General features: G+C 39.3%; 8 protein-coding genes and 1 long non-coding RNA gene across 25 annotated transcripts; 3 read left to right on the forward strand and 6 right to left on the reverse strand.

Moving 5' to 3' along the window:
• Positions 1–5,305: 5,305 nt before the first annotated feature.
• On the reverse strand, positions 5,306–8,124 carry LOC125307485. Its single transcript, XR_007195728.1, has 4 exons — positions 7,912–8,124; positions 7,309–7,377; positions 5,431–5,557; positions 5,306–5,316 (listed from the first exon to the last, which is right to left on the reverse strand). It is a non-coding gene; the product is annotated as an uncharacterized LOC125307485 (long non-coding RNA).
• Positions 8,125–11,642: 3,518 nt separating this feature from the next.
• Positions 11,643–17,871, forward strand: LOC125307444 (40S ribosomal protein S17). Its single transcript, XM_048263431.1, has 5 exons — positions 11,643–11,697; positions 13,260–13,411; positions 13,511–13,616; positions 14,732–14,797; positions 17,751–17,871. Exons 1-5 carry the CDS (start codon positions 11,695–11,697, stop codon positions 17,826–17,828), a joined length of 405 nt encoding a protein of 134 aa, XP_048119388.1. The 5' UTR covers positions 11,643–11,694; the 3' UTR covers positions 17,829–17,871.
• Positions 17,872–38,814: 20,943 nt separating this feature from the next.
• On the reverse strand, positions 38,815–135,476 carry neo1a (neogenin 1a). Of its 12 annotated transcripts, none has more exons than XM_048263436.1 (29): positions 134,850–135,473; positions 93,211–93,528; positions 82,856–83,131; positions 78,282–78,432; positions 77,119–77,255; positions 76,007–76,161; positions 73,226–73,346; positions 70,224–70,383; positions 69,943–70,097; positions 67,421–67,569; positions 67,065–67,203; positions 65,453–65,502; positions 64,373–64,517; positions 62,924–63,034; positions 61,779–61,973; positions 60,849–60,944; positions 57,910–58,142; positions 57,404–57,542; positions 56,455–56,562; positions 56,020–56,214; positions 54,435–54,467; positions 53,799–53,858; positions 53,535–53,673; positions 52,239–52,477; positions 50,840–50,932; positions 46,855–47,022; positions 41,694–41,951; positions 41,440–41,564; positions 38,815–40,970 (listed from the first exon to the last, which is right to left on the reverse strand). In XM_048263436.1, the coding sequence occupies exons 1-29, from the start codon at positions 134,935–134,937 to the stop codon at positions 40,887–40,889; spliced, it is 4,320 nt and encodes a 1,439-aa protein (XP_048119393.1). In that variant the 5' UTR covers positions 134,938–135,473; the 3' UTR covers positions 38,815–40,886. The 12 variants fall into 12 exon arrangements, with proteins under 12 accessions (XP_048119393.1, XP_048119398.1, XP_048119389.1 ...); XM_048263441.1 differs by having other exon boundaries at positions 46,864–47,022; positions 57,910–58,085; positions 70,224–70,449; XM_048263432.1 differs by having other exon boundaries at positions 70,224–70,449.
• A 22,126-nt stretch (positions 135,477–157,602) lies between these two features.
• LOC125307411 (secretory carrier-associated membrane protein 2-like) lies at positions 157,603–190,581 on the reverse strand. Of its 4 annotated transcripts, none has more exons than XM_048263375.1 (9): positions 190,403–190,581; positions 173,951–174,028; positions 170,461–170,547; positions 167,824–167,938; positions 167,586–167,714; positions 162,774–162,933; positions 162,574–162,675; positions 161,288–161,405; positions 157,603–159,667 (listed from the first exon to the last, which is right to left on the reverse strand). In XM_048263375.1, the coding sequence occupies exons 1-9, from the start codon at positions 190,457–190,459 to the stop codon at positions 159,521–159,523; spliced, it is 993 nt and encodes a 330-aa protein (XP_048119332.1). In that variant the 5' UTR covers positions 190,460–190,581; the 3' UTR covers positions 157,603–159,520. The 4 variants fall into 4 exon arrangements, with proteins under 4 accessions (XP_048119332.1, XP_048119335.1, XP_048119334.1 ...); XM_048263378.1 differs by lacking the exon at positions 190,403–190,581 and adding an exon at positions 189,845–189,866; XM_048263377.1 differs by lacking the exon at positions 190,403–190,581 and adding an exon at positions 176,615–176,726.
• A 1,956-nt stretch (positions 190,582–192,537) lies between these two features.
• On the reverse strand, positions 192,538–210,265 carry gas8 (growth arrest-specific 8). Its single transcript, XM_048263595.1, has 11 exons — positions 210,127–210,265; positions 208,521–208,613; positions 208,022–208,219; positions 203,523–203,729; positions 203,361–203,415; positions 202,998–203,203; positions 202,691–202,858; positions 200,742–200,828; positions 198,536–198,745; positions 193,227–193,292; positions 192,538–192,904 (listed from the first exon to the last, which is right to left on the reverse strand). The coding sequence occupies exons 1-11, from the start codon at positions 210,127–210,129 to the stop codon at positions 192,710–192,712; spliced, it is 1,488 nt and encodes a 495-aa protein (XP_048119552.1). The 5' UTR covers positions 210,130–210,265; the 3' UTR covers positions 192,538–192,709.
• Positions 210,266–210,419: 154 nt separating this feature from the next.
• Positions 210,420–229,532, forward strand: LOC125307555 (sorting nexin-1-like). Its single transcript, XM_048263593.1, has 15 exons — positions 210,420–210,960; positions 212,750–212,897; positions 214,851–214,975; positions 215,130–215,196; positions 215,300–215,343; positions 215,425–215,566; positions 219,577–219,655; positions 220,738–220,813; positions 221,550–221,663; positions 221,778–221,871; positions 222,050–222,255; positions 223,903–224,046; positions 228,311–228,391; positions 228,477–228,548; positions 228,689–229,532. Exons 1-15 carry the CDS (start codon positions 210,841–210,843, stop codon positions 228,737–228,739), a joined length of 1,563 nt encoding a protein of 520 aa, XP_048119550.1. The 5' UTR covers positions 210,420–210,840; the 3' UTR covers positions 228,740–229,532.
• Positions 229,533–229,703: 171 nt separating this feature from the next.
• Positions 229,704–260,077, reverse strand: acp2 (acid phosphatase 2, lysosomal). The gene is made up of 11 exons (XM_048263596.1): positions 259,908–260,077; positions 258,868–258,963; positions 257,935–258,021; positions 257,663–257,815; positions 251,712–251,810; positions 251,538–251,627; positions 248,281–248,413; positions 242,118–242,206; positions 239,254–239,360; positions 235,216–235,391; positions 229,704–231,106 (listed from the first exon to the last, which is right to left on the reverse strand). Exons 1-11 carry the CDS (start codon positions 259,995–259,997, stop codon positions 230,970–230,972), a joined length of 1,257 nt encoding a protein of 418 aa, XP_048119553.1. The 5' UTR covers positions 259,998–260,077; the 3' UTR covers positions 229,704–230,969.
• Positions 260,078–269,513: 9,436 nt separating this feature from the next.
• On the reverse strand, positions 269,514–273,001 carry LOC125307281. Of its 2 annotated transcripts, none has more exons than XM_048263170.1 (4): positions 272,886–273,001; positions 272,481–272,571; positions 272,045–272,130; positions 269,514–271,965 (listed from the first exon to the last, which is right to left on the reverse strand). In XM_048263170.1, exon 4 carries the CDS (start codon positions 271,164–271,166, stop codon positions 269,616–269,618), a length of 1,551 nt encoding a protein of 516 aa, XP_048119127.1. In that variant the 5' UTR covers positions 271,167–271,965; positions 272,045–272,130; positions 272,481–272,571; positions 272,886–273,001; the 3' UTR covers positions 269,514–269,615. The 2 variants fall into 2 exon arrangements, with proteins under 2 accessions (XP_048119127.1, XP_048119128.1); XM_048263171.1 differs by having other exon boundaries at positions 272,481–272,584.
• LOC125307282 (early boundary activity protein 2) lies at positions 272,567–277,585 on the forward strand. Of its 2 annotated transcripts, XM_048263173.1 has the most exons (10): positions 272,567–272,620; positions 273,638–273,791; positions 273,959–274,113; positions 274,372–274,440; positions 274,652–274,681; positions 274,791–274,820; positions 274,912–275,017; positions 275,166–275,365; positions 276,947–277,157; positions 277,418–277,585. In XM_048263173.1, exons 1-10 carry the CDS (start codon positions 272,615–272,617, stop codon positions 277,519–277,521), a joined length of 1,065 nt encoding a protein of 354 aa, XP_048119130.1. In that variant the 5' UTR covers positions 272,567–272,614; the 3' UTR covers positions 277,522–277,585. The 2 variants fall into 2 exon arrangements, with proteins under 2 accessions (XP_048119130.1, XP_048119131.1); XM_048263174.1 differs by lacking the exon at positions 274,652–274,681.
• Positions 277,586–288,358: the final 10,773 nt, after the last annotated feature.

The raw sequence follows: 288,358 nt of genomic DNA on the forward strand, positions 1-288,358 counted from the left end.
GCAAGAAGCAGCAAATCTGTTGGCGTTGCATTTTGGGCGTCTTGAGCGTTAAGCAGAAAGTTGAAAGTAAGTCAACTTTATGGTAATGAGCTATGACACGGTTCAGTGACCAATGACCAGCAACCAATCGGAATAGATGGCCTTTAAATAAAGTAGCTGGGGCACCTGCACCGTACGGGGTGGTCCTTTCTGGATCCCACCCCGACTCTCTCTCCCACTCGCTTCCTGTCATTCTCTACTGTCCTATCAAATTAAAGGAATAAAAAATAAAATATAAAAAAAATAAATAAATAAAAACAAAGTAGTAAGATAGAGCGTAGAATGCTGCCACATCAGAGCAGGCAAAGCTTCCCTGTACTTTTTTGACAAGCGTCCTTGACAGGGCGACCCGAGCTTCTTTGGAAGCTCAAGTCGGCAGCGGTGTGTACGTAGATTTAGGATTAAGGTTAGGGTTCATGTGTCATGACGGTGTCATGTCACTCTTATGTCGATACTGTCAAGTAAAGTGTTACCCAATAAAGACCCCCGGTATGCAGTTTGCTTGCAGAAAATGATTACGCGGATTTTGCAACAACACGCCAACAAACACAGGTGGCAGTTGCTATTCACCCCTTGCAAGTGACATCACGTTTTGTTCGCGCCACAGCAAAATAGCCTAGTGGACGGCAAGAACACGAATCAAATCAATGGGTTGTAATGGGACATATCGCACAGCTAGGAGATTATAGTGAGATTTAACCGTAGTAATGCCCTTCCACGACTGTTGGCTTATTGTTTGGAATATAACAACATCCTATGTTCTTGCATAGATATATTTTGGTTTGTTTTCTTTGTGTTTCGGGAGTATTTCAACCACAATTGCATGCTTATCTCCTCAGTGTATGAAGCACAGCAGCGGTTCAACCATAGACTCTGAACAGGACGGCAGATAGCACTTAGGCAAAGTCTTTGGCAAGATCTGAATGTAAACAGATAATACCGTTCAAGTTTTTTTTTAATTTCCTATTTCTTTCAATTCTTTAACTTAAGACATGTAAGAAGTAAGTTTATTGGCTGGGCAACGCATAAACTGACGAAAGTTACATTAGCCCTAGCACTATGAGCTACGATAAACGTTAGCTAGAATAGCTAGCTTCTAAGTGTGGCAGCTAGTTATTATTTCATGTTCTGATATGACATTCTTAACGTTTTGACTATGTTACAACTGATAAAAGCAAGACAAATAAAGTAACCAAATCGCTTTGCAATATTTTAGTCCAGAAATACTTATGGGTGTTCATTTACCATAATGTTAATTACAGTAGCCTAACGTAACGTTATCTCCCCTTGCTGTTACCACCAGTTTTAATAACTTATTTGCGATCATGACCCATTTCATCTAACAACACCACTGGCATCTTATTTGACTATCAGACCCCAAACAGCAATACATTGAACTACAAAGATGTTATAGTAATGGTGTTCAGTTCATCATAATCTTTATGACATAATGTAATGTGCCGTCAGTCTCCCATCTTTTTGCCGTCCAGCATGGAGCCGTCTGCAAGGGGTGAATACACGGATTTCCCATTTACAAAACTAGATGCGTGCACAGCCTTGGGGCCGAAGACGATTGGAGGCCGTCCACAAGGTTATAAACTTAACATAAATAGTCGGCTGCTGTAAGCTACAATCGTTTTTTTTTTTGTATACCCCTGTTGTCTCAATGATAATGACATCTCATTTCAGACTATATTTCAAAGTTTGCCGTTCATTTGCATTATTAATATAACATCTTATTTTGTCATTTTTGGCGAATTCATGCATTCCGTTAGGGATATTGAACATATTTAACATTCTCTAACCATCGTGATTTCGAATTGGTGCAGTTTTCAGCACAAAAACTCATTTTATTCTTTTGCTCTTTTGCATTGCTCTATGCTGTTCTATGGTGCTTTCTGCCTCTTGGTTGCGCACGCATGTTTCCGTGACGTTCCATAGAAATCCATGTATTCAAAACAATGTAAAACATGACGTGGAATAAACTGACACTTCGACCCAGGCTAATTTGGACTGTCTATAGACTTATAATATGTCAATTCTGACTGCAAGGTCCCAAATTGAAGCGAGTGATAATGGTCTCTAAGGGACCGTTCGTTATTTATAAACGGGGTCACCGGAGGGATTTTGAGTGCTTCAATCAAAAGTTGCATGACCCTCCCCTGCCTGCAGGAAAATGTTCAATGACCCACCAACGGTCTTCTCAAAACAGACATGACCCTCCCCGGCCAATTGTCGATACCTTCCACCCACGCTGAAAAGCGCTATGAAAACACGTCAATTAAGCTATCGTTCTAAACTCACCCTCTGCTTTCTGATCTTACACATCACACTTCACCAAGGTGGCCATTTCAGTAGATTTACTCACTAACATTGTTGTGGAAACCCATTAAGCATGGAAACTAAATGCACACTTCCTGCAACTGCATAGCCTACTTGAAATAAGTTACTCCTCTAGTAAGTATTCACATGAAATAAAACAACAAAACATTGAGACCATTCAACAAAGCACACTGGGTAATAACAAATTCAACACATGAACTTGTTGCTATGGACTCGTCTCTAGGCTTCCTCAGTCATTGTAAAGCTGCCGAAGCTGAACATTATCCAAAACTCAGTTTCTCAGACGAGCGTCAATTTGGGAGCTTGCTACACTCCTTCCTTCTCAAATGACTTGAAAAGGCCGTTTGCACAATTTCACAAATAATCACAGGGACCGAAAAATACCTAACATGCCAACTTTTTCCGGGTTTAGGCCTATCATTTTAACTTTTCCCCGCTGTCTTGGCGTTTTAATATTTTCCCGTAGAATATCTCATATTAGGCTACTGTAATACTCTCATCACATTAGTCCTGCATTCTGGCCTGTCTCTGTGTTGTCCTGTTGTTAGCCTTGCCCTTCCAGAGAAACAGATTTATTCAAATCATCGTTTTGCTTGCTTGAATGCGAACTCAGAGTGATGTTAACCTACAGTAGGCCTATTTAAGTTAACGACGTGGTTGTCGTGAGAGCACGATTAATTGGCGCTTGCAGTGTTCGGCCGTAGGCTATCTTCGTGCGCACCTGCCAGTCTAGCCAAAGAAATCCCCCTGTATATTCACTCCAAGTTGGCCTTCCATAACTAACCAACTCTACACTGTAGACCATAAACTGGCTATTTATATGACCAATTTGTTCAACTTTATGAAGCAGAATTACGCACTGCTACCTGGAACGTAACACATTTTTGTTGGCAGGAGAGAGAATGACAGCGATTAACAAATTGCACTTGTTACTGGTTACTAATAAATAGGGCCTACTATATATTTTTTTGCAAACAACAAAAACAGAAAGGATGGAGACAGCAAAGCTAGAGATGGGCAGGAACAAGGTCAATTGGTAGAAATGCTTGTCAAAACGTTAGGAGCTGGATGTGTGGATGAATGAAGCACAAGTATGCTTTATAAGCATGCACACTGTTTAAAGTTAGGATAGGCTACACCCCACACAGCAAAAGGACTCCGCGGCGGATCCGCCGCGGAGGTATGACGGCTTCCGGAACGGACCCGCGAAACGGACCCGTATCGGAGTCCAGATGCTCTCAGGAACGGATCCGCTACGAAGGCGGATCGCGGACCCGCCGTGGCTCCGCACTGCATCCACTCCGCATCCGCGATTAAAACCTTACCTCCGCGGCGGGTCCGTTTGGGATCCGCAAATCGATACATACATCCGCCGCGGACCCGCAACGGACTCAAAGACTAATCTGGCCCGGGTCCGTTTTGGACCCGTTTATCTCATTTTCAAAATTCCTTCTGTTCTTGCTGTAGGATAAAACTAGGCAACTATAGGATAAAAGTAAAACTATCACTAGGCCTAGCCTAGGCTACTACAGCAATATAGGCCTACGATTAATCTGCATTGCCTCGTATTTTTAACTTAACAATACTGTCAATAAACCTAACAGAAAAGGTTTAAGTCAAGACATCAATTTACTGTACAAACGTGATCACTACTCAATGGAAATATAAAATGGACATTTATGGAAAGTTACAGGTTATAAGCTATTCTGTTTTTGTTAAGTAGCCTACATTGCCTAGGCTACTTTACATTCATTTTGTGGTCAAAACCTAATTTAGTGCTTTATAGGCCTAGGTCAGTGCAGACATGAAATATTTTATCTAATAGGCTACAACTTCAATGAAATACTGCGCTATGCACAGCTAAAATATCAGAAAATGAATAACTGGTGAATGACAAGTTCAATAAAAAGATTGTTTAATGCTTATTTCTCCTATTACTCCATTTGTGTGGATGGAGGCGGAACACATCTCCTCGTTGCCCGATCCACCGCCGGTTGAAACCGTGTCACCATGTTTTTCCACACAATCAAAACAGACAGATATGTTTATGTTTATGGTATGTAGCATCCAAAGCCAAGTATGCTTACACAATACAATATATGAGATAGGTATTAAGGAGATTACATTTAAAAAGAAACATGACTTACAAAGCTCCTCTGTTCGCTGCACGTTGAGGGCTGGTGTGGGGGTGGAGGGAGTTGAGGAGGGACTGCCGTTCCTGGCCCATAGTGAGGTGGGCGGTGTGCGAGAGGGGGAATTTTTTTTTATTAAATGGTAGTATAAAATTGTATTAAATCTGTTAACCATGACTGATAATACACATGGGGCCTTTCTATTCACTAATATTTCAGAGATCAGTCCCTACCTTGAGTAACTCTCCGTATGTTAAATGCAGGTGCAGGTGCAGGGAGTTGAGGTGGTGAAGAGTGTTATGGGTCCTGCCCCATGGTGAGGTGCTAAGGGAGATAAATGGTTGTGATCTGTTAACCATGGTAGGCTGAGAGCTACAGGGCCAAACAATGGCAAACAAAAACAAATCTCTGGTCATGCTGGACATGAATTTGTATGTTTCAATATTTTGGTATGCACTATCTATATCAACTCCATGAATGGATTGACATTGAAATCAATGTGTTTCAATACAATCTGATAATAATGAATGAACTTTTCAGGCAATATTGCATGAATGCAGATGTTTTAACTGACAAAATATTTGGCTGAGATTTTGAAAGTAATGGATAAAGTATGCAGAAAATCTCAGATGGTAATGCAGATGCAATCTGTTGATCTGAAATGGAGTGACTACTGCTGTGTTAATATAGATGGGGCCACTGTATTCAATATTATTTCAGAGATCAGTCTTTACCTTAACAGTTTTCTCCAGGTTGAGGGGTAGTGACTTCGGCTGCCTGGCACTTTCGGCAGATGGTGGAGCTGGAGGAATAGATACAAAGAGAGGGGAATGTCTTTAGCACTAAGAATGTTAACCATATCTCTAATATTAAGATTATGATTTAGTTATTTCAATGTTAAGAGATTATTACTTACTTTGCCAGTGCAATTGGCTTGGGCTTGAGGGTTCAACTGATATACCAGGCGAGTTGGAAGGTACCTCAGAGATGCAAAGTCACCATTTTCTGGCTCTTCACTGTCATCAGAGTCCCCGAAACGATGGCTGTTACATAACGATATCATCTATGTAGTCACAAAGCCAGAACTGAGAGACTCAGGAGAAGTTTTTATCCCCAGGCCATCCGAACTCTGAACTCACACTATACTGACTTTGCACACATTCACTCCTCAGCACTCTCAAACATTTCCCAACTCTGAACTCACACTATACTGACTTTGCACTCATTCACTCCTCAGCACTCATGACCCCCCCCCCCCCCCACACACACACACACACACCTACAAGACTTTTAGCACTTTTACATCCCTCTCCCTATGCTACAGACCTTTTATTTATTTTCTTATTTCATCACACGTCAAAAACACACACACACACACACACACACATATCTGACTTTCTCCAACTTTTGCACACTTTTTTTATTTATTATTTTTGATTTCTCCTCCATCTACCCATGTCCTTGATTGCCTAGCCTTTCTGCCCCCCACCCCACCCCCATCCCCAACACACACACTTACATCATCACTGTCATCACTTCACATACATACAGCACACTGCTTGCTACAGTAAGCCTCCTCTACATACTTGCTGCACACTGCCCCCCCACATACACAGCACATTGTCTTCAGGATCTTCTCCAACACACATCCTCTACATACTTACAGCACACTGCCCCCACCTACCCACACACCCACACACACTACACACACACACACACAGTCACTGCTCCACTCCCTCCCGCCCCACACACACATCTTCACTGTCATCACTCACATACATTACAGTACTCTGCTTGCAATAGTAAGTCCCTGACCCCAACAACACACACACTTACATCATCACTGTCATCACTTCACATACATACAGCACACTGCTTGCTACAGTAAGCCTCCTCTACATACTTGCTGCACACTGCCCCCCCCCCACATACACAGCACATTGTCTTCAGGATCTTCTCCAACACACATCCTCTACATACTTACAGCACACTGCCCCCACCTACCCACCTACACACTACACACACACACACACACACACACACAGTCACTGCTCCACTCCCCTCCCGCCCCCACACACATCTTCACTGTCATCACTCACATACATTACATACAGTACTCTGCTTGCAATAGTAAGTCCCCCCCCCCCTACATACACAGCACATTATTTCATCAGGAAGCTTCTCCAACACACATCCCCAACATACTTACAGCACACTGCCCCCAATACACAGCACATTGTCTCATGAGGAAGCTTCTCCAACACACATATTGCACACTGCCCTCTCCCCACATCCACAGCACACTATCCCATCTCCCTTGTCATCCCCCCAACACACACACCAAGACCCCTGGCAGTTGGGTTAGCCCCTTGAGTCGTGGATCTGCCCAAGGTTTCTTCCTTGGTAAGGGAGTTTTTCCTTGCCCCTGTTGCTCTTGGGTGCTCCTTGTTGGTGCCCCCACCCAATCCCAATCCTCCCCCACCTTTTTTTATGCAGCCCTTGCCACTTAATCTACTAAACCCCTCTTCTACTGCACTTTTACCCCCCCCCCCCCCCCCCCATTAATGCACAAATAGGCTGACACCAGACATAATTTCACTGCATTTCTTACTTCCAGTAACTATATGCATGTGACAATAAACTTCCTTGTATCCTTGTATCCTTGTATATCATTATGGTTATTGCAATCCCAAAATTTCCAAATATACATATAGTACAAGCATCTCTGGTCTATTTTGGAATGCTACGGGAATGTGTTCACATTTCATTTTAACAACCCAGAAAGTATCTTTACTTGATCAAGCAAACCCAACAGAGGCAATCGTAACGTTAGATGCTAGAATCCAGCCGATAAAAGTTGACGCTGCAGAACAAACAAAATAGAAGATGGGGACCAAGTTCCATACAGTTATGTTACGTTAGCATAATAAATCACAAACCGATGCCAATAGTTGTCTGAACCGACTTAAACAGTGATTAAAATGCCGAGGCTTTCATTACAAAGATGGCAGATTGACACTAAAGTTACGTATGAGACCAAACTTGCCAAAATGCAAACGTTAATGCACAGCTAGCTAGAGGCTAGGGCTAAACCATTATCAGTGAGTCAACATGCTAAAGTTGTAGGTAGCTATCATAGCAGAGTGCTTCACTGACTTCATTGACTGAAATACCAGTGCCAATATCACCTTAATCAAGGTTTGCATGCAAACGTGATTTCAATATATGTATAGCACTAATAGACATTAGCAATAACTTATGCAATTGCGCCTAGCAGCATGCTAGCTAGCAGCTATATGCGCTAGCATAGTAGCACTATATGGACAACAGCAACACATTAAAACAGACAAGACCAGACTAATGTTAAATAACAATGTGTGTTTTTAAATCACACTACCATAACATATTCTGCCGAAATTGCTATCCCATTTTAAATCAGATAGGCTACAGACTCATATGAGCATCACAGCTAACAATAACGTTAACTTTGCACAAACTGTTGCACAAAATGACAAACGTCTCTGGTTGCACTAACGTTAACGTTAGTCCTAATATCAAACAACGTCATTACAATTAATAAACATGATGATTATAAAACCACAAAGGCCAATGTTTAGCTATTGTGAATGTCGCGAATATATTAATAAATATCACTTACCGAGAGGGTTCAGCTAAACCGTGTCCCAGCAAAGAAAATATCCACTAGTATGACTCTTCTTGGCTCTTGGTGTACAGTCATGTTCAACCGTTACAGTAAATGCGCGTCGCGCCCGCGGATCCCGACATGGGTCCACTCAGGATCCGCTATTTGACAGTAGAATTCTGGGGCCGCCTGGAGGCGGAGCTGATCCTCTGTGCGGCACCAAAACGAATGCGACAGTCACGCGGGTTTGGCGTCTTGAAGGCGAATCCGCCTAGGAGTCTACTGCTGTGTGGGACGGTAAACTACAAGTAAACCAAAGTTAAATTTAGCTTTTTTAGGGCTGGATAAAGTTGACCAAATGGATATAGGCTGTTAGGCGTGAATAAAGTAGGCTACTTGTTGCTCCAACCCTTCCAACGTTATGGGGACGGATGTTGACATTTTCCGTATTTTGCGTGAGAAACCCGGGAAATCTCCCTTATTTTCATTGTTCAATGTTGACAGAGCTATGGAACGAAAGAGAACGTTATATGGCGACAGAAATCAGCAATCAAACAAGCCACTTTGATTTTTTGCTGTTTTTATTAGCCTAATACAAAAGATGGGTGACCCCCCCTCCTAGATAAAAAAAAGTTAGGTAACCCTCCCCTCAACAAAGAATAAAAAGACATGACCCCCTATTTTCCTCCGGTGGCCCCGTTTATAAATAACGAACGGTCCCTAATTTAATTTTCAGAATGCCACACATGCAAAGCATTTCAAGCGAGTGGCAGACAGAGCATACAAATCGTAGCAAATTTCATATGATGATGCATCATTAGCATACGCAAAATGGTTCGTCAGAAGACGAACCATCGTCTTCTCTATTAAGTTACTCAATAGGCTAAACATACAAAAAATGTCACATGCCCATGCTTAAATTCTGTTCACTGCACATGTATATTATAATATTCAGTATTCATTATTGAACGCTTAGCTGGAATGATGTTTTTCCCTATCATCCTATTTTTAAAGCAGGCCTACCTGCAGGCATGTAATTGGCCTACGAGCACTGCACTAGTTTACTAAATTACTTATTTAGGCTACTTATTTTTATTTATTTGCATGTTTGATTATTACACAGCCACATCATGTAAGCTATATTTTAAGTTGATTGTTAGATCTCTTTAATCTAAGTGTGGTGTATTACTTGCAAAATAATAATGAACTACAACATTTCCGCGGAGAAAATGCAAAGTGTGCTTGCTCAACTGTAGTTCACCAACAGGATCAGACACCGAAATTAAAACACTGCAGAGCCTTGTGTTTAACAAAGAAAGCACTGTTAATTGTCACCTGGTCCAGTTTCTGCAGCTCTTTCTGCTTTAACGGCTGCGGTCACCACAAATGATTGCTACCACTCTAGTTAATGTAGGCTATTCTACTAGCTGGTGTCATTTTATGGTTCAGAAGCGGCATTCTCAGATAGATAGATAGATAGATACTTTATTGATCCCCAGGGGAAATTCAAGGTCTCAGCAGCATACAGACAACACAAACATATTCTTTAACAGCAGAAAGAGTAATTAAAGTATATAAAAACACAACTAAGCAATAAGGACAGTATAAGATAAAGAATATGCTAAATATACTAAAATACAAATTATACTAACTAACACTTAATCTAAATCAATTCTAAAAACAGTATCCACATAGTGGTGATTAATCAATCAGAGGCGCTTGCAATGACTGAGGCAGGGACTGAGCCTGTGATTCTCTGTGCATAGTAATGTATGGTAAGGTGCTCTAAGGTGCTCTGTGTGAATGAGTGTCATGGTGGTAGTGCAATGGTGATAGTGGTCATGGTGATAGTGCAAATGAGTAAGTCCAACAGTGCAACAATGCAGAAAAAAAGTAAAGTAAAGTCTATATATCTATATATTTAACTATTTAAGAAAATGTATAAGTGTGGCCACAGTTCGGCTGTGGCATGGAGGGGGGGTTATGCATATGTGCTAATGTGCTAATATAGCACGCAAACAGTGAGGCATAAAGACAGTGGTAAAAATGGCTAAGGGGACAGACAGTATCCAAACATGGAGGGGGTGAAGAGGCAGACAGACTATGCAGAGAAGTCTATCTCTCCTCTTCCCTTAAATGAGGCATTGAACAGTTCAATGGCCCTGGGGACAAATGACTCTCAGTCTGTCAGTTGTGCAAGGCAGTGAGTGAAGTCTCCAGCTGATCAGGCTCTTCTGCTTAACAATAGTGCAATTACAGTACAATGTGGTTCTCCTCCGCAATGTACAGTGTAGTTCTCCTCCGCTTCGCTTTAAATATGCACCTCACCTGTTGTATTTACAGTGCAACTGGAAAGTTTTCAGACCTTTTCAAGTTTTCCTCATCTTAAAATGGATTCAAATTTTTTTTTTTGCTCATCAATCAACACACAAATGCTCCAACACTCCACAAAAAAACAAGTGTTTGGATTGCTTTAAATTTATAAAAAATAAAAAGACTGAAATATTCCATTTACATAAGTATTCAGACCCTTTGATATGACACTTGCAATCAAGCTCTGGTGCATTCTACTTCGATCAATGATCCTTGAGATGCTTCTACAATTGGATTGGAATCCACCTGTGCCTAAATGAATAAAAAAAGCCACGAAGTCAAGAGAATTGTCCTTAGACCTGCAAGACAGGGTTGTGTGAAGACACAGATCTGGGGAGAGACAAGAACATTTCTGCAGCATTGAAAGTGCCCAAGAGCACGGTAGCTTCCATTATTCTCAAATGGAAAAATTTGGAACAGCCAACAGTCTTCCTGGCTGCTCAGCCAAACTGAGTAATCCAGGACGAAGGGCCTTGGTCAGACACCAAAGACCCAATGGTCACTATGAATGAAATCCATGTTCCTTTGAGAAGATGAGAGAAGTGTAAAAAACATTAGTGCAGTTGCCTTGCAGCCAAAGACCGTTCATAATAGGGTTTAGCAACTTACAGAATATGGAAAATTAATTCAACTCTGTTGTATGTTGTAAATTAAGACAAAAAACTGATGAGAAAATTTCTGTCACATGTCACATCAAAACCCTGTCAGTACATCAGTTCTAGTCATGAAAATACATAGTGTTGTGAATACCTATTCCTCATTCCCCTTCTTTTTCAAGCAATTGTGTAGCCCTAGGCTACATCATTCTGAAAGCAAGGCAAACAGTAGGCTGACTGTCATTTTGCTATTCAAGTCAGAACTCTAATGAAATATGCAAATCTTTCATCATGTAGGGCCCAGAGCCATATACCTTTATATGGCTCTGGTAGGGCCTATTCTACTTTGCAAGGCTACAGTAGATTTAGATCTGAATGTTGTGACGCATTTTTTTCGGGAAACACATGAAATAGCCTACCATCTGTAACAGTGACTTACATGACTTTACAGTCCACTAGGTGGCAGCATCGTGAATGTGATTTATAATTTCACCCTTTTATTTCCGGTTCTATCTATAAACTTCCGTCCGGCAAGGCTGGATTTCCTTTTCCCAAACTGGTAGCCAACATGGTAAGTAGTGAGACATTTATCACCTAAGCAATCTAGCGCCATCCTTGTTATATTTTTTATTTTTGAACACTTAGTACATATTTGTAACATCGCACAAGTCATGTTTATCCTTAAGTTAAGCTTTGTGTCTGTATTTCTGATTGAAAATGTAACTACAACGCATACGATGTCATGTTGTATTCGCAAGCCTCAAACGCTAAAGTTACATGGCCTAGCCAATTAGTTCTGAAGCTACGACAGTTTCTGCTTGTGATGTGTCGATGTATTGTATGCGCTGTCAACATAGACATTTGTGTAATCAAACCTGGCGAGGCAAATTGTTTGTATGCGTCTGTTCAGAAAGCACTACGTGTGTAACGTTATCCCCACGAATAATGGAGCTGTTAGCTAACGTTGGTGTTAGCGCCGTCGTTATTGAGCTTATTAACAGCCATTCAGAAATTGAAACGTGCTCACATTGGTATAATGTAACACCTGTGCGCGGTCTAACATTAATATCTTATGTTCCTGTTGCTCAACAAACTTTAGGTCAGAGTTTTAGTGGTTAGTGTTGTATGTAAGGATACGAGTTATTATTATTAGCTGTGTCTGTTCTTGACGGTTTGATAGATTGACTGTTGAAACCTCACTATCAACTCTTGGGTTAGGAACTGTATTCCCGGTCAGACAGATGTGCAATTTAACGTAATTTAAGTGCAATTAAGGCTAGATTGATCGCATCCTCGTTCACTTTTCATGGTGTTTGATCATGTGAAGGAAAGGTAGATATGCCTGCCTTCCCTCTGGCTGTCCAGACACTACTCCTCGACTTTCCTTCAGGTATGCAACCTAAAAGGAGTTGCAGTAATTTAAATTGAAAAAGGAGTGAGCTAAGAAGTAGCTTTCATCAACATCAACTATGTTGTTGGTGGAGGCTGGTAAGCTCATATGAGATTGAGAAATATAATGCGTGTAATTTGTCAATAGATACTTTTGTATGATGTATCTGTGCCTTCAATCAGTAGGAGTGAAATTAATTGCTATGTTTATGAAACAATAACTATGATGTAAGGCAACATGGTTATTCACTGTACCTTTCACAATCACTCTGGATTGTAGCGGGATTGCTATCTGCCTTAGTTAAGGAGTGGAATTGTTTTACAGAACACCAGGAAATATACCATAACATAAATATGAATAGTGTGTTATTATATGTAACTGTTGCATTTACCCAGTTTGACTCTGGTGTCTTATTGACTCATGCCTATTCTCATGTTTCCAGAGTCTAGGCTTATGTTCTGGTTAGTGGACATCACCTTAGCCTCCAATTGTCTAGTGTAGGTTTTTATGTGTGTGTGAAGACCTTATGAAATCAAATTGGACAGTTTACCATCTTCCTTCTCACCACAGTAAAATATGACAATTTAGACTGGAAGTAATTTTTATATCTAACTATCTATAGTGTATTCAAATAGAGTTAACATTTAACGTGCTTTTTTTCATGGAGCTACAGAACATTTTAAAAAATGTACTCAACAATAAATCTAGACAACATGCCTTATCAACTGAATTGTTCTGTTTAGGGACGCGTCAGGACTAAGACTGTGAAGAAGGCAGCCCGGGTCATCATTGAGAAGTACTACACGCGACTTGGTAATGACTTCCATACCAACAAGCGAGTTTGCGAGGAGATTGCCATCATTCCTAGTAAGCCGCTTCGCAACAAAATTGCAGGGTGAGTGCTAAATTAGATTTAATCTTTCATATTTTTAAGGAGGTTTTTGGTCTTCTAATGGTGATCTTTGTGTTTTTGCGTATGTACCTGCCTCTGAAGATATGTCACTCATCTGATGAAGCGTATCCAGAGGGGACCAGTTCGGGGTATCTCCATCAAACTCCAAGAGGAGGAAAGGGAGAGAAGGGATAACTATGTCCCAGAGGTGAGTGAAGTCTTAGTGGTAGTGAATTCACCTACCAATGGCAGCTCTTGCTTTTAACCTAACAAACAAAAGTGTTTAGCCAATCAAAAGCAGAGTAGGGTGGGATTCGTTGCACGTTCTTGTAGGAAAGCGAGAAGACAAGACAGCTGAAAGTGTACGGGGAGTGAAAGCTACTGGAGGCCAGTGGATTGTAATGTGGTGAAATTACGAAGCGTTAGAAAATGAAAATGAAGAAATCTCAATCAAGATGGCCTATACATGGTTGGCTACTAGTTAATGTGGGTGTTATCAAAGGCGGAGGCACAACATGGGCTACAGTTGGTAGAGCGCTGAATGCATGTGCACGTTTGCGAGTAAATCTGCAACCTGCAGAGCTGCAGATAATCATAGTCTACTACAGGCCTATTTAGCCTACAACGAAGTGGAGTCAAACATCACTATTTTTTTTTTTTTTTTTTTGTTATCCCAGTGAGGACTGTTGGTTAGTCAGAATTGAATATAATGTCATTATTCATCAGTAGCCTAATTTATGCATATTTTAGCCTAGTCCCACACCAAAGTAACCCATTGTTTCCTGCTAACATTCACACAATGAAATTTGATAAAACGAGTAGGCCCAAATATTGTCTCCACTTGCCATTAAGAAAAATTCTCAAAGTAATGGCTGAAAGCTGCTTAGCTTTCTTCTCATGCAAGCAATGTGTCCTAACCAAGTAGCGGAATGAAACATTGAAATTGCATTTGTAGTTAGTTATAATGAACTGTTTTATATTTGTTATCAGTCAACAGATTTCACTGGAAACATATTGTGGAAAGGGCTTTCATTGAAAGCATTGACTGCTTTATAATGGCATACATGCACAATAGTGTAAAAAAAAAACATATTAATGATTTGCAGCTCTGGGCCTATAGTTTGTCGGTCTACGTTTTCTGATGTTTGATGTTGTGACTTGGCAGTTTACGATCACATTTTTACCAAGATATATAGTTATTAGTAGTTTTGATAGGAATGGCTTTCTATCCTTGTTCTGCATTCAGTGTTTGTTGCTGCTATGGTCATCTTTGCCCTTTCATTGTAAAATGCTATGAACTGACATTTGGACTACTTTTTGCAGGTGTCTGCTTTGGATCAGGAGATAATTGAAGTGGATCCTGACACAAAGGAGATGCTTAAGATGCTGGTAAGATCTTGAGTAAATGTGCATTAGCTGATAACATAGAACAAGTTCACATGTAATGCCATCATGAGTCATACACAACTTGAGTTTTTTTATTTTCCTTTTTTTATCCCCTCCCACACTGACAGTAGAGGCCACTGCAGGCATCTCCTTAAGCAAGCAAATAGGGATGCATTCTTACACAGGGTTCCCATAGGTCATGGAATTTTGGAAAGTGTATTCCAGTCATAGAATATCAGGGAATTTTATTTTAGCAGTTTAAAATGTACTTTCCAAAATACATTAATACAAATAAATCCATAAAGAATCTGTGTGTGTATATATATATATATATATATATATATATATATATATATATATATATATATATATGGGGTGCGTTTCCCAAAACCATAGTTGCTAACCTGTTAGCGACTTTGTTGGTTGCAATGCAATTTCCTGTTGCCAACCAACGAAGTTGCTAACACAGTTAGCAACTATGGTTTTGGGAAACGTGCCCCTGATTATTATCTTTACTGCCTGCTTGAGTAGTTGTGGTTAACCCAACTTTGTTTATTCAATGCCCATTTATTAATTTTCCGCTCTAAAATAGTAAGATTCATGAACGCTTTGCAGCTTCTCCGAAATCTTTGGTCAGCATATTGTCCCATTCATTATATAGTAGGACAATTCTTTTTTTGTGTTTGTGTCAGGAAAAAGTCATGGATTACAGTAAACCCTATATTTTATATTATTAAACCAATGGAGCATTTAGTTTCAGGAGTAATTTTAAAAAAACTAGGTGCTTAGCCTACAATTACGAGAACAAACAGGTGTAGCCTTGCTTTTGAGAAATTAACTGATCTCTAGTCAGACACAGTGAGCCTATGACTCAAACCTTCCTCTTTGTTCGCATGGACTTAAACTCTGTGCTTGCTTGTGCACAATCAAACACACCAACAGCAATTGCAGCCAGTGGCGTCATGCCCATTGAAATAAAGGGGGCACGTGCCCCCCTCTGATTTTTCCTCCCTGATAATTTTTTTGATCATAACTTTGTTCCTATTATGCTCCATAATAAGCCAGAGCCTATAATGACTCAAATAGCTGTAGACCGGTCAACATCAGCCCTTTTCCTGAAATTGGTGTCTGTATGTTCCCATAACAACTCGCACGCACATTGAGCTCGCAATGTTTTGCTTGTGTTGGAACTGTTACAGTTAACTTTCGGCTACAGTTTGAACAGTTGAACTGTTAGTTTAAACAGATACAGTCAATGGTGTTAGTTACTACTGGTAAGTAGTCTAGCTAAGCAATAGAAAGTAGTGGAATTATGTGTGGTGGACCAGGAAATTTTGACTTGGTGATCAAAAATTTAGAACTCTGGATTTGATGTTGAACATTACGTTAACATTATCCTACATGGTGTCAGTGTAACGTAGCCTAGGCTACTGTTACAAATATTTGGTAGAGTCTCCTGGTTCAATTGTTTCCAGTTTCATAGAAACGAGGGGTGAGAACAAAATCCTACCTATAACATTAGGCCTACCAAGGCATCGCGTTGGATGTTTCTCCACTTGTTCTCTTCACGTATCTGGCAGCTAATCCATGTAGTGAAAAGGGATAGGCTACCTGTTCAAAAGGAGGCCTAAAGTTGTTTTACATAAATAGCATCGCTATGACCCTGGTGTAGAGGGCAAGAAAGTATAATAGTCTCCCTCATGTGCTCATAACTTAGGCTATTATCAGGTGACTTGCTCATGATTTGCAGGTAGCAACTTACAAATGAGGTAGCCTATTGCTTCAATTTGCTTGCCATAATTGTAATGAAAAATATATTACTAGTAGTAAAATATTCAAATTTTGTGTTAACCTTAGAAGCTACTCAGCACTGAAACCTGTCAAACGTCTTTCAAAGCCCTTGAATCAAGATCAAAATAATTTAAATTCTGAGCACCACAAAGTCAGACCTCAACACCTTTTTTTAATGTAAAGATTGTTCTTAGGTCACATATCAATCAAATCATAACTGCTATGGTACTGTTTTTAAAATCATGTGTAGTAGCCCTAAGTGTAAATATGTGTGTCTAAACATGCTTTAATGAGCTTACACTTTAATGAGCTAAATTTGAGCTTACAGTTCTTTGACCAACCTATGTGTTTTACGTTAACTTACAAAATAGATAGCCTACTTTAGCTTAGTCCTCAGATAGAGGAGGGTTGCTGCTTGCTTGCTGCTGGTATTTCTGTCCCTCCCAAACTGCATTGAAATGGTATGTTTAGCAGCCAGAATTAAAAAAATTCCAGGGGGAAAATTCCCCCCCCCCCCTGAATTTTGGCTTGCATGACGCCCCTGATTGCAGCAGTGGACTGGGGTGTGAAATGGTTCATATTAAAGCGCAGTAGCCTACAGTGGAACACCTACAGTGTTTTTGAGGCCTCTGGAAATACAAGCACTGGAAGATTATGTATATACTATTGCATAAGTTTCTCTGACTGAATGTGTTTCATCAAGCATATTTGCATATTTTGTTCATATTCTGTGGATGATGTGTTATGTATGACTACGGTTTTTATATGCTATTGTTGCAACATGTGTTGATTGGTCCAAGACAAGTGTCATGGTTAAATTGGAATTGATGAATTTGACGATCATTGATTTTGATAATCATGAAGCCTTGAAACTGAAAAAGTAAAATGGCAAATGCAGAATCTGAGGAAATACTTTTTTAAAAGATTCAATAAGGCTCTAGTGAAAAATCAATTCTGACATTGCTAAAACGTTCAACTCGTGAGATGTATGGTCATGCTCATCAATACTTGTGTTGAATACTCAGCAAGTAATTAATTGATTCAGATTCCCCTTCATATCCTCTACACCTCCCCACTATGGGTACATAATTGTAATTGAACTTCAATTACAGTGGGTGGTCTTACATTTTGAAGTTAAATTCTGATTTTGTTTTTCCTACCTCAGGACTTTGGCAGCCTCTCCAATCTTCAGGTTACCCAGCCAACTGTTGGAATGAATTTTAAGACACCAAGAGGGGTTTAGTTGTTTTGTAAACTCAATAAAGGTAACATTTAATGCCAACAAACATAATTGTGTGGTGTTTTTGTTGAGTGTGTGTGTTTTATGAGAGGAAAATAATTCCTACACTTGGGGACAACTTAAAAGGAGAAATCTGGCGAATTTTAACACTGTTCACAGAATACTGTCGGTCAGAGATAATCTGAGAAATCAGAGAAAAATTGGTGCTGCCTGACGCATGGTTTTATTTCAGTTAGCCTAATGGCTCGTTTGATTTGCATTGAGCTATTAGGCTAACTGAAATAAAACCATGATCTCTCTAGGAATGGTGAAGAGTATGTGATGTGGGGCCATTTTAATTCCAAAGGCCAGGGGAACTTTATCAGGATTCATAGTATCCTGGATCCATCCATCCATTTTAAACTGGCCTTTAAAAATAAAAAATCTGCCGACCTCCTGAGAATTTAACATGAATTTAACAAGGGTTTCTATACTTATCCATCCACCTGGTCTTTTAATGATGAACATTTATTTATGTATGATACATTATTCATTCACAAAGAAAACAAAAACAAAAGATTATATTGCACTGCTACCAAAGAGTTTAAAGATATAGACAAAGGTATTAATGATAATGTATAGCCCCCTTGTTGATGGGCAACTTTGTTTACATATGCAGTGTGAAATGCTAGCCATACCCTGCATCAAAATCACTGTTTACATATTTAACATGTTGCACACCAATTGTAACACTGGATTTCGGTCATTGCTTTTACCTTACATACTGCATGCCAGTTTATGTACAGTTCCTCTGTTAGATTAAGTTCTGAGGACACAAGTGATTTATTGTGTATCAGCTACACTCAATAACGGTATCTGATGTGAAATCTAAAAAAAATCTTACCAGCTTGGCAAAAGCTAGTTCTCAAGCTTTCAACTAGGCTGCTTGCTTGCGGGAGTAGCTATACGGTGCACGCACACTCCCCAATTCAGGTTTTATTAAACTAATGGATCTGTGATTTTCTGAAAGTTAAATGGTCAGACAAATTTGGGAGTTTTCTGGGAGAAAAGCCTTTTTGGTGGACTCTTTCTTTGCTGCTTGACTCTGACAGAAATAGTTCTCATGGAAAATGGCATCTTCACGCACACAGGCACACCTGTCACCAAAGTATACATCTACGGTCTATTGTTAGACTTCCAAGTGAAGCAATGCATTAAAGAAAGTATAGACACCATCATTGCCTATCACTGAGTCAATTATGACGGTCCTCCCAGGGGGCTATGTTGTGGGTCTATTGTTGCTTGTTGAGGTAGTGCATACATATTTGTACAGACACAAAATATCCATGATGAATGATGGTGTGTACGGACAGTGTGAAAGGTGAAAATCTACTGCATAGTTTCTTGTCAAGTTGAAGCAGCAACAATTCAGTAAACTAGGTGTACCGCATAGTGGTACAAAATATGACCACCGCTCAGTCCTGTTCATCCTCTCCTGCTTGTCAGTCTCCTACTCTTGCAACTTTTGTGTATGCTTGTATGTGAGTGCCATCTGTGTGTGTGTGTGTCTCTGGTAGGCAGCATAAGTGACATCTCGCCCTGTCTGCCAATCGTTGTCTGTAGCTGTGTGGCATTCTGAAATGTCCCTAAATTCAGGACAGTTAGCATATCGCTTGTTTTAATTTGGGACCTTACAGTCAGTTTGTTTGTTCATTCATTCATGTCGTTTGTTTATTCAAAGTCTCAAGTCCAAAATAGCCTGGGCCAGAGCCATAGAGAGAAGTTTTATCTACCCCTCTGGCCTGTGCTATTACAATTGTCAGTTTATTGCACATAATTTTTTCGTTGTTTTGAATAGACACTGTATGTTCGTGTTTGTTGGCGTGTTGTAGCAAAATCAGTGGAATCATTTTATGCAAGCAAACTGCAAACAGGGAGCCATAATTGTTGATGTTGGACATGATAATCATCAAAACATCTTGTATTTTGACCTGTAATGATTCAGTGCTACCAAAACTGTTACCCCCTCAGTCTCTGGTCCCACCCTTGCTCTGTGCTGTGTAAGAGGGGTAGTAAAGCGGAGAAAGCTAATGTGTGCTGCTTTTACAATACATTTAACAATATACATTAGGCCTACTAATCCAAACAACGTCAAACTTGGCACTGCACATAGTAGTGAGTGTTTGGGAATGAAAGCTCAGTTGCTCACATTTATTTCGTGTAGACTTTTTGTGGTCTTAATGCAACATTTTACAAAGCAGCTGACAGGGCCACCAAGGACTGTGAGCGACTGAACAGCAGAAAACCCCAATTAGCAAGCAGAAATGTCCTAGCCTGGTGATTAGGATGCATCGTAGACAGGTGTCCTATATCTTCCATCAGCAAACCCAGGCCCGGAGTGGTAATCGGGAGAATTCCCGGTGGGCCGCTTCACTTTTGGGCTGGTCGAGGGAAAAAAATATTGACATTTGCCACGTTGATCTATCTTCTCTTAAAGTTGGCTACACACGTTCACATTCTCTGCCTAACACCGCAGACTCTGCATGGGTTGTTTTCCCCTCCCAAGAAGAGTTGGTTGGGTCCATATAGCCCGTCTTTTCTAAAAAAGTTTTCTCAGATACCATAGCCGGGCCGGCCCTACCGTGGTGATAAGCGTGAGGGAGGATGGAAGGTACAAAGAGGCCATGAGGGACTGAAAAGGCCAGGTAAAAAAGACGAAAAGTATTGGGGGGAAATGCTGCCAAATGTGCCAAGCTTCCGGACAGACATGTGGCAACTGGTAAAGAGACATAGATTATTAGCGGCGTAATTATTGGGCTAATACTGGACGTTGTATCGTTGTTAACCTATTCGCAAGCAACATATTAAATTAATTAAAATATTAGCCTTTTTATATCATCCAATATGGCGATTCATATACTTTGCAAATATTATGCAAATATGGATAACAAATCTCAAGCTTGATCTGTGTATGCAGTAGGCTAGGCCTAAAAACAAAAGTAGCCTCTGAGTAGCAGATCAGCCAGTCCCCGCTGAAAATGATGAGCCCGAAATTAGCTATAACTAGACAAGTAGAAAGGATAATAGAGTTAACCATATGAATTAAAGTTATTTAATGTAAGAAAGAACAGTATATGACGGCAGTAGGCTACATGATCAAATATGCCTTGTTTGTTTAGAAGTGGGTGTAGTAAAGGAGTAAATCACCAAACAACAACATGATAGCTGACCCATGCAGAAAAAACATGTAAACAATAGTTCAATAGGCCTCTTAGTGTAATTGTGGGTTACATTTAATGCTTTATTTCTAAACTACAGGATAGTAAGAGCGGTGTTGTCTTATTTATCCAATTTCCACCACCACTAAAAAAGTGGGCCGGTCTTGGACCTGAAACTCCCGGGCTGAAAAGTGGCCCCACTCTAGGGTTGCCACCTGTGTCTGTCAAAAATCCTGGACATTTTGACCATCCAATCGACCTTTTTGTTTGTAAGCAACGGCGCCTTTCGCACATCTAACCCAAGATAAAAACCGTCATTCTAAGCGACAATTGTATAGCTAAAATTAGTAAGAATGACAATTTCTAGTTATTTGTTTAGTTAATTGCTTTATTTAATAGCAGACCTTTATTATTATGACCGCCGCTAGCGAAGCGGTCATAGGGATTGTCAAAGTTTTTCGTCATCTACTTCCTGAATTTTTGGTCAACGATACCCGGGACACCGAACCACCGGGGTACATGAAATTTGGTGGGTATGTAGCCCCACTAGACTTTTACGGAAAAATTTTGTTTCGTCCCGGGGGCCACTCCCCTGCTGGGCCCCACGGGGAGTAAAATAACTAAATAACTACCTGAACCGTGGCACTGAGGATGAAGAATCTTTTATGGTATGTTGGTCTCAAGGGCCCACATCAATCTGGCCCATAATCACTCTCTGGGGTATGCCAAGTTTCGTAGAATTTCATCCATGGGGGGTCTAAAAAAAATTAGGTTATGTGTACATTTAGTGACTGTACACTCATTGGCCTGTAGATGGCGGTGCACACATATACACATGCACACACACACAGGTAGTGTTCATTTTGTCACCTATTTTTAATTTAGTCTTAGTCTTGTGACGAAATGTCCTTTTTAGTCTGTCATATTTAGTCATTCAAATATCATTTTTGCTAGTCAAGTTTTAGTCGACTAAAAGTCTCATCATTATAGTCTAGTTTTAGTCAAAAGAAAACTAAAGGTATATTAGTCTTAGTCAGTTTTAGTCAACACATTTAGTCTTTTTTTTATAACAAATTATTTCTGATAATTCCTGTCAGAAAATTTGTTTCACACATCTCAATTTTCCAACAATATTGTGTGTCCACAGGGCTACTCGTCTGTTATAATTACTCATTCTGATTTTTGACTGGACCACTGTCATATTCGTAGACCAGTGTTTCTCAAAGTGTGGTCCGGGGATCACTGGTGGTCCGCAAGCTATCGCAAGTAGTCCGCGAGCAGATGTGGTAAAATATAATATATATGAGTTGTTTGCAATATTAAACCAACTTGTATGTAAAAACAGTTCTGCAACACTGTCTATGTAAGATATGCCAGTTTAAATCATACAGTATGAATCCACACAATAAGCAAAGTGCAAAGACAATAAAGCAAGGTGGTTCAGTGTGTAGGCCTATTGTGTAGACTAATTATAGGCTACTGTTGAAGTAGGTCTAATCTTTTTTTTTTTTTTTTTAGCTAGGGTTAGTTAAGTGGTCCTGAAACTGAAAAGGTTTGAGAAACACCGTCATAGGCCAAAGTATTAATGTTTTACTCCGCCTAGATGGCTATATCCCTAAACACAACACATTCCCCAAACAGACTCTCCCTCTTAGCCATAGCTAACTTGCTAGCGAACTTTCCATATTAGCTTACTTGCTAGCAAACTTTGTATCATCAGTCTAACTAGTTAAATAGTTGACATTACATGATGAAAATTTTCGTATGGACATTCTGGGGGATGTTAATTTGTATGAGAGAAGCTTCAACTTCTGGGTATGTAGCATTGTGGCATAAAGCTTAGGTAGTTAGCTTGCTAACTCTGGCAAAAATCTCCAGTGTTCTTGTTCCATGTAGTTTTCGTGTTGCAGCCACAGGGTTGCAGCAACAGCACGCAGACTAGCCTACAGGAAAGCTGTTGCGTATGAACTCATTCGAATATTTTTGAAAACGTAACAGCTAGATATTCTGTCTTCTCATTTTGTAGACGAAAATGAAGAGAGATTTTATCTTAGTTTTTATTTCATGCAAAACATTTTAGTCTCGTCTTTTTTCGTCAACAATAATGCATCTTAAGATAGTCTTAGTCAGTGTTTCAGGACATTACTGCCGTCTCGTCATCGTCTCGTCTTAGTCATGAAAAAAAAAGGTCGTTGACGAACATATTTCCTCTTGTCTAGTCTGACGAAATTAACACTACACACAGGCACCCACAAACTATCGGTATTAGCACGGCCGATACATAATTACAAATTCAGTAGGATTAAAAGAAAGCCAAAAAACAGGGCTCGAATTACGTGGAAGCCTGAGGGAGCCGAGCTCCTATAGAGTGAGGACTGGCTCCCATGAAAGCAACAAAGTCAAAAACCTGAGGGGGTCTCTCATATCTGAAGGTGTCTGGCATTGTAATTTAATCTTAAACAACCGCTCATTGTCCATCCCTGTGCGATCTCTTACCATTAAAGACGTTAAATTAAAATATAGGCTACTACAGCACGTAGACCTACACTACGCTCTTGAACGCAGCATGACACTTCACCACCACACCACTAGACTATGAGCAAACCGTGTCGATTTGACAGCACTTTCATAAAATCTGAAGAAGTCACCCTGCTTTGGCGTGAGTGTTTTGTCTATTTGCATAATGTTCATTGGGCTAGCCTAGGTGGTTTGATACGTGCTGAAAAGTCCTGTTTGCTGTTGAACTTGCGCTTCACCTATTGTATGTTGATTGACAAAGCCATAAATTATGGCCCATAATGCAGCCTACAATGATTGTGTTGTCTGATGATCTAGCTATCCTCTGCCATTCAGAGCTGTCGGAATATTCAATGGCTACCCAATATCTCAGTGCAAACTCCAAAATTGTTTGTCTATTAATTTTCCACGGTTCAACGCATTAGCCTACTAGAACATAGTTTGGCTGGCTTTATTCATTTCTGCCAGTTAGTGCAATTTTTCCCCTGTGTAAGTTACACTACATGCATTATTGTGTTTGACACTGAGGATAGCCTATCTGAGACGGTGGTCTGGGTTAAATGAGTTACGTTGTGAAATTGAGAATGGCACAGACTAAATCGTTTAGTCTATTTCTTTGTATTGTGAAATTGAAATGAGATATGGACTATTATAATCAATAATATGTTGAAATTAATTAAAAGTAATCAATTTCTATGAAAAATCTATGTCTGTTGTGTGCGTGTGTCAAGGTAAACCCTAGGCCTACCGTGCGCATATACTGTACTGCGCAAAAGCGCCACTTGGGCCTAGGCTATTTCATTGTATCGCCTTGTTAGGCTATGCGCGGGGTGTGCCAACTTTTTATGAGATAGAGAGACCCCCTTACAGACAAAAAGATCATTTGAGCCCTGCCAAAAAATAAATATTCATCATCATCATCATCATGGCTGCATTTCCAGTATTGGCGATAAGTAGTCGTTTGTCCACTAGATGGCGGATCGTTGCAGTGAGACGTAATTTTGTTGGAAGTTAAAAGTGGGTTGGACAAACAATGGACGCTTCCTACAAGGACTGTAGTTTAGCGCAGAGAATGTCTAATAAGGATAGGATGATGTTCACATGAAATGTAATTCCCATTTCTTCTTGAAGCCGATGTTTATCGGACATGCTTGGTTTTTACTGCAGGTACGTTAATCTTATAATATCAATAAGGACCTAGGTAATGTTACCGTTAGCGTTGGTTGAGTGATGGAGGCCAATTTGATTGATTGCATTGATTGCATTTGTAGAAAACTATAAATGCGGTTATACCAAGCAAATTGATAGCAGCACTGTAATTGTATCTTTCGACTGTCATTTGTTGCACGTGCTTGTTACGTAGTGGACAGTCAGGGAAACTACACACTGATATGAGAAGGCCGTGGAAGCGTCAGCTGATTAGTGGGCGTGGACACACCAAGGTTTGAAAATGGGAAATAGGTGACTGATTGAGGGTGGCGCGTTTCCCATGATGTGAGTTTCTGTGTCTGCAACGCAGCGTGCCATGACCTTTCGGACCTTTTAGGATTTTCGTTTGGACATTCTCCTTTTTGTGGACTACCGTCGTCGGAAGATAAAACTTTGACTTGAAGGACTTGGAGCTTGGGCTGGCCACTCGCTGGGAGTAAGGATTGGGTTATCCCTGTGCGTTCTTCGGCGGATGGTAAGCTACACTCCTGGCCTTCTCATTAGTCGCACCCACAGTTCATCCATACTGACCTAGTTTTCAACTTTCACGTTCACACATACACGGCAGGGCAAGGTTAACGTTACAACCCAGGTCCTAGCTAGCATGTAGTTATTTTAGAATCCCTAGACAACGTAGCAGGTAAGTGAGCTAGCTTTGTAACCCTTTTGTTTGTGTTGGTTTGTCAGAGATAGCGTCTTGGCAGTTTTCGTGTCTTTGTCGGGGTGGACTTGGCTTGTTTGTAACAGTGCTACAAAAATCATTCTGTGCAATGGAAGATTTACCAACGTTACACCGGTCTGATACAGTTTTGCCTATACATGCGTGAGACTGAGACGCCTGTTTATTTTGTTTTAAGTGCGTGCAGGGTGTGAGAGGGGAATCGATTGGTGCTTTGATTCCAGCTTGGTAGTTGTAGTCTGTGAAATTAAAAAGCACGTGTGTGTGAAGTATCCAAACAATGACACCTTCATTTCATTATGGCTGCATTAGCAACACACCTTAAGCTACTGTGTAGTGGGTCCCATTTAGAAGTGGCTACTTCATTCAAGGCTTTCCTTGACTCATGGAGCTGGGCGTGAATTTTATTACAACTTTTAAGCCACAATATGGCAGTTTAAGTCCGCTTTGATACTCTAAGGCGTAAGCCATTGGTTTCAAAGGAGATTTTTATTTGTGTCGCCAGCATAGCCTATTGACAATTTATGTTGTAAATAGGCCTACCTTATAAGCCTACCTGTAGCTTAGGGAAGCTAACAGCTTTCTGTTAGGATCTAGTTTGTTAGTTACAGTTTTGTCATAACTCCCTGATGCATTTTTGCATTTAGAATAGCCAGAGCGTGGATATCTCAATTCGGAAAATTAAACAATATCGGTGCCTATGGACTAGGCTGGGTGAACCCAGCCTGATCTGCCTTATTTATTTATTTTTTGATTTCTTAAAAGATTGAGCTTGGTCTGGTGAAAGCCAGACTAGCCATGGACCTCAGTTACACAATGCAAGGGAACATGAATCAGCCTATATTTGCACAAACAATAACGGACAACAGCTCTTCAACTTTGGCCCATTAAAATGTGTATGAACAGTCTAGCGACGCATTTCATCAAGGCCTATTTGGACATGTCAGTTATTTGCACCACTGGTTAGATGTAAAACAGCATTTCGTTTCAGACTACTGTTACTTAATTTGTGCATTAACAATAACGTTTCAGACTACTGTTACTTAATTTGTGCATTGACAATAAAGTATTACATGAACTAAAGATGACTAAAATCTTATGTAGAAGAAGAAACATTCACAAAAAATCCATCCATCCAAAAATGACCTTTGTTTTTGATAGCTGTTGAAAACGGCATGGAGCTGACAGAGATGTTTTTGTTTATAAATAAATAAATAAATAAATAAATAACATTATGCTGATACCTTTTGCTTTTCCCAAATACAATGTAGCCTACAGGTGTAAGTGACCTTTCATCAATCCAGTTGCAATGGATGAACTGTGATGAACTGCCCTACTTGTGATTGTGATTTTAAAGGTTTTATAACAATGCTACATCTTCTTTGGCTATTCTACAATCTATTCACCTTTTCAGCACCAGTAGGCTACTTTCTGTGCAGCCGCACACACACACTCAGGCATACCAAACAAGCATACACAAAAGTTTCAAGAGTGGGGGATGGAGTAAAATATGGAGACAAATTGAAGTGTGATTTATTTTCGCGGAACAGATGTACAGGACTGAGCGGCGGTCATATTTTGTACCGCTATGCGGTACATCTAGTTTTGTTATATTTTCAACAGTTTTTAGATGTGGACACCTGGGGGCAGTATTGAGAAAAAAGGGGGAATACATAATTAGGTTCTGCTTTTTTGCTGATGTGGAATAAACTTTCCTTTCTCCGTCTCCACCTTACCATTTCTAATTAACCTCCACGGTGCGTGCCCCCACCACCACCACCCATGTTATGCTACGTCATTTTTGTAGAGCCAATAAGGCTGTGCATACGTTTATGGACGTAGGCACGCTTCAATTAAACTGAAATACACATTTTGCGCATCATGTACAAAAATCCGGGACATTCAGTGTCCAGGATTTTTATTTTTATTTTCCTGGACAGACCATGAAAATCCTGGACAGGTGGCAACCCTACCACTCCGGCCCTGAGCAAACCATCGTATTAGTGAACATTAGTGTTGTGGCTAACTAACTTAGCACCTGTCAGTATGGTCAGAAGACAATGGGATAACAGTTGAAATAGACAATTACAGTGCTGTTTGTTTCACAACTACACAAACAATCAAACTAGCCTCCATCACTTAACTTTTGCAAACGTTAACATTATTTTACCTATTATCAAGCTGGTGAAAGATTAGTAGCCTACCTGCAGTAAAAACCAATTTAATAAACTTTCTCAGGTTTATTTCAGCTTCAAGAAGAAATAGGAATGACATTTCACCTGAAAATCATCCTACCATGAATACACAAGCCACAATGCTGTGAAACCGTAAGTTATGGGCTAGGTTGATGTGGGCCCTTGAGCAACATACCATAAAAATGTCTTCATCCTCGGTGCCAGGTTCAGGTAGTTATTTAGGAAAAACATTTTTGGGGGGCCCAGCGTGGGGAGGGAAGGGTCCCCAATGAGGAAAAACAGCCTTCAATGGAAGCTAATTTATTTTGAGAAACAAAAATAACCCTGCAGAAAATCCCCAGCTAGAAACCATTTTAAGCTGGTAGTTGGTCTTTCCTGGTTTTCCTCTAGGTCTTGCTGGTGTAGCTGGTTGGGCCACCAGGTGGATATGCTGGCGTGGCCATCCGAGGAAGCTGGTCATGTTGGTGTGACCAGCCTGTCCTGGGATACAGCTGGGGCCTCGTTTAGCCTGTCCTGGGATACAGCTGGGGCCTCGTTTATAAAACATTCTTACGCACAGATTTGATCTTAGACTTTGATCTTTAGACTTAGCGTACGCTCAAATCCATCCCAACATTCAGATTTATAAAAACCGACGTGGGAAAGTGCTTATCTCCAAGTCAGTTCAAACCTGACATACGACCATTTCCTTGTGGTAATGCCAGGGTACTGCAAGTAATCTGAGGTCTAAGAGCGATGCATTTTCAAAATTCCAAGACCAACGATCTCATGTCTTTCTTTGCCATATGCATGATTAATATCAGCAGAAGTTTTTAAAGACTGGATGCAGCCATATGCCATATGCATGCCATATGCATGATTAATATCAGCAGAAGTTTTTAAAGACTGGATGCTGGGGGCATGTCCGTGAGCTCCCATTTACATGCCCCCAGAGTGTAGCCCTGTAGCTGCCTGGCTGGCAGCAACTCGAGCTAGGTATAACCAATTGTTTTCGTTTTTTTTTTTTTTTTACGTACCGGCAGTACTCGGTAATCTCGATAAATGGAGATTTATCCTTTAAGCTGGCCAGGCTGTTTTCTTCAGCAAGGACCTTAAAGAAATATATATATACTGTATTTCTACAAAAACACAAGTTGGCAACCCTACATGTAGTACGTCAGCCTCTTTTTTCCAATAAAACAGCCCATAATTATCTCCTATGACATCCCATAACATTGGAGAAGACAGAGCAAGAGATTTGAGACCATTCCTCTTTACAAAATCTCTCCAGGTCATCAGTTGAGCATACTACTCTTTGACTCACCCCACTGTTTTCTATGGAGTTTAGACCAGGGAACTCAGATGGCAATGGCAGAAGCTTAATTTTGTGTTCAGTAAACCATTTTTGTTTTGATCGGAAAGTGTTCATGTCATGTCATAGCAATGGCGCTTTTTGATCCTTCGATGTCTGCTTTTTCCATTATTGTGAAGCAGAATTCACCAAGCTTTGGACTGCCTCGTGCAAATTCCAGCCATGCAAAAAAATGGAAGAGTGCACGTTTGAGGGTTGCTAAAGAGTGCTATGGAGATTGCATTATTTGCAAAAAAATTAGACAAGATATCCTTTATAGTGCAACAAAAAGAAACATTCTCCAGTGCATCATTACTGCATATGATGCTGAAAGGGAAGTGGACCTAGGACAAATCCTCAGCTAACTGATTAATGTCCCTGTACTGTAGCCATTGCAGATAGCGATGGTTATTTGTGAAGTGGAAATAAGTCCTCCATCAAGTGCTGTCTAGCAATGTGGAATGTCCAGTAGTGATCACTGCAAAAACTGCTCATTCAACACTGATAATAGATGCTCAAAATCTCAAGATCTAGTTATGTCTTTAGGACACCCATCTGACTGCAGCACATTTAAGAAGTATGCAGGAAAGTTTGTAAGAAACTTTTGTATTGTTATTTGGTATTTGTTATGTGGTAGCAAATGATGTTGACCATCAAAGAAATAGACCTAATGTAGGAATGCACACAGATATTGCAACAGATACGCTCAGGCCAATCCAAACTTTTCTCATCTGTTGTTCCTCGTTGGTGGAACACACTGCCAGTTCCTACAAGGGCAGGGTCATCCCTCTCCATTTTCAAAAAACTCCTGAAGACCCAGCTCTTTAGAGAACATCTCCTCTCATAGCACCACTTACAAGAAGTCTTGCTGATCCTAGCACTTACCACCCGTCTTGAACTGACACTCAACTGTTTAAAAACAGCACTCATTCACTTATTCTTACTGTACTCTACCGTTTTTAAATTGTCCTAAAATTGTTGAGAATTGCTTTAAAACTTAACTGTTACCATGTTGTTAGTCGCTTTGGTTAAAAATGCGTCAGCCAAATGTAATGTAATGTAATGTAATGTAATGTAATGTAATAATGGTGTAGGCCTATCTGATTAAGACCCAAAGAGTGGTTGAAATGTACTAATTAAATTACACTGGGAGCAAAGAAGACTATCCCATACACTCAGGAAGGACAATCCCATAAACACAGGAAGGACTAGGGTAGCCTACATCAGATGGCCTAAAGTTTAGGCTCTTCTGCATAGCATTAAGTGATTTGCATGCAGTAATTTGAACACTGACCTTGATCTAGCCTACTTTGGCTATTTAAAGGTAATTTATTGCCAAAACATCACACAATATAAATGAGCTATAACAAACAATAAATGACTTAATCACACACAAACTACTATTTTACTGACTACAAAAATAATAATTTTTGTAGTCAGTAAATAAGTTTAGAAGTTTAAATTCCAGAATTGACCAAAAATGCACCAAATTCAACACAAATGACTCAATACACTTGGAGGAGGCCTGTGTCCTTTCTTTTCCAGATATTTTAGGATTTGGATATCGTTTCAGAATCGAGTATCAATATATTTATGGCAGGTATTGTATCGAGGTCATAATTTTGGTATTGTGACAACACTATGCCAGAGCCACTCTGTTTTCTAGATGTCGAGGATCGGAGGCTCTACCTCCAACAAGTGATGCTGCTCAATGGCATATTAGAAGAGCACATTATCAAGCTCTAGTATGGAGGCAAGCACACATACCAAATCCAGTGTTACTAGAAGTAAAATGTTTTTTACTTGTCGGTTGTTGCTGACGGTAGATGCCGTTCTGCATTAGGCTTATTCCCACTATCTAAGTTCATATGTACTGTAGGATATATTCTGAGTTGAAGGTTATCTGTGCAATTTGTTATTGTGATGAAATGCATCCACCACGAGTGACTCACTATGTTAGCAGTAAAAATGTGGTTGTGTTTTGATTAGAATTTCTGGGTTTATTACATGTTAACTGTAATAATGTTCCCATTAAATATGTTAATAAACTATAGTATGGCTTCTTTAATGCTCAAACATGTATTTAGAGAACACTTTTATTTGGTTTTAGTGATTACTTTTGAAATCAACCCAATTTAGGGAAAAATAAGCAAAAAGAAAACGCTATTTTATGTTAAAATGCTGATTATGCGGCTTAGAACTCAGAATTGAGCTTGGTAAACAAAATATTCAGAATCAGCACCCTCAAATTAGGTAAGAAGGGTGGTTTACCAACTTTTCCTCAAATTTGCTGTCAGAAGTTCTCTTCTGTGAAGCTGCTCTACCTCTATTGGCTTAGGGCCCCTGTGCACGTGCACACTTGGCACAAGCCATGATCCGTCACTGATTGTGTCCACACTAAATTCATCATCATAATGCGACTTTACCTGCCTTTAAAAACTACACCAAAGATAATGAATGCGTAGCAAGATGGGTCGTCCTAGTTCATGTCTATGAGTGCAAAGTGGAGTTCAGCCAGAGACGGGCTCTGGTTCAGTTCCCGCCTGCACAGGGACGTGTCACTGACGTATGACTTACGTTTGAATGCCTCGGTTCCACGCCAGACAAGCCGGAGTACAAAATAAACTTGGTGTACACCTTCATTAATGTTGATTTTCTCCCGATTTCCTTTAAATGAACAGGCAGACCCATGATGGAATCATGTTCAGCTCTCTCTTCTCTCACATCATGATATTGATTGATTTGGTTGGTTGATTATCATTACCGACATGCTGCAATACTCAATGCTGCTAAAAATATATGAAATTATATTTTATGATAGACAATACAAGACTTTCATATTTTGTTAAGGTTGAGATTGCATAGCCTGCTACGTTGTGTTATTTGCCAACTTAGACAAGAGCATCTCATTACCGTTACTCCAATTTCTCATTACCACACACTTTAAAGGGTAATAACGGTAATAAGAAGCCGAGTTGCGGTAATCATGCGGTGAAGATCTTGATATACTGTAAGTTGACCGGCTCCCTCTACTAGTCAGGTTCACCTAACATCAAGTGTTCTCTCCACTAACTTATTTCTCACCCCATTGTTATACCTCTTTGTCCACACCAAACGATTTTTTCAAGCCTAGCCTATTTCATGTTAAATCTTCTTGGATTTTTGATTTGCCAATTACTGTTTTATCTACAGAGTTTTGCCTGGTCCCTTTATATAATTTTGCCCTAATTATCTGGTCTGCTCTGTACTCTCTGTATTTTTGACTATGGATTCTGTATGTCATTTTTTTGCCATGTTTACTTGTATGGCACGCCACAACTCAGGCATTAAGACCAGTGATAGTGTTTTAATCAGTTGGTTGTGTTTTTTTTATCTTGTAAATCAGTAATGTTATGTTTTTTTATTATTATTTTTCATTTGAACTACCATTGATGTTTACCGTGGCAATGGAGGTAATTATGGGGGCATCAAAATGGGTTGTTGGAGGTAAAAGGCTGCAGGAAGGCAATCAGTTACCTCCCATCTGAGCCTATGTAATTAACATGACAAGGCTCCATGTACGCGTTGGCCATGTATCAGTCGGCTCCATGTACCCGTAGGCCAAGTTGAATGGGCTCTATGACAGTCTAAAAAGGATATAACCTCACAAATGTTGAGGTGTATCTATTAAGAGAGGGAAAAAAAACTGGTCCTGGTACCAGTTGGAAAGTGTGGGGTAAGTCTACAGCACAGTGATGGGGAAAGCCTTTGAAAGCAAAAAGTATGCAGACCTGGTATCAGAGGTAAGGGAAGGTGGCTGGTAAGCACACACAAGACCAGTGGAGATGGGTGTTTGAGGCTTTGTATGTCAGCCACAACACTTCTGTTAGATTTGGGTATTCAAAGATGGTCACTGAAAGGAGCTGAAAAGGCAAGCTAATGGCCATGACTGAGGCTCTCACACACTTCTTGCAAACCGAATTGACTCTGAGGCCCTGTTTACACATACATGGCTATTTTGAAAAACTGAGACATTTCCCTTTGTTTGTGCCCTTCGTTTACACGCAAACGGAGAATTCGCCTCTGAAAACGATTCTTTCTGAAAACGATTCTTTCTAAAAACTCCGGGCAGAGGGGAGATTGCATGTAAACGGACAAAAGCGGGGATTTAGGCAGCCAACCTCACAGTATGCGCCAGAACTTGCACCTGTGCCAAAAGTGCAACCTATGTTTACATTTTCATTCGGCTATGGTGATCATCATGGATACATTCAGAGTAGCAGTCGCATTTATGTTGGTGCAAACTCTTTCTGTCTGTTTGCATTTGCAAATACAGTTCAAAAGAGGAAGTGATTTGTTGCTGTTGTTGATATTTTTCTGACTGGCTAACGTGGGCTTGTGCTTCTTGTTACACAGCCACCTACAGGTTTGGCATGCTCTTGACAGCATATATACACAGGTTAGTGTAAACGAAAATCTTTCTGAAAACTGACAGGTGTGCACAATGTTATTTTTGAAAACGGAGAGGGGGCAATGTCTGTTTATGAAAATAGCCGGCCACATGTAAACGTAGCCCGAGATGTGTTAAATCTTGCTGCTACGAGTGCTAGTTGTTGGTGTTCACTCTAAGGGCTTGAGGTTGAGGTTATGTTGCTGATTGGATTTTAAACAGCCACAGCAATGAAGGAATGCCCAAAGAATTTGTCGGTATTTGTTGGTAGAGAACCAGTCAGGAGAGTGGAAGAGGGTGGATCGGGGACGCCAGACACCACTGTTGAGCCTTCTGGAGGTGTCGTGGGCCTAATTCAACAAAACATAGACGAAGGAAGGTACCTGCTTGATAAGCCCAGTGAAATGCTCTCGAAAGCTACTCTTTGGTGATGTTTTTTGCCCACAAAGGTTACTTTGCTGGTTATTTTATTTATGGTAAATATGCTTGGTTGTTGACTGGCCACTGTGGTAAATCCCCTTCCTGTGACACTATACACCTCTCCTGTGTGCATACAGTAGATATTGTAATAGAAATGGTTTCTCAGAGACAAAAAAAAATTCTTCATTTATATAGGCCTAGTAAACAAAGATTATTTGAAAAAACTACAATACACATTGTAATTCAGTAATGAGTTACTGTAATTCATTTAAAAAGGAATTAAAAATATATAAAAATGTTGATGCACTGCACTGTTCCTTTAATGTACTTGTTTGTGTAAATGGAAAAAAAAAATCTGCAAACATTTTTTTTTCTTACTAATGGTTTTCCATTGTAATTTACTGTATCATGAGGATTATTCTGGATCATGCTACCATAACACTGAAATAAAGTTATATTAAATTGTTTACTATTAAGGAACCCTGGAGGGGTCACTGAAAGATATTTTTTGATGTATATTCAGGAAACGTGCACTTATTTTACTATATAGTGCGCTCATTTGACTAAATTTACTAAATCGTACTCACATTTTACTTAATAGTGCACTCATTTTACTAAACTGTGCTTTAATTTAATTGTGCTCTTATTAAATTGTTTTAATTGTGCGCACAATATAGTAAAATGTGTGCATGATTTACTAAATTGAGCACACAATCTAATCAAATGAGACTACAATTTTGTAAAACAAGAGCACTATGTAGTAAAAAGAGCACACTATGTAGTAAAACGAGCACACTATATTATTTGTGCGCTCAATCTAGTAATATGAGACCACAATTAATTAAAATGAACACATAATTAACTAAAATGAGTGCACATTCTCTCAATATACAAAAATATTTTGCAATGACACTTCCTGGGATCCGTATCCTATAACACTTTTATCAGAAAATAAAAGTTCACATTCTATTTAGTCACTAAAATAAAATAAAAAAAACGATCAAATGAAGTAGATAATATTTTGATGTCAGTGCAGGCTTCGTGAGATTTACACTATACTGATGATGTGGTGTTGCAGTGGTAATCCTACTCAGTACAAGAGAAACCGCCGGTTCAGAAAAAAATGAAAAACATGCTAATTTTGAATTTGGTACCAGCAACAACTCTTAAAAAAGTTGTGACTGTCATCAAAAGGCTGGAAAAGTTGTGTAATGCTAAAGAAAACACCAGGAGGAACATTTCACAGCTAATTGGGTTAACTGGCACCATGATTGGGTATAACAAAAGCTTAGTCTCAGAAGCAAAGATACAGAGGCATTCATCAATCTATAAAAAACTTTGTGGGCAAATAAGGCTCTTCAATGTTGAATTGTGAAGAATTTGGGTATTTCATCATCTGCAGTATATAATGTATTTAAAATATTCAGAGAAATCCTTGTACAGAAGGCACAGGGCTGAAAAGCAATATTTAATGGCCATCTTCAACGCCTCGGATGGCACTGCATCAAAAACAGACCTGTTTCTGCAATGACAATTATTGCATGAGCTCAGGCAAACTTGTGATTACTGTTAGCTCCATCTATAAATGCGGCTTAAAACTCATACAAAGAAAAAAATATTTAGATATAATCCAGACATGCTGCCATCTTATCTGAGTCCAATCTCATGTAAGATGGACCAATGCAATGTGGAAAATCGTACCGAGGATAAACCAATCAAAATGTATCTTTCTTTTTGAAAATCATGAACTCTGCATTCTCTGGGCTAAAGAGGAGAGGGATCATCCAACTTGCTATTAATGCTTGCTACATGCTGCACATATTTAAATAATAATGGCGCAATATAGGAGTTCAAGTGCTAAAATGGCCTGCCTGCAGTGCAGATGTCATGGGTAAAAACACAATTAAGTCCCCATCCTGTTAAGCTCCAAGATTCTCAAGCAACTGGGCTACGGAGTTTCCAAATGTTTAGAGACTATTGTTAGGTGAAGCAGTGATGCAAAACATTGTTAAACATGCCTCAGTCCCAACTTTTTTAAAATGTATTGCTGGCATTACATTTAAAATGAGCATATATTTTTCATTAAATAATATTTGTCAATTTCAACATTTGGTATATTTGCAATTAAATATGGGTTTATGTGATTCACAGATTATCATTTTGCTTTTATTTACATTTTACACAACGTCCCAACTTTTTTGGAAATGGAGTTGTAAACATTTGCAAGAATTTAAGTTTCAAAAATCATTCAGTAACCAAAGAAAGAGCATGTAAGACTTGCAGTTTACAAGGAGTTTGAACAGTATATGGGGTGAAGAGGAGTTGGGAAGTGTGGTTTATTTTCTTTCGGCTAGTACAACCCCTGGCAAAAAATATGGAATCACCACTCTTGGAGGATGTTCATTCAGCCGTTTTATGCCTCATAACTAGTACTTTGTTGCACCTCCTCTGGCATTTATGACCACTTGATTTCTGAGTCATAGACTTGACTAATGTAGAACAGTATTCTTCATTAATGAGGTTTCAACTTTGTAAAATAGCAGTTGACAGATCAGCTCTACAGGATGTTGCCTTGCCTTGCACCATTTACCTTAGTTTCATACATTTTCAATGGCATCGAGATCCAGATGGTTTGCTGGCCATTTCATTGATGGATATGTCTTTCCTGAAGAAAAGTTGTTAATGTTCTTTGCTCTATGGCAATATGCATCATCATCCTGGAAAACTCCTTTCAATTGATGGAATGAGAAAAGTGGTGGAAATGGAAGAAAATAGTGCATGATAAGGGACCATCCTGTAAAGCTGATCTGTCCACTGCTATTTGACAAAGTTGAAAACTGATTTATGAAGAATACTGTTCCACATAGTGAAGTCAAGGCCTCAGAGAATTCAAGCAGTCATAAAAGCCAGAGGAGGTGCAACAAAGTACTAATTATGATTGTTTTAGGTTTGTGATTCCATATTTTTTTCCCCTCAGGATTGAGTGATTCAATGTGTTTTTCCTGCATGATCTGAAAAATAAATTGCCTTTAATTACTACAATTTTTGTAACATTAAGAGATGTTTCACAAAGCTAGATTGTTATAGCCTGGAAAAATCCAAACTCATTCACAAAGTGAACAGAGTCTGGTGACCCTCGATTGGGAAACGTTTGCAACACTTGAATCGTGACGGCACTAACTTTGAAATCATTGGACCAGCCTTACCAATCACATTGATCAGAGATTCCTAACATTACTTCTTACTTCGCCTAAACTTTACAAACTGACAATAAACAGCATCAACAGTCAGGAAACAACATATGTGGGTCTACCTTTGCTGTAAATAAATTTCTGCATGTTAAATAACAAATATTTTTGAGGCATATCTGCAATTTGTATTTTTTCTAAAAAATAAAACAACTGAATGAATATCCTCCAAGAGTTGTAATTCAATACATTTTGTCAGGGGTTGTACATGGTAACACCATGTCGCATTAAATTTTATGGAGCATTTTTTTCCATCTATAGCATGGTGTGAATTGGACATTCAAGCCACATATTATACAGATTAAGAGGCTGACTGTTATTGGGAGTACAATATTTGAGGTAAGACACTTCATAAAAGACTCGATTTGACTGTCTTTTAAGCCTTTAAGACTTTAGTAGGGGAGAATCAGCCCAATTGTAACACTTTAGACAGGTCTCCATTCTCATTTTACACTAATTCGGATAAAAGCATGAAATGACTACAGGCCTCTGTGGTCATGACGAGGTTTGAAAGACTAATATTGGCCCATCCGAAGAGCATCACCTGGACATGCTGCTGTTAGCTTAACAGGCAAACAGGTCTATAAACATTGGACTGCATGAAACACCTTGACTTCCCAGGGACACCTGTTTGTGGACTTCAGGATAGCATTCAACACCATTATTTCAGAAATGGTCTGCCCCAAATTTTCACCGCTTAGAGTTTCTCCTGCTATCTGTCAGTGGATAACCAGCTTCCTGACAGGGAACAAGAAGTGAGACTGGGGGACTTCTCTAGGGGAATCACTTCTGACATAAGTACAATCAGCACTAGTGATCCCTAGGGATCCGTGTTCTCTTAGCTACACTTCTCCCTCTACACCAGGGGTTTTTAACCAGTGGTCTGCAGCCCACTGGTGGTCACCGACCATGCATCTGCAATGTAGTTTCAAAGTGATTAGCACTTTGTTATTCGGTGATGGCCCTGAGGTTGCTTCCTTTATCGAGGTGATGTTCCTTGGGACCAATTTAAAACCCATTCTCTACACTTATGACTGCATCTCCATAGACACTTCTGTAAAACTCATTAATTTGCTGATGACACTACAGTCATTGAGTTCACCCAAGATGGTGACAAGCCTCCACCATAACACAAGTCTTTCAGTCTTCCATATGCAATTAGAGCAAATTGGAGCTGAACAAACTGAGGATCAGGAAGATGCACATTCTTGGGAAATATTATTTCTCATGACCTAAAGCAGAATGTGTAACAAGAGCTGCTAATCCAGTTTACTCTGCAGTCATCTGTCCTATGTATACTTATCCAGTACAGTCTGGTTCACAGCTGCCCACAAAACAGGACAGGAACAGACTGCAGTGAACAGATCATTGAGGCTCCTCTTTCCTCCCTCAGGACATTCTTTTGTAATTTGTAACATTCCAATACCCATGTTTCAATTTCAGAAAATCATAAAATGTTACATCATCCTAGAGCAGCATGCCAATTATGCAGCAATATTTGTCAACACCCTGCAAATCACCATGCCTAAAGGCGAAAGACTCCACAAGTCTCAACCTATTAGCACCAAAGTCCAGCAATAGTCTTAATGGGGCGCTCTTGGCCAGGGTTAATATCTGAGTCCAACAGCCAAATTACACCCCTCCCTTCCGTACTCCTGAAGTAACATGTTGATAGGCTGAAATAGTGCATGGCTCTTTATAATTCAGAGAGCAAGGACTGTGCCTGACCACCAGAGCCTTTTAAAAAGCACACAGACACTAGGAAGACAGATAAACACGAGGATAATTTCACTGAATTCAACAAAAAGTGTGATGGATAACAACCAATGACTGCACTTTTGAGAACTTCAATGGATATCTCTAAAAAGGCCATCCTCTGCTTATTTCAGGCTTTGCTGTGGTAACTTTGAGGTTGACCCTTTGAGGATGATCCCTCTGAGTACAAACTTGGCATATGGATCATATAAACCCAGAGCTACATACTGTACACACAGTTGATTTCATAATGGCATATGACAGTTGTATCAAGAATGTTTTGGGAGATCAAGCAAACAAACTAGTTCGTACTGTTTTCAGATTTTTTTCTGTGCTTAAAAATCCCACAGTACATTCTACAGACAGCAAAGGAGATTTTGTACAGAAATAAGCGTAGAAGTACTCTGCTGCAACACGTGTAAAGTGGTTGCTAAATTCCATTTCAGAGGCAAATATACAAAGAAACAACACCAGCTGCCAACAGCTAAGCTATGACACTACATTACACAAAGAGAGCTAGTTCATTCCAAACGGGATATGTAAGAAATGCTTTCTTTTTTTTAAAAAATCGGAAAAAGTGCAATAAGAGTATGACCATCTACAACTCAACAGGCTACCAAACATGTTTTTTTTCTTCTTTTTGACCCATCCTGGCTGGGCATTTTATATGTTCCTTGAAACCCAACTTGTTACAATCACCTTGACATTCAATAAGTTGTACATGAGACATGAAAAAGTAGAACAAAATGATTGTGATGACATTTCTTCTTTGGGCAACAGGTATGTAAAAAACACTGTCCCAAGGGAACATAATCTTCTTCTTCCATTCACGCAGACTTTCTTTTTTAAATTCAAGAACATAGTATTTTCTTCATATAAAATGACATGTTTAAAAAAGCTGAATTAGGACTCGTTACACTTTTGTTAATTCTATGTACTCCAAAAGTGCACTGATGCGAAAAGAACTTCATTCTGATAACGTGAGTGGGGAGAATCTCAGACAGTGCACAATATTTTCAGTTGTTAAGAAAATTAAATCTCTAAATTTCTACTTTCCAACTACAATTACATGGAGCAGGCAGTAGGTAAGTTTGGTTGATAGACTGGCTGCCTGAACAAGCCTGACTGTTGGTCAACAGGAAGATACGATTCTGATATGACTTGCGACCACCACACCTGTGTTAGGTCTGTGTGATTGACAAATTAGACAGCATTTTGGGAATTCAGGACTAATCCATCAGGAGTCACAGTATTATGTAGTACCTCTTAATGAAAGAACATCATATGTTCCATGACAACTTGATACAAAAACATTTTAAATATAAGAAAAATAATAAGGCCATCTTTGAAAAGGGTCACACAAAAGGTCTATGATGCATCTTGGTGGAAGGATGTGGGCACACACATTGAAAAAAACACAGCACATCCCAAATGGAGCGAACTGGAGTGTGAATACTCTCGCACAGACAATGCTGAAAATAAGAGTAACAGCACAAAGGAGGTTTAACTTATATACAAATCTATAGGTTATTTGTATATCACAATACACATTTCAGAAAATAACTAAGACATGGCACAATATATGACATACCAAAAAAAGGAAACAAATGCTGCATACAAAAAGAACAAAAACAAATTACATGAACATGGAGAATATGAGCAATATACATATGAAATTGCAGGGAAAACACTTGAATGTTCAAAGCACCAACATGAAAAATAAAATGCTGTCATTTTCCTTTTTCTTCTAGCATGAGAAAATTGTCTTTTACAGCTGACTCCATAGCAATCAAATTGAAGAAAAAATCTTCTTGCTGAGGATAAGAAAAAAGTATTGAAATCTTCTTGCTTGAACTGATATTACGGTCCTCTGAGAATGTTGGCACCTTCCCCTTTAGTTTAAAAAAGCAAACAGTTGATAACATGGCCATCTCCTTCCTGAGACTAAGCAAGGTTAGCCAGAATGTTAAGTTTATTTTCTGTTTTTTTTTTCTTTTGATGTTCTTGTGTTCATTTTAAAGGTCATCCTATTTATGAGTCTGTAGTGTATGAGACTTCACTGGAGTTACAAAGGTGCTGTGCTCAGGTGGTAGTGATGGCATTTAGGTCTTTCATAAGGCCCTCCAGATGAGCCATCTCCTCTGTCAGCACATCTGTCTTGTAGCTCTGTAGAACATAAAGGCGGGTGTGGTGTTACTGTAAAGAGGGGTAGTCAGCCTAAGCCAAGGAGTTCATGCAGGGGGTTGGGTGTTTGAGGGATGCATTTTAACGAAGGGAAGAGTGCTGGGACTCTATAGGCTGTGGAGTACACGACTGGAAAAAGTCAATGGCACTGAAGAGCACAAGCATATGGAAGCAGCCAATACAAGTTTAGGTTTTTATAACATATGCAGTGTGAAGTATTGTTGAATGTGTTACAGTTTTTAGCATAGCATTGCAATGGAAACATGCAGCCAATGACAGCCATGAAATAAGAAGGAATTGAAACCAGAAGATGACAAAAAAGAAATATATTTAACATAAGAGGTATGCAATAGATAATGCAACACTGAAAACATATCAGCATATTTTGGAATCTACAATATTCTTTGTTCTAGGTATGATTTGAATAATGGAAAGTAGGATGCATACTCACATTTTCTGGATCCTCCAACATCTTGCTGCTCTCTGGCACATCTGGGGCACTGGGCACTGTAACAGCCATGGGGGGTCGGGTTCTTCCTAGTGTGCCAATGGAAGCAGTCTTAACCGAATGAGGCCCTGCTAACAGCAATGTGAAAATACAGCAATGTGAAAATACAGCAATGTGAGACATTAGATGGATAATTTAAATTCAATGTCAGTTGATCAAAGTGAGTAACATATCCACAATAGGTAGGAGGACATCACCTGTTTGCGCAAGTAGAGGGGTGCTAGGCAAAGCTGGTGACTCAAAGTTAGCGTTGTGAGGAGTTATGGCTGGCACAGCAAAACTCTTGAGTGGGTGTGTTGGTCGCACATGGGCAGTGGGTGGGTACGTATTTGGCTCATCTTCAGCAGCTGAACTGTGGTAGCTGACATCTGTCTCAGAGGGTTCCACTGAGTAGATAGGTTGTGCAGAGGCTGCGGGGAGCAGCTCCGTACTGGCAATGTTGCGGCTCACTGACTCTGCAGAGTTTTAGAAGATCTGAAATCACTCATAAGCCTTTTAGGTTGAGTTTGAAATGAACATGCCTTCAAATACTTGTTCAAAGTATACAACACTCCAGGTGCTGAATAACAGTTCTATCAGTGTCGAATTATCACAACAGATATGGCTCCAGTGCCCAGGATCAAGATTTCTTGATCCCACTCCCCATCTCTCTCCCACTAATTTCCTGTTTACTCTTCACTGTCCCATCAATAACGGCTACAAAAGCTCACAAATTACATAACAATAATAATAAAAAAAAAAAAAACAAGAATCTTTGTTACTCCTAATAAAAAAAAACTATCAATTCTATGTCATGGGTTGCTTCCAGGAGCTTTATGTGTGGACTCCGAAGATCAAACCTGCGTGCATACTTCTTGTATGTGGTCACTTCCAAAAATCAGCAGAAGGGCCTATTGAGTATTGATTAATTGATTATTTAAATATAAACTAAAGGTGTACCATGCAGTGTGTTTCAATCATCTCTGCATTCATGTGATAAGGCTTGTTTAGGACAGTTAAGAACAAAATTATTCTTATATCATAATTGTTTCTACCACATTGTCTTGCAACCTTTATCCATGTGGCAATGCCATTTTCAGTCAGAACAAACACTTTGGTCAAGAGAAAATCAACATTTAAATCAATATTTGCCAGGGGTATGAATAATTTTGTTCTTAACTGTATGTCAAATTGCCTGCCAGGAGCATAGTGCAAGAGAAAACAATTAAATGAGAAATACGAGTTGTTGATAGAGCTGTTGGTGGTGTGGTTGTAGCTATGAGGTCAACAAGGCCTGGAGCTCAGTAGTTTGTGTCAGATTCCAAAATAAAATTTAAGGCCAAATACAACTGAATGGTATGGAAGTTCTTCAAATAGCAATTCCTTTTGCACATTAAAAAGTTGAATGGAAACACAGCTACTGTGAAAGGGACAGAGTGAGGTCAAAAGCTAATAATGAGTCATTCCGTCTCCTTTCACCCAATGCCTCCCACCTGATCATCTCAGAATTTCCTGAAAAATTATAGTAAAAAGATACACTTGTTAATAAGAAAAATCCAAAATATTAAGTCTCTACTGTTAATAGTTTTCACATTCAAAAATATTGAATGAGGGGTATGAGGGATTAGGATTTTGGCATCATATTCATCATAATCAAAGCCATTTTTAAACAGCAATATCTGAAAAACTCACCTGTAGCCATCAAATGTTCTACAGTCAATATCTGTTACTAATAGCATCCAGACATGGAATGTCAGGGGTGTAGCTCAAGTATAACCTAGAACGGTACAGTAGGTTAAACTTTTTCCAAAAATTTGCTTGGTGAAATAAAATAGCACATTTGAAGAGTTGTTGAGCCCCCAGTTTTGCAGATAGAAGACTTAGATTTTACAGTAAGCATCTCTGGTACTGTACCAGGTTAAACACTGTACACAATTTCATTTTTTGATTATATTCACTGACACCGACACTATGCTCCGACAGAGAACAACATAAACAAGCCGGTTAAAAAAAAACTAAAAAAAAAAAAAAAACGCACTTCTACCTCCACTTAGAGCCTGTTATTTGTTTTAAAAAAAATCCACAGATCCCGGTTCTTCTGGTCCAATCAGAGCAGGGCTGTGTGAGATCTGACTGTCAATCACAGTCTGATGCGCACAGACGAGCTCAAACTCGATGAGAGGGTGCTCGCTGGTAGTGGGGGAGGGGCATGAGAGTTGTAAACATTCAAAATTTTGAAAAAAAAAAAAAGTCCCCACAATCTGTCAAACTTGCAGAACTGCAGCTTTAAGGCTCAAAAATGGAAAAAACACATCTTCGCACATCTGAATGATCAAAGTCTTGTTAAAATCATATAAAAAAATTGGGAGGGTGTTCAGCCTCATTTTGTCACTTTCATTCTTGTATGATTTCAACAAGAATTTGATCTTTCAAAAAAAGTAAGTTTAGATCTGATACCTGTTTTTTGGAATATGGCTCTGAAGTTGGCAAAGATGTGCTTTTTTATTTTTAGATTTTTAGATATTGCTGTTTAAAAATGATACCAAAAAAAATATTCTTATTAAGAAGTGTATCTTTTTACTAGAATTTTTCCAGGAAATTCTGAGATGATCAGGTGGGAGGCATTGGGTGAAAGGAGACGGAATGACTCATTATTAAGCTTTTGACCTCACTCTGTCCCTTTCACAGTAGCTGTGTTTCCATTCAACTTTTTAATGTGTCAGGTGGGAAGATTTTCAGAACTTAGGTGAAAGTAAACGGAATGACCCTCATCCAAAGCGATTTGGGCCAATATCTAAAGACTGGAGAATTGCACACCGTCAAAATTTCCCATCAAATAGAAGGTTACAAAGCATGTGTAGGTAAAAACAAACAACAAAAACACAAACTTGGGAGGTTAAACAAGGCATACGTATCATAGCTGCCACGCATATCCTACGTCTGTTTGGTGTGTCTGCCGTGCACGTCTCAAAATGAATATGCAATATTCACATGAGTGTTAGGGAAGTGACAGTACAGGAGCCGGCATTATATTTAAGACTCTGGGTCAGAAACCCACCACCACCATAAGGTGACAGCATATGACATGACAGGACGAGACGGATGCCAGGATGGACATATAGACAAACATGCCAGGATGATGACAAGACAAGACAAGACAAGACTAGTCAAGCATACAGACAAAAATGACAAATGTGTCTGGTTTTAGGGTCTTAGGTTATCGTTGGATTCTGTAGAAAGATTATAATCAGATTCAAGGTTTTCTGTAAAGGATGATATATTGTTTTTGTTGTGGGCTGCTACTTCTTCTGTTCTGTTCTATTCTGAAATTAATTTGGTCCAGTGAATGAAATGGGTTTTGAATTCTGCTTGATGTTCCACTTTCAGTAACATACAGTAGAGCCGGCATCACACTGAAGCCAAGATTTGTTCACAACGCAGTGTACACCAACACTATATATCCCTGGCAATAAGAGCGAGCTTTCTCTGCCTACTGCAACAGTAGATAATATACTGTAAGTTTATAACATAGCTAGATAGCCAAGCAGATGTTAGTTGTTGTTGTTTTTTGATGGTAGTTGTTGTTGTTAGGTCATATGTGATGCCAAACAACAAATGTATCAAATGTATATTTTAGCCTTACCAGTGTCGAAAAACTGATGTTATGATCCATTACCCCTTATGTTATAATTCATCAACTTGGCTGGATTTGGCTTGGCTGCGCTCATATATTAACTTATAAAATAACTGTAAATGTTATTAGGCCCTTTCACACTGTATGAACTTTTTGCAGTTCATAGAACCCCTTTTTTCCCGCATTCAGACAGCATGGAACTGGCGATTATGGAGTTCCTCTGACTGCAGTTATAACTATTTGAGCTCCTACTTTGGGGTAGGGTATTTTCCCTGTGCGTAGGAACCATGACTGATGTACATGCTAACTTGACCAAGGCAGCAGAAGCACCATTTTTAAAAAAAAAGATTTTATACAAATAATTCAGCTTCTGTTTAAATTTTCTGAACGTAAAACTGCACAAGAAGGCTGCAGCGGCTGACTACTGTTACACGACAAATGCTTTCTGGACAGATGAGAAGAATAAAGATGAAAGCAATGCTGATTCTTTTTCTTAATGCTTCCTGATATCATGAGCTTCTAGTTTGTCAATAAAAAAATAAAAAAATCAGTAGCTCGTAACTAAATAGCAATGCTGTCCGTTTCATTACTTTATGCTCATGTAATAATTGGGCTACAAACAAAATGTTAAGTCATCTCAAAGTTCCTGTTGTGTACAAAGGCAAACAGACAAAAAGTGTAGTTCTTAAATTTCCTTAGACATTTAATTAAAAGTGGTTGTTAAAGTGCCCATATTATGAAAAAAAAAAATCACTTTTTCTAGTATTCTGTTATTTTGTGTCTCTGGCACTTCCACACGCATACAAACTTTGAGAAAAAAAAAAACCATTCATGCTGCTTTGAGTGAGATCCGGATTTCTGAATGTATCCTGCTTTCAGTCTGTATGTGCTGCACATACAGGCCCCCTTTTTATCGCAAAAGATGACTGTTTAGATATGATGGAAACCTATGGAGCTGCATCAAAGTGGGGCTTATACTTACTAAATCTTTAAACAAACGTGAATAAAAAATAAAGTTACTGGTCCTATTTTTAACTTGTGGAAAAATAGTCATAATATGGGCACACAGAGAGAGACTGTGACGTTTTGGATTTGATTTGGACTAACCATCACTAAAGATAATAAAATCTGAACTGTATACGAAACACCAAGGCTTGGGCTGGTCGTAGAACTATTGGGCAGGGAGCGTTAGGATGCCACAGCTATCTGATGTTCCTGCCAAGCTGACATAAACACACCCACACATTACAGTTAGGACCTACTTCCAAGTTTGTGCACCACATGTAGAGCTAGTGTGTAGGATAGCTGTTAGGTCTTTCTGGGTTTGTGTTCTGGTTTTGTTGCGAGTTGCGGGGGGCTTTTAGTTAATATCCAACCCCTAGACGCGAAAGGCCTGAACCACGTCGTAACAGTACAGTATACCTTATGGTAAGAAATATTCCTTAAACCAATCTGTAGCAGTTGATTGTATAACGATAGTGAGCAATAGTGTATATTTTGGTCCTACTTAGCTAACAAATATAAAGACAAACCTTATTAATTATCATTCTTCATACTCCGCGATTGTATTCTGACACTGAATAATGCTGCTATTACTTTAAATTCAAGCTCGTTAATATGAAAACTATTTATTGTTTATTGCATAATATTAAGCAGCCTACAGCCAATCTTCAAAAACTTTGAACTCACTAGTTGCACGTTTTCAAACTGTGGTTACTGCTCATGACGTTCAGTTGGTTGCTGACCTGTCTCACCTGTGGAATTGGACCCGTCTAGATGAGAGATGGGGGTGGTGATGGACCGAGGGCTGTGTTGGTGATGCAGGTGGCCATGAGTGGGTGAGGCCAGGGTATCCAGGTGATAATGGTGATAATGGTTATCAAGGGAATGGATGGGATGGGCACTGATCACAGCTGTAGACAGACAACACAAAACAACACACAAACTATGATTATATCATAAAGACTCAAACTCTAACAGACAACCAATACACTTTTGCAGAGATGTTAAATGATTAGTTATCTGCAGGCCCTCACATGAAAAATACTTATTAGTTAGTTAAAAAACACCTTTTATTTTAAGTATATTTTTTTGGGGCTTTTATGCCTTTAATCTGACAGGATAGTTGAGAATGACAGGAAGTGAGTGGGAGAGAGAGTGGGATCCGGAAAGGACCACGGGGCGGGAATCGAACCCGGGTCGCCGGTGTACGTTTATACGTTTATAACAGTAACACAGACATTGACATAAATGAAGAGCCAAAGATGCAAAACTTCATCATAAACACAATGTCATACACAATGTCATTCACAACCTCTAAGAATCTTCATGCCTCCACGAGCCATGAGTGAACAATAAGTTATAAATATTATTTGAAACTAGGGCTGTCAAACGGTTAGTTTTTTCTTAATCATGATTAATCGCTGAATTTCTATAGTTAATCGCGATTAATCGCATATTTTATCACGATTAAAATTGTATTATTTTTTTTACGGTGCATCAAAGGGTCAAAATAGTAGCAGAAAAAGAGAATCGTTGATAACAGAACAAGTGATGGTGTAAAATTAAAAAATCTTTGGCGGCACGTGATTAACAGAAATTAAACAGCGATTAACACGTTAACGCTGACAGCCCTATTTGAAACTATTATTTATTATCCTGCTGGCCTGAATGACTACCGCCCTGTTGCACTGACATAGCTATGAAGTGCTTTGAGAAATTAGTCAAAAACTACATTTGCACCTCATTGCCCCAAAATCTAGATCTCCTGCAGTTTGCCTATCTGTCTAATAGATCTACTGATGATGCCATTAATTTTATACTGCACACTGCATTAGCCCACCTTGATAACAGGCATTTAATACAATCAAACCTGTTACACTCATCATTAAGCTGGAAGATCTTGGACTGCATTCATCTCTGTGTAAATGGATTTTCAATTGTTCTTGACTGGTAGACCCCAGGTGGTGAGGGTGGGTAGCCACACCTCTTCGTCCCTTACCCTCAACACAGGAGCCCCACAGGGCTGTATTTTAAGTCCACTGTTGTATTTCCTAACACACATGACTGTACGGCATTACATGACTCCAACATCATTGTCAAGTTTGCTGATGACACAGCAGTAGTTGGCCTCATTTCTAAGAACAATGAGCAGGCTTACTTGAATGAGGTAAACAGACTTTCAAACTGGTGCCAAGACATCAACCTACTCCTAAATGTTACCAAGACTAAGGAGATGTTTTTAGATTTCAGGCGTGATCAGCAGAAGGTTTACTAACCACTCCAGATCAACGACTCTCTGGTGAAGAGTAGAGAGAGAGAGAGAAAGGGTACCGTCTTTTTCACCTCAGACGCCTGAAGTACTTTAGGCTACCAGCAATTACTTAAGAACTTTTACAGAGCTACCATTGATGGTATTATTACTGGGAATATAACAGCTTGGTATGAAAACAGCACTCACCAAGACCACAAAGCCCTAAAGAGAGTAGTGAGATCAGCTTAATGTACCACTAGGAGTGCACTACCCAACCTACAGTCACTGACAAAAGTCTCATCACCCCTTTAGAAATTTTAAAATTTAAAAAAACACACACACTTTTGGAGTTTTTTTGGGAAAACTATTTCAATAGTTCAACACAATTGAAACAACAATTGGTTTCCCCAAAATCAAAATATCACCAAAATGCTGCGGGGAGTGGATACGGTCAAACTGACACTTAAAAGTCTTGTCACCCTTCACAAAAAATGTCTTTTGCACTGATAAAAGCATTTTTGAGAATTCGTCAATAAAATGGAGCTCATTCTAATCAAGACATCCATAAGCCAATCATAGGGCTACTGCACAGTGTGTAACCAATAGCCTAGTAAAGCAACAGTAGGCCTCATACCTGTATTATTTGTACAGTTAATAATAAATTAAATTAATTATTTAATTGTTATTTTTAACTCACTATGTACACATATACATCACAGATAGCAAAGTCAGATTTGCAGATATTGGTCCACCCTCACTATTAATTTAACTGAATATTAAGAAATAAAAGTTAAATGTTATTAAAATGAACTATAACTGAATCGATTAAAAAAAAGTATAACTGAATAGATTAAAAAGCGTTTGTACCACAATTGGCAAAGCCTTCTAGGAGACTGTCGGAAAATTTTCTTTCATTAAAACTTTGAGTGCCAAAAACGCAATATTGTGTTTTTAGCTTTTTTTTTAATTACGAAAATAGACACTCTAACACACCTTATGTGCGATTTTGGGAACTCTATGATGAATAGAACTAAAATAGATGACGATCGAAAACTCATGAAAAAGCACAATCTTTATGTCGGTTATAGCGACACAGAAGTTACCGACCAAGAGGAGGAATTATGTAGCCCGACAGCAGTAGAAAGGTGGTTTTGTGAACAGAAAAACTATTTATCTTACACAAGTCTTTTGACGCAGAAATGTAAGTGTAAGTGTCAGAAGAGTAACTGGCTCAAACAGCACATATTTCATAAAAGATGCTATATCTCCCATTTCTAGAAGGAAAAAAAACAGGGATTTTGCTGAAAACTAGCCACTGTTTAGATTGGGATATCTCAGGAACAGAGGCATGTAGAAATAAACGGTGTGTTCCCACTGAGAGCTTAAAGTCTCACCTTTCAAACGAGCCATAGTATGTGTCCATAGCTACAACATAGAATGCGCTGTGGCTCTACAAATATTGTCAACAATTATCAAGATTGCTGGCACTCTGGGCCAAAGCTTCCGAAAACAGCGCGGCATTCAAAGCGTTAAGGCAGTGGTCCCCAAACTTTTTCTTCCGAGGGTCAGCTCACTATGCCTGGCTCTAAGAGAGGGCCAGAGACTCGGAGTATATCAGTAACCTTAAATAGCTTAGTGCTGTGAACAACAAACATTTAATCATAGGCTACTGCAATTTAATACCATTGTTAACGGTGTTTATATTTCCATCATGCCATGTCAAATGTAGCTCAAATGAAATAATACTAATTAAAAAGACTTTAGCATTCCCAAAAGTATTAGCAGGGAGTCCCAAAAGTATATTTTATCTAAAATGTGTTAACTCTGAGTCTTTGCATACACAGCTCAAGTTGTGAACAAGCAATATCCTACAAATAATTTAATAACCAAGTTTTATGAAGTGCTGGCAAAAACATCTGAAATGACCACCATTCTAACTTTCACTCACCTGATGAGAACTTTGTGAAGTGTGAATTTGGATGAACATTTGAACGAGTGAATAAAAAATAGAAATAATTATCCCAGGAAGTCCCAGAAATATGACTTGAATAAAAGTTACTTAGTTATTAACAATTAATTGATAAACTTTTAGAATACTTTGAGCACTGATTCAGTCAGCATAGGCCTCTTTACATTGTTTGTAAGCCTACATTTCATTCCGTTTTCAATGGTAAACGCGAAACAGCGCCAAAACAACCACCAGTGGACAAAAAGAGTATTACATGTGTACTGTTAAGACTCGCCATAGAGAATGAATGGGGGAAATTATGGAGGTTACAGTTTGGCGATGTCATACTCTTCTGCGGGCCAGATGCTATATACCACAGATATGTTTTGGGGGGCCACCCAAAATGAGGTGGCGGGCCGTAGTTTGGGGACCACTGCGTTAAGGTGTGCCATCCCAGACCACAGAACAGTTTAATGCATAGCCTGAATAGCTACAGAGACATGGGTTTTCCTGTCCTGTAAGCACTTACGCTGAGGAGGCTGAGTGTCAAAAGGCATCATCATCTTAGGCCTCATTCCCCGACGGCCTGCCAATGTAGACATGTTGTCTTCTGACTCATGGCCTGTGAAGCAGTAAAAAAACATTTTAACTCATATTAAGCCAGTCTTCCTTCTGGTAGAATATCAGGAACACATGAACAACCAACCAAAAATGAACAATCAGTCAACAAACAATCAACAAACAGTTCTAGCAAACCCTGCTTGGCCAAATCTGCCATCTGAGTTGACACTGAATTTAATATAGTGGACTGGGAAATCTATATGATTGCAAATATTAGGAGATATTAGGAGAAGATAAAAAATATGCTTAATAAGCATATAGGATACTGGATGTCCCTACAGCAAGGTTTCCCTGTTTTGTGCATATTTGCTGTTTTCTTATAATAACATCAAGAATTAAACTGATACTCACTTTGAAAGGAAAACCTGATCACATTAGCTAATTGTTCATCATTCATTGAAAATAATTTTAAAATTACTTATATAGTATTATGCTGAAGTATGATTACATTTATACACAGTTTAAAAACACTATGCATGTTCCAAACCCAAAATGCATCATATCTCCTGGCCTTGATTGGTTTGTATGACATTTTAACATTTTTATCACCGTAATTTTGTCTTGACGCATCAGTTTTGAGTTTCTCAAGAACACTCAGTTAACGTTAGCGCTGGGATTGCTGTTGCATAGACTCACATCAATTGCATCAATCTGCAATTGGGTCAGCCAACCAAAATGATCAAAAGAGCTAATCCTTACCAGGGAACCAACAGTTATAGCTGTCACATATTAGAAGGGTTGGTTTGACTTATTAAACTTCGGAGCCACAAGGGTGCCAAGTCTAACCAAAAAACTTCAAAGGCACACTGCTTTGTATAGTGAAAAAGCCTTTCATTTAAATGGGCTTGCTTGTCGCGACAAAATGTCTTCATCAGAGCAGAGTTATAGCAGTCACTTACCTGCATATGCAATCAAAATGTCTCTTTCCAGAGCAATAAAAAGGTTGACTATGAGTTTCAGGAAAACTGGACATTGTGATTCCTTTGTTTAAAGAGATGGCAATATGCTTGCCTTGCATTAGATAAAAATGTCTGCCAAATTTTGTTGCCTTTTTACATTTAACATCTCAAGTTGATTTTCCATTGGACAATTAGTCAACACTAACTTTGGGCTACTGTAATAGTTTACATCTATTCCTACTTTGCAAAACAAAGCCATATCATACAAAAGGACTAATGATGTTAAAAAATAATCAGCAACGTATGCCAAGGCAATGGTCTATAAAACTGGACACAGAAAAAAGACAATAAAGATGTTGCCTAACTAACCTGTTGGTGAGCTGTTGGTGAGGGAAAGTACGAACTTACCACGATATGAATTACGTCTCTGAAGCACTGGATTGTCCAAGGTGCTGTCAACAGGAGTGATATCCTGAGACGTACGTGGAATAGGAGTGTCCGTCATGACTGGGTTGGGGTCAGGAGACTTGTCCATAGGCTTAAGCTCTAGCCGCTCGTGGTGTATCCACAGATCTGGTGGCTTTAAATCCTTGGAGTTGCCTTTGTACTTGTGTGACCCATTGGTGGACTTAATTGCAGCTCGTTTCCTATGATGTGTAGTAGACTAGTTAATGACTGATTTACATGAATTAGTCACTTTTTTCTTGAATTAGTCAGTTTTCATGAAACAACTAGAACTTTCAAACAACAAGTTTTAATGATACACCATTTGTGACAGTCTGAGGATAATAGGTATCCTCGTCTTTCCCTCTCTTTCAGTCTGCTCATGAGATTTTGTTACAAATTAAACTACATATTTCTGACAGTCCATAGCACATCAACTGTGAGTGTGAACTAATCTTTCATTTCAGTGATAATTGCGTAAAACTGTATTCTCAACGTCTACAAACATCATTCATGTACATTATTTGTGTGGAAAATCTACTTTAAAATAGTCTGTCAAATAGACCTACCTATCAGAAATCACAGAAAAACAGGAAAGGGATTTTCTACTATGAGGAGAATTATTAAGAGATCTGGGGCAAGTAAGGTTAGTAATGTTACATTTAATCTGTTAGATTAGAACTCATAGGATGTTTATTTGTGTGGCTACTTTGAATTTAAACACTATATCAACATGAAGGGGCAAATTCTCCCATGTGCACAAGTCAAAAAAGCACACATATTAGTGCTTTTCACCCTATGCACATTCTGCTCTCAAGTTAAGTCTGTCTTTTACCCGCCATGAAGGCAGTTATGTGCTTTGGGAGGAGCTACTCCAAAATCTGTGAGTTTCTTATACTGTATGAGCAACCCTTACGCGCATTCTGCCATTGACTTCCACACATTTTCTGCTAAGCACTTCTGAGGGCTGTATTAAGGTCGAGTAGCATATTGCTTGATGTCGGCAGTAGGCCTACTTCTTACGACATGTATGCTGCATGTTCAAAGAACTTTACAAAATAACACTCCAGTATCCAATTTGGTGCTTTTTGGGCCTAAGTTAATATCAGAATTTCAGCTATGAACAAATAACTGAGGTACAAAACAATGTGGCATGTTTCACATTGGGTGCAAGTGGACAAAATATAACTTGTTACAGTACTGCATGCAACGGCAATGTAGACAATGCTACAATCATGCAGGCAAACATGGTGCACCTACTTCTTCTGCTGAGAGGTTGTGCGTCGAGTGCATAGAAATGCTCCAACCACCACCACTATGATGGTAAAGGCCCCCACTGAGATTATTATGATGATTACCAGAATGTGGTTCTCACTGGCACCAGACAAGCCTGTCTTCCCTGACAAAACATCAAAATCGAAATAATCAGGAGCATGTTGATGATGTAATACACAACATTATGAAAATGACATTACATTATTACGATGAGCTTTAGCATGATTATGTAAAACGTAGTGACATTACCAACGACTCCATTTCCTTCTGGAGGTGGTAGTCGGCTACCGGGTTTTGGGAGGCCAGAAGCTGTGAGGAAGTATAAGAAGGATAATTCAGTTACAATTAAAGCATTTTACTGAATATTATGATGATTTCTTATGGGACATTTCATATCAGCCATGACACCATAGACTCAGATTTTTATGATGACTAATATATTCCCAGGGTCCATAGAACATGTATGACCAGACCATGCCCAGGCTATAACCATTTTAGCCACATGAGGTCATACATGTCACCACGCTGTTTAGGCCATATCTCAATATCCCATCTCTATTCTACTTTTATTTTCAGCCCTACAGCATCTCATAGCCAGCAGACCAGACGCATCTTAGAGCACATTTTAATTTGCTCTGGCAGATCCGTCTGGCCTCTCTCCCATCCACAATGATTTCCAAGTTACTATCTCCAGTTTTCTTATTAAATATCCAAAGATGTACCGCCCCAGTTTGCCAATTTCTAGCAATTTCAAGTTGATATGGACTTTATGGACATACATTACAGATATTTGCTAGTACATCGAGATTGTGCACAGACCTCGATTGTGCACAAAACCCTGCATATTTGGTTTACAGATGAAACAAAGAAAAGAGGAGAAATTACCTTGGTCATTAGGCATTTTGTCTGAGGATTCAGCTATTAGGGAAATAATAGGGAAGCATTAGCAGGATGAAAAACAATCAAAGTGGTTAGAGTCAGTTTTGAAAGACTGCATAGCTGAATGCAACAGCTGGATTGAGAGCTAGAGGAATGTGACTATGATTTTGCTGAATTCGATCAAATGCTTTTAAATCATTAGCATTTAAATCATTACAGCATTAGGAGGTCCAACAAACCCAGAACTCCTTTGAATGAATTCCACTTCAGCCCTAACTGGACATGTAGAGATAGACATGTAGAAAGTATTATGCCCCGCAAGATTCGGGCTGGTGCTCCTACAGCATCAGCTGAGGCTCCACATGCACTTGCACAGACTGCCAGTACGTTATATCCTCCAGGTTGGTCTGTTATAAAGACACAGCTGTGCGCAATCATCATTGCCCTTGGACATTTTTCAGCCGGTTTACTTAGATGCAACCAATTGGACTAAGTTAACATGGAATTTTCTTTTTTTTACATTTCTTATTACTTATTTATTTTATTATTTGTTAATTTTGTTTGTTATCTGTCTTGTATGTCTGGGTGTCACGGGTAAGCCGCTCTGTCCGGCATCTTTTATCTGATGTGTCAATGTCTTGTGTGTGGAGCGCTTTGGGTTGCACTCTGTGCATAGATAAATGAGCTATATAAATAAATGTTATTTAGGTTACTAACTTACTACTTGGCGGGTGCTCTCCAGCACATCAACTGAAGCTTTACCTTAACTTCAGTGTTCTATTTGATCCCTGTATGGGCCACATGAGCTTTCATATGTATGCACACAGCACTGAATGAAAACTATTTAAATTTTAGGTTACCTAAAATTATAGACAGGAGAGTGAAGGATCACCACACACTGGTGGGATTTCTTTGCTGATTTTATTTACTAGTGAACAATGCGTTTCGCCTATGCTTCATCAGGTTCAAGTCTTGAGAGTGAACCTGATGAAGCATAGGCGAAACGCGTTGTTCACTAGTAAATAAAATCAGAAAAGAAATCCCACCAGTGTGCGGGGATCCTTCACTCTCCTGTCTATCAATTAATGACTGCACCTCACCAGCACCTGGAAGGCTGTGCACGGGAATGTCATCCTCTTCAGTTACCTAAAATTGTTATACTAGTTTAATTTTACTGTTTCAGTTTCTATCACTCTCTTTCTCTTGATGTCTTCAATCCGTAGTATTAATTTATACCACACTACCATACACGTTGCTACTGTATTACAACAATGCAAAAGTTAAGCAGACAGGCTTTGGTTTACCATTGTCAAGCAGGAACCAAGATGAAGTGACATATTTTCATGCTGGTATGAGAACGAGAGCGGCAAGAGAAGTGAGATGTCAAACGGTGTCTTATGCTGGCAGCTTAGAAAACATTACTTTTTTTGAAATATTACCCACTCTTAGTCTGATTTTCAAGTTTTGCCAAATTAAACTAAATCATGTAGATCGCAAGCTGGAAAGTGAAAATTAGAACCAGATGGAACAAGAAACAGGAGTAATGAATGTATGCTGCGAAATACTCAGATTATCTCAGAAAAGGACAAACCTTTAGGTGTACGGAATTGTACAGCCTCTGACATGGGGCCCATGCCCTTGGAGTTGCGAGCCTGAATCTTGAAGAAGTATGTGGTATCCAGCGTGAGGTCTTGGATCTGATGAGTTAGTCTGTTGCCAACTATAGGGTCAATTACCCAGTTGTGCACCTCTGCGTTGACATCTGTGCTGTAGTAGATTATGTACCCTGGAGGGCAGAACCAGACAGTCATATTTACTCATGCCTGTAGCTCTCACAGCCAAGTATATCTTACACACTTTAAATGTGCACGATAAGGGTTAGAAGTCAAATAAAGGCAAAACTTTACCCATAGCTTAACAATAGCTTTCACATGAGTAAACCATGTAAGCACATGATGTATGGAAATCTTTTGCCTTCTTTTAGTTCATTGGGCTGTTCGCTATTCAGATTAAAATTATGGCATACCTGTAATTTTTCCATTGGCTTCAGAAGGAGGCTGCCAGTTCACTATGATGGTTCTTGGCCGGCTCTCCTTGCTAACAACAGTCACATCTTTTGGGGAAGAGCTGGGAACTGAAAATTACATTTTGTGTTAACCTTTTGTGTTAACAATGTTAACCTTTTTTTTATAAACTACATTTTAGATCAGTCAGCCTTCAAAAGCAGTCTCAGTATTGTGGATTCAATTGCATCCTAAACATAAAGACACTTTGACTATGGTGTGAGCCACTAGTCACTAGTGACAACAATTTTAGTGACAACGCTAATAGAAAGTCATATCTATTTATGACGAAGAGCAGCCTTTTCTTATTAGAGAAGGAAATTCATCTGTTTTTTTTTAATCATGTATGGAAATGTACACATATCTAAAAAAGAATTTGGTGCATCGCGATGCATCAATAACCGTTTTAGAATCGAATCGTTGACCTCTGAATTAGAATCGAATCGTGAGGTGCTAAGGGATTCCTACCCCTAATGATTAAGGCGTGTCTGAATTGACAAAAGTTGCTTGGTTGCCTGTGTTACTAAGGTCTCACCAATTGTTACATTTTGTGATTTTGCCATCATTTATACCAGGTTTTGCTTGGGCAGTGGCATTATCGTTTTTAGTGACGTTAAAATAGTGATTTGTGATTATGCGCCTGACCACACATATTTCTTTCATTAACACGCCCCTGAGTGCGCAAAGTTCATTTGACAACGTGTCAACTTGTGTGCTTGGTGAAATAATGATCACTGCGTTGGATGTAAGATAGGAACAAGACTTGTGCCGTGCCTTGCACCACAATGTGTCTGGTGTAAGATAGGGCCTTTAGACTCTCTGTCCTCATACTAAAAACGCAGATGACGTCATGTTAATACTGCAAAAATGTGTTCATGCAAATCACCTTGGTGGCATTTTGGTAAAACTTACTGCTCTCAAATGTTGTGCCATGGGCAGTCATGCTCCAAGTACTGCTTCTCCGTCCTTTAGTTACCATGACCGAAAACTCATATAGTGTGTTGGGCTTCAGTCCACTAACCATATGATTCAAGGTAGTAGTGTTGGCCATCTACAAATCAACACCCCAGTAGACGCACACACACACATACGCACGTATGCACACACGCACATACAAACACAAAGGGTAATTTCTTGTAGCAAATTGTCAAGGAAACATGCCGTCACTACAACAAATTCGTATAACTGGTATTTTTTCAAAACATTTTATAAATTTTTTCCAAAACATATAATATACAGTTTGACAATCTGGATATGCTGGATGCCGAGGGGACACTGCATGCCACTACATGAATGCATGATTGAAAGAAAATGCAAAGGACTCTTTTCAGTTGTACAGTTAAAGACAGAAAGTTAAAAAAATATGTAAAAATAGCCCAGTTTGATTTATAGTGGCTTTTCCAAAGTCTTACACATACCTTAAACTTGGTGTTGGCTGGTATGTTAGTTTTCCAGCGCACTGTATAATAACGGGCATCTGTGATCTTCTGATTCTTGGGTAGCGAGTTGTCAGCCCAGCTGACCTTGACTGTGTCATGGCTGAGCACGGAGGCCTGCACTCCCACTGGGGGCAGCATGGGGGTAGGGTCTGGGACTGGAGTGTATGGAGCATGGAACAATTCATACAAATCAACATCAGGGTCTATGGGGTCTGCAAGCAGTTAGCACAATGTCCAGTGGCAACAAAACAAAAAGGCATGGTTGACGGGGACAACAAATGAATTAAGAGAGTTAAACAAAACACGGGAAGGGATGAGGGATGAGGTGAGAAAAGGGAAGGAGGTTGCAGGGGTAGGATTGGGATCAAAAGAGAGAGAGAAAATATTACATTAGTACAGAATATACTAAAACCATCAAGGCAGATCTAGGGATCCATCATCTGGTCAAAATTATTATTTCAGTTATAAAAGAATTGTATTATGTACTCTACAGTCTACAAGAGGTTTTTCCACTACTGCTACTGGTCATCTAGGAAGTAGAATGTAAGACATTTGATCAATAAAGAGAGTAAACTATGAAACATGCCAGGAGAAATAAGCAAGACTTTCAAATGTCCATAGGAAAATAGAGTCAGCAGCACTTAAGCCCAACAACAGAGAATAGCTGGCTATAGTGGAAGCTTCTTTGATGTCAACTGAAGTTGGTTAAAGAGTTGAGCCACATAGCACCTAAAAGTTGCCTCACCAAGTTTTGACGCAATTTTTTACCCACAGCTTTTTCTTTTGAAATATATTCTTTCAGATTGTAAATTCAGTCTGGTGCAAGGTTGGAGACATAACCCAGTCTTAAAATCACTGACCTCTGAGATCAAACAACCATAACACCACAATTTTCGTTGTGCATTAAAGGTAGAATATTCAAAGAACAAGGAAATGGTGTAAAGTATGGAGTTGGAAATTGCTGCTGGCGATGGTAGAAAACCTCAAGTTTTACGCTATCACGACTGCGACTGTGATGAGACGAGGAGAGTGGAAGAAAGTAAGATGTATGCAATACACCCTATAAGGTGCCCCTTAAAATGGTCTATACTTATGTGTGGTCATTCCTTATGTGTGCCCTTCCATTGGAAAAGGGTGCCATTATGGAGTGCCCTCTAAGCTGCCCCTACATGAAAGTGTTCCAAAGGGTGTCATTTCCAGTACAGAATGCAGTGGAATGCATTTGGAATGCCAAAATAGGTGTTCCTCTAGTGGATAAAATGTGATGCAGTGAAGTAAAGGATGTCCCTACTTCCATCAATTTAGGGAAGTTTCCCCAAAATATGTGGTAGGTGCCATTACAATAGGATAAACTTGAGGTTCTCTACAGGTTCCTTTCTGATGGAAGAAAAATTGACGATCATATTCATCATAATTTGCAGTGGTCTCTTAATTTTGAATGTGATGTCAACTCATACGAATGTCACTCAGAAACCGCAGGATGACATCAGAAAAATGGGTAGTGGTCTCTTATTTTTTCCAGAACTGTATATGTAATGAATCTAGAATATATGAAAGATTCACTTTTCCACCTGTATATCCCAGTGGTGTGTACACAAAATTCACAAGAACTACCAATAAACAAGCTGGAAGACAGAATGCAGAAAATACAGCAGTAGGAATCTGGAACAGCTCTGAAGCATATATTGTGAGAGATATCAAGTAGCTGTCTCAATAATCTGACTACTGTGACTACTACCCTACTGTGAAATGGAAGCAAGCAGGAGTAGAGCTATCTGGTAAAGTTGACAGAATAAATCCCCTATTTATTTGACCGTTTTGGAAGGAATATTAAGAACAGAAACAATCATTCCCAGGAACATCTGATGGAGAAAAGTGAATTGACACAAATGGCTTTGGGCAAATAACTTCTTAATCCTTTGCCATCTCTAAGAGGGAAAAAGTTAGTTTGCCTAATAGTACTACTCATGAAGCTTGTGGTTAGTGGATAAAATTGTGTAGCCAACCTTTCACTACATTATTTGACATTATTGTTATTCTTTACCACACAAATGTTAAGGCCTATTTATTATTATTTTTGTAAATAAATCCATTAAAAATTCATATTTGAGAAACATTTCAGGAACACTGATGAAAAACTACCAACACTGTATCTGCAAGAAGAAACATTGTAAGTACACCTTTTCACTACAGGATTATCTGTAGTCTGTGAAACACCTCCATTAACTGCAGGATGCATACATACATAACTGGTAAACGTTTTTTCAGAGATGCTAGTCACACATTTATCAACCTGCAGTACGTGGACAACATGTCACTTTTATGAGGCAGAGTGAAGGCCAATTTACACCACAGATTCACAACAAGACAATGCAATTCTATAAACCAGCAACTAGCTACAACACAGGTTTAAAAAACTGAAGGGGTTCACACCAGTGAAACAACTTGCAACACCACCACTGTTTCTATTACAACACGTTTGTTACACTAAGCCTTGTAGCCAGATGAACTAGCTAGCTGACTACTTAGCCAGCAAAATTAACCAGCTAAGCGAAATACCCAACAGTCAGTCAAATTCTATTTATTTTTTGTCACTTTATAAGTATACCAGTTTAGACTGATAGACACTGTTGTGTAGACACTGGTGTTCTTTAAAACTGAGTTAATAAATACTTCTCTGCCTCTCCTTTTTTACCAAAACTCTGACATGGCATCTCTCCGGGACTGACTGACTGACTGACAAGAGACCATAAGGTAAAAGTGTTCGATTTGATATGACAAATCTTTTGAAACGGCTCGCAACAGCTGGCAACGCCCTGCAACATTTAACTCACATCACTGCAACGGTTTGGACTAGTCATAAATCTTTGGTGTGACATGGCTTTAAGGGTTCCTTCCACATGTATTCACGGTCTTACCTGATTGGGGCCGGGTGATGGCACTCTCATAGACAGGTATACCTTCTCCAACATTATTGAAAGCCTTCAAAGTGATCACATAGTGGGAACTTGGATCTGGATTGGAGACAAAGAACAAAAGAGCATCATACCATGACAATACTAGCTCTGTAATTTTTGGTAGGACATGACATTTTATTAAAGTGTATAGAGTATAAAGAATATTGTGGGTGCTAATGCATCAGCATCACTTTATTCATTTCACTTTTACATAACTTTAACTATTTAATTGGTAGTGTTCATGAAATCTGTCTGATGTTAAACACTCCTCAATTTAACTTGTAACATTATAACAGGAAAAGACTGAAACCCTGAGCCTTTGCAGCTTATCTGCTTGGAATTTAAATGCACAAGCACATTTGGTGGAGGTTCACACTCTGTAACAAGCAAATTGTGTAAACACAATGCTATGTTGTTAAGTACTTGTGCAGCTGGATTGATGGCAGCTTTGTGTTTAGCTCCCCTGAATACTTGGGCAGCCGTGGCCTACTGGTTAGCGCTTCGGACCGGTAACTGGAGGGTTGCCGGTTCGAACCCCGACCAGTAGGCACGGCTGAAGTGCCCTCAAGGCACCTAACCCCTCACTGCTCCCCGAGTGCCGCTGTTGATGCAGGCAGCTCACTGCCCCGGGATTAGTGTGTGCTTCACCTCACTGTGTGTACACTATGTGCTGTGTGTGTTTCACTAATTCACGGATTGGGATAAATGCAGAGACCAAATTTCCCTCACGGGATCAAAAGAGTATATATACTTATACTTACTATACTTATACTTGTCATTATGCATGAAAATATTGATTGCTTATTCTCCTATATCTACATACCAATGATTAGCATTACATTAATGACAAAGTCCTGTAACACACAGACGCTTACACCTTTGGACACTCACCTAGGTTCTCAATGCTGTAGTACCGCTGTTTGTAGTCCACTTTTATAGTCTGAGCATGAGGGCTGCCGATACCATAGCCAATACTGTAACCTCTGACCACGATATCTTGGTTCTCTGGAGGAGTCCAACTCACCACTATGCTGTTGACCAAAGGTCGCACATGCAAGGAGCTGGGGATGTCTGGAACTCTTGACTCTGAATGATTCCAAAAAAATGTTTGGATTTATTCACAAACCATACACTGCAAAAAATGCTTATCTAATAAAATCTAACCAAATGTTATTAATTTTAAAACATATAGTTTGTATTGTTTATCAATATTCAATTTTATGTTCAAATTTGTCTTATCAATCCAAAAAAAGCAACACATGGTTTCGACCATTGGTTTGGGCATTTTATTTTAAAAACAAAGTACCGGTTCAGGCACCGGCACCGTTTATTGATTTAGCATCGGTATCGGATAAAACTTAAACGATACCCAACCCTAAAAACAAGCAAACTTGTCTGCCAGTGCATTGAGTAAATTTGTTTTGATAAGACTCAAGGGGGAACTTGGCAACTATTACTTGACAACTTAATAAACCCGTTTAGAAATCATTTAGATGGTTAAATGACCTGTTCCGGTGAAAATGGTGACTTTCCCCACTCCCCCTAGCGTCCCCAGGCGGAAAACCAACCTTGCAACTTTGGTACTACCGTCCCGGTAAGAGAAGTGAGAAACAAGACACTCGTTTTAAATTGTGTTTCTCACCTTGTAACATCCATATTGTTCTGTCGAACTTATGCTAACCGTTTCGCTAGATTGTAAACAAATCCGTGTGCTTTATCGTTATGCACAACTTCCCCAGCAGAGGGGGAAATTTAGCTACTCCTGCCAAGTTTCCCTCTAAGTCAAAATTATCTATCGAGAGTGTGCTAGGTAAGTCTCTTCATACTTAAAACAATACCAAATAGATTTTTTGATCTTAATATAAGATTAATAACACTTGGTTAGATTTTATTTTTTGCATTGTACACCTAACCCTAAACACCTTAAAGTACATCACTGTAGACAAAAAAGACAAAAAAGGGGAACTCACATTGATGAAAAAAAATCAGTTAGTATATTTGAATATTTAATAATGGTCTGTCCTGAAATGTCTTACCATCAAGGTCACTCTCAAACGTCTCAGAAGTAACCCAATCTGAGGCTGGACCTGACCCATTTAACGTCATAGCAGTCACTCGTACGGAATATTCAGTTCCGCGCTGCAAATCTGCAATTAAAAACAATTGTGTTTCATATCATCAATCATCACTATATATATCAATCATCAATCACTGTTACACTACACTAATGACAACGGAGCACATAATAACAGCTGAGCACTGATCATACATTTAGAAATGTCCTTCATGTCTCCAGCTTAGTTTTCATCTGCAAATGCTCATAGTGTCATTCCTGTCTCAGATTTATGCCTGAAGTTACTAGAAAATATTTCAGTGACTGTTCAGTTATAAATGACTGACTGAGACGTAATTTGTACGAAGAACCCTGCTTACTGTACATATAAGAGCACATGATTTGGAAAGTGGTGGGGACAAAAATGCACACACAGCTTTATTTATTATTTTACTTATAAATAAATAATATTTTACTTATAACTGATTTAGCTTAGTCAGTTATAAGTAAATTCTTTAGGCCTATGCAGTTGAATCAGCAGTTTGATGAACTATTTAATTTATAACATATGATGATTCATAACCTATGATTTACTGCAGATGCTGTTTCTTGACAGTCTGTAAAGTTTAGGCGAAGTAGGAACAAACGTCAGGAATCCCTGATTAATGTGATTGGTTAGGCTGGACCAATGATTTCAAAGTTAACGGTATGTACGATTTCAAGTTAAAGGAGAAATCTGGCAAATTTTCAGATAGATCTCCATTACTCAAGCTCACCGAGTACTGTCTGTACGAGAGGAAAACATGAAAAAAATTGTTTTTTACCTAACTCGAGTTGCTACAACCAGCAGCTAACACAGCAAGGCATCTACAGTGCTACACTCTAGGGGCATGAAACGGAGATCTGTGAAAACTCACCGGATTTCTCCTGTAATGCTATTTCTACACCCGTTACCATGTCTGTGTTGGAAAGGTTTTGCAACTGTGAGTGTCCAGACTCTATTCACAAAGTGATTGAGTTTATTTTTCACCAGGTTAATTTCACTATCTTTTAATCTCTTATCTTTGTCATTATAGGGGCCATCTTCGCATGCTATGTCTTGTTTATATATGCTGCTCGGGACCATTTACAGTAGCCTACCCACAACTGGCGTTACAATATGATGTGATAATACTTCCACATGTCTTACATTAGCCTTCACATCAAGGAAGTTTTAAGTAGTCAGAAAAGTGATGATTGAGTGACACTGTAGAGACATCACAACATCACAACAGTGTGCCAAAATATATGACATTAATAAGTTGTGTGTCAATACAGTGACTAGAATTAAGAGTTATGGACTGCAAATGTAATAAAGTGTTTTTTAAATAATTTATTTCTGAATGGTTTACAGTCGATTGAATGCACACAAATGTCATGACCAATAACTTACTGTCAAGGAGTTTGTGGAGCTGTGTCCCTGCAACAATTTCTGACGCCTCACTTTTTCGGGCCCCCTTACGGTAGCGGATTTTATATGCAGTAATCTCCCCATTCTGATCATCTGCAGGGGGTGGTTGCCATCGTACCATGATACTCTAGAGAAACAAAGGTCAATGTCAGCCAACTTTCTTTTGGAGCCACAATTTAATACTACCTCCCTAAAAGAAAATGTCTCATCTCAGAAATGTCTTTTCTTTGTCTCCAAAGAATAGATTGACAAGAATAACTAATTGGACTTCGGCTGAGACTAGAGGTCCAATTTAAATTCAACATGAGATCTCAAAATGCTGTTTTTATTCCAGCCTATTCGTATTGCTCCTTATTTCTCCTTACATCAGTCTTTATTCACCAACTAGTCCTCAAAATGAAGGAAGGCAAGCCTATATACTGAAAGATTCATACTTTTTTTAATCGAAATTTCAACTGAAACTGCAATTTCCACTAATGCATTTAGCCAATCGTGAAAGTTGCAATTAAATCGTACAGTTTGCCACTATGATTATTTGGGTTTGGGTATGTTGGGTGCACCAGAAGTGATGAACAAACAAGCAAAAAAGGTAGCTTACTATGCAAAACCTATTGTCAAGCAATTGATCCTGAGGCAACACAATTAACATGTAGCAACTTGAAAAAGCACTACAGGCAGCAGTACGATGGATGTACACAGCCCAAAAAGGCTAGTAGAGGTAGTGCTGGTCTTGCCCAATAAGTCAAGAGTAAGTAAAATACTATTTCAGAGTCAAGGACTGCATCATAGTGAATATTGATCAGAAGCATAACTTTCAAAAATGGTATCGCAAATCAAAATGCAATTGCACTATCTGACAATATCTGAAAATTAAAATGAGATATTTTCCCTAAATCGTTTAGCCCTATTTATATTTCATTAACATAGTGCTCTGAAGTGCAAAAGTGCGAGTACATGACTGGCTTTTTTGCATCAGAGAATACTCATCTCTGGTAGTACACTGACTACCACCCTACTTGAAGTTGATGTATGTGGAGGATTGTTCAGTTCTCACAAACTTACCTTTGAGTTCAGAACCTCTACAGTCACATTCTGTGGTGGGGCACTTGGTACTGTAGGCATAGGCAAAAGATGGGAATAGTTCAAAGACTGATATCTCTCAGGTTCACAAGAATGTGGTAACATGTTAGGGAACTTATGTTGGCCATGAACCCATAACTAATATGTGCCTATATCTGTCTGCCAAGGCAAGATTATTTATATAGCACATTTAATACACAGGCAATTCAATATGCTTTACATAAATAAAGGCAGAAAAAATAGACAAACTTGCATCATACTGTAAATAAACCGCATGACAGCCTTGTATGCAAAAAAAAAAGGATTATCTTTAAGAGTAAAGTACATCATGTTTAAATTGCAGTTTACACAAATTAATTAGAAAGAACATTCCAAGAGGTATCATGGGAACACTCAATAAACACTTAACCAACCCACTGCATAGGTGCCAGAATAATAAACACTTAAAAGGATACTGTGGAGTAAAAACAACCTGGGTCTATTTATGGTTGATAACAGGATCAAACTTTCGTTTGGGAGCAGGTTAGGTTAATCCGAGGAGTTTGTATTAGCATCAAAATGGCTTATAGCGTGTTTCAGTGGGCATACAGCCATGTCAAAATAAATCACTATTTCCAAACCACTGACAACTTCAAAATAGCCTTATACTTCGGTGGTAGTGTCCATGGGTATCCTACTGATAAACCGAAGTATTACTCTAGTGTTACACCTTCTAAAGTGAACAGAGAGGCTATAACAAGGAGGGTTTCTGAAGGCAACACATTGCCTTACTTCTGTTCCAGTAGCGTCAAATCAGTGGGCATGTTTGACTTCTTGCAGCTGCATCGGTCATCAGCTGCACCAATCTACTGCATAGGTGCCAGAACAATAAAAACTTAAAATATACTATCTGACACCCAAATGCAAAATGTCCAGTCCTTTGACCTTCATCAGGTTATCTAGATCTAGATAACCTGATGAAGGTCAAAGGACCGAAACGTAGTTTCTAAATAAAATCAGTATTTGCAAAATAAACAGTGTGCAGGAGTCTTTGAGTTCCATATGTTTGATAGAAGAAAGATTTCAGACTTGGTCTTTGGTTCTTAGAGCTCAAGAATCAAGGTGTATTTTAATTCTCTTTGCTTTGCTGACAAACAAAATGATCTGTTTTGTCCTTATTTAGATGAATAAAATGTTGACTCCTGTTGTCATGACGTTTGTCATCTGGGTGAGAAATCCACATATATTTGTGGAACATTTGCATATGATCATCAATGTTGTTCTGTAAAATTTGCTTCAAAAGTAGCATAATATACATTGAACATAAGAGGACACTGCTCATGTCATACTCCCTCTGTCAGATTCATTCAATTGCCAATTGTGACAAAGGCTTTTCTGTTAAGTGACCCAATTCTGATCTTTTGCTCACTAACCAATCAACAAACACACATGGGTGAAAATACAACCTCCTTAGCAAAGGTAACAATAAGGATTAATGATGCGTAATATGGACATTATTGGGCACTAACATGGGCACACATTAATTGTGTTAATTGTGAACATTTGTTTTCTAATGGTTTACCTATTCATTTGTTGATGTCTGAAATATTCTTACCAGCAGAAAATGTCTGCGCCATCACATCATCTGTGGACACTCCTGGTCCATGTTTGTTATAAGCCACCACCCGGAAGCTGTACTCTGTAAATTTTTTCAGCCCACTTAAGGTGTAAGACAGACCTCTTACATCGATTTCCTGAAAGAGGAGAGCCGTACAGTATTCAAAAGACCACAAAGGTATATGCGGTCACAGACAAAGGCCAGATTTACCGTTAACCTCCCAAATTACCATAACAAGTTATTTGAATTATTCTTTCCAAACAATATGCTGAAATTATACAAATAATCAACACTTTACTTAATCTGGTGGTGATTAGAGGTTAAAGATATTGAAAACATCCTGTCAGACTGACCTGCTCTGTGTCTTGGCCTTTTGCAGTGTGGTAAAGCTTGTAGGTCTGAATCTCTCCATTGCCTGTGAGAGGGATGTCCCAGCTTACAGTAACTGAGGTAGGGGAGGTGGCCACGGCTTGAAGATTGGGAGCTGGTCCTGGTACTTGAACTGTACAAAGATTATATAATTATTATAAATAATTAGTGATATAACACTATTGCAATATCCTGGCAAAAAAGCCCTACACACTGAAGACTCCAAACAAATTGACTAAAAAGGTTATTAAAAATATGAGTCAGGAGATGAAGTTGTGGTTTTGGGAGCAGAATTTAATGTTTGCGCCTCTTAGCAGACTCAAAATGTCATGACATGAACATGAAGAGGATCCTTATGAGACAGTGTTAAACACTAGAACTGCCAAGAATTTCAAATCTATTAGAACTACCAAGGTGGTCATTTTGACCATTGGAATTTAAACTAAAAATTTCACCAGCAGAACTATTTTCCTTTTCAAGAAAGTAATTTTTTGAAAAAAAGTTTAGCGGTCAAAATGATACAGACTCACAGAAAGGGCTCGGTAAGTGTGTACTCAAACCTTCACACCTTTTGAAATTCAACATTGGGACAGACCTAAGCCCTTACGAATTTTGCGAGAACGCGCACCAAAGTCCCTGAGTCTGTGAGTCCGGACTTTGGGACTGGCCCATAGTTTACAGTAGGGATAATATGTGCAGAGTATTAACAGTAACATTATAAGAGCAGAATAAATATGGATATTCAGTATGAACAATATAGACAGATACAGTATGTATGTACGTACAGGTATGTACAGTGTATTAACAGTAGCATTACTAGTAAAAAATAAAATAAATGTGCAGTATTAACAGTACAGACAGATATGTGCAGTTGACTATGGAGTATAGTTTACAGTATGATAAGAGTTAGTATTCAGCAGGGTGACAGCCGCAGGGAAGAAGCTCCCTCCGAACCTGCTGGTCCGAGTGCGGAGAGATCTGTAATGCTTCCTGGAGTGGAGTAGGGGAATGGGGTGAACAGTCTATGGTTGGGGTATTATTAAAGAGAAACTATGCAGTATTGGCAATTTCTTTGCTGTTTTCTCATTTTTTGCTTCTTTTTCGCTGGCTCTGTCATGACGAATGTCTGAGAAATTCCATCGCTACCTTGTTCTAGCCGGTGCCTGGCGTGTATGTGTATTTAAATGCAGTAAAGCAATTAGTTACACTGTTATACTTCCTGACACGGAGTCCGTCGGCCCGCCGGCCCAAAGTTGCAAGGGTGGTTTTTCTCACAGGCGCTAGGGGGAAGCAAGACGGCGACCATTCAACCCGAAAAAAGTCATATAACCATTCCAATGACTCCGAAGCTGTTAAGTTAAGGTAAATTAAGCTAAAAAACCTGCATAGTTAGCCTTTAACTATAAGGGCCTGATGAAATTACATGGTACTCTATGTTGTAGGGTCCAAGGTCAAGGACACACGTGGTCACTCTTTAAATCAGTATTTCTCAAACTTTTTCAGACCAAGGACTTTTATCCAAAGCGACTTATAGATATTAATTGCAAGGTGTTACGTACCTCTCTCAAAGGCACAACAGTGGCAGCCATGAATTTAACCCACAACTTCTGTGGCTATTGCATGCTAGCCAAGTTAGCCACTACACTAACATTGGTCTTCTTGCAACAATATTCTTCAAATATTGTACAATGAAATCAAACTTGACGCAAAGCATTGATTGATATGCTTCCACCTGCCATAACCTTCACTCTGTCTCAGATGACGTACTTCCATCAGTACACTTTAATGCAGTGCACTGTGTGCTTACTGAATTTCTTCTTCTTCTTTTTTTTTTTTTTTTAAATAGGACATAGTATACAGTAAGTTCCCTACGCTATGTGGGCATTGATAAATTGGAACGGCCACATAGAGGTGGAAATCATGAAAGCCTACAGTACTTCTACAACGCAAAACTTTTCACATATATGCCCTTATTACTATGGTGCCTCATGGACTGTTTGAGTGTGTGCACTCTTTGCAACATTGAAATATAACTTTATTGGTTTCCTCTATTAGACAGTGACAAGGTCACACTTTGTCAAAACATTAACAGTTTATGTTATAACTTGCTTGAACATCTTTAAATTGTTTTCCACTGCTGCTGCTCCAGTTTCCTTAATCGCGATGATCACAAGTTTGAAAATGTTCCCTCCCCTTCCTTTATGTAGCCAAGATGGCGTCCATTGAGGACAGATAGTTTCCATCGTTCCACACAACTTTTTGACCGTTATGAGTGCACCATTCGAGTTTTCGCAGTGTACTTTGTGTCATCAAAAGTTTCAGTGCGCATTCATGTACCTTCAGTGTGCATTTCTCAGAGTGCATTCTTGTACCTTCAGTTGACAAGCATACAGTATATAAAAAGTGTGTGCATGTATCATTCTGACTGTGGTTTCCTTTGTTTACATTTCCAATTTTGTATTTTTCACAGTTGTAGATTTTTTATGACCTCTTGGGGGACTCTTACCTTCAGGCTGTGTGGCGACAGTCAGGGCATTGGAACTCTCACCCACACCATTATTATTGTGTGCAACCACCCGGAAGGTGTACTTGCAATCAGGCATGAGGTTCTGGATGGTGACCTGCATCTCTCCAGGCTGACTGGTGTTCACTATGCGTTCCCTAAAACAAACAACAACTATCTATTAATATAGTCTTGATTAGTGCTTAATAATATGTAATCAAACTTAATATAATAATAGGTTTCCTTTTTCATAGAGTGATGTAGAGAATGAAATAACTGAGTACCTGTTCATACTCTCCTGGCTGTAGTAGACGGAGTAGGAAACTTCTTCCCCATGGGTCTCAGCTGGCTGTCTCCAGGTCAGCTTAATGAAGCGGGTGGACACGAGCGAAGCCACAAGATCACGTGGGGCTGAGGGTGTAGGTCCATCGCTGCCACCAGAGCCTGGTGTTACATGTTCAGTAGTGGCACTGATCAGTGAGGGGGATGAGGGGGAGGGCAGGGACACATCTTGGGTGTAGCAGGAGTAATTGAGTGATGGTGTAAGAGACATTGGCACAGGTGAAGGAAAATGATGGATGAAGGATGGGAATGAAAAGGTAAGACAGAAACACAAAAGAGGAAAAAAGGAAAAGGGGGAGAGGACAGAAACAACATCGAAACAAAAGGGCTTGATGACAGAAATAAGGCACAAAAATTACTAAAAACTCATCTGAATGAACTAAATACATAAGTGACAAAAATAAATATACTGCAAAAATGACAGGATGAAAAGTCAGCCTGTGGGAAGAGGCTGCAGTATGAATGTAAACATATATAACTGATTGTGTGCATGTGGGGGATGCATCATTTAAGAAAGGGACAAGTAAGATGTACAAAACATTCCTTTGAATCAACACTACAGAGGAACATTTGTTTAATTCTGATAATAAATCTCAGCCGCTGTTTAGAATTCAAGATCTCTTAACTATCCAAACTTTTTAGATTAGCTAACATAGGTAGCATTGGTTACCATTAGAAGCTAAGAATGAATAGGTACACAGACACAATAAATACTGCATAACAAACAGCATAGATATGTTCAGCACAGGGCTTAATCTATTTGAAATCAAAATGATTTGTGACAATTTGAGTAGCAAACAGTGTAGGCTGCACATTTCAAATACAAGTTATGCTCACCAATCAGAGGTGGCCCATGGTGACTGAGTATACCGGTATGCTCACCAAAAACAAACATATGAATCCCAAGGAAAACACAATTACTCTATTTCATCTATTGCAGATGTGTCCAAAGCCCAAATTGCATGCAGATCTTTAAAATCTCCCCCAAAATACATATAATGTATAATGATAATCATGTTAACTCTTGTTAACAGGAAATATGATCCAGCATCATCATCATCTATCTTCAATAAATCTAATTTAATTACTAATTTAATTACAATCTCTCTTCAAAACATATATTTTTGTTTAACACAAGGGAACACCAACAGACAGCTCTAATTTCTTCACAAAATGTGTAGTGCAGACAGTGAACAATTGTATGATGCACTGTTCCTGCAAAGCACAAGCTGACAAATGTTGATTGGCTATGGTAATGTAATGATGGCAGTAGAGATATCTGTATTCATCCATACACTATTAGGAACACTGACGTAAAACTAATGCCATGTAACTAATCAACTCAACAATAAATCTTAGCTTCATGAACGTGCCATATAATATTCAGTGCCATATGTTATAACCGGGGCATTGTGGCACCGGGCGTGATGCAAGTCTCGTTGCTAGTTTACACTGGCGCAGTTGTCAAATTAACCTTGATCAGAAATGGGCATGTCGGGACGTTAGGAACGTTTATTTAGGATTTTGTGACTTCAAACGTTTCTGTAATACATCTTTCCTATCTGGAGTTAGGATAAGAACACTGACTTAGGAGCGGCAGTTCTTAAATCAAAGCTTAAATATAGTTACCACAGTTACCAAACAGATAAGATGGGATTTGCGAGCTAGGAAGTTTCTGTAATACGGTCCTTGGATGAATATCCAATAAGTGTTGCTCTTTTCAGGCTATGTTTTCGATTCTATCCCCTTGTCAGTAGTGACCGTAAATAACTTTAAGACTTTGTTTTGTCATTGCATTTGAGTTCTAATCCTATGCGAGTGCAGACACATGTAAACTCTGCTTGAGCAAAAGCTTGATATTAAAGTATTATATTAAAAGGGAAACCATGTCTGTTTATATAAAAAAACAGAAGTCAGACCAACTGAAAGCGCACACGTATGCGCATAAGTGAGTGCTTCTTCTGGACCAACATCATTTACAAAACAACGTGTAACTATTAAGAAACACATGCATGCCAATATATTACTTTAGATTGCCCTTATCACCTTATACATTGGAAACTCCTTTGCAAACTTGGCCTCCATTTTAATTCAATTCAACAATTGCAGTATTAGAAATTAGTTAAATTCAAAACTCTATCAACAACAGTGACCACTATGACATGAATAATAATAGCCCTCAGAAACTGAAGCCTTAGCAACAAGTGCAGCTCAACAGTCAGGGCCTTATGATGACACACCACCCTTCAGATCTTCTCTGTTGAAATGCAGTCTAGTTATTATGGTTAATCCACCAGTTTTTATCATATAGCTTTCGTAAAGTGTTTTGCAATTCCCTCATCCTGGCTAAGTGCAAATTCATCACATTCTCAAAAAGTTTGCTAATTAACTGACAAACAGAGGATGTTCTAATGACCTGATAATTTGTGATGACATGTACTCTGTCCATTCCTACTGTAGCTTGGTAGTTAATATAAATTCTACCAGAATCCTTCGCACATACTAGCCTGGAAAATCCAGACCCTGGTAATCTAGAAAGATTAAGGGTCTGGCCACAAATAATGAAAATGGCCCAACTCAAGGGGCAGCACCAAGCAAGCATTTAAAAACATCTCACTGCACACCATTAGATAACACTACAACCAATGTTTACTGACTGATTTCGGACTTCGACGCAATTGGATAACACTATGACCAATGTTTATTGACTGATTCGTTGCAGTGCTGTCGTCATCTGTTTAGCTCGCCTCATGGCCTGCCTAAATCAGATACACCGATGTGATTGGTTCCTCGCGACGCAAGGGGTAAAAGTAACGTGCATCATTATTCATTGCCAGAGTGTCTCGCAGAGACAATTCAAATTGTGCTTTCGCGAGAACTCTGGTTTTCCAGGGTACACACATACAGTACTACCATGCACACACACATTTTTTTACAAGCTTACCATGATCCAGAATAATGAGCTGGGCGCTGGCTTGTACATTGCCAGCATCATTCTCAGCCATACACTGGTAGAAGCCTTCATCGGATTTCACCAGTCCAAGCACCTGGAGATTGTGCTCCTTCTATGGGTTATCAGAAGAAATTGATAGTAATCAGGTTTAGTCAGTATTATTCATTTGTCTGAGTTTTATTAATCAAACAGAAAGGTGTTTGTAAGTCTGAAGCATAAACCCTCAGGAGCATGCTTCAAAACTCTCTATTTTTACCTTAGTTCACCCCAGTGAGCTCATCCTCATTCATACAAGCTGTTTTTTCATTGGTTTTGTACTTACTAATTGTGAAAAGCTTTGACCATAGAAGTACTCATATTAGGTATTAGTCACCAGCTCCAGTAAAAACTCGCTATAACTAATCGTGTGCTCTGGTCCCATTTCTGGGTTCAGTCTTAAGAAGTGGCCTGAAAGTTACGATTGATTCTAAGGTCCTGCTCCGTGAGCACCAACAGGCTAGAGTGCAAGAGACATCCACTTCATTACTCATATTAGGTGACATTATGCAGTGTGTCTGCTTTAATAGAATAATAGTATGAAAAAAAGTTTTGCACAAGTACTGAAATTGCACCTCTGCACTTTTAGCATGGAGTCTGTTATTCATCTAGGTGTGTGTGTTCCTGTGTATGTGTTTTGTTGTTTGTAGAATTTGTCAGTCTTTTAATGAGTTCAGTTTTCCATTTTCTTTGAAAACATTTTATATGGCATTGTTTTTTCTTTTGTAAAGGGAGCAACATCAGTATTAGTACCCTTAAATATCTGTTTGTCAATCATTAGGGTCCAAGGACATTTGAAATATGTCAGCTGCAGCGCCCCCTGTGGATGGAATTTTACAAAATTTGGCAAGCATCCAAAGAATGTGGCTATGATGCAGCATTTCAAATGTTGTGTACTTTGACATTTTAAACATGCTGGCATTGACGGTTGAATTTTGATTGGCGTCGGACCAGCTTTACATTTGACTGGTATAATATTGCCAAGGACACAAGAGAGTGCAATATCAGGTGACACCTGATGTGAAAGGCATAATATGAATTTTTAAAAATAACAACTAGGGCTGCAACTAACAATTATTTTCAACATGGATTAATCTGTTGATTATTTACTTAATAAATATGTTGCTTGGTCAATAAAATGTCAGGAAATTGTAATAAAAGTTCATTAGTGTTTCCCAAAGCCTCAAATGCCTTGTTTCACCCACAAGCCAAAAACATCTAGCTTTCGGTCATGGAGCAGCTAGTAAAGCCTGTACAACAGGTGAGGCCTTAGATTTTTGCATTAATGTCATTCAAGTCCTAATGAGCTGGGGTGACGTACCTCTTAGAGGATATATTTTAATATACTGTAATTATTCCCATGTATTAGGCACATTGTATATACACCGCAGGACCGTGTTTTATGCAACAACAAAAAAAAAAAAAAAAAAATGTGTATTAACTGTACCCTTGTATTAACCGCAATGTCCAATAGCCCAATGAATCAGAATCAGATTGTGCCTTAATCATAAAGAGTAATTGAGACAATGCATTAACCTTGCAGCTGAAGAAATTTAGCAAAATCAATGTATAAACACTGGTCAATAGTCAGGAAAATAAGTATGTTAGTATGTATTCTTTGCTGATACCCAGGTTTGGAATAAAAAGAAGGATGACTATGGAAAATAACCTGATATTCATTGTTATTTATGGTGGAACGTCTGACACTGTGGTGATCTTTTCCCTCCAAAACCTTTGGGAACATCAAATATGCTATCCTGATCCTAAAATACCAGGATAATAGATAACCTAGCAGCCTGTACAATTTCGAGAGATTAGTTTAAAGAGGAAAAATGTCACATTCCATGGTCTGAATTCAACGCAATTGTAGAAGATTAAGTGGAGACTGTACAAAGCATTATTGGGTAGTCAACTAGATGTACTGCGCGCGCGTGCGTACCTGTGTTTGGCATGTGTGTGTGTGTGTGTGTCTGTATGTGTCTTTGTGTGTGTGTGTGTGTGTGTGTGTGCATGTGAGTGCGTGTGTGTACATTTCAACTTTATCTGGCAACCCTTCGCTCAACACCGCCATCCGCCAGCCGATTTGTGTACAGTCACTAAATGTACACAAAAATTAATTTATTGTATGGCCCCCACATGAACGGAATTCCACGAAATTCAGCATGCATTCAGAGGGTGTCAAAGTGATCCTACAGGTCAAATTTTGTGCAGTTCTGAACACGCCAGCCAAAAATACCTGCTATTACAGAGCCTTTTCAATTTGAACTATGTGGCGCTATACCGTACTATAAGCATCAGCTCCTTTGAGCGAGCCTCCTCTGTCTTTTGACAAAAAGGCTTAGTTGAAACGGTTCTATTTTCGTTCTGCTCGAACTGTAGGCTACAGTCAGACCAAGACCCAAAACAGCCTCTGGGCATATTTATGCATTAGAGTATAAGGCTGAATCTGTGAATTGTGATTGTAAAATAAATCATCAAGAAAGGATTTCTATTACTATTTTTACTAAGGGTGCCAAACAATTGTGGAGAGCACTGTATGGACTGTGACCCGTTACCTAAACACACCAAAGATTGGTGTTTTTGCTGCAAAAGAAAGCAGGTGTGTGCATGACTTTTTCTAAAGTAATCATTCTGACAAACATCCAGAGTGGCGGGCTATGACTTATTACTTGGTAAATGACTAAACATTCATTAATGGACAAGATTTGCAAACTCTCCATAATCATTAGGACTTACAATTACTTTGAAGTAGTCACTGGGGATGACCGCATCTCCATTCTTGACCCATTTAACAGTCGGTGCAGGTGAACCTGTTACTTCACACTCAAAGATGATATCCATTGATTCATGAGCATAGGTGTTCACTGGCTTTTTCAGGAACTGGGGAGGAACTGAAAACGTGAAAGCAGAAAGGTTTGGCTATGTTAAAAGGGTGAACATTCAAGAATTGTTTTTAAAAAAAAATGCACTGACTACAATTTATTACAAAACACACAAAAATATGTGAAATTAAGGATTACTGCTACTTGCTGTGCACTGATTGCCCAAAGTGGAGCTACACATCACAATGCATTAATAAGTAGTAAATTAAAGGTGCTATATGTAAGTCATTTATTGTAATAAATCATAAAATGCAGTGTTTTCCCTACTATGTATTTAGCAGCGGCGCAGCAGATTTTAAGCGCCACTGTAAAATTTTCACATGATCAGTAATGTCACGACATTTAGGCCTACATTGTAAAAGCACAACAGCCAACATCAACGCACATGCACACACTTACAGAAGGCTGCCAAATTGAGACTGAACTGCTTAAAACTATAAGGCTCACTATGATATCTGCATCATTTGGTTTTGAGCACTCCTCAAAAATATCAAAAAGACATAAAGGAAACATGCTATATTTAACACACAACACACTATGACACCTCAATAGGTCTCACAAAACAGCATGTATCATTTCTTTCATCCTCCAAATCAAAGAATAATTTTGAGAATTAGCATATCATGCATAAATCTAATGACGCCTGATCGCATAGCCTTTGTATACACCATTGTTTTCACTTATAGCTAAACTTTACTATACTTTACAAAATAAATAGTTTAATAAGAAGTGCATCAATAAAGTAGTATCATAAATTAAAGTGTGTCCTGTTTATAACTTTAATCTCTAAACGAAAAATCATGTGAATATTTCAGCTAAAATGTGTGTGGTCTGTCCATTCTGTAAACTGACAGACACACCACAAATACCGTACAACATGAAGCCACGATATTCCCTGAGACCAATCCTACGATGTATCTGACATGCTGACTGATACAGGTTGAGGGAACAAACAATATATTGTACCTTGAATTTTAAGCTCAACCTGAACCTCTATGGAGTCATTCACATTGTCTGCAAGGCAACTGAATGTCCCAGCATCCTCTTCAGTTAGGTTGAGAACATGCAAACTTCCCCCACCAACAATTTCAAAACGTCCCTCACTGTTGACAATGAATAACAAGTCATTAGAAGAAAGTGAGTCATTAAATGAAAGTGTTGTCAGAGAAGAACTGTGTTCAAAATCATTTGACCTTGCAACTACACAGATATCACCTAATGGTAAGTGTGAAGCAATGTCATGGTTTAGAACATAACTGTGTAGAAGATATTGGCATATAATTTAAATTTAAAGGGATATTCCACCATTTGGGCAATTGCACTCATTTTCCACCTCCCTGAACTATACTCTCATTCCGGCGTAATAATCTGCTGCAGCTCAAACTTGCTGATGGAAGGCCTACGGGGACTATTTTCAGGTGCTGCATGATATCATTGTGCTGCTGTGCCCATGGTCAAATCAGCCTAGAAAATCGCCACGTTTCATTTTTACACTTTCTTATTACACTTTTTAACTTGAGGCTTATTTGACATGGAACTATACTCTCATTGCGGCGTAATAAATAAGGAACGTTGCAAACGTACCATGGGTGCAGCAGCACAATGATATCACACAAGTTTTAAATGGCAAAATTACCGGAAATCTTAGTCACTTTTAAGCGTGATGCTAGCAGGCGAGATACTAATGGTCTAATGCGATTCAATAATCTATGCTAGGCTGGAGCTAAAAGTGGTATCACCAGACTCAGAGAACAGCTGGAAGAACTGGAAAAAGGTAAAAATCAATTGTTTAACTCGAGGGGAGGTAGACAATTAGTGTAATTCCCCAAATGGTGGAATATCCCTTTAATATTTCTATATCAAATATCATTATGCTAATGAAGCTCCCTCAAAAGTCCTCCCGCAAGGACTTTTTAGAAGGAGAATGGACTTTTGAGACACAGTGTAAGTGACCATGAATACATAATATGAAAAGTGATTGAAACATAAAACATCATTACATAAACATAAAACAGTGTTGGAGTTTCCTTTGTGATTTGTGACATACAAGTGCTCTTGTGGTTATTTTTTTCAAATCAACCTAGTAGCCTACTTTCAAATCGTCAAAAACATCAAAAACATCTCCATACCTCTCCTCAATGAGCTGGTCATTAAACATCCATCTAACATAGGGAGCAGGATACCCTGTCACCACACAGGGAAGAAGTACACTGTCCCCTAGCACTCTGGACATGGCTGAGGGCGTCTTCAAAAATTCAAGCTTTCTTCGTTCTGCGGTTTCTGAAAGACAAGCGGGACAGATGCACATGACTGACAGCAAGGCTCCAGACTGGACCACATTTTTTTGAGGCGGTACAAGTGTTTCTTTAAAATTTCATGTGGAAAAACAAGGAGAGAGCAAGTCTGCCAGTGTAGACCAATACTGGCACATCCTGGAACTTTGAATTGCAACACGTCTCCGCCCGACAGCTTAGATTGAATAGAAACCAACATGGCTGCATTGACATAGGGAGAGAAACAAGCTAATAAATATTAAATAGTCCTGCCACATTTTGGTTCCAACCATTTACTTAATCAGCTGATTCTAATTAGCGCATTTCTTAAGCCAGGTAGATCAGCTAATTAGTGAAATCACATGCGTTAAGCGCACAGATGTTTACCTGCATTTGGCTGACTATTTAGTTAGGCTTGGCAAGCTTAACTTTACATGTCACAAGGTCAACTACACAAGTCACAACGCAATTCTAACACTTGAAATACAAAAGGATTTTCTACTACTAAGACCAGATAATTGTGAATGTTATACTGAACGTCCACAGTTAGTTACGGTTTTACACTAATAGTAAATTATTAATGAGCCATATTTGTCCTCAACACTGGGGTATTGGAAGTGAATTATTAATGAGCCATATTTGTCCTCAACACTGGGGTATTGGAAGTGAATTGGGTTGGTAATGTAAATAGTTTCAACATGAGTTAGACATTTCTTCAAAACCCTTGTCCTAGTAAACAGATTGAATCTCCTGTAAATGATGCACAAACTGGAGAGCACTTAAAATTTCGTTGTACCTGTGACAATGACAATAAAAGATCTATTCTATTCTAAATTAAAAACTAGATGTAAAGAGTGTCAGCTACTGGTCTTTCATACTGAGATCAATTATGTGATTCTAGATTGTTTTCATCTAAAAAGGGGCGTGGTGCCGATGTATTGCTGGTCGAACGTATAGTGGATGAGGGGAAGAGTCCAGGAACAATTAGTCAACTGTGTGGGCCATGTCATCCAGTGCCTACAGCAATGAATTCCCAAGGTTGAGGAGGAAAAATCAGATGACACTTCAGATTCAGAAGAAGCTGTTTTTAGGCCATCCTAAGAGGTGATTAAGCATGTTGTTACTGCATCAATGCTTCAAAACCTTATAATAAGCCAAACAGCATCAAGACACGCCTCAGAAAGTAATTTGGAGTGATGACTTTATGCTCAAAAACCTAAATTTTACGCTCAAAAACCTAAATTTTACGATTGGAGAGGAGTCAACAAGTTCTGCCTTAATGTTAATGTCTACCGTTAGTTGATGGTCAGTGTTCACATTGTGTTCATGCAACACAAAGCGCTCCACAAACAAACAGAGACAGAGCAGCGAGACGCATCTATACCCATTACTTGGCAAGCAGTGTGCTACTTAAAACACATATGACATCATTACTATTACTCTTAGAAAAAAAAAATAAAAGTGAAAGGGACAGCATTTAATAAGCAGCATTCAATTGCAGTTATTTTTCATACCACCAATGATGGACTGAACTCATAATAGGCCTGTCCTCAATGGTACAGCAGCAAAACTAGTCATCAAAATAGCAATAGGTGTGACTCCTTTAAGGTTAACGTGATGTCAGTCAGTGATTGAGTGTCTGCAGCCAGCGAGATACTGAACGGAGATTAACGGAAAAGCTGGCGACCAAATCAGAGTTTGTGATGAGGGAAACTTAAGCATAGTTTCAACTGCTGATCATTGAATAAAGCTGCAACTCCACAGACTATCGTATGTCTGTCTGTTGTGCACAACTTGCTGCAACAGAAGTTAAAGGGGGTTGCCCCGAAGGTCTTGATAACTTACAATGACCTGACTACCAACTGAAACAGGAATGGTTAACATATTTCTCTGAAAGATTACAAAACCCAAATATATAACAAAATGCCAATATAATACTAAAATACAAGTTAGATTTATCCACTGAGGCGTTGTTTTTTATTTTTCACCAACTATTTTGGCCTACGCAGATCCACAGATCTAGTTAGAATGGTCAAATACATCCACACATTATTTTAAGGAAGCAGTAGCCAACCAAGCTCAAGTAGCGCAGTGTAGTCAGATGGGCCTCACATAGTTAGGAAAAACTATCTGTTAACAGAACAACAAACAGCCGCTCAGTCCTGTACATCCTCTCCGCGAAAATAAATCACACTAGTCAATTTGTCTCCATCTCCTACTCCATCCCCTACTCTTGCAACTTTTGTGTATGCTTGTCTGTGCGTGTGTGTGTGTGTGTGTGTGTGTGTGTGTGTGTGTGTGTGTGCGTGCGAGTGTGTGCGTTTATGTGTGTGTCCGTGGGTGTGGGTGTATGTTAGGGCTGGGCGATATGGACCAAAAATCATATCCCGATATATTTAGGTTGAATATCGATATACAGTACGATATATATCCCGATATTTTTTCTGCAAAGTTAGAGCTGTAAAATAAAATGTTCAGTCAAATATGAGTAGTTTGAAAACTCACTACTCAAATAACAATAAAATGTAAACATAAAACTGGAGTGCCTTTTTTTGAAATCAAAGCTCCCTGAGGTGCACATTTATATAAAAAAAATATCTTAAATAAATATATTTATATGAGAAAAGTAGCATGCAGTTTCACAGCAGTGCAGAGAGGGGAGCAGTGCAGAGAGCTCCGGTCAGCGGCTTGCTTGGAGCAATGATCACGGCGCAAATTTGAACTATATCGATATATGCGATATGTAGGGCTTTTTTTTGCATTTTTAAACAACCAAAACAAATAATGCATAACAAAAATGACATGGCTGTAAAATGATCAAGCAATTGACACAGAGGTATTTATTCTAACTCCAACATCAGGCTACAAAACTAAGCCCATTTATTGCAATTTACCCATTTAGTGTTTATAAGTGCCAGTGCCAACAATTAAATAATGTTCAAAATGCTCTCTGTAAAATTGCAGCCTCTTGTGCATGACTTAAGCTGGGCGAACAAAGCTGTCCATACTATGTTGTGAAGTGCTCGGAGGGAGAAGAGGGAAAGCAATTTAATGTATTAATATGCATATATTAATGTATTAAGTTTCATGCTGTAATCTAGACCTGACATCAAAGTAAATATCTGTTTTATGTAGATTTCTACACCTGCAGCATTTACCATTAGGCTACTAACAATAGGCTACGTAGATGATAGATAGGCTAGATAGATTGATAGATGGCCTACTTTATTGACGCTTGGTAAAATACAGCATGGAGTGGATGTTTTCGGTTCAGATGCTTGTTCTTTTCCCTTTTGAGTATGTAATGATCCCAAAACTTTACTTGAAAACTTTAGACATCTTGACTCCGCCAGCTAAATTCAGAATGCATCACGATTCACGCGCTAGTGGTGATTCGAGTAAGTCGATGAATCGTTTCAGCCCTAGCGATATGGTCTAATTCCATATCGCATTTTTAAATATATCGATATATCTTTTATATCGATATATCGCCCAGCCCTAGTGTATGTGTGTGAGACAGTCCTGCCTTGTAGCTCCTCTCCTCATTTTCTCATGTACATTCTTCAGCCAAAAATAGCAAATGCTCAAATTTCATGTAATCATTCACATCATACCATACCATCACGTTTTAATGGCGTTATGGATGTTACAAAAAGCGTAATTTTCCATGGAATTGCCATGTAATAAACTCCGGAATCGCGAACTACATTATTGGTTGTCTTGAATTTCCCCTTGGGGATCAATAAAGTATCTATCTATCTATCTATCTATCTATTTATCTATCTATCTGGTACTTTGTTTTATGTGTAGGGACCCTGAACAAGCTACTGACAAAATTTGGTTCTGTTTTGAACAATATTACTGGTTAAAAAATGCTATTTGGGAAGCGTTTAGCTCACCGCCCTTAACTAATCCACTGTTTACGATTTGGGGCTATAGCGTATACCGGGGAAAGCTCTGTAGTGGTTGATCAATGACAAATACTGTCTCCACAGCTTTCTCCACAATTATTAGGCCCTCTTTCAAATGAGTCATTTTTGTTTTGGTCCACTTTGTGGCTCACAGGCTACACAACATAGACCTATTGGCAAACTTTTACATCTGGAAATAACGTGTAGAATCCCCTAAAGTTTGTGGGTTCGAGCATGAGCAGGTGCAGGACTAAACCATGCAGTCAAAACAAAATGCAGGTAACATAAGCATTAGTATCTGAACTAAAATAATCCTTCAGTAGACACTGAATATGATAATAAATAACATATAATTATTCCAGTACAGAATCATGTAGGGTAATTTACTCGTACGATGGCACTTCTACATTCTGCCTGGCACTCTCTTATTGTGTAGATGTAACAAGTGGAAGGTGCAACTGGTGTCAGCAAACAGTCAGACATTACATTTGAGAAACAAAAAAATGCAGTGTGTATTACCAGATATGACTTTAAGCTCCGCCTCTTCACTGTTTTTCACTGCACCCCCTGTTTCAACCACACAGCGATAAAGTCCGGCATCGGCATCAGAGGCATTGCTGACAACCAGTGCCCCACTGGGCAGCTGAAAGACCCTCTGATCAAGCAATATGGGCTGCCGGTTGAGTTCCCAGCGGGAAAAAGCCACAAGGTCCTGATTAATGTCGCATAAGAATACATGGTTGTCACCATGTTTCACAAGACCTGCTTCAGGCTGACTGGAGAACCTAGGTATACCTGAGAAAAAAATATGGATATAAGAATAGGAATAATACGGGAAGAATATATCAACTTAAAGGGATATTCAACCATTTGGGGAATTACACTCATTTTCCACATCCCCTTGAGTTAAACAATTGATTTTTACCTTTCTCCAATTCATCCAGCCGTTCTCTGAGTCTGGTGATACCAGTTTTACTGTAGCTCCAGCCTAGCATAGATCATTGAATCTGATAAGACCATTAGCTTCTCGCCTGCTAGCATTAGGTTTAAAAGTGACTGAGATTTCCGGTAATTTTCCTATTTAAAGGGACACCAGGCAAGGCTGATGCTTTTTCTCCCCTCGCTCGGTCTGAAGCTCTTTTCCTTTTCTTTGCATCTTCCCTCAAGGGTTTACGCTGCTTCTTCGCCGGCTCTGCCATTATACACACGTTTGCAACAATCGCTAGCGTTTCGTTAGCCTCCCTCTGTGCTGTGGATGCAGGATGGAAACTGAAACTGCTTCGATTCGCCGGCACGATACACTGAACTTGCAAGCGGGATATTCTTCCTACAGGCAGTAGGGGCGGGCGAGAGAGTCTTCATTCGCCCTGTAATGAGCCATTTAACCATATACCGACTTACGAAGATGAGTAATTAACACAAAAACGTTGCCTGGTGTCCCTTTAAAACAAATCTCCTCTCAAGTTAGAAAAAGTGTAATAAGACCAACAGAAAATGAAACGTGGCGATTTTCTAGGTTGATTTGACATGGAACTATACTCTCAATCCAGCGTAATAATCAAGTAACACCATGGGCACAGCAGCAACAACAATGATATCATGCAGCACCTGAAAATAGTCCCCGTAGACTAACTTCCAGCAACAAGGTTGAGCTGCAGCAGACGAATTAGTTAGTGACTAGATTATTACGCCTTAACTTAAGAGAAGACAAGTTCTAAATAGGAAAATTACCGGAAATCTTAGTCACTTTTAAACGTGATGCTAGCAGACGAGATGCTAATGGTTTAATCCGATTCAATGATCTATGCTAGGCTGGAGCTAAAAGTGGTATCGCCAGACTTGGAGAACGGCTGGAGGAACTGGAGAAAGGTAAAAATCATTTGTTGAACTCAAGGGGAGGTGGAAAATGAGTAATTTCCCCAAATGGTGGAATATTCCTTTAAGTTACATAGTAAACAGTTTGATCATCTGATAAAATATCAAAGGGCACAAAATAATAAATGCATAAAAGTATTATGCTAATTTATTAAATGCTAATTATGCTACTTCTGGCCTACACAATTAAAAAACAGACACGAAAACAGACAGACAGACAGACACACACACCTAAAATGAAACTTAATCCCCTCAACCCTCAAGACATTGAGGCGATTATATTACAGTCTGAGTTTCTAACATAACTAGTGCAGTGCCTGTACAAACCATGCCCATTCCTGTAGAAAACCTGTAGTCCAATGACATGCCCACAGTTTCTTTAAAAATGAGATGACCAAGCATTCCATAATTGAATTGAAGCCCATTTCCAATGTTCCTAAAAGACGGGCACCCAAATACAATTGCTAATCCGGCATGGATGTGTATTTCTTTGGAATACTGCACCAATTTCATTTAATTTCACTGCTAGTTACGCCCCTGCTGGAAGTCTTAAAGATCCCATCCCATTTTTCCAGTTATTTTTTAAATAACATAGGTCAAATTGAGTTTGTGACCTGTGGTAAGTTTGAAATTCATGCGGTTTGTCTGCTGTATGCAATAGCCAAGGAAAGGAAAAGGCAGAAAAATTGAGCCAATCTGGATAAATGGTCATTGCTACTTAGCACTGACTAATTACTAGATGTACCGCATAGCGGTACAAAATATGACCGCCGCTCAGTCCTGTACATCCGTTCCGCGAAAATAAATCACACTTCAATTTGTCTCCATATTTTACTCCATCCCCCACTCTTGAAACTTTTGTGTATGCTTGTTTGGCATGCCTGAGTGTGTGTGCAGCGGCTGCACAGAAAGTAGCCTACTGGTGCTGAAAAGGTGAATAGATTGTAGAATAGCCAAAGAAGATGTAGCATTGTTATAAAACCTTTAAAATCTCTAAACAATCACAAGTAGGGCAGTTAATCACAGTTCATCCATTGCAACTGGATTGATGAAAGGTCACTTACACCTGTAGGCTACATTGTATTTGGAAAAAAGCAAAAGGTATCAGCATAATGTTATTTATTTATTTATTTATTTATTTATTTTTTGTGTAAAACATCTCTGTCAGTTCCATGCCGTTTTCAACAGCTATCAAAAACAAAGGTCATTTTTGGATGGATGGATTTTTTGTGAATGTTTCTTCTTCTACATAAGATTTTAGTCATCTTTAGTTCATGTAATACTTTATTGTCAATGCACAAATTAAGTAACAGTAGTCTGAAACGTTATTGTTAATGCACAAATTAAGTAACAGTAGCCTAGTCTGAAACGAAATGCTGTTTTACATCTAACCAGTGGTGCAAATAACTGTCATGTCCACATGGGCCTTGATGAAATGCGTCGCTAGACTGTTCATACACATTTTAACGGGCCAAAGTTGAAGAGCTTTTGTCCGTTATTGTTCGTGCAAATATAGGCTGATTCATGTTCCCTTGCATTGTGTAACTGAGGTCCATGGCTAGTCTGGCTTTCATCAGACCAAGCTCAATCTTTTAAGAAATCAAAAAATAAATAGCGGGCAGATCAGGCTGGGTTCACCCAGCCTAGTCCATAGGCACCCGATATTGTTTAATTGGCTGGTGGTGGTACCCGGGGACGAAATGAAATTTTTCCGTAAAAGTCTAGTGGGGCTACATACCCACCAAATTTCATGTACCCCGGTGGTTCGGTGTCCCGGGTATCAATGACCAAAAATTCAGGGAGTAGATGACGGGAAAAATTCTTGAATTATGTGCATGTGTGCGTGTGTGCGTGTACAAATTTATGTTTATGTGTGTGGGTGTGTGTGTGTGTGTGTGTGTATGTGCGTGCTTGTGTGTTTGCTCATGTATGTGTGTTTGTGCATGTGCATGCATGCGCGCATATATGTCTACTGTGTGAGTATGTGTCATACATTATGATTACTGTAAATGTATGTGTGTGCGTGTGTATCTGTTTATGCACATGTGTGCACATGGAATGGGTTAACATGACCCCTGGAGGCAAACATACGGAAAAAATTGGTCATCCTAGGCCCTACAGTTCTCAAGATATTCACAGAGAACTGTGTCTGCCCTACCCTCCTTTCGGGGGGGTCCAGTCCAGCGGGGCTACAGATCAAAACGAAGAATGACGGTTCCATGCTATCCATGTGGGGGTACATGCCCACCAAGTTTTGTGTACCCGGTCTTTCAGTGTCCCGGGAATCCTTGTTGGTGTGCGTGAACTAAATGTACACATAAATTATTTTATTGTAAGGCCCCCATGAACGAAAAGTACACAAAACTTGGCATGCATTCGGAGGGTGTCATAATGATCCTACACTTTTAATTTCGTGCAGTTTTGACCTTGTCAGCCAGAGATATTGTGATGAAAACACCTAATTTTTTGCTTTTTAATTTTTAACTAGGTGGCGCTATACATGAAATAAGTGGTAATGGGATGGGTTGACATGCCCCCTTAAGACCAACATACATAAAAAAGGTGGACCTCCTAGGCCCTACGGTTATCGAGATATTCACAGAAAACTGTCTCCGGCCACCTACAGGCCAGTTGGTGTATAGTAACATAAATTAATTTATTGTGTGGCCCCCATGAACGGAATTCCACAAAACTTGGCGTGCATACAGAGGGTGTCATAATGATCCTACAATTCCAATTTCGTGCAGTTTTGACTATGTTAGGTCACAGATACCTTCAATTACAACACCTCATTTTTACTTTTTTGTGCTTAACTAGGTGGCGCTATACATGAAATGAGTGGTTATGGAATGGGTTGACATGGCCCCTTGAGATCAACATACAAAAAAAAATGGTCCTCCTAAACCCTACAGTTTTCGAGATATTCACAGAAAACTGTGTTTGCCCTACCCTCCTTTTCGGGGGTCCAGTCCAGCTGGGGGCTACAGATCAAAAAAACGATGGTTCCATGCTATCCATGTGGGGTTACATGCCCACCAAGTTTAGGGTGTACCCCGGTCTTTCAGTGTCCCGGGAATCATTGACGGAAATTTGGGCATGCGAAAAAAAAAAAAAAATCTTACTAAACCTATATGACCGCCGCTTCGCTGCGCGGCGGTCATAATTATTCATGGTCCTGCCCACTTGGTTAGTTCGTATCCACCCACAGAAGTTCTGACAGAATCTAGATTGAGCTAGTGCTAATACCACAGTCTATGGCTAATACACATAGTTGCTTAGTTACAGAATTTTGAATGCAATGGCAGAACGACAGCGAATCTGTGTGTTATACTTAAACAAAACATCTACATTGCATCCCCTGCCAAAGAAAGAGGAGTTGAGGGAGAAATGGTTACAATTGATTTTTGGAGAAATACCGGAACATGGTACCAACTTAGTAGTGTTTGACGCATTTCGAAGACGACGACTATGTCAACTATGGGGAATGCAGCAGGGGGTTTGCATCAAGTTGGTATTGAAACCTGGAGTTTTAAAAAATTTTAACTACATGCTCTATAGTGTGTGGTAGACACTACCGTAATTTTACATGCATTCAATTAGCATTTTGCCTGTTCCGGTTTATAACAAAAAATCCCTATGAGCGAATAAATGGGATTTCGATAATCATAAAAAAAAAATAATGCCTCCCATAATTAAATAACTGCTTACGAGTCCCGGCGTTTGTTTCCTGTCAATAAAATTAGCGTGCATGTTGTCTCCATGAGGACTTTACATCTGCTATAGAGCTGCACAGTCCCGCCCACAGCCAAAATGTGGTTAGGTGCCGGATGTAAGATTCCCATTCATTTGTCCCATTGACTTTTGGAAAAATCCGTATCTAAAGAGTTTTTACAGCATGTCTTAGGCTAACCAGCTACGGCATAACTCATAGGCATACAACATATCATTTCGAGTGAAAAAACGAAGAGAAAATCCCAAAAAAGTCAAAAGGTACAAGACTGTACATATTTTCATTTCCGAGCAAAGGAACTACTCATCCCATAAACCACCGCGCCTCACTGAATAATATAGGCAAAATCGGCACGATTTATTTTGCCATTTAAACCATTTCCAACCGGCGACAGCACGCAAACCCTTTCCTCCAAACAGTGATTTTTATATAGTGAATGTGCAGTTAATAGCCGTTATTTCACGAGTAATCATGTAAATAATAGTGTTTTGATAATGAATTGAATTTATCAGTGTATTTTATATTGTGTGTGTGTGAAAGCGGTTAACGTTAACGTTAGCAACATAGTGCCGTGCTTCGTAACGTTACCTGACTCATCCTATGCGGTCATCACTGCTCAGTCGGGCTGATGCATGGACTGGTGCAGCGGAAAATGAGGTTAAAGCCTGTGTTGCAGGTTAACCATCACTGTTGATTAATGGGTACATAAAGCACTCAATATATGTATATCTTTTTTAAAAATGTCTCCAAATGGTGTTAAATGCCAGTTTTTGTTGTTTTTAGCATTAGCGGGTTTTTTGTACGCAATTCGGTGATCACGTCACTTTGGGGACTACTTGATCTGTGCTTCATTCATTTCAATGCATTTCAATGGACACCGCGGTTACACTTTCAACATAAAGTTTGTATATTTACACTTCGAATTTCGTCACAGCATTTATATCACAGCTACCCTACCTGATGGTAATAACGGTACCTGATATCAATTTAGTAATTTTTCTGAATTTCGGGAGGTCTCGTTTTGGAGGGTATGTTTTACATTCATTCCTATGGGAAACGGTCGCAGTTACACTTTCAACATTAAGCTTGTATATTTACACTTCGAATTTCGTTACAGCATTTATATGACAACGACCCTATGGTCTAACAAAGATAACAATGTCTTCCGATTTTAGTTTAATGCAATTTTCTGAATTTGAGAGGCCTCGTTATGAGGCTACATAATGCACCTATTCAGTTCAATGTATTATGCTTATAACATTAGAACACTTTTTTTGTTACTGTCAGTGAACAGCACCGAATGAAAGTCAACATTTTCTTAGTGATCATGTCGTTAGTTCAGATAAGTAGGCTACCGGGCAAACTTAGTCATGATAGCTAGCTGGGCTACTTTTTGGTCCCACCTGTGAGCCACCCCTGTTACTTAGCTTCTAGCCGCCGCCGATTAGGCTGGTCGTGTCTTCAGCATGAATATTACTGCATGAACTACTGCTCGTGATTGATTGCCATTGACATCGTCAGGGTACGGCTTACCAAAGAGGGAGATAATATGGGCAAGTCGCAGTTTTGCAGGTGCTTGTGTGGACTGTGCCGTCCCGATGGAAACTGTGGTGGAGAGCTGCAGTAACTAGGGAAGCGAGTGCATTTTGGCCGCTGGTCGAGGAGCTCCCCTGTGACCAGCATATGACATGATATATCTAGCAATCTATCTACCTGTCTATACATATCTAGGCTATCTATAGCCTATCTATTTATCTATAATCTGCGCTATCTACTGCTGAACAATCCCTTACTCGTCTCTCTTTACTCCTCTCTCGTTACTCTCAAGGGTCTCAAGGTGGGCTTTGGTCTGTAGTCTCCCCAAGGTGACGTAATGCAATGCGTTGTGGGGGAAAGGAGAATCACTTCAAACGCTTTGAACCTGAACTTGAACTTGAAACCTGCTTTTTCGTATTATATTCCGTTTTGTGATACCCAACAACATCAAATACAATGGATAACAGTTTAAATGTTTATTATCAACAAGCAAATTGTGCAAATTCGTTGGAAAATGAACCCTTCAACACGGCCTTTAATGATTGATATGAATCATACAGTATGAAGGCTACAGTAGCCTAGCTAATGTTAACTAGCACTGCTAGCAGCATTAACGTTACCAACCTTCCTGCTTAACTCACCACAACTTTGTAGGTCTTGTCCCTCATGCTGGCCCTTACAAAACCCACAAACTGACTCTCGGAAACACAACAGTCAATAATGTGACCCGATTTAAAGTGGCTTTCACCCCTTTGGACACTCACTAAAACATAATATATTTCATATTGCTACTGCATTATGTAATGACATACAATGTCGGAAATGCTAAAGGTTAGCCTGTCGGATACCTGAAAAGTTTGAGTGTTTAAACTAACATTTACAGTGGTCTATTTGATAGTGTATTGGCCCTGACTAAGTTCGTGTGATGTATAAACCACAATCCTTGTTGATACAAGTACCAATATTCGTCAAGAAAGTTTTTAATCACATTAAGATTTTCGCCATAGGCAGTAAAAGACTCGGCCATCTTTGTCAATATTTTTCGCTGAGAACGTTTCAAACTATGACCATAACGGCCTTTCCACCAATCAGCAGTAGTCTCCTCAACCAGGCTTTTCAGACAATGCTAGAATAGCTTGAAATAAGCAATCCAAGGCATTTCCAACCCAAATAATGTTACAAACTCGATCAAAGGACATCAAGGATTATAAAAAAAATATGAAATAGGTGTGGCATGAGATCTTTCAGTAAATTAACCTTTTCCAGACCCACCCTCAATAGAGTGGTGAAGTCCCGCCCCATTCCGTTTGCCTCCATGGGACCTATCTTTAAAAAAAAATTGAACGGCAGTCTATGTCGAAAAAGAAATTATTTTCTGGTCCCGGTTGACTTGTGCCTTGAATTACCCATATGATGTTTGTCAATTTTAAAGACAATTTTTCATGTAAAGACATTTGCAGTTTGTTTCGTAACTATTGAATTACAACATTGTGAAAGATCGTAATTCCCATGACTACAAACCCATCAGTCGCGCTAGTGACGTTAGCTCATTTACAGCCACACTACACTGTAGATTGTACAAGCATACCAGCAACAGGTCTTAATTGGGCTTTCCTTGCCGAAGAAAATACCATGAGTCAGAGGATTAAACACATCAGGTAAGTTGTATTCGTCCATAGACTGTACATTACATACTGTTAAGTGACATGGCAGGCAGCAAGATGCAACCGTTAACTAGCATAACAGCTCTTATCGTTTCATTACGTTGGTGACATACACCGTTCGAGACGAGAGATGTAGTTCACTGAGTGGATTCGCACAAAACCAACATAACTTTTGAAGTCTATCGAACAACAGTACTTTCTTGACGTGAAAAATTATCTTTTAAATTCACACACATCATATGTGAAATTTGTGGGACAATTCAAACTGGACCAAAAAATAATTGTTATCTCTCCATTAACTCCCGTTCATAATTTTTTGAAAGATAGGTCCCATGGACCGGAAGTAGAAGGGGCGGGACTTCACCACTCTATTGAGAAGGGTCTGGTGTCAACGAGGCTAAGACATCGTGAGACTGAGACTTATCAGCGTCACGGGTTGGCTTCGATGTGAGTGGTTGAAGTAGCACGTCAATAGATGACGGACAAGTGGCTTATTCAATCATATGCAAGCATTTTTTGATTAGGCCCAGCCTTCTGAAGCAACACTTCAATGGATCGGTTCCAGATGGATGAGTGGAGCTAGGCGGAGCGAAATTCATCTGGCTAGGGTCAGGTTAAACCTCATTATGAACTGCAAGCACTTGACGCTGATTGGCTGCCTTTGCTGCCACTCAAAAGAATGTAACTTTGCCGGCTTCGGAACACGGACAGACCAACTTTTTACAGCTATGGCCCATTCACAGATTCAGCCTTATATTGTAATGCATAAATTTGCCCGACGGCATTGGGTCTTGGGCTGATGGTAGCCTACCGTTCAGGCAGAAAGAAAATAGAACCGTTTCAACTAGGCCTTTTTGTAATAATATGAGCATCAAAATAGACAGAAGAGGCTCGCTCAAAGGCTGATGCTTATAGTTTTGTATTAAAAGTCGAAACGTATAGAGTCTTAGGACAGAAGTTGGAATACAAACGTTACAAATGTTTCCCATTTCCAATGTCTTGGAGACAGCTGGATAGGCTGCTTTCATGTTTTTGAGTTAATGCACCAGGCGAAACATCTTCACAAACTAAAGGTGCAGATGCCGACTTGCCATCGTCTTAATGTGAGCATGGCATGATCATTGGTAACAACTGATTCAGCTAAAGCTTAGGTAAGGGGGTAATCCGCGTGTCGAAGTTTGATGCCAAGGATCCTAACCAAGCCTCCACATTTGACGAGTTCGGAGTGACACGCAAACGAAAAAGGCACTACATAGCCTGCACTTGAGCACCATTGAACTCTTTCACCCAATAAAAGCTTACTAGATATTGCTACTGTATGACCGCCAATGCAGTCACTTTAGACCAACCTTCTTAGTGTAGCCTAGGCTAGGAACACTTACCCAGATGCTTATGTGGAAACTGTGTTCGCATGACCGAGAGAGAAAAAGTATGCTACCGGTAAATACAACCGATGCTAACACTTTATGCAATTCCATACAGATACACATCTGTACCAATGTTTCATGAGTATGGCCTATCTGAATGTAGTGGGAATCCAATTAAAAATGAACAGCAGCCACGCATATCGTGCATTTCTTTTGGTGGGAAGGTAATGAAATGTTTGCACACCGCTTGCACAGCCTGGATGCCTATGAGCACTCCTTGGAACGCGACTCGCCATTTCGCCTTGAACTTCATGAACACTGCTGCAATTTACTTGCTGTATGGGGCAGGAGGGCGGGTGTGTGCAAATTATTTCAAAGGGGAGGGAATGGAATGAGAGAGTTGGGGGCAGTGAGACACATTTTACGTCATTTGTATCCATTGTTCCGATTGGCCCAATTTCTGCGAATATTTCTAAAAGAGGAATTTCTATGAAACGGACATATTCAGAATGTCTAGCTCTTTTTGTATGTTCTGTAGGTAGACTACCGTTATTCAACAAAGACAAGGTAAAAATGTTTTTTTGATTCTCCGTCTCCTTTAAGAGTGTTATACACAAAATAGAATGTAATACTGTGGCAATTAATGCCATGCATAAAATAATACAAATGAATGAAACAATGAATGCAAATAAGTTTTCTTACCTGCCACGCTGAGCCGTGCTGTCTTACTACTTATAGTGCCCATGTTCTGGATGGATGCCACACATTGGTAAATACCCTCATCAGGTTTATTGTGTTTTGAATGCAGCACTGACGAGATGAACAGTGAGCCGTCGTCCAGGAGGTGTCGTCGCTCATCTGCCTGCAGCCTCAAGAAGCTACCATCTTTCTTCCACTCTACCCGAGCAGCTACTGGGCTGTCAACTGAGCAGTTTAGTATGGCCGGTCCACCTCGTACCACAAGTATGTCCACTGGTTCCACAGAGAAACCAAATGGAATGAATTGAGGCACTGTTGACTCTGGAAAAAAAAAAGAAAAGTCCAATCAAACAGCATGTCTAAAAAGTCTAAAAACTAGGTCTGAAAGCAGTAAATCAGAAAATAATATCAATATAGGCTTCATTGGGTTATAATATCACAAAAATGTCCAGGACAGAACTTCAAATGAAGGGTTCTTGGGCCATTCTGCATCAAATCTGATAAGGTTGTTGCTGCATTGTCTCAGATTTTACTCAAACCTTGTTATTAATGAGTTCAAAAACTAAGGCCTCTAAAATACAACCCCTGGCAAAAAGCATGGAATCACCACTCCTGGAGGATGGTTCATTCAGCGGTTTTATTTTTTAGAAAAAAAGACCAGACAAATCATAGATTTGTGTTTCTGTAAACACAGAATGTGATTGTGTGTTTCTGTAACAAATGAAACATGAAAATGTATTTTTTAGATTATGTAGAGGGAAAACAATGTTGAATTATCTAAACCTATATCCTGCAATGAGTTAAGAGGGGAGCTACATATCAAACATCCTGCTGCAACAACACAATCAGAAATTGGCTGTATGAGACCACCACCTTTTTAGTAACAATGTTGCTTGTTAAACCACTCATTGCCTTGCCTTGCTAGTTGCTAGCTTACTAGTTTGCCAGCAAAGTTAAACAAATACAGACATTCCCCACAGTCAATGGAATTGCATTTGTTCAGCGATGGCGGGGTAACGTCACTTCTGTTGACGTTCAAACAAAACAGAGAGCTAGCTCACTACTTCCTCTCTCTCCCTCCCGTGCAATTGAAACTCTCCTGAACGCGCATCAGGGGGTCGTTTCTAGAAAGCATCATTTGCTAACTTGCATCGCAACCTTGGTAGTTCGCTCCATCGTTCTTGGATTTGGTGTTTCTAGAAAGGGTAGTTCGAACTCTCAATCGCAAACAAGGACGCAAAGTTTGGTCGTTTGAACTACTGCCCCTAGGCAGTCGCACTTGTGTCGTTCCTTGGTAGTTCCTGTTGGTGTCCGGAACGCCTAACCAAAAAATTCACAACCGCCTAACCAAAATTTGCGAAGTGGATGTTTATCTCGTGACTCAATGATTGATCTATCCTTTAGCTTCATTTTATTAAGACACTGACTCCCCTACTTGGCTCATTCCTGCTATTTATGTTAATTCAAGTATTGCCTTGCTTTTAGTATTATAATCTTCACAGTCCCTTACATCAGCAGTGACAAATAGTGTAGTGGCTAAAGCAGATGACTTATTATCCCAACGTTGTAGGTTCGATTTTCTTATGATGTGAGATTGTCCTCTTGCTTCTCGCTACCTGCAGGTGAACTAGTGTGACATTCAATTGTTTTTGACTGATGTATTGTACCTATGGTCTCTCGATGTAGAGTAACTATATACATAAATATGTATGGTCAAAACCTATTGTTGTGTCTCGTAGGCCTACTCTTAGTCAGAGATGAAAAGAAGAGATAGGACGTGAACTCCGGCCAAGCGCTCAGTGCACTGACGAGCTGCCGTTAAGCCACGAGACAGTTGATATGCTATTGGATACCCAGACATTTGTCCAGGCTATATATTTTTTCCAACATAGATATTTAACACAAATAATGACTCATATTGGTCTGCTTAACCTTTAAACACTGTTCGTTGCTACACCCCTTAATTTACTGTTCGCGGTCAAATTTGACCTGACCGTTTTAACTGCTCTTAAATACCAATACCATGACAAAAAGTATTATTTAATAGAACATTATTGTAAACAGACCCTTATTAGAACATTAACATCTACATCACGTGTGTTTGTGTGTGTGGGTGTGGGTGTTTCTGTATGTGCATGAATGTGTGCGAACATTGGTGGTTCACATGCTCAGTGGCAACATGACAACATGAACTGACAACATTAAGTGTGTGTGTGTGTGTGTGTGTGTGTGTGTGTGTGTGTGTGTGTGTGTGTGTGAATGCCTATGTGTGTGAACATTGGTGGTTGAGAGAGAGAGGAGTAGTTCGCACACTGAAAGAATTGACTTAAACAAAGTCTACAGCAAGAGTTTGTCCATTTAATTTTGGGAGCACGAACAGACGTTTCAGCCGTCCGGCTATTCTCAATGCTCACCGGACGTTTCAGCCGTCCGGCTATTGAGAATAGCGGACGGCTGAAACATCTGCTCTATGCTCCCCAAAATTAAATGGACAAACTCTTGCTGTAGACTTTTTAAGTCAATTCTTTCAGTGTGCGAACTACTCCTCTCTCTCTCTCTCTTCAACTCTTGGTTTAAACACACCTGGCTAAAACTCTAGATCATCTGAGCGCAACAATACTCCCCTGCAACATTGGTGGTTCACACATACAAGTGACAACATGACAACATGAACTGACAACATGTACTGAGTGTGTGTATGTGTGCGTGTGTCTGAGTGGGTGTACATGTGTGTGTACTATATGTGTGCATGTGTGTGGGAACATTGGTGGTAAGTTGTAGGAGTGTCTTTTATCTCCTGGATGAAAATTATACTCTTTCCCATTCATTTCCTATGGCGGTCATTTTTGACCGTAAACAAAAAAAGTGTTTCTACGTTGAATAAATCACTCAAAATTCAAAGAAAGTAGTCAAAATAAATTATGAGTGTTCAAAAGCCTTTTTTGAAGGATTTCATAAGATTTTGAGGCAATCTGATGAAAAATGCCATATTTATGGTACAGGGAATGTGTAAATCGGTCATTTTTGACCGGAACAGCGTTAGAAGGTTAAGTTAACTGTTTTATATGCTTGCAATAGGTTTAGGTTTTGGCTGATGGCAATGACAATGCCATGCAGCATTAATCACTCGGTTTATATTAGAAAAATGTCGACATAGGCCGTGACAGAACATTTCTAGGGGTGGGGTATTATACGTTGCCACTGTTTCCACCAATGATATGTATCGCTGCATCATCAACAACGTTGTTGGAACTACGGTGTTCGAACGTCGGAGGTAGCGAATTGCGACACAGGTACGATGCTTTCTGGAAACAGGTGTAACAGTGCCGTTGTTTGGTCGCAAGTTGCGTCGTACCATGGTGGTTGAGCAACGTCGTTGCTAACTTTTCTAGAAACGACCCCCTGGTCGGTTATTGGTTGGAACACTTTCTTTTGCCTTTGAGTGGTTAGCAACACTTGTTGGTAGCAATTGTTTTTGTGTGCAGATATCAGAGCCTAGGCTGCCTACAGAGACACATTTTTTTGACGGCCTGCTTATGGGGCAGGCAGTTAGCGGATCGTTAGGAAAGATTAGATGAATGTGATCATTTATGTTTGGGCCTTTTTTGGGCCTCCAATCGCTGCTACAACCTTTACGAAGCAGTTCTCGTCCAACTAAAACTCTGTCATGTCTTGACATCCAAGAGTTGTGACAACACATTATAAAAGTAAAAATAAAAGCCATGAGGTTGTAACCATTCTAAAACGTCTGTACTCAGTTTATCGATTTTATTCGTTCTAGCACAACTTTTCTCCTGCCCTGTCATTCACTTGCTCTCACTGGGTTTTGGTTTGGGTTAGTTTCTGCTATTCTGTCATGTGGTATAATCCTTTGTCCTTTTTTTAAAAAAAGGAACAAAGTACAGTAGGCTTGGAATGAAGACTGATGCAGTCTTTTTTAAAATGCAGCCGAATCATGGTCATTCTAAAATTAAATTGTGCAGGTATGAATTGAGATTGCAATTTTATTCCAATTAACTGTGTAGCCCTACTAGCATGCTACATAATATGCTATGCAGAAATCTGGAAAAGAAATACTAGAAAATACCAAATATATAGTCAAGCAATATAAATTAGATTAATGTTTAGTAGGGAAAAGTCCATAACTTTCCAGTCCCAGTGCATAAAGGTGCAGTCAGTGATAAAGTTTGTTTAGCCTATGTTTCTATTTAAATTGATTAGCAGACGCTTTTGACCAAAACAATGTACATTATATTCTAACCAAGGACCAAAGGAAACACACCAGAGAGGTAGCTCACCCCTCCCTTTAGTATTCCCAGAGAAACTTTATTCACGACACCGGAAACAGGTTACAAACACACAAGCATCCTAGCGAGCATGAGAGCAACAAATCTGTCGTAGACAAAGTCTTACCATTATTTATAGGACTAAAGGAGTTGGAAATGTACCCATTTAAGATTTAGCCTGGGTTTTTTCCCATGCTGCCTTGCGCGTGATTATATTCATGCTGCTAGGCAGCCTGGATTCCATGGACTTCATTTTCACCTCAACGAAGGAACCAATCACAGAACAGAGGGGAGACAGCAAGACGATGACGACACACCGAAGTGGTTATGAGCTACGTACAGACGCATTTGATAGATATTCGTAGCACCCAATAAACAGCTCTGGGCATTCGTAAACCACGTTTTAAATACGAGAGACGTTAGCCAGGCTATTTAAGACTGATTTACTTGTTCATGTGTTGTTTGTTATTCCGTAAAAACCTGGAGAATAATGATATATTGTATTTTTGTACCTCCTTTAAAAATGATTCTCGAATACAAATTTATTTGACAAAGAACCAAAACAGAAAAAATAAATCACTAACAGGGCAATCTTTGTGAGTTTCACTGGGGTTATCAAACAGGCAACGTCCTTCATTGTTGTTTCGTTGAATTAGGACCTCTCCCTCCACACTCATGATGGGTTGAGATGTAACAAACAGACACATGAACAAGTAACACTCCAGAAAAACAGATTTCATTTATCTCTGGGACAATTCAGGTCGCAGCACGACCTCAAGTAGTTTGTAAGAGCCTCTACCAGTGTTTTCTCTTTTCAGTGTTCGTCCTTGAAATCCAACATTCGAAATCCAAAGTCTTGCAGGTGACTTTTCTACAAAGCCTCTAGTCCTAGGCCTATCTTCACCGGTCTTGTGTGTGCTTGCTAGCATTGTTCTCTTGCTTTTGCATGGAGTATATATTTTATCATATTTTGACTTGTTCTATTCATAGGCTTCCTCCATCACATTTTCATAGGGAATAGTTAGATCAATAAAGTAGGTGATCCGCTGACATTCAGAAAACAACACTGACACTGGCAATTGCCTTTCAACATCCGCCAGGAGTTCCCAATCCCACACTTTGCTCCACCTTTCTGTATTGTTTGTGTTTGCCTATTGGCCACTTTTCTGCCCCTTCGCACAAAAGAAATTCTACAGTTCCTGTTACTAACCGGCAAAGAGTTAACCTCAACTCTCTTTGTTCTCAAGCAAACTCTCAAGGTGTAGCGACCCTGGTTCAAAATAGTTTTACAACCGGACAAAGTATGCTTTAAAGAGCCATGACCCATTCATAGCTTACAGTTTCCGTCTACACCAACCCACTGACTGAGGCTCTGTGGAGTTGGAAGAAAATAACTGGCTCCTACATTGAAATTAATGTGGTAATGTGGCCCAAAGTTGTCTCCAGCTGATCTTCCTCTTCTCAACATCATGCGTTCATGCCAGCTCATTCATTGCTCTTGTTTTGCTTGAGACACTGCTGTTGATTGTCTATCCTCCTCTTGTTCACAAACAAAGCCAGTTACCATCGGTCTCTTCTCCTGTGCTGTAGCCTTACCCCATGCTTTCCAATTGGCACCCAGACCAAACCCTGCTCTTCCACTCTGCACCTGCCCAACAATATCCCTATGGTGCAATGTGCCTTGAGCATGCTTAAAGGTGCCCTGCCACACAAAAACGTTTTTACTTGTATTTTTTTAATATGTTAGGTCCATATGTTTGTGCTATGTCGTGAATGTGAAAATTAACAGCTACCCCCTCTGTCAGCTCTAGCCACTGAAAAGTAATGAGCGGAGAAATTAGGCCAGTTGCAAAAGCTCTTTAGTTTGACGTGGAATTGATAAAGCTCATTACTATTCATGAGCTCGCCCAGTTGAGACCATGCCCACAAAATTGGCTTGTGCTCTATGCACGAACAGAACTTCAACAATGCATTTTGCCCAAGAACCCAGACTTGAGGATCAAATGGCTTCAGTTTATTTTTTGGAACAATGCCACAGACTTTGCAAAAAGGCTGGAGCCGTAGGCTACCATCGCAGCAGTGTATGACCAGTGCCCGTAAGTAAAACGTTAGTCAACTCAAGGAAGTGTTATGTTATACAGGTTTAATGCACTCGCTAGCCTAGCAGGTTTAATGCCCATTTGGACAATGCTAGCACTCGCTAGCCATGCTACGTTCATGCCATGAAGCTAACATTAGTCGATAACAGCTACCATCGTGGCAGTCTACGACCAGTGCTCAGTCCGTAAGTAAAACGTTAGTCAACTCAAGGAAGTGTTATGTTATACAGGTTTTATGCACTCGTTAGCCTAGCAGGTTTTTATGTCCATTTGGACAAAGCTAGCACTCGCTAGCCAAGCTAAATTCATGCCATGAAGCTAAAATGAGTTGATAATGGCTGTCATATTATGGACGACACCTACTAGCTGTTAGCCAATCAGAGTCAAGCAGCTTAGCTCGTTGAATATTAATAAGAACCGGTGCAAATCGAGCCGAGTCTTCCTGCAGGCTTTCAAAACCACGCTAGAATGGCTTGAAACAAGGTAACCAAGGCATGTTTTCCGCAAAAAATGTTAGAGTCCATGGTAGAACTTCAGACATTACCACAAAGTAATGAAATACGTGTGGCAGGGCATCTTTAACACTGCTTACTGTATACCACACTGATGGGGCACTGTTCTTGATGACTGGATCCTTAGATGGTGACCGTCATCTCTGGACTGGTCTTAGCACATTGAACTCCCTTCACAAAGCTGGTCATTGGTAACTCAAAATTCCCTTACCATACAATGCTACCATACTTAAACAACATGGCTTCCCTATCCTTTTCCTAAGAGCATTATTAACAAATATCTCAAACCTACAAACAGCAATTTCAAAGAGTCATTCAACTTGGCTGACAGCCAACGGGTACATTAGCCTCGTGAGACCATCCTGATCTCGCGAGCTTCAGTTTTCCACTCGCAGATCAGTCTGGCATCTTTCCCATAGAGAACATTTGGAGCCGTTCGCCAAACAAACGGCCAATCAGTGTTGGTTTTGAGGCGGGTTTAGGTGTGTATAGAATAATGTATAGATAATGTAGGGTCATTCCACGTCAATTCAACCAGGGCCCACGCACTTAGGTCTCAAAAAATTCTGAAAAAATTACCAGGTGTACCTATGTTACCCAGGAGACACACTGTAAAATTACTCTTACGTAAGATATATACTTTCCAAGATACAGCCAGTTTTACAGGGGGAGGGGGGTGTCGATTTTGTTCGGCCTCTTTTTTTTGTCAAAGTTCACAAGCCCACAGCGCAAGAACTAAACCATGTAGGAGGCTCAAATTTTGGTACATAAATAGGAATAGTATGTAGCAAAATCGTCACGTTTGGTCTGGATAATCCTGCATGGTCATAGCTGTCCCTCAAAGTTGATACACATTTTATTGGAGTTTTTGGCTGGGCTCTGTTTAAGCCTTCAGAAGACATATTTGTACTCAACATAGGCTCTTGATTTATTTTCCTTACTGAGATAAGTAGAAACACTCTCACAAAAAACAATGAACAGAAAATAAATTCCTTCAGGGTCTGAACAGCAGACTTTACAAGTCTAAAAAATCATTTTGGTTCTCATTTTCAGAGCACCCAAACACCTTGTGGGAATATACAAAGATTTTTTTTCTCCATGATCTTTTCTTTTCAAAAACACCAATTTGACTTGTCTTATGCCAATCTTTCTTTTTTATTTTCCACCCTGAACATGTGCAAAATGCCCCATTCACATCGTGACGTGACGATTTTGCTACATACTATTCCTATTTATGTACCAGCATGCAAAATTTGAGCCTCCTACATGGTTTAGTTCTTGCGCTGTGGGCTTTTGAACTTTGACAAAAAAAAGAGGCCGAACAAAATCGACACCCCCCTCCCCCTGTAAAACTGGCTGTATCTTGGAAAGTATTGATCTTACATAAGAGTAATTTTACAGTGTGTCTCCTGGGTAACATAGGTACACCTGGTAATTTTTTGAGAATTTTTTGAGACCTAAGTGCGTGGGCCCTGGTTGAACTGAACGTGGAATGACCCTGTATAGAACGCCGGTCATTATCGGGAAATAGGTCCCTTTAGGGCGGAACAAGACCTAGGTTAGTAGCTGGGTGCCATCTTGTAGTCTTCACAGCCAATAACCCATTTCGATGCCCTGGACCTTATAATTACCTCCATGGCCTCTGATTAGGGATGTAACGGTATGAAAATTTAACCTCACGGTTATAGTGACCAAAATTATCACGGTTTTCGGTATTATCACGGTATTTTTTAAAAGTGTGTTCAATATGTTCAGAAAGCACTGATAGGCCTACACAAGCTGAAATAGTTTCAAAACGTGTCCCGTTCAGTTTTTCATGTTTAATTGGCTATGTGATTATCGCTTAAGTTACCCTACCATGCCTTGGAAGTTGCTATTACTGTTATTTGGATCCAATGAGTGAGACCAGGCTTGGAATTTCACCATTCTGGGGGCAAGGCAACTTGGCCTTCAGTTGGGCATATTTGGTGGAGGGCACAAAGGCCACATAGGCTATAAAAATTATCAAAGTTGTATAGCCTATACACTGCCGTAGACCTGCATCACTGTATGAAACATTACAAAAACATGAAACATGACATATTACATAGAACTGCAAATCATCTGATCATTTAGTATTTACAGATATCTAGGCTATATTTAACATTTATTTTATATTTGGCCTGTTATGAAATCATGTATTGAACAATTTAAGCACAGTTCAGCTTTAAGAAACTCAAATAGCCTAGATGCATGCTTAGCATTTTGCGATCTACTTTCACAAACTCTTAGTCAGCTGTGCTCTGATTTACCAATATCTAGGCGATATTTGTAACATTTATTTTGTATTTGGCCCGTTATGAAATCATGTGAAACAATTTAAACACATTGTAAAACTTAAAGCCCAAATTTGGAGACATCCATGCATGTCGAAATGTACTGCAAATTCAAAAGTGGATTACTCTGGAACGGCTAACTGTACAGGGGACTGCTTTACACCTTTATGTTCGGTAAGGTCTGCTGTTTATTCTGATATATAGTTTGTCATGTGTTAAACGAAAGGTTCGTGAAGTATTGCACCGAGAGGAATGGGTAGGGAGATGGACGAAAACCTTCAGTAGAATTTATGATTAAATTTAATTATATTATTTACGTTTCTCGCGAACCGTTCACCACAGCAATTCGTGGCTAACATCGTTTAAAAGCTGAGAAAAAGCTCTTTCATGTGATACTTGTGATGTCTGTGTGATGAGTAGGCTACTTCACGAGTAGTTCAACTGAGAAGAATACTGTAGTTGAATTTAGACGCACTTTCTTTCTTGCGCTGTCACTTTCTCCACTGCGTAAAAGACTAAATTAATTTGCGCTGTGAATGCTAAGATTATTTTGACAGGCCATAGGCTAAATAAAATTCGCTATTAGTAGGACGCAAAGCAGAATATTGAAAGAAGGGCATCAAGGCCACCTTGGCCTGTAAACCTCTGATTTTCAAAGGGACATCACGGCCAACGCAAGGGGCAACGACGTGGCCGCCGTGAAATTCCTACCCTGAGTGAGACCAAAGTAAGTGTTCGAAATAAATCTTTAGGCTACTGTGTTCTTCTGATAACGTGAGTGGAATGGATTTAATGTGCACGCGAACATAAAAAGACGCAGAGTGCAAATGATACAGTGCAAGTTTTGCGGTGAAAATGTTCCGCCTTTTAAAATCAGGTGTAGCCTAATCCAAATAGCAGTTAAAACCATCAATTAGACAACAGAATCAGTAGGGTACCAATTTTGCTTCATTGTACCAGGCCTACTGTATGTCAAAAGCAGGCTCGGATGAAGCTGGGAAGGATTAAACACACGGTTTCAACACTGTGGTAATCAACCGTGATGATTATGATATTTCAAAAGAAAACGGTAATTGTCATCATCAACATTTTTATCACGGTTTATCATTATACCGGTAATCGTTACATCCCTACCTCTGATGAAATGACACATCCAGCCATTATGCTGCCCATCCACCTCCAAATGCTGCCAGGATGTGGTAGGCCTATTAGCCAGCCCAAACCTTGTTGGGTGGAAGACAAACATGTTCTCAATATGACTGAACCCTTCATTATAAGTTTGTACGGCATATTCATTGATTTTCTTCAAGGCCCTAGATTTCTTTTTGAAAAAAGTGCAAAAAGAGTGACATTAAGGGTAGTATAAACTTTTTTTTGTACTATTTAGTATCAATCATGTACCAATGTTGTACCATAGATAAATAGAGTCCAAATCAGGCCATCCTTAAAAATATTTTCGTTTGCCGTAACCCGACCGACCCTGTCAATTTAGAACCGACCCACATATTTATTTTTTTCCCCCTTTTAGTCCCACTGACTTGCCGGTTGCAAACTTGCGTTAAGACCGACCGATTTTTTTTTACTCTAAACAACCAATACAGATAAACTAGTATTTATTTTAGTAGCCCTAAGTATTGTGAATATAAATTGCCTACATACAAACGTAGGCTCTCAAATAAAACCCTGTGGCGTCATCTGTACACCATTGGTTTACGCATGTCACACTATGGCCGATACGCTTCGTTTCATTCACACAAACATCTCAACAACGCTCATTACTTGGCACGAAGTTCTGGAAGAACTGTGCCCAGATCTTTTCCCATCCCTTCTCCCCTCTAGTGTAACAGTGACGTGTTGAAGAATTGAAATTGGTTGTGGTCTATTCAGTAGCCTATTTCTCAAAATATGGGTCTGCAACGTGGAGACTGATGGTCCGCGGAGTCGTGGAGTGAAATTATGCCCGGTGCTTCGTCTGATAATTTGCTGCGAAGTTGATCAAGATACCATGGGCCGACAAAAAAAAGAAAACAAACGTTTCTGCTATCGATGTCATTAAACATGGAGCCATACAATAAAGTGGTGGTATGAGCGTTCATTCAATGCAGGCGTCTGCACGAGAGAAACTGAAACTAATTAATATTGTTGGTATCAAAGCTTCGCTTCAACCTATTGAATGCTATTTAATTGTTTAACGACACTTGGTAGAACGACGTTGATTTTTGGAACTTCCATAGAAACAGAGCAGAGACTGTATAATACACTGTATAGCACTGAGTATTGTATAGTCAAATTTGAATATAACGTGGCCAAAAGCTATTGTAGCCTTCTTTCTCTGTTAAAGATCAACAGATCAGTGATTTACAGTGATGGCCAAAAGTATTGGCACCCATGCTAAAGTTGACTGAAAAGAGGAATATAAAATCATCTTTTGGAAATTGATCTTAATGCCTTAAGTGAAAAATGAGGAAATATCTAACCTTTAAGGACACCAATTTTCTTAGTGAATGAATAATGCATCATAAATAAATAAATGTTCTTCCTTAAAATACAGGGGTCATAAGTATTCCTACCCCCATGTTAAATTCAAAGTTTGGGTAGGCTAGGAATAATAGCCTACTTTACCATAACCTTGATGCTGGTAACATTAACTTGCATTCTGCTGCAGGTCAGCATTGACCAGCAATTGTAGCATAGTTAAAGAAGATATTACCAAAAATTCAAAAATGTTCTCTTAACTTGCCTGGATATAATTTTAAAGCTCATCTCTAATGATAATAGCTCAACCTTTAATGTAGTGTCACTGTGACTAATTTTGCCAGAAAAGGGGGGTGTGGATTAAGAGCACCAACAATGAAAAGTATTTTTTGTTTCAGGTCCATGCTGAAAACTATTGACCCAACTAACCAAAAGTACTAACCTAGGTAGACAATTTGAAGATTTTGATTGGACAAATCCATGAGATGATGTTCTAGGTAAGTTGGTGTGGAATGAAAGCCTTATCCTCTGAGGGGAGAAAATCTACAAATAGTTGTTCCATTTTCCTGTAACCAAACACTGACACAGGATGTCAGATGGTAGGGAACAAATGTTGTTAGAAAAGATACCCTACAAGTGTTGGGTGTAGCAGGATGGGAGGACTGGCTTTTCCATGTTCAAAAATAGTGAAGTTAGCACCACTTTAAAATATTTGACTTCCGTTTTCCATTCAGCATGCTATGTTTCCAGTCAATGTCCAAATGCAACAGGTAGGCCTATCTTATAGTTAATTTAAGCCCACAGTATATCCAACCAGGGTTCTAAACAACTAGCCTCACATTTTTTCTTTTTCCAGTAAACCTGTTAGAAACCCAATAAATAAATCTCAGAAATAAATCTCAGAAATTTTATTCACAAAATTAATTAACACCATCTCAGATGGTAACCCAAGCAAGCTGCACTTGCATTGTTGGTGCCAAGTCTTCATATTTATATAGACTTGTTTATCATTGAAATTAACCCCATTGCATAGTGTAAAATACAATTTGATTTATTGAAGTTGCATCAAGCCCCATTCTAGATAGAAGATATTGGATCAGACATCCAGGGGAAAAAGCCTGGCTTATTATTTATGCAGCACAGTTTCGTTTCTGACCTAGTTTGTAGCCAAACTAGTAGCCAGTGTCTTCAACAGTATGATTGTTCATTTCAAACAAAGAAAGCAAAGATTGTTAATTTCACACACCGAAAGCAAAGGCATCATTGTACTTGACACACAAGACCAAGCTGAGGTTGCTGAGTGACATTCTAATGAGTTGACGGTCATATTAAAATGTGCAGTCTCTTTTGAATATGACCATCAAGTCGAATTTGGATGTCATACTGTATACCACTGTAGAACACTGAACGCTGTAGAACATTTCACAATTGTATCAAACAGATGGCAGCATGTCCATTACTGTAACCAGGGTACTGGATGCTGCTGCAGATCAACAGCAGAACCACATGCTCAACCATTGCCATGCTTTCTGAGGCAAAGGGAAGGGGGCATGTTTTGCTTGCAGTGATGCCAAGCTCTTGGCAAATTTATACATTCTGCCCATCTGCCAACAGTCAGACCCGAAAAAGCCAGGAGATGCTAGATACAACACACAAACTTCCCCTTTCCCACTTAAAGAGCCACATATTTCCTTACTCAGGTGAGATTTTGTATTTATACTTGATGTATGAAAAAGCCAGGAGGATATATTTTATAGAGTAGCAACCAGCCTGGTCAAGAAGCTAAAATACAGATCAAACGGACAGGCAATGGACAGAATCACTAGCCCCTTTTACACTGCCAGATTTCCCGCAGATGTGTCCCTTATTCGCGGAACGCCTTTTCTTTGTACACCGAGGTGGAACGGTGGGACGAAGTATCTTGCCAATTTTACCACCAGGCAGGGTAGACATTTTAGCGAAACGATTCATTCCACCACCAGTGTAAATGCGTTAAGACGGAATGGGGGGAAATCTGACTGATCAAAAACAGCAATAGCAGAGACAGCACATTACGACAATCTTAAAATCCACAAAGCTTCCAGTCATTCAACGCCTGCTACAGTTGACTGTAGGTCGGAAGGCAATCGGTTGCCATATAGGCAATCCTAAATTCCAACGATAAAACACCATGAACTCATTGAGTGTCTGTCCTAGCAAGCTTTTACATTATCACATTATAACTACTGTTTGCCACATAACATTTAGAAGCTAGACATTAGAGAACATAGCTTACTTTCACTGTTTAACAAACAAACTAGCATGCTATGCAGCCAAACAACCAAACACAGCTAAACATAAGGACACTGAACTCTTATGGTCTACAAGTTATCCACAATTATCCACCGTTAGTCCACTGTTATTTCCGTCATGAATTCTTCTCGATAAGAGCTAGTTAGAGATAGAGATAGCCTGGCCCTATTCTACCATCACATAGGCCTGACTACATTCAATGTTCTCTCCAGTAACACTTTGCTGTAGCCTGTAGCTTATGTACCTAGCCCAAAGCGTGCGAGCAGGCTTTTACCCTTACAAACTGTCATAGTGTAATATGCAGTTTCTGGCATCTATAAGAAAAGCATAGATGAGTGGCCAACATAACTTAAGTGTAGCCTACATCTGACTCATCTTCAGGGAATAGCAATGTTACTCTCCTTCAATAACATGACGCACAACTTTATTTTCATACATTAATTTGATTGACAGTCTTGCCTACATGGTGATTAAGAAGAGGCTTTCTGTTCATTGTATCACATTTTATTTTCAGTTGTCAAAAGTTATAGGGGCAAAATCCCCAGTTCAGAAAATCATGCATAGTTGGTTCCCATATCCGCCCAATGTTGCATGTCACGCTTCAATTTGGTCCTGCTTCCTGGCTCCTCAATATGCCGGCTTGTGTGTAAACACTCGCGGTACGAAGTACCAGGCTGGCAATATTTCGCCAGCCTGGTACTATTACGACACACGATGCGGCATAACGTTAGCCTGGAAAATCCAGACCCTGATCATCTAGAAAGATTAAGGGTCTGGCAAAGAACAATGTAATGGCCCAACTCAAGGGGCGGCAACAAGTGCATTTTAAAACCTCACTGCACGCAATTGGATAACACTAGACCATTTTTACTCTGAATGATTTCGGACTTCGACGCAAACGGATAACACTACGATCAATGTGTACGGTCCTCCAACGTTGGAGCGCTGTCTTCATCAGTTTAGCTGGTTCCCTGGAACTTTGGGGTAAAACGTTACGTGCATCATTGCTCTTTGCCAGAGTGTCTCGCAGAGACAATTCCATTGTGCTCTCGCGAGAACTCTGGATTTCCAGGGTAGCATAACGTCTCCTCTTCCCGCAAATTTTGTGTGAAAACAACTATTGATGCAGCCTTGCATATCCTACCACTAAAATGGATTGTCTTTTGTCTTTTTTTTCTATTCATTTCTTAATTTAATTTAACAATACTTTACACAATTCAAATTGCAGATGTGATATAAGATAGCCCAGATTCACGAAAAGAAAAGAAAAGAAAAAAACATCTTAATGACATTAATTTCAGCCCACATGGTCAGATTTATCAGTTTCATTTGTCCAAATTTACCTTAACTTTCCTAAGTAAAGGGGACATTTTAATGGCTATCATATTTTCTAGATATAGACACAATCAAACACCTAAATATTTAATTCCAGTTGGGAAACACTTAAACTGAAATGTCTTGATTGTTGATTGGCTGCACCTAGGGCTGTGCAATCATAACAAAAGTATGATTTCGACTCCCAACGATCACAAAAATTTGCTATCTAGTATCTCCAGGTTTTAACCAGTGCTGCTGTGGCAGCTAAAGCAGAGAGCAGGGAAATAAACTGCTAACATAAATAAAGGTGAAGGAGAGGAGGAAGGGAAAAGCTGCTGTGGAGAGCCAAATAGTGCAGAAGCATGCAGAGGCAGAAAACTGAGACGTAGGCCTGGGCTACATGTTCAAGTACATGCTGGGTAGGTTTCCATCTAAAGCAGCTTAAGTAGGTACTACCTTCTCAGGTTTCAGCACTATTGGTTAAAACATCATTAGGAGACACAACATTCACAGTTGACCTAATGAATTAATTTGTTTACATTTTATACCCTATAAATGAATACACAACAAAATTACATAATTAAGGTCAATCTGCAAGTCTGTTGTAATTCTAGAAAAAAATACATTGTGCCACTAAGGCATTGAGTCTTTCACATTAAAAAAAACACTGTTGATGTGACAAATCAGTGTGCTTCTGAAAACAAAGAAAAACAGACCAATAGGTTAGCCTGCACCAAATACAATTTGCATCAATTGTATTGCTTCCATTATTGTCAAGTTCCTCAGCACACAAAAATTCTACGCTGTTCAGTCATCTATGGTGACTTCTGAAGAAAGATAATGGAGCTTATAATACCTCGAAGTTGAAAGTGAAAAGTCTGCTCCAACATGTTCAATGAGGAGACATTTGACACCGCAGCAAGAGACACATCAAAGTATGCGGCTACACACAGGTCTGTTACTAATTTACTTGAAACTAGATGCGCCCTTACTCCCTTAAATAGCTTGGTACAGAAATAAATTTACAAGCTGACTAGAGTTTGGAGGAACCCATGCCTGTGATGAGGGCTAGCCTACAGCATGGGTTAAACGAGGCAAGCAAAAGTTTATCAATACACCACTGTTTGGTCTGTTGGACAGCTTCCCATGTAGGATGGTTTAGACTCCGCTACATTCTGCAACCACAAATACTATTGAATGAAACTAAGCTGCAATGCTGTATCCTCTGTTTTTCAGTATTTTTGCCTTTTCCCTCAGAGGCTCTCTTCAATGCTTAATTAAGTTATGTAAGGAATAAGGAAGGTTTTAGACTACAATGCAGGGATAAAGTGGGGTGAAACCAAGCAGAGATTACCATTATTAGAGGGGCTATTTGCACTGATGCCATCTCACCCCTCCTCCATTCTGGGCCCTTTAAGCCCCACTGTTGTTCCACTGGGATGCCCAGGAATGCCACACACTCACTCATTCTGCCCCTCTCTAGTTCCCCATAACAGTCTTTGTTTTCATTTGATGTTCCCATTTCAGCTTAGCTCTGTGCAAAAAAGTAGCCTACACAAGCTCTAGATGCACTGTAGGGTTTACAGAGGGAAAGGAAAACTATAGATTAAACAAATGGGAGTAAAATGTCAGATTGTAAGAATGAAACATGGACAAAGTATGAATGCATATGTTACAGTTAGAGATGCACCGATATGGAATTTTAGGGCCGATAACGATAACTGATATTTCTTGGTTTGTTGTGGCCGATACCGATACGATAACCGATAATATTACTCTTGAAAAGGGTAAGCTTTAAAATGCTTTCTTAGGGAAAGCATTTAATAAGAATAATTTTATTGCAGTAATTTTACCTACCACCAAATGATGGACAGAACTCATAATAGTCCTCAATAGTACGGCAGTCAACAACATAACAGTAGCCTAGCCCTACAGTGTGTGTGGCTCCTTTATGTGAACCTGACGTCAGTGAATTGCGAGTGAGTGGCTAGAGAGTTTGAATTGTTTTCATTTAGGACTAAACGCTCATAAAAAGCCAGACCAATCCACTCTATGCATGGAAAGCTCTTGACCTGGCTTGTTTATTTCCGGTGGAGCCTGGTGTTTTTGTAGTCGCCGCAATTGTTAATTTAATTAGTGTGTGCATGGACCTGGTTGGGTGTTGAATCAGCATGTTACAATAAAGAAGGATTTGTGCGTGTGTTAAAATTTTTATTATTCGGGCAAACAAGATATAGTGTCAGAGTGAACATGTAAGGAGCAGAGTATAACAGAAGATCCATTAAAACAGCTAAAGCTCCACAGGAAATAAGTGAGCCAGGACAACATCTTGCCGAGCTTTCTGTGTAGTTTTTATTTTATTCACATTGAGATGTTCCTGGGTCAAATGTGAGCAAGATGTTTATTTTGTTTCAAAATGAAACGTAATGGTATTGCTGTGCACTATTTTGTTTTATGCACTTTGTGATCAGATAGTAGGGATGGGCCGATACCAGGCCATATATTCATACTCCTAAAAAATCAGACATCACCCACCGATACCACTTAATTACACTGTTTCCCCTAAATCATAGCTGCTGCTTTCAAGGAACTGCCACTATACTTTCATGTAGCCTACTCGCGCCGCTTATTTTAGTCTTGCATCAAAAACGTACAACTAGCTAGTGTAGAATCTACGCAATACTAATACACTGGCACAAATAGTTCTCCGTTTAAACCATAGCTCACCTAAACTATGCATGTGGCATACACTCAAGTTTTTTACAACCTTTAAATGCCATAATTCCTCAAATTATGGCCAAGTTATTATTTACTTAGGCTGCACAAAGCACAGGGCTTTATTTGGGGCAGGCTTGTAATCGAGACAGGCCTTTATTTCTGCATTTTATTGTGAAGCATCCGTTTCGTTTGGAGCGGCATACTGGCGGTAGGCCATCAAAAGCATATGATTTTCGGTTTGGTTTGGGATTTATTTTACTTTTGGACTGTTTGATTATATTGCTAAATGTTGGGACTGGTAGGCACTGAAATCTGGGGGTTATTCGATGGTTCACTATTAAGTTTCATGTAGTTGAAAGTGTGTCGGGATTTTCACCCGCTGTGTTTATTGCGAGACAGGCAGTCGCTTTCAGTCATTGAATGTGCGCTGCTGTAATAGAAACCTAAAAATAGAAAAGACAACGACTTTTCATTGGCAACAGTAGGCTATTAAACCAACCAACAATTAAGAAGAGCTCTTAACAGGTAGGCCTATATAATCGTGTGATGCGTCCGATCAGGGGCATCTGGTGGTTGAATGTCATCGCGCGATCTAGGCCTATCATTGTTCACCAAACATTCTAATTCAAAATTGTAGCCTAAATCTTACACAAAAGTATAAAATAATCTTAACTTCATTCACTTCGTAGATCAAGACAGACTTGCGGAACAAGCTGCAGGGCAACAGTCTGACAGCCTGCATGAAAGCCTAAATGGTCCGCACTTGTTAAAGACTGCAATTATCAAAGGGCCCTTGAATTGTTCTTTTTAAAACCAAGGAGGATGCCTGTAGTGATGCTGTCAGCTCTGCCATAAGGGTCATTCCATGTAAAAACAGCCAAAATCGGGGTATCATGTACATAACACCTCTCAGATTTTGCTGAAAAGCGGTGAATATATGCCTTATGTTACCAAACAAAGGAATCTGAAGTTTCAGGTCAATATCTCAAACGGTTTGCCTGTGGCGTCCATTTGAATTTCGGGTGCCACGGCCCTAATTGACACATTGGAATTTCACATTTCATCTTTTGCCATTTTTGGAAGCTCATGACGTCTGTTCGAATAGAGGTAGAGGGCTGGAAACTGGTGTGGTAGTTCATTGTAGCCTGTACTACACAATTCTGGAGGCAGAATCAACATTCCTTACTGTTTGGGTGAGAGGTGGGTCACCAGAGTCCTAAAAAATGTTGACGGCATGTGTGAATTTTCACTTTTTGGGTGGCCCTAGCACCACAATTAATGATCATATTTATTCTAAACAGGATTATTTGTTATATGTGGGAACTTTGCTCTTGCCAAAATGAATTTGACGGGTATGGTACCACTGGTGGGGGTTTCATGGGGGTCCAAAAACCCTCTCCGGCAGAGGTGACTCTTTTGAAACCCCATATTTGGACCCCAAAATCACCATGTGGGCACTTGATGATCCTAATGGGATTTATAACAGATAAAGATACATATTTGTTCTTTCTTTTAATGAAATAATTTTTTTGACTATGAAGTTCCATAATATGAATTTTATTCTTCATAATGCACCATTTTGGACATTGTTTCCAGAAGTCTGGAATGTAGATCAGGGAGAATGTAGTGATGATGAAGCATGAAAATAGTGGAAATAACTTAGTATTATCCTCAGTGATGGCAAACAATTAAATACTGAGACTGTCACGGATTAACCCCTTATCCCCATGAAAGAGACCAGCCATCACACTTTTAAAGTGCCCATATTATGAAAAAATCACTTTTTCTGGAATTTGATGTGTTATTGTGTGTCTCTGGTGCTTCCACACGCATACAAACTTGGGAAAAAAAAAAAAAAAAAAAAAAAAAAAAAAAAAAACACCCATGCTGTTTTGAGTGAGATAAGGGTTTCTGGATGTATCCTGCCTTCAGCCTCCAGGGTGAGCTGGTCAAAATCGGCAAGGCTTTTGACGTCACAAGCCGAAACATTTCAATATTCCCACCCACCACCTCCTTTTAGGGCAATTACGTTACGTGGATATAATGGAAACCTATGGAGCTGCATCGAAGTGGGCAGGGAAAAGGATTTATACTTAATAAATCGTTGAACAAACGTGAATAAAAGGCACAAAATAAGGTTGGTGTAAGAGTTATCTGTTTGTTCATGGGATTCATTCTAATTCCATCACTTAAAACTAGGTGAGATGGCTAAGCTTATGTTGTAGGCTACTGAAGTTCCACTGTTAGAGAGCTAGCTAGCAAGCTAACCGTTTTACATAGAGATTATGGTAGGCTAAGTGTTAGCTACGGGCTATACTATGTAAAACGATGTGTAGTAGATGTTAGGGGATTTTAAATTGGCGTGTTTCAGACGTTGCATAATCAACACCCCACCTCTCCACACCAAGCCTACGAGTTCAACTGTTTTTTAAGCCTACATACCTCAGAAAATAATGTCAGATACCTTTGCACAGTAGTTGTTGGGTAATATTTAGCATTATTGACATAAAGCATGAAGCAAAGCCAAGATGGTCAGGCTAGGCTGGAGGGATTTGTTGATTTGGCACGAATGACCCTGGTAACAGTTAATGGAGTGGGGCGTGGGTAAGGGAGCAGCAGCTCATTAATATGTAATGAACAGCAGAAACAGCACACTTTGACAGGGACTGAAAAAGAGTGCAATAGAGGTAGGTAAGAATCTTTTCCTACAAGCTATTTCCAGCAAACAACTTCAGAAACATGTTTTCTGGAACTCCTAGACCTATTTTAACTTGTTGAAAAATAGTCATAATATGGGCACTTTAAAGAACTAAATAACAAGAATGTTACATAGTGTAAGAACACTACAAACTAGATGTACCGCATAGCGGTACAAAATATGACCGCCGCTCAGTCCTGTACATCCGTTCCGCGAAAATAAAGCACACTTCAATTTGTCTCCATATTTTACTCCATCCCCCACTCTTGAAACTTTTGTGTATGCTTGTTTGGCATGCCTGAGTGTGTAAAAGCGGCTGCACAGAAAGTAGCCTACTGGTGCTGAAAAGGTGAATAGATTGTAGAATAGCCAAAGAAGATGTAGCATTGTTATAAAACCTTTAAAATCTCTAAACAATCACAAGTAGGGCAGTTCATCACAGTTCATCCATTGCAACTGGATTGATGAAAGGTCACTTACACCTGTAGGCTACATTGTATTTGGGAAAAGCAAAAGGTATCAGCATAATGTTATTTATTTATTTATTTATTTATTTATTTTGTATGTATTTTTAAACAAAAACATCTCTGTCAGTTCCATGCCGTTTTCAACAGCTATCAAAAACAAAGGTCATTTTTGGATGGATGGATTTTTTGTGAATGTTTTTTCTTCTACATAAGATTTTAGTCATCTTTAGTTCATGTAATACTTTATTGTCAATGCACAAATTAAGTAACAGTAGTCTGAAACGTTATTGTTAATGCACAAATTAAGTAACAGTAGCCTAGTCTGAAACGAAATGCTGTTTTACATCTAACCAGTGGTGCAAATAACTGACATGTCCAAATGGGCCTTGATGAAATGCGTCGCTAGACTGTTCATACACATTTTAACGGGCCAAAGTTGAAGAGCTTTTGTCCGTTATTGTTAGTGCAAATATAGGCTGATTCATGTTCCCTTGCATTGTTTAACTGAGGTCCATGGCTAGTCTGGCTTTCATCAGACCAAGCTCAATCTTTTAAGAAATCAAAAAAAAATAAATAGCGGGGGCAGATCAGGCTGGGTTCACTCCAGCCTAGGCCATAGGCACCCGATATTGTTTAATTTTCGATTGAGATATACACGCTCTGGCTATTCTAAATGCAAAAATGCATCAGGGAGTTATGACAAAACGGTAACTAACAAACTAGATCCTAATAGAAAGCTGTTAGCTTCCCTAAGCTACAGGTAGGATTATAAGGTAGGCCTATTTACAACATAAATTGTCAATAGGCTATGCTGGCATTACACAAATAAAATCTCCAATGGCTTACGCCTTACAGTATCAAGCGGACTTAAACTGTCATATCGTATGAAAAGTTGTAATAACATTCACGCAGCTCCATGAGTCAAGGAAAGCGCGAATGAAGTAGCCACTTCTAAATGGGACCCACTACACAGTAGCTTAAGGTGTTTTGCTAAAGCAGCCGTAATGAAATGAAGGTGTCATTGTTTGGATACTTCACACACACGTGCTTTTTAATTTCACAGACTACAACTACCAAGCTGTAATCAAAGCACATCGATTCCCCTCTCACACTTAAAACAAAATAAACAGGCGTCTCAGTCTCACGATGTATAGGCAAAACTGTATCAGACCGTGTAACGTTGGTAAATCTTCCATTGCACAGAATGATTTTGTAGCACGTGCAATAAATGACAGTCGAATGATACAAACAGTGCTGCTATACATTTCCTTGGTATAACCGCATTTATAGTTTTCTACAAATGCAATAAATCAAATGCCTCCATCACTCAACCAACGCTAACGGTAACATTACCTAGGTCCTTATTGATATTACAAGATTAACGTACCTGCAGTAAAAACCAAGCATGTCCGATAAACATCCTCAGATTTATTTCGGCTTCAAGAAGAAATGGGAATTACACTTCATGTGAACATCGTCCTATCCTTATTAGATGTTCGCTGCGGTAAATTACAGTCCTTGTATGAAGCGCCCATTGTTTTTCCAACCCACTTTTAACTTCCAACAAAATTACGCCTCACTGCAACGATGCGCCATCTAGTGGACTAACGACTACTTCTCGCCAATACTGAAAATGCAGCATGATGATGATGATGGGGCAATCACAAATGAGTGATTATGAGCAGCTTCGCTGCGCGGCGGTCATAATAAAAGGGAGTTTTTCCTTGCCCCTGTCACTCTCCAAATAAAATTGAAAATTAAATTGAATAGTGTATTTAACTATTATTCAAGAAATTGTGGAAGCAGTGGCATAATTTTGTCATGGTCCTTTTGGTCAAGTTTGTATTGGTGAGCACTGCGTCCATAGATGTCTGGCACACTGACAGAACAAATGATATGTTGGAATGGCACCCAACAGGGGATCTGTCTTTAGTCCGATGGCTATGTGAGGATGTTGTTGACACACTTCATGAATTTCACAAAAACGTCACCATGTTCATCTGAACGTTCAACAATGTTTCCAATGAACCAGTCATCATCATAGATACAGGCAATGTATTTTCCTGGCTGGAAATTTGGGTTTTGTGGCTGATCCGACTGCGAGTGTTCTGCCTCCAGGTGTTCTGTATCCAAGTGTTCTGAATCCGATTGTCCTGTATCGACATCTGTGAATATTGTATCCTGTGATTTTATTTTTATCTGTATCTTATTTTTGGAAATTGGTATAAACAATGATGCGATCGTGTTCCACTAATCATTTTGGCCGAGGCCATTCGTATGTTTCTTCGTGTTTTTTAATATCTTCTGCACTAACAAAGAAGAATGTAATGTTCTTAATGTTTTCTTTTGCCCATTGAAAAATCTCCATTGGTGTCAGTATGGTTTGCATCAGTGGCCTGCAGACTTACTCGTGCTGCAAGACGCTTGAGAGTTCTGCCGATTCCATCACATGGGCTTTTCCCATGCAAAGTTGCAAAAAAGCGACTTGCAGAAAACATTAAGAACATTACATTCTTCTTGGTTAGTGCAGAAGATATTAAAAAACATGAGGAAACGCACAAACTGGAGAGAAGTTACCCCTCGGCCAAAATGATCAGTGGAACACGATCGTATCATTGCTTTATATCAATTTTGAAGTTTGATAGAGGGTCTCTTTCATGGGGGATAAGGGGTTAATCCATGACAGTCTCAGTATTTAATTGTTTGCCATCACTGAGCATAATACTAAGTTATTTCCACAATTTTCATGCTTTATTATCACTAAATTCTCCCTGATCTACATTCCAGACTTCTGGAAACAATGTCCAAAATGGTGCATTATGAAGAATAAAATTCATATTATGGAGCTTCATAGTCAAAAATTTTATTTCATTAAAAGAAAGAACAAATATGTATCTTTATCTGGTATAAATCCCATTAGGATCATTAAGTGCCCACATGGTCATTTGGGGTTCCAAATATGGGGTTCCAAAAGTCACCTCTGCCGGAGAGGCAGCTGCGGCCCACTGGTCGGGGCTCGAACCGGCAACCCTCCGGTTACAAGTCCAGAGTGCTAACCAGTGGGCCACGGCTGCCCAAAAATTAAAAAAAATGTACGCCCTGGCCCTACAAGCAAGTATCAAGTCTTAACATTCAAGTCTCAAGCAAGTCCAAGTCATTTTTTATGACAATCAAGCAAGTCAGCTTGGGTCAAGCAAGTCACAAGCCAAGTCATACAAATTCATGATGATTTACCCACGTTTTCACTTTGAAATAGGCTAGTTATGTTATAGTTATAGTAGGCTAGTTATGAACTGTTGGAGTTTTATTTGCAACAAACAGACATTGCATTCAACCCACATAAACGGTTTGTAGAATAAGATTAAATATACAAATAAAAATAAATGTATTTCAAGTACCTATTATAAAATAGCATATTATTGTTTCAATATGCCTCAATTATTAGGTAGGCTACATCAAATCATGAAAACATTCAAACAATTCAAGTTACACCTGTCATCTCCAGGGACCCAATAAATGTGAAAAAAAAAGGACCTAATCAGTCAATTAAATGATGCCGTCGATGTCACTGCCAAACTTTGACAAGTGCGAAGGCACAACACGTTTTAGGAGGGTTTAGGACCCTCAATGCTATATCATATGTATAAGCCGAACATGTGAAGTAAGCTAAAACTTTTCTATGCTTATTGCTGGCAGTTTAGCTACTGACTGTTGTTACTACTAGGCTGTAATGTATGGGACAGGGACGGGTTTAAGAGGGAGAGAGAAAGAGAGGCACTTACTTTAGGTTACATTGCCAACAGTTTCGCTTTTAACCTAATATTTTGTTAAATAAAGCATAATCGATTCACAACCAACTCTTAACATGCCTCAAACTTGACATTAGGTTTCTAACACGACTAACTTCTGACAGATGAAAATCGACGTGGTGGTTATGTCGCTAATTTGCACACTGCAGACCTTGCAGACTGCTGTTCATTTCTTCTTTGAGTTGTCAGATACATCATCTGTGTAGCCAAACATTATTATGTTTTATGTTTTCTACAAAAGTAGAGCCTTCCATATGTGCAAGTTACCTCAGTCTGTCCTATTCGATCTGGCACTTGCTGCGGTTCTGTCGTGTCACTTGGTAACAATGACAGGTTCGCTCGCGCGATGCATGCAACAGTACCTAAGCAGATTTTCTCAAGTCTTCTCAAGAAGTCAAGTCTTTTCAGTCAAGTCTAAGTCAAGTCCTGAATAGCAAGTCAAAGTCAAGTCATATATTTTATACATGTTGATCAAGCAAGTCTCAAGTCACATTAAAAATGTGTCCCCCATGTCTGCATAACACACAGCCCACTCTTGCTCTAGTTTTCTTGGGTCCTGAAAAACACGGGCCAGATGAAGAACAGGTCCATCCATAATCAGATTTACTGTATATAGGCTAAACATAACAGGGCTCTACAGTGCACCCATTTCACTCGCACATGCGTTGTGACTCGTTAGTAATCGCTTCTATCAAATCCAAGAGCGCGCAGAAAAAGCAGAAAGTTAAGACTAGCCAGCCAAGATGCAAAGATTAAAAAAATTAGTTCTTCTATCCACCGAATTCATCGAATATAGGAGGAACAGGATGAGATTCTGAGAATGTAGTGAGAGAAGGAAAGGTAACCTAACATGCCTTTTAGCCCAGTTGACGTATTGGCTGCAATATGCAAAATATAGCTGTAGCGAACAGGCACAAAAGTAGCCTCCCGTAATACTCCCATTTTATTCAAAGCTACTGACAACTCCAGGCTTCCACGCATGCTTGTTTGTTTACACCGAATACAAGCTGAAGTGGAAAACGAAAGTAGGCCATGCCTTGCCCCCATCAATGCAGATATTTCAAATAAAAAATAAAAGGATAAAAAAAATATATCCTTGATAGCCTATGTTGGGCTTTGTGGAAGACAAAATGGACTGTTTTAGTAGTAGTATTAGGCAGTATGTAGTCCATTTGGCAGGATACTTGATATACAGGCTAAATGCAAATATGGCAATGTATTATATTATTTTATATTAACAAAATGTAGGAAAATAGAACAGACTGAAAATAAAGTAGGCACTGATCTTTAAAATCCTGTTTCCTGTAGCCTTGTCAGTCATTCTTAATATTTGCAATTGGTGCACTGGCATGTTTAACTGTTAGCTGCAGAGTGTAAGTTATGTGTAAGTTAAGTACAGAACTGCCTGTGCGCCCAAATTTTTGTCTGTGCTCCTACATTTTTTAACTTGGGCGCACAAGTGCTCCTGGAAAAAAATGTTCGTGTAGAGCCCTGCATTAGCCTGCCTAGGCAATTACTCCCATGTAAAGGAGAGAGAGAAAACTGCAAAGCCCTTTTCCCATTGCAGTCACATAAGTAGCAGCAGAACAAAAATACTTTTCAACTTCTCTTGGACCCCCGTGGTGTTCTGATGAGTAGGGGCTACAAGGATAATGCTGCTCAGACATGGCATGTAGAAGGCCACATTTAGATGATTAGGCAGGGATGGGAGACCAGTGCTGCTGTGGGTCTCAATAGTTTCCATGGTAACCATCTAATGTGATTGGACTACAGTAATAAAGAGAAGCCCCAAAAATGTATCCTATCCACAAGTTTCCTGGGGTAGTTGCTGGGGAAACGTTTGTGAAACGATTGTGGGCAACACTTCCGGTGGAATTGTGTGGCCGTCCACTGCACCTGATGCCTCAGCTGTGTATTTTGCTGATCAGTTGTCAGGCTAATCACATCGCTGTATTGTCGTGCTGTTGCTGAATAATATTATGCCTTTAAAAAGCTCGGGAACAACGTGTGCCGTTTGAGGATGTACTTACAACCGCACAAAACTAAATAATTGGGTGAAGAAAGCATGGTTCGTGCCAGAGATATAGCTACAGCTGCCATCCATCAGGGCTTAAAATTCATTTTTCAAAATAGGGGGGGAATTCCCCCCTTAGGTTATTCATGTCGGGGGGGATTTACACAATTGGGGGCAGGGCTCCAGACTAACTTTTTGCATTGGTCGCACTGGTGCGCCTAACTTTTTTTCTTAGGTGCACCAGCACAAAAGTTAGGTGCACCCAAATTTTCAACCACATCGCATTTAACACCGCAGCAGGTTCACTTTTTTTCCTTAATTACTGTCCTATATAGGTTGTCCTGTGACTTATGATTTACAATTCTACAAAAAAAGTAACTTAATGAAGTGTTGGTGCTTTAAGTGCTTCACTGAGCTGAAATTTAAACTTAAAACATCTCAAGATGAATTAAATAAAAATAACAGTGAGTAAATTAACAGTGCACATCATTTGGCAGTGGGCAGCCGTGGCCTACTGGTTAGCACTTCGGACCTGTAACCGGAGGGTTGCCGGTTCGAACCCCGACCAGTAGGCACGGCTGAAGTGCCCTTGAGCAAGGCACCTAACCCCTCACTGCTCCCCGAGCGCCGCTGTTGATGCAGGCAGCTCACTGCGCCGGGATTAGTGTGTGCTTCACCTCACTGTGTGTACACTATGTGCTGTGTGTGTTTCACTAATTCACGGATTGGGATAAATGCAGAGACCAAATTTCCCTCACGGGATCAAAAGAGTATATACTTATACTTATTTAAGGGCTTCAAACTGCACATCTCATGGCTCAATGTCTTACATACCATCCTTCATGATCTTTAGCCCTTGGCTAAACCAGCTCGCCATGCTAGCATCTTCCATAGAAATGTATTTGAGCACAATTTAAAGAGATGTTCCAAGTAGCCTGGGCAGGGCTCTACACTAACATTTATTTTCAGGAGCACTTGTGTTAAAAAAATGTAGGAGCACAGACAAAAATTTGGGCGCACAGTCAGTTCTGTACTTAACTTACACATAATGTAACATTATACTGCAGCTAACAGTTAAACATGCCAGTGCACCAATTGCAAATATTAAGAATGACTGACAACATTTAGGCTACAGGAAACAGGATTTCAAAGATCAATGCCTACTTTATATTCAGTCTGTTCTATTTTCCTACATTTTGTTAATGTAAAATAATATAATACATTGCCATATTTGCATTTAGCCTGTTTATTAAGTATCCTGCCAAATGTAGGCTAATTTATTTATTTGTGAATCCATCTATAGCTAATCCAAATATGCCCATGGTGACCTATCTGACAGCATACTGCCTAACACTACTACTAAAACAGTCCATTTTCTCTTCCACAAAACCCAACATAGGCTAATCAAGGATATATGTTTTATACTTTTAGTTTTTATTTGAAATATCTGCATTGATGGGGCAGTAGGCAAGCGTTATGCCTACTTTCGTTTTGCACTCCAGCTTGTATTCGTGTAAACAAACAAGCATGCGTGGAAGCCTGGAGTTCTCAGTAGCGTTCTACCTTTGAATAAAATGGGAGTATTACGGGAGGCTACTTTCGCTACAGCTATATTTTGCATATTGCAGCCAATACATCAACTGGGCTAAAAGGCATGTTAGGTTACCTTTCCTTCTCTCACTGCATTCTCAGAATCTCATCCTGTTCCTCCTATATCCAATGAATTGATTGGATAGAAGAACTAATTTCTTCAATCTTTGCATCTTGGCTGGCTAGTCTAACTTTCCGCTTTTTTCTGCAGCTCTTGGATTTGATAGAAGCGACTACTAGCGAGTCACAACGCCTTGAAACTGCTAACGTTGATGGGAGGTGTAGTTCTTATGCTGCATTTCGGCGACGTGATTCTATGGTTTGCACCAGTAATGTTTCTCGATGTTGCGGTGTATTTTATAGACAAACATTGACATGGTTAGAAGTCATTCGCACCAGTGCGCCTAAATATTTTTTTGCACTCGCACGGCATCATTTTTACTCGCATGTGCGAGTGAAATGGGCGCACTGTAGAGCCCTGCTGGGGAATTTTTATGTGATTTTGCTATGATGATTGCAATAATCATTTGACAGTCCCACAATGCAATTTACTTTTTAATTTTAGTATTTCTAAATTTTCAATAAGAACATCACTATGGTTAATGCAGCAACGGTGGTAGGCCTATTATTATAGGCTATTGCAATGAATTGCCATGCTCGATCTAAATGTGTCCATTCAATTCACCGTACACAATGACCACAGTTATACATGCAGAGAATATTCAGGGTTTAAATGTAGCAGCGATATTCGATTTGCGCCAATTACCGGATTAAATTGATTGCATCAATCAGAATGAGTTTACACAACTCGCGCGCAAAACGAATATTGCTGTTGAAAACCGGGTTACTCCCTGCATGTAACGGCGGTCAATGACGCACTCCTTTTCGGCGAGATCTGTATCTCTGTCGTTCGCAATTTTAAGACGCCTTTTCATCTGCAATGACTCCTATACATTTGGCGCAAGTGGCATTCCTGTACATCGGGTTTACGTTCAAACTATTTTTCTGGTGAATAATTATTTCGGACTGAACTTGGTGAAGGGAAGTTTCACTAGGCCTATCGTAGGCAACGATAAACTTGATCATCATCATCTCGGGCTCGTCTGATCGGTTTGCTGCTGCCAGCCGCCGAAAGACAGTGGGGAGAGGGTACATTTATCTCAGCCTGTGACCACACTCTCTGCAGCACACGCATTTTCTTTCAAAGGGCGGCCAATCAGAGGGGAGGTCCCGCACTTCACTATCTGTGATTTGTTTAAACCACGATATTGGCCAAATTGACACTTTTTCCTCTCTCTAATAGTTGGTCGCACCGGTGCGACCTCCGATTTTTTTTAGTCGCAGAGTGTATTTAGTTAAATGTTTTTTTTAATGCATAGCATTTTACCAGTAATTACTAGTAGCTAAACATATTTAGTCATTTGAATGCTTCATATTGACGTTTAAACTATAACACTTAGGCATATCATTAATGTGGTGTGTAGGTCTAATTGAGAGCACATTGGTGATGAGCATAGATATATATACTGTCAGTATATTTATCTATGGGTGATGAGTAGGTGTAGGTGAGGTGAGATGAGTAGGTGTAATTGAGTGCCTGTCACTTTAAGAAATACGTGAGAGTAATTTAGCCTCCCTTCAGCCTGACGGTTTAAGGCTAGTCGCTAGTGAATAAAAGTTGTGCATAGTGCAAAAGGATATGTGGCTGCAATTCATTATGTTTTCTATGTCATTAGATAAAATAAATGTTCAAAAAACTAACAAGTCGAAGACAATCTTTCTGGGATCAAGTGTTGACGCGACCTGAGCTAGCAGGATAGTTACCAAGGAGCTCTTTCCAGATGTAAAAGTTTGCCATGGTTGCGTAGCCTATTTGCGTATTAAAGCGCAAAGTGGTTCTATCTCTCTCGCTCTCTGTGTGTGTGTGTGTGTGTGTGTGTGTGTGTGTGTGTGTGTGTCTGCGTCTGCATGAGGCTATGTCCGTCCGGTCAATAGCACCGCATTCACGCCACTTTGTGATTATACTAACGTCATCAGACAGGCTGTAAAAGTGTATGCGGGAATTTCTCGCATTATGATGGCTAGAGTTGCGGGACTTGAACAAATTATGCGCAATACCCGCAATCCCGCAGTGAAATTTAAGCCCTGATCCATTGCGAATGACGACGACGAGGAGGCTAAAAGAAATTGGCTGAAAACCTGAGCTTAAAACATCCCCTGAAATGTTGTTATGTAGTATGTTATGTATGTTCATCATCACTGCGCCAACTGAAGAAAACCTTTACCCAAAGCTTTATTTGGGTTATGAGAAGCCACCTGAAAAGAAGCAACGAAGAGTCGTCAGGATGAGTGTCGACCGTCAAGTCTCAGCAACAGGTAAGCTAGCCTAGTAGGCGGCTAAATTTGGTATTGACACATGTTTTTTAATGCAACATTACGGTAACATAGAGTATACACACTGTGTTAAAGGCATCCTTGATTTTCTACGCTTCTGTCTTTCGTTATACTTAAGGGGAAAATTCCGGTATTTAGCACTTTGAGTCCCTTTTCTGGTTTGTTTTGGATGAACTAGAGTGGTGGACACCGAAATTTTGACGACTGGTCCGGTCTCGACTTTTCTGACTCGTTTTGAATCGCCTTTGACTACTCAGAGTGGCTGCCAACAGGCATACTCAAGCAAGTCCTAAAACAACCCTTAACGTTCGTTTTCAAAACTGTGCAACTCACCGAGTGGTTATTGGTGTTCGTTGATTATTAAAGTCAAATATATTGGCGCAATGTATGATTTCCAGCCGTCTTATTTGCTATTGTGGAACTATTTTATCAGACACCTCACAACCGCGTATAAACTTCTGCTCAATATTTGAACCTGAAGCATAGACGGTGGCGCAGTAATATCAACGTGCAATGAGTCTTCCAACAGAAATCAATGAGATTTTACAAAATGCCAAATAAAACACGACAGAAACTGTATTTCACTACGCTACTTGTTTTGGAACATCAACGAACACCACTAACCACTCCGGTTCTACTTGGATGCCCTCATACAATCATAATGCTATCTCCCGACCGTTGCACTCCTCAAACAAATGACGCTCTGCCACCTGTACGTTCAGGCCAATCCAAACTTTTTTCATCTGTTGTTCCTTGTTGGTGGAATGAGCAGTTCCTACTAGAGCAGGGACATCCCTCTCCATCTTCAAAAAACTCCTGAAGACCCAGCTCGTCAGAGAACATCTCCTCTCTTACAACTAGTCTTGCTGATCCTAGCACCTACCACCTGACTAGAACTGACACTTGACTGTTTAAAAACAGCACTCACTGATGCACTTACTTCTATTGTACTCTCTGATGCACTTATTCCTATTGTAGGCCTACTCTACCTTTTTAGAACCTGTCCTAGAATTGTTAAGAGAATTGCTTTAAAAAGCTTAAACTGTTTACCATGTTAGTAGCTTTGGCTAAAAATGTGTCAGCCTAATGTAATGTAATGTAATGTAACCAGTATTCAACACTCTTGTCTCCTGTCTACAAGGTTTTGCACCAGTCAGGTCAGTAACACACTAAAAGCATTGGATAGAGGTCCATGTTGAGCACAACAAAGACCTCATTCCATGGCTGCCCCGTGACACAAAAAAATAAACTATACCACAGGTTTTTCTGCAACATTTCCCTGATGTAGATGTGTATTTTTCTATATTATGTTGATATGTTCCTATATGTATATTGTTGGCTCTATTGTATAGTATGTGCCCATATTACTATTTGTCTACTGAATGTAAAAGTTACTATTACATGTCTATTTGTTACTTCTACTGTACATGTATATTTGTTGAATGTATAGAGAGCCAACCTACCAAAGTCAAATTCCTTGTGTACCGTAAGTATACATACAGTAACTGCGGAGGGCAAAGGTATATTTATCTTGCCGTTTTTTTTTTTACTCTGTGAGGTTGTGTTCCTACAGTGCAGTGTAGTGAATGACAGACGGCGATTTTTATATCGATCTTGTATTAACCGGAAATGAATTGAATGTTTCTCAATAAAAAGAGAATTAAAAGTGCATAGCTGGAAAAGTGCTATGTCGGCGTGAGGAGTTACCAACTGTAAGGGTATGCAGTGCACTTGCTGGCCCTGTTTCTTTGGTAGACCAAGGAAGGATTTTACTCGTACTAAACAATTCAAAGGATGACTAAGAATTTCATTATCTTAGCTCTTCACATACAGTAGAATGAACTTGCATAGCTGATCTATTAATCTAGATGCATACAAAACCCGAGGGTTATCCATACAAGCTACATTTCAAACTCTCTTCTCCCTCATTAAGGAAAGGCTGTGGGGCTGTGGTGCAAAGTGGGAGAGTAAATGTAAGTAAACAGAATCCTCATTACTTTTAAATAACCCCATTAATTAATTGGTCCACATTAAATAATGATTTCAATGCCTTTGATGAAAGCTTGAGTTTTTGCTTTGAAAAGCCATTTCAGCTTTTTATACTTCTTGTTTATCCTCAGCTATTCACCATTTTTGCAGAAAGAAAGCAAATCCCTGCATCAAGGCCAGCATTTATAACAATAGCCTTATAACTAGGCCTAATCACATAGTGCAGTAGACAAGCAGAGCTCATAAATATGCCCCAAATTCCAACACTCATGTGCTGCAAGCCAGAGCGAGCCTTAAGACAACTGTGTGTGCAAGCTCAAGTGCACATGCATACTGTCCATCAGCTCTGCATCGACCAGCATCCTGACATAAAAAAAATATATATGTCAGATATTCACTCAAATGACAACCAACACCCCACAGACTAGCTTATATCTTAGTGTGGTGAGACTTTCATAGACTTCCAGAATATGGTAAAAATTCTGCCTCCTTTTCAGTTACACTTGCTATATCATCCAGTGGGCTATCAACACTTTAAAGGCTAGGCTAGGCTAGAACATGCATGTAGCGTTTCCATCCCTGAGCTATGTTCACACTGCAGCAGGCTTCTAGCTTCACCTTGGCCATGAAGCAGACTGATGGGAAGAGCCAATCATGAGGCTGGGAGGGGGACAGATGCAATGGCTCCGTATTAGATTGCAGTAGCCTAATAGGCCTGCGTCTGTGTCCTGCGCATGCAGCGCATGTTGAGAATTGTGTCATCAATAATTGGATCAATCAAAATCCAATTACTGATACAAAATACCAGAGTTTAAATTGGTATTTCTGTCAATGCAGTTGGGGCTGTCAAATATTTTCTTTCTCGATTAATCGCTGAAATTCACATGATTAAAAATTCTTTCCATAAGTCCATATTAACAATGTAAAGCAATTATTACCAATGTATCTCGATTGGGAGTCAAATGGATGCAGTGAAAGTTACTTTATGAACTCAACTTTAAAGGAATACGCCACCCAATGTCAGTAGTAATATATGTTCTTACCTTAACTTTCACAAGTTGAGTCATACCTCTCCCGTGTCGGTACGTGCACTCAAACGGTCTGGCGTGCGGCGCGAATATGTTAGCATGTTGCTTTGCTAGCGGGCTCAGACATAGCCATAGAGGGAGGAAGATGGCAGTAATCAAACACATCCACGTTTTCCCTACTTAAATACAGTTGCACGAGTAGTTGATAAAAATGTGTACGGTCACACAACATGAAACGTGCCGATTTTCCAAGCGAATAAACAGGAGAACTACAATGTGTGACACAATAGCACTTGGGAGTACTTCAACCTAGCGTAGTAATATTAATTAACACCTAATTGTAGATCCTATCCACCACAGAGTTCAGCCGACCCTCAGCCTCCCCCTCCGAGGCACACACAGTCATTTTCATAAATAGAGACAACCTGCCTTGCTGGTGTTAGTTTGAGCTGACTTAGCAAAGTAGCAGGAAGTGGTAAAGTAGATTGTGAACAATCATGGTTATAACATGCATTGTGAAGGGTTGTGATAACAAGCAGAAGTATTATAGTGATTTCATGTTTCATAGAAATTCCGCTTCGCTGCAAACGGCGGAAAACATGGCTGGGATCTACAATTAGATGTTAATTAATATTACTACGCTAGGTCAAAGTACTCCCAAGTGCTATTGAGCCACACATTGTAGTTCTCCTGTTTATTCGCTTGGAAAATCGCCATGTTTCATGTTGTGTGACCTTACACATTTTTATCAACTACTCGTGCAACTGTATTTAAGTAGCGAAAACGTGGATGTGTTTGATTACTGCTATTTTCCTCCCTCTATGGCTACATCTGAGCCTGCTAGCAAAGCAACATGCTAACACATTCGCACCGCGCGCCAGAGCGTTTACAAATATTTACTCATATTTTCATTATCTTTGAGTTCAGTTCAAAACAAGGAACTTTTCATATTGAGAAATATGCACAATTGCATGTGCAAAATGTAGCCTAGGCCTACAGCACATTTCAATGAAGTGCAAAACAAACAGAAATAGCCTAGTCCATATACATTAATTATGTTCAGTTCAGTTAACTAGTTCAGTTGAAAACGTGTAACAGTGGAGTTTACACAATGTTTAGTAGATTATGGCTTAAATTTGAAGTGCTTCTGTGATATTTTTATTCCATGTCGACTGTGCCGATTTTTTGACAAGCGTCCTTGACAAGGCAGCCAGAGCTTCTTTTGCAGCTCAAGTCGGCGGTGGTTTGTACAGTAAGTGTCATGAATGTAACAGTTCTAAAATTGTGATAGCCTTGTTGATAAACTGTGTATTTCTTTTATGTCTGAAGCATTAACTTCAATCCTCCGTTGGCCAGCCTAAGCAAATTGCTAGCAGCAAGCTGGCAACACCGAAACCACTGAAGGTAGAGAGGAAATTAAATAATTTAAACAAAGAAAATCACAAATGAGGAAAGACGTATACAAAGGCTGAATGAATGTGAGAATTGGAGACAGACACTGGAGAAGGAAATTAAGGAATCATTCCGCGTCAAGATCAGACAAAATCCAGGAAAATGGTTGCTGCACCGTCTCAGATTTTGCTGAAAGCTTGTCCAGTGTTTCCCCTACAGTGTATTTAACTGGATTTTCAGCGCCGCTGCAACATAATATCACGAGATTCACTTAACACATTGTAAAAGCACAACGGCCAACGTCATCTCGAAATTGTTTTCTGAAAGTCTTGAGTAAGTTAAGTGCATCAAACCGCGACTTAGCCTCTCATTATTCAGGACATATATGCGGCATGATGTGTCAGGTGATTACAAGCCCAAAGACAAGTCTGCAGCCCATATGGCTAGCCTACGTTCTGAACACGGTTACATTGTTTAGCTATCCGACTGATGGGGTCTTGCTCCGCCACAGTGTAGCCTATGGTGTCATCGTTCACTTGTAGGTTACACAATAAATAGCCTACTTATAGGCCTGGTGACAATAAAAAATGATATTAGTTATATTTCATCCTTAAACTGTTTGTATGCCGTGAATTTTTGTAGCCTATGCCATATGTTAAGCTTGAGCAATTCCTCTGATCCAAAGCATGCTTTGACACATTGACACTAATGTGAAACATGCATCCTCCTCTCCTAGCCTACATCAAATAAAAGAAACCAATTCATGATTACCGAAATGAATTTAACATGGGGGGAAAAAAGTTTGTTGCGATTTAGCCTACTGTTGTGATGCGGTTCTTTCTGCTGATTGGATTTACGTCCGGTGTCGTCAACTCTGAGAACTCTTGCTCCGGCTGACAATTTTATCCAGAGAGCTGATTTCCCAAAGATGAGCCTCCATCAACATTCAACGACAAATTATTAAAACGTAAATAATGCAATAGAGTAAACCAATGTGCTACAAGGTGTATGGTCTTAACGTTAATTGTAGCCTAGACTTGTAACGTTAGCGTAGGGCTACATGTAATGTTTGTATGGGAAAGCTAGGCGAACAGAGTCTAGGCCTGTTTAAACTTTCTGATAGTTAAAGGAAATATGAGCATATGTTGGCATATAATGATAGCCTAAATTCTGTCCACTTAGCTATAATAGGCTATCACAAACAGACCTTTTCTACGTTTATGCATTAGACATAGGAGCCTACATTCTCTTATCAGAAAGGCGTGTTCTCATAACTTCAGCGTTCTCTTGACGGTGAGACGAACGGTCGCGACTTCAATCAAGTAGCCTAGGTCCTTTTCGAAGTTAATTGTGAGTGAGTTGTATGGTAACTGTGGGAGTGATGTAGAAGAAAAGTGAGTATTTACTTTTTTATACGTGGGTTTGTTGTTTTGGGACTGAGAAATAGACTACAAGGAGAGCATCTGGCTACGTGCATGCGTGTCAGCATTAATGGCCCCCCAACAATTCAATTCAATTACCAAAGAGCCTTAGAGATGTGCTTTGAAAAGCCCAGAAAAATTAAGTGCTCGCAGATTGGGTGTGGCCTTTGCCATTAAGACAAATTTAAATAAATTGTAAATAATCTTTTTCTGGGTTGTGCCATTTAATTTTTCTTCTATCATTTTTAACCAATAATGTAAAAGAAAGCTGAAAATGTCCACAAAAGAAACACGAAGGTATGATATAAAAAAAAAATATATATTTTTTTTTCCAGCAGCACCGCTTTTTTCTAGGGGAAACACTGTTGTCTACCTGATACTTATATGGAATTGTTAAATTCCAATGTTTTCATACATTTTTTCACCCTTGACTTTTTAAGTTGTACACTCTCAGAAATGCCTTATCTTGGAGGCCATGTTTGGGCATTAATTCCTTGAAAAGTATTATTCCTAACTAGGGGTGTCACGATTTCGATTTTATATTAAAATTACATCTCAATCTCGAACTTCAAACTCAAAGGTAGAATCGACGATGCAGCCACACCCCCAATGTCACGTTCAGCATGTATGCCAAGACGGACAAGCGCAGCCAGTTATAATATACACATCAACCTAACGAAATCAAAGCCCCTCTTGCTACTCTGAAATCTCCGGTGTGGAAGTATTTTGTTGTTCATTCACGTCAATTAACACTAACTTAGCCAACTCAACTTACCAAGTGAAAAAGATGATCTAGTTACAGTCCAAAATGACTAAGGTATAAAATGCAAATTGATAAGTACATATTCCATGAACACTAACCTTGGGTCTCTTAGGAGTGTGCTGAAACAATCAAATCACCATTCTGTGTTGTTTCATTTCATGTTCAGGTCTCCGTTTAGTCTAATGTTTGTTCTGTTTACATTACAACCTCGAGGTTGGAACGGTTTCAAAATAAAAAGCAGTTTAAAAATTCCTGGGTGATGCACGACAGCCATTATGCACCACAACGCTCACCACACATCAGCTTGAGGTGGAGAGTGAGGGGATGAATAAATGAGTCAATTTCACAAGGGGATGACTAGGGGACCAAATTGACTGAGTTGAATGAGCCAGGTTAGGAATTTAGCCAGGAGATCAGGGCACTACTCTATGCGATAAGTGCCCATTCTTTGTAATATTCCACTTCATCAAGGCACCCAATGTCATAAAGCAGCAATGAAGTAACCATTTGGTGCCTCATGCATGTAATGCTGGAGGAGGACACACCCGTATTAGATGTATCGTCATACAACACATGATTTGTCATCTGCACACCAGTTACCAGAACAGAAGTATCAAATGAAAATAACTTTAAGAACTAGGTTAGTCTCCAACAGAAGATTGAATTCAAAAGGCAATAGAAGTATCAATAAGGAACATTATGAACTAGGTTAAACAGAAGAGTCCATTTAAAAGTGTAAGATCTTACAGAACCACAAGTATCAAAGCAAAAACAACAAAGTTAAAGTCCATCTTTGACATTTTCCCCTCACATTTCTCCTAAATTGCCCATTTAAGAGCTAGGCTACTTTTAGCCTTGGGATTCTTTGTGAATGCGAGTCCAAATGAAAGCAACAGAGGGTAACACAGATTTTTACAATAAAATAAGTAAAACTGTCCAAAATTAAACATCCCTTCAGCTCAGAAGATAACGCCAAACAACCTAGAAACAAACACTAATAAAGTTACACATTAAAGTGGGGAGATGCTATTATCCAGAATGTGAAATAATTTCTAAGGGATTGACACCAGCCATTTGGGCTAGGGTCATTCCACGTTCAGTTCAACCAGGGCCCACGCACTTAGGTCTCAAAAAATTCTGAAAAAATTACCAGGTGTACCTATGTTACCCAGGAGACACACTGTAAAATTACTCTTATGTAAGATCAATACTTTCCAAGATACAGCCAGTTTTATAGGGGGAGGGGGTGTCGATTTTGCTCGGCCTCTTTTTTTTGTCAAAGTTCACAAGCCCACAGCGCAAGAACTAAACCATGTAGGAGGCTCAAATTGTGCATGCTGGTACATAAATAGGAATAGTATGTAGCAAAATCGTCAAATCAAAATTAAATCGCTAAATCAAGAGCCTATGTTGAGTAAAATTATGTCTTCTGAAGGCTTAAACAGAGCCCAGCCAAAAACTCCAATAAAATTTGTATCAACTTTGAGGGACAGCTATGACCATGCAGGATTATCCAGACCAAACGTGACGATTTTGCTACATACTATTCCTATTTATGTACCAACAGAGACCTAAGTGCGTGAGCCCTGGTTGAATTGACGTGGAATGACCCGCTACTGTTTTTCCAGTCAATAAGGGATAGGCCTAAATATTACATAAGCAAACATATTTCCTATCCTGAAGTGAAATGGAAGAGTCAAAACACATGGCAAAATATTCAGAACCGTGCTTTGTAGATCAATTAATTTTAAACATCAACAAAGACTTCACCAGAGTTTCACCAGAATTTACAAGAGAGGAAGTCAGAGCCAGTTTCTGAGGATGGAGGGTACAGGCCTACTTTTCCTAGATGGACATCTATGTACCACACAATTTAAACACTGTGTGCCTTCCAATTTCCCAGTTGGATAATCTGACATCTGATGGTCATGGTTTTGTTGGAAATTAGAAATTGGATTGTTACAGTTCCCACTGAATACTGAACATTAACATTAACATTAACAGTTCACTGTATAGACAGCCCAAACTATTAATACATGAGGGCAGGAATATTTGTTGATTTGCTTCACAAATGATCACAACTAAGCTCAGGCTCCTGGAGCTGGAACTGGAGCTGCCGAAAAATTTGGAAATTAAACCTGCCCAATATCCTACCAGTGTGCACGACGAGTGCCCAACCAATGACTTGCAGTCATCCTGTTCCGTTTCTGGTGCCGGCGAGAGTGCCAGCAATCCTTGTAACTCTTGAATTCAATAAAGTATCTATCTATCTATCTATCTATCTATCTATCTATCTATCTAGTCTTGGTTCATTTCTTACTACACATCTTACTTCAACCGCAGAGCACTATGAATTCTTCAAGTCAACTACAACTGTCATTTTGCATTTGGTAACAGAAAGTCATGTAGTCTGATAGGCCATTAAGAAGAAATATTTGTCCCAACATTTGGGATGATCTTTCTGAATACAAGCTATGATTTTCAATTTACTCAAACACATGTATTCCTCTCGCCTTCCATGAACCATCATGAAGCAAACACATTTTGCTTCAGGCAACTTCAGAGCACACAAAATAGTGTGTGTGTGTAACAAACAGATATTTTCAGTTGGAGAACCCACAATTAGTAATTTGAAACTCTGCCCACAAGTGTCCAATTCTCCTCCAATTCTCTGGAATCAATCAAAACTCCCGCAGGAACTCCCCCGTTCCCCTTAATCTCCTGCTTTTATTACTTTCCAGACACAGCCTGCCCATTCTACCCTGCCCCCATACCTTCCCCTCCCCCTTTTGTGGTGGTCTCCAGGAAAGCCTGTGATGTTTCAACGCAGCACAGACTCTCGGTGCTACAGAGGCCTTTTTACCTCATATCATCCCCCTAGCAAAACAAAGCCTACCAAGACCAGCCCAACAGAAAGCTTTATTGTTTTTGGCATAATATATGCACACGAGTTACCTGTGGCGCAGTACTCATATCTCAAATAACTTATGCATCCATTGCAATGATTTAATCATGACACGTATTACAAATTAACAACGTCCATTGATGTCGCGTTATACACAGAGATCCTTGCACTGAACATTCCGGGTTTTTAACTGGGAACATCCAAGGACTTCGCCTTTCCTTCAATTTAACGTTACGTCCCATCAATGTCGTTGCATTTGTTATTTAACGTTAGCACACTGAAAATAGCTTGATACCTCGAAATGACAACAGCAACGTTAGCAAATTTGCAATCAGGCTACCATATTGTCGGCGAGCTGCGGCCATCTAGTTAGCATTTGCTACTACTGAGATGTAACAGGCTTTTTTTTAGCACGAGACACAGCTTGTTTTAATACCGCTCATCATTACGTTAACGTTGTCCAACGTTACTTAATTAATGTGCGGTTGCCCAACCAATGACTTGCAAAGTTACGGACTTCTATCTGACGTTAATAAGTTTACTGTTAAGTTACAATATAAATCGTTTTTCTTTTTTTCCATCCAAGCTAGCAGCAGTGTCATTACTTCTTTAGCTTCAAAAAGCAAAATGAAATTATCCGTCTTTAATTCCTAAAATGCTACTAGCTGCACGATCTCTTTAAAGCCCCAGTGTTCAGGTAATAACAGCTAACTATTAGCTAGATAGAAGCAAGATAGCGATGCATGGGCAACTTACAGCTAACTTATAATGGAGTCGTTTAAAAAGGTGAGTTAGTTATTTCTTCGGGGTGATTATGACTATGTATGCTACCCACACGATTTCCTTCTTGTTGTATCAAATATGACATGCTACAATTTCAAACACATTTGACCAGCTCAACAAAGCATAGTTGAGCCAACGTTATCCACAAGCAGACAAGTGGCTAAGAAACGTTAGCTGTTAGCCCACAAGCCACTTGTATCTGGTGAGACTGCAGCAGCTTGGGGGTTAACGTAAACTGCATTCCAGAGCTTGCCTTTGTCGACATCCAAACATAATGTCAAGAAAACAAAGCCTACTCGCAATTTATTGTCATATTCATAATACCTACAATGATTAACGTTGTTCGAGGCATGAATTCGTGTTTGTATACGTTACCTTTGTCGACATGAACGGCCATGTTAAGCGGGTGTAGAAAGGTGAGACAGATGAGAGAGAGCAGCAAATCTGCTCCCCGCTCGGCCATCACTTTAAAAAAAAATAATCCTCTCAGAAAATCCCTCGAAGAAAATCCGTATTGTGACTGAAGTCCCTAACACACGCCTTTTCCTAGATAATAAGCCGAAGAATCTTCCCGAGTATAACCTTTGCAATACGTGAAGACATTCGGGACCAGTTTTTTTCCTGAACAGACCAAACGAAACATCAAGTTAGGTAGCCTAACGTTAACGTTAGTTGGCTCGCCCGGTCTTCGTGTAGGTAGGTAGTCAAACACTCACGCGAAAGACTGATCCTCTAAATTGTTCAGCCGTTTGAAAAAGACTCAATCCATAGCGATATGACCGAAAACATTCCCAGAGATTAGTAAACACTTTCCACTACGGGATTAACGTTATCATTTGATTTATGAGGGGGGAAACAATGCTAAGACTTGCATTCCAAGAACGGGGACGAGGGGAATCGTATGTTAGTCTGAAAGACGATCACTTATCCAATGTTAAACGCAGCCTGCTTGCCACGAGCAACAGCAGCGCAGAAGAGCAGGAATTCTGTCTGGAGAACGGGAAAACAAGGGCTGGAATACAGGGGGCTCTGCATTGCTGACGCAAGAATTGGCAAGTACTAAGGCATGGGGTGGCTATCTGGAAGCAAGTTTCGGGCGAATTAGGCATTTCAATAAGGTATTGCTTGCACGTAGGCCCAGTTCCAAATATTGAAACTGGAAATGTGCTGAGTCCCAAAATTCTGTAGGCTAACTTCAGCTCAAGCATTCTAAAAACAATCGGGCAGTTTTTAACATAACATTTCTTTAACCACCCAGTAGGCCTCATTCACCAACCGTTCTTAGACACTGTTCTTAAAACCCAGTCCATCACTAACCTGGCTATAGGCTAGGCCTAAAGCCAGACTCGAATTCTTATCAATTTTTTTGTCTGACGTTACACCATTGGGAGTTGAGTGTTTCAACCCAGCCTAGAAGCCAGCCCGAATTTACCCCACACAACATGAGGATGCCTAATGCCTTAAAGATGCAGTCAGGGATTGCGCAGAAAGTCGCGTTTGTTTATGTCTATTTTATACAGACTATGGTTTATGTTTATATTTAAATTATTAGCAGATGGTTTTGTCCAGAACAAAGTGCTATACATATATTTTAACCAAAGACCAAGCGAAACACCAGAGAGGTCCTCCAGTATTCCAAGAGAAACTCCACACAGGGTTTCATTTTTGATTTGGGGACAGCGCTTATTTTGGGACAAAATATTATAGGCCTAATCTTATAGAAATATTATAGGAATACTAGGCTATAGGAATTTGGGAAGTACTGACTACTTTAGAAAATACTATAGCGGCTATAAGGAGGTATTACAGAACATCACATAAGTATTATACACTGCTATATAAATCTTATAGGATTATAGCCTATTCCATCAACCTCGCTAAAGCCGGCTAAACCTTATTGCCATAAGGCTTGCTAATTTTAGTGAGTTCCGTTCCATTAGCGTGGTTTATCCTATTAGAATTTATGCCACATAACTAGTCTGGTCCATATGTGTTGCAAAAAAAAAAAAAAAAAAAACAGTCGGAAAACGAGTTCCAAAAGACGGTGCAGTCAACCTGTGCTTCATGTTCTCATCACTTGTAGCCTACAACTTCAAAAATAGAAGTCAATTTTTTTTCTGACCGTGTCACCAAGCATTGATATGATACCTTGCCATTTAGTTGGGCCATTCTACAGAAACGTCCATTTCTCTGTCCTGACACTTTAGCCTACAGATGTTACATTTTGAAAAACACCTAATTGTTGCAATTTCTTTGTAGGCCTATTTCTAAGTAAAACTATATGCTAATTGAACAATTACATGTTTTTGAGCCAGCAAAGTGGAAGTATTTATTTTTATCTACACAGTAGCCAATCAGAAAATAACTGTATTGTATATGGGTAAAATTTAACGCAACAACCAATGAAAAACGCGTATCCTGGAATTGTTGAACGTGAATTATTGAACGTGAACCTGTTACCTACTTCTTCCAAGTTTCGTTCACCTTGGAGCTTCGAGCATCAGTTCATGGTTTCAGCACATAGTAAGTCGTCTTTTAATGTTACAACAAATCCACAACTTGTTTGACACAAACAATGACAACGTGACTGCTGCTATAAAGAATGTTTCCCAGATAATTAGCATCAGTAGTTCATGACTGTCTGTAACTTAGGCAAAAGTTTCACAGCCTGTTCATTGACAACACTTGCTCAGAACAAGTAGCCTATGCCTAGTCATACTTTCGTTCACACGATGACTGACATATTGTCACATTCTAAACATCTCTCTCTTTCCAAATAGGCTTAATCATTTTATTAGCACTAAACAAATTAAAGTGTATTGCATAGCCTATTGTTATAGGTCACTTTTAAAATCACGTCATATTATATAATTATATCCTGGCCGTGGATGCATTAATCATTGCATCTGTATTCAAAAATGTCGGGTAGAAAACAATTAAGCATCCTCTCATTCACCCTGAGAGGAAAGCCCCCTGAAAGGTCCAGGTTAGTGGATGCTCAGAGGTGGTGAAAAGGCCCATTATTGAATTGTCAGTGCCATGTGTCAAATCATTTCTTTTGCAGATCTGAGCAATTATAAATTATACTTTTGCCCCATTTTGACTTAGGAGGGCATTGCTCCTACATACTTTAGCCAATAATCAAACGTCTGCTCTCTTTTGGAAAGCTGAGACACTGTTGGAAAACAATTAGAATAACTGTGTGATGTACTGTCACAAAGTTACAAAGGCTAGATTATTCTTTCATTTTTCTACCGGATAACAAGCATCTTTGAACTGACCACATTTCAGCCCTCTAGGTCTTGACTTGATATGACTTAAGTCCTAGCATTAGGTATTGTCATGCTGTGCAAAAGTAGATCAATATAGAATGACAACATATGTACTTTAGACCATTATTTGCCAAGGTATGCTAATGCATTTGGTAAAATGCCCGAAAACTCCCGAAAACTCCCCATATAGGACTTTGGGTTATCCAAAATGCATACTGGCAATCAAATGCTTACTGCAAATGAACCCCACATAAGCATAATCTTGGCCTCAAATGAAAGGTAATACTCTGAAGTTTCATGCTTGCCTTTGGATTGTAGGCTACTTCAGGTTCTGATATGACTACAGTAAATATGGAATAATTACAAAAAATACAAATCTTTACAATTTCTATTTCAATCCAATTGGTGTGTATAAGACGGGCTATATTTCTTCACAACTAATATTGGATCAACTGATAACTGACCTGGGGCTGTATGCTAGCTGGTGATGCTAGTTGTGCGTCTAAATCCTCACACCCCTAACCTTAAGAACGCTTCTAACCGCTGAGTTGGAAGCCTGGGCTTTTAGCACAGTGGTTAGAGCGCTGGCCTCCCATGCCAGTGTGTGTTGACCTGGCGGCGGCGGGGATTGTCGACGGGGAATGTCACTCTTGCCTGTCCTCAAAACTTGAGAGCCCTGAAAGTAGACCAAAAGAATAGATTAACAAAAATGGAAAATATGTCGTAAAATTAAGGGGAGGATAAAGGATTCCTGTTCGATTTACAAGCTCCGTCTACAGGATTTTCATTAAAAGAACATCGAAAGAGAGAAAAAAATAGATAGTTGCCTACATAAATTGGAGAATAATTAGCCTGGGAAACCCAGAAGAACTTCTGGCAAATTTGGGATTTGCTCTGCTAGTCTGTCTGGCAAAGAGCCCATTCCAATTTTCCTAAATCCAGGCACCAATTACAACCGTTGAGGTGGGCTTTACAGTACCGATATTGTGTTGGTTGAAGCAGGGTTTTTAAAAAAAAATCAAAGATGGCTGCTGTCAGGGAACAGTGCTTGTTTGAAGCTGCTATCACGTCGATTTTAGGCAGGGAGTCAGAAGAAAGTTTCCCGTACTGCTCCCTTATGTTGGAATGTGCGGAAATGTAAAAAAAATGAAGGGATACCTATATGTGATAGTTAATTTTACAACATATTTTCCATTTTCGTCAATCTATTGTTTTTGTCTACTTTTCTACCCCCTGCATGAGCGGACATGAAGCTGACCGATGCCTCTCTTGAATAAACAAAGGATGCGGTTAACTTAAGTTAATGGAACGGCTTCAGCCTCAAGTGAAAGTCTGTGCTACTTCAAGCCAGGCTGTTGTTAATTCCACCAATAAGGCCTTTATGGTAAAATGGACAGATGGAAGCCATTTTTGCCGGGAGTTTGCCAAAAAGCACGACTCTCAGACCATGAGAAGTAAAATCATCTGGTCTGAAGAAACGAAGACTGAACTATTTGGCCCTAATTCCGAACGTTGTGTGTGGAAGAAACCAGGCACTGAGCTGCACCGATGTTTGTCCTTCTTTACGCTTTTCTCATCCTCTTAAAGGAACTCTGGATGTCATTAGTGACCATTGGGTCCTTGGTTACCTGTCTGACCAAGGCTCTTCATCCCGGATTACTCAGTTTGGCCGAGCGGCCAGATCTAGGAAGACTGTTGGTTGTTCCAAACTTTTCCATTTGAGAACGATGGAAGCTACTGTGCTCTTGGGCAATGCTGCAAACATTTTCTTCTATCCCCCAGATCTGTGTCTTCACACAACCCTGTCTCGCAGGTCTATGGACAATTTTCTCGACCTCGTGGCTTGGTTTTCACTCAGACATACATAATCACTCTAAAAAATGCTGGGTTATTTTTTCAACCCAATCACCGGGTTGACACTATTGGGTAATTTTGTGGGATTGTTTCGTTTTTTTTACTCATGTTGGGTTATTTCTGTAACTCAGCTTGTTGGGTTGATAGTTTAGGACAGTGCCCCCTCCTCTCCCCCAGAGTAAACTACCCAGCACCAGGGTGACTTTAACACAGCTGCATAGCTATCAACATGCAATGGAAATCAGGCTATTTCAGAAGGTATATCCCACCTTTGCTTAAATAACTCCTAAACGGTTTTGTTCAGGGCTTAACTGTGATACAATATCTTTGTAAATTACGTTTGATTAAAATATTTCATTCATCGGTCCCAGCTTTCCCTGCTATTTGGGTCGTTATTATGTCTAACATTTAAATGAACAACATTTCAACACTAAATGAATGATCCGTAACTGAAGCCTATCATCGGATGCATATTACATGCCTAGTAATATGGGTAGGCATTCAGCGTGTTTGAAATCATTAATTCCCATCTTTGCAGAGAGAGGAGAAGTTTTGTGTGAAAGGAATTAAAGGCCTGTCTCATAGACAGATAGATGGTACAGTTCGGTGATTTTGGAAAATAAAAACCTGGGCTATAAAGCCCGTAATTAGCTTTACGGAAAGTGTGAAAGTTATTGTGAGTAGTGAGTGACTTGTACGTGGAAATCCCTCTCTATACATCTGTTTTTTTTTTTCTTTTAATAGTGAGATATCTATCACACTGTAAGAAAATTTCCCGTAAAAAAACAGGAATCAACTGGCAGCAGAGTTTCCAGGAAGTTCCTGTTATTTAACGGTGCCCTGGTTTAACATTAAGTTAATGTAAAATAACAACATTAATTTCCTGTAAATTAACAGGAAACAACTGGCAGGATTTCCAGGAGCTTCCCGTTGTTTAACGGCAGACTACCATAACATTAAATTCCTGTTAAGTATATAACATCATTTTCATAACAAGAAAAAATGTGATCTTCACGTTAGTTACACAACAGGTCTTTAATTTTTTACAATTACAGGAAACAAGTGCCATATATTGAGTTCATCCACTCTCAAATGACCATTTTAAAGATAAAAATCAATTTTTTCACATCAGTTACTTATTTGTAGTTTAACAGATATTTTATTTCACAGCACTTACTTGACAGTCTTAACAGTAAAGTAATCTTTGAAAGATGAAGGGACATGAAGCAAGATAATAGTAAATAGTAATTCAGGAACATGTAGACTGACTATAATCGTATTTCAGGATCAGGGAATAAGACACAGAAAAATTATCATGGAAAATAAAAACATCGCATTAGGCTCGTGTATCATGTATGAATGTAAAATGTAGATACATAGTAGTATTTTGAAAATCGGATTTCAAAGAACAGGTAATAGGATACAGAGGAATTACAATGGAAAACAAATACATTGCATTAGGCCCGTTTAAAATGTAGACACGCTTATCTAGTAGTATTTTGAAAAATCGTATTTCAAAAACAAGGAATAAGGTACAAAAGAATTATCATGAAAAACAAAAACATCGCGATTGGGCTCGTGTATCAATTATGAATGTAAAATGTAGACACATTGATCTAGTTGTATTTCAAAAAATCGGAAATAAGGTACAAAAGAATTATCATGGAAAATAAAAACATCGCATTAGGCTTGTGTATCACTTATGTATGTAAAATGTAGACATGTTATCTAAAGTAGTACTATTTCAAAATCAAATAAGATACAGAATAATCATCACAGATATTTATCAATTATCAATATCATTGCATCGCATTGGCCTTGTGTACATGTGAGAATGAATAAACTGACAGATTATGTCCAGAAGAATTTAAAGTAAGAGATGAGTATAAATGATAATCAGGAGGGAATCAAGTAACATTCATGAGAAATCAAGTAACATTCACTTTACTTATTAGTGATTGTTCTTAGGCTTCTTCTGGGCCTTTTTCTGTGAGAGAGAGAAAGAGAGAGAGAGTTACAAAAACTGATAGGGTACACTAGGATTCATGTAGAGGAAAATTGTGCCAAAGTGAATGAATCGGATGTGAATTTGTAACGTTAACACACTTTCTCACAATGAAATTAACTAACATTTATTACTTACTGTAACTGCATTTATATTTGATTTAATCAGTTGTATGAAGTAGAAGTATAGTGTTATGTGGTTATTACAGCAGTACTATGCATGATTGCTCTCTTCAGAGGGTGTAATCCTGCATAGTAGTGCTTATAACTACATAGTAGAACTACTACACCCCCAATACATACCACACATAAAACAAACTCTGGTTCGAAAGTGTGACATGAACTTACCTCTGGAAGAATTCAAGGGTGCACGCTGCCTCCTCCTGATATTGCAGATTCAGAATATAGAAGGTGGAGAAACATGTCGCAATCCCTGTTAGAAATGTGGCGAGGTTGGACCCTTCACAAACGATTAAGGATTCAATGCTGACCATCCACTTTTGATGATTACCTTGTCGTTCACCTGAAAAAAAGAATTTATCATATTCAATTTAAGATATAGATCCACATGTCAACTATGATTAGATTCCTTTTAGGATTTTGTCCAAACAAAATTCAATACAGAAAAAAAATTTAGTGTTCAAAAGTTGATTTAAATATGTATATGTTGATCATTATTACTCTAGTGAATGAAAACAAACATACCTAGTAATATCAGGCGAGGCGTCACAGGTAGGCTTGGAAGACTCAACATCAGCTACAGTCGCACATCCCTTAGCAAAAGAAAAGAAAGGCACTGAACAACTCTTCATGATGTGTGTGTGTGAGTGAGAAAGTGAATGTAATCTCTGTGAGTGTGTTGTGTGTGTGTGTGTGTATGTGTGTAAGGAGTGAGTGAATGTGAGTTGTCTGCAAGGTGAGTATGAAAGGTGTGTGTGTGTGTGTATATGTGTGTCTGCCATTGAATGATTAAAAGTGATGAGGCAGGTGTGATAAGATGTTTGTGTGAGGAATGTGTGTGCAAAGTGAGGGTGCTTGCTTTTGAAATTGTCTGTCTTATCAAAACCACATTGTTTATGGTTTCTATATATGTGTGTCTAAAGACCTAGATAGATAGATAGATAGATAGATAGATAGATACTTTATTGATCCCCAGGGGAAATTCAAGACCTGCATGTCTCTTTAATTTGGCAATCTGGAACACAGCATGGAAGGTCTATATCGGGTATATTGTCATGAATTTAGGTATGGCTCACATAAATAGACGCAGTGGACTGATGCCCACATATATGACATGTAAACATCTTCCTGTTGCATGCCGCTAGCTCAAATGAACTCCGGAGGAATACCATACACGTGTCATGCAACCACCTCTGCTATGGAAAGCTAGCTAGGCTACTAACTAGCATTAGCTTTCTAAACTGTCAACTGAAGGACTACACTGATCCGTTTGTGCCATATTGTTTATACGGCCACTGGTTTATTAAACTGATGATGTTAAGCAGACTTAGCTAGCAAACAGTGTTATAGCAGGTAAATCACGCGAGTTAAACTTTAAAAAACTACGCATACCCTACTCATACCAACACTTTTAGATGGCTTCAGATTGCAATGGAGAAACGTAAAATTTGATCAACAAGTGATAGCGATAGCATGGCTTAAAGCTTAAGGCTGGCGTGGTTTTGGCTAGCTGAATAGCACTGCTACTAACTTCGTTTCAGCAGGGTAACATTCAGAGATGTTGTATTATACAACTTGTATAAACATGACCAGTGTGCTTTCAAACGTTGTATTTCTTGTCAAAGATGACAGATAAACTCACCTTATTGTGTTGATGGGTTTGGGTATGATTCCAACGTATCGTCTTATCTCAGCAGACAGCTTCCCATCACCAGATCGAAGGTAACGTTAAGATAACAGGAAGTACGTGTGTTCCAGAATAAACATTACGGGCGTGGTAAATAACAGTGTTGGAGCCTGATTTTACACATTTGTCTTACTAATGACTGGAAAGTCCTGTTTATTGAAGGAAACAGGTGAATAATGTTGGAATCTGGGTGTAAATTTACAGAAACTTTTTACAGTGCAGTAAAGAAACTTTACATTTAGTGGCAGCAATGGGATGCTTTTAACTACATTTCAGAGAGTGGGTGCGCACATCCAAAGAAACTTTTCTGCAGGTGCCAGACAATAGTGTCAGACAGTAGAAAAAGTTTGGTCTGCACACTGCAACTGCTCCAAAATATAAACTTTATTAATTTAAAAGCAACGTTTCGATCCCCTTGGAAACGTTGCTTTCAAATTAATAAAGTTTATATTTTGGAGCAGTTGCAGTGTGCAGACCATGCTTTTAACTACAACCACTGGGTGGGAGCCATGATGCAAGAGGCTGCATTCATACCACACAGTGGATCCTTGGGACCCAGATTCGAGTCTGACCTGCATTCAGTTCCTTATTCCTCCCTATCTCCGTCACTCTCAACAGTCCTTTCCACATAAAGGCAAAACCCCAAAAATATCAACTATACTATCCAGTCACTGAACCATGTGGCTGGGACTCAAGTTGGTAGAAAGTTATTTGTCCAAATTATAACACCCTGGAACAGAGTTTACAAATGTGTAGTGATGTAATCAGTGATCGAGCGAAATCTTTGACTTTCGTGCACAATTGCATTTTATTGAGCAGGCAGGAATCTGTTTCAGCAGTTTCCTGCATTTTCCATTGCCCTAAAACATTTATTGCTGTGAATGACACAAGATCATACATACAAATGCAAATCCATTAACTGTATTTTCAAATCCTACAAACTGATGGGAAAAAAAAAACATTATTTAATATTTTGATAAATTCTTACTGAACTAGACAGAAGCTCACATTAAATAAAATAATAAAATGGATTAACATTGATGAGTGGAAGGAGTCTAGTTCTCATGTGATGCTTGCTACAAGCTGAATGAATAATAGTGACTTAAAGTCATGATTTAAGGAGAAGGAAAATGGTGATCTCCATATGGCACTGATAAACTGATGATTAACTCCTACTGGCAGACATACTGTGGGGGATTAGGACTGTATTAGAAAGCTGTGGCAGAGTTAATGCGATCATGGTAAGCACTGAAACCTATTAACTTGGGAAAGATCTTGTTGAAGGATTAGGACATCATATGTCAGATGGACAAAAACGATTCTCCAGCAATCATTGCCAAGCTGCATTTCATCATGCTAAAATCAATCTGTTCCACTCTCGAAGTGTGATTAAATCAATACAAGGTAAATAGTATCATGTAGGGAAACAAGAACAATATGCCCTTGGTGCAAAAAGAACCTTTCATATACACACACACAAGAAAACATTTTTGTCCAGCTTGTTTTATCAAGCTTGCTCTTTAGTACAAATGTAAAATTACTTCTTAATTTATCTATTATTAGCTCCATGTCATCTATTTATTTTAAACATTTGAATATCTTAAATGTCTGAAGACTAGTGAAACAATTAATACAAGGTCTTCAGTCATTACTTTTATTGATAAATGTGAGGTGCAGATCCCCCCACCGTTGTGAATTTATTATCGCTCAAATTCAAGAGGAGGAATATCTCAATGGCAATAGACATGGCAGTGTAAGATTTATCAACATATTGCTGCAGTTCTTGGTCTTGATCAATATTGAAGTTCTTGATCTTTCATAGGTGGTGCAGTATGTACAGTAAGTAAAATGGTTGATAAAATAAGTCAACGGCATGCCCTAAAAATGAAGGTTAATGGTGTCTTACATTCTCACCATTGAGTGTAAACTCTAAGAATAAAAACTGACAGATGGCATGACACTAATGAAATCCAGGAGGGATTGACAAATGTGGTTCACTGAATTCTTACTTATTTTTTCTCTTAACAACAAACTATGCAACTATACAGCCTTTGGCAAAAAATATGGAATCACCACTCTTGGAGGACATTCATTCAGCTGTTTTATTATTTAGAAAAGACAAATCATAGATGTGCCTCAACCTTTATTTTTCTGTAAAATATGAACATCATGGCTTTGTGAAACAGCTCAAAACAATTAACAAAAATGGTATAATTTAAGGCAATTTATTTTTCAGATTATGTAGAGGAAAAAACTTGAATTACTTAATCCTGGAAAAAAAAATGATGGAATCACAAACCTAAAACATCACAATTAGTACTTTGTTGCACCTCTTCTAGCTTTTATGACCGTTTGAATTCTCTGAGGCGTAGACTTCATTAATGTAGAACAGTATTCTTCATCAGTCAGGTTTCAACTTTGTCGAACAGCAGCTTTTGAGGGTGCCTTGTCAAGCAAAATTTTCTTTAGTTTCCACCATTAAATTTCAATGGGATTGAGATTCAGATTGTTTGCTGGCCATGTCATTGATTGATATGTCTTTCCTGAAGAAAAGTTTTAACATTCTTTGCTCTATGGCAAGATACATTATCATCCTAGAAAATTACTTCCTCATCACCACAACTCCTTTCAATTGATGGAATGACAAAAGTGTCCATAATCCCGTACACTTGTGCATTTACTGTAGAGGATATAAAATGACTGCCATCTCCCCTGGTCCTTTTCCTGTCATGCAACTCCATATCATTACTGTGACTTTGGAAACTTTCTTGTTTTCTTCAGGCAGTAATTTTATATCCTCTACAATATGATCTGACAAATAAATTGGCTTTAAAAATAAGATTTTTTTTTTAGCTATGTTTCGCAAAGCCTGAATGTTTTTAAGGCACATCTGTGATTTTCTAAGAAATAAAACAGCTGAATGAATATCTTCCTAGAGTGGTGACTAGGGCAACTACTTGTTTCAGATAGGCTACCTTTATATTATATTAATTGGTCATTCCATGTCAATTCAACCAGGGCCCACTCACTTAGGTCTCAAAAAAATCCAGGTCAAAAAAATGACCAGGTGTACCTATGTTACCCAGGAGATACGCTGTAAAATTACTTTTATGTAAGATCAATACTTTCCAAGATACAGCCAGTTTAACGGGGGGAGGGGGGTGTCGATTTTGTTCGGCCTCTTTTTTTTGTCAAAGTTCACAAACCCATTGCGCAAGAACTAAACCATGTAGGAGGCTCAAATTTTGCATGCTGGTACATAAATAGGAATAGTAATGTCTTCTGAAGGCCTAAACAGAGCCCAATAAAATTTTGATGAACTTTGTGGGACAGCTATGACCATGCAGGATCATCCAGACCAAACGTGACGATTTTGCCACATACTATTCCTATTTATGTACCAGCATGCAAAATTTGAGCCTCCTATATCTTTTTATCACTATTTTGTATATGGACTTAATTAAATAAATTGTTCACATCACTCTCTGACGTTGTGGCCAGACTCACATAGAGACGGCAACTCAGTTCTGTCACACAAGTATTTTTCCCCGAATTTCTGGATCCTCTGCTTCATCTGTCTCAGGTGGTCTTCCTTTTTTGGATGTTATGGGGCCAAAGAAGGCACGAGCTGTGCAGCAAGAGGAGAGGGCTGTCAGAGAAGAGGGTGAGGGTGGCGGTGTCCCAGAATTGGCCAGTGTGGCCAAAGATGTGCGCAACAGAAACAAGAGGAAAATAGTGTTCCATTGAAAATAGTGTTCCATTGAAATTGTAGCCTATGATCTCTTGCACGTTTTACTGAAATAAGGAGGAACACGAGGAGTCCTTAGGGGCTGCTATTAACTATAAAGAATGCTTCTGCAATCAAAAGTATCTGCAGCTAAGACGCAAATCAAATAAGCCTGCATGTTGTCTGCTTTTTTTGTTGACAGCACGACATTTGAGATTACAAATCATACTTTTTAATTGGCTAAGTGGCAATGTGACAGAGTCTGTTAGATCTTAGATCGCACAAATATAGGTTAATCCATGTCCCGTGATCATTTAGCCTATATTTTATTCAGGGAATGTTATTCCATTTTACAAGTCTTCATAATATTTTCTTGCGATCGACCGGTGGACAGCGAACGGTTGGGGCAGCCGTGGCCTACGTGGTTAGAGCTTCGGAATTGTAACCGGAGGGTTGCCGGTTCAAACCCCGACCAGTAGGAACGGCTGAAGTGCCCTTGAGCAAGGCACCTAACCCCTCACTGCTCCCCGAGCGCCACTGTAACAGGCAGCTCACTGCCTGCCTGGCCAGCTGCTTCCCTGGCAGACATCTTTATGGCGGCCCGGTGTAAAACCCGTCCCAAAACATTTTCTTAACTGTGTTCTTAAGAAGGTCCTACAAAAACTCAAAAAGCAGATTCACAAAGGTGTTCTTAAACCTTAGAATCGTTTGCAGTTTCGTTCTTATCATGCTGAATTCCATTTCTTAAGTTGACAGGGCGTGCTAATTGTTTATTTAGCATAGGGCGTAGGGCGTTTACCTATGCTAAATAGCATATTTAGCATAGGTAAACGCCCTATCCCCATAAAAGGGCATGAGACAGCAGGGCCGTGCACACACAAATTAAGGCTGAGGCACCAGCTTTCATTTCTACCGTATATTGTACACTAAGACAATTTGATTACCGTATATGACACGTGCTTTGAAGTGAAACCACTGCTGCAGAAATTGAACAGTAAATGAGTCGTTATATATACAGTGCATACAGAAAGTATTCACAGCGCTTCACTTGTTCCACATTTTTTTATGTTTCAGGCTCATCTTAAAATGGATGCAATTATATTTTTTCTCATCAATCTACACACAATACTCCAACATGCCACAAAAAATAAACAGGTGTTTTGTAATTGTATTTATTTTTTTTAAAAACAGATGTACCACAAAGTGGTACAAAATATGACCGCCGCTCAGTCCTGCACATTCTCTCCGCAAAAATAAATCACACTTGTCAATTTGTCTTCATCTCCTACTCCATCCCCTACTCTTGCAACTTTTGTGTATGTAAATGAGTGTGTGCGTTTAACAGTGTTGTAGTCAAGTCACTATGGCTCGAGTCCAGGTTCGAGTCTCCAGTATTCAAGTCCAAGTCATTAAAAAAAAAATCCTAGTCGAGTCACTATTAAATACAAAACTGACAACCTTTGGGGCATTCATGTCTCCATGCATTTGGCGTCATTAAAGTTAACGTCCGTTATTGTAGGAACATGGCGTGACGTATGACATGAAGCAGTAACATTTCATTGCACTAATATACATATTACAATTATAGCCTAATGACATTACAAAAAAAGTCGAGTCCTCATCTCAATTTCCGAGTCTGCATGGTCTGGATGTACGAGTCCGAGTCCAAGTTCGAGTCATTCAGTGCTCAAGTCCAACAAGTCAAGTCATGAGTCTCTAAATTTAGCTCATGACTCGGACTCGAGTCCGAGTCCTGGATTCGAGTACTACAACACTGGCGTTTACCTTTGTGCAGGGTTGGACTGGGAACAAAATTCGGCCCTGGCAATTTTCTCCTGGACCGGCCCACCACTGGACCGACGACCCCAAAAAAATCCCCTGATGATTCCCCCCATAAAAAACAAACACCCAGTATTATGCTGTAGAAACACTTCATAAACTGAACCCAAACATTAAACATTTAGATTTTAGATCTATAGCCTAATCACAATAACACGGGGGTCCGGGGGTGTCTCTCCGGGATTTTTTTTAAATTCTGGTTGCTAATCACACCATTTTAAAGTGATTTGAGAGGGACAGGATTCAGGGATAGGCAAGACAGTCTCATATTCTGTCTGTCTCACGTCATGTTACCCCATGCATTAAACCACATGTCACTGCTTGACTAAATGAAAAATATAGGCTACTGAACATGGGACATCGTCATAGTTGACAGAAATTACGTTTTGTGCCAACGTGTTGTAGAAACACAACCACGGCCATTCATTTAATTAACTTAATTTGGTGCAAATCTCCTTTACTTTGGTTATAGTCCGCGATTCACATTAACTGTTGGCTATCACCACAAGTATAGCCTACTAAACGTTTTTGCCCAAGTTTGTGTGCCGTCATCACATTTTGCAAAATTAGGCTACCTTCGTTACTAACCTACCAGTTGATGGCCTACTTTTTACCTGCATCGACTCGCGATTGATTGTGCATCTAATGTAGCCTAACACTCAGTGGAGAGACTTCCACTTTCCAAGTTTCACTTTCACTGTCGTTCTGAGCTAAAAGGCTAGGCCTACTATATGGGAAATACTTTGAAGTTCCTTTTGAGTAGGATCAACTCCAAAAATGAATGGATTTTCTTTAACCTGTGCTACACTTTTCCACCAAGTTGTGCAAAAATTGTAGACTGCCCGTAGTTTTTTTTTATGTTGACAGAACCGCACTACAGTAGCCTACATGGTGCACTAAATGGAAGCTGGTAGCGCGTGCAACTAACGTCTATAAAAACAATATATTTATGGAATAAAACTAGACCTCCCACAAACCTAGCGGCTGCTTGGACAAATCCACTTGAGGGGTGGGGCAGGGGGGCGCGATCGTAACACACACTGAACCTGTCATGAAGAGACCAAAATGATTGACCTGTCACCCCCCAAGCCAAATGGATGCAACTGTATTTATAGGTTAGGCCTATGCACTATGCCTACATGACGGGTCGCAAATAGGCTAAAAAAATAAATAAAAAAATCTCGGAGGTCACCGGCCCACATGTGGACCGGCCCACCGGGCATTTGCCCGGTTGTACAGATTACCAGTCCGAGCCTGCCTTTGTGTATATGTGTGCTTCTCTGTGTGTGTGTTTTCGCTTGTGAGTGTGTGGGTGGGGGTAATGAGGTGCGTGTGTATGTGTGCATGTGTCTGCTTGCCTGAATGTGTGTGTGTGTTTTATGTGTCTGTGCATATGTGTGTGTGCCTGCATGTGTGTGTTTTTATGTGTGTGTGTGTTTGTGTGTGTGTGTGTGTGTGAGAGAGAGAGAGAGTGTGTGTTTGTGTGTGCGTGCGTGTATGTGTTTGTGTCTGTGCGTGTGTGTGTGTGTGTATGTGCGTGTGCCTGCATGTGTGTATTTTTATAAGTGTGCGTATTTGTGTGTGTGTGTGAGATAGAGTGTGCGTTTATGTGTGTGTGTGCATGTATGCGCATGTTGGTGTGTTTGTGTTTATGTGTGTACGTGTGAGTCTGTACGGGCGTGCCTGTGTGTGTGCATGTGCGTGCGTATGCCTGCATGTCTACTGTGTGTGTATGTGTGTCTTTATGTGTGTGTATGTGTGTGTGGTTATGTGTAGGTGTGTTTATGTGTTTGTGTGCCTGCGTACATATGTGTGAGTGTGTGCGTACCTGTGTGTGTGTGTGTGTGTGCATGCGTGCGTATGTGTGAGTGTGTGCGTACCTGTGTGTGTGTGTTTATGTGTGTGTGTTTTTTTTTTTGTGTGTTTGCTTGTCTTCATGAGTGCGTGTGTGTGCATGCGTAGTGTACATTCACTAAAGGTACACATACAGTACATTAACTTATTGTATGGTCCCCCATGAACAGAATACCACGAAACTTGGCATGCATTCAGAGCGTGTCATAATGATCCTACACTTCAAATTCTGTGCAGTTTTGAACCTGTCAGCCAAAGATACCTGCGATTACAATGCCTAGTTTTTGCTTTTTCATTTTTAACTAGGTGGCGCTATACATCAAATGAGTGGATATGGGATGAGTTGACATGGCCCCTGGAGGCCAACATACAAATTTGTAAAAAAATGTTTGGGTTCACCTACCAAAGCCATGGAGCATAGTTAGCAGTGACCTGCAGATGGAGAACCAGCCTTGCAATTTGGGTCTCCTCGATCCAGAGACATCTCATGAGAATCACAAACATTACCTGGTCAGTAGATTGTCTTCACCTGTTGCTAGTCCTTTGACTCAACAACAATCGCACATGTACCATGTCCAGGGGGAAGGACTCAAGCCGTGAGAAATATTTACAATGGCAAGGTAAAATATAGATATTTTGTGACTCTAGAGGGAGCTCAAAAAGAAACAATTTTGCCGGGACAAATCACAAACTGGCTTGTCCACCTGGTGCGCTATTGGCAGGTTTAGCACGATGGCGATAGAGAAGCGACGGCAAAGTCTCTCTCACAACCATCAATCCAATTAACCTCTCGACGATGCTCAATGTCTTTTTTAGGTTAGCAAACATATCGATCGAGTGGGTGTACCACTCACTTTCATGTTTTTTTTTGCACAACCTGCAAAAAACGCCCAATGCCATTGCTGCTTCTGCATGTCACGTACAGTATTTCTGCCCTTTTACGTGTATGTATCACTGAATATTCATTTCTATACAAACCAAGACGGCAGATCTCTAAAGAAATGCAAGCCCCCACCCCATAAGTGTATCTAAATTAGCTATGTACCAAAAATTTAATTTTACCGTGACTCGAAGAGTAAACAGTGTTGTAAGGCTGCGTGTAGGCCTACAAATCCACTTGGAGCTCCAGTGGAATTTTGATTTTGCGACGAGTTCTCTTTTGCCATTCTCTTCTACGCCTTTATTGTGAGTGGGTGGAAATAAGGCACCCACTAGCCCAGCATCAAACTCTGAGCACGGTAAAAAAAAAAGGAATTTTAAGGCAGTGGTGCTTTTACGATACAAACCAACACGTTTGTTGACAAGTTTCCTGCCTGGAGGAAACTCAGGAAAGTCAGGCGTAATAATCCAGTCACTAATCAATTTGTCTGCTGCAGCTCAACCTTGTTGCTAGAAGTTAGCCTACGGGGACTATTTTTAGGTACTGCGTGGTATCATTGTGCTGCTGCGCCCATGGTGTTCATTGATTATTACACTGGAATGAGAGTATAGTTCCATGTCAAATCAGCCTAGAAAATCGCCACGTTTCATTTTCCGTTGGTCTTATTACACTTTCTAACTTGAGAGGAGATGAGTTTTAAATGTGGATGAACTGGAGAAAGGTAAAAATCAATTGTTCAACTCAAGGGGAGGTGGAAAATAAGTGTAATTCCCCAAATGGTGGAATATCCCTTTACGGCTTGTTGCAGTGGAGTGTTTTGCCACCGGCACAATGGAGGTGGTTTTAAAGCACGCAGGGACAGCTGCCTGGGCTAGTCTAGTGACAGATTAAACTTGTCAGTCCAGACCTCAGCACAGTACCCTGAGGCTGCGTCCGGGGATACCATCAGGACCAGCAGCCTTAGGCCTAGTCCACACGTACCAAACCAATCTTTTTTTCCTCCGTCTTCCCTGGAACCGTATCAAGAATATTTGCGTCCAAACGGATCCATCTCAACACGACTCAACACGTTACTTCATACCCCAGGCCTATAGGTGGCACTGTGTCTTTACAGAAATTCACCAAAACTTGCAAAACTTGCGCTTTAAAAACAGACAGAATAGGCTATGGCAAAAGGGCTAGTGCAAGGAAACCAGAATTGTTTGTGTGGACTGATGGTGAACTGTCAACTGTATTTTACACTTTATAAACTTTATTTTACGGTTTGTGAAGGGTGCAGTCCCGTCCTTTATTTGGCTAACACAGGTAGGCCTACTAATCCCCTTTACTTTCTTTGGTTGTAGGATAGTCCATGATTCACATTAGTTTTGGCTATCACCGCAATTAGGCTACTAAACGCAAGGCTTACCCAAGTTCTAGGCTATTCTGTCGCCACATTTATAATATTGCTATAAAACCTTCGTTAGTAACAGTCAATACTTTTTCCTGCATCAAATCGTGCATTCGCATTCAGTGTGCTACCATCGGCTTAACGTGAGTTCTAAGCGTCTTTGTATGCTTATATCTGATTTCACTCGACTGTGAATGCATGTATATATGTTGTAAGACATGTAAAATAAATGAATGACACTGGCACTACGCACAAATTAATGTAGCCTAAACTTACACCGCACTTTCCTAATAACTTAAGTTCTCTCGCGTCACTGACAGTAGCTAGAATGCATAAAAAACACCGGGAAAAACAGTGTTCAGTCCACCAAGTCATAAGCTATCGGTGCCGGCGCAGCATCAGTTGTGATATTTATCTTAACGGAGTGTAATCGTAGGTAATGTCATGTATGAAAACTAGTATTGTTAGGCAATACTATAAGTGCAAGTCCAGGGCAGCTGAGATGTGGCGATGACATCATCGATACGCAAGCAGGATGTGCGGTTTGGCTGTCTAAACGAACTCAAACGGGCTACGGTTTCAGATTTCTCCACTCTGGGACCAGGTTTCAGAAAAGTGCGGTTTCGGGCAGTGCGTTTACAGGATTCGTTTGGACACTCGGCCAAGACGAAGCAAAACCTCTGCGTTTAACCTAAAAAGCGTCTCCGTGTGGACAGGCCCTTACAGTATGTGCATTAATGCCACACACAAATCGGTGGTAAAGAGTGTGAGGGGCTGGTGATCTGCAGAGACCACAGCCTTGATGGCCACCTCTTTGTTGTCACTATCATAGCGGCCATAGAAGTGGTTCAGCTCATCAGGCAAGGAGGTGTCGGTGGGGGGTGGGAGTTAGTAGTTTTGTCATCTGTGATGGCCTGGATGCCTTGCCACATGTGTTGGGTTAGGGGAACATGATATTTGGTGGAGTGGGTGACTGTGAATGCACTGGCCGATTGGATCCAACCACACCAACAAGGAAGGGAATAGGGGTAGGAAAAAGGTCAACTGTCAAAATAAAATAAAATAATAATATGTAAATAACCCTAGGTTAGGTTTAGGGATGGGGGTTAGGTTAAGGGGTGGAGGTTAGGTTTAGGGATGGGGGTTAGGTTAAGGGGTGGGGGTTGGAGGTTAGGTTTAGGGATGGGGGTTAGGTTAAGGGGTGGGGGTTGGGGGTTAGGTTAAGGGGTGGAGGTTAGGTTTAGGGATGGGGGTTAGGTTAAGGGGTGGGGGTTGGGGGTTAGGTTAAGGGGTGGGGGCTGGGTTAGGGTTAGGTTAAGGGGTGGGGGCTGGGGGTTAGGTTAAGGGGTTGGGGTTGGGGTTTGGGCCAAGCAGCTGGGTGGGGTTAAAACTAGGGACTGGGGCTAGGGCCAAGCAGCTGGGTGGGGTTAAAACTAGGGACTGGGGCTAAAAGGAAAAAGAAAAAAGTGCATAGAAATGGGGCTGGGAGTAAGGGATAGACTAAACATTGCCACATGTGTTGGGGGTCAGAGTTGTTCTTGAAGTGATCTTCAATCCTTAGCTTGCGGTTGTGCTTGGCCATTTTTATGCCCCTTTTCAGGTTAGCCCTGGATGAGCTATCTGCCTGAGCTGCGTCCAGTTGCACCTGATCTGAGGAGTCTGACCTCACTGTTCATCCATGGCTTCTGATTAGGGAAAGTGGTAATCCGTTTGAGGGTGGTGACACGGAGGAGGCGTATGAATCAATGTCCATGTTGGAGTCATGGGTGGCCTGAGTTGCAAACACTCAAACACTCTGCTGAAGTGCAGTCAGCTCCCTCTGGCCACACTTTGACTGTCCTTAGTGTTGGTTTCACACGTTTGATGAGTGCTGAATAATTGGGCAGTAGAAACAATGAGAAGTGATCGGAGTGTCCTAGATCCTGTATGGTCTTTTAAGGCAGCGCTGCATGGAAGGCACTAGGTTAGGGTTAGGTGCCTTGAAGTCGACAGTCGCAGCGCTGCCTGGAAGACAACGTTGGGGGCTTAAAATACCATCGAGCATCCTAGATGGGGAAGGGGAGTGGGTTTGTGTGCATCAGCCATGTTTGTGTAGATGACCTGTAAATTACTTGCAGTTCAGGAAAAAAAGAATGCTATTTTATTGCTGCCATCATGGAAATTGCAATAAATTAAGTGAAGAGACAATATCTCACATTGACAACGCAACAGCGTATCTTTTATTCATTCTCTCAAAACCGTTAAAACAAATATGGTGCTGCCCGTGATGTCAACAATCAAAGGTGCGCATCATTAATGAGACAGCATCCCTATAACACAGAATGAGATCACACATTGACGTGTAACACACTTACCACAAGCATATGATAGCTTAGAGGGGAGGAGTGGGGATATTCAGTTTAGGTAAAAAAGTGATGCCATGGCATGTATGCTGATCATCAGATTGTTGTGGACCAGCCAGAACACAGAATACTGCTTGGACTGTTAATTTCCGGCCATTTGTGCTATAAATATAATCTATAAAATGTAATGGTTGTTTGAGTTAATTGGCTTGATTTTAAAATGTTGCCATGCACAAGCCAACATATGAAAAGTCTTGTTCTGTTGTTCATCCTTGAAGTCATCAGTTTATTCTGGAATCCTTTTCCCCAGAAACTCATCTTTTCCCCAGAAAGTCATCACAAAATCTGGATATATTGCATGAAAATCATGGGAGATATTTAAAGAAAAGATCAAAACAACAGATGCCATACAAGTCTCTCAAAGCTTGGTTCCTATAAGAGAGTTGTGACATTCACCGGCTAAAGCAGTTCTCCTGTTTGTTTTAATCCTGCATTAAAATTTGATGCTAATTTGAAACATGAATCAACAAGTCATTGTTTGAAAAGCAGCTGTTTAATGAGAAAACACATTTGTTCCTTCAGTAATATCAGAAATATAAAATAAAAATACATTCATATTTCAAAATTTTACAATATGGTAAGTTCTACGTAAGGTAAATCATTTAAGCAATCTTCCTTCATTTCCTTAAATGAATTGAACGCATATATTACTTTGTTCATAAAGTTACATTTAAATACATGTTCTTTTGATTCAAATGTATTTTTTTACATGCAAGAAAGAAACTGCATTGCACACATATGGGAAAGTGTAATAGACAAGTTTCATGCCATTTCAAGCATTCTGACTGCAGACTGCAAACTACTAACATATAGTAACATGCAGTGTCAATCTTTTTTGACTGCCTTAACAGCTCTTACTTTGCTCAAGGATACCCGATGGATGCTTATGGTGCTGATACATGTCAGCGAAGTGAATGAAGCAAAGTTATATGTTCCGTTCATTTTCAGTTGGGGGCAGGCGATGGTGACGTAGAACAGCGAATTGGGTGAAGCGAGCAAAAAAGTTGGGTAAAGTTGAATTTTATGCAAATGAACAAATTTCGCAGGCGGCTACTAATCAGATTGTTTGCTTTTGCTTTTGACGGTTGGAAAATTGCAGCACTATGGGGTCCATGTATGATTTATTAATTTGTTTTTCCATTTAAAACAAACTATCAAAAAACTAAAATGTTTTTTCTATGTCCGTTTCTAAAGCCAAAATGAAAAACAAGGATAGTCATTTTATTCATTTTCCAATTTTGTACTCAAAACGAAAATGGACAAATTGGATAACAAGACAAGCTCTTACGTTCCTTTGTTCGTTTTGTTTAGCCTACTTGCCAGAACACAATTGGCGTGACCTGGAAATCACTGTTTTTCTCATTTTGGTTTTAGAAACAGATAGGCTATAGAAAAAATAAGTGCATTTTTGTTTTTTGATTGTTGGTTTTAAACGGAAAACCAAATGAACCAATCAGACTATGGCATTGTTCGATCAGTTAATTTGATTGAAAAGAATAGCTTGGAGGCCTTTGTAAAGGGTTGCTGTTGTTGCTGGTACATTATACATTTAATCAGGGGCTTAATTTGATGCAGTTAAAGTAAGTGGATAGCCAACTAGCTGGCTAGTTAGCTAATTAGGTTAGTTCTGTCTGTCACACCGTCTCCACACATTATGACATGCCCACAGACAGCAAAGTATAAGCGCTTCACTTCGCTTGCATGTATCTGTACTGTTACCGTTTCAGAGGATTTACTATAGCTACTGATTCACCTTGTGAGTGTCTTGAGGATCTTGGTTTTAATAGGCCCATTGAAGAGTTAAAGCAACACCAAAGAACTTGTCGCACCTCTGTCGCACGCACGCTATTTGTTTATCCAGCTACGGCTTTGCAAATAACGATGTCCATAGACAAGGTAGAATATGTTGCATGATTTTATGAAATTACGATGTATTGCGACATCATGCAAGTCGAATTTGTAGTTTCTTATGTCTCATTCCATCGAACTACAGATCCGCTACCCGATCTGGCAAACTTACATAGTGCGGTTATAGCCGATAGAGGGCCGCGAAGCGAATGCAGAAGTGCCGTTCACCCTGTTACGAGTTGATGAACCACGGAAACAATTTTGGAAACATTATTTTAAGGTACAAAAAACTCTTTGGTGTTGCTTTAAAGGATTTAAGTTAGTCATTACACAACTGGGTCTGACAAAGTAACTACCTTCATGTAGTCATGCAGGGTAGCTACAGTGTCTGACATGAGGATGGTAGAATCAATGTCAGTAAAATATGATTCAGTGCTCACCAACTGTGCTCAACTAGATCTTTAAAGAACAGGGGTCAGACCAGAGTGAATGTAATGTTTAGAATAAAGTTTTTGAAAAATGTTCACATATAATCTCATCATCCACTATGTATATGTGTATATACCGGTATGTTAGCTCTGAAGGGTAGTCTCTAGTTGACGCATACAACCTGAATTCCAAAAAAGTTAACACTTTATAAAATGTGAATCAAAGAGTGCTATGATTTTCAAACCAGATCAACCCTATATTTAATTGAGAATAGTTCAAAGAAAACATATCAACTGTTGGAGATAAAATTGACTCATGGAAAATGGAATGGAAAATATAAGCATATTTTGAATTTGATGCCAGCAACACATTTAAAAAAAGTTGGGATGGAGGCAACAAAAGGCTGCAAAAGCCAGAGACGGGGATGAAAAAATGCTGGACTGCAATAAAACCAAACCTTTTTTCTGTGAAGAAAATCATTGTATGTGCTCAAGAAAACATCAGATAACCATTGTCTATGAGCATCATGACGATGATGGTGTAAACTAAATTGATTGTCTGACCCTGAGCTCATTTAAAATGGACTGAGTTAAAGTGAACAAGGTCCTGTGGTTAGACCAATCAAAATATGCAATTATTTTCAGAAATCATGGACTCCTGGGCTAAAAAAACAGAGGGACTATTCAACATATCCAACTTGTTATAGAGCTCAGTAAACTTGTGCTCAGTTCAAAAACCAGCATCCATGATGGTGTGGAGGTGCATTAGTGCATATGATATGGCCATTTTGCACACCTGGCAAGGCACAATCAATTTTGAATGATGTACACAGGTTTTGAGCAACATATACAGTCATCAAAAAACAATAAAACTCCTTCAACAGTTGATATGTTGTCTTTGAACTATTCTCAATTAAATATAGGGTTGACAATTTCTAAAACAAAGTCTTCTTTTTTTAATTCACATTTTACAAAGCATCTCAACTTTCGGGTTGTAGTTAGCCAATCTTAAATGGAGACAAATCGCTCAATAACCAATTGGAAATTATTCTGTTTTTTACAAATATGGTGAATAGTCATGTTAAATGTAATTATTTCTAACCACTTCCAAGTGTGGCTTGAACAAAAATTGTAATGAATCCTGACTTTTCAGACAGTGACGTAGGCCTACAATCTCATTAGTCTAATCTGCAGTTAATACAAATTACTGAACAAGCTAGACTCCCATCTTCACACCTGTTGCCACCATAAAAATTTACTCCTAATGTAATTTCTAACTTAATCATAAACATAAGCCAGAATAATCTGTTAGCATACAATGGCCCATCACTCATTTCTGTAACAATCCTTCTAAATAATGTACTACAAATGTAACAACTCTATAATGTAATGCTAAACCTAATGTAAACAAAGAGGCACAGGGCTTTAGACTGATGATCAGTAAAAGTAACCAGTAAAAGTAAGGCTGTACAATCAAACATTATAACATAATATGGCATTGCCCTAAATCATTGGAACTTTGTATATTTGAATTTAATAAGATTAAGGTTTTAAAACAGTTCATATGTGTACAGACCCAATGACCTTTTGTTAGTATGTGATGGCAACATACTAGCGTGCAGTCAGAAAAATCAATAGAGAGAGAAAAACAGCAAGACGGGGAAGGCGGAGTTTGCAACTACTAGTTGCTCTGAAAGGCATTCTGAGCAGCTGCAGATGCAGCACTTGATGCGGCACTCTGGAAGGTTTGGTTACTGACAACACCATGAGAAAACTCCTGCTGGGCTTTTTGAAAGCTGGCCCCAGTTCTCCTGTATTTGCCATGTACCTTTGGAAAGCAAAAAGAAAATAAATTTTGCATCAAATACACAAGGGCCAAGGTGGTTTCAAACCTCTTCCTGCAGCTACCATGTCCTGTATTATCTTATTATATTATCACTGCTGCCTGCATACTGATTAATATCAATATAACATAAAAGTCCCTGATTAGCTAAATGTGATGTGTTCTGATTTCTACTTTACAGGCTAAAAAGGTCTCTCCCCCGGTCTTCCTCTCTCTCTCTAACAAAACCCAATTCCTACCTTTGCACATTTGTTCATTAACTGGCTACCCGTTTGCAATTGTTCCAGCAGGTGCCTGAGAACATTCCCATATGTTTTGATTTTGCTGGTGCATCACTCCAGGGGCCTGTACTACGAAGGGAGCTTAACCTACCCAGATGTAACCCAGGGTTACTTTGTTAAACCGGGGTTGACAAAACCTGGTTATCTTAAGTGGTGTTAATCGGTACTACGACGTTGATTACGAAGTTGATTTGTTGAGCCGGGTTAACCTAATTGGAGTTTGTGCTGTTCACATAAAAGGGGGTTGCAGCCAAGTCACCACTTTCAATGATGACGCGATCACCTTATTTTACGGATGAATTATTATGACAAGTTATGAGGAATTAAAACCCACTCTACGACAAAAATCAAATACGTCGGCAGTGAACAAAGCAAGGCTGTTGGCAACGTATTGCAGATCGGGTAGCCTAAATGCCTAAAAGTAAAGTTTTATTCCCACATGTTCTTCAAAGCCTTTATGTGCAGGGTACAGTAATATGACATTCAATTCAACAAGTTTGTTAAAATTGTGATTTTAATTTATTAGGCCTACTGTAGGCTATGTCAGATTTATTTTAGGCTATTCTCGCTCAGATTTTCAGCATACTGTAGGCCTATGTCCGATTTATTTTCGGACACAAAGTATTTTTGCATCACCGATGGAATACATGAATGTCCACGTACAGGCATTGCTATGAGACGTCTTCCTAGATCATCTGACAAAGATAACGAATTCCCTTGGCTGACAATATATATCTTCATAGAGAATATCGTCCGGGTAAGCTATATATTATATATATATATATATATATATTTTTTTTTTTTTCTGGCGGTCTCTAAAACCTCTCGCCCTGCGAAGAGAGTCCCTCACGATTTGCGCTCCAATGTTGTATGGATCATCCAGGTACGCCGACATGTCTCGGGAGAAATTGTTAGTGGAGGGGTGGTACTTATAAAGGGTGTGGTTAACGGAAACCTCGGGTTAACCAAGAACATAACCTGGTCGGAGCAGGTTTGAGATGCAGCGTAAATTGCCATGGCAGCATACCTTGGTTAAAACCTATCCACCTTTCGTAGTACGGGTTAATCGGGAAGTTACGCCACACGTGATCAAGTTACTCTCGAAGTTACCCAGATAAGCCAGTAACCCCGCTTCGTAGTACAGGCCCCTGTTCTGTTGTTTCATTTGTAAAGGTTTTAATGTGTGGTATGTAAAATGTTTGATTTTGTTACTACCCCTTGACATGTCATAATCCTGTAGAGGACCTGATCATATGGCAACTTTCTTACATTGAATGAAACATATGAAAATGTAGAATTACTTTTGAGAGAGAATATAACATACCGTTTTCAGCAAGATGACAGACAATACAGCCGACACTGTGAAGAAGCCAGCCACTACCATCATGAACACAGCCACAGCCAGGTTAGTCCCGATCACAGAAATAGAGTATATCCAACCACTACCAAAAAAAAAAAAAAAAAAGACAAATAAGTTGAATAATAATGTAGCTGTATAAGAACATTAGTAATTACACTAACCCTCTGGTTAATATTTAAAATGTACTTCTGACTGATCACCCCGCTCTACCGCTCTCCATAACATTGTTGATGATAAATTATAGTATAAAACATCAAAATTCAAATGTATTTATAGACAGTGACATTAGCTTACCAGCCAAAGCATTTAAAGAGTGGGGAGAGGAGCACACACATGTTCTGAGACAAAGCAACAAGCAGCAATCTATGTACCCTAGTTTGGGAGACTATTTTACCATGTTCAATCTCGCCAACAATTGGAACACTTCTACAGGAAATGTGTTTGTGTCACAAATGCTAAGCAAATTCACCCAGAACAACAATGACAAAATGTTGGGGGATGGACTGGTCATTCCATGTCAAATCAGACAGCATCCAAGAAAATGGTTGCCACACCATCTCAGTCTTTGCTCGAAGTTTATCTACATAATGGTTAGGTCCCAAAAAGTTTCCCAGCCTTGTTTTTTGCAATCTTTACTCTCAAACTTTGTAGAATGGAAGACAAACTTGACTGCAGACTCACCACAACTGGACCACACCCATTAACTTAATATTTATAAGGCCAATAGATAGATAGATAGATAGATAGATAGATAGATAGAATAGATTTAGGTTATTTGATATTATGGGTATGGTTAGCGGCCATATGGTTAGCTCTGTCTAAAACTAGTTGAGGCAAGCAGGGCTGATGCTGGGAGGGGCAAATAGGGGTGGGTGCTGCCCTCTATGATGCTATGATGATGTCAGAACTATAATGAAATTTCTAGGAATCTGAAATTGGATGATTTTATACTGACATTTTTGTGTATATGCTGAATTTGCATTTGAGGGAGGAGACATCACTGTTTGAGGTTTACAGTCTGCCAGCTCCATGTATTGAACTGTTTTTATTCAACTATGCCAAGATAAATACAGATCAACACTCCATGGCATCTCTAACTGATTCAGGTATCTGTTAATTAATGTCGAAAAATGGGCTGCTGAACACCACAGAAATTTTGGACTTTGCTGCAAAACCCTGGCAAAGATATGGCAAGAGAAGAGGAGAGAAGAGAAATCTCTCACTCAGACACAGTCACTGGAGTAACTAACCTGTTTCCCCAGTATGGAATTCCAACACTTTGGATGATGTACACAATCACTTGGAAGGAGAAGATGAAGAAGAAAAAGAAGAAATTAAAGGAACTGTCCGACCTTTTGGAGAAAGAAAATGGACAGGAATGTCAATTTACACGAGTTCAGTAGAAACGTAACTCACAGTAGAAACAAAAGTTAGATGGAATAGAACTTACTTGAAGGCTTTGTATACAGGTCTGTACCAGCAGACGAACGCCGCTGGGCTGAACAAAATGAACCATAAGATTGCCAAGCCAAAGTCCACCCCATGTGAGGCATCCACAGTGAAATGAGCCAAACAGGCCAGGATGTTGAGGAAGAGGGTGATACAATGGTCTGGAAAGCAGAATTAAATGCATGTCTTATAATTTGTTATTTTTCCTCTTTATCTAACATCATCTTTTAAACTGGAGTTGTTAGGGCCTGGTTTAATTAAGACGACAGGTAATCTTAATTTTTTTGACAATTTCATACATAGGTGAGATGTTAAATTCCTAGTGCTAAAGGTAGGGGATTTCACACAGCAGCCAATAAACAAATCAAGCCTATTTACCGTCAAAACCAAAATCACTAACAAAACATTTGTTCTTCATGTTTGCAAACAAAGCTGATAATCTGTCTTTTCTCCTGTGCTGTGGACTTGCCCCAAGTGCACCTTGAGTATGCTTCACTCCTTCTTGTGGATTCCACTTTCGACCTGTTTTAAATGCAGGGGCAGTGCTCCTGATGACTGGATCCTTGGACTGTGAAAGAGTCATGTCTAGGCTGGTCTGAGCACATTTGAACCCCTCCACTAAGCTGGTCATTGGTAATTCTAACATTCCCTTTCCATATAATGCTACAGTACTTAGTTAGGAAATGGCTTGGAGTGTCACGTTGTCTAAGGCCATATCCCCAGTTTTCACACCTTTAACGACACCAGTAAAAACTAGACTGCATTTCCGGCGGGAACTGCGAAAGTGTGCTTGCCCTGGTCCGGTCAGCAACGTGAGCAGACAGTGGCATACGCTATGCTGAACCTGGCTTGATCCAGGCATTGTAATGGTGCCTTTCAGTGTTGGAGCAGTGGCAATATCCCAAAAGCTCTAGGAGAGGGCTATTCAACTATTGGCTTTGCGGGTTGAATGTGATTTAGAGGATTTTACCTTTGGCCTGCCTTCGAATTTAGCTTCTATGACTGAGATCAAATCAATAAAATAAAATGACAGCAGTGATTGGCTGCAAAAAAATAAATAATGTCACGCGGTCTTGGCGCCTCTCAAACTGGGCTATCAGGTAACCTACAGAGGAATTGAAATTATGAAATATGACCAAGGCATTAAAAAGCTACTTGTTTGTCAGGATACTTTTTCACTGATTTATTTAAAAAAAAAATATGAGCTATGAGTGTGAATGTTATATATTCCATCCCACAAATTATGTTTTACTGGTTTATTTGACAAATAATCTATATGGATTTGCTCTATAAAGACCGTATGTCTGTTTGGGATTGTTTTGTGAGCCTGGGGTTGTTTTGAGAGCCTATTGATGTAGCCCATCTCAGAATAAAGGAATACTTCATATTACTCTAAACCACCGCCTGGAAATCAACTGTATACTACTGTCTACATTGCACTATATTTCTTGACCTGTCTCTGTATGTTTCATCACCTTTCTATACTTTGCCTCACATTGCAACACAGCTCAGATCTTTGGTTGCTATGAAGGCCAGTCGCTCTAAATGGATGGTTGCTATGGCCAAAGGCCAGTTCTATCTCTGCCGCTGTCAAGCGGGCATATCGTAGAATTCTGATTAACCTTATCTTATTTAAAACATCTCTATTTTACTTATCCCACTTCCATACAGTGGGTCCCATTAAGAAGTGGCCACTTCATTCAAGGCCACCGTGATTCACAGCAGCATTAATATATTAATCTGTCACCATATGCCTATGCTTACGTTTGCAAAGAAAACATTTTAATTTGATCCACATGAAACGTTACATTTCATGTACATGTTGACAATGAGTAGGCTAGTTTTGGTTGTTGGTGGTGTTATTGCATCCCTTAGTTATGCCTACAATGCAAGTTCCCTTAAGCTGTCACAGACGTAGGTGCTACTGTACTTTTTAGGGCTAAAGTGCTTCGTGAATTACTGTTAGTAAAAAAAATAGCCTAAAGTTACATCGTGGACGGTTACGAAAGTGCAAGCATCTCATATCAAATGACATGGCATTACGCTTAAACAACATAAATCCCAATTAGCAACATACATCTCCTCCCTATAGCTAGCCACACAAGAAATGAATGATACTAAATCTCTGCTTAGCATACTTCTCCTTTAGCATTCTAATAACAGAAGGGGCACATTTATGTTGACCACTACAACATGACTCATTATGTCTGTAACGCTAACTGTATAAAACACTTACTTTCATAAAGGACGACACCATCCAGCACATGGAAACCCGATATTTTAGGTTCTTGGCCACAAACTCAAAACGTGTCTCTCTGAAGCCCTGTTCTAGAATCTTTGCTCTGAAGGCTGTGTTGCTAGGCGACATCAAATAAACGAAATGATAGTCTTTCAGTATTAAATGTGTGCGCAGGATTCGACTGGATGGTGTGTGTGGTTTGTAAGAATAAACAAGAAATAACATTTCCAATAATTTCCCATGATAAATTACATAATATTTGCACCTTCCTTACTTGGGAATCTCACAATCGTATTTCAAGTAGGCTACACTAGTGAAATGTAATATAACGTTGCTACCTAGCTGGCCCAAATGTAGGCTATTTAACATTAACGTGACATTGCTTGTTTATTCTTTCGGTCAACTCCATGCTTTTAGGAAAACAATCTTTTATCATAGTTCCTCTTCAATGAGGCGATTACCAGCTCGCTTTTTGTAACAGAGATAGCTGTTTATTGTCCCTAGGTTTACAGAAACACCTATTCATATTAATCGTAGCCTATGGAGTGCTGCCGACCACTGTTCATTACATGGCCCAGAATGCCTTGCATGTCTTTACAACAAAACAACACAGTAAAACCTAAATGCCCGTAAACATATGCATTTGCATACTTGTAACATTTTAATAATACTCTCCCATCATGATATGTAACAATAATGAAAAATTTAATTTGAATACCGCCAATGTGAAAACAACTCTATTATGTAAGTATATATAGCTACTGTTCTCCTTGCTATTTCAGTTCGTAAGTCCATACTATCCCATGGCAGAGCAAGGATTTCATGATTGGGCAAAGGTTGCCTGGAGACATTGTGTCTGCTCTGAGACATTGTGCATACATGGAAGGCATTGTGATAGAAGGTGAATGGTGAAAAGGTGAATGGTGTGAGTTACCAAATACCGCGGGTGGTTTGCCAAATGATGGAAACTTTGGAATATTTCTTTTTTTTTTTGCCTATGCACCCTCACACTGGAGTCCCCAGTTCATATACAAAATTTGGTATCGATATGTGACAGTGTTCTGAGATATGGGCGACTTCCTGTTTCGAGCTTTCGCCGCCGATTTCGCTTTGGCTGTGGCAAACGCCAAAAATCAAAAATCTTTCCACTAACATTTGTGAGGCTTGGTCCAAGGATAATGTATCGCCAAGTTTCGGGCGCTCGACCAAATTTGTGACCTGTGAAAATTTAGTTTCGCTTTCTGTTCAATCCAATATGGCGGACGAACGGCACGCCCACCTGACGTCATCTTCGCGACCAACTTACACCGGTACTGACCGGACGTTTTAAAGTTGGAACGGTGTCTCTGTCTCAAAGGGCCTAGGGCGCTAGGGGCTGACAAAAAATTAGGGAGACGGGGAAAAATAATAATAAAACTTAAGAAGAACAATAAGTGTGCTGCTTTGCAAGCACACTTAAATATGCCATTATGCATTTGCCAGTTTGTTCTGACAAGCAGAGTGTCAGGTCCAGTACGGTGGCTGGGTTCAGGGGTGGGGCTATGTTGTCATTGAAAATGCCGGTTTTGCTGTCTACACGGCAAAAGTTAACCGGCAGTTTAAAAAAAAAAAAAAACAGCCTCATGTGGACTACATCATTAACAATTCTCTCAAATGTCTCAGGAAATTATTGTACGTAGCAAGAGCCCAAACTGTAAGCACCACAAAGAAGGTTTTATTGATGGAATGGGTAGCCTCAACAATGAATTGTTTAAGCTCCACAACCTGTTCTCAGTCACTAAATGTGGAATTGTTTCACCTGCCTAAACTCTTTCACAGTTTTTTCCACAATAGACAGAATTAACTCTTTATCAATGTAAAACTTTTCTTCTGCCAGTTTCCCCTTCTTAATAGATACACTTCTAAATTTACTAGATTTCACTTTCATGTTTCCCTTGGAGAAATATAGCATACCTTCATGTGTATCTGGCTCAGTGAGACGACATATATTTATTATATTAAACAAAATTGCGTTTTTTGTTCCCATGCGTGGAGTGCCAAAAACACAATATTGTGTTTTTAGCTTTATTTAAAATTATGAAAATAGACACTCTAACACACCTTATGTGCGATTTTGGGGACGATCAAAAACTCAGGAAAACGCACAATCTGGACATTTGATCATAACTCGGCTTTTGATGGTTGCTGCTTTGGGTCGAATCAGTGACACATGCACATCAGGTCAAAACCAGGCCATTTATTTTCATGGGTTTATCACTAGGTGGCAGTCTCACCAGGTCTCGCTAAGTCACTTCCCAGAAACTTTATAGGCAACAGTTCATATAAGATGCTATATCTCCATTTCTAAAAATTTTTTTTGTATTTGTATCCACTGAGAGCTTAAAGTCTCACCTTTCAAACGAGCCATAGTATGTGTCCATAGCTATAACATAGAATACGCTGTGGCTCTACAAAAATCGTCAACAATGATCTAGATTGCTGGCACTCTGGGCCAGCAATCCAAAAAGCTTCCAAAAACAGCACGGCATTCAAAGTGTTAGGAGTCATATAGCACTACAGAGAATATGGACTTACACATCCAGAGGTAGTACATCATCTTGCAAACCCTTTGGTACTCCACAGGAATTTCTTCATTGAAATCCTGATAGAAGCAGGGCTTTATGGGAAAAAACTTTGGGAGTGGGGGCCAGTTGTTTTCTGGACCTGTGAAATTTAGATTAGCCAACTTAAAACTTAAACCTCGTTGTAGAACATTTATTGAAGTTATGTTACAATCCAAAACAAGTTAAACAGAATTTAGAAGAATTCTTACCCATGGAGACTCCTCTGTTCTTTAGCGCCTGTTCCTTGCGTTCTAACTCTGCTGCCTTCTTCTCCAGCTCTTCTTGCTGTTTGAGGAGTTCTGCCTGAGCAGCAGCTGCTGTTGCCTATGCCAACATAAGCAACTATGTTTTAAATGGACTTTGATGCACTTTTACAGTAACGTTTGAAGTCATCTACTGGCCTGTGCTTGCATGAATTGAAAAGTAATCACGCGATGCCTGTGTATACACATCTGTGTTTGTTCCTGTGTGTATGCCTGTGTGTGTGCACCTGTGTGACACATTCACTGAAATGTGTAAGTTGCAACACCCCATGGATGGAATCAGTGGTGGATTGACACAGCCTGCTAAGCCTTCTTTGCAAGCCTAACTATTTTCAAACTGAAATTATTTACTGATTTTATAGCCATATCAGTATGATTATAGCCATATATCAGATTTCGTTGAGGTGGGTAGAAATCTGGACTCCCAGAATCTATATTAGGCTGTGTCCATATAGTGTTTTTAATGACAGAAAGACCCTGGGGAGAGCGTCAACCCAGAGTTTTATCAAAAAGACGTTTCAAAAGACATAGAGAAGTGCAGTCAAGAATCTTTGGACATTCCTACATTGCTTTGTTTGTTTCTACGACAATAACAGCGTAATTAACTTGCTAATGTCCCAAGTAGTGTGCTGGTAGACATCTCACAAATCACTTGACTTAGGCTACTTTTTTTCTACAATAACAAGGTCTGCCATCAATAATCATTATTTCCAGTTATGATAGATTATCTTTACCCCATTGTCACACAGTCACACTAGCACCTTTTTGAAAAGTTCCAAATATAAAAACGAGGGTTGGGCACCGAAACACAGTTCTAATATGGCACCGGTGCCGACGCAAACGGTAGTAACTGCATCGAATAACAACGTGGATTTCGGTGCCTCATTTCGGTGCTTAAATAGCGTTTTTTTATTTAGTTATTTTATACAAGGCATCACTGCATGTCATGCGCCATCTCTAACGTCTTGCTCTGATAGCAACACATCCAGATACAGTTAGCTAACATAAACACTGGATGTATAAACCAGAGGGTGCACCACATAGATGAGTGGACAGAGTTTGACAGCTTGCGTGAGCACAAGTAGCTTACTTATATCGCGAGCTCCTGTCAAAATCTAGCCGTGGGCCTAACTACACACAAGCAAAAGGCTATGAAACAACATCAACAGTACACGTTACACAATATCCTTGCTAATGCGCTAACTGCCATTTATTTGAAATGTTATCAGCAAAGTTGTAAGGTGAAAACTTTATTTCACAGTGTGTTCTAAACAACATAATGGCATGATATTAATCTTTCATGTGCATGAGGCCCATATAGCATCGCAATGAATATGAAGATCAGGTTAAAAGTTAGCTGGCAAAAGCATAAATATGTAGGTTAGGCTACATACCTGATGTCACTGAGCTGTCAAAGAGGCTACGAAACCATCTCCGTAGTTATCGCTAATTAAACTCAGCTGACTGGAGTTAGTGCATAGCCATAGTTGCTGTTAAAATGCCTACTAGGCTAGCGCTGGGAATCTAAACACTTCAACACTGACATGTAGCCTAACATGTTCAAAACTATTGTGTGTTATGGGTTAAGACATGAAGTTTCTTTAAGCATTTGGGAACACACTGAATTAACTGGAAAGTAGAGTCCCTGTTAGATTAGCTTGCTTGCAAATGCCGTTGTCCATGACCTGGCAGTTCTATGGCAAGCGGTTTTAACATACCTTATGGCAAACCGCCTAAACTTGAAAGCAGAGTGTGTGCATGCATGGCAAGCTGTTTTAACATTTAAATGTATTATTCGTAGGAGCAATGACATATTGATAGTAAATTGAATATAACAGTTCAATTTCATGTACAAATTTGTCTTATCAATAATAAAAAAAGCAATTCATGCTTTAGACCATTTTAATTTAAAAACAAAGTACCGGTTCAGGCACCGTTTCGGCACCGGCACCGTTTTAAAAGTATCGATTTAGCACCGGTATCGGATAAAACCCAAACGATACCCAACCCTAATAAAAACTTAGGTATGAGCTACACCAGGCGCATAACTGAAGCATTCCATTTGCGACGCGTAAAATCCATTTTAAAAGACTGGTCTATTTTTTTCCGAACATACGCGCTGCTATTACGTCTGGTGTAGCTACTTCCATTGATTATAGTGGCAGCTAATTGTTGCAGCAGACGCTACTCAAACAGAGCGCTTCAGTTACGCTCCTGGTGTAGCTCATACCTTAAATCAAAGTCCTTTTAGGCAAGTCCTTCTCAACTCGGCGCCAGTATTGCAACTCATTTTGGGCACTTATCAGGGGCGGAATATGTGTAGACGACTGCCATGTTTGCGTTACAAACTAACCCCATACATTTCTATGGGAAATTATTTGAGTGCTGAGAGCATTGAGTAAATTAACCATGGGAACTATCATGTGGAGCATCACAGATTAGTTGCGACAGTGATGGAGAAATTTTCTGGAGGTTTCTGAAACCACTTTTTAACAACCATGATGACTGAGGCAGATGCAGTGTGGTTTAATCAGAATAGCAGTACAAAAATAAAAGCTTCAAAAATGAATAACAAGAGCTGACCTGCGGACTGGGCTCTGAGGAAGGCTGCAGAACTGCTGGCTGGGAGGAACCATCAGAGATAGGGATGGTAGTTTCATTGTACTTCTCCTAAGAGCCAAATGATTTAAGCCAAAAGTTAATAATGGGGAATTGTCATTTCGTCATTACGAATTCTGTTCTACAAGGGTGTTTTCATATATAGTCCTTTTTAAAAGAACCAAAATCAGACCACATAGTGGACCAGAAAGTGGACCAAAACAAAAAGGGCTCTGGAAAAAGGATTTTCTATTCACATTGATAATTAACAATATGCCTTCTTAGCAATGGCAAATCGAAGAGGATAAAATAGGCTACAATGCAAAAAGTGAAAGTGAACACAGGGCACTTTGTGTTCACAATGCACGGATTAGGTGAACCGCACCGCGGACTTCAAAGCGAACCGTGCCGAGACTACCTCCTATCTTTGTTCGGTTCGCTTTGGATGGGTCTGAGTTTGGTTGGCATATGTTCACATATGCACAAAAAAAATGTTCGTTTAGAAGGTTGAAAGGGACGAAGTGTGAAAACACCCTAAATTCTGAGTCTCAATAGTGTGGCAATGTATGCAACATCCAAGGCCCCAGTTTAACAGTGAAGACAGTTTACAGAAATGGCCTATTCCACTTTAACCCTCAGAACTCCAGCGGCACGGATCCGTGCTGCTGACGCACCCTTGGGAAATGACTAACTGTAACAGACTTACCCTCGTTGTCCGGAGGTGCCACTGGTCTATGGAAAGGGGAGGGTTCAGGGATCATGCTAAGCTAATTGGTTTTCTGATCCATGAAGTAGAACCAATGTTAGTCATTTTAAAAACATGTTGTTTTTTTACTGCGACCGGAATGTGTCAGACATTTGAAGAAAAAAAATAAAAGAAAAAAAACACAAAACATCATTTTATCATTATTTTTGACCAACAAACCAACCAGGAAATAAACTGAAATGACCATAGGATGTTTACTACCCGATGTGAGTCACGCATGCCTCACTTTACAACTTTGTCACTTTGCGACGTAAATATTAAAAGATCTAAATTGTCATTCTGCTCCTGTCTGCTTCCGAGTTTTGCTGTTAGCCACAGAATAATGACATAGGTACATTACATAGCAGTAATTTATTATTTAGCCTAAAGCATCACATTTTCACGGCATGATCTCTGATGTCAGTTCTAGATTAGAAGCTGAAGTAGCCTACAAGAACCTGCTAACGAGAAACTTCTGTGATGGACCTACAACACAAGTTAGCAGTCAAACACAACAATGTCTGTCACTTGAATGGCGTTTTGAGCGAACGTTAGCAATCAAACAATCATAGATTGGCGTTATGCCGTAAACCGTTTAATGGGCATGCGTGACTCACATCGGGTAGCGACTCACATTGGGTAGCGACTGTGTGTATGGAAGTCATTTCCTGTCCAGGGATGGGTAGATTAACTAGATCAGCAACAGCGCCATCTATCCATAGACTCCAATCTACCCATTGCATTACAGAAAGTAAAGGTGGGTCTTAAAAAATTCGAATATCGTGGAAAAGTTCATTCCCTCCCCCTAATTTAGTTTCAAAAAGTGGATCTTTTAAGAATTTCATGAGCTGTAGCCGTGCATTGTACATATATATATGAAAGATCCACTTTTTGACTTGAATTAGGGGGTAAAAATGAACTTTTCCACTTTTTATTCTAATTTTTTGAGACCCACCTGTAGTGTCAACATGACTTTGAGGAGGGATCTCTCTCTGACTATGATAGTTGTAGTAAAAAATGTAATCGTATTTATTTCAGAATAAGTGTGTAATCTATGCATTTGGGCTGTGCCACGACGAAATTGAGTCCAATTCGACAAAAACAAAAAATGGGTTTATTGGATATTCATAATCCACAGACCTTAGGGTTTAAAACAAGGGGTCATTTGTTCAATTCCATTTAGCCAACCCAGAGATATTGGCTAAAATGTGAAAGCTATCCTCGTCTCAGCAAAAAAACAAGTTTTGAGAAAATCAGCTTTAAAGTTTGTGAAGTGTAAATGAGCATATTATGTATACTGTATTTCCTCTCAACCACCACAATATGAATCCTGATAAAGTTCCCTTGGCCTTTGGAATTAAAATAGCCCCAGTGCTGTCTCTTGTCCATCTCTGTTGTCCGTTCTCCAAAGAAATCCGTAGCCAAAGATTGAATTGCTTCAGAATCTCATTGTTTAATCCGAAAGGTCCAAACTACACAGCGCAGCTTCTACATGTAAATGCTCCATTCACGCAGGCCGCTAAACTTGTGAGGCATTCGTATAATTTGAGAGGTAGGCGATAATGTTCGATCAACTTCTGAAGACAACAAGGACTATAATAGCCCAATTCTTAATGCATAGCCTACTCTTTTTGTTTTTAAATAGGCCGCCACCAACTCCAAAACAAATTGAATCGGACCAATTGCGAATCTCTGTGAGGAATCTGGTCAGCAACAACTGTATGTTTAGGTCACTGTTTCTCATCCTAAATTTCTTGGATAAAATAGACATTTTCTTCAGAATAATTACGAGTGGAAAGCCTATTTATGATGACTCCTTTAAGAGGCCAAAAGCCAAAACACAAAGTTATCAGACCAAAAAAAACTGAAACCTTCCTGTTCTCACACAGCAAGCATCTGAACAATTATTTCTAGGTCATTTTACAGTAAGATACATCTATGAGTGATAGATAAGAGGTAAAGGAATGTGTTCGTGGCGAAATTAGAAAATGCATAATTTTGTAATTTTTCAACCCTCTCTGCATTCAAATTGCTATATCTCAAAATGGATTTCCGCAACACTGGACTCATTTTGTCCTGGCACTCCTCATTTGTGTTTTTTGCCAATCATTTATTTAAAAATAAATCAATTAAAAATAAATACATATATATTTTTGCTCATGATTGTGTTGGAGTTGGTTAAAATTAAAATGTGTTGGAGTTGGTTAAAATGAAAATGTGTTGGAGTTGGTTAAAATGAAATGACAATACTGCTCATATCGCTTAGGTTGTGCTGAAAAAAAATTATATAAGAATATGCACTTTCCTGACCTCTATAAAGTCATTAAAACATGTAAGTAATGCAAAAACCTGCAAAAATTGCTGAGTACTAGGGTTAAACACCAGAGATAAATTAAACTTATTTCTAAAAAAAAAAAACACATTTGTAGCAGGGAAGCAGAAGTAAACCTCTGTTATGGGCTAATACAATTAATCTATCTATCCTTGAAGTCAACACGTATCCTGCCAGTCTTTTTCTTAAAAAAATGTTTTTTGAAAGACTTGAGCATCTGGGAAGACGTAGTCCAATTTGTACAACTTGCTAAGTCAGCAGTGAATGAATGTCATCCATAATGTAAATACAACACACTTCCACCTTTTCCACAAAAGATGTCACTTCTTGGCTGCAAAAGTAGTAAAAAGAGTAGTAGCAGTAAAAAGAGATTTCATTCAGATTGGTCCAAATCTTACCAATCCGCTAGCGGAGAAAGGGTTGTATTCCTGAATTCCATCCATGGCTGTGCTGGTTACTTCAACAACTGATGGATCCTGTAAATATAAAAAGATTTTGATTACCACAAAGAATCTAACATAAAACCCAAAAATGCAGTAGCCTCACTCTCTGCAAATTTGCAGTAGGCCCATTACTTTTTATTTGTATATATATATATATATATATATATATATATATATATATATATATATATATATATATATATATATATATATATATATATATATCATATATATCATTCTCCACTATCCTATCATAATAAAGGCATAAAAGCCCAACAATATATAAGATATATATATATATTGTTGGGCTTTTATGCCTTTATTGCGGATAGGATAGTGGAGAATGACAGGAAGTGAATGGGAGAGAGTCAGGGTGGGATCCGGAAAGGACCACAGGGTGGGAATCGAACCCGGGACATCGAAGTACGGTGCAAGTGCCCCAGCCAGTTGCGCCACGGCCGGCCCATTACTTTTGAACAGATATTGACTAGGCTACACTAATACAGTCTGCTTGTATGACTGTCACAAATGCCTTCTTTTGTGTTCATACAGTAAATCACTGAAAAATAACATATGGTAACAGACCATGTTTATATCTGTATACATTAGCCTGTGGTCTAATCAAGTCACATTCCATTTCTTAGCTTTACCTAACCCCTAGGGCTTTAACTAATTTACCCGCTTTTGCTATTCATGATGCCATAGAACAGGTAAAAGACAAGGGGCCTATTATGACAAGTGGATGGTCACTGGCAAATAGTTTAAACAAATTTCGGGGTTTGTCCAGTCCATATTGGGTGTGGTTTAGTTATGAAACGTCTGGCGCACGGCGCAAGAAGGTGGGCCTTATGTTTCTTAAATCACTCATGGGTGTGTTTTGGGCGTAACATCATATAAACCAATGAGAATGGCATCTGCCATTCCCTTTAACAGCACGGAACGCAACTTCAAACTGTGCATCAGTATTTTGACAGTCAGTGGCGCATTTGAAGGAATCTGCTTGCGTGAAGGAATCTGCTTTACATGAGACTGTATGGAAGTTATTCCACTAAACAATGCTGTACTAAAACCTTGCATAGTATAGCCTTCACACATTTGCACTAGTCTATTATTTGAACTCATTGGCAAAGTGAAACTAACTTCACCGTGGTGTCAGTCAACGACAAAACAGTTCTACATAGTTACTTACTTTCACTATTGACTGACAATCGGTTACCATCAAAAACATAGGCTGGAAAAAGCAACACTTACCCTAATAATGTTCGAATGACTAAATGAACTAAACAAGTTCAACACAAACAAGTTGAATCAAACATTCTTTACAGTGCAGCTGATCCACACATTGCCATTGACAGCGGTCTGTTACACATAGCAAAGGACCTCCGAACGTTGGCGTTTGCACCGATTGGGCTACCGGTCAGGGATGGCGCTTGAATCACGATATGAATGCGAATCAATTTTTTGCACACCCCTAAAAATAGGTGTGAAAGCGCCCCAACTTATTTCTAAAAACAGTAGACCAATATGCCTGAGTCAGCGTGGTGGCACACCATGATGTGCATATTGCAGTTACCATGTATGTTTTAATGTTTTTAATATCGGCCATTTGGTAATAGTGGTTTGGGGGATACCACAATTTTTTTTGTCACGAATTGTAATGTTTATTGCACACATAAACCATAACAAAACAAATGGCAGTACCAAACATAGATTTGTTTGCCACCTTTAGCACATTGTGCATCCACCACAAGCCTCTAAACATAGAGGCTTCAATGAATAAAGAAAATACTAGCCATTTAAGTAGCCTACAGTAGGCTACCAAAAATAGTACATAAAACACATGGTATAACTATGGTCCTGATACAGGACTCCTTGAACATCTCCTTACATAATTAAAACATGTCAATCAACATGCTGCAGCTACAGCTTCAGTCTCTAGAGAAATAGACTTTGTCACTTGCCAATTTAAGTACAGTATCAAAAACAGAATGATTTCTTACACTCTTGCTTGCCCTTTAGAGAATTAACAGTCAACTGCCATGTAGTTCGGTTTGAGACTGAGTGGTTGGCTGATGCTCGTCACTAGGCCTAGGCCTACCCAATGTTTTTTGCAGTAGCCTACAGAACATTTCTTAAGTTATTTCTCCACCACTGGCTCATTTTATCAAACGGGTGCTTTCTCTACGTCCTCCGCAAATTAAACCACAGGTAGTTTGGTGGAGAGCGTCTGCAATTAACAAAATACGATTGACAACGTTGTGATAAGTAGGCTATACTAACTTTACTTTCAGTTAACTTGAATGCATCAAAGTTGTCTAGGCTACACCACGCCAGTTGTAGTCTGCATTCAATCCTTGCACAATAAGTGGAGCAGGCTGAAGCCAACTTATTTGAGGGAGAGCGGTGCAGGGAGAATGCGTGCTCTACCCTGTGCACTGCAAATAATGCATCTACCACAGGCTAATCTATATTTTAAATAAGCAATCGTGTGCTGCTATGGAAACAATAAGTTAATATATTAGAGATATTGTGAGTAACGCGGAATGGAAGTTACAGTTATTCGGTAACTGTATTACTGAAATTTGAATTGTAATGCATTACCTTAGCCTACTTCGTTACCTTCGTTATTGCAGCGTGTAACTTTGTAACTCGTTTCCCCCAACACTGCTAGTAGGCTACCTGAGTTGTCATCAACATCAAATTTGTTTATTTCCTGTCGCACGAGTTCGACGATGCTGCAGCCTCGAAGGCTTTCTGGACTAGGCTACCGCGCTCGCTCCACAAGTGAAACACGTGACTAAAAGGCGCTTTGTCATTGGCTGAGGGTGAAGCCCTGAACTTTGTGAGAACTTGGGAGCGCTCTGAAACTCAGAAGAAAGTAGTAGTGTACAGTAAATTGATGTCTTGACTTAAACCTTTTCTGTTAGGTTTATTGACAGTATTGTTAAGTTAAAAATACGAGGCAATGCAGATTAATATTAGGCCTATTGCTGTAGTAGCCTAGGCTAGGCCTAGTGATAGTTTTAGTTTTATCCTATAGTTTATCCTACAGCAAGAACAGAAGAAATTTTGAAGATTAGATAAACTGGTCCAAAACGGACCCCGGGCCAGATGAGCCTTTATGAGTCCGTTGCGGGTCCGCGGCGGATGTAGGCCTATGTATCAATTTGCGGGTCCCAAACGGACCCGCCGCGGAGGTAAGGTTTTAATCGCGGATGCAGCGCGGAGCCACGGCGGGTCCGCGATCCGCCTTCGTAGCGGATCCGTTCCTGAGAGCAAGTGGACTCCGATGCCAAAATGCAGTGGCGCAAAAAGTGGGTATGCGCTATATGCGGCGCATAGGGGCGTAGCACCGTGGGGGCGCCAAAGCCATGGTAAAAATAAAACAAATAATAATAATAATAATAATAATATATTTGGTATATACTATATGTAGCTACTGTTGTACGTTTCTAAATCATTTCTGCATTTCCTCAATGTTAAATAACATTTTAGAGGACTAACAGGCTATCTCATAAGATTCCATCATAGAATTTTGACATAGAAGAGGGAGTGGGGGCGCCGTGATCGCTGAGCGAGCAGGTAGTGCTAGGCCTACGAGTAGTGAGTTGCCGTCTATATGAAAAAGATGGATACGGCAAAAAAGCTGTCGGGGGCTAAACATAGAAAAAGAAAGAGGGGAAAGGAGATGGCATGTCAAGGGATGCGACAGCAGTTAAATAAGTGGATGGTGAAAAGCAACAGGTAGGATTTAAAATGTGACGTCTGTGCTTGGAGGCTTGCAAATATTCATGTTAACAGACTAGCGTTTGCTAAGCATATGCCGATTGAAACATAACCTATTATATTCAGATAGCTACGTGGCTACCATGCTCATACTACACTTTTAATGGCAAACTGCAAACAGAATAGCGACGCTAGCAACAACTCATTACATGTTTCCATTTCCTAACAATCCTAATATTAATAGCTTAATATTGTGCTGATAATATGTGTCAAACAAAGGTTGGATCAGCCTTATCCTTTGTGAGCAACAGCTGGCAAAAGAACGTTATGAGAACCGGTTAGACTCGCTTAAAGTCTTAAAGTGACAATGTACCATTTAACAGTTCAAATTGGCAGAATTTCTTAAAAATAATAATTTACACTAATAAATTACGTAATTTATTGGCCTTTTGTTTTACTTTAATTGTTTGTGTGTTTTGTGTTTTTTGTTTTTTTTTTTTTTTTGGGGGCCAATTTGTTGTTGCATACTAGAGATGTGCGGATGGGCTATTATTACAGTGCATGAAAATGCACTGTACTGTTCTTCCTAGGCAACTTCTTATTATTATTATTCCGCTTACCACTTTTTCCACACGCAATTTCTCTTCAACAGTTTAACTTAGAAACTTCATTCAAACTTTGTAACATAGGTCTTCAAACAGATCGGGTTGGTATGACTTTTCAACTTTGAAACTTTTATACTTTTTAAACTATTAAAGAAAAACTTTTTAAAAATCCCCATAGACTTAACATTGCCGATTATGACATCATAATACGGCCATTAAGCAATTAGAATCCTATGGCAGGTGTTCAGGCCACCTGCAGCCTCAGGCTTTAAGCATACAATCTGGGTCAATTAAAACTACACATCCTATTCAACTGTTTCCTCTGCCCAAAACTGTTTCAAAATAAAAGTCCTCACTACTCAATAATCCACTGTTAAACAATGTAACTCATTAAACTACTGAACTTTTTACATTCAACTTTTAAACGGTCTACTTTTAAACTATCATTAAACTATCTATCTATTAAACTAGCTGTCTATCAACAACTTTTAAACCATCTACATTCACCTTTTAAACTTTTAAACTATATACATTCACTAGCTGTCTATCAACAACTTTTAACTTGTCATCAACTGTCAACACTTTTCATCAACTATGACTCCTACCCACTGTAGCTAGTTAGCATGGTTAGCAAAGTTAGCATGTTAACATTGCTAGCATTGTTAACATTTTTAACAAAACTGCTAAAAATGATTAACTAGGTTAGCTAAGTCACATGGTTAACATAGTTAACATGCTAACATGTTAGTTAACATTGTTAGCATAACTGCTAAAAATGATTAGCTAAGTTAGCTTGGTTAACTAAGTCACATGGTTAACATAGTTAACATGTTAACATTGCTAACATAGTTAGCATGTTTAACAAAACTGCTAGAAAATGTTTAGCAAAACTGCTAGAAAATGTTAGTCAAGTTAGCTAAGTAACATGGTTAACATGTTAGCATTGCTAACACTACTATAAAACATTAGCTAAGTAACATGGTTAGCAGAATTACAAATCTTAGCATAACTGCTAGCAAACATTAGAGCCATTCCAACTTTCAGTTATCGTCAAATATCTACCTATACACAGCCATTAAACTATTTGAATAACAACATTTATTCAACTTCCAGTCTGTCAAGAACTTTTAAACTATTTACCTTCAACTTTTAAACGGTCTACTTTTAAACTATCATTAAACTATCTACTAAACTAGCTGTCTATCAACAACTTTTAAACTATCTACTGTCCATCAACAACTTTTAAACTATCTACATTCAGCTTTTAAACAGTCTACTTTTAAACTATCAACTTTTATTAAGCTATGCAGCCACCATGTCTATCCTAGCATCACCGTAGTAACCATCTCTGTATTATCTGTTTTAACTATACATGATATTTTACATCACTACTTTAGCATTTTCATGCACTGGTAATTCCTTGGAATTGCATTTCTAGTTTCAACCGTAACCGCATAGCAAAACTTATCATCCATCCGCACCAACGTTTTTTGACCAATTTTCAAAACCTCACCCGCCCGCCATCCGCTGGTTGTATTAATGTATATGGGTGATGCGGTGCTGCTGACGTGAGGCTAAAGCTCTTGCCTGTTCTAGAAAGACTGATCCAATGCAGCAAATATATTAAAAGGCTAAAGTCCTACATTGGCTATGTTGTAGCCTATCCCCAGAATATCAGCAGCAAACTCAGTCTCTGTCTCGCAAAAGTCTCCAAATAAAATGCACATCGGCCTGTAGCCTACAATTTTATCATTGTAATAAAAAACGCAATTTGGCACATCATTTCAACATGCTGCTATTTAGCCTACTAATTAATGCCTATTGTACTTTATTTTTTTGCAAAAAGAAAGAAATCCTTAATAAAATAACAAGTCATTCACATTATAGGCTACTTTACGCACTGTAACCCACCGCACAGCAGTGCAACGTGCATATTCACATTTTTAGTAACAACCGCCAAACTTGCTTGCTTGCCTCACATCTAAGTTTTCCGACTATTTTTCTTACCTTCTTTTTTCCGCCGTGGATGTTACTGAACTTGTAGAAGTTTTAGCTCTTACGTTCTGAACATCTCGCACTGCCATTGCCCGATGTCAGTTCTGAGTCATATCACTCCATAATCCGTCTCCCTTTTAAATGCCTATTCCCTGAATGGTAGGCTACAATGACTATGTGTTTTATATATATATATATATATATATATATATATATATATATATATATATATATATATATATATATATATATATATATATATATATATATATATATATATATATATATATATATATATATATATAATATCGAAACAAAATAACCCAGTCAGTCTCATCTAGGCTACGAGATGTTTAGGCCTCCTCCAATACTGGCAGCTGGGCTCATAGGGTTGCAGATTTGCTTAGTGGCCTACCAAGGCTCTGCAACGCGACGATTAAAATGGATGATGAATCATCGGGTCAACTTGCACTGTAGCCTATTCTACTTTCTTATTGCACACTGGAGAGGAAAACATGCTGGTAGGCTACGATAGGCTACTTAATTTAAACTTTGTTACCTTAAGTGTGTGTGTGTGCGTGCGTGCGTTCGGGGTTGCTCAGTGAAACATCGAAATACACCAGTTCCGCAACACCGTCTCTGATAGATAGCCTAAACAAAGCAGCATGCATAGAAGCAACTAGGCCAAACTTCCTGATGAAAATTTGACTATTTCAAAGTGTGCTTGTTTTTTTTTCGGATGTAGGTAACACAATTTAACAATGTATAGGCTATATTTTTTTCATTTGATTGGTTTAACCGCCACCCGCCCGAATTTAATTAAAATATTATATTTCTTCACGTCATCCGCCCGATCCGTGGTTTTTATTTACTTAGGCTGTGCAAAGCACAGGCCTTTATTTGAGGCAGGCCTTTATTTCTTACGTGCGTTCTATTGTGAGATATGCGCTTGTTTGGAGCAAAAACAGAAGATGTTTGGTTTGGGATTGAATTTACTTTTGGACTATTAGATTATATTTCTAAATGTTGGGACTGATGAGCACTGAAATCTGCAGGGGTATTTGATGGTTCATTATTAAGTTTCTTGTAGTTGAAAGTGTCGGGATTTCCACCGCTGTTTATTTTTACACATATTTGTGTTAAAAAAAGTGCTATAAATATAACAACTGAAACAAGAACAGTGAATTAATGTGTGCAATTTTAACAAACACTAGGCTAACACTGAAGTGCAAAAGAAAGTGCAAAACAACAAGGGCCCTTTGGTAATTGCACTCTTTTACGAATGCGGACCATTTATGCTTATTTTCATGCAGGCTGTCAGACTGTTGCCCTGCAACCTGTTCCGTAAATCTGTCTTGATCTATACACGGAGAGTGAATTAAGTTTAGATTATTTTATACTTTTGTGTAAAATGTACAATTTTGATTAGAATGTTTGGCGAACAATGATAGATAACGCAATGAAATTCAACCAGCAGATGCTGCTGTTCGGACGCATCACACAATTTGGAGGCATATCCTACCCGTAAATCCTGCAAATTATGGCCAGGATGATAATTGCCAGTAGTATTATTATTAATTGCTAGTAGTATTAGTAGTGGCTATCAGTCACAAGCACTAAAATACATTGTTTCAATTTAACTCAATGAAATTAAAGTGCTCTTCTTAATATTTTATATTGTTGGTTGGTTTAATACTGTTGCCAATGAAAAGTCGTCCTAATGGGTCTCAACACGTCGCTCTCAAGCTAGTCGCTTGGCTTTTGAGCTTGCCAGAAGCTGAAGCCACTACATTTAAAACACAGTTGTTGCCGCGAGGCATTCCAGCCTACGAATTTAATCAAACAAAAAAGTAGGGTAACGCTTTAGAATAACATGTGCTTATTAGGTATTAACAGTGCATAATAAGCAGTTAACAATTTATTACTAACAGTTAGTTAACTGTTGTTATCCTTTAATAACATTAACTAACGGTTAACATGCCGCTTGTAAGTGTTAATAAGCAGCCTTTTAAGTGACTTACAAGCATATTTGTTAACAGCTAACATGCAGCTTGTAAGTGTTAACAAGCAGCTTGTTAATGCTTGTTAATGTTGTATAAGACAAAGAGGTGGATAACTAATACGCTTATAAGACCTTTCTTATTTATTTGTAGTAAATTTTGCAGCCCCCCAATCTAAAGCGAGGACCATGTAGCCTATAGCTCCACAAGCCCAACCTTCTATCTCTACTGCATCTATCTGTCTAGCTTGGTTTAGCTGTGCGAAATGCACCTTCAAAATTGCTGCAGTGAGCAGGAATTGAACCCTGGTCTCCTGAGTCATAGAGTGATTTGCTACTAACTGAGCTAAACTAGGCTACTTTACTGTAACAGTATTGATGAAATTGTTCATTTTGTTCACAGCTATGCGCTGACAAGTGACTAGCAGTTGAGGAGCTTTGCTTAAACTTAATATACTGTTGCAAGTTCACTTGAGTATAAACTATCCACTTTAACTAATGTCAGTAATGTTGTTCATCTAGTTGTCATTTTAAAGAAATTACACTTCTCCATTTAAAATGTTACCTTAGATAGGCGGCTAGCTAATTCGCTAGCAACTGGACAGTAACTGACAGTAGCATGGTCTGATATCAAGTTATTTTGTTTACAAATTTTCCCCAAAAACCCTCAACAAATCCAGAAAGACATAATGACCAATTTTTGGTAAAATTCCACAAGTCTCCCATTGACATTGATGCAGCAACAGACCACAAATGTTCGCCTCTGTTCAAGGCAAAGGTTTCAAATCGATCATGAACATTCGCCCATGTTTTTTTGCGACATTGAACTTGTCGTCTTTAACTCTCGGTTGCTATGTAACAAAACTATAAACAAAGCTGGCATAATATCAAAGATCCTTGATTAACCCCCTCTGATAATATCTTTAGACTGCTGACAAACTGACTGTTCACTGAACAAAGATTATGGAAATTAAACGCCACTTTTTTTTTTTAATCAGAAACATATTTGTAAAAGGTATAATGGTATGATCTAGAACATTAACAGAATATAGAATCAAGATGATCATTACATTCAAAGACAGGAACGTGGCTCAGTCAGTAGCACTTCACTCTTTGCCACAGGAGACCGGGGTTCAATTCCTGCTCGCTGCAGCAATTTTGAAGGTGCATTTCTCACAGCTTAAACAAACTAGATAGATGCAGTAGATAAATAGAGATAGAAGGTTGGGCTTGTAGAATAGGCTACATGGTCCTCGCTTTAGATTGGGGGGCTGCAAAATGTACTACAAATAGGTAAGAAAGGTCTTATAAGCGTATTAGTTACCCACCTCTTTGTCTTATACACCATTAACAAGCAGCTTGTTAACACTTACAAGCTGCATGTTAACTGTTAACAAATATGCTTGTAAATAACTTAAAAAGCTGCATGTTAACCGTTAGTTAATGTTATTAAAGGATAACAACAGTTAACTAACTGTTAGTAATGAATTGTTAACTGCTTATTATGCACCGTTAATACATAATAAGCACATGTTATTCTAAAGCGTTACCAAAAGTAGGCTAACTCATTAAAAACCCTAATTTAAAAAAAAAAAAAAAACACACAACCTCAATTTAGGCTACCGTAGGACTACTTGGCTATACACAATAAGGTTTCCATTAAAGCGCAGCGCTAGCCTGGCTAACGCCAAACCTCATCTCATTGAGATGGGGTCTGGGAACTACACATTCATTTTCTCGTATTTGAAACGTAGTTTACGAATCCCCAGAGCCGTTTATTGGGCGCTACGAATGTCTATCAAATGCGTCTGTACGTAGCTCTTAACCACTTCGGTGTGTAGTCATCGTCTTGCTGTCCCCCTCCGTTCTGTGATTGTTTTCATCTCAACGAAGGAACCAAAGTCCATGGAATCCAGGCTGCCTAGCAGCGTGAATAAAATCGCGCGCATAAGGCAGCATGGGAAAACCCAGGCTAGCGCAGCGCATGTTCAATTAATTAATTAAAGCGACTGTCTGTCTTGCAATAAACACAGCGGGTGGAATTCCCGACACTCTTTCAACTAGCTTACATGAAACTTAAGCACTGAAATCTGGGGGGTATTTGATGGTTCAGTATTTTATCAGTCCCAACATTTAGCAATATAATCAAACAGTCCAAAAAGGTAAATTAAATCCCAAACCAAACCGAAAATCATATGCTTTTGATAGCCTACAAAACAAAACGCATGTCTCACAATAAAACGTAATTAAGTAAACGTATGACCGCGCAGATCCCTTTTCACCGTTTCGGATGGGTGCTGGATCAGAGGAAAGAGTTCAAAAGTAAGAGAGTGATCCGCACACCATATAGCTCCCATGGAAGGTTTTTTATTATGCGTGCAACGTTTCGAGCCCCTGGCTCTTCCTCAGGCAACCAACAATAAAACCAACAAAAAAACGTTTTACGTCACAATAAAACGTAGAAATAAAGACCTGCCTCGATTAAGCCTGCCCCAAATAAAGCTGTGCTTTGTACAGCCTAAGTAAATAATAGAACCCGGTCATAATTTGAGAATTTACGGCATTTAAAACCAATTCATGGCACGTTTTTTATTATTATTTTGTATGCGTTCTGCAGATAAGGGAGACCTTGTCACGGTTTGAAATGAAAGGGAGAAAACAGTAGGCCTAGAGTAACATGGCGGACATCGCTCAGGCTGCGACCTATACAGCGGGGAAAATAAGTATTGAACACGTCAACATTTTTTTCAGTAAGTATACTTCCAATGAAGCTATTTGCATGCAATTTCCACCAGATATTACAATTAACTTAGATAATCCACCCATATAAAAAATCCAAACAATAAAGTCCATAGGTAGAGTTATGTGTAATAAAGTGGAATGACACAGGAAAAAACAAAAAAAACAAACTATTGAACACGCCTGCTGAAATTTAAAAAAAAAGCTTTGTGGAAAAGCCTTTATTCATAATGACAGCTTCAAGGCATTTCCTGTATGACAAAAACTAATCAGTCACAGTATTCTGGTGTGATTTTGGCCCATTCTTTTAAACAGATAGTCCTTTAATATTGAAGATTTCAGGGGTCCCTCTTCCTGAATCCTGATCTTTAGTCAACTTCCAAAACTGTTCAATTGGATTGAAGTCAGGGCCTTGATTTCCTTTCTCTGAAACCAATTGAGAGTTTCCTTTGCTGAATAGTTTGGATCATTGTCCTGCTAGAAGGTCTAGGCGATATGGACAAAAAAATAATATCTCAATATTTTTTTTGATTTTGACGATAACGATAATTAGTCAATATCCTTTAAAGAATTGTTTTTGTTAAAGTCTGAGTTACTTTACAGCCCATTCTTTATTTAACAGCATCATTACAATAATAACCAATAACCAAACCTGTGACTTTTTAACCAAATCAACCGATGCATTGTCACTCGATGACACATTTCCAATTCTGCCCCCACTTGTGTGTGTGGCAATGACATGGTCTAGCCAGCTACATTAGAGAAGATGAATAGGCCTAACAGTTTCCTAAGAGAAAGTCTGAAGCTGAAGTTCCTTTCAAACCTTTGCATAGGATTCACTGTAAAACTAAGCAGACCAACAGAGTACATCTCAGTTATTTCCTTTGATGTTTAGTTTAAGAGCAATCATAGGCTAGCATTCCAAGTTACAGAATAGAAACGAATGCGTTAGCTTATGGCTAATGTATATGAGAAATCCCATAGAGACGGTTAGCATAATCGGTAACCGTAGATATTTAGAGCGAACTTCAGTCCATTTACAAAAGAGTTACATAGTTCTTTGTTTACAACTGACTATTAAAATACTCAAAGGCTAATGTTCTCTCTCCATATAATACCGTGTAGGAAAAAATGTGACTGTCCCATCAATGCTACTTGAACAGAAGTAGCTGCATAAAATCACAAGTAGGCCTATACTCTTGCTGCACAAAATAAACATTAAGGCGTGCGTGTGACAACGTTGTGACCCACTAGTGATCACGTGACACTTGCTCTGCTGCAGCCAGGGGCTTTTCCCGCATACACCTCCTGGGAATGTAGGAGTCTTCAATGCGTGATTTCAAGTGTTTTTCCCCCCATAAGTAATTTAAATACTCGATAATGTCAATTTGCAGATCGTTAAAACAACAATCACGATATTATCGCAGACAATATATATCGCCCACCCCTACTAGCCATGTCTCATCCTCATCATCCTGGTGGATGTAAAGATTCTCCTGGAACAAAATGACTCCATTCATCATCATGATGCCACCACCTCCAAACCTCATTTTGGTATGGTATTTTTAGGGTGATGCACAGTGCCATTTCTCCTCCAAATATAGTGTGTAGTAGGACATCCGAAAAGTTCAATTTTGCTCTCACCAGAATACATTCTCTCAGTATTTCATAGGATTGTCCAAATGCAAACTTTCAACGAGGTTTGACATGTTTTTCTTCAGCAATAGTCATGCGGGATGAGCGTGCATAGAGGCCATGGCGGTGGAGTGCATTACCTATGATTTTCTCTGTAACAATTGTACCTGCTGCCTCCAAGTCTTTCTGGAGCTTTCTCTGAGTGGTCCTTGGATCTTGGGCTACTCTTATTACTATCCTTCTGACTTCCTGGTCAGAAATCTTGCAAGGAGATCCTGTGCATGACCAGTTGTTGATGCAGTGATGTTCCTTCCACTTGCAGATAATGGCTCCAATACTGCTTGCTGGATGATTCAGAAGTTTTGAAGTGCATCTGTAACCAGTTCCATTGATATGTTTTGCAACAATAAGGTTGCAAAGGTCTTGGGAGGGCTCTTTGCTTTTACCCATTATAAAATGTTTCTTGTGTGACACCTTGGTAACAAAAAAACTTTTTTATAGCCCACCAGTATGTACTAACCCAGTTTATATCAATTTGCTCAGATAGGAGGGATAATTTCTCTTAAATACTTTTGTACAGTTTGTTCTTTGCCATTCCTGGCCTTTGTGTACTGATTTTTCTTAGCGTGTTCAATGCTTTTTCCCTGTGCCATTCCACTTTTTTACTCTTAACTCTACTTTTAGACATTAATGTTTGGATTTTTATATACAGTGATGGCCAAAAGTATTGGCACCCATGCTAAAGTTGACTGAAAAGAGGAATATAAAAATCATCTTTTGGAAATTGATCTTAATGCCTTAAGTGAAAAATTAGGAAATATCTAACCTTTAAGGACACCAATTTTCTTGGTGAATGAATAATGTATCATAAATAAATAAATGTTCTTCCTTAAAATACAGGGGTCATATTCCCACCCCTATGTTAAATTCCCATAGAGACAGGCAGATTTTTATTTTTAAAGGCCAGTTATTTCATGGATCCAGAATACTGTGCATCCTGATAAAGTTACCTTGGCCTTTGGAATTAAAATAGCCCCACATCATCACATACCCTTCACCATACCTAGAGATTGGCATGGGTGTTATTTCAGTTAGCCTATTAGCTGGTTTGATTTGCATTGAGCTCAAGTTAGTGCCGTCAATAACTCCTAGCCTACACAACACTCATTAGCGAAATCTAAGAGATACGTAGTAGGGTAGGCTATTAGGAAAAAACTGATAGCCTATATCACCTCCGTTTTTAAAGATAATTCTGTTGAACACTGATATGCTACAAACATGTTAAACAGCTGGGAAAGGCTGTGGTCAATCAGAGATTTCAAACGAACGAGGGAACATGTCGCAATGTAACAGCGCCGTTTTCCCTTGATGAAAGTGAAACCACGAGTTTTCCCACATCTCAACTTTGGCCAAAGTTTTCAGAAATAATTGTTTTTCATAATAATTGTGATAAAACCTCATTAAATAATATGCATTTTCCATATGGGGTCTTAAAAGCCATGCATCTTCTAGCCACAGCGTTTTTGTTTCAAACATAAGCCTAATCTAAGCATGCTTAGATGACGTGATGGACAGGTGAGCAACAGCGCGTAAAGCCCAATTTGATTGGTCCGCCCGATCTAGGGCGAGCATACTTGCTCCACAATGGAGCAATGCCAGACCGAACTTCCCGACCTCAAATGTTGTGGGCGGGACTAAGTTCGGAATGGCACCTAGACTAAGGCTGGAATGCCTCGCAGCAAAAAATTGTGTTTAAATGTAGGCTAGTACTGCTTCAGCCTCTGGCAAGCGACTGGTAGCTTGAGAGTGACGTGTTGGAGACCCCAGTGTAGAACAACGACTTTTCATTAGCAACTATATTAAACCAACAAACAATATAAAAAAAGCTCTTTTATTTCATTTAGTTAAATCGAAATAATGTAGGCAGAACATTACCCCAGCTTGTAGGCTATTTGGGGGCTGGCCTTTATTTGTCCGAATCTGAGGCCCAGCTATAAATAGAATCCTGACCATAATCCTGACCAAAAGAGGATTTATTGTATGCACGCATGTTTTAGGCATAGTGCAAGTCCTAATCTCTGACTGCGCAGAACTTGTGAATCAATATTTAATACATTTTCCCAGTGGTGACAGCACCACGAAAAAGTACGAAAAAATGTCTGACCTGTCATTTAAAGACATGTTAAATTAAATATATATTGATATACAAATCGCAGGACTAGCCAAACTATGAAAATAAGTGTGACTTATAGTCCGAAAAATACGGTAATTAGTTGTGAAATGTTTCTCCTTTTGTTGTCCGTCATTACACAACTTTTCCAGCCTTTAGCTGCCCCCGTCCCAACTTTTGGTGCTTATATTTTTCATGAAAGTCAAATTTGTTATTTGAATATTTTATATGTTGTCCATGCCCTTTTGCAGCTAAATATGGGTTTACAAGACTTACAGATTTCACACAATGTTCCAACTTTTTTGGAATTTGGCTTGTATATGATGTAAGATGAACCACTAGTTCAACTTATTCCCCAGGCTCTGATCCAAGGTGCCCCACAGCAATCATGGGAAAGTGTTGTGTTGAACCGCGCACTAGTCAGGACTCGAACCCGCAAACAGCAGCACAGACCAGACCAGTTACACTTATTCACATCTTTTTACATGCTGCTAACATCTGAACTTGTTGTGAGACTGATTAGGGTATACCTGAAATGCCAAGAAAATAGGCTACTATGACAATGCAAACTCAGAAGGAAAACTAAATTTAGGGTAACAGGAGAAAAATTATTAACGGTTTCCAAGATACCAGTGGTGGCTTATGGACATACTCTTCTGAGACTCAACATTAATTCTCTGATTTCACATTCAAATACATGTTTCAGTCTCAAGAAGAAAACTAATAAATGGGTTTGATTAATCTGATTAAGAAGTGATTGACAGGACAAATGTTATGTAACCTACTGTGTGTATGGTGAGGGGAAAGGCCTAGTCCATATAGCCTAGGCTACTACACACACTGTCATTCTATTAGCTAAGCCAAGGTTATTGTTTCCTTAATGTGAAAGAAGTTGTGGAGTTGTATAAAAACTGATTGAACTGAACTGGCTGAAATAAACATATAGGCCTACAGCCTTTACCCTAATATAGCCGACTGACCTTTATGCCTAGTATGGCCTACAATAGGCCCACTGTCATCTGGGAAAATAGGAATAAGAAGCGTTACATTATAGGTCCTGCAAACAAGTCATGTCCTGTATAGATCCTGTATCAATTTATAATAGACCACCTGCAAATATGCCACATGTCAACAACAGCCAAAATGTAACGCTAACATAGTCCAAACTCAAGTGTTGCTTATCCATTAGCAGCCTTATTATTTCGCCTACCGCAGTATATATTAGCCTACTCGTCATTTTATGACACTGTCGCTACAATTGTAACGTACATCCCAGAGCGTGCAAAGACTACAAATAAACAAGTTAGCCTAAATTGTGTGTGAGAAGCACATGAATGCACGAAGGCGATCCAGTATTGCTAACGTTAGGCTACATCATGACTTTTCCAGACAAGTAGGGCAAGTATTGTTGGCTTAACGAATCAACCAACCAGACAGGTTTCTATCGAAGTAGAGTTGGGTTAGGCTAAGCTATAGAGCAAAAAAATCGTAGCCTACTTTGTTTCCAATATTTCAGTGTAAATGTCAATTAGACCTACCTTGAAAGGATTGACGTCCACAGGATCCACAAAAGGATTATCATCAAATTCGGACATATTCTCACATAAACTAATAGTTGCCTATCCTACTTCGATGCCAATTGTGCTCACAATTCTCACAACATAGCACTTGCCACTGCGTTTACAAGTGAAACAAATAGCCTACGCCTAACACGTCATCCAGGTGATATCAAGTCACACCGGATAGGCGTAGTTAAAGACCAAGCCTATAGCGGAAGCGCATCTAAGCCTAGCAACAGGTGCAATAACTTGGAGGTGTGTCTGAGATTTTGGAAGAGTTGCGTCGGAATACACTAGCCCGCCTCCATTGCGTGTGCGGAACGGTTCGGCGTCCAGGGGGTCGGCCTATTCCAGAAATGTGGTTTAGGCCTACTAACTCGTACTAACTGGGTATGTTAACCCAGAGTAAGCGGTAAACTTGGTATTTCAGTTCCAAAATGATAAGGTTATGCAAGTCACTATGATAATATAGGCTGAACTTAACCTGGTAGGGTAGGTTTTGATCCTACTTGAAAAACATTCTCCATTCTTCTCTACATTTCTACGAGAGCCATATAGCTAGAAGATATGTGGGATCTATCTATAAGGCTCTGATTTCTACTGTAACGCATCATGGATCAATTAGAACAGAATACAGTAAAACTAGAAAATGAAATTCCAAGGGTGGAATTAGGCTACCATTGCATACAAATGCAAAGACTGTGTAACAGTATGTTAATGTTAATACAGTATGATAATTCAGATTAAATAGATTTACAGTACGCCCCCCCCCAAAAAAAAAAAAAAAAAAAAAAAACTTTGATAGGCCTACCTTTAAATTACTAATATAAAAAATACTACTAATTTGATGCAGTTCAACTCATTAATAAATGGTCATTTTAAGAGCATTGTGTCTTGTGTGTTTGTACTCCTCACCTGGTTGCCGTCACACCCACTTGACACCATCTGAACAAGTTTTGGTCTCATCAGACCACAGGACATGGTTCCAGTAATCCATGTCCTTAGTCTGCTTGTCTTCAGCGAGCTGTTTGCTGGCTTTCTTGTGCATCATCTTTAGAAGAGGCTTCCTTTTGGGACGACAGCCATGCAGACCAATTTATGCAGTGTGCGGCGTATGATCTGAGCACTGACAAGGCTGACCCCCCACTCCTTCAACCTCTGCAGCAATGCCGGTAGCTCTCATACGTCTATTTTCCAAAGACAACCTCTGGCTATGACACTGAGCATGTGCACTCAACTTCTTTGGTTGACCATGGCGAGGCCTGTTCTGAGTGGAACCTGTATGGTCTTGGCCACCGTGCTGCAGCTTAGTTTCAGGGTGTTGGGAATCTTCTTAGCATAGGCCATCTTTATGTAGAGCAACAATTCTTTTTTTCAGATCCTCAGAGTTCTTCAGTATGAGAGACTGATAGCGATAACACCTAATTTAATACACCTGCTCTCTCCCCATTCACACCTGAGACCTTATAACAACGAGTCACATGACACCGGGGAGGAAAAATGGCCAATTGGGCCGAATTTGGACATTTTCACTTTTGTTGCCAGCCGTTTAGACAAGAATGGCTGTGTGTTGAGTTATTTTGAGGGGACGGTAAATGTACACTGTTATACAAGCTGTACACTGACTACTTTACATTGTAGCAAAGTGTAATTTCTTCAGTGTTGTCCCATGAAAAGATATAATAAAATATTTACAAAAATGTGAGGGGTGTACTCATTTTTGTGAGATACTTGGGTGAGACATGTGTGTTTGTTGTGTTAAGCTGTATAAGCTATAGGATGCCAACATTTTTCCTCGGGATGAATCTATCTATTTTTAAAAGATGTAGCAGGTCTACATGGAAGTCAAGTCATTAATTATCTATCAAGGGCATTATTTTTATGATTTTCTGTTTCCCCGAAACCCCATCATTCTCTCATAGGGATTTTCTCTTATGAACCGGAATGTGTAAAAAATGCTAATATTTGAATAGCGTTTTGCGCCATGCGTTTTAGACCATCAAAATAGGGCCCTAAATGTTAATCAGACTGACATTTTATGCCATATAAAATCACCCTGCTTATGTTTAACGCCCCCGATCCCCCAATAATAATTAGTAATAAAAAAAACTTGGTTTGCGTTTTGCTTTTTTTAATGCACAACAATTTTAAAAATGTTCATGAAACTCCTGAAAACTGCATGATGATTCAAAGATAGGGAGGTCCAGATCTTGATTGCACAAATGGAAAGGAGCCAGCAAGTAAGTTTAATATGTATCTCTATGTTGGGGTAAAATTCACCAGGAGTCAATTCAGAGGTGGAAGTGTTGCCCTTGGGGCTACATCCTTTCTTTGAATATTTGCTGACACCAGTCCTGAAGGACCTGCACCAAGTGTCAAGCGGTTGAGACTGCACTCCAAAGGCTTGAAGCCAAGCTGGGCCACAGGGATCCCAAAACTGACTAGCTTCGCTTCAGACGTGCGCAGCAAGTCGTTATGAGCCTGACATGGTACAGAAAAGGTGCAATGGTCATACAACTTCATAGAATGATGTCAACATAAGGGTAAAGAAACAACCTGCTTAACCATTTATTAGGGAATATGTTTTTTTTTTTTTGTTTCCCCTGAAACATAACATCATGGTTCACTTAAACTTCAATGTTGGTACTAGTATGGTGTTAACCATTAAAAAACAGTTTTGTTAATGTAATTGTTGATGACAAACTGTAAGGATACAAATTTGTGACCATAGGATATTTTACTCAATGTTATTTTTTACACAGAAAGAGTAAACTATTTTACTATGACATTTGACCTTACTCACCTTACAGGCCCGAGCAAGTTCATATTGCAAGTCTTTAATGGTATTATTCTTCGTGTCCAATGTCTCCTGAATAGAAGTAAAACATTTGATTAAAGTCTTTGAATTTGAGAAATTGAAAGTCATTCTTAATGGGCTCTTTGCACAAAGGCTCTCAATGCGGTCGCTTTGTTCGCAGTGGAGCGTCAACTGTGTTGTAACGGCATCTTCCGTTATATTCTGTTCCTAACATCTTCACTCCGACACTGAATATCTTGTTTGACCAATAATACAAATTTTAAAAATCCTTCTTTGTTGTAACATGCTGAATTACTAGGTGCAACACCAAACTGGGTCCGTGTAGACACTAATTACATTAACAATAGCGGCAGGTTCAAACACACCTGGCTCCACCGGAAACAAAGCGGCTTTCGAGCCCATTCATCTGGGATAATTCTGTTCATACACAGGAAAAAACATTTTACATCTCTTATGCTATGACGAGTGGCCTCACACAATGGCCAGATCTTTCAACATCACATGTACTACACTATGATGTCACACTGTGCTAAATTGGGACACTTTTGGGAAAAGTTTGAGGGATTAGGGAGTGACTGGGATACAACACTTACTAATAATAACCTGCTAAAATTAAGGGTTCATACACATTTTAACCAATATTTTTCCATGACTTTTTGGCAAATTTCCATGACAATGTAAGAATGTCAGTTGACATTATACAATAAGAATAAAAATCTGTGTTAAAGTTTACCCCTTAAAAAAACACAGCAACTGTCAATTAACACAACTAATTGGGCAGTAGTGGAAATTGAATAGTGAATGCACAACTAACAATTTAATCTTTTTTTTAACCCCACTAAAAAAAAAGGGGGTATGGAGTGCTGACAAGAACAATCATGCACCAGGTTGTTCAAACAGTGTTAGGTCAATGCTTAAATGAACTGATTAAAAAGGCACCACAGAGAAACAAATGCAATGCAGAGCAGCTCTTTTTTCCTTTGCTGTCTGACGGTAACTGTTTAATTTGGAAATTAACGTTAGACTACTTGTTTTTTCTGCTTTCTCTGACAATTCATCAGCAGATTTTTCGAGGGCAAACACATCTGCCTCTTCTTTTTCAGACCTTGGAGCAAAGTCCTTTTAGGCAAGTCCCTCCTCTCGGCGACCATAATGTAATGCTTTTTTTGCACTTATCGGGCATCTATTTCAGCAGAAATGCACATGCGCAAGGCTTCATGACACCAACCTTGCTCCAGTGGCGAGATCACACCACATGATTGGCACAATGTATTCACAACACACCACATGATTGGCACAATGTATTCACATGTCGACTTGTTGCTGCGGAATATGTGTAGACAACTGCCATATTGGCGTTACAAACTAACCCCATGCATTTCCATGGAGGATTTTTTGAGTGCTGTCTCCTCATTAGAAAGTCTCTGCTTGGAGTTAGTCAAGCTCCTTCCGCTTTCAGTCTACAGCAGGGGACGCCAAACCGCCGATCGAGATCTTTGGGACTTTCCCAGTAGATCCCAAGAATATCAGGAAAAATAAAAAACGCAGTCACTAAATTCCTGCATGTTCGCCAACATTTACAGGGCCATGTTCAATGTCCCACCCGGTCGCTTTACACCTCTAAATGCATTGTGTAGTATATGCAAACCACACGACCCGATGTTGCTAAGTGACTTTACCACGTCAATCTGTACCTGCTGTTGAAGGGTTTCAAACACTTGCCAATTCACGTTCGGGCCATCCATCGAGATTTGGATAGCAAGTTGTTGAGTTTCTCAACAACATCTTTGGCGGTTGAATGGCCTAGGAACTCTGAACCGATGTATTTGAAAAATTAAAGCAGCATAGCTTACAAGTGCAAACGGAAATGGAATGTGTGAAGTTATTGGAATGGAAATAAATGTAACCACCTTCTACATACTTTTGAAGACAATTTGTTTTTGTCTGGTTTTGTCTAAGCGTGCAACAAACGTAGTCAATTAGTCAATTTATTAAGGGAGTTTGTCGGTCAGTTAGTCGGTCATAGGGTAGGCTCAGCAAAACGTTAGCAAAATTAACTTTGACAAGGCTGGCGGCTAGCATTGTTATCATCAAGAGGTGTGCTAACTCGTAAGCCTAACACCGGATTGTTTTGCATTGAGGTGCTATTTTTAGACTTGACGAACTCCTATGGTAGGCAACAGAAATTCCTTACTGCAGAAATAGTAGATTGATGCTCCTGCGTCAACAGTATAGTGCAGGGCGATATGTAGCAAAAAAAGGTTTGTAGGTTGGTTGTCACCGGGATGCAGAGCTAGAGTTCAGCTGCAGGAAAGCTTCCTCTGAACCTGCTGTGCGCCTTATGCAAGCATCACTTGCCCTGGATGGCCTCAATGGAGGGGAGTGAAGAACTGGTGATGCGTTGGGCAGTTTTCACCACCCTTTGCAATGCTTTTTGGTCGTGGGCAGAGCAGTTGCCATACCAAACTGTGACACAGTTGGTAAGGATACGCTTGATGGTGCAGGGGTAGAAGTTCACCAGGATCTGAGGAGCCGGTGGACCTTCTTTAGCCTCCTCAGATAGAAGAGACGCTGGTAAGCCTTCTTGATCAGGGTAGAGGTGTTGAGGGTCCAAGAGAGGTCCTCAGAGATGTGGACACTCAGAAATCTGAAGCTGGTGATACACTTCACTTCAGTCCCATTGATGAGAATGGGGGTGTGTGCAGCATCATCTGAACAATCTACAGAGAGTAGCTCAGTGCAATTAACACACACATTGGATGGCATCTTAATAGATGGCATGGCTGTTGTGCAGGAGATGGTTGTCAGGAAAAGTGACATAAACTGTTGCCAAGATCTGGCAGAATGCTTCTTTGAAAATGTTGAAAGTAAGGCACGAGGCTACAATGACATATAGGCTACTTATTATTTAACAACTATACCATCACAAACTCCATGAAAGACAGGATGAGACAGGTCCATACAATGGGAAAAGCACATGATAAGGGATACAAAATACAAGACTACACCAATCAAAGACTTCAAAGCTTTCCTGGGATCAAAGGAAACCAAAGCCAACCTCGTTCTCTACCTTGCTCATAAAGCTGTTGAACTATGTAAACTGCCAGTCACAGTTCACACACACAAAGGTGGCAGTAGCAGTAAATAATTTTAGCAAAACCCCACATATCTACACGTCACACAGATGTCTTGGTGCTTGCCCTTCGCAGGGTACCAGACATCAACAAAGACAGTCTCATTATCATGGGCACTGGAGAACGTTGGCAAAAGATACATCTTGATAAATCTTGACGTACCCTAGCGGCAGCAAATGTAATTTCCAGCCAGGGTAGTCTAGCAACTCTCCGTTGGCTTGTGAGGTGGAAAAAACAAACTTCGGTCCGGCCAATCACATTGTGCATAGAGTCGGTGGACCTATCGGGAATCCTATTGCATCCTATCCCATCAGGAAATTGATGGACAACCGTTTGTCCCGCCATTTACCGTTTATCCCGTGGGAAAGGAAAGGTTTCTGTTTCAAGTCAATCAAGTCATGATGTCATTAAAACACTTGTAGGCTTGTAGTAGGTCCACATCCATCTCCAGACGTGTTAGCTGGATGTGAGAAATTTGTGTCAGCTCCTCAAAACATGGTTTTCAAACAGCTAAAGCCCTTCGGTGGAACTCGGGAACTAGGGAAATGCCATCCCTATGATTGCCCTACCATCGCCTATTGCTGTCCCCATGCTCGGTTTCCTGCCCGTGCAGCCTGGAGACCCACTACTTGCCCGATGAGAAATCCTAATCCCTATGGACAATTCATCCCCTACACTGGACTATTTGAACTTACATGTAACACTAAATGGGATTCATGAATTATCATACTGGTTATGTAACCATCTAACCACTTTATAACATATACCTCAGGTGGCTCTAAATACCATGTTATTCTCTGTATATAGACCTTACTGTCCTGTAACTGACCACAGGCAGATGGGTCAGGCCCTTGAGTCGTGGATATGCTTGAGGTTTCATCCTATATGTTTCTCCAATTCTTGGGAGTTTTTCCTCGCCCCTGTTACTCATGGGCTCTGTCTGAATGTTTAACACTCTGTAAAGCGCCATGAGACAAGGGTAATGTTTTGACGCTCTATAAGTGAAATTAAGTTGAAATTGAAATTCTGAGAGCACACAGGCAAGCAAATGTTTGGGCACAAGATACAGTGCCTGCTCCAAAGATTCTTGACTCACTATCACTGGGATGGAGGCAAATTGTTGATGGGCAATGGGCTCCTGTTTTGTCAAAACTTCCACCAGCACCAGAGGCTGTTGTGGAGCTTGTGAAGTGCTGTTGTCTTGCCAGCCAATGCAGTAGAAGGTGTTCTTGCAAGAGTAACAACTGACCATTCACACAACTTTGCAGGTTTGAAGGCTCTGAGGAGATGTGCACCAATATTAAAAAGACAGTGACAGTGGTGAGGATAAATACTTGAGTGACAATGACAATGTTTTGTTGAACTCTTCAATAATGAAACAAGATGCAGATTTTAAAACAATTTTCAATTTTTTCTCCAAATTTCTTGGCAAATGATGCAATACATCTTTTGTAAATAGTCTGTATCTCACTTGTCTACCTTATTATGTGTAGATTTATCAAAATATTTGACCACTTTAAGCCTTTACATTATTTTTTCTGCATATATTGTCCGCCATCTTGAATTTTGGCACTGAAAATGAAGAAAAAAATTGGAAACAGGTTGTTTTGTATTCAATGGGGTCCTCCCATCACCAGTTGCAAAAATCTATATGAACTGTTCCTAAAATTACACGATTCCCCATACTAGTATTAGTTTGGGCGTTCTTTTTAAAATGTAGGCCTAGGCTAAATGTTTCATTCAAAGCAGTGCTTTCTCGTCTGCCTCCTTCAGTCACGATAGCCAGACTGCATTGGGTCAAATGTCACTATGAAATGCGATTAATCAGCATTCAATTTTTTAACGCCTTATTATTTCTGGAATTAATTAATCCAATGCACAACTTAACAAACCAAGTGATGGCAACAGGATATGTATGTCATGAAGAGTTCTTTAGTAAGCTGTTTTTTTTATACTAGTCAAGCAAAATGTCCTTTTCTAGCCTTTTGGAGATTGTTGTAAGGGCTGATAGCCTAGAAAGAAGTCTGACTGCATGTCATGTACAGTACATACTGTACAGTAATGAGCTAATGAAGCTGGTCTGAATAATCTTAAAGAAATCATTACAAGTAATCACACAGAATGACCCTAAACAGGTAAACAAACAGGCTTATCACATACCTCCAGTTTGCGGGTTGCCACACTGACAGCAGTGGGATCCAGATTAGACGCAGACAGTACTTCATTGAGCTGGGCTTCCTTTTTTTCCAGGGTTTCAATTAGGCCTCCTAATTTCTTCTCCAGCAGCAAGTTCTTAAAGCCACTTTTCTGTTGAACCTCCTGGATAGCCTTGATGAATTTCTGATAAAGTTCATCTCGTTCTGCTTGGACCTAAAGAGTATAGCAATGTATTCAATTTGTTTTACTATAGGATTATTCAACCTGGGCCTTATTTGTAGATCATCTTTAGGTTTTAATATTCACTACAGACAAACAACCAAAATGGGTCAAGTATTGAATTAGAATGGTAAAAAAGACATCTTAGAAAAGGCTATACAATGAAGCTTACAGGCATAAGGGAAACAAAGTAAACCACTCATTTTCACCACCATCATATACCAAGATAAACACGGCTTTGTTCAAGTGTAAATAAACTTTATAAAACGAGTTTTCACATGTCTTACCCCTTTTGGGTTTCAGACCAAGAATAGCATTCAATTAACTAATCAAATCAGTGGTCAATGGTGTCTTAAGCCTCCACCGTCGACTTCAAGGCACCTTACCCTAACCTTAACCCTAACCCTTGCCCAACCCTAGTGCCTTCCATGCAGCGCTGCCTGGAAGACAACGTTGGGGGCTTAAAACACCAAGTAACAATTCAGTGCCTGTTGTCCAGTAATCAGAATACTGCTCCCATTTAATAATTAATGAGTAGACCGAATGCTAAACAACAATAAACTTGTTATTTTGTGACTTGTGTATGCTTAATGTCAGTGCGCCACAATATTTTTTCCTAGTAGATAGTGTGCCACGAGAGATAAGTTTTGGAAACACTGACTTAATCAAACCCCTTTTCAATTTCTCCCATTTTATTGTTGGGTTGTATTCTATTCTATAATTCCTTAGCTCAGCCCTGATTGAGGCCTACTCCAGGACCAATCTGAGGCTGTTAGGGCCATAGCCCTAGACCAGTCACAAAGGTGGAAACCAAGAGTTTCGGTTTATAGTTTCTGAAGCTTTCCATCACGCCCCATTCACACTGTGTGTGTGGTGTGTGCATAGTGGCTGCATTAGCCTACCTGTGCGTTTTCATTTTGCAGCCCATGTTAACAGGTTACAGCTTTCACACTGCCTCCGTGAGACGTGCTTCTCTCAGCTGTAACCACGAGCCAGCTAGACTAAGTGCTAGAGAATAGAAGTGGTGCCTATTTTTCACGCAAGAGTGTTGGAGGCAGTCATGTGACAAGACAGTAGACAGTGAAAGATAGTAGCAACAGCCTTGCATCAGAGAAGTTCCTGGTGTGAATACACACAAAACCTTGTAGTGATGAACAGAGATGCAACATATCTGGTGTGAACGATGCATCAGACACCGGGTTCTACCCCATAGAGCTCAACAGTCCTGCCCTCCTACAATTCTGGAAGATTGTAGTTAATTTTTTCCATTCAGAATTGGATTATAAGCCGTACAATTTGTGAAATGTGTTTTATTCGCGATTTAATGAAAAAGTACTACACTACTCAAAATCCTAATGTGTAAAAGCAGAGCCTTTGATTGCTAGAGATCACCGTTGCCATGGAAATGTTTATGCCTGACTCCCGCCACTGCAAGATTGTTTACTCGCTCGACCTGCTTGAACCAAGATGTAGGAAGAGGCAGTTAGAAGCGATGCATGGCCATCCAATGAAAACTGTTTTTCTCACCTTTGAAAGTTGAATTTACTCAATGTAAATGGTAGGAAGTTAGTCATCTTGTTGTCTTACATTCATAAGGAAGCATGTTAAACTATTTTTTGGGTGGGCAATGTTCGAAATATATCATTTCGCAATGGCTGATGGGATGAGTAGTCCCTTTGCTCGGAAATTAAAATATGTACACAGTCTTGTACCTTTTTTAGTTTTTCTGTTTGAATTTGAATTAAATGTTGTATGATTATGAGTCATGTCATAGCTGGTCAACCTAAGGCAGGGTCTAAAACTCTTTATATATGGATTTTTCCAGATGTCGATTGGAGAAATGAATGGGAAACTTACTTCTGGAAACTAAGTTCTCGGAGGAGGGGGCGGGGGCTGTTGAGCTCTATTGTGGTAATCCACCAAAATTATTTTTCCTTCCCTATCCAAAATCAGTGAGGTGATTAGATTGCAGTAAAGTTTGGCTTCTCACCTTATTGAAACTCTGCAGAAGTACTTCATGTTCCCACTTGAGGTCCTTCATATTTTTGTCAGCAACCTTCAGACGAGCCTTGGCACCCTGACAAAGACATCACTCATTCATTTTCTGCCTCATTCTTTGCAGAAGTCAAAATACATCAATGCTACAGTTTCCTAAATACAGCATGTTCAGCACATAATGGTATACGGATGTGTTTATAGCCATTTGTTATGACAAAAACTGTGACCAAATATATTTGAAACCATTAGACAACAACGGCAGTACAATCCAACAACATTAACAGTGAATATAAATAAATGAATGAATGAATTAATTTTTATTTAATTCGACAAGTAACTATGCAAAATCTAAAATGTTAAAACAAAAGGTTGGTCATTCAGCCACCCTTAATCCAGACCTGAACCTAGAAGTAAGTAAAGTGACTGGTATATAGCAGTGTGTAGCCTCTAGTGGTGTTTTACTTTAAATGTATGGGGGTAAAATATGATCCTCTAGTTGCGTAAAAACATGAAAGGCCCTCTGTACACCCAGTGTTTTGGTTTGTCCTTTCTGAGCTACTGTTAACTTCATAAATAGAGTCTAAAGTTCTAAAATCGATTGCACAATCAATTGGACCAACCAACACTAGTTTCGAAAACTAAAATAGGGAATCGATTTTAACCAAATATGTACACTATTCATTTTAAACTAATTAAAAAAAGATAGTATACATTTACATATTCTTCCAGCTGCAATTCGTTTGCTTGCATTGCTATGACTGTTCTATTGAATTTCCCCTTGGGGATCAATAAAGTATATATATATCTACTTAATCAGCTGATTCTAATTAACACAACTCTTCAGGTAGAGCAGCTAATTAGTGAAATCATATGTGTTAACTTTTACTTTCTGAAGCCGGACTTTTACATCTCTGGTTAAGGGTAAGTATAGTAAAAGTATATAAGCATATATACACGCTTTTGATCCCATGAGGGAAATTTGGTCTCTGCATTTATCCCAATCCGTGAATTAGTGAAACACACAGCACACAGTGAACACACAGTGAGGTGAAGCACACAGTAATCCCGACGCAGTGAGCTGCCTGCTACAGCGGCTCTCTGGGAGCAGTGAGGGGTTAGGTGACTTGCTCAAGGGCACTTCAGCCGTTCCTACTGGTCGGGGTTCGAACCGGCAACCCTCCGGTTACGTCCGAAGCGGTAACCAGTAGGCCACGGCTGCCCTAGAAGTGACTTCAACCACATAGATTTGTGCTTGTTATCTGACATTTTGTGTGGGTAACATCTCCGGTGCCGTGAATAAAGCTGCAGTCTCACACCAAGTTGTCTTGGATTATTTCTAACCACAGCCTACCATCCTAACCGCAGATCTGCCATCATTTCATGTATTAGTACTAGCATTGATTTTATTTGGATTTTTAAAGAATTAAAATATAAAAAGCATATTATAAAAAAATATATTGTAAAAAATATATTTTGACATGTATCTCACCACAGCAAGCTCATAGCTCTACATGCATTTCATGTGTGTGTAGGGCAGACTGTCATGAATCGGGCAATACAATTGCCATGTTGGAGGGATACTCTGGGGCTGAGCAATTTACAGAAATATGTGGTGTGTGATTTACAGAAAAAAATGCCATTTTTTATTTAGTGATGAAAAATGACCTTTCTGCGCTCCATATCTGTGACACGAACTGATCTGACTTGACCCGAGTTTACTTGTTAGCCAGTGTGTGCCTAGGTGTATGCACTCATAATGATTCTCAACTTTTTACTGCATTGCCATGAACAAAGTAAAGGCAAAAAAGGTGTTTCTTTGTTGAACAAATTGGGATGCAATGTGAGCCTTGAATTGGATGGTTAAAGTGGAACAGTAAAATATTAAACTATAACAGTTGCATAGTAGCCTGTAGGATATGTATATTTAGGACTTGTGCATACCGCTAAGGAGGCCTTATCCTTCTCATAGTTAGCCAGCTTTTTCTGGAGTTCAGCTACATCTTCTTTTGCCTTTTGCAAGGGTTCTGTCAAACGCCTTTTCTGTAGTTGCACCTCAGCCATCTCCTTCTCTAGGCGCTCCTCCTTCTTCTTCATCTCCTCTACTTGTTCCTATAAATACACAAACAGAGGCTGATGGGATCTGCAGTCCTATGACAAAGTTAACATTGAACAATCAAGTATAGAAACACATTTGAGTGCATTTTAATAGGTTCCAACATCACCCACAACTACAAATTGATTACCTTACCTTCAGTGAGTTGATAAGGGCTAAATTATTAATTGTAATGTCATTATAGTAGTTCTTCATGTCACTGAAGGCTTTCTCGTGGTTCTTCATCAGTGTACTGATCTGAGCATTTTTATTCTCCTCAAGAGCGTGGTTTTCGGTTTTCCGCCTTTGGTCTTGTTCCTGACGCAGAATCTGCATCTTTTTCTCATATTTGGACTCAATTTCTAAATAATACAGAAATATGACGTTAAAGTATTAAATTGAATGGCATATTCCCTGGAATGCATATGCAATGTACAATTATTTCCCAAAATTACTTTTATACACCCTTACTGAATTTTATTAAAAGTTTTAAATTAACAGAACAAGTGACAACTACACCTCTAACAAGCCTTTCACAGTCATTCCTTATGTTGGTGATCTCCTCTTCATGTTTCTGTGAAAGGTTTAACATAATTACAGTGGCATGTCAGTCAAGTTACAATGGCAATGAAGGCAAAGTCAACAAACAGTCAATGTCAACAAAAATATGGGTCTACAAACCAGTTTTATGCTCTTTATGAGGCTTTGTTTGGACAGCTCATGATCTCTCAAGTTCATCTTCAGGGATTTCATTTCTTTCAGCAATTCACTCTCCAGTTCTGAATATTCCTCTTGCATTACTTTGGTTATCACCACTCCTTCTGCTTTGAGCTCTGACACACTGTTTTGGTGTTCATAGAGCAAATGCTTTACTTTCTGTTTGTAAACCTGTACAACAACAGAATACAGTCAAAATGAGAGACATTTTCACCGAACTACAATAAACAAGGAAAGGAAGAGGATAAGGAAAGTATAGAGCCGGTCATCATACTAGCCACTTCTACAAGAAGGGAAGACATACAGTGCCCTCCACTGTGTTTTGGTGATTTATTGTAATCTCACAATGCTATATAGCATAGACGTAGCGAGTCCCTACCGAGAAAAAAACAGCCATGCAACTTCCAAGAGTGGCCCCGCCAAAACTCGCGAGAATCTGAAACATTACCTTGTCAGTAGATATAGTTATTTGGAGAGTTTTTGCCTGTTGTTAATCCTTCACCTCCACAACAAAAGCATTTGCATTATGTACAGGGGGGATAAGTCACGAGAAGTTTGCTATTTACAATAGCAGAGTGACATATAAATACATCGCGACTCTAGGAGAGTGTTCTAAACTCGCACCAATAAGGAGCATCCAAGAGCAACAGGGGCAAGGAAAAACTCCCTTACCAAGGAAGAAACCTTGGGCAGATCCACGGCTCAAGGGGCTAACCCAACTGCCAGGGGTCTTGGTGTGTGTGTTGGGGGGGATGACAAGGGAGATGCGATAGTGTGCTGTGTATGTGGGGAGAGGGCAGTGTGCAATATGGGTGTTGGAGAAGCTTCCTCATGAGACAATGTGCTGTGTATTGGGGGTGCAGTGTGCTGTAAGTATGTTGGAGGATGTGTGTTGGAGAAGCTTCCTGATGGGGGCAGAAAGGCTAGGCAATCAAGGACATGGGTATGGGTAGATAGATGGAGGAGAAATCAAAAATAATAAATAAAAAAGTTCAGTGTGTGTGTGTGTGTGTTTGACGTGTGATGAAATAAGAAAATAAAGAAAAGGTCTGTAGCATAGGGAGAGGGATGTAAAAGTGCTAAAAGTCATGTATGTGTGTGTGTGTGTGTTCATTTGAGAATGAAATGTTGTCTCATTCCTGCCTGATATAGGACTTCAGTTGCTCAACAGTATGGGGTATTCTTAATCATGTTTTTCATTCCATGATGCACCTAATTTGACAGGTCTGGACTGACCTGGACTCTTCCTCTATGCAGAAATAGCCTACTGTTTTAATAAGTGCAGAATTCATTTCGGCATTGTATTCCTTGAAATATTCAAGGTCTTCCCTATAAAAGACATTGCCTGGATAGCAGTATATGTTGCTCAAAACCTTTATACATCATTCAGAATTGATTGTGCCTTGCCAGATGTGCAAGATGCCCATGCTGTAGGCACTAATGCACCTCCACACCGTCATGGATGTTGGGTTTCAAACTGAGCACTGAAACAAGTTGGATAGGCTGGATACTTGGATAGGCTCTCTCCTCTTTAGCCCAGATGAATCCATAACGGTTTCTCAAAGTCGAGGACTTGTGTTTGGTAGAACGAGCCCTGCCGAGTCAAATCCTTCAAAGACAATCACAAGGCTTCTTCTTAGCATTTGGAAAACACACAATGGAACAGACTAGCGAGTGTGCAGTAAGCTGCTTGTGTGCGTTTTTAAAAATCATGCCTCCTGCCCGCTTCTTTTTGAAAAACAATGAATGCACCAGTCATTCATTCACCAGTCAATTTGCAAATAGAAACCTCAGAGCAGCAACTATTAAGCAAAATCGTAAAGAGAAAAGTGTAATATTTAGCTCGCAATAGCGCTTATTAGAAAATGTTTAAATACCCTTCCTAAATGCCTTATTTACACAATTACGGTGTGAGAGTTCAAAGTTGTCAAAATGATGAGGCCATATTTCATTTAGGTTACTTTACATAGTGACAATAACACAGTGTTTACATTTAAATACATAGTGAACTTCCTTGTTTGGTATAGACTTTAAATCTTCCACAAATGTTTGCACAGGATTGTGGGTGTTCCAAGCACGCAGAGGATACACACATGCATCCTCTAAAATTCTCAGAAATTCTGAGAACGAAGGACTCAGTACTTGATAGAATTTTAAAGCACCCTCGACATTGGAACAGTGGCAAGATTCGACGACGTAACATACTTGAAAAAGCAGCTTTGAAGGATCCGTCCTTGACTTTGTGACTCTGTATCATGTCTAAATACAACTTTGGCTCTTGCATGGTAAAGCTGACACTAGCATTTCTGAATTGAGTATCCAACTGTGCTCATAGACAATGGTTTTAAGAGGTTTTACTGAGCCCATTCAATGATTTTCTTTACAGAAACAGGTCTGGGCCCGGTCTCCCGATAACGATGGATACATGCACTTACAAGGGCTTTCTATGATTCATCTTGCGATCGTTCGTTTGGTTTTTCTGACTGTTTCCCGAACATGCTCGTAGCATAAACGCGCGTGCACTGCTCTTAAGGGGAGCTGTCCATGTTACTAGTTCTGAAATATCCTCTAATTTGATGGTGATGTCAGGTAACTGCACGTCACACCTATAGGCCTACCGTTTAAACTTCGGATCTACACATTAATTCACATCAATATTAAAATAGTCTAATAATCTGCATGTAAGAATCCCAAGTCAGCTATATACCACACACAGACATAAATAATTATTATTATTATTTAAGATTAGATTGTTGCACCGTTTATGTTTGTGTCACTTAAGACGTTTGAAGATAAGAAAGAGGTCGAGTAAGAAAGTGAGGAAATGTGTAGGCTTAAATAACATATCATCAATCATCATCATCATCCGTTTTTTTATTCAGGGAGAAATTGACTGAGCATTAAGCTCTTTTATAGCAATGCCCTGAGTTACAAAACAACAACAATAAGTCTAGGCTTAGATCTTGATGCAGCACAGACTAAACCACATGTTCCTTTCTCTTACCTCATAGGCCTAATAAAAGATAGCCTACACTTACATAAAGATAATGACAAACTATTCTGGCAACGTCTCGTTTCATAACTCGATTGTAGATCTACAAGTGTTTTCACGACGCTCTTAAGCTACGATGGTTTCGGGAAACAGGCGGCAAATCTTAAGAAGTTCACAAGAGGGACTTTATGACGCTCTTAGGCTTACGATGCTTTTGGGAAACCGGGCCCTGGTGTTGATGCAGTGCCATCTGAGGTCCTAAATCGTTTTTTAAGCTCTATGGAAATGTTTGCAAATATTTCTCTGGATTCTCTGAATGTTTTAATAATATTATGTCCTGTAGATGATTAACTCCCCAAATACTTCACAATTTCATGTTAACAAGCATTAAAATTACATTGTTTCATCATTTGTACACACAGGTTTACACAGAGTGATGAATACCCCTAAATGTTTATTTCTAAGAGACCCTGCCTCTCTGGGATGCTCTTTTTCATACCCAATAGTGTTGCCAGTTACCCTAAATAGTTGAAAAATATTCCTCATTTTGTTTTCTTTATCATTAGCCTACACAACTTTTCCAGCATTTTGTTATCCCTGTCCCAACTTCTTGAAACATGTTGCTGGTATCAAATTCAAAATTAACATATACTTTCCATGAAATAGTCAAATTTGTAATTTTACATTCTGTTTTTATTCGCATTTTACACAACCCCAAACTTTTTTGATTTGGGGTTGTACAATGTAACCCTTTGCTTTACAGTGGTAACTGATGTACATTATCATTTTAGCCTTGTATTTTTATAGTTGTTTTCAGTTGAATTATATGTAGATTATCCCGATCTGAGGTGTTGACGTTTGCGGGTTTGAGTCAGGGCAAGTGCAGGGCTGAGCCGCAAGGTTCAACTCAACACAGGTTACAGTCGCATAGGTGAGCGAATGCTTAAACAAGGTTAAAGCACCGGTAGATTTACACCCAGTGGGGGGGTGTGGTGATGCCGTTCCGTGCAAAACGGATGACGTTCCCTTGGCTTAACTGCCTAAAAGTTTATGACTTTGTCAAAATCTTTTTGCAAGTGCATCTTGGGGATGGAAAGTACTGTATTGCCCTTTAAAGGGTATATAAAATACATGTTTTCAGACCATATTTTCATTTTAACAATCTGGACCTACTATCTTAGCATAATTTATCATCACTACTAATTGATATATTGTGAGTCATCATGCCCTAACAATATATTGTGCGTCAACCATGGCTCCTCCCTTAATTTAAACTAATGGAGTATTTACTGCAGGTATGAGCAACTACCACGTCTGCTTGTGAGACTCGACTCCTTTTTAGATACGGATCTAATTGCACCGACACTATCAAGAGGTCATGTCTGAAAACAGCTTACGTTAAATAACTGTGATTTCAAAATTGACTTAAATAATCATCATCATGAGTTTTGCCATAATCAAGCAGACCTACCTTAATTTCAGCCTGGTGTCGCTCTTCTGCCTCCTCCATTTCCCTGTCTCTGTTCCTCAGCTCAGCTTTCTTGTCCTCAAAATCTCTCTTAGTGATCTCCCAAAAGGTATGTATCTTGTCTCTCTCCAGCTGAAAATAATTGCGCTCTTCCCTCTCTCTGTCCAACTCCTCTCGAAGGCGGACAATGTGTTCTTCCAACTGTAAAATACATGTAACTTTCAACATTAGTTTATCTGCATCAGTGCACCTTGTATGTTTCAACATTAATCTATCTGAATCAGTACTAAAATTCCTTGTAATTTCAGAATGTCTCCAGTTGAATGGTTGTATGTTATTTATTATGTACTGCAAAACACTGAAGAGTACTAAAAGAAATTAAGAAACAGCAGAGAAGACAATACTTTAAAGCCTACATTTCAGGTATACCGCTGCACATGTCTGACAAGTCTGAAGATCTATGGCTTTTTTTTTTTCCATTAACAAAACTATTATTACTAACCTGTTCCTTCGACATTTCCTCTGTAGACATGCCATCAACAACAGTGGGTGTTTTCCCTTTGGGACCCTTTTTACCGGGTTTCTTCTTAGGAGGCTACAAATGATCAAAGGTTAACATTAAGGGGTTTGCCAAACGGATAACCAAAACGTTTAACGTTAGGCACATCTTTTAGGTCTTTAACATCACCATGGAAGCCTCTAGCCCTAACAGACAGGCCCACAGCGGGCAAGAAACGTTAACGTTAACTGAGGCAGCTGCCAAAGACATCACGGAAAGGAGATAACTTAACGGTAAATTAAGTTATCCTAATGTTAACATTAGTTGTTTCAAGACACTGAGTTAACGTTATCAAGAAAGACGAACGTTAACTTTAACCAACTTAACGATGGTCAAAGCAACGTTAAATTTCAGCAGAGGTTCCAGACAGAGTTATCGGAACTCCCCCTATTTCCACCGGTCCCGTATTTCCACCGTCTTGCGTGTATGTGTCACTTAATATCCATTTCTATACAAACCAAGACAGCGGACTCCTATAGAAACGCAACCACCCACAACATAGGTGTATCTAAATTAGCTATGTACCAAAAATGACATTTTACTGTGACTCGAGGAGCTGTAAACAGTGTTGTAAGGCTGCGTGTACACAACCGCTTGGAGCTCCAGTGGAATTTTAATTTCACGACGAGAATTCTCGGTCTAACCGCCCATGTGCCATTGAAACGGTGTAAATAGGCGACCCATCAGGCCAGCACTATAACTCCGAGCGTGGTAAACAAAATCGGATATTTCAGGCAGTAAATCCTCCCGTTAAGAACCAAACCAGATTTTGTTCAAATCTACACAACTATGGCTACTGAAAAATGTAAGGTTCATTTAGTAAATGTTATTTTGAAGTGTTAAAAAACATCGTTGTTTTAGAATTTCTGAACAAAAGTGGTGATAATTGGGGGTGTTACGATATCTAACTTAACATTAAGTTAGTGCTAATTATGTTAACGCGAATCTCCAGTTTAAGTAACGCAGGGACATCAAGACTATAATCGTAACGTTATAATGATACCTAATGATAATGTCAACCGTCCCGTACTCCGTATTCCGACCTCTTACGTGTATGTCACTTAATATTCGTTTCTATACAAACCAAGACGGCGGATTCCTAAAGAAACGCAAGCACTTACATCATAAGTGCATCTAAATTAGCTATGTACCAGGATTTACATTTTACCGTGACTCGAAGAGCTGTGAACAGTGCTGTAAGGCTGCGTACAACTCAGCTTGGCGCTCCAGTGGAATATTTTGATTTGCGACGAGAATTCTCGGTCTAACCGTAGATGTGCCGTGAGAAAGGTTGGAAATAGGCAGCACAGCACTAAACTCCGAGCGTGGTAAACAAAATCGGATATTTCAGGCAGCAAAAGCCCCGGTAAGAACCAAACTAGATTTTGTTCAAATCTACACACCTATGGCTACTGAAAAATGTAAGGTTCATTTATCAAATGTTATTGTGAAGTATTAAAAATACGTACGTTACCTGTTATGCTATGCTAGTTATCTACCGATCATTTTATGTTGTTTAATCTTAGCTACTGGAAAAATGATCACTCACCATTTTAAAGACGTGAAGTACAACTTAAAAGTACATAAATATAAACGCTGATTATTTCAGTGAGATGCGGTTAAGAAATAAGGCAAGCCATTGAATTCTGACTAAGTGTTGCCAGCTAGCTAACTTGGCTTGTGGTCGTTTTGATGTGAACAACAATATGGTGTCATGGCAACGCTACTTGTACGGCTCTCACGCAAAGTCCCGCCTTATGCCTACCTCTGATTGGCTTACACGAGAGAGCTTAGTTTCCGGAAGTAAGTTTTTCTCCCTTCGACGTCTGGAAAATCCGTATATAAAGAGTTTTAGACGGCGTGACTCATGACAATACATATCATTTCGAGTGAAAAAACAGAGAAAAAGACAAAAGTACAAGACTGTGTCCATGTTTTGATTTCCGAGCGAAATAACTAGTTATCCCCTAAACCACCGCGTATGGCCGTCGCGGCTTCACACTCCACCACAGTAGAAGGCGCTAAAGCGGAATTTTGTTGGTTTGCAAAGATGGAAGTGGAAGAAGGAGGGAGGTAAATGACAAGTGAAATGCTGAAGTGTAGACGTCTGGTCAATTATCTTCAATCGATCGCTGGACACCTCCAAATCATTTGTCAGTCACAGATGCAAGTGAAATTGTTAGATAATTACATTAATATTGTATCACCAATAAGCACGACTGTTTTGGTCATATTCAAACGTTAGCGTTAACATCATCAAAGTATGGAGGCTAGCACAGAGCGTAATCCACCGCCATTCCCTGATCCAATGGATCGAGAAACAAATTCGAATAAATTAGAAGAGGAAAGTGACGACGAGGGTGAAGACATTTTTACTGGCAATGTAAGTAGGCTATACAATGTCAAGTTTATAACGGATGTAAATGCTGTAATCATTCCTGTTTGATAAGCTGTTCAGCTTTGAGTTAGCCTGCTCGAAGCTAATTCGAGAAAACCAAAGGGACAGGGCAGATAAACATTTAAGTTAGCTAGCAGTAACATTCTTATGATTGCCAACATCATTTCAAGTCGTTAGGTCACTTTGTTACATGAATGGGTGTGAGATACAAATTGTCTTCGCAGTTAAGATTTGCAAAAGCTATACATTGCACGGAATTCATACTAACGACAAGGGCAGTCGGGCGACTGCAGACCCTCGCGCCCCCATCGCCGAGTGCTATTGAAAGTGAAACCAAATTCCTAGCATCCTGATCTGGATGATCAGACTACAAAGTGATAACCACGTGTCGATTGTTATTTGGCACATGGGCAATTCCATGGGAAATTACATTTTTTGTAACATCCATAACGCCAATAAAATGTGATGGTATGGCATGATGTGAATGATTACATGAAATTTGAGCATTTGCTAATTTTGGCTGAAGAATGTACATGAGAAAAAATGCACAACAAATGAATGTTATCATTCACATCATACAAATGCCAAGGCATTTCACTGGCGTTATGGATGTGACAAAAAGTCCATTTTCCGTGGAATTGCCCACATACATAGAGATAATGTTGTAAAACATGTGGTGAAATGACATTTAGCTGCCCAAAGGTGTCCTGAGTATCACCAACTATTTATAAGAATAAAGAAAGAAAGATTTAGAAAGAATTTAATAGGCCTAAATAGATTGAGAGAGAAAAGTGTAAAAAGTTCCGTGTGTAAGTATGGCAATATGGCAAGTCCATGTAATGTAGTTTATGCATGTGTGTTCAGGATGCGGATGGCTTGAGGAAAGAACACATTGGCTTTCTCCGCTCTACTGTATCCACTCCCCCTCTCTGTGCCAGTTGACAAAGAGGATATGATGATGGAGGTTATCAGAGGTATTAAGGCAGACAAGCATGCTTTGACTAGGGAAGTTGGGATGGGATCCAGATGACATGTGGAGGATGGTCCCTTGACCAACATAGAAAAAAATGGTCGTCCTGGACCTACGGATCTCGAGATATTCACAGAAAACTGTGTCCATCCTAGTCTCCTTTTGGGGGTCCGGTGCGGCGGGTGGTTGACGGATCAAAGTGACGGTTCTTTGTCATCCTTGTGGGGCGACATGCCCACCAAGTTTCATGCAACCCCGTTTTTTAGTATCCTGGGAATCGTTCACACAAAATTACTGAAGGAATAACAAAAACAAAAAAATCTCTGACAACCTATATGACCGAATTGTGTTACACTAAACTTGGTAGCCTCACCTATTTCTGGTTAAAGTATCCTGTTGGGCGACTATACTGCTGTTGGGCGACTGCAAAGATCAATAAGGCAAAGACAACCACTGGATGAATATAGCCTATACCCTTTAAGAGCATCTTTTAATATTCTACAATCAATATGAGTTTGCTGCCAGTGTTTGTTAAGTGTGTTGTGTTCTGTGTGTGTGTGTATGTATGTTTTTATTTTACTTTATTCTCATCCCTATGCTCTCTCTGTATGATATGTGTCAAGGTTCCCTAGTCTATGAATTTAATTGTTTGAGTAATAGTGGAAGCATTACAGATTATTCCTTTAGGAAACACTCCTGGGCAGTGTTACACTGTGTGAGCAGTGTGTCAACGATGTCGCTTCTTAATATATTATAATGATTCCTCATGATAACGGATGTCCTCTATATCTGAATTTCATGTAGATTAAATCCACCTCTGGCACCCCAGTAAACCAGATACCAACAGACATCTTCACTGAGGAAGGATCAGGCACAACTCTACAGTCCCACAGAGTGCCCCAGCAGGATGCAAATGGCCTACGTTCTGAAGATGATCAAGACCTTTTTTCAGGTACATTTTGTATTGATGAAGGATGTTAGCAGAAACTGGTTTTGTAGAGATTAGATGAAAGTCCAAGTTACTTTCATGGTCCACATATCAGCAACGGAGGTCAAATTATTGTTAATTATAATTTTTTGCCGTTTCAGAAATAGACTTTTATTTTATGTAGAGATAGACCAATTAATTGGGCTAATTTCTGGCATTTTTTAGTTAATTGTCATCGGCCGATATCCAAGGATATTAAGCCAATTAACAGGCAGTTGCATCTGCGGGCTTCCCCCTTGTGTCACTTAAAGATTCCAGCCAGAACAACATTGTTCCTGGGATAAAACCTAGGCTTAACTTCTTACCATCTTTTTATGCTTTGTCTTGCAAATAGAGGGTAAAAACAGGCAAATATCGTCCCCAAAAAATCGGCAGCATATATCGGCCGACCCTGATTTCTAAAGATTGGCATTGGCAAGAAAAACCCACATCGGTTCACCTCTATATACAGTTAATGGTTATGTGGCGAACGACCAAATTGTGATTCAATCTGAAGTTCACTAAAGGTTAGCATCATGAACTGCGGCGCAATTGAAGTTATCACAACACTGTCAACCGAGGTAACTAATCTACCGTAAATCCTCAAATTATGGCCGGAATTCTATTTATAGCTGGGCCTCGGATAATAGCCGGGAGCGTGGTCGATTCGGACAAATAAAGGCCGGTCCCCAAGTACAAGCCGGGGTAATAATTGCCTACCAGTAGGGCTATCAGTCCACGAGCACTAGAAGACATTGTTTCGATTTAACTCTTCACTTAAGAGCTCTTCTTAATATTTTATATTGTTGGTTGGTTGGATATTGTTATCGATGAAAAGTCGTTGTCCTACACCATGGGTCTCAACACGTCGCTCTCAAGCTACCAGCTTGCAAGAGGCTGAAGCAGTACTGCATTTAAATACAGTTGTTGCAGCAAGGCATTCCAGCCTACGAATTTAATAAAAAGTAAATCACGCATAATTAAAAAATAACTCAATTTAGGCTACTTGGATACGCAATAAGGTTTCCATTACAGCACAGCACACATTCAATTAATGAATGAAAGTGGAGTCGAAATGCATTTCTTACCACCATGGTGACAAAGAAAATGAAGTATGATTCGAAATGTAAGGTGACTTGTCAAATTTGCCAAACAACATTTTGTGAGAAACTGTATGTTTCATTCGTCTCATGCTGTTTCATTCGTCTCGACCAGGAGGGAGAATGAAACATCACACACGTCCCACTTTTGCTTAAATAATTCCTGAACGGTTTTGGTCAGGGATGAAAATGCAACTGTATTTGGCGAACAGGACAGATGGACAGATGTAGGTTGCTAGTGACAAAATATTAGCTTTCAGCGTGGTACGATCTTTTTGAAAAATACACTTCATTAAAACATGTTTCATCCATCCCTGCTTCTCCCTATTTGGATCGTTATCTCTTAACACTCAATGAACAGCATCACAAGATGAATGATCCGTAACTGAAGCCTATCATCGGATAGCCTAGTAATATGGATAGGCATTCAGTGTGTTTGAAATAATTAATTTGATAATATTTCCCATCTTTACAGAGGAAAAGTTTTGTGTGAAGGGAATTAAAGGCCTGTCTCATATAGACGCTTGTCTCAAATAATTTTTTGTACATAATAATTTATGGTATCCAGCATCTCCTGGCTTTTTGTAACACTTTTTATTCATCTGTATTAGGGGTGCCAATAATAGTGGAGGGGGCTGTAAATGAAAATTTGACATGGTTATGAATGTTTTGGGGATTAAACTGTTATATTGCTTATGTCGAATTTGTGTTTTTGTTGGTGGCAGAAGAGGTCATTAAAGGAATTCTAGTTTTTGCATTTTAATTTTTGTTAAATCAGTGTTATTCAATAGTCCAAGGCTTCTGTAGATTGTTTGAAAAACTCTTGTTTTATTTTCAGAGGCAACTGTGGAGCTATCCATAGACAAGGTTAACAACAGAGAAAGAAAAGAAATGACAAGGCCAAGCCCTTCTGTACAGGACATTTCTTTCAAGTCTAGTGCGACAAATAAGTCCTTGGAAGAGGTAGGACAAAGAGATAGACACAAGCTGTTGAATCACAGTAACTAATATTGCCATTTCGACACATGCCATCTGCATTTTGCTGAAACAGTCTGCAGTTGATGAGGAACTATTAAAGTTATTTGAAATTATTGTCCTTTTTTATGTCATACTTCAGTGGGAAGAGGAAGAGAACAAAGACAAGTTTGAATTAAACATTGCCGTGACTAATCCAGAGAAAGTTGGTAAGACCCTTTATTTATACAGTACAGGTCATGGCTTCTAAATGTATGTCTGTCAAACAAAATGTGACTATTCATAGTTCTTAATGTTGATGTCTTATTGCAGGAGATGGCATGAATGCTTATATGGCCTATAAAGTGTCTACTCAGGTATGTAATGGCATGTATATATACAAATACATTTGTAAAATATTTGAATTTATTTAATGCACCTCACTTGCCTTCTTGTAGACCACTCTACCAATGTTCAAGAGCACAACATTTTCTGTGAGGAGAAGATTTAGTGATTTCCTGGGACTCTCTGAGAAACTTTCGGAGAAGCATTCACACCATGGGTATATTGTGCCACCACCCCCAGAGAAGAGTGTTGTAGGTGAGGAACTGAACTTGAAATTGAACATGGTTATCACATTGGTAGGTTGGTTTAAGTCAGCGGTTCCCAAACTTTTTTCCCCGCGTACCACCACCTACATCCTGACTCGGCTCTCGTACCCCCACCATCCGACACATAAAAACATAACACATTCTATTGATGCATTCCAGGCATCATGTTTATTAGCCGCCCTACATGATGACAAATAACAAAATCAAAATGCGCAGCTGGTCTATGAGCTCTCACACTAAATAAACAGTGTGGAGAACAACATTAGGAAACACAAAGAACAAAGAGAACATAGGCTTAAGATTTAAAAAAGAATAAATTAACACCTTTCCGACATTGCCCTTTTCATCTTGTGTACCCCCTAGTGCAAGCTCGCGTACTATCGGTGGTACACGTACCACAGTTTGGGAATCCCTGGTTTGAGTGAATAACCTGCCTCAAAAATGTCGTTTTGGGAACTATTTTAACTTGTGAGAATAAAATCAAAGAAAGTCTGCAGGAATGCTGTATTAGACTGACTGTGTCTTCAAATAGGGTAATTTAATTTCAAATCAGACAGAATCTTGTAAAATAGTTGTCTCCCAGATTTTGCTCAAAGTTTGCCGTACGTAATGTTTAGGTCCCCAAACTAACATCTGTAAAATGTTTTTGTTCAATTCAATTCATATTGTTGATCTTTTTACATATATTACAGCTTGTCCCAATTGCATGCGAGCAACCGATTTTGGTGTAGCATTGAGTGTTCTCTGCCCACTCTGAATCTGTTAAATATGCGGTTTTATTGTCATATTTTTGGTTCAAATTAGCAAAACAACACAAGCAACAGAAAGAAATGGGGCGTCCGACAAAACGTTGTGTTGCGTGGCACTGCACAGCACTGTGTTGCATTGCATCTAGTTAGAACATTCTAATTGAAAATAAGGTAATCTAACGGGTTTTCTCGCCAACACTCGGTTGAATTGCATACAGTTAGGACACAGTGCTAAATTCTCAGAAATGCTAAAATACGCAACCTCCCCTATTTTATATTCAACATATTCATCCCCATTTTTTTTATAGACCTCAAACATTGACACAGCTTTAATAAAAGATTGTCTTTAAAATGAAAGACAAGATTTGAGTAGGGATAGTTAACAGGCCTTGGTTTTGGGACCCACTCATGATCTAGATCGAAACAGTCTAAGACTGCAGGAACAACCTGATCTGATATGACATGGAATGACCCAATATTGACCTTTAATGTGTTTTGTGATTAACGTGCATAATGCAAAGAAGACAAAAGATTGGCCTCACTTCCTGTTTGGCGGCTTCACTGTCCATTTTCATTGGCTACATTAGATGAATGCCTTCATAAATCAGAATGGCAATAAGTAACTTTTGTGAGCATTGGTCTGAAGATCATCTGTGGCAAATTTTGTTATCTCTAGAGTCCTTCAAGGTATAAACTGGATGTAGAATTTTATTTTCAAGGCAAAAAAATCAACTGCTATTAGCGAAAATACATTACTGCTTTTTGCAGCTCCCCCTAGAGCGAAAATACATTACTGCTTTTTGCAGCTCCCCCTAAAGCGAAAATACATTACTGCTTTTTGAGGCTCCCCCTAGAAGTACCTGTACCAAGTTTGGATTTTATACATCGAAGTGTTGCTGATATATGAGTCACTGTTCCTGTTTGGCAGCTTTGCCACCAAATTTAATTGACTGTATTCAGTGAACGCTTTTGAAAATTGGAACACCTATATGTAATTTTTGTGAGGCTCGGTCTGAAGAGCATCTTCCAAATTTCGTGAAGATTGGACACATTTTTTTTCCAAATCCAATATGGCGAAAATTGACGTCATGGGGTGCGTTGAATTCGGCATCATCCAAGGATTCCAGTTGTTTTGCTGCTAGGACCCCAATTTACTTGCCTAATTTATGAGTACAGATAAGGTGTACAGGTACACATAATGTTACAGTTTTTTTCAATCGCTAACAAGCGCTTACCCATACTTCAGATACTTTTTCCAAACTCTTAACACAGACTCACACCTACAAAACACAATTGGCCAAATGGATAATTTTCTTCTCAAAAACACATTTTGTTAAATATATACTAACTCTTCATTTCAAAACAGAACACATATTTCTCTGCACACACTAACTTTACCAAAACACTGGAAATCTGACTCAAAATGAAATTATTCTGTCAAAGAATAACACTTGTTTTCTCTTCACAAGGTACATGCAGTCAATCAAAGTACACCAGGTTTCAAAATACTGGCTATTGTTGACATTACAAAAACTGCATAGACTTTTATGTTTCAGTTTTACAGGTATTTGCATGCAAAACATGCTCTATCCACAGTTTTTGCACTAAATTTCTTGGTTGGGAACTGTATGTCCACATGTAATGTGCACATTCAAAAGCATTCCAGTAAAAAGCAAATCAGGTTTTTTTTCCCTTTACTGTTTACTACAGGAGGTACAGTAGAAATACTGTTTACAGTATGATAGAACAGAAAAAGTTTTACAGTATTGCTTACAGTGAACAAAATATCCATGAAACACACAAGAGCATTCTGAACAAAAAACAACAGCAAAAAGCCCAGATAAAAAGGGGGAACTAAAAAAAGCACAAAATTACTGTATCTCATCTCTGCGATCTTTAGAGTTAGGCCACATGTTTTCATCATCACACATTCAACATCGCATCTGATATTAGTTTTTCTCAGTCGCTTTGGTGCTTTTCTCACATCACTATTAACATTTGCACAGCAGTTGGTGCAATTCTCAAAACAATTAGTGCAAACTGCAAAACATAGTGGATGACCTGCAAAAGCACGTCACTTGCTCAAAATGTCCATTCCTCAAAAGCAGGTATTCATGTCAATGAAACTGTCAATGTCATCAGAATGAGAAGTCTTGACACCATCGTTTATGAACAAGATAGTCAAATGGCTTTGTCATGTTTTCATTATGACAGTTCTCTCAGTGTTTTCCAATGCAAAAAAAGGTCAGAACTCGGTGACACTACCTGAACATGCTCAAGACGGCACTATACAGTACTTGTACAGCCATTTGAAAACTACAGTAAAGTTACACATTGCTGTAGTTAGGTGAGTACAAGATACTGAATACGTACATTTTTACTGTATGCTCTTTGCAATTCTACAGCATTGTGACAGAATTTGATAACTAGTTCAACAATTTTGTATGTAATGACTCAAGCAATGAAATTAAGACTATTAGCTTTATTGGGAACGACTATTCAGCATTCATAAGTATAGTTCATTTTGACTGACATGACATAAGCAAATGATAATGTTAAAAAACAGCAGAGAATTGTATGAAAGCAACTGATACATGTCCAAAAGTATTTGCAATTTGTTCAGAGGAAGGAGAAATTGCTACTATGATGTGCACAAATGACTAAATGTGGAGGTTGAACTAATAGTTATGAGAATTTTAATTCTGATCTGAAAAAAGCACCAAAGCGACTGAGAAAAACTGTATCCAAGGCGATGCACCTGAGATAAAACCATTTGCTAGCAGAATCAGAGCAGAAGCAGAGGTTTTGATATAGTGTATCTAAGGTTTGGAGTATTGTGTTTGCTATTGTGGGATGTTGTGTGTTAACATTAGTAAATACTACAAAAACAATCCATAGTTTTGTTGGGAGGTATAGCTTGTCTGTTAAGAAAATGTAAGCATTGCGGAAATGTGTTCACTGACTGCAAATTGTGTGAAAACGACATGACGTGTGAATGGTATGGCCACGAAAGACCGATGCTGTGCTAATTGTGTTTATAGTTTTGAAAATGTGACAACTGGTTAGACAAACGCTTGTTAGCGACTGAAAAAAACTGTAACTGATTGCTTTTTTGACACAGTGGTCATTTGATGCTTTTAAAAGCTTGGGAGTAAATGGCCTTACATTGAAGCCGGTCGTGTCATAACAGGGTTTAGGGTGTATCTATTTTTCTTCATAATATTTGATATTGTGATATTTGCCTTGCTAGGAATGACTAAAGTGAAAGTGGGAAAGGAGGATCACTCCTCAGCAGAGTTTGTCGAGAGGCGGAGAGCAGCACTGGAGAGGTGAGTATCTTTGTGGTCATTCTGGAAGACAAGTAATGTCCGCACCATTTTTGTAGTAGCCTAGAAATCTAGAGTCGGTAAAGTGGCTTAACATAATTAACATAATGGCGGCGGAGTTGCGACGGTTCCGTGTGAATTCCCTGCTACTACTAAAACAAAGATGGATGCTGCTGCTGGCGAACAGCGGACTTAGAATCGCGACTCGAGTTAAGCTTTTTTTAAGTTGGCAAAAATTCAACTAGTCAACTAGCTCCACTGGTGGGAAAACGCATGGGATTCATAAGTTGTAGCGCTATCCTATTGCGTGCAGAGGGAATTTGAAAGACAACCGTTTATCCCGCCCCTCGGATTGAGCACTGCCAATGGTGAGTTCCCAGACCCTACATCTTGATGTGGGTCTGGCTCGTCAGGCTAATTTTTTAACCCAATTTAGAAATATGTTAAATTTGTTGAAATTTCGGAGTGGCAGGGGCATCTGTGCTAATTTCATCAGACTCAGTCATGCTGGCTCCAGCTTTTCTGGGTACTGTGCATCCTGATAAAGTTCCCTTGGCCTTTGGAATTGAAATAGCCCCACATCATCACATACCTTTCACCATACCTAGAGATTGGCATGGTATTATTTCAGTTAGCCTATTAGCTGGTTTGATGCTCATTGAGCTCAATGATATGGCTGGAGGCTAGCGTTATTTATCATCATCTAGGGGTGTGGTAACTGGTACCTCTGGGTTGCTTTGCATTGAGGTGATACTTCACACTTGACTTCAAACTCCTATGGCAGCCTACGGAAATTCCTTGCTGCAGAAATCGCAGAGAAGGATGCTCCTGTCAACAGTTCCATCTGGGCGTTTTTTTTTAAACATAGGCTGAATGTTCCATTCACTGGACCAAGCGACTCTTTTTCGTTTGCCTCCTTCAGTCAAGTGCGCTGGGTCAGAGGTCACCACAAAATGTGATTAATCAGCGTTAATGTTTACATGTTTTGTACCCTTCTCTGCAAGTGTCAGTTAATGCTCACAGAACAGGATGGTTAAATTCCTAATCTTTAACTTGTAATGCTTATGGCATTGTCCTTTTTATAGGTACCTGAAGAGAGTTGTTTCACATCAGACCTTGCTGCAAGACCCAGATGTCAGGGAGTTTTTAGAAAAAGATGAGGTTCGTACATCTGGAATTTTGAACATGATCTGCAAAAAGTAGGGGCTGCCATTCAGGCTTTTCAGTGTTCTGTGTGTTTCTGTCAGTGACTTGCCTTCTACGTCATTCCTCAGCACCATCCGGCCTCTACTAGGAATGGGTCATGATCTTTGAATAACTGAATAGTTGATTTACTCAATATCGATTTGTTGATGTGATAATTGTCTCAAAAAAAATAAAATAATAATAATTTCCCCATGTCTTACGTAATGCATTAATGTAACTAGAAGATGCCATTAAATCTCACTGTACAAGTATAGTCTTCTTATAATTGTGCTGATACTTTCCACATTTTGTGGTAACCAAGAATGTTTTGTAGAATATCATAAAACATGCTTGGTGAGTTGAGGTGAGACTTGAGCAATTATGTTGTTGTGTTTAGGTGTTTTTGGCTGTGTTGGTTGTGCTGTGAAGTAGTGCCTTTATGAATCTCTGGTACAACATGCGGCATAGGGAGGTGTTGCAGCTGTCACCATTTAGTCATGTGATCTGGTATTCTGCATTCTGTTGTGCTATATTGTTTGTTTGTTAAATGTGGTTTACTGCTGTTATGGGAAGTTCCCAATCAATATCACAACATATTGTTCTGTGCAATGTTATAACTAATCTTAGAATAGTTGGTTTCTTATAAAACATTGTTAAGCATGTGGTGATTGAACAGAATAACAATATTAAGAGGTTGGATACGTGTTTACAGTTACCAAGGGCAGTGAGTACACAAGCATTGAGTGGAGCCGGCTTCTTAAAGATGATCAACAAGGCATCAGATGCAGTTAACAAAATGACAATCAAGATGAATGAGTCAGACAATGTAAGTAATGATATTATTGTAAAATTACAAGTACAAGATTAGCATGCAATTCTAAAGTGTATTTTGACATTGCTTGCTCTGCTTTTTTCTGTTTTGGTACACTGGCTCTTATAGTGGTTTGAGGAAAAGTTTCAGGAGGTGGAGAATGAGGAGCAGCAACTAAGAAAGCTTCATACAGTGGTGGATGCTCTTGTCAATCACAGAAAAGGTGAGTGCTTTCTCTCGGATATTATTGTGTTGCTTTCTTTCAGATATTATTGTGTTGCTTTCTCTCAGATATTATGGTGTTGCATAGCTGGTTGGAAAGGCATTTTGTCAAGCAAAGTGGTCATCATCAGGGTTTTTTGCTTGCCTATGTCACTTGCCTAATTATTTTTTCTGTTTAGAATTGTGTGTGAACACGGCTGTGTTTGCAAAGAGTATGGCAATGCTGGGAACCTCTGAAGACAACACTGCATTATCCAGAGCTCTGTCCCAGCTAGCAGAAGTGGAAGACAAAATGGAGCACCTACATCAGGAGCAGGCCTGCAGTGACTTCTTTCTCTTCGCAGAACTGCTAGCCGACTACATACGACTGCTAGGAGCCGTGCGGGTCAGAGTTACACACACATAGCCCATACACAGTGATTGTGTACATTTGTTACATTTTAGTTATAGTGTCTGCCAGAGATGTATTCATACCCGTCTCCTTTTAGAACATCTGAGTAGTACTGCCTGGCCTTTAGATGCCTTTACAAAAGTGAATAACTTATTTGTACAAGGCCTAGAAGAGCACACAAGTGGAAAGTATTGTTAGTTGTCACTACCTTGTCTCGCATCTTCAATTTAATGGTGCCGTTGGTTGGAGGGGGAAGAGGGTAGACTTTGAAAACTTGAAAATAAAATGAGTACAACTTTCAGGTCCCTCCCCAAAGGCTGGGCAATTACCTGAAAATGGATCGAAACTGGCATTTGGAAAGTCTGGACTTAATCTTGCTCATGTTAATTAACCTATTTATACTTTCCCCAATGCCTGCAGGTTTTCCCTTGTTGTGTTCAGTCTCTTGCCTCTTGCTAACTTTAGCATGACTTCACTCACAGGGAAGTTGGTGGACTGGATGTCATGAACGCAAACACAGAGCCAACAAATCTCAACCAGAGCAGTCTAAAAAATGTATAGTATTGTCAGAGTGGGCAGTGTACATTTTTTTCCAAATAACTAATTGTTCATAATCTCATTTGAGGTAAAAGATTGACATTGATTTGAAGTCGCTCAGTCCAACACTTCCCCTCCTGCACCTTTTAAAAATGTGGCACGATTGCACTTCCAAACAGACATTTTATTTTAATAGTGTTGGAAGTTAGAGGAGAAAAAACATTGTATATCATACCAAGATTCCTGCATCTCATCATCTTGTAAAGGCAGTGAAGGATAAGGGTGTGAAAGTGGCATTTCTGAAGGTGGCAATTCTAGAAACATTTTGATGGGGTGGCCAAGCTGGAGCAAAGACTCAGAGAGGGCTGGCACATAAACATAATGTGAAAAGTAAAATACATATTAAAGTCTTAGAATTAATACTAAATTAAGTGATATTAATAACCAAGCTGTTATTTTATGTAGAATAATTGAACATAAGCAATTTAACATGATGTAGTAGCAAACTTAAGTTTTTTTAGAACATCTCAAGCACATACAGTAACTTGGTACTGTAGATGCAGTGCAACAAGAAAGTATTTTCAAGTAAAGCAGTAGCCAATTAGAATGAAGTTTTCCACCATATGTAGGCTAGATGTGCATGGATACATTACAATGGAAGAAACTGGTTCTTAAGCCCAGACTGGACATAGCATCGCAATACATACAGTACCCATAAATATAGCCTTAATAATTTGGCCATCATCAAATCAATGTGAAACACTTGGTGTGGCTAAGAAAACAAATCTACTTTTTTATGCTGACATTACCAACTACCACATCTCCGGTGGGGTGGCCAACTGAATTCTGGGGGTAGCCTGTGCCTCCCATCTTACTCTGCCCCTGGTAGGAGAACATTTTCTAAAATGGAAAAATAAAAACTATTAGTTGGCTTACGGCAGAATTCTGAAAGACTTTATATTTGGCAGTGGTAGTTTTGCATTTTGAAAATTATCTTGTGAAGAGGCTACTTGTTAGGTCTTGTAACTTATGGTATTATCCTCAAGACATTAATTGAATTAATATAAAATTATTAGTGGGTTGTGGTTGTTTTTTTTCTCTCAGAATTCATTTGACCACCGAATGAAAACTTGGCAGAAGTGGCAGGATGCACAGAACACTCTACAAAAGAAGCGGGAAGTTGAGGCAAAACTTTTGTGGGCTAACAAGCCTGACAAATTACAACAAGCGAAAGAGGAGATTACAGAGGTAATTATTTAGCGTTTAGCAAGTTATGAACCAACTTCAGTGTCCGAAATGACTGAAACTTTTGAAACTTCAAAATGTTTTTCTTGTGGTCATTTTCATAAAATCACAAAACCCTGTAAGATTTTGGTTGTGCCGCCCTGTAGATATTGTTGGTAGGTATTAATTTGTGATGGACTATACTGGCGACTTTACAAGACTGGTATTGTTTTGAAATTAATGTTATTCCTCTTAATAATGGAGTTTCCAATAATCATAGAATTAGTATAGAATCAACAGCATGGAAGCATATTAAACACAGGTGAGTTTAAAAAAAAATAATAATATTGTGAAAAAGTTCATTTTTGTCCCTCTAATTTATCTCAAAAAGTGAATCTCATATATTCTAGATTCATTAGATAGAAAGTGAAATATGTCAAGCCATTTTGTGTTTTCATCTTGATGATTATGGCTTACAGATCATGAAAACCAAAAATCAGTATCTCAAAATGTTAGAATAAAGAGGTTATAATACAGGAATGTCGACTTTTGAATAGAAATGAACTTATCTGACTAATTTGACTAAAGTAGTTCATTTATACACTCAATACTTGGTCGGGCTGCTTTTGCACAAATTACTGCATCAATGTGGTGTGGTATGGAGGCAATCAGCCTGTGACACTGCTGAGGTGTTATGGAAACCTAGGTTACTTTGATAGTGGCCTTAAGCAGGAGCGCCACTAGGGTTGTATTCTATAGTTAACACCATACGTGCCCCCCCTCTCCTTATTGAGCCTAAGAAAAACCTTTACATAAACTGGAACAGAAACCCCTTCTTAATCACGTCAACCTACCCATGTCATCCCTTATCACAGTGTTTCCCAAACTTTTTTTCTGGGGACCCACTTTTTAAAAATGACAGACCATCGCAACCCATTTCACTTCAAATCTACCCTGCAACCACCAATATTGTTTAAGGCCACAGGTTCTCCAACTTTTCTATGCCTTCCCCAACCATACATTGCTATAGGATCTAGATAGATAGATCCTGCTTTGAACACAGTTGTGTTGCATTTTGAGCACTATCAGCGTGAAAAATTGGAAATGACTACTGAAAAGATACGTGGTCGTCATTCGTCAGCATAGTAAGCTGTTCCTGTATTTCTAAAAAAAAATGTTGTAGGCTACGTTGCGTTGCAGACAAATGGGTCCATAACACTGTGGACGTCAATTCCGATGTAAACAGCAAATAACTCAAGTCGTTATATTGCATTGTTGTATTGTATTATATTGTATAGTCGTTATATCAGAACAAGAGGCTTTTGCGCAATAGCCAGAAGAATGCGCCTTTACTTTGCGAGGTAGAAAACGAGAGGAATAGTGTTTAAAATGTCCATTTAAATTGTAGCCTAATGCACTGTGCATTTTAAATCAGAAATAAGAATGTGAGGAGGTTGCTATTAACTTTAAAGATTGCATCTACAATCGAAACTATCTACATGCAAATTGAATGGCCTTATGTCCGGTCTATGGATGTCTGATTTAGTTGACAGCACGGTCACTAGATTTTAATCGATAAAGTTGAGGAGCTGGTATCTGTTAATGTGCGTGCAAATAGGCGGATTCATGTCCCTTGTAGTTTGCAACTGCGAGGTACATGGCAGGCGCCCCACAGAACGGTTTCATTTTGAGAGGTAGATATCCATGCTCTGGCACCCCCTCTGCGATGCGTTCGTCCCCTAGTTTCATGCGCCAGTTTCATGAGCTTTTATGACAAAACTGTTACTGTGGTAGTTAACAAACTACATCCTAATAGAAAACTGTTAGCTTTCCTGGTATCAAATGACAAATGGTATCAGTTGGGCCTATAACACAACATTAATTGTGCTGGCGACCAAAATAAAATCCTCGACCCAGACTTTGGGAAACACTGCCTTATTAAATAGCTACCACATGAAGCGTCTAACTTTTACAACACTGGTAGGCTGCGTGTAGGGGTGTTTCAAGCTTTTTAAAAGTTCTGGGATGAGGGAGATTTCTCCCCCGGGAAATTTTTTAAAATTCTGGTTGCTAAACACACTATTTTAACGCAGTTTGGGAAGGACAGAAATACCTTTACAGAGCAGCGGTTCTGGCTCAAATTAGGTGAACATACCTTATGCGCATTATAACTACTTCACTGCCCAACCTGCGAAAAAGGAAAAGAAAAAATAAAACCAATGAGTTTATGCCACGATTTGCAATAGAGAGAAACAGTTATGGTAACCTACTAACAATAAGGATTTGCTCATAACACTCTAAATACATTGCAGTGCTGTTTTGGTATCCAAAACTTTTAGATGATAGGCCTACGCACAGTCAACGACTTTTAACACCCGCACCAACCCGACTTGTCATGACGTTCCTTAGCCCCAAAAAGGTTGAGAACCTCTGCTCTACGCATTAACTGAATCTCTGTTCCAAACAGTGCTTTATTTTTTTTTAAATAAGCCTACAGAGGAAAGCAAACAATTCAACATTTTAAACATGTGTAGACCGTGACTGTAGAGGACAATCTCTCACTGCTGTCAGTGTCAGCATTACTGCTAAGAACAGTAGGCCTACGTCTTTTAACATTACGGTTAAACACCTGAAAAATATTAAGCTGCTGCTGTTGTTTTCTTTTCATGACTGATTGATTTAGGCTATTATCCTATGAATGAATGGAATGTTGTGTTTTTAGCCAGAATTGACCCATCCAAACCCACAGCCGAAAACCGCCACAGGCCAATCTTTATCATGTCATGACAATGCTACATTTTCATATTTTATAGTCTATGGTTTCCATGCACTCCATATTCCGGTTTTATTCGGAATAATGCCATTAAATATTCAGATTGCACATGAGTCAATAAATATAGGCTAGTTGTCACACAAGTTTTTTTTTGTTGTTGTAGGCTAATATTGAATGATTTCACAAATAAAGGCGTGAAAAAATTGTACGCACAGTGTGTACAGAATTACGCCTGCTGACGCCACTGGCCTTAAGGTCAGCCGTATTTTTGGGTCCGGTGTCTCTCACTTTCCTCTTGACAATAAACCATAGATTATCTATGGGGTTCAGGTCAGACAAGTGTCATTCTTCCGGCTATTGCGCAAAAGCCTCTTGTTCTGATATAACGACTATACAATATAATACAATACAACAATGCAATATAACGACTTGAGTTATTTGCTGTTTACATCGGAATTGACGTCCGTCAAGCACAGTAATACCATGGTAAGCAAACCAGTTTTGGCACTGTGGACAAGTCCTGCTGAAAAAGGAAATCAGCATCTCCATAAAGCTTGTCAGCAGATGGAAGCATGAAGTGCTCTAAAATCTCCTGGTAGAAGACTGCATTGACTCTGGACTTGATAAAACACAGTGGACCAACACCAGCAGATTATATGGTACCCCAAATCATCACTGACTATGGAAACATCAAACAAGACTTCAATCAACATGGATTCTTTGCCTCTCCACTCTTCTTCCAGACTCTTGGGACCTTGATTGGACCCTGATATCCAAATGAAATGCAAATTTTGTTTTTATGTGAAAAGAGGAGTTTGGATCACTGAGCAACGGTCCAGTTCTGTCTTTTCTTAGCCCAGGGAAGACGCTCTAACCTGGTCTCTGATTCAGGAGTGGCTTGACACTAGGAATGGGACACTTGTATCCCATTTCCTGGACATAACTGTGCATGGTGGCTCTTGATGCAGACTCCAGCCTCAGTCCACTCCTTGTGAAGTTCCCCCAAGTTCTTTTAATCAACTTTGCTTGACAATTCTCTCAAGGCTGCTGCTATCCTTGTTGCTTGCACACCTTTTCCTACCACATTTTCCCTTCCAGTCAGCTTTCCATGAACACCCTGCCCTTTCAGCAATGACATTCTGTGGCTTACCCTCCTTGGAGGGTGTCAATGAGAGTCTTCTGGACAACTATCAAGTCATCAGCCTTTCCCATGATTGTAGTTGTGTTTACTGAAGCAGACTAAGAGATTAAAGGCTCAGGAAACCAGCATTTCTGTATTATAACATTTTTATTCTAATATTTTGAGAAAGTGATTTTTGGTTTTCATGAGCTGTAAGCCGTAATCAACAATGTTAACAACCAAAAAATGGCTTGAAATAGTCTATATATGTAATATATAGATATTTATATAATATATCTAATGAATCTAGAATATATTAAATAAATTAGGGGGGAAATTTGACCGCTTATCAAAAGCTGTACAAGCTCATGGTTATTAATTTATGCTGTTTACAGTGGGAGGCTAAAGTCACCCAATATGAAGGAGACTTTGAGAGGATCTGCACGACAGTTCGCCAAGAGGTTCTCAGGTTTGAGGTAAGACAATTTCCTGCAGATGTGTAGAAATTATATAATAATCAATGCACAAATGCGTCTTCATCATGCTTGTACTAAATTGCAGAAAGAAAAGGCAAGGGATTTCAAAATCCACATTATAAAGTATCTAGAGTCTCTTCTACTCTCTCAACAAAGGGTGAGTCTCTTTAAGTGTCATGATCATAATGTATAACTATGAATAAAAGTGTATAAAAACTTAACTATATCAAAGTGTCCTTACATAATGTATAACTTGTATTTGAATCAGTATTAACCAACTATTTCTTGTGCATCTAGATCATCAAGTACTGGGAGGCATTCCTACCTGAGGCAAAGGCAATTGTATGAGTGAAAGCACTACCAAGAAGAGACGCTTTGAGCACACTTGACTAAACAACTTGAAAATAACAGAAACCTCTTTTGAATCCTGTAATTTTCTTCGGTAGTTGTATGGTGTTGCTCATGTCTACTTTCATTTTCCAGGTTACTCAGTTTCTATGCCTTAGAGGGAATTAATACATAAAAACGAAACAAAAAGCTGTTTTTGGTTGCACATTGTGTGTAAATCCAAGAGCTGGAAAGAGCAAGTTACAAAAAAATGTGTTCAAACATGTGGTCAAGCAGAAGATTGTATTGCAGCAAATAACCTGTACAACCTGAAAACAGCTCCTGTATTGTGGTGAAGATCTGTTCGCTATGTACAAGTTTATAAAATATTTAACGTTTTTACACTTCATTTGTGATCAGCTGAAAAGCATTTGTAATATTCTAGAGACATTGGATAAATGGTAAGTGGCTGTTGTTTTCCCCCCACAATATTTTTTGCTATAAGGCTTGCTTCTTTACCAGACAAAGAACACTGGGCTGGGGGAGCAAATCACATACAGTACTTAAATATTTTGATTCCACATTTGATTCAGCAAAAGGCTGTTACAGTGTTGAGAATGATTTCCATGCAGTAAACTAAATGGTAGTGACATTGTGTTTTCAAACTCTGCTATATTTTAGACTGCAAATCCGTGCTCTAACCAGCTACTGGTGTCTAATTTCTGCAGACTGGGTGTTCACCAGTTCAGTTACATTCCTTGTGTACTTTCTTATAAGAACAGGAGTATTATTCCTAATAAAATTATACATTTTACTTGTGTTTATAAGTCATACTGATGCATTATTAAAGAGTTGTGTTGCTAATGCCCATCAGAATGAAAATTTTCCCTTAATGACAAACTGTAATTAATTAGAATCACCTTCAATTGTATATCCTGAGGGATAAGGAATGTGTTGTAATGCATGTCAAATGTTAGTAAAATCATTGTATTTATTTGCATATTTAATTTTTACATTCCCTTTCCTTTGCCATTTTAAAGCATTCAATATATACAATCAGAGAAAAACAAACAAATTGTAACATAGAAAAATGAACAAAGTTCATAAAATTTTACAAATACTTAAATCCTCAGAGTGAAGAGAGAGAGAAATCATTTTACTTAAAAGGTGCTCTAAGCGATGCCAAGGGTGTTTTAGGCTAAAACATTTTATGTCAATTACTGCAATTACCTAACCAACTGCTAGCTGTCTGTGTCCTGAATACACTATAAAGTAGCGAGCTAGCTCTCTGTTTTGTTTGAAAGTCAACAAAAAGTGACGTTATCTAGCATCGCTTAGAGCACCTTTAACTACAGTAGATTCCCATGAAGATGTCAAAGATTGGAATTCAAAATATATTATGGAAACACTCAATTCACATTGTAACCTTTTTGGCCTGACTCTCACAAAATGGCAAATCACTGTTGATAACTGAGGGAAAACTAACTGTACCTATCCAATACCTTGCAATCTGTGAAAACAGAAAGTTGGTCAACTGCTGTGCAGTAATAAGGACTGAAAGTCTGTAAAGTATAGAGAATGTTAAGAACTTAGTCATTGATCAACTGAACAGAAGGTAGCATCACATTTGACAATGCATCTTAGGATGCAAAAAAAAGGTAAGTCATGAAGCACTACTAGCTGTTCCCTTTTAGTGTGCTCCGTAGACATAGCCACTTTTAAAAGTGTCACAATGATTGAATGTAAACAGAATTCACAAAATAACAGACACTTTGTTGCCACTTTGTTTCCACAAAGTATTGAAACGGTTTACCCTTTGTAGAAGGGAAGGTCAAGACTTTGTTCCAAGCAACACAACATTCAGTGGGCATCCACTGTGGTCACTGCACTGTGAAAAAGGCAACCAGAAACACTTCTTATCCCAACAGTTTCACACACACACACACACAGATGCCATAGCACCTAATGGTTCTCTAGATTCCTTCAGTAGATTTCAGCGATTTTCTCAGTAATTCAGGGCTATGTGGCAAACATAACAAAACCAACTTGGTAGGTATGCAAGGCTATTGTAGCCATGTCAAGTTTTTTTTTTGCCAAAAGACAAACAAACAAAAAAAAAAAGGTAAAAACAATCATATTTCGTTTTTTCATCCCTGTTTCATCCAAACTGAAAGGTTATGGGTGTGGGCTTTATGCAAATTCACAGATCATCCTCGCCATCCCACGTGTCTTCTTTCCGGTGGTATGACCGTCAGGAGTTCTCATCCCCATCATTGATGACGTGACTGTAGCCAGTTGAGGTCTCCCTTTGCCGGCAGAGCACAACGAAGAGGAGCAGGACGAGGAAAAAGAGGAGGCATGCACACACTGCCAACCCAATCACAACTTCTGAGGGAGGGAAGGCAAATACAGTGTTCAGTAACATCAGGAAGTCACAATGAAACGATCAACATTCCTGAAGAAATGACACATGGCCTAATAGTGATTAATAGACATTTTCACCAAGTACATAGAGGTGGTACATCCAATCATTTACTTATGGTAGTCAATCAGTTTTAGGGACAATTGTACACAGAAACTAATCAGCTACTTGCAGAGGTGGAAAAAGTACGAAAATATTGTACTCAAGTAAAAGTACCAATACCTTGATTAAAATATTACTCAAGTACAAGTTAAAATACCGATCTGAAAATTTACTCAAGTAAAAGTAAAAAGTAGTTCATTTAAAATGTACTTTAAGTAAAAGTTACTTAGTTACTTTTTTTTTTTTGGGGGTACCAGAACAACCAGTTTTACCAAAGACTTTCTAATGAGGAGATACAGCATTCAAATAATCCTCCATGGTAATGCATGGGGTTAGTTTGTAACAGTTGTCTACACATATCACAACCCTTCCGCGGCAAAACGTCAACATGTGAATACATTGAACCAATCATGTGGTGTGTTGTAAAATACATTGAGCCAATCATGTGGTGTGCTGTGAAGACATCGTGCCAATCATCTGTTGTGATCTCGCTGCTCGAGCAAGATTGGTGTCGTGAAGCCTTACGCACACGCATTTCTGCTGAAATAGATGCACGATAAGTGGCCAAAAAGTGTTGCAATATGGCCGCCAAGTGGAGGTACTTGCCTGAAAAGGACGTTGAGAAATGGAGATCTATGTGAAAAAGGAGAACTCCGGTGATTTAAGTTTGAGCAGTAGTTGATTTTCAAAGTTAGTTGCACTCATCCTTGGGTCACTTTGCAGTGAACAGTAATCCAGCACAACTGAAAAGCCCCTCACAGGCAGCTGAGGCAGGCAGGCCAATATTGAGTTGCAGAGAGTTTTTTTTATATTTGGAAACGAGCAGAAGGTTCAGCAGATTAAAGGGCGTCCTACTGGGGGGGGAAAGTGGGAAGTATAGGGCCCCAATGGAGGAGAGGGCCCGTGAAAAGTGGAATACAGGGGGCACAACATTTTCACCAGGCATTAGTAATAACTCAGGTAATCCACACATAAAAAAATCCAAACAACTCCATAAGTAGAGTCATGTAATGAAGTGGAATAACACAGGGGAAAAGTATTAAACACGCTAAGAAAAAGCACTAAGGCAAGGAAAGGGAAGGAACGAGCTGGAATCTGTATAGAGAGTAGTTATCCTTTCAATCTTTGCAAATTAATATAAGCTTGGTTAGTAGCCTACATATTGATGGGCTATAATTATAATATTGATGGGTTTTTCATTACCAAGGTGTCACACAAGAAACATTTCATGATGGATAAAAGCAAAAAGCTCTCCCAAGACCTTTGCAACCATATTGTTGCAAAACATATCAATGAAACTGGTTACAGATGCATTTCAAAACATCAGAATCTTCCAGTAAGCAGCATGGGAGCCATTATCTGCAAGTGGAAGAAACATCACTGCATCATCAACCGGCCATGCACAGGATCTCCTCGTAATATTTCTGACCAGGGAGTCAGAAGGATAGCCAATTCCAAGAGCCAAGGACCACTCGGAGAAAGCTCCAGAAAGACTTGAAGGCAGCCAATTCAATTAAATAGTTCTGGAAGTAACTAAAGATCAGGATTCACAAGAGGGACCCCTGGAATCTGTTTAGAACAATGGGCCAAAATCAGACCTGATACTGCGACCAATAAGTTTTGTCATACAGGAAATGTCTTTACAAACAAAGGCTTTTCCACAAAGTATTGAAGAAATTTCAGTAGGCACGTAAAATACTTTTTTCCTGTGTCATTCCACTTTAATATACAAAACTCTTATGTTTGGATTTTTTATATGTGTGTTAATATAATGTGTGGTGAAAATTTCGAATAGACTCACTGGAAGTTTAGGCTAATTACTGAAAAAATAAATAAATAAATAAATAAAAAAAAAACGTTCAATACTTATTTCCACCATATATTTATTTAACCTGAATATTTTAACTTCCAAATTAAATGTCAAAATGAATGTCGAAATTTAAAGTTTGACTGACTGGATTTTGTATACAAGACATAGTGAAAACTGTGTAAGGTCACTCTCACTCTCCCTTGCTAAAGAGCTAAATTGTTTAGTCCGCCTGCACGATTCATAAGGTAGTCTATCTTTTGTTTATTTAGTTGAGCATCGCTAGTAGTGGATCGCTAATTGTTTTGCTGCTGGTGCAATGTCTTTCCCCAACAAAGCCAAGTCAGGTTACTAAAAACAAAGGCCAAAACAGGAAAAAGAGAGACATAAAAATGAGGGGAAACAACTGCTAATAAACTTATTTCCAAAGAAAGGTGAGCACAAACGTCAAAACACGAAATCCCATGGTGTTTGCTTAAATATCTCCGCAATCATTAGTGCTAAAACGAACTGAGACAACCGATTGGAATAGCGGAAAATACACTTTCATAGGTTAGGCTAATATGATGCATTTCGTGATCCAGTCAAGACTGCATGGCGCCAGCTTGATTCATGTCCTGTTGTAGGCTACATGCTGATCATTATCACTTGGCTAGTGGTTTAGGGTGCGATTTTTTTCTCTCCCTTTCCGTTAGTCTTTTTTTTTTTTACTCAAGTAACGGATGGGATTTTTGATGTAGCGAAGTACAATACTTCACTCAAAATGTAATCAAGTAAAATTTAAAATACCGATTTTATAAACTACTTAAAAAATACACAGAAAAACTACTCAATACAGTAACGTGAGTAAATGTATTTTGTTACTTTCCACCTCTGCTATTGCAACACAATTACATGTTTATTTCCAAACGGGACTATTAGAAGTCCATGGGATTCAAAACAATGTTAGCTGGCCTACCTGCAAGTGTAGTGAGACCATTGCAGATTAGCCTGGGAATACCCATACAAACCTTTGGCAAATTTGGGATTTGCTCTGCAGGTCTGTCTGGCCAAGAGGCCATTGAAGAATTAAATACACATGCAGGCACGCAAATGCAGTTGCTAATCCAGCATGGATGTATATTTCTTTGGAATTAAGTGAACTGCATTTAAAAACATTCGTTTACAATATTGCTGAACTTCTAAAAGGATTTGGCAAGAGCTTAATGTACCCATTTAAGTTTAATTTCACTGCTAGTTACGCCCCTGCTTGAAGTCGTAAGTCAATGACTAGACCAGACCCACTCTCAATTCCAAATGAGAAGGTCTCTGTGCTAAACAGGCTAACTGCAGATTACTTAAAATGCAGGACACTTACTGGATATGCACCCTCTTATCTGAGCATGTTTCAGCTCTATTTTTCTACAGATGTTGCTTTGGACACTTCAGACTATGAAGAAGAGTTCCTCTGATAACCTTTCAAAGTAGACCCTCTGTGCAACAATCACTGCACAGTGGTGTGGTGCACCACCACAATTGTCCTGGAAGTCCTTTGAGTCTGAGTAATGGTATGGTGTTTGAGATCTGTTTGACGTCAGCTGTTGTTAAGATTGAGGTCGATGCCTTTTTCCATGTATGGATAATCCTGTATGATTAGCAATCTGTCAGCTTTTTTTCATATAGAAATTGTCTTTGCCGCAATGAATCATGAATTATCTAACTTCTGAAGTCATTTAAGTGTCATTTAAGGAAGCACCACAAGATGGAGCCATATTAGCATGCCTGTTTGAAAATGAGCAGTGTAGTTTTCAGTTTCATCATAGGCAAATACTTTCAGCAACATATAAAAAGTTGGCATGTTGAATAAGGAAATATTCAATCTCTCTTGAAAAGACAAGAATGTAAACACTTTTCAAGATTGAAAACATTTCCATTCCAATCCATTATAGACAGAATACCAGCTGAGATCAGTTACATTGTTTTTTAATCAGGGCAGCATGTGTTCACATAATTGTAGAAGGGTTCTAGACTGTTGTAGAAAGAAATAGCTGATCATTAATGCAATATATACAATCTAACTAATCTGATATCATTTTAAAAAACTAACTGAGAAAACATTGGAGAACCCTTTTCCCGTATCACAGATATTCTCAGTAATACTTGAAGTAAAGATGTGAAAATACTAACCTGTGTCTTTTACTGTAGTTACCACTTGACAGTCCTTCTCCCAGTCAGGTGTTATGACATCCTTAGTGAGACGAATGAAGTCTTGCAGAAGACAATACTGTTCACAGCTGGGCAGGGCCAGGGGATAGGGTGATTTACTGCTGTCATTGCGGTAGAACATGGCCACAGTGAAGGACCTAGACAACAAGGCAAGTCCAGATATTTTCACTGACATGACCATAACATGATTTTTTTTTTCTTCTTCTTTTTGACACTCTTACTTTATTACATAGCAATAAACAAGCTGTGGAGCTATTTCACCAGAATATCCTTCCTGTTGTATTTTATTATTAGAGAGAAACGATCACACCAGTACTTTATTAACCAACAGTATTTCATTACTAAGAGGAACGGTGTGTTGTCTTTTCAATGAGGTCACAATGATTGTTAAAAAATCATTGTGCTATTCCTCTGTGTACATCTAGAGCATGGGTCCGCAACAGGCGCCAGTAATATTCTTTTAGTCTATTCACCGATCAGTCCACCGTGCTTAAACAAATATGGAAAGAACCCCAGAACGCAATAGGATCTAGCCTAGCTAGCCTACTCTGTGTGTAGCCCTCTACCAGTGCTTCAATGCTGCGCTTTTATACTACTGTCTGGAGCGGATAGGCCACCTTGAAGGTGCCGCTCCGTCTGGGGTAGGCTAGTGCCGTCTGATATTCTTTTAAAAAAGCGACACCGTTGCATATCCAACACCAACAGCATATCAGGCATATATATATATATATATATATATATATATTTGTGAAACCGGGTAAGATGAACGCCAAATTTTCTTTCCATTCCTCTTAATAGGCTCTACGTTCGTGGTAAAACTTCCCTTTTTTGACGTTTTGACCAAGACAATTTCTCCCAGTTAACTCCTGTAGTTACCAATATTGAAAAGGAGAATAAAACAAGAGAATAAAACAGAGTTAAATAAGACCATTTAATTACTCAAGTAGACCATCAATGGACCCATCCATGGTTTATTTTTAATTTTTATCCATTCTCCCTGTAGATGTGTGTGGACCGGAGCTGCGTTTAAATAATATAAGTACTATAGACTGCTCTGGCCTGCCGCCCGCCATCTATTGGCCATGAAAAATACTGGCCCGCTGCCAAAGTTACTTGCCGACCCCTGATTTAGAGGCTCAAGCATTTTTTTTTTTCTTGTCTTAAATCTGGAAATAATACGTTTTGGGGGTTTATTTATATAGCACATCTTTCATGCACAAAGAGCAAAAAAATTCGCTTTACGCATAGAATTACGTTAAGAAAAATGGAAGGAGAAAAATGGAGGAAAAAAAACACATTAGTTCATCGGTTAAATTTAACCAACTGAAAATGTCAGAACAGACCAAAAATCACTGAACAGACCAACCCGGTAGCCTTGCTGGCAGTCTAGAGCACACTGGAAGCACAGGTCAGCAGCAAGTGGACTTTTGACAGCCACAGATCATAGATGCTAGTTTGTCATCACTCCAGACTGTGGACCCTAACTGTGGACCTTAACAGAACAGCTGAACGAGCTCGACTTTGCCAACAACCTAGCAAGTCAAGTTCTAGAGACCAAATTCATAGCAAATGATCAGTACTTGAAAAAACAGACATATAGATAAATATGGGACAGACCAAAGGTATGAGGATCAATAACAGTAACATCAAGATCAGACTGCAAGATGGAGTGGTGGAGAACGTTATTTACATACTTAGGAAGTGCAGTGGATATAACAGGGTGTTATAAACATTTATTTTTTTGCTTTTCAATTACTCATGGATGGTATTGTGTCTCAGGGCTCTTTGGATCAGTGAAATCAATCTCAGACACCTGTGATAATTAGTTTGCCCAATCAAACTATTAGTGAGCCCAATCAAAGAAAAACTATTTAAGAAGGATGTTCCACATTATTTAGCATGCCATAGGTTTCAAACAATATGGGAAAGAAAAAGGATCTCTCTGCTGCTGAAAAGCGTAAAATTGTGCACTACTTTGGACAAGGTATGAAAACATTGGATATTTCCTGAAAACTTATGCGTGACCATCGTACTGTGAAGAAATTTGTCGCTGATTCAGAGCACAGGCGGGTTTGTGCAGACAAAGGCATCATAAGGAAGGTTTCTGCCAGACAAATTCATAGGATTACGAGAGCAGCTGCAAAAATGCCATTGCAAAGCAGCAAACAGGTATTTGAAGCTGCTGGTGCCTCTGGAGTCCCGCAAACCTCAAGGTGTAGGATCCTCAAGAAGTTTGCAAGTGTGCATAAACCTACTATTCGGCCACCCCTAAACAATGCTCACCAGCAGAAACGGTTGCAGTGGGCTCAAGAATACATGAAGACTAATTTTCAAAGAGTTTTGTTTACGGATGAGTGCCGTGCAACCCTAGATGGTCCAGATGGATGGAGTAATGGATGGTTGGTGAATGGCCACCATGTCCCAACAAGGCTGAGACGTCAGCAAGGAGGTGGCGGAGTCATGTTTTGGGCCGGAATCATGGGGAGAGAGCTGGTAGGCCCCTTTGGGGTCCCTGACGGTGTGAAAATGACCTTGACAAAGTATATAGAGTTTCTGACTGAGCACTTTCTTCCGTGGTACAAAAAGAAGAACCGTGCCTTCCGTAGCAAAATCATCTTTATGCATGACAATGCACTCGCTCATGCTGCAAAGAACACCTATGGGTATAAAAGGAGAGAAACTCATGGTGTGGCCCCCATCTTCCCCTGACCTCAACCCTATTGAGAACCTTTGGAGCATCATCAAGCAAAAGATATATGAGGGTGGGAGGCAGTTCACAGCCAATCAGCAGCTCTGGTAGGCTATTCTGACATCCTGCAAAGACATTAAAGCAGAAACTCTCCAAGAACTCACAAGTTCAATGGATGCAAGAATTGTGAAGGTGATATCAATGAAGGGGTCCTATGTTAACATGTAACTTGGCCTGTTAAGATGTTTTGATTGAAATAACTTTTGATTTAATTTATATCACCTCCTAATGCTGCAAATGTAACACATATCCATTTATAGTTCTTTACAACCTATAAAATGTCTTGAAACTCATAATAATTTGGAACAGCGCATTTTGAGTTCATATGGTATTATAGTCATCATTGCGAGGTTTGTTCAATAAAATTCGAATTATACTGACTGTCATTTGCATAAACTATTTAGGAAAATCTGAGAAAAATGTAATTTGTATAATAATGTGGAATGCAGTGTATATGGAGGACGTGGAAATGGAGACGTGGAAAAATCCAGAGTTTCATCAGAGGAAAATACTGAAAGTGTGGTTGTTGAACAAAATCAGTAACAAAGAAATATCAGCACAGCAGTAAAAACGCTATAAGTAAGTTGCGTAAGGGATAATGTATAGAACGCCAGTCATTATCGGAAAATAAGTCCCAACAGGGGCGAACAGGACCGACGCGCCAGCGGAAAAATAAACTCCACATGATATGACTCTTTACATTTATTTGTTACCATTTCATCGTGGCTTTTGGTGAGAAACAAATAATTCGCAACACATGCTGAACTTGAATCAAACATTCTTTAGAACACCGTTGATCAACCATCTGCTTTCACTTTTGAATGAAGTTCCAATGCAAGAAGTGACTGTACTAATTGCGGAGTGATATGAAAGACGTGAATTAGAAGCACAAAACCCATTTTCCTTGACAGAGGTCTGTTATACTTAGCAATAGTCTGTTTTTGAGGAATAGCACACCAACTGAATGGAGCATTCTGCAGCATTATGAAGAGCAGTGTAATAAGATCATATTTAATGCTTCATAGTCAAGGGGGTTAATACAGATACAAATACAGATGTTCTTTTTTTCAGAATTTTTTTTGTTTGTTGCCAACAACAACAAAAGTATTATTATAACCATATCTGGTCCATTTCCCAATGCTAATCAATCAAAAGAACATTTAAACCTTTCCCTAAATAAACGTGGCATATATGTGCAATAAAGTGCATACAAGCTCGAAAATAAAATGTGTAAAATAAGTGTAGCATACCCATTGTCCTCCTGGTACAATTCAAATATGTGACATGAGGCGTAGGGGGGCTGCTGCCCATTGAACACATCCAAAGCTGCCTGCAGGGCCACTATAGTGGTGTCATGCTGTAGTGAGTAAAAGACATTATTAACAGAGGACGTGCAGTGCTTTATTTATCTGTTTATTTATCACAACAGAAAACTTACTTTCATCATCATACTTTCTTCAGTTGCTGATAACAGCATTTTCAGAGGCAAGTATCTAGTAGTAACTACTTACAATGACATCAATAAACATTACTTTAAACAGTTTGTGTATGTTAATGTAAAGTCATACAACCTAAATTAAAAAAGAATGCACTAGCATTTCCAACCACCCAAAAAAAGGCAGGCCGATAAGACATATACTGTAGTCCAAGAGCATTAGCTCAAAATTGGTAACAAGCTGAATTTTTCAGGATATGTTCAGAATACCTTTAGGAATAACATACTAAAAGTCCCCGTGAATCCCCCTTGTGCTTTCTGAGATATTCAAGATGGCGTCCAAAATTGCCGCTATTTGGAGATTTTACCATCACTCAGGCTTAAAACATAATACAAATGCAATAAAAATGTTTAAATATAAGTTCTCTCATACAAGGAATCCAAATTCACCATTGACACACTGCTAAAATTAAAGTTAACCAAGATTACAAGGTCAATGTGACACAAAATTCACATAGTGTACCCATTAAGCCCAGGCACCATTTAAGCCCATTTGTAACTTTGTAATTTTTTAGAAAAAGAGGGGCCTGTCTAATGCTATTCATTATTTTGTCTAATAACACAATGTCTTTATTATGTTAGTTTTTATTTGGCACCAAAGTCGCTTCAAAACTTTGGTGTTTTCGAACCCCTCAGATAGAGCCTCTTTTCAATTATTTTCAGCCACTGACTAAGTATGTAGATTCATATTATGTAAATTGGGAGATTATTGTTTGTTTTGTGTGTATAAACAGGTAGTTCAGTGTCATTTTTTACCATTTGGCTTTATGTAGAAAGATGAGTTATGCTAGTTAGCGCAGTGAGCAAACCATTGTCAATAGTCAATACATGTAGCCCTACTGATATGTAACGGGAGTATTTTGCTCTCCATAAATATCCACTGCGTTGTGTTTTTAAAAGAAAAGTTGAAATAACGCAACGTGACGTTCGAACTGGGTCTTACTGAATTTGTTTATTTTCGTACACAGGCTATCACATTCAGGTGCTCCTGTTGCGTGAAATCTGACAAGCCAGCCTGGGGAAGTGGGACACTTAGTTAAAAGTTCATTTTCGCGAAGCATAGCCTCACGTCACACCTACACCACACCCCCTTACCCTTAGATTCCCGTGGGAAAATAAAGAAAATACAAAAACTCCAAAAAGAAAAGCACAACTCATGTGGGGAAATTCAGGGAAACAACATTAACCCTGCTACAGATACACTGCTTAAGGATTAAAGATGTTGAGTGTACAAACTATATGTTTTCTGATTCATTTTACAAAAAAAAAAGAAAAAGGATTTGGATGGGTGAAATAATATTTTAGCCCACCTTGGAAAAAGGCATTTTTTGAACATAAAAAAAATGCTTTTTTCCAAGGTGGGCTGAAATGGTACAGTGACCCAAAAAACAGCTAGCGCAAGCTAAGTTAAAATAAGAATTCCTTGTTAATTCAGAGAGTTTGGCAAAAGAGGAATAACTATGATGGCAAGTTTTAAAGCATATTTAGGCTACAGGCATTTCTTTATACATTTGATCATGTTTATAAACCTTAAATGTTTATAAAATCTTAATGTCTATGAAAAATATGTGAACTTAGAAGGTTCAAATCTCTCATGTCGACAAAAACAACAGATTTATTATTTAGCAGCTGCATTTTACCAGTGACAAAAGTGATTTTGCAACTTTGGTAGCTCTTGGTCTGAACACATAGTTAGACAACAATGAGACAGAAATTTTCCCTCTATAACCGTTATAATGTAATAGCACATAATATTATATATAATGCTGACTTCATATAATGCAGCACCAATGCCAGCTTTACTAGATTATGAGGGAGAAACTGAAGAATCAACACCAATTTCTGATGATGAGGATGATGACTGAAGTGATTTATTATTATGAAATGTCTCCATTCAATAAACTTATGATGAACTTGACTTACTTACCCTAAAAAACATATATTTTTACCTTTTAATTACATTTGTATCAGGTTTTAAGCCTGAGATATGAAAAAATCTCCAAATGGCGGCCGTGGCCTACTGGTTAGCACTTCGGACCTGTAGCCGGAGGGTTGCCGGTTCGAATCCTGACCAGTAGGCACGGCTGAAGTGCCCTTGAGCAAGGCACCTAATCCCTCACTGCTCCCCGAGCGCCGCTGTTGATGCAGGCAGCTCACTGCGCCGGGATTAGTGTGTGCTTCACTCTACTGTGTGTACACTGTGTGCTGAGTGTGTTTCACTAATTCACGGATTGGGATAAATGCAGAGACCAAATTTCCCTCACGGGATCAAAAGAGTATATATACGGGGACTTTTAGTATGTCATTCCTAAAGGTATTCTGAACATATCCTGATAAATTCAGCTTGTTACTCATTTGTTCTATGTGTAACCCTATTGCTACTGGACTAATATGCAAACGCAGGCTGTAGCAGCGAGCATGTAAACAAAGGTCTAGCTCACTAGAAAAGTTTTCATCTGTGTGATGCTTGGCAACCATTATCGCTTAAGTACAACCTACAACCTACAATCTACAACCTCTTGGGAGTTGCTTCATTACTGGCAATCACCATTCATAAACTGTTGCATTAACAGACACTGCTAGCACCACATGAAAATCTGCAGAAATGGTTTAGCTTACCGCTGAGTATACAGTCATCTTCAGAGGATCTTTAGAATCTTGAACAGCATGTGCAGACATGTTAACAATAATCTGGTTTAAGAGGAGGCCTGCAATTTGAAAGAATAATAACAATGCCAATATGTTAATCTTGCTCCTTTCAATTTAGTTGTTACCAGGCGAAATACAATTTTAATGACAACACACTTTCAAAAGTTACTACTACTACTACTACTACTTCTTATTAATTAACTAAAAGTCTGATCCACTTTGTTCGAGATTATTTCTTGGTCTCTCCATCATTCAGGCTCGTGCCACTGTTGTGAAGAAGGTTGGTGGCTGCTCACTTAATTCACTCGTTACAAAATATCGATACGGCGCCATCAAGCCTATACAGGCTTTTGCTTTTTTTCTAGACCGCGAATGTAAGACGACCCCACTTTTTCAGACATAAAATGAAAAAAAAACCTTGTCTTATACTCAGGACAATACAGTACAATCCCAAATAACATTAATCAACCAAGGAAAACGCTGTTCACCAAATCATGATAAGCGATTGGCACTGCGCAGCATTAGTTTGTGATGTTTACTGAGTGTAATCTTAGGTAATGTCATGTATGAAAACTATTACCAGGCAGGCAACAGCCTAATGAGTGTCAGGTCGAGTGCAGTTGGGTCAGAGGTAATGGGTTGGCTATGTAGTCATCGAAAAGGCGATGGCAAAACAGTTTTCAAAAAAAAAAAAAAACACAACCCGTTTTTGAAAAATATCGTTTTTGGTCGATATTTTTGTTTGGTGGAAGCAAGGCCAAAACTTGATAAAATTCGGCATGACTTGCGACTCGACTTGGACTACTATTCACTCAAACTAAATTTCCTGATCGTGGACCACTCAACCCAGAGACACTTTCACTTCAGCGACGAAGAAAAAAAATAGCGGAGACAATGTTAGGCCTACTAAAGATGCCACTGGTCCGTAGAGTGTGCTCACAATGGGAGTTCGTCTGTCATGCTGCAAATTAAATAGCCCGCACTCTCCCTCTCGCTACACTGTTGCGTTTTAAAAGCGAAACTGATGCCACAACCTGTCTGGGTTTGCCGAAATAGCCTATGCTACAGGCTGCATTTATTACAGTGGTCTAGTCTACACTGTGCCCATTTAGAGACAGGAGCATAGGCAGCTTGCCGCGACAACAGCAGTCACTATCAGGCGCGCCAGCAGGAATGAATGTCACGGTACCCATCCACTTGCACGACACTTCTTTTTGTCGTGTCACATTCCACTCTAGTCCTATGGGTGGCGTCGTTTAATTTTTTACGCTACCCATAAAGCATCCCGGGAAGGCAGCTGCATTTGAAATAATGTAGCGCGACAAAGCTGGCCGAGGCCCATCTTTATGCAAATGATTCCGTTGAACGCGAGGCGACTCTCCAATGAAAGGACGAGGTTGTAGGTCCTTTGTTCTACCACAACGGTGCCTGTGAAACTTTGGTTCCGCTTACAAGACAATTAATGTTTTAACGGTCTCTTCCACGACCACCTAGTAGTCCATAAAACAAACGAAACTAGGATTTGGATGAATGTATTGACTGTTGGCGTTTCTGGTAAGGATTACCGGTACCGATCCACTTGCACGACACTTCATTTTGTCGTGTCGCATTCCACTCTAGTCCTATGGGTGACGTCAAGCCACTTTATTCCGCCCGCAAAGCATTCCGGGAAGGCAGCGCTGCATTTGAAAATATGTCGCGCGTCAAAAAGCTGGGAGAAGCCATAGACAGTAACGGTACCGATCCACTTGCACAACACTTAATTTTGTCGTGTCGCCTCCCCACGTTTAGTCGTGTGTGGACGTTTTGTTTAAAATGTCAGTTACCAGCTCATACTCAGTTCGTTTTAACGTATCTTTAGTGTTTTTCCACAAATGGACCACAATATTTTAGGCATGTACTTAACAGTATACAACACATTAATAGCCTAAACAAGCCATTTGGAAATCTTGTTTTATTTACAGTAAAAGAAATGGACGAACAGACTCCGTCGTTTTCAATGGGAGGGCACTGAGTCAAATAGAACGATTTTTCAGTTGGTCCCCCCAGTACTGCGCAGACTCACACTTAACTTTGTGACTTTAGCCATCGAACTGAATCTTGTAACTCGTATGATAGATACACAGAAATTCTTCTCACACTTCCTTCACCTTCAAAGTCATCAAAGTTAAACATTTATTTATGTATGTATTATTAATATCATCCTCACCAAGTCGTGTTAATGTTGAAGCTACCATACATGATCATCTTCAAAAACAGTCATGCTAAAACAAAACAAAAAAGTTATAGCCTTGAAGCTAATCTTCTTTCCACTTTCCCGACCTACGGTCAATCCATCGAAAACCTCTGAAATGATTAGTGCCTCTTTAAAAAAAAATAGGTTTACTTTTTTATTATTATTAGGTTGCCTCTGTGTAATTCTTTACCTTAACATACGGTCGTGTATGCTAGGTTTTGCTTATGAGTTACCGTCATAGACAGTAAGGTGGACTGAGCTTCTTATCCAAACAATACGGTTATCTCCCTACGGCGCGAAAGAGATTACGTCAAAGCTAGCTTCCCTCCAACCGAACAAGCTAACCATTCTTCTTACGGGTAACCAACGTTACGGATGAGGTAGTGGAGTCTGTTTTGCCTTTGTAGTATTTATGTGGATTACACAGAAGCTACAATATCGGCACAGGATATATGTTATATGAAGTTATGGTATTTCAAAAAAAATCCTAGAATGAATGGGCTTCTATGGGAGTTAGCAGAGAGGTGGTCCCTCCAGCCTACGTCGATTCTTCTACTTCCGGGAATTCGCCTGCCCCCTTGTTGGAGAGTCGCCTCGCGTTCAACGGAATCAATTTGTCGCGCTACATTATTTCAAATGCAGCGCTGCCTTCCCGGGATGCTTTGCGGGCGCGTTAAAGTCGCTTGACGTCACCCATAGGACTAGAGTGGAATGCGACACGACAAAAAGAAGTGTCGTGTTGGTAAATTAGCTTAACATTGTGTGTTGATAACGGGCAACCATAGTAAAAGAAAGCAAGTAGCCTAGCCCACAACTTCTGTAATTGCTGTGTGCGTTTGTTAGGCTATTATTCCCTCTCCTGCTCAAACAAAAGGTGCGTACATTAAAGTTGATTTTGACAACGTGTTTCCAAATTTTAAAGAAATTTGTAAATAGCCTATTGTCGAGCAGTTAATGGGATACTGCACAGTTGTGAAGCAGTTGGGAAGTTATGGTGGGCTAACTTTGTGTGAACACAAACGGGAAATTCTCTCTCGTTGAGTTGCCTGATGATACGCATAGATGCACAGACTAAACGGTAGGCTAGGTCATCAGGACATAAACAAAATGCCTCAGCCTTTAATAAGCACAATATGAAGTGGGCTAAATAAAAACATGATGTTGGAATAAACACCAACAGTATTAAGGTTTTGCACCTACGTCATAATGTCATGTGACCGTTTGTTTACAACTAGAGTGGTAGGCAAGGCACTGCAGAGAGTGGTAGGCAAGCCTACAACAGTCGGGTTGCATAGGCTACACAGTTACAAATAGCTTAATTTTATTGAAAAAAATGAAATTTTTTTAATATCAAATATTGACCGGGATGCCGACCACTTGTGTAGGCCCTAACAGTTGGTTTTACAATAAGAAGCAAAAAGGCGACGAACGACCGTTTAGTCTACCTATCCTCGTGGTTGTGGAGGATGATCGTTAGCAGCTGTGAAGTCTTTTATTCTCAAGATGGCCTAATGGTGTAGCCTACTGTCTACGAAGACGTAGGCTAAAATACAACTATCTACAGTCATCCAAAAATGAATTGCCAGAGATAGGCTCAGCATTTTAAACATGGCAAGATTATATAAAAAAAATTCTAATTTGTCTCGTGAAATTCGTGCTTGTGGACATCAATCGCCTATCTTCTGTCCTTCTATTTCAAGTTATCATGAGTGTCATTTGATTATATAATCACAAAATACATGAAAACAGAATAGGCTTATGTGCTATAGCCTACAGCTCAGTTAGGCTAACTCCCGTATGTCAAAATAAACTGATTTTTGAGCTGAACTTAGCCGAACCTAGGCTACTGCTTCAGTCATGTAAGAAGCAGTTTATGAATTATCTTTACCCGTTTAATCAAGTCCACATGACTAAAATAACAGCATATGGGCTGAGCTAGCAAAACAGCCTAATATAGCCGATGCTGCAATGAACTAGTAAAAAAGTTTCATACAATTAATGAACTTTATCACTCACATTCTGAGTTTTTCTGGGTGGTTATATATCCATGCAGATCGTCTTCGAATGAGTCATCGCTGTTATATGTTATATGTTACAGGATTCATGACTTTAACGACATTAATGTTACATGACTGACGCTGGCTATGTAGGCTACCGTTTTAACGTCTGCTGAGTCTACTGCTTACCAAAACCTGTTGCTGTTCAGTTCAAGTTAAATTATCAAATATTGTTTGATTTTGTGTCAACTTTCAGAGGGAAGACATGTTCCTTTCTGGCCAAATTTCACAGCTTCTAAGAAAGTCTATCGCCTTCGCGGTAAACCGAAGTTTTGAACAGAAAAAAGTTAGGCTACCATAGGCTGCAGGTTCTCCCATAACGTTATCGATACAGATCAATGCACCAAATCAGGGCGATTTTAGCGAAATAACGTTCCTGTGACAGGCTATCAAATATTGAACAATGGGATAACGTTTCATTATCACCTTTATTGATGCCTGAAATGTTGACATTGCTGAAATACAGAGATGTAGCCTACTGAGAGGCAGCTGCAGACAATGATGTTCAATGGGTTCAACTTGTCCCTAACCTACCAGGTGGATGTAAACAAAGCTATAGAACCTAGAATACGTCACATGAAAAACATGAATAGTGAACCATTAGCTCCGCCCCTGAATTGCGCCGTGGAAGCCTAGTAGCCTAGTCCAGAGCTATCCGTCCAGTCTGCATGAGAAACTAAATAAAATATCACATTGATCACGGCCAAGATTGTCCTATTTTGCCACCCAACTAAGTGGATTGCGTTAATCACCGCGATTAATTTTTAAATACATAATGTGTTACAAAATATTAACGCAATTAACACATTGTGTTTTCCTATTTCCTTTGTGGGGGACTGATCCGTGCTGCCATTACCACCACAGGCATGCACTGTGCACTGTGTGTAGGGCACCAAGAGACAGAGGAAGGACCAACATTTAGCCAATAAATAGTAGCTTTTGTTGTGGAAAATTCCACCTCTGAACCTCTTTGAACCAATTAGCACTCTGGAACCAAGTATCCGATGGACAGCGAAGACGAGAATCGCGGAGAGCCTGTTGATCCTTTTATTCACCGTATTGCAGTGAGAATACAATCAGAATAATGTTTAGACTGAACTGTCAAAGGGAACACAGAAACATCCTGACAACACTCAAAGCACATTCTAAAAACAATAGACGTTCATGTGCATTCCTGGCTTTGTAAATGGGAAACACAGTGGTTTGGACTGAGCAATAAATTATTTCACACTGTAGAATTCTGGGGTATTCTTACTGTATTCTGATGTGTTCATATGTTACATCTGTGTGTAGTATACAACAGGGAGAAGTCCATATTATTGTACATAACTGTGCCTTAGGCCTGTGTACCAGCAGGAAGGTCATACAGGCCGATGTTTAGGAACATCCGAGGAACATCGGTGATAACATGGGCCGAGGGAGACAGCATGTCTGCCTATTCAGGCTAGTATCTCCATCTGGCCAGGGCCGGGTTTTGTACACTGGTTGGCACCTGCCACGTTGGCATGATTGACGTTTGTATGTTTTAGTATAACAGGCTTTGTCTTAGGTTTTGACTTGGAGACGGATCGAGGAAGCAACCCAAGGAGCATCTTCTGTCAGAAGGCTCAGCAGCCGCTTCTAATAACAACCACAACTGTTAGACTCTGCACAGTTTTACTGTTTGAGACTTAGCCTGTGTTCTGTTATTCATTGTTGTACCATCTACAATAAATCATCATCTAATCGCCGATCCTGATCCCGCCGTCAAGCTTTATGACCATCTTCAATACAGACATTAGAACTAAAACACAACGCAACAACCAGAGAATCCAACAACACAATCAAAATATGAACATACCTCCTTGGAGCCGACACTTCTCTTTCTGCTTATAGACTCCGAACATCATCTGAAAGCCGAAGTTTTTTAATCTCCTCAGTGTCTCCATTACCTCAGGAGTCACCCATGGTGGGATAGTCATGTTATGTTTGGACTGAATGATAAAAAAAATAATAACATGGGACATTCTGTGTTAAATAAGATCGAATCCAGAAAAATGTCTGCAGCACCAATTCAGATTTTGTTCAGATTTGTCAATATAATAATAGTATTATTATTATTATTTTACATGCCTAATCTGGGAAGCAATGCTTGGGTATTAATAGCTTGAAAATTGTCTTTAAAACAAATGAGCTTGAATGTAACTGCATTCTTTGGTCATTTTCTTCAGACATGATCAGACTGTGATGAGCTCAGTTCTGCAGATAGGCAGGTGACCCATGGTATCAACATCCATTAAAATATCTACCTTTACACATCCATGAAAGTATTTGTCTATCAACATTCATTAAACTATCTGTCTATCAACATCCGTTAAACCATGTCAACCTAGCAACCAAGATGATTACCCTAGTAACCAGCATAGCAACCACCATATGTGTCTTAGCAACACCTTAGCAACAATAACAATTACCCTAGCAACAACCTAGCAACCACCACTGTCAACCTAGGAACCAGCATAGCAACCAATATTATTACCTTTGCTCCTAGGCACATTCCATCCAACTTTCTCTCCATCCATCTACTTCAAACTAGTTATCCACTTATTAAACTATTTGTCTATCAACATAAATTAAACTGTTTGTCTATCAACGTCCATTAAATTATCTGTCAACATCCACTAAACTATTTATCAACAGCCATCAATATCTGTGTATAATTCAATTACTACTTAATCTCCATAGCAAGCAACAGATTACCCTAGCAATAACCCTAAAACGTATAACATACTGTAAATTACACTAAATGTAAATCCCCATTCTCTCTCTTCCCCCCCCCCCCCATCTCTTTTTTGCATTATCTGTTTAAACTATAAATTATATTTTACATTTTGTTTTTGTCATTTTCATGCACTGGTATTTCCTTGGAATTGCTTTTTTGTAGTTTCTTTCTTTCTAGTTTCTTTCCATTTTCCTTTTTCTCAGAATAATTTTGCTTCCCTTCAAGGGTGGATTTTTCCTTATTGTTTTCAGTGTGAGAGTACAATAAATCACCAAAAGATTATTTTTTATACCCGTTTTTACTCAACTTTACCAAAGGTGGCAATAATTCTGGAGAGTACTGTAGCTAAAGCACGTGGAGTGAGGGAGCACTGTTCTGCCCACTGTTTTTGCTGAGGATCTTGCTCATGGCATCACATCAGATAGATCTTGCCTTATTATTAAATTAACATGCAGACAAACACTAATAATGCACAGAACCCCTAACAACACAAACAAGCCCTGCTCAAACACTCTAAAACAAACACTGAAGCCCAAACACTCAGTCACACTACACATAGCTCACCATTTAAATTAGAGCTCTATGTGTCCAGCTTTAACAATCTATCAACTACTCCATTCATATGCAATATTAAATGACTATGCAACATTTATTCTCATGGTTATGACATATTTGGATTCTATTTATAATTTCACAACTGGATACAAGGCAAAAAAACATGATGTGTAGTTAGGTAATTTAACTTTCAATAAGATCCCAATTCTAGATACAGCAGCATTGTGAATGTCATTGTTAAGAGGAATTCCTATATTGAGCTACCTTCATCGTAGTTGTCAAATCATTTAATCACACACCTGACATCAAATTAATGGGATGTAAACCAGTGGCAGTGGGAGCATGACAGACATCACTAATGTGCATCACCACTATACTAAAACTATAAAAATAGGAAGAGGCATCATGTAGCAATTTCTTTGGTAATTTCTTTGTATATTTATTATAGCAAACATGGAAGATGCCTAGTGATAACTACTTCCTTGTTTTCTTTGGCCATTTGAGTGTCACAGATTCTCTATTCCTCTTGGTTTCTAAATAACTGTGGATATCCAACTCCTTAATTAGATGTTTATTTTATTAACACAGCAGATTAAGCAGATCGCTGTGATTTGATTAATCTTTACATTCCTAACTCCGTAATGAGGTTTGAGAACATTAAATGCCTTTTAGACTCTGCATGGTAAAAACTTTACTGCACGTCACAAGTTCTTTCAAGGGTCAACAGTCACAAGACCGCAGTGACCAAATTCTTTCATGCTTGACAGCTTGTATGCAATGAGTGACACTGTTCCTTGCAGATTCATCAAATGCATGAGCAGCACTAGGTGATACTTTACTTGAACAAAATGCCCAGTTGTGAAAAACTGTTTCTGGTACTGTTCTGGTTTATTTTTGACAGGCCAAATGTATGCGAAAAGGGCAAATATAAAACATGCCGGTAATAATTATCATACAAAATGTATAAGGAGATCTATGTGTTGACAGCCTGTGAAACACTCTATTAACAGCCTACTGTACATTTTTACCTCAACAGGATGTCGCTTTCCTTAGAGGGACATCCCAACTGCCATAGGCCCACCTCTCATCAATTACAAAGTGTCAACTGACGACTTCATCGGGCTTTAAGCTACATTTCTTTGGGAGAAGTCTTATGTTTGTGACTTTATTTAAATTTGGCTATTTAGTCATCTTCTTGAACTTAGCACTAATAGGGCATTGAGCTCTGGATACAAATTAGGCAATAAGTTTGCTACTAATTATATTGTTGATGTATGAGTGAATTTTAATTAATTATGGTGATTTACTCAGCAATTTTTTTTCTTCATTTGAGTGATATTCTTATTCATATTATGAAGCTTATTATGATGTAGTGAACAGGGAGGTTTTCTGCCTGTTTTTGTTGATTTAGGCCATTTTGCCAGCTGGTGGCTTCTAATAAATCTACCCTTTGCCAATTTCATCTAAGATTATAAATTATCGTTGGTAATGTTGAGGTGTTGCTCACTTGCTACTCTTTGATTTACTTCAATGTTATTGTTAATTTAAAGGTCAAACTGATTTGAGGACTTCATTCTTTTATCAACCTACAGTAGGTCAGGTGCACAACTGGTGCATTTGCATTTATAACAAATTGGGAGAGGTAACATAAATTCTCTTAAAATAAAATCAAACGAACAAGAAAACATATTCTAGCAGAAACCCTGTTCTGGAATAGTAATAAAGACATAATAAAACAATAATCAATTTGGCTAAAATGTCTAGTAGATTTTGGACCTCACCTCACAGTACAGGGTGTCATGGACACTCCAAACACTTTCTACTGTGGCTGTGGTCAAGCCCGTTTCATTCCTCACCATTGCCAGGAAATCCTTTGTTAAACAAGAAAGAAAAGAGAGATTGTATGTCATAACACCACACTACTCCTAACTTTATTGGGGCACACACACACTTACTTTGTATGTTTCTGTCATATTGCGGAAGAAGTCAGAGTGCTCAGTTTCATTCATAAGAACCTTGTAGCGAGGGCAGTCATCAATGGGAAATGAAAGTAACTAAAGAGAAGAAACAATAGTTATCATGACAGGCCTAGTTCCACCCAAATCCCCTAATCCTGCAACACCGTGTGAATACTTATATTCTCTCACCTTAATGACTAAATCATTTTTTAAAGGTTCCATATTATACTTCTGTTCAAAAAGTCAAAATAGACCTATGGGTTGCTCAAAACATGTCCCTGAAGCTGTTTGCAAAAATTCCCCTCAGATAACACATTATCAGCAGCTCTATTCTTGCCAGTTTCAGTCCCTGTCAGAATAGGCTGTTTCTGGGGCCTGTTGCCTTACACGCAAATGACCACTCCGGACTGATTCCATGTCTACGTCAACGGGCATCATGGTCGTAACGTAAGCCAGGGAATACGAGTCGGTGTCGGCCACCAGAAAGCCTCTGACTACCAATGATAAAATGCAATTTGTTATGCAGGACTAATAAAGAATGTGTGACAACATCATTGATGGTTCTGTTTGCATTTTCATAGTAAAGTTGTAAAGTCAAAAGTTTAAAAGCATTTGTGAAATTGGCTGCCTATTACCAGATGGGGCGGGGTCGCTTTCAGCATAGGCTAGGCTATATGGCCTTCGGCCTCCTGTCTACGGCCGAATTACAGCCACGGGGATATCGTTTATCAACCTCACTTCCATTCGTCTCATATTGCTTAAATATGGCAACAAGAACAAGACGTGTCCGGTCAGTGGATCTTCGAATGAAAATTAACCAAACAAAAAACCAAGGATTATTTGATTTCTGTTTTAAAATACAAAATCGAAAAACGAGAATCAATTCGTTTTCCTAATCAGTTTCAAAACATCAAAATACAAATACCGAAATTAGTCTTAAATTTCGACGATCATTATTCAATGAAGCCTATTCTTAGGCTAATCTGAGGAGGCTACCCAGAAGCTCGCATCAGGCTAACTTGGTAAAAATAGGCTACCTGTTAGATATGGCGGCCTTGGAGTGTTGCGAGGGATATAGAAGAGATGGTTAAAAAGGACATGTGTTATGCAGAAATTCCACTTTAACACTTTAACAAATAACTTTGGTTCACAAAGAGGTTACTCTGAGAGGAGCATCCAATGATTTTGCACCCAGCATAATTAGGCATCCACTAACTCGGGACCACCTGGAAACTGAGGTGGCAAAAGCCGTTTGCGAGGTAGCCTAGGCCCTAGGGGATGCCAGGCCTACTGCGGTCACGTAGCCTACCATAGGCCTACCTACTGTATGCAATCACTCATTTTACTTTGATGTATTTATTAGGTTGGTCCAACATACAGTACCTCAGAATTATTGGCACCTCTGCTAAAGTTGATGCCAGTAGAAAAATGAGGAAATATCCAACTTATAGGCTAAGGACACCTGGTTTGATGCTCAGGACACCTGGTTTGATTAGATTATGTTAGATTAGATTCAACTTTATTGTCATTGTGCAGAGTACAACAGAGACAATGAAATGCAGTTTGTGTCTAACCAGAAGAAAAGATATAGTGCAGTGTATACAGTAGTATACAGTTATTTTCAGAAGGTGGTTTAGAGTAGTATATAAGTATGTAAATAAGTAATATAAGTATGTGCAGTGTATTAGCAGTAACCTTATAAGAGCAGAATAAATATGGCTGTAATATGAACAATGTAACATCATGTACAGATATGTGCAATAGTGGCAGTATACATTATAGTAGTAGTAAGAACAATATAGATATATGCAGTGTATTAACAGAATATATTACAGAAAAACTGAATAAATATGGATATTTAGTATGAACCATATAAACAGATATGTACAGTATGTACAGCTATGTGCAGTGTGGAAACAGTACCATCGTAGTGCAGAAAAAGTAACATTATAATAGTATTAAGAATAAGTATGTGCAGGATGAAGAGCAGTAATAGTAATAGTAGAGCAGTAGCAGTAAACAAATAGACACTATGGATGATTGATGCTCATTGAGCTCAATGCAAATCAAACCAGCTATAATAGGCTAACTGAAATAAAACCATGCCAATCTCTATGGTGAAGGGTATGTGATTATGTGGAGCTATTTTAATTCCAAAGGCCGTGTCCTGAGGAGTTTCTGTTACTTGCAATATGGATAATATCAGGTGCGTAAAAGACGTTTGGATATTTTGAGTAGCCTAGCCTACTGCTGGAAACGATAGGCTACAACCAAAATGGAGGATCTTCGAGAGGAAATTCCTAACCTAGTGGGTGGGAATTTTCAGATGGGGTTGGGTATCGGCTTGGGTATCGAATATCGAGTATTGGTTGGAACCGGGACCATCTTTGCGATTTTCCCGGAATTGTTCAAAAGATTAAATTTCGATTCCTAGTTTCGATTTTCAGTCCGCCGACCGGAAGAAGAAACGGCTGAACACCAACGAAGAAGCGCATAGTTCATAGAATTAAAATTCATGGAGAAGGTCAGACTATTTCATTCAGAAAGCAGGGTTCCCGCGGATCCTTAAAAAGTCTTAAATACAACTGAATTTTGCGAAAGAGAGGTATTAAATGTGCGTATGGGACCGCCAGCGAGCGATGAGCGAGCAAGGGAGTGAGCGATGTCTCCATCCAGTTTTGTAAACGCAATTGTATAAGTGACTAGGCTATTAGGCTACGGGAGGAAGTGTAGTGGTTGCAGAGTGAAGATGTTTTTCACGGGTTTGGTTAAAGGTGTGAAAACGGTAATAATACAGTAGGCCTATGTACAAAATAATATGCCTGACGTTTTCGTGGTGAAGCTGAGGCCTGAGAGATAGACAGGTAGCCTACGTGGAATGAGGGAGCCTACGGTAGAATGAGCGGGAGAAAGAGTTTGTAAGCCAGTTAGCGATAGGTTGCCCATATGTTCGAATTTAGGCCGGACATATGGATTTTAAAAGCCCTGTCCGGCGTCTGGCGCAGCCTCAAGCCGGACACTCATTTGTTCTCCTTTTTGGAGTTGCGCTTGGCATCTAAAGTCTTTGCTCGGACGCAGCATCATTTCACAAACTATGGACGCGAAGACTGCTGGTCAAATTATGTGCAGTGCTTCGCAATCAGGAGGAAATACCGTATATGTCAAGTTGATCTGTTTGCATCTTTCCAGCGCGTGTTGCTGGCCTAGCCTAGGGAAGAAAATATCTGTCTAAGTTATAATAGCTTACCTGTAATATCTGCCAGCAGCTTGCTTGCCAGCGTTTCCCAGTAGGCTAGGCCTACTTCGCAAAAGTTGTGAAATATAACCGCATATTTTTTGAATGTCGGCGACTGCTACATAAAAAAAATAATAAGTGCGTTCATAATACGTGCATGCTTGAGATGAAACCAGCAGTTTTCAGCAGGATCATGCGAGAAGGACCTGTCTCTTAATTAATTTAAAACAAGTCAATGGTTTTACAATGTTTCAGTCCAGCTTTGGTTGGTTTAGATACAACTGGTATGCAACCAGCATTTATAGCTGTGAAGGTAATTTACACACAATTATTTTTCTTTCGCCAAAATATATTTGGTAACTTCTGTAATGGGGTGGGGGTTAAAATTAGTAGGGAAAAAAAAAATATTGCATAAACAGTCATATATATCTTTTTGCCGTGGTATAGTCTTAATTTTCATTTAGATGTCTTGAAAAGGTCTTAAAAGTCTTTAAATTTGCACTTGGAAAATGTGCAGATACACTGCAAAAAATGAATTCTAACCAAGTGATATTAATCTTATATTAAGATTAAAAAATCTATTTGGTATTGTTTTTAGTATGAAAAGACTTACCTAGCGCCCTCTCAAAAGAACATTTTTACTTAATTTAAGAAAACTTTGACTTATTTTAAGGACTCTTATCAAGACAAATTTACTCAACGCACTGGCAGACCAATTTGCTTGTTTTTAGGACAAATTTGCTTAACGCACTGGCAGACAAATTTGCTTGTTTTCAGGATGAGATGTCTTAAAATAAGTCAATTTTTTTTTTAATTAAGACAAATGTTTTCACAAGAAAGTGCTAGGTAAGTCTCTTTATACTGAAAACAATACCAACTAGATTTTTTTATCTTGATATAAGATTAAGAACACTTGGTTAGATTTTGTTAGATAAACAGTTTTTGCAGTGTACCCTGAGAAAGGCCGTTGGTTAGCTAGCTCATTTAAAATATCCTAAACTTTTTTTGACCCTGCCTTTAAAAAAAATCGGAATCGAGAATCGTTAGGAACCGGAATCGAAATAAGAAATCGGAATTGGAATCGTTCAAATTGAAACGATACCCAACCCTAGTCAGCACCCTATATTGCTCTAGGTAGTAACATTCAAATTTCCCTTGTTGTGACGTCTCAATAAGGGAGATTTCTGACTAGCTTACAGAAGCGCATAGTTTCTGGCATCAACCCCTCTCAACTAACCCACAAAAACTCATAGTGCGGTTTTGTTTAGCACCTATAGTGTTTGTAGAAGCATCAGAGACCCAAATGGAAGTACAAAAGCACAGAAAAAGTGAGTTTTGCATAATATGGTGCCTTTAACAATGCAGTACTATAGCATGCAGTTTGAACAGCAACTAGGAGATACAGTATACCTTAATGACTACCAAATGCACATCCATATCTGCATTACACTAAGCTTTGACGGCAGAGGTATACTTTTGCCACGATGCAGCAGTTTTAGTATGCCCTGTTATGCAGTACATTAGTTAATGAAATATATTATGAAACTACTTATGTATATGAGCCTCAGAGGAGGCTCGTCCATTGAGGAAAGGGAGGACAATACTCCCTAAACTGTTCAGGGAAATTAAAGTAATACAATATACATACATTTAACATGACATTGGATTATGTCTCCATGCAGGGTAGTGTCAAGCAGCAGTGAAGTGATAACCTTATCATGCAGGTAGCCAATGTTCATGTCACCTGAGTCGGACAGAAAACGGCCCTGCTTGCTCTGTTTAAGTTTTTATGCCCCTTCCAAACTGCGTTAAAATGGTGTATTTAACAGCCAGAATTTCAAAATTTTCCCAGGGAGACACCCTCGAACCCCGTGATCAGCACCACCTCTCACAAAATACCATCAACGTCCCTGCTACCGGTCTGTCAGAAATATGACAACTGTTGTCCAGTCCGTGTAATGAAAAAGTTTGGGAACCCCTGCTTAAGGGCACAAGTCCAACACCGGGAATTGAACACACAACTTTCAGGCTACTGCACGCTAGCCCACCACCCCACTTTCAATGCAGCAGAAATGTTCTTGTATTTTTTCCCAGGTCTGTGTGTTGACACAATCCTGTCTCACACATCTATGGACAATTATCTTGACCTCATGACTTGCTTTTCACTCACTGACATACACCATCAACTGTGAGACCTTATACAGATGTGTGCCTCGCCTAATAATGTCCAATGATTTAATTTAGGCAGGTGTACTCCAATCAAGTTGTAGAAGCATCTCAAGGATCATCCGTGTGTTTGGCCCTCATCTCACCTGAAGTCCCATCCCTACGACTGCCCCATCATGGCTATTACTGTCCTCCCTGCCCGGATTCCTGGCCCGTACAGCCTAGCGACCCACCACTTGCCCCACCACTAGTACGGTGTGTAGAGTGATAAAAGTTAATTGCATCTGATTTAAGATGAGTCTGAACCATAACAAAATGTGGAAAACTTCAAAGGGCCTTCCGGTTACACTGTAAGCCCTTTGAAATAAATGCTCATGGACAACAATATATTGTCCTGTATAGAATGTGCATAGAAGTCACATCACCACAATCCCAAGTTAGGTCTTTCTGCATTTGGTTTTCAATCATGCCTCATGTCTCTCCTCAGTGAGCTCATTGTGTGCATGTCTCCATATATCTGTACAACCTTCAGACTTTTGACACTTACCTTCTCCTGACTCTGGGGAACTGTGTGAACAGGTATAGGCTGCCACTGGACAGTTGGTTCAAAGATCTGTGAACCATTGGGTGGGTACAGCCCAGCTAAGTTCGACTCTGCACTCATCAGTGTTCGATCATAGTCAGTACTCCGTACAAATATCTACAAAAAAAAGTGAAGATTTTTTTAATATGCAGCAAATTAGTGAAAAGCATCTTATACCCCAATTTCCAGAACATATATTGATTTTTTTTTTTTCTTTTAAGACTGATAAGAATAACCTCAAGGCGGTTGTAGTGTTCACTAAGGAATCCTTGGTAACGTCTGCGCAGCATCTGTCCCAGTTCAAAGTGTTGCTTCATTCCTTCCTAAAAGAAGATGATGGATGAAGTCATGGCTACAAACATAATGCCGATTCACATCGGATGTGTGGCAACTATGGCTGTAATGATATGCGTATCGAAACCAAATTGTGACACTCATTTCCGCGAACCTGTGTCACAGCACTTTGCAGTTTACAGCGCTTTGCATTGTCTGTAGTGAACCTCACCACACTACCACAGAAGAGTCATTCTATTCTGAACATTGTCAGTGGTGTAAAATAGAGTTTGTTTTTGACATGTGTCTATGCTCTTTGCACGTTGGGGGTCACAATTTGGTGTTAATGCAAACGACTGTGTTGCTCAAAACTGCACCAGTAATTATGCTCTGAAACAACTGCTTGAACCTGTTAACTTCTGGAAATAGACCCTTGGTTGTTTTTACTCCAGAACATTTCTTTAATTCCAACATCCATATCTGTTTCCATCAGCACAGCCATTGGTTGTTTTGAATGCTTCATCGGTCGTCATATAAGCCCGTTCCATGCCGAATTAATGATTGTGATTGGTGCCTGTGTTTTTTGGACATTAGAAATGGACATCAATGGCCTCCTTGCCAGACTAACCTGCAGAGCGGATTCAAATTCGCTAACAGGTTCGTCTGGGTTTTCCCAAAAAGGCTTTGCCTCTAGCTGTCCTATGTGTGCTGCAATGCATGCAAATAGCAATTCAAATTGATGTTGCTTTATCTAAGCAACGGTAATGCTGAGCTCACAGCCTTTTTGAAATTGGAGCACTTTGCATTGAACAAATACAAATAATAGTGTCTCAAATCAGTCATATCATTCTTAGTCACAGCAAACACAAACTTGCATCATGTGAGGAACAACATACCTGAGTCAGCTGGCCAAATCCCTGAGGCCAAGCACTCTCATTATGTGGGTCAGTTGGGTAGGCTTTGACAGGGGAACGGTCACCATGCCGGTACAGCTATGTGTAAACGCAAAATGTTTCAATATGCCAAAAACAATACAGTATGTGATCTAATTCATGCATAACACTATGGGGTGATATTGCAAGACATGCAGTTAATTCAGACATTCAAAGTACAGCATTTTTTTCTAGTAGACATAGGCTACACAACTTCTACTTGTATACTTCTTTACTTACTTTACTTTGTACAATTAAGCGAGCTACCATAAACAAGAGGGGGAAAAGGATAGGCACGCCTGCGGTCAGCAAGACTATTCTAAGACAATGACAGGAATTGCAAACCCCATGACCTGTAGTGTCGCAAGTTACTTTTGACTCCACATTACATGTAGCAATAACCTACATAAGTGGCTAACGTTACAGTCAGGATTAAAGAGATATGTAGGCATGTTCACTTGATTCCCGTTTAAGAACCCCCTAACGTTACTCCTTACAAAGCTTACGAAGCTTTCATGCAAAGTCTGCAAAAAAAAAATGTAAGTCCAAAATGGAAACTAAATATGGCTAACATTAACTCAAAAACGTTAGCTAGCAAAATCATGTTGGATTTAGCAATAGTAACATTAAGGCAATAATCTAACGTAAACAGTGCCACACACCAATTGAGATGACTGCAAAGTATTTCGATGCATTTTTATCTTGTGGAGTGTGTTTCAGTGAAGGTTTAATCTAATGTCATTGTCTAGGAAGTGCTAACGCAAGCTACTGAGCAATTACACACCGCAAACAATGTTAAGCGCTTCAATTCATATCAATTGAGCATTTCACAGCTAGAAGCTACCTAGGCGATAAAGCAATAAGCAAATTAGATAAGTTCAGCCTAACAATAACGTAGGGTACTGTCCTAGCCAAGTTGAAGTAGCGTTGCTCAAAGTTAAGAGAGGTTGATTAACAATGATAAACATTAATCTAGGTCGTCTTCAATGTTAGCAGAGACTTACTAATGTGACGTATTTTAGGCGTCTTTCTCCCAAACAGACGTTCAAAGCAATATAAAATACCCACGAGAACCGTAAAAGTGACTGCGACATTCTTCGAAATCTATCGTTCTACAGCTGTGGCCACTGAGTCGCCAGTAGCGTGAAACTAGCGACAGTAAGGCAAATGTCAATATGGCCGCCATTCGCTAATCCTTCAAAATAAAAGTCAGAATAGTACAGCGGCTAGTTTTTGCAGAAAGCATTAAACTTGGCACAGTTATACTACGACCCCTAGTGATCAAAAATTGAAATGGACCCCAACACATAGCGCCCCCTAGTGGCCGCCATCTTGAAGTCAAATATGGCTACCATTCTTAATAGAATTGTTGATACAACTTCAAAATTAAACAAGATAAAAACGTATTTTAAGTTCTAACACTCAATTGTTAGGGTCAATGAAGCTATTGACAGGATTTCCAAACAAACTTGATATTGGCCATTTTGAAATCCAATATGGAGGATACCAAATGTGAAAATATAGACCATCTCTATTGTTGGGTGATTCTTCAATTGGGGGCAATTTTGCCATCTCAAATTTTAAATGATAAAATCAGGAAAATTTTGGTTTAAATTATGCCAAGACAATTAATATGAAGGTATAATGCTGGCCACAACCGAGTTTAAATATATTTAAAAATAATTTATATTTATTTGCCAACTGGCATTACAAAATGTCATTCCCATCACAACGTCAAAAACTTGGGGAAAAAAGGATCTAACAAGGAGACAATTTAAACTCATTTATGTTGTAAACATTGTTAACCATCAACAATAAGTATAAATTCAAAATGTTCACATTCAGCAAATTACATATATTTTGATATTTTCAGCATCAAAATGTGATTTTCCGTGTTTAAAGTACACTTTTGTTTAATTTCTGGAAAAGTAGTTTTAGATATTTTTTCTTTGAATATGTGGATAAGTATTTCATTAAGCTTTTCATGTAGCAGCTCAATATTGAAGATAAAGCTATTTTTAAAGTATTTTTTACTGTAAATTAAGGAACGTGGCGGTAATGACATGCTGTTCTGGTAATGACATAGTGTTTTGGTAATGACAAGCAATGAAAAAATGGGAATGTTTGAATAGACAAAAATAGGAACAAAACTAAACCAGAAACCTCTAATTTTTTTTCTAGAGAAAAAACATGAAACAATGTAATAAAACAGCAGAAAATATCAAAATACAGACCATAACTATGTTGAGATTATTACCGGTAGGAAAAAGATGGTATGGTTTAACAATGCATATTTCAGGCCTAAAATGAAACCATCTTGAAATGTCATTATTTATGGGTTTTTTTCTTTTTGTTGTTTAATCTGCATCCCTAGGAAGATACAAATAAATGCTTCACGGCAACTGGTCATCGACAATTCTTACGTATACTTCCAATGTTAAATGCGTGCTAGAGTGGACATCTGTAAAAGTTAAGGTTAAGTCAGTATAAGGTTAAATATTTGCATAAAATATTTGTAGGCCTAGCATTTATTATTGTTCCTTGACTGACAGAAAAAAGAGGTCTCCTATACTTTCCCCCTGTATTCTCTAGACCTTTCTGCTAATGTCTTGGGAGTCATGCTGGTTGAAAAAAAATAGGGTACATTTGTTTTAGGAAGTAAGGTATCTCACTTGAGTTTCATTGCAACATCACCCTATTAGGCTTCTTTAGCTTAATTTCTAAACAGATGATAAAATATAGATGGTGAAACAGAAAACTTGTCATTAGCGCCGTAACCTGTCATTACCGCCATCACCATCACGACAAGTTTTGTGTTGGTAATGACGGTTGCGGTAATGACATTTTTCATCTTTTTTCAGGAAAAAAGATGCTAGGTCATGGATTTGCTAACATCATTCATCAGCTAGTACAACATGAACTTTAAATACACATAAATAATGTGAATATTTCTTATTTTTTCATAAAAATATTGCTGCAACAGCATTTATGGTAATGACGCTGAATAAGTCTACTCCATGATCAGAAGGAACACATGATTAAATTACTTACTTTTTCAGACATCAGATATCACTCTTCTCTCATGGCTGACATGTGCTTCCCTGTCACTATTGATTTCCATGGTTACGGCACAAACAAGTCTTATCCTAAAAAAATCCTAGTAGTAATCATAGACTGTCGCGGTAATGACGGTATTGTTGGGGGACAATACTAAATTACAACAGAGAACAAAGAACAACAGATGAAAAAAAGTTTGGATTGACCTGAGCGTAACGTTAGCAGAGCTAGACAATGTTTGTCTAAAGAGCGCAACGGTCGGGGGGTAGCATGTAATGCCTGTATGAGGGCATTCAAGTAGGTGGGAGCAGTAGGTTTAGCTGGGAGGACCAGCAGTTTGTTTTTTGAGAGATTTAGCTGGAGGTGGTGTGCCTTCATCCATGAAGATATGTCTGAGAGGCAATCCGTGGTCCGTGTCGAGACCAAGGGGTCATCAGGTAGAAAGAACAGATAAAGCTATGTGTCATCTGCATAGCAGTGGTATGAGAAGCTGTGCGAATGTATAATCTGTCCCAAAGAAGTGTTGTGGCAAAAGAGAAGGGGGCCCAGTACTGAGCCCTGGGGGACCCCTGTGGTGGGATGGTGAGGTGCGGACAGATGTCCAAGCCATGATACGTTAAACGAGCATCCTGTGAGGTAGGATTCAAACTGATATGGACTGGGTAATATGTTAGGAACAAAAGGATGCGACTTCGTTATTTGGGAAAGAAAATGATCAATCCACAGAGGACTGAATTCAAAGACCCCTCGAAAATCTAAGTGGAAAAAATGACACGGCAAGCTAGTACATTTTGCTTGAATTTCAGCGCAGCAACTCATGATGGTACTCAGTAGTTCGTATGGCCCCGACATGCTTGATGGCATCGGAGGAACCCAGGGCCCACTGCACCAATACAGGGTCAGACAATGGGTCTGAAGTTTTCATCCTGATGCCTAAGAGTAGTGAGGGTGCAGTTGTCTTGCCCGTAGAGGTGTGTGCGTCCTTCCAAGGATATCCCTCCCCAGACCATCACTGGCCCACCACCAAACCAGTCATGCTGAATGATGTTGCAGGCAGCATTACATTCTCCAAGACATCTTTAAACGTCACATGTGCTCAGGGTGAACCTGGTCTCATTTGTGAAAAGCACAGGGCGTCAATGGCGAACCTGCCAATTTTGTAATCTATGGCAATTGAGCTGCACAGTGCTGGGCAGTGACCATCGGTCCTTCCAGAGGCCATCGGGCCCTCAGGCCACCTTTATGAAGTCTGACAGTGTGGTCAGAGACATTCACACCAGCGGCCTGGAGGAGGTCATTTTGTAGGGCTCTGGCAGGGCTCCTATTATTTGTTGTTGCACAAAGGAGCAGATACTGGTCCTGCTGCTGGGTTAAGGACCCTCTACCATCCTGCCCAGCTCTCCTTGAGCAACTGTCTACTGGAATCTCCTACATGCTCTTGAGACTGCGCTGGGAGACACAGCAATCCTTCTGGCAATGGAACGTATTGGTGTGCCATTCATAGCCAAATGTGAAACTAGTGAAAAATCAGTCAAGGAGGATAAAGATGGAAAATGTATCATTTGCCATCACCTCTAACATTCCTGTTTTTACAGACCTATCTCCCTTCTTCCTTTCTTGTCAAAGTTTTTGGAGAAAATGGTCTTAAAGCAAGTCTTGGACTTACCTTCCTTTCTACTTTCCTTTCTACACTATCTGAACTGGAATGTCTAGGAAAGCCCTTGACTGGTTTAAATCCTACCTTAAAGGGCACATGACCTCACCACAGGTGTGCATCAGGGATCAGTATTAGGGCCCCTACTTTTCTCTATTTACACACTTCCTTGGGTGAGACCATTCGCTCCCATGAATTTGATTATCACTGCTATGCGGACGATACACAACTTTACCTGTCTTAAGCTTTTGGTGTTTCCACCAGACTTGGCGCTGAACGCACTAGCAAGTGTCCTAAAAGTGCTGGTTCACTGACTAGCATGAGCCCTAATGTGTCAGGAGGGAGCTAAACTCATAACCCAGTTAGCAAACATACACTGGGACGGATCTGGGCCACACCTACCACAACGTCCGGCACGGATCTGCATAATGGACCTGATCCGGCGTCCAAACGCACATCGGTCCAAAATTGGTCTGGATCCGTTTGACGGATCTGGTACCAATAAGGGCTAAGACTGGCCCAGTTCCGTATGGTAGTCTGTGTTACTGACGTGTTCCAGATCTGCTTATCATATGCAATACGCGTCCGCTTATTGTGTGTGGTACGGACCCGTTTATCAGACATCAGCCGGCTTTATTTGACATGTGAAATGTGATTGGTAATTAATTATCCTGATAGAAATGTTTGCTACACATTTGCTAACAGGTTCATTATAGGTTCACCCAGGCTAAAGTTCGTAACGTTTTCCCAACAGCTCAACTGATAAACATAAGCTAGGCTACAAACACAAGAGGGGGGTAAAAAAAACTTTACACATAAGTGTCTTATTATTTTTTTATTTAACAACCTGGCTGTAGAAGTGCAATCCCAGACAAAGTTTAAGTTGTGTTAATTCCACTGTCCCCATCGATATTCCTCAGTCATCTCCATGGTCAATCTGAAACAACACAAAATAAACATTTTTCCTTTTTGAAAATAGGCTAAGTCACAATTACACTCGTTTTTTACCATCGGTAAAAACGTTATCACTGTTTCCAAAATAGTTATTGTGATGGCTGTTTTGCTTAAGCTAAGCTAGTAGCCCATATTGCTGGAAAATAATAGTATAACCAGAGCCCATTAGACATTCTCTGGTATAACCTTACAGTAAAGTTATCAATCGCTCGTTTGCTTGTTATTGTTTCTGAATAAACCAACAGAGATAAAAAGCAGATACCCTACCTTGAAAAGTTAGGCTGTCCTAGTCCAGGCTGGCAAATCATGTCAAAGATTGATAGTGAGCAAACCAAAGATCCTTGATTACGTTACTGCTTGGACTGCTGCATGCGTGGCAAGAATATGGGGTTGTCTCATAGCACTGACACAAGTCTGACACAAACAACAATTGACTACTTTTACCACTGCTAGGTAATAATAAAAATAATGAAACGAACATATGATCAATATTGAGCCAACTATATCTTCTTTTCCAGCCTTACTGTAGAAATGAAATGGTCATGGGAACATAGTGCACCCCCATGGTTTCTAAATTTGTGCCATTCCAAAATACCTTTTTTTTTCTTTAGCAGTTAGTTGACAATGAAGTAGGGAAAGGACAGTCAATTTAGCAGAAGCACCTTAATTAATATCATTACCACCTGGGTCTGCTGTGAAAAAATGGTCCTTGGCTCATATATCACAGGTTTGGGCCAAATCAGTGTTTTGTATTTTAAACGCATCTTCTGACTTCCAGTTGAGTTGCGGAAATTGGACCTGGGACAAATCTGTAAACCGGTGATAAAACAGCATTGCTAGCAGAGCTGAAACCTGTATCAGGAGCAGACCTGGCCCACAGTCAGATACCGTATGTCCGCTACAGGCGGATCTAATGGCTTTTATGCGGATCCGGCCCAAAGGAAATTGCTAAAATATAGCAAAATATTAAACTACAATAAAACAAAACAGACCTTTTCAAACAATCACTATAAGCCTTAAAATAAACTTTAGCATATGCTAATTGGCCCCACTCACCTCAATTGAATTAGGCTAACAGTAGGATGTGTTGGACTGGGTTATGTACTAATTTATCTAACTATGACTGGGTGTATGTACTAATTGATCTAACTCTAGGATAGAAGACAAATTAGCTAATTTCCCAAAAGGCAGCATATGTTTTTTTAAGAGACTTGACAGACGCTAGCATCCAAGGGTTTTAGCCTCCTTGCTAGCATGCCAGCCTCTAGGGGGCAAATTAGAAGGATTGAGCCCAGGCAAGTGCAGGGTTTAGTCACACAGTCAAAACTTCACACATAGCCCAAACGCACCCCAGTTTTTGACTCAGTGTCAGAATGTATGGCTACTTCCTTAAAATCTAACATGTCTGCCATTTTAATTATGCATGATTGTCTCATAATGTATTTCATAATGCTGAAAGATGGCTGTAGACATGTCATATTATGTGTTAAAAGCAGCATAGCATTATAAATGTAGAAAAAAAGGGCATATTTTGGTGGCCATATTTGAAGTCAAGATAGGGGCCACTAGGGGGCGCTATGTGTTGGGGTCCATTTCATTTTTTTGTCACTAGGGGTAGTACTATACCTGTACTATAGTACTATAAAGTTTCGTGCTTTCTGCAAATACTGAACGATTCAGGTAAAAATCTGGCCTTAGCCGCTGTACTACAATTTATTTATTAGTTTTTTTAAATTCATGAACAGGAACATTAATAATTGTATTGTGTTACCAAAGGTAGAGTAGCCTACATTTTTAAAATAATCAAATACAAAACATACCATGAAATGCTACATTATTTCTATAGAGCCTAGTGTTGAATAAAAATTGTGTGGCTGATAAAACAACAAGTTGAGCATATTTAAAGGTGGGGTGAAATGTAATGGAAATTAAAAGACTCGAGTGCTATAGAGATGCGCGGTTCGCGGTTACAGCCGCGGACTCCGCGGTTAAACCGCGGATCGGGCGGATGACGTGAAGAAATATAATATTTTAATTAAATTCGGTGGGTGGCGGTTGAACCAATCAAACGCATCACCCATATTAAAACAACCAGCGGATGGCGGGCGGGTGCGGTTTTGAAAATTGGTCAAAAAACGTGCGGATGGATGGCGGATGGATGATAAGTTTTGCTATGTGGTTATGGTTGAAATAATAGCCCATCCACGCATCTCTACTATACATAGATATTATACCAAGTTCGTCTTTGTTCACTCGCCTTTTAAATGTGCACAAGTTATTGTTTTCGCAGCCACACAATTTGAAGTTCAACAGTATGGGTCAATATTATAGTGTGTGACTCGGTCAAGATTTAGTACCTTGTACCTACAAAGGCGAATTTGGTATAAATATCTATATACATTCTATAAAATACTTTAAGAATGTATATAGATATTTATACCAAATTTATACTGTTGAACTTCAAATTGTGTGGCTGTGAAAACAATAACTTGTGCATATTTAAAAGGCGAGTGAACAAAGACTTGGTATAATATCTATGTATATTCTGAAAGTACATAAAGAGTCAATTTTACCCCCCTTTTAAATATGCACAACTTTGTGAATTGTTTTCACAGCCAGGAGGAGTTTGATATCAGACCCTTTTTGTAAGACATTTGCTCCATGCGGTGTGTGATGTAGTGTGTGCCCCCACCTCCTCCATATCACCTGTGCTATACAATTTATTGGAGAGACCTACATATCATTTCACCTGTATATTGGTTTATTTATTTTTTCTTCTGCATATTTTTGTGGTTTTAAACAGATGTGGGTAATATGTGAATGTTTTATCTGTCTTCTGTGAGAGGAAGGTGTTATAGAATGATGACATTAGCTCATTTATGAGCCTATTACGTGGTATTACTTATAATGATTGTTGTTCTACCGAGGTCAGCATGCCAGTGACTGCCTTATATATGCTTACCTATCATCTGTTCTGGTTTATGTACCTGACGAAGACCTGAGTGGTCAAAACATTGTATTAAAACTGGGAGCAAGTAAGATGGTGTGTGTGTACTATATATCTCTTCTTTTTCCTTGTATTGGCTAGTGTACGGCACCTGTGGAATTTTTAGATATGTATACATCAGGGGAGAAGGGCTTTAGTTGGAGGTGACCAATAACCCGATGGTCACTCTGATAGAGCTCCAGGGTTCCTCTGTGGCGAGAGGAGAACCTTCCAGAAGGATGACTATCGCTGCAGCACTCCACCAATCAGGCCTGTATATGGTAGAGTGGCCAGACGGAAGCCACTCCTTAGTAAAAGGCATATGGCAGTCCGCCTGGAGTTTGCCAAAAGGTACCTGAAAAGACTCTCAGACCAAGAGAAACAAAATTCTCTGATCTGATGAGACCGAACTCTTTAGTGTGAATGCCAAGCGTTATGTTTGGAGGAGACACCGCTCATCATCCTTGGCATCCTAAGGCTGTAACATAATGAAATGTGGAAAAAGTGAAGCGCTGTGAATACTTTCCATATAGGCCTACACTGTATTTCTACAGTATGCACTGCGTTCAACCCAGCATATGCCTACTTCATCAGGTCAGATTGGCGCAGTGCTGCATGAAGTCGAATGAGGCTATTGAGAAAGGTGTTGCGTGAGGTCACTTTCGTTTAATTTAAAGGATGTTAATAAGACAACTCTGCTACAATTAGGCTACAACATTTGCAGATACATTTACATAGTTGCAACAACATGTTTACATTTCGTGCAAACCGAATTTGAATCTAGGCCTACTTTATCTGAACGTTCGTTTGCAGGCTACCTTTATTTTGACGCCATATTGCCCGTTATTGTCGTGTAGGCTAGGCTACTGTTGCCAGCTCAACGGAACTTGAGTCGCCCACAAAGTACTTCTTCTTTGGTATGGGAGAGTAGGGCTACCGGAAACAACACTTTCCAAACACCGGCAAACGAAGTGTAAGATGCCACCAGAGCCCTTATTAGACATTCTCTGATGCCACCTACTGTAAGTAGGCTAGGCCTACTAGTTATGGCTCTATCGTAGCCTATGTTTCTTCTTCTTCTTCTTCTATGTTAACAGTTGCAATCCAAGCATTACGCTATCCTAATATCCTAGGCGTGATTTCATTATATCACATATCAAAACAAAAACTAAACTTGCAAGATGAGTTTCTCTCAGGAATAATACCATAATAGCTTTGATAATTGCGTAACAATTCGGCTATATTCTATCGTTTACGGGTTATTCTTCAACTACACCTTTGGTGTAGGTCCTGGACATTTTTAGAAAATGTATCTTTCAATAAAAATCTTTTTGCATAGTTTTATCTAGCCTAGTCGATCTAGAAACTTGCCCTAATAGTGGCTGTGATGATTTTACTTAAACAATATATATTTTTGCCATTTTATTCTAAACATTTAACTGTCATTTACATCACACAACAAAACACGTTTTTTCCAGCAAAAATAGGCCTACCTTAACATCTACTGTTCCAAATGTTTTTTTTTTTTTTTGTTACACAAATATGTGCCAAATGTATGTTATTTTTTAAATGTTTAACTTAAAACCCTTATCAGAAAGTCCTACTGGATTTAGTTTTTTTCCATTACAATCCTATTGGATAGTGGAAATCCTAAAGGATTTATTGTCATACCAACAGGATTCCAATAGAGTGTGCATTGTGATTGTTAAAGTCCCATAGGATTCTAAAGGACTGGAGGGTGGTTCTATGGGATTTGGACTTTCCAATAGGATTTTCATCATGACTTTCCAATAGGATTTTTTTTCCCCCAATGGGTTTATTTGTTTGGCTTATACAGGATTTTAGCCTCTTTAGCTTACTTTGAACTATTATAACTCTTAAAACCTTTTATTGAAACAACTGATCATGGCTATATGATGCAAAGATGAACTGAAAGTACAAGTCTTCATTAATCAGACTTTATTTATCATTTGTGAAGACATACAACAAAAGCCATTGGCCTGTACAGCAGCAAGAGAGAGGGAAAAGGGTACACATGAAAGGGGAGTTCATTGCAAAAGATTAATCTATTTCAATGCCATTTGGCTGAAGTGATGCATACATCATTTTCTCAAATTTCATAAATACGACCTTTCTGACTATGTCACTGTATTTCACTGCAACTTTAGCGGGGGTTGCACTAATCAATTTCAAATGCCCCACAGTCTCTGATGCAAAAATTGCAATTTCAGAATGAAAAAGTTGAATAACCAATACAGGCACATTACTTTCTAAGCTGATGATAGATAGTATTTTCCCAATGCTTCCGTTTTTCAGTTCAACTGTATAGCTATTGTGTCTTTGCATGGTTCCATATTTTTCTGTTGTGAAAACTTTGCCGTTCATCACTGCACGATGGTAGTACTGTGCAACAGTTGTGCCTTGAGGTCCCCATATAGGAGCTAGCAAAAACTGCTCCACATTATCAATTTCTTTGTGGTGTGGACATCCAAGTAGTACTATATTTTGTAACTTTAGAGCTTTTGATCTTAAAGGATATCCAGCTATCCAATCATGTACCATCTTATCAATTATATGTGTTAGATTGCTATCACTTTTTGAATTGTCCAATAGAATGGGTAAGGACTGTATCAGAGAAAATCGAAATGCTATCTGCTGCGGTATTGATTGCGTGCCATGGCACAAACGTGTTAGTTTTTGGTTGTGGCCTTCGAAAACAAAGGCTGAATTACACCACAAGGGCCCATGTAATTTAACTGAAAATTCAAGGTGGGTCAATTGATGTATGTTGTATGACATGTGGGAGATTCCATATAATTGTTTGACTTGGTTAACAAATTTTTCTATATTCTGGGATGCACAGGCCAAGTCTATTTCTGATACTGTATCTTTAAGAAGGAGGAATATGGAATTGACAAGCCATGACCAATGTTTTAAATATTTGTTGGGCAAGATTAAATTCAAAACAGGCAAACTGTAAAAAAGCAACCAGCTACGGCATTCAGCCGCCTTCCATTTTTGTGCACTCTCCACAGTGCGTGGCACTCTGGGGACATCAGATGGTGGTGTCAGGGATAGCAATTTTTTGTCAATTTTGTTTTTAGCTGTTCCAATGTACCAAGGGCTCTCATGATATTTACTATTAAACCAAAGATCTAAAAAATGTTTAGTGACTCCAAGTAGTACAGCATGCATATAGTCAACGGGAAAACTTTTAACCATGTCAAAGCCAAATCCAGAGCTATGGAGTAATATTAAGGGGGAAACCATTTTAACACCAAGGACATGCTCAACATTGTTCTCAACAGCTTCTTCTCCACAATTAATGATTTGCTCATGAGTTCTTAACTGAGCTGGAACATTGTCATAGACGCGTGTGAATCCACGACCTTTGGCCACAACTAATCCCTCATTAAGACAGCATCCACAGCCATAGGATCCATTGAATTGGTGGATGCCTTGGAGCATACATTTTGCCACTGCATCACATGTACAGGCAATAGGGAAAACCCTTGAAATGTGTCTCAACCCAGTGTGTGGATGCTTCCAGGTTATACCATTTGTATTTGTTGTTTTTATGTCCTGCACAAATTGGTGGAGAAATGTCGACATATTAGACTTCCCTCGCCCAAATCAAACACCAGCAAGCAGTACATTTTTATACCGGACTTCAGCAGGCAGCTCATTAATCACACAACGAATCGGCCATAGGGAGTTAAATGAAGAATTAAAAATGGGCACACCATCACAGCTCCACAACAAAGAAATGTCCCCGGGTCTGTAATTGGTCTCTCTGAGGATATTGCCTGGTGGTGCACAATCGCTAAGACGTTCTCTTTGGAGGATGTCCCTGATTTGGTTTTCTATAGAGAGACTAATGAAGAAATCCCCCTCTTTGACATTGTCCTTGTTTGTGTCATCACCACAGTGTTCACAAAGTGACGTTTCTTTAGCTAAATTTGCACCACAACATTTGCAAAATAAATGGACTCGTATGTCGTCTGATGGGTCTTGAATAAATTTCTTGAATATGTGTAGAGAGTGTGGCAAGATATTGATGGGTGGTAAAATAACATTTAACAATTTTAGTAGATCTTCGATGGCTTTAGATGGCAAACTGTGTCTCAGGGCAAAGGCCAGGATTAAAACTATGCACTGTGCCAATGTTACCTCTGAACCAGGGTGTAATGGGGAATCCATTGGAGATTTGTGTGGGTCTGTGTCTACATTGGGCATATTGAGATCTGGGTAAAGAGATCTAGTTTGAAAATGAATGTCTGAATAATCATCCGAATTTTCTTGGGCTATATCTCCGTCTTCATCAGCTGTGTTGACATTAGCCTCAGTTGATTGGTTGGTCCGCCATTTACTGGTCTTTGGCACCTCACTTAAATAGTCAGGATCTAAAAATCTAAATATAAGGTTGTTGCATTGGTCAATTATAACTTTTTGTGACAAAAATACAGCAGGGCATAGACCTACATAATTACCTTTTATATTTGCCCCTCTTGTATTGAGTCCTGTCCGCTCCTGTTTCCATTGGAGCAAGCCTTAGGCTATACTTCTAGGAAGAAAACTAATGTGAAAGTGGATATGGTAAGAGTATAATAACATACATTGTGAATAAGAAATTTAGTCTGCTATTTTAAGACAGAATTTTTTTACTTAATGTTCATATGTGGTCTAATGTTTTAGAAAGTGTGTATTTGAATTCTTTGAATGTCCCCTATAAAGTATCAATAAAGTATCTATCTATCTATCTATCTATCTATCAATCTATCTATCTATTACTATCAATAATTACAATGGGCCTCAATGGGGAACAGGAAGTCCTGTCAATGGTTTGTTTACAAAAGTAGACTTATGGGGGGTGAAGAAGCGCTAGCATGTCTGCATTTTTTTACAGTCTGAACTCGGAGCGCTCACCTGCGCGCTCTGCAGACAGCGTTTGAAGTAGGTCAGCGTTCGATGTAGGTCAGCAGCTGTCTACGTCAAAAACAGTCCGTTAAGTCGTCGACTTCAAGTAGAAGCTACGTCGTCGTCGGAGACAAGAGGACCAAATGACAGTAAGTAACGTTAGGCTACTAATAGCACTATAGTTTTGATTAAAACAATACAATCACTGTTTTTAAGCCCCAGCTATCTGCCTTGTAACAGTTCAGTTTACAAAGTACCCCAAAAACTACGTTTAGGATAAAACAGATCAGAGATGTAACGTTATATCTGGGATAAACGATGTTGGTTAAAGGTTTAGCTAAAAGCTAGCCCTAACTGTTAATGGTATTACAAAATCCCAGTGATGGCAGTGACTGTTATGTTAAAAGTATTTACCTGAGTTAAATGTCGGGCACTTTCCGGCTTCCATTCATAACCGTAGCACTGCAGCTTCGTTAGTAATGTTAACGCATAGTGTTAAAGTTAGTTAGCCCAATGTTATTGTCACGCGATGTAGCCTATCGTAACACCCCCAATTATCACCACTTTTGTTCAGAAATTCTAAAACAACAATGTTTTTTAACACTTCAAAATAACATTTACTAAATGAACCTTACATTTTTCAGTAGCCATAGTTGTGTAGATTTGAACAAAATCTGGTTTGGTTCTTAACGGAGGATTTACTGCCTGAAATATCCGATTTGTTTTACCACGCTTCGGAGTTATAGTGCTGGCCTGATGGGTCGCCTATTTACACCGTTTCAATGGCACATGGGCGGTTAGACCGAGAATTCTCGTCGTGAAATTAAAATTCCACTGGAGCTCCAAGCGGTTGTGTACACGCAGCCTTACAACACTGATTACAGCTCCTCGAGTCACAGTAAAATGTCATTTTTGGTACATAGCTAATTTAGATACACCTATGTTGTGGGTGGTTGCGTTTCTGTAGGAGTCCGCTGTCTTGGTTTGTATAGAAATGGATATTAAGTGACACATACACGCAAGACGGTGGAAATACGGGACCGGTGGAAATAGGGGGAGTTCCGATAGTAAGTTACAACGTTTCATAGCATTGCACGCGACAATGTATCATATCGTAGCCTAGTCTAAACAGTCTTTCCCTTCACATTTCTCCCATCTTTTCCCAGAAAACTATGTTCATGTTAATCGAATGGGTTAGAGATCCCCCAACCTGGGATGTATTGCCTGTAAAGAAGGTAATTTACGGCGAAATCGAGGTTGGTAATGTATGCGATGTGGAGTATTTGGAGGAGTCAAGTCCAGCCAGAATTATAGAGTTAGGTTGGTATTTAAGTCTATACACACTACGAATCAATATAGAAAATAGTAACGTTTTATGTTGTGTTCACAGATGCCACTTTTCAGGAACAATGTCTTGCTAAGAAACCTCTAGGAACTGTAATGAGTTTTTTTGTTGTTGATGTTGTTTTTGTTGTTGTCTTTATCAGGGAGCAGAAACACGTTGCTAAAAGCACTGGGAAAACTGGAGAGAGACAGGGCAGGAGGCCCAACAACAACATCCGGGCCAAGCGGCCGTGGTCAGAGGGAGAAGCGCCCCCCTGCACCATACTCACCTGGTGGCACCACCAGTGACAACGATGAGGTTAGTATACGTGAAATTCAACAGTATGGAAACAGATGCTGCTGAAGGAGTGATATGGGCATATTGATGGAAGGTGTTACTGATTCCATGCCAGGGTAGGCTTATAAAAGGATGGTGGTTGAATCAGTATCTCAGCCAAGATGTGATGGTTATACACTTGTTTCACAGGAGAACCCATAGAACCCAATTCATTTGGTGACCAATTCAGAGTAGAATGTCTATTTGTCACACATAATCATATTTTCTCATGTCTTACAGTGTGTCCCCATGAAACGCAAAAAGAAGGAAAGGGAGTCCTCATCAAAAAAAATTCTAATGGAATACTACGTAAGTGTACAGACATTTTGTTTGTGGTTTTTCAGAGCTGTAGCCTATGTGGACTATAATTTGTGTCATATGATTTTACAGTGTTTTCTAACGCATGGGTTCCCAAAGTGGGGGTCAGTCTCTGGCACGGTTATTTTGGGGGTCGCGGGTTCAAAAGTTTGGGAACCCCTGTTCTAACGTATGCGGTTCTGTCCTCCTCTCCACCCCACAGGCCGGTCTGGCAAAGTCCTCTGGCGATTCAGTAAGTGAACTCGCAATGGTTTTCAGAGCTGTATGTGGACTATTATTTGTGTCATATGGTTACAGTGTTTTCTAACGTATGTGGTTCTTTCCTCCTCTCCACCCCACAGGCCGGTCTGGGAAAGTCCTCTGGCGATTCAGTAAGTGAACTCGTAATGGTTTTCAGTGCAAATCAGCGCAAATCGTGCAGCCCTACTCATCAGACCAACTCATCCTTTTTTCTCTCTCTAGGATTCAGCTACAATCAATAGCATGTCACACCAGCTTGATGAGATCTACAATATATTAATTGATATGAACCATAGAATTAGCAGGCTGGAGAAACATATAATTACAAGTAAGACTCTCAAGTTGTTAAGTTACAAGTACTCAAGTTGTTGTTTTTAAGAGCTCTTCTTAATATTTTGTGTATTATGATGGAATTTTAATATCTAATTTAAAACTAAGTGGGTATTAATTAATGATTTTTTCATGTTATTGTACAGACCACAAAACGCCTATGCCAGCAGGAGCGTCAGTACCACCAACAGTGCAACACCCACTGGCTGCACCAACAACACCAGTGCACCAACCAGCACCACCAGCACCAGTGCGCCAACCAGGACCACCAACACCAGTGCGCCAACCAGCACCACCACCCCCATCAGCAAGTGCAACTACCATCTGCAGCACCAACAACACAGATGTATGTATTGGGCTTGCGTGGTACACTTAATATGATAAGATAAAATGGCCATGTTGGTGGCACCCATACAGAAAAATAACATATCCACATATATGCAGCTTGAACATATTCCAGTATAAGCACATCTATGTTAAATACATATATTTCCATCTATGTTAAATATATTTCCATGTATTTATCAATATATTTCCAAATAATGTATTAAATATATTGTAGCCATCTATTCAAATATATTTTTTCCCTTGATTTTTCTGTATGGGCAGTAGGAATCACAATATCACCTGCTCATTAACATTAGGATTGATTATAATTAGGGCTGTCAAAATAACACGTTAATTGCAATTAATTAATTACAGAAATATTCTAAATGCTAAAAAATGTAACGCTGATTAATCGCATTTTATAGTGACATTTGACCCAGTGCAGTCTAGCTTTCATGACTGAAGGAGGCAGACAAGAAAGCACTGCTTTGAATGAAACATTTAGCTTAGGCCTATAAAGAATGCTCAGACCAATATACTGTCGACAGGAGCATCAATCTACTATTTCTTCAGTAAGGAATTTCCGTTGCTTACCATAGGAGTTTGCCAAGTCTTAAGTAGCACCTCAATGCAAAACAATCCAGAGTTAGGCCTACGAGTTAGCACACTGATGATGATAATGCTAGCCGCCAGCCTTGTCAAAGTTAACTTTGCTAACGTTTTGCTGAGCCTACCCTATGACCGACTAACTAACTAACCAACAAACTCCCTTAATAAATTGACTACATTTGTTGCACATTTGAAACAAAAAGTTTTCAAAAGTATGTAGAAGGTGGTTACATGTATTTCCATTCCAATAACTTCACACATTACATTTCCATTTGCACTTGTAGGCTATGCTGCTTCAATTCATTTCTTTGTTCCTACTATTGAACTGCTATTTATTATCCTGGACTGCCACCTACTGGATAGAAAAGGCAATAACCTAGTAATTATGTGAATTAAAATCTACACGTTTGAATGGCCAAAAAAAAAGATAAATCATAGGTGTATTTCCACACATTACCTTGGTGTTAGGGTAGCCTATACTCTGCACATACCATTGACAGTGAGTGGTAACTTCAGTCATTTGCATTTATCATGCTAAAAATCTGACACCAGGCACTATGCTGATGCCTATCAAAGGGGAAATTATAATAAAAGAGAGACACGTTGAACTTTAAGGTCTATAATGTTGGTTTGGCTGTTCATTGATTCACTCATCTGCCAAACTTGTTTTTAAGATATGTTCATAGCAAAAATGGATGCATGGAAATAATTTAGATTAATGTCACAGAGTGTGTAATTAATTAGATTAAATGTTTTAATCGATTGACAGCCCTAATTATAATGTCTCCCTTTACATACAAAGTTTACATACTGTACTATGTTTTTTTTTGTGGTTTAGGGAGCATAATACTAGGGATGCTATCTCCTGCTAAATGTAATTTTTGTAGAGGTCTGTGGAATTGTTTTTGAGTCATATCTAACAACAGTTGTGGCTGACACAAGTGAGGAGTAATAACTATTTTATAATCAAAATTCATGTGTATATCCACAGGTTCATATAGGACTTTCCACTTCAATAACCCAGCATCAATATGGTTCAATCAAGTGGTTTAATGCTAAAAAGGCCACGAAGGACCTTCTTCTGGCCGTGTTTGGGAGGAGCATACTTGCCAGCCACTCCTACACTGGCAAACAGTCCAATGCTTTCCGGACTAAAGCAGCTAAACCCCAGCTTAACCCGGTCAAAGTGGGCGACATTATAAGTGAGTAAAACTTTATTTCTCCCTCACAATGTAATGGTTGATATATTGACTTTAAACTGTTTATACATTATATACAGTACCCTCCACTGTAATTGGCACACCTGTTGTTAGTTTCTGCATTATAAGTGAATGAATATAAGATTTGAAAAGCTGAAAAAAAGCCTATGTCCAATTAAAGCATATCATAACAACAGCTAACTTGCAATATAAAGCACATGCTAACGTATTCCTACACTTTCCCGCTGTTTTTGTTTCCACAGATTACATCACTAAACGGTTTGGGGTCGACCAGGGGGAGGTAAAGAAGGCCATCTCCGAGAAATGTGCGGATCAGGAAAAGATGGAGAAGAGGTGGACACATTGACTGACACACACACACTGATTATTTGTAACAGTAATAATTATGACCGCCGCACAGCGAAGCGGCGGTCATATAGGTTTAGTCAGATTTTTTTTTTTTTTTTTTTTTTTTTTATTTTTTATTTTTCGCGATGCCCAAATTTCCGTCCAATGATTCCCGGGACACTGAAAGACCGGGGTACACGAAACTTGGTGGACATGTAACCCCACATGGATAGCATGGAACCATCGTTTTTCGTTTTGATCTGTAGCCCCTCCGCTGAATTGGACCCCCCGAAAGGAGGGTAGGGCAGACACAGTTTTCTGTGAATATCTCGAAAACCGTAGGGTTTAGGAGGACCATTTTTTTTTGTATGTCGATCTCAAGGGGCCATGTCAACCCATTCCATAACCACTCATTTCATGTATAGCGCCACCTAGTTAAACACAAAAAGTAAAAAATGAGGTGGTGTAATTGAAGGTATCTGTGACCTAACATAGTCAAAACTGCACAAAATTGGAAGTGTAGGATCATTATGACACCCTATGTATGCACGCCAAGTTTTGTGGAATTCCGTTCATGGGGGCCACACAATAAATTAATTTATGTTACTATACACCAACTGGCCTGTAGGTGGCGGAGACAGTTTTCTGTGAATATCTCGAGAACCGTGGGGCCTAGGAGGTCCACCTTTTTTTGTATGTTGGTCTTAAGGGGGCATGTCAACCCATCCCATTACCACTTATTTCATGTATAGCGCCACCTAGTTAAAAATTAAAAAGCAAAAATGAGGTGTTTTCATCTCAATATCTCTGGCTGACAAGGTCAAAACTGCACGAAATTAAAAGAGTAGGATCATTATGACACCCTCTGAATGCATGCCAAGTTTTGTGTACTTTCGTTCATGGGGGGCCTTACAATAAAATAATTTATGTGTACATTTAGTGACGATACACCAACAAGGATTCGGGGACACTGAAAGACCGGGGGGTACACAAAACTTGGTGAGCATGTACCCCCACATGGATAGCATGGAACCGTCATTTTTCGTTTTCATCTGCAGCCCCCCCGCTGGACTGGACCCCCCGAAAGGAGGGTAGGGCAGACACAGTTCTCTGTGAATCTTTTATGGTATGTTGGTCTCAAGGGCCCACATCAACCTGGCTCATAATCACTCATTTGTGATTTGCCCCCCGTAAAAAAAAAATGAAAATCAGTAGGATTAAAAAAGAAAGCCAAAATAAATATTCATCATCATCATCATGGCTGCATTTTCAGTATTGGCGAGAAGTAGTCGTTTGTCCACTAGATGGCGCATCGTTGCAGTGAGACGTAATTTTGTTGGAAGTTAAAAGTGGGTTGGAAAAAACAATGGACGCTTCATACAAGGACTGTAATTTACGCAGCGAACATCTAATAAGGATAGGACGATGTTCACATGAAGTGTAATTCCCATTTCTTCTTGAAGCGAAATAAATCTGAGGATGTTTATCGGACATGCTTGGTTTTTACTGCAGAATGCGTTAATCTTGTAATATCAATAAGGACCTAGGTAATGTTACCGTTAGCGTTGGTTGAGTGATGGAGGCATTTGATTTATTGCATTTGTAGAAAACTATAAATGCGGTTATACCAAGGAAATGTATAGCAGCACTGTTTGTATCATTCGACTGTCATTTATTGCACGTGCTACAAAATCATTCTGTGCAATGGAAGATTTACCAACGTTACACGGTCTGATACAGTTTTGCCTATACATCATTGAGACTGAGGCGCCTGTTTATTTTGTTTTAAGTGCGTGCAGGGTGTGAGAGGGGAATCGATGTGCTTTGATTACAGCTTGGTAGTTGTAGTCTGTGAAATTAAAAGCACGGTGTGTGAAGTATCCAAACAATGACACCTTCATTTCATTATGGCTGCTTTAGCAAAACACCTTAAGCTACTGTGTAGTGGGTCCCATTTAGAAGTGGCTACTTCATTCGCTTTCCTTGACTCATGGAGCTGCGTGAATGTTATTACAACTTTTCGCCACGATATGACAGTTTAAGTCCGCTTGATACTGTAATTAAGCCATTGGTTTCCAAAGGAGATTTTATTTGTGTCACCAGCATAGCCTATTGACAATTTATGTTGTCAATAGGCCTACCTTATAATCCTACCTGTAGCTTAGGGAAGCTAACAACTTTCTATTAGGATCTAGTTTGTTAGTTACCGTTTTGTCATAACTCCCTGATGCATTTTTGCATTTAGAATAGCCAGAGCGTGTATATCTCAATCGGGAAAATTAAACAATATCGGGTGCCTATGGACTAGGCTGGGTGAACCCAGCCTGATCTGCCCGCTATTTATTTTTGATTTCTTAAAAGATTGAGCTTGGTCTGATGAAAGCCAGACTAGCCATGGACCTCAGTTAAACAATGCAAGGGAACATGAATCAGCCTATATTTGCACTAACAATAACGGACAAAAGCTTTTCAACTTTGGGCCCGTTAAAATGTGTATGAACAGTCTAGCGGCGATTTCATCAAGGCCCATTTGGACATGTCAGTTATTTGCACCACTGGTTAGATGTAAAACAGCATTTCGTTTCAGACTAGGCTACTGTTACTTAATTTGTGCATTAACAATAACGTTTCAGACTACTGTTACTTAATTTGTGCATTGACTATAAAGTATTACATGAACTAAAGATGACTAAAATCTTATGTAGAAGAAGAAACATTCACAAAAATCCATCCATCCAAAAATGACCTTTGTTTTTGATAGCTGTTGAAAACGGCATGGAACTGACAGAGATGTTTTTGTTTATAAATACATAAAAATAAATAAATAAATAACATTATGCTGATACCTTTTGCTTTTCCCAAATACAATGTAGCCTACAGGTGTAAGTGACCTTTCATCAATCCAGTTGCAATGGATGAACTGTGATGAACTGCCCTACTTGTGATTGTTTAGAGATTTTAAAGGTTTTATAACAATTCTACATCTTCTTTGGCTATTCTACAATCTATTCACCTTTTCAGCACCAGTAGGGTACTTTCTGTGCAGCCGCACACACACACTCAGGCATGCCAAACAAGCATACACAAAAGTTTCAAGAGTGGAGGATGGAGTAAAATATGGAGACAAATTGAAGTGTGATTTATTTTCGCGGAACGGATGTACAGGACTGAGCGGCGGTCATATTTTGTACCGCTATGCGGTACATCTAGTTTTTGTTATTGTTGTTATTTCTTTGTTTGTTTGTTTTTTTGTTTATTTATTTATATTTAATAACAAATATAATTACTTCATGTCTGTTATTGGGAACTGGTTTATTTAAATTCAATATTGTTTATATAACCCTATAGGATTTAATTTAGTAACATCCTATAGGATTTAAAATCCTGTAAGTGTTTATCTAGACTCCTGACGTCTACCACATGTAACCACATGCCACCACATGACTCCTGACATGTAGCCGTCCTACCACAAGCTCTTTGAACCCTATACCCACGAGCCTACTTCAGTCCATCAGCCCGACCATCGCACCAGCTATCACACATGTGATCAATGCTTCGCTAACCTCTGGCACATTTCCAACAGCGTTCAAAACGGCCCGGGTAATACCGTTACTTAAGAAAACTTCTCTCAACCCTACTCAAGAACTACCGCCCTGTCTCACTCCTGCCTTTCCTATCCAAAGACATTGAACGAGCAGTCTCAAAACAGGTCTCTGATTTCCTTTCACAGAACAACCTTCTGGATCCAAATCAGTCTGGGTTCAAAAGCGGCCACTCTACCGAAACGGCTCTGCTGTCTGTAACAGAAGCCTTAAAGGAAGCCAGGGTGACCGCTCAGTCATCAGTACTCATTCTGCTTGACTTATCGGCTGCCTTTGACACGGTTAATCACTGCATCCTTCTCTCTATACTCTCTAACATGGGAATCTTCGGCTCTGCTCTCTCCTGGTTTGAATCCTACCTCATAGGACGCTAGTTTAACGTATCATGGCTTGGACAGCTATCTGCACCTCACTGCATCTCACCACAGGCAGGCGCGCGGGAACCTATTTTTGACCAGGGGTGCTGAATAACAAAAATAATGGATGTCCGACGACCCCCCCCCCAGCTGATCCATGCTTTTTTTGAACGTGTAAATCGCATAGAATATAGGCCTATATCAACCCTAGGCCTACACACTTGATCGCTATCACATTGCTGAAACCACACTACGGTTTTTACAGTAACTGACTCACGTTCACGTTGATCTCTATAACTGTTAATTTTTAGTAGCCTATATTCGAACCTATCCATAACCCTTTTTTGCTATTTGACTCATCATTTCACAGACAAAAATATAAATAATGTCAGACAGCGAATTAGTAATTATTTAAAAAAATATATAATCATTTAAAAAAATCTATCTCCTGCCAGCAGGGGGTGCTGCAGCACCCTCAGCACCCCCCTTCCCGCGCCCTTGACCACAGGGGTTCCCCAGGGCTCAGTGCTGGGCCCCCTTCTCTTTGCTACACCACCTCCTTGGGACAGATTATCCGTTCGCATGGCTTCTCATACCACCAGACATATCTACATGGATGAAGGCACATCACCTCCAGCTAAACCTCAAAAACTGAACTGCTGGTCCTCCCAGCTAAACCTACCATACACCATGACATCAACATCAAATTTGACTCCCTGTCTGTTTCACTTACCAGGGCTGCACGACATTTAGGAGCTGTTCTCAACAACCAACTAACCTTCTCAGATCATGTTGCCTCAGTCACCCGGTCGTGCCGTTTCGCACTCTACAACATACGGAAAATCAGGACTTACTTGATTCAAGATGCTACCCAACTCCTGGTTCAGGCAATAGTCATCTCACGACTTGACTACTGCAACGCTCTCCTGACAGGTCTCCCAGCCTGCACAGTGAAACCATTTCAGATGATCCAAAATGCGGCGGCGCGCCTGGTCCACAACCAACCCAAAAGGGCACATGTTACCCCGCTACTCATCCAGCTACACTGGCTACCTATGGCGGCCCGCATCAAATTCAAGGCTCTAACGCTTGCCTACAAAGTAGTCTCCGGTTCTGCTCCCACCTACTTGAATGCCCTCATACAGACATATGCTACCTCCAGACCGTTGCGCTCCTCAGACGAACAATGTCTAGCTCTGCCACCGGTACGCTCGGGCCAATCCAAACTTTTCTCATCTGTGGTTCCTCGTTGGTGGAACGCACTGCCAGTTCCTACAAGGGTAGGGACATCCCTCTCTATTTTCGAAAAACTCCTGAAGACCCAACTCTTCAGAGAACATCTCCTCTCATAGCACTACTTACAACTAGTCTTGCTGATCCTAGCACTTACCACTTGTCTTGAACTGACACTCAACTGTTTAAAAACAGCACTCACTGATGCACTTATTTATACTGTACTCTACCGTTTTTTAAATGGTCCTAGAATTATTGAGAGAATTGCTTTAAAACTTAAACTGTTTACTATGTCACTTTGGTTAAAAATGTGTCAACCAAATGAAATGTAATGTAATGTAATGTAAAACAATAATCCCAGGATTCTATTCTGTACAGTAGCCACCAGAGAGGCTCTGTTTACATGGGGTACGTTCTATTCCGATCAAGCGCTTTAGAATCTTTGATCGGAATAGTCGTTGTTGATGATGGTGGGATACTCTACGTATGGCTCAGCAATGTACAAAAAATTTAATCTGCTGATAAATTATAGTATACATTAGAATGCATTATGATTTTGAAATTATATGAAATCATTGAAATTTGCAATCATTTCAAAACCGGATTACTTGGCAATGTCTTATTTTACAAAGGGATGCTTTATATCCTCGTATTCAGTAAGGTCTGCTGTTTATTTTGATATATGGTTTGCTTGTGAGATATTTCACCGAGAGTAATGGGTGTGCAGAGCTGTGTGCATGTGTGCTTCTGTGTGTGTGTGTTTTGGCTTGTGAGTGTGTGTGGGGGTAATGGTGTGTGTGTGTGTGTGTGTGTGCATGCGTATGTGTGTGTGCATGCGTATGTATGTATACATGTCTCCTGTGTATGTATGTGTGCACATGTGTGAGGGTGTGCATACCTCTGTGTGTGTGTGTGTGTGTGTGTGTGTGTGTCTGTGCTTGTGTGTGTGTGTGTGTGTGTGCGCGCGCGTTTATGTGTGTGTGTGTTTCTGTGTGTGTGTTTGTGTACAGTATGTGTGTGCCTGCATGTGTGTGCATGTATCTTTATGTGTGTGTTTGCGTGTGTTCATGAGTGTGTGGGTGCATGCGTAGTGTACATAGTGATATGGGCCACTCTCAAACATAGATGTAAACAGGCAGTCCAGAAAATCAAAAAATGATATAGGCGGAAAGATAGAACTGTGCATCAAGGCCTGCCGGTGTAAACGCAGTCTTAGATACAGAGTTAAGCTTCAAGCCCCATATTAGTAAAGTTACCCAGATAGCTTACTTCCACCTGAGACACATTGCCAAAGTGCGGCCTTTTTTAACTCAACAAGATGCAGAGGAATTTATCCATGCCTTTATCACTAGATTAGACTACTGCAATGCACTTTTTACTGGTCTCCCAAAAAAGCATACAAAGAAATCAGAACTCTTAAAGAAATCTGCTGCTAAATTTGTAACTAGTCCAAGAAGGGAGAGCGCATCAACCCTGTGTTGGCTGAACTGCACTGGCTCCATGTTTCTTATATAATTGATTTTAAGGTTCTGTCAATTACTTACAAAGCTCTTAATGGCATAGCATCTTCATATACTCTATCTCTGAGCTTTTAATATATTATCATCCACAAATTAACCTTAGATCTTCCAATGCTAATCTTTTAATTGTGCCTTAAGTGCTCCACAAGCAAAGCAAAGAAGCTGCTTTTATCCATTATGCACCGAAGCTATGGAACACCCTGCTTCTGTATATCAAGCAGGCAAATTCTGTAAACATATTTTAAAAAGACTTGAAAACATACCTGTATAGAGAGTTAACTCACTTTTAGATTGTAGCCTATTTTTTCACATTGTTACATTCTACTATTTAGAGGGTCTTCCTATTTTCACTGCATTAGTTGTATTGTATGCGCTGTTGTATGAATCTCCTTACCATTATATGAATTCTCATTTTTACTTAATTTGAAATCTCTGATGTTTTATTTATTGTTTTGTTTGTTTGTTTGTATTATTACAATCTTTTCTCTATTATTGTGTTAAATGCTCCAAATGTAAAGCACTTTGAGCTGCATTTTGTGTATATTTACAATAAAGCTTATTATTATTATTATTATTATTATTATTATTATTATTGTTATTATTATTATGTTGTATGCTGAAATGGCGATACAGTACATTTGAAATATCTAGTCACATAAACAGAAAATGTATCATAAATTCACCATGCATTGCATGACATGGCTCAAACTTCATAGGTTATTGAAAATTATGGCAATGATATTCATTTGCCCACAATGCATATTTTGCATAGCGCCACCATCTGGCAAATATATGAATGGCTATTACACTGATGACACATAATCAATTTTGACGCACTTCAGTGAGAAAGTGCTTTCAATGTATAAAACTCGCAACATTCTTTAACACACACACATGTGAGTGCATTGTTGGATTACAACGTGTCACAGGTTGCGAAACTGTAGGTGCCCGGGCCCATTGTCACCACTTGCGGCTATATTTATATACTGACTCTGTAAGAGAACATTTAAACAGTAGCAGTGATATAATGGGAGTAGGCTACCAATCATGAGAAGTAAGACTGTGAACAGTGCAGTGGGAAAATAGAGGCATTGTTAACGGCTGCCTTCAGAATAGCTTCTGACATGGGAAAGAGTGGCCAGTAGGGGGTCTGCAAGAAGACAGACCCTTATGCAACCGTCTCATGAGTATTCAGAGTGGGGATGTAGGCGGCATAAATGCGCTAAAAATGACAGGCTAGAGTGCACTAGTTATAAAACAAAGATTAAAATGAAAAATTAATTTCATTTTTAACCATCATCTCACATTTATATTTGCACACATACAGATGGAAATGAGACTATGTTATCCTATCTGAATCCCAAATGTGCCTTTACTTGTACTTGTTTGTTTGTACTTGAACTTGCTTGCCCATGCATGAACTCCATATACACCTACATTTAGACATAATTAAAAAAAAAGTATCACTGATGACTTTTGTGACATCACCTTAAAATAATCTACATACTTTGTTGAGCTGTAGTTTTCTGTAGTTTTCAAAAAGCATAGGCTGTATGCACCATCAAGTCCTCTTTTATCCCAATGAGTGAACTCTTCAACATCAGTTTTCACAGCTTGGTTTCAGCTGTGTGGGCGATGGGTGAGAGGGATTCTGAAGCGCCCTTGTTGGTGAATTCATTAGCTGCCGGTCCACATAAACACCACCCTTGAACACGTGGACTCATCTCCTAGTGCGTGGGTGGAGAGTAGAAAGGCCATAGATAATGTATGGGGCCTCTCTTTCCAAACACTTACCTGATGGGCTGATGGGCTAATATAACAAAAAGCAAGAGGAGTGACTTTTGAGGCAACACTGCATCTGAAATAATGTTTTGTGTGGGTGGCTGAGTGCGAGAATGCCAACGTGACATGAGGCTTTATGGTAAGCATTTGTCTGCAGGGGAAAAAAACATTATCTACCCCAACAGCTAAGGCAAAAGTACTGGGTGAATATGACGTCTGACAACAAAACTCCAGGTATTTAACCTTGAAATGAGATATTTGACAAAATGATGAAAATTGCTGACTTGTCTGGACCCTTTTGATTGAAGTGTTTGTTACCAACCCAGACTACCCTTTATCGTGGAGTATTCATTTGATTGGTATGCTTTAGTAGACTTGCTTTGAAACAAAGATAAACATACAGTGTGGACATATGAGAGAGGATGTGCTGGAGAACTTACTGTTCACAAATGACATAGATCCTTTACAGTGAAATATTTAATTTGTATTATAATCTTCAACAACGGAGCAGTGTAGAAGTCAAAGAGTATTGTGAGTCTTGGACAAACGGAACAAAATATCTTAAAAATAGTTTCACATACTGTAACACACATATTTACCTGGTGTTACCTTCTGTAAGGTGTAGATTATAGCATTATTGTGGTTAGCTCAGCTGTATTGGCACAGAACAATGCGAGTGACTGAGATGCATTCAAGTAATGCTAATATGCTAATGTTAATAACATCGACATTCCTTTGTGCTGGCTCAAGCCAGCAAGTTCAATCACAGGTGCAATCACACCTAATGAACTTTGAAAGGGAGTATGACAAGGATGGGTAGATGGCTGGCTTGATACCAGTGGGAGTGTTGTTACACAGGATCCAGTCTAGTGGGGTAAAGTGTAAGTGTGTTTATGAGGGAGTTTGTGAGGTTCACAATACTTAATACCACAACACATAATTAGTGAAAATAGCATTCTCAATATCCAACATTAGGACATGAGAATTACAGGGAATAACATAAGCTTACCCATATAAAGCAGTGTATGAGGCTATCATTTTACCTGTACCACAATTAAAAATAAATGACAATAAAGTAACCAATGTCTATCTAAACAAGCAATATACATCAAACAATGACGACACTGAAGACAAGCTTCAAAATGTAATTTAAAGCATATTTTAAAGGAACCGTATGTAAGAAATGTATTTCAATTAATCATAAAATGGCCCTGATATGTCACTAGACATTAAGAAATCATGTTCATTTCAAATATTTATATCAGTGACAACAGTAGTCCGGCCAGGATATTGTAATTTAAAAAGTGAAGTTGCAGCCCTCAACTGATGTTGATGTTGTGTTTTGTCATGTCATGTTGTGTTTTGGCCTGATGCGCCACCCTCCACCTATCTACTAATCACAAAGTCAGTAGTGTTTCGCTATCCGGATTGGAAACCTCGAGTCAGGGGGGAGGGGGAGGGGATACACTGCTCTATACAGTCATTTGAAAGTGATTGCAGTACCATTCTTGGCCACAATCTTACATATGGTTCCTTTAACAATATGAAACAAAGGAATATGAGAATCACATTCAGTCAGTTTATACATTCCTCAAAGTAGAAAGCATAAGGCAGATATTGTTCACCCAAGTAAGGAAAGAGGTGTACAACAAGCCCACACTGGGCTCTAGGTCAAACTTGTGTGACCAACAGGGTGTCTTTATGGTCACTAAACCAGATAATCTACACTTTACCAATCTGTATGCAGGCTGCCCAATGAAGGAACAGTCTTGGAGCTGATGTTATAAGAAAATATACTTTTATTAACAGATAACAGACAGACACGCATTAAACAAATAACAAATTTTGCCACCAGGGCAACAAACAATGTTCCGCATAAATTACAGTTTGACCTAGAGCCCAGTGTGGGCTTGTTGTACACCTGTTCCCTTACTTGAGCTTGTCTTCAGTGACGTCATTGTTTGATGTATATTGCCTGTTAGTCAGGTAGAACCCCAGGATAGGTGTGACATAAGGTACTAATGCATTTTTTTGCATAAATTGATAGTTTAGGGGGTGTAGAAGTAGCTTTTAAGTAGTTTTTAATTACATTATTTGCCACGCCCCCTTATTTTTTTTTGACCATAAAAAAATAACTAGATGCACATTACTGTATAAACCCATCATGTATGGTATCAAATGAAAGCTCTTCTCAAACAGAAATCAATTATGTCAATAAAAACATGCTAAAATGATTTCAAGTCCCTCCAGAGAACATAATAACTGTAAAGCCTGGTAAGGTCACACCGCTGAAATGGTAGGCTGAGCAACAAATTGTATTAACCATCAACAATTAGTCAAATAGACAAAGTTATAAGGAACAA

The sequence above is a fragment of the Alosa alosa genome, chromosome 14 (genome assembly GCF_017589495.1).
Source record: "Alosa alosa isolate M-15738 ecotype Scorff River chromosome 14, AALO_Geno_1.1, whole genome shotgun sequence".
NCBI lineage: Eukaryota > Metazoa > Chordata > Actinopteri > Clupeiformes > Clupeidae > Alosa > Alosa alosa.

Excerpts from the sequence above, each read along its gene's own strand:
- LOC125307444 (XM_048263431.1), top strand. Across the intron at positions 13,412-13,510 it reads CTTCGCAACAAAATTGCAGG|ATATGTCACTCATCTGATGA; the intron begins GTGAGTGCTAAA and ends CTGCCTCTGAAG. Across the intron at positions 13,617-14,731 it reads GGGATAACTATGTCCCAGAG|GTGTCTGCTTTGGATCAGGA; the intron begins GTGAGTGAAGTC and ends TACTTTTTGCAG.
- neo1a (XM_048263432.1), bottom strand. The coding sequence starts at position 134,937 with ATGGCCGAGCGGGGAGCAGATTTGCTGCTCTCTCTCATCTGTCTCACC. Across the intron at positions 76,162-77,118 it reads GGTTGAGCTTAAAATTCAAG|TTCCTCCCCAGTTCCTGAAA; the intron begins GTACAATATATT and ends TCACGTTTTCAG. Across the intron at positions 73,347-76,006 it reads GTGACTACTTCAAAGTAATT|AAGGAGCACAATCTCCAGGT; the intron begins GTAAGTCCTAAT and ends GATAACCCATAG.
- LOC125307411 (XM_048263375.1), bottom strand. The coding sequence starts at position 190,459 with ATGTCCGAATTTGATGATAATCCTTTTGTGGATCCTGTGGACGTCAAT. Across the intron at positions 161,406-162,573 it reads ATTCCATACTGGGGAAACAG|TGGTTGGATATACTCTATTT; the intron begins GTTAGTTACTCC and ends TTTTTTTGGTAG. Across the intron at positions 159,668-161,287 it reads CTGTCATCTTGCTGAAAACG|GTACATGGCAAATACAGGAG; the intron begins GTATGTTATATT and ends TGCTTTCCAAAG.
- gas8 (XM_048263595.1), bottom strand. Across the intron at positions 203,204-203,360 it reads CTGTGAAAGGCTTGTTAGAG|AAATTGAGTCCAAATATGAG; the intron begins GTGTAGTTGTCA and ends TGTATTATTTAG. Across the intron at positions 202,859-202,997 it reads CCCTTATCAACTCACTGAAG|GAACAAGTAGAGGAGATGAA; the intron begins GTAAGGTAATCA and ends GTGTATTTATAG.
- LOC125307555 (XM_048263593.1), top strand. The coding sequence starts at position 210,841 with ATGGAGGCTAGCACAGAGCGTAATCCACCGCCATTCCCTGATCCAATG. Across the intron at positions 215,197-215,299 it reads GACTAATCCAGAGAAAGTTG|GAGATGGCATGAATGCTTAT; the intron begins GTAAGACCCTTT and ends GTCTTATTGCAG. Across the intron at positions 228,392-228,476 it reads AAGAGGTTCTCAGGTTTGAG|AAAGAAAAGGCAAGGGATTT; the intron begins GTAAGACAATTT and ends ACTAAATTGCAG.
- acp2 (XM_048263596.1), bottom strand. The coding sequence starts at position 259,997 with ATGTCGCAGTCACTTTTACGGTTCTCGTGGGTATTTTATATTGCTTTG. Across the intron at positions 258,022-258,867 it reads GATTTGGCCAGCTGACTCAG|GAAGGAATGAAGCAACACTT; the intron begins GTATGTTGTTCC and ends ATCTTCTTTTAG. Across the intron at positions 257,816-257,934 it reads AACACTACAACCGCCTTGAG|ATATTTGTACGGAGTACTGA; the intron begins GTTATTCTTATC and ends TTTTTTTTGTAG.
- LOC125307281 (XM_048263170.1), bottom strand. The coding sequence starts at position 271,166 with ATGTCGACATTTCTCCACCAATTTGTGCAGGACATAAAAACAACAAAT.
- LOC125307282 (XM_048263173.1), top strand. Across the intron at positions 274,441-274,651 it reads AAATTCTAATGGAATACTAC|GCCGGTCTGGCAAAGTCCTC; the intron begins GTAAGTGTACAG and ends TCCACCCCACAG. Across the intron at positions 275,366-276,946 it reads GCAGCACCAACAACACAGAT|GTTCATATAGGACTTTCCAC; the intron begins GTATGTATTGGG and ends GTATATCCACAG.